Genomic DNA, 288,358 nt, shown 5'->3' with positions numbered 1-288,358 from the left:
TCAAACTCACACAGGCCTATGAGACCCTGGTGGGGAAGGAGGGTCAGGGATATGCAGTCGGGACAGGCATTGGTATACTGGATAACCAGAATGAGGGGCAGGAGAGGGGAGTAGGATTGACACGGGAAAGTAGGGAATGCACAAAACTGTACTACTCTCATTAACACATATACAATTAGACCAAACTTGTTCATCATGCACATAGTACCAAATTACTCAAATGGAAGTCAAAGAGAAACTTATCTCTGGGGTGAGTGTTCGCCTCCTGCCTGCCCACTCTCCTGTCTGGTAAAAGGAGCGGTTCAATGCTGCAAAGAGAGCCACAGTTACTAATCTGTGTGTGACCATAACACACAAACACACCACCATATATGCCCCAAAGTAACAAACTACTCTACAAACAAACAATCTGGTGTGGTGCTTTGTACCCATACGTAACATTCCCCCTGTGATGGTTCATACACAGTCAATGCAGTAAGTCAGGCGCCGGTGGGTGTGTGGCAAATGGAAGACCAATGTGTCACGATTCACACAACATGCAATGTTCCCTGGGTAAGCAGCCAGACGCATATAGCAAGGTACGACTTCAGAACAAGTCGTGCTCCACCATAAACAAAATAAAGTAGGTAGTGCATGTGTCAAATTCTACATGGAAATGAAATGCACTGCACACGAGTCTGTCCCTCGCTTTCTGTCCCTTTGAGCTGCTTCTTTCCATGTCTTGGAACGCTAGATGGCTAATACAACTGCCTTAATGGACCATGGTCGACCAGAGGGTATGTGCCACGGCCCCTGCAGGTGCCCCAGACAACTTTCCCATCACTAGCCATTAGTCCACCAATGCATCTCAGCTGTATTGTGCGCTTCAACACCAACATTTGTCCAAGCTCACCGTCAGTGCTGCTACTAAGCATGCATGTGGAACTGGCCTGGTGGAAGGTTGGCTGTGGTGTAGTCCCCCTGTGCTGCTCACCTTGCCTGGAGTCCCTTGAAACAAATCAGCCTTTTTTGGATGTATGAGCGCAATCCCTGTGCCTCTGCTTGCGCACATATGCGCATATGGGCACCACCAAACGTGTCCAGCTTCCAGACGTCCAATGGGCCATGTCTGCTGGCAAAGGTGGCCTGGAGGCTCATCCCCCTGCAGAAAGGGCATGAACACATGATTAATGCTTTAAAATACCCTGTGTGTGTCTCTTCAGGCATTTCATGACTGGACCATGTCATAGACGTACATCGGAAATCACACCATCAGTGTGTCTTTCACAGGCAAAGTATGGTACACACTATCTACAGCATGAATTGCAACAAGCACATGTACAGTAAAGATAGGAAACATACTACACAATGTATAGCAAATAATGTACATATGAATCATGAAACCCCCATCTCGCAAAAGAAGAACAGTGGTCAATAACACCCATATTATCCCCACTAGGGGTGTTAACACAAGTAGGACAGCAGCAGACATGCCACAGATATGACAGTCCAGAGCCCTTGTGTAATAGGCTGTTACACCAAACCATCCTTGCGAGCCCATGGATAAGTGAAGCAGGGGTGGCATATGTGAGTCAAGGACCCCAAGCAGCAAACACATACACAAGACAAGCCTGAAGGACCCAGCTGGAACAGACAGTGGATGCTTTCAAAAGCCACAAAGCACCACACTGTCACATGAAAGCACAATAGACAAGCAATTTTAAACTATATTAACTAATTACACTAACTATGAAAAACCTACATTACCTAATTAAACTAACTATCAAATTGAAACTTAACTAACTAAACTAAAAGAAAAATCAAAAATGGCCATATACAACCCAAGGGGGGAGGCACCCATGAGGGGGGAGGTACAGGGGGCTGCTCAACACCCACATGTGATGATGTTGAGGAAAAAAAAACCTCCATGGACTCAACGCCTGCACAGCCCGACCTATGTGGGAGATACATTGTTGTCCGAGTCTGGCTCTTCCTGGAAAGGAGTATGTGACACAGGAGCCTGACCACACCTAGCCGCAGCTTGCCCCTCGTCGGCAGCAAGTCTGCCAGACGGGTGAGCCTGGTTCTGTGTGGCGATGACACATAGGTCTGCATGCATAACCTCCCATGATACACGTGCTTCCTCCTGCAAGGCCTGGCTGGACAAATGATGCACCTCCCGGCAAGCATGTAGCTCAGCCGAGATGGTACGCTCAAGCTGCACAAACCTCTCCTCTGACCGCTCCCTCTGGGACATCAGAAGGACACCCAGAGTGGATCTGAGGGAAGCATACTCCTGCCTCAGGGCCTCCATGTGTGCCTCTACAAGAGCAGCAATTGCTTGACGCAGAGACATTTCAGCCTGGCGTGCCCTGTATGAGGCCGCCATGCCCAGCCTGAGCGAGCGGGCCATGGACCGTGCCGCCTGCTGTTGGAGAAGCACCAGTCTAGCAGGGGGGAGCACGGATTGGTCCACACACCTCATGCTCACAGCGATGTTCTCCATTGCTGCCCCCTGGCGTTCAGAATCGACAGTCATGTCTTGCTCCCACTCAGTATACTGCGGTTGCGCGTGGTGACCGCGTTGCTGGGTTTGACCCATGCAGGACCCAAGGACCGGGTGTCCTCGTTGTGTTGGCACCGCCCGCGGCTGCACGACTACATGCCCCCGTCGACGTGATGGCCCAGGCACATCAGTGACTGGTGTGGAGGGTGACCCTGTGTCCCGATCCACCACAGGTGGAGTTTCCAACACTGTCTGACCCCTTAGTGCAGGTGTCACGGACAGAGGAGTGCCCACATCAGAATCACTCACCCCTGACATATGGACCTGATGCACATCCAACTCGACATGGACATCAGAGTGTTCATCAGGGCTGGACTCATTGCCAGCCAGAGACAAGATGGACTGTAGCACATGTGGGTTTTCGTGGCCTACCACCCCACGACCCCCACTTGTACCGGGTTGCTGTAGTGATAACAACCCTATGCCTGGCATGACAACACCATCCTCTGGCTCCATTGCGTCATCATCTGAAAAGTAGAGAGAAAAAAGGGTCACTATACATGTTAGAAGCACACAACACACACACACACACACAGACATCAAACAGACACCAAACACATCAAGCAGACATGTCACACACAAAAGAGAACCTGCCATGCATGCTGGGTGAACTTGACATTGCTTCTGTGATTAGGCATGTAGAATGGTGTCATATTGTTCAGAAGTGGGTCGATGCAGTGCAGCAAATTTGTACATTACTCACTATCTACATGTACAAGTACTTCATGATGTGTATCTGAAAATGTGAAGGCAGTGCAAGGTCAACTTCAGGCATCACGTGCAATGTGCATTCAATGGGTAGCATGGCTACAAGCAAACCACCCCTCCCCCAAGTGCAAATGCAGGGATGCCTTGCATGGTATCAAAAGGATGACCATAGACCTGTGTATTGACAGACAGTGTTGACTAGCATCAACTGCATCATGTGAGTCAAGTGACAACACAGAAAATGATGATGGGACAGTTAGCAGGACACATGATGCAACCTCCGGAGTACACCCACGTGTGAAGAAGACACTACACCAGTTGGACAGAGTCATTGGCCATTAAACAGGCTGAGGCCTGTGACCCACACAGACTGTCACAACCTAAACATGTGTGTGACGCAGGACTGAGCCACAGTGGCCATGGGAAGGCTGATGAAATGCCATGCAATGTAGGTCACCCTGGACTCGTACTACAATGATCATCCAGTCAAGGACACATAGGGGCATGCGTGGAATACACATGGAGCATGAATGGGCACTCATGTCCCTGCGGGGCATCTGACCTCTGCACAGTCCAAGTGAGACACCCTGCATCAAGTACAAAGAATGTACCACACAGCATATGTCTGGCAGATTGGCCGGTGGAAGTTAGCATGTACACAGGACGCATGAACAGGCAAGTACTCAACGGCAAAATTGAAGCAGACCAGTGCAAAGGTGGAATTGGGGTGCAGAGGGGGGTGGAGGGGCAAGGGAACATGTCTACATGGAGTACCCTCATGCATGCAGAGGACACATGCACGTCAGTCATGCTATGACATAGTCCCTGGGCTGAGAGGAAGGTAACCCCAGGCTACATGCAGAAGGGCCAGTGAGCTGGAACATGGACCGGAGGGGCATCCTGGTGACCAGCATGTGAGTAGGGTGCAATAGTGGTGATGAGGACAGTCCCCGTCCGCTCCACATGGCCACCATCCAGCAGAGCAGCCATGCATCAGTGAAGCATTGCATTACTTGCACATCAGAACCATGTACACGTGACATGTAGTGGCAGTCATGCAGAACATTTCACACAAGTAAAACACACATGTCCCCAACAAACACGCAGCAACACTCACTGAACTGGGCATCAAAGTCCGGCATCTCTCCCACTCCTTTGACTGATTCAAGTGGTATGAACTCCGCAACGAGTGACTCATGCAGAGTGAGGTCCTCCTCCTCAGGTGCAGGCCCACTGCCAATCACCAGAGTCAAGTTGTAATTTCAGGCACGCTTAGCCTTAGCGCTGCGTTTGAGGTCATTCCAACGCTTTTTGCACTCTTGCCCCGTGCACACCTCATGGCCGAATGCACTCACATGTTCGGCAACTTGCTTCCAGTGGGTATCACGGTGGGCAGCTGTATTCTGACAATTAAGCCCCACCAGCATGTCACGGCTGTGGTCCCGCACGTAGTCCACGAGGTAGTCCAGTTCCTGGTTGCAGAAAGGCTTCTTCCTCGACATGCAGGATGTCGTGGCTGTGTGTGGGGTCCCAGCCTGTGCTGCAGGTGCAACCCTCCTCCTCTTGGATTGTGCGCAGACCCTGGCTAGCAAATGCCGCCCTGATCAGTATGGCCAGTGGCACCGGTGGATTGAGCCAAGGGAGTGGCAGGTGGAGGGACGACCAAAGGCCTGACTTGCATCAGTGGCAGCTGGGTGCCCTCTAATGGACCCTGCGCAGCAACATCCGTTGTGGCAGGGTCATTGACAGCGACTGTCCTGGTTGGCAGAATCACAACCGCGGTGTTGTTGGCTGCATTTGCCCCTGCACTTGCCAACACCCGGCTGGTCGAATGCAGCAGGTGACATTACTGCCCCAGGGACACGTGTCTCGGTCAGAGCAGCCCTGCGTGCACCTATGGTTTCCCTCCTGCCCTGTTGGAAATCTCCCATGGACTCTTCATGTGCCAACGCAGCCTGTACTGGCAGACCCCGAGCCTGGGTGGTGGTGTCCACAGCTGCACCTGCAGCTACCACTACCCTTGGGCCCGTGGCAGTCGATGAAATGGACTGCCGGGTCACACGGGCACCACTGCCAGATGCAGAAGCTGGATCTCCCGGAACCACAGGGGGTGGTGGCATGACTGCACCGACACATGGCACAACATCGTGTTCAAGTGGCGCACCCCTGCCTATTCCCCCTCTGCGGCCACCCTGTACACCCTGGAGTCCCCCTACTCCCTGGTCACCCCAGCCACGTCCCTGACCACGCCCACCACGAGGACGCCCAGCTGAGGCGCCCCTCACCTTCGGTGGCCTCCCAACCATGCCACAGACGGAGTAGTGCCGGCACTGATGGCGGAGTACCATTGGGAGGTGTACACCACAATTGTACTGGGCAATTGGGGTTAAGGGGGTCGGATGCAAGATGTTAACAGCCCCCCTGCACCTGCAAGGCTGTATGTGACCCCTGTGATGTAGTGACGGGTCACCCAACGCTCAGGCACCCCAAAACTGCAGTAAAACCGTGCACGCAACCCTGCAGTCTACGTGCGTGGAATTAGCCTCCCGCACTACGCGGTGGCACCCAGTAACATGAAAAACAAGTATGCGTGGGACACGCAGGCTACTATGACCTCGAAAATGGATACGTGATACACAGGGGCACCCGCAGTGGGAAAAATAGCATGCGCGACTCACCGTCAGAATAGCGTGATGATGAAAAACACACGTAGCCAATACCCCCCCAAAAGAAGAGATACGTCCTTGAGCCGCTGTGAAGTTGGGATGGTGCGTGAAACAACACGAAGTAGCAACACACGTCGGTCTGCACGAAAGGCACGTACAGCGAACTGCTGGCCCCGCTCACCTTTAACCCGTGCTGAGGGAAATGCCTGTGCATGTCGCGTCACTTGCGCACGTAGGCCCTTTCCTCGGATTACACGCATTCACACGCGGACGTGCAGTTTTTTCACACGCTGAACCACTATGCCCATGAGGGAAAAGCCCGCGCGCGTAACTTCACAGACGCACTTATGCGCTAAGGGCCTTTCCTCGAATTACACGCTGACGTGCAATTATCAAGCTGGCCACGCAACAACACACGGAAGACCACGCTCCTGCCCAGAAGGCCATATTCCTGCCCCCCAGAGCCCTGAGCAAGCTCCCACCTGCCTTCTGTTGCTGCCTGCCTGCTGCCCACGAGCCCTGCTATTTGGTGCCTGCACGTCAGCCAGGGGTGAGGTTGCTGTGACCCCCCCTGCTGGAACTGAAGACTCCCGACTGGGATACCATCGCTCCACAGCCCAGTCCCAGCACCCAGTTGCCCACCCACACCTGCCTCTGGGGTTGCCATGTCTACACCATCTGGCACCACTGGCAACCCCCAGCCAGAGAGGCAGAGGGCCACCAGCTTCAGTGCCAGTGAAGTTGGTGTACTGGTGGAGCATGTCCTGGGGCAGTATGATGCCCTCTTTGGAAGTTTGCGTGCCGACAATGAAGGGCGGAAGTGGATCTGGATGGACATCGTGACTGCCATCAACGCGTAGAAGGTGGCAGTCCACGACATTCAACACTTCCGGAAGCGCTGGGAGGACTTCAGGTCCAGGACCCTCGACAAGGCCTAGCGCCTCTTGAAGGCAGCGGATGCCAAGGGGTGCCGGGGCCACCTGTCCGACCACCAAATGAGGGTCCTGGAACGCATACACCCAGCGCTCCACGTCCAGGTCCTTGAGAGGCAGACCCGTCTGGAGTCGAGCAGTAAGTGTACTTGCCTACTGATTGGACACTGTGCGTGTTGTGGTGTGCCAGGAGTGTGCAGGTTCAACATATGTCTTTGTAGGGCCATGTATGGATGCGTATGTACAGGGACGTGAACCAGCCACATGCGATTCCTCTCATGTGTGAGACACCTCGCTGGTGTATGTGTTGGCAAGCATGCTGGCCAAATGCATGTGTGGGTGTGCACATGTGAAAATTATGTGTATGTACTGTGGCATGGTTGTGGTGTCACACATGGATGGGGGTTCCTGCTGCATGTATCTGCACTGTGTACATGTGCATGGTTGTGTACGTGACAAGTGTGCAATTGTGATGCAACATGGATGCATGTGACACTGACATGTAGGAGGCTGATTGCCAGATGTGATATGGATGGTGACATTATCATTGCAGTGGTGGAGATGTACAGATGCATGTCAGTCTGGTGGCGTGTGCATGTGTTGTGCACTCCCTGTGTTTCATGTGACGTCAGGCTCACCTTCGGCTGCTCGTGCTGTTGTTTGTGTATGGACGGTGCTCCCTGGTGCAAGATTCCTGTTGATTTGCTCATGTGTGTGAGTTGAAATGACATGTGTGTTGGGGAGTGTGATGCCATGTCTGTAGTTTTACACTGCCACTCATGTGCAACTGTCATGTGTGTATCAGTCCATTGTACAGTGCCCTGATGCCTGTGTTCTATCTCTCCATGTCTGCAGCGTCAACTAATGAAGAGGGCGGAGAGGGTGCTGTGGAGCAAAGCGCCAGGGATCGCACCACCAGCCGGAGACGCAAGGCCCGACTCCCCTCCCAGGTTGTCATCTCGTCGGGGAGGGAGAAGTCTGGTGCCGCGTCCCAGGCCGCAGCTGCTGAGGGTATGTCCAAGAGGCAGAGGTCAGAGGTGGACTCCTCGGCAGCAGAAGGGGCAGCTGAGACCCCACAGGGTCCGACGGAGGAAGATGGCATGGATTCATCCAGGTTGTGGGGGTTTGGTGGAGGAGGAGGCTGTGGAAGGGATTCCACTGGTGCTAGTGGTGCAGTGCAGGCGCAGGGACCGGAGGCAGCGCAGGCTGCCGCGGAGGTGCCTGTGTGTAATCCTGTCCCCGATCTTGTGACTGCATCATCCTGCACAAGCAGGGATGCCTACGTCCAGACCCGTTTTCAGGGAGGGGATGAACGCACAACCTCTGGCCTTCCTCTCCCTGCGGACATGGCAATCCGGGACCGGGTGGAGCCTGTCCTGTCTGGGATGGCATTGCGTCAACGGGGCATGCAAGGTGACCTGCAGTGTTTTTGTGAAGACACTGCACGTCATCTCGGATGCCTCGTTGACATACTGGGCCGGGTCACCAGGGCTGGATTCCTCCGTATGCTGGACCTTATTCCAACCCCCTCCTCACCTGAACCCCCTATGCGCCAGTCGTCCTCCATGCCATCTTCCCACCCATGTATCACCTGGGTACCCTGTGGAGCTGCCTCTGACCCTGCGGCCAGGCTGATGGAGGACACATCCCTGCCACAGTCAGGAGTCGTACGTCCAGCAGGGGTGGCCACCTCAACAACTGCACCCCAGTCAGAGGAGGACATGCAGGCAGCAAGAGCCAGGGCACAGGCACAGCAGCAGCAGCAACAAGGTGGGAGCAATGATGTCTCGGGGCCTTCAACATCCGAGGGGCAGGCATCGGCCAGAGGGCAGGAGGACCCAGGATTGGAAGTGTCTTCCGTGTGGCAGCAGTTGGGCCAGGCCATAGATGCGGAGCGGCGGCGGGTGGGCGGAAGAGGCACGGCTCACAATGGTCAGGGCGGAGAACTCCATGCGGACGGCACTGAGGCGGGCAGAGTGCCTCGAGGCAATTCGCAGGGAGTTGGAGGTCAACATGGCATTGTCCCTGCGAACCCTCGGGGCCATGGAAGAGGACTGCCTCCAGGACATTGAGCAGGAGTTCGATGATACCCTGGCCCGGGAAATTGGACAGTGAGCCATCAGACTAGCCCGCTGCCATTGTATATAGTTTTTAGTGTTAGGTTTCATTTTCGTTTTCCTTTATTTTGGGGTGTTTGGACTTTGCCCCACACATTTGTATATAGTTTTTTTATTAGGTAGTTTTTTTCATAGGTTTCTGTTCTTTCGTTGGGCTCATGGACGCTTGACAATTGATTGTACATAGTTGGACAATGGATTTATTGGAACTTTTTCTTTGGATTTCACCATGGATTAATGGATGTTACTTTTTACATTTCCTTTGGATTTGCTTTGGTGAAGGGAGAGTTTAGACTATTTTTCTTTAGGATTTCTTTGGATTGGTTATACTTTTCATGTACTCATCCTTTGGACATGATTTTCATTTCATGTTTGCAATTTTTTTATGCTTTCATTTCATTGCTTTATTTTACTCCATAATACATTTTGATATTTTACTTCCATGTGTGTAATTCGCTCATTGAGTTCATGCATGTGAAAATATGGGTTTACACAATCAATGTCAACCAGTGTGTGTGTGTGACGGACATGTGTTGATGTACATAGTTGACTTTTGGTTTGTGTCTTGAGATAGGCATGTCAGTGTGGGGTGGATTGGGAAATCATTGCGTCTCAAGACTGGGGGTGCTGGGGACATGAGTCGGGGCCTGCTGGCAGGTGCTCATCAATGCTGGATGGGTGGGGTTGCTGGGGGACCTGAGTCGGGCCTGCTGGCAGGTGCCAGTCAATGCTGGGTGGGTGGGGGTGCTGGGGGACATGACTCAGGGCCTGTGGCTCACTGCCGGGTGGGTATGGGTGCTGGGGGACATGAGCCGGGGCCTGCTGGCAGGTGCCCATCAATGCTGGGTAGGTGGGGGTGCTGGGGGACCTGAGTCGGGGCCTGCTAGCAGGTGCCCGTCAATGCTTGGTGGGTGGGGGTACTGGGGGACATGAGTCAGGGCTTGCTGGCAGGTGCCCATCAATGCTGGGTGGGTGGGGGTGCTGGGAGACCTGAGTCGGGGCCTGCTGGCAGGTGCCCGTCAATGCTGGGTGGGTGGGGGTGCTGGGGAACATGAGTCGGGGCCAGCTGGCAGGTGCCCGTCAAAGCTGGGTGGGTGGGGGTGCTGGGGGACATGAGTCAGGGCCTGCAGCTCACTGCCGGGTGGGTGGGGGTGCTGGGGGATATGCGTCGGGGCCTGCTTGCAGGTTCCCATCAATGCTGAGTGGGTGGGAGTGCTGGGGGATCTGATTCGGGGCCTGCTGGCAGGTGCCCATGAATGCTGGGTGGGTGGGGTGCTGGGGGACATGAGTCCGGGCCTGCTGACAAGTCCCCGTCACTGCTGGGTGGGTGGGGATGCTGGGGGACATGAGTCGGGGCCTGCTGGCTGGTGCCCGTCAATGCTGGGTGGGTGGGGATCCTGGGGGACATGAGTCGGGACCTGCTGGCAGGTGCCCCTCACTGCTGGGGGGTGGGGGTGCAGGGGGACATGAGTTGGTGATCACTAGTGCAAGGTGACATGTGGGCTGGCTGGGGGGCATGCCCATGGTGGATGGGCTGACTGCGGGACATGACCAGAGGTGCTGGGTAGTCCCCTGTGGTGTGGGCTGCCTGCAGGGGCCATGGAGGGGGTAGAGGGCACACCTGGGAGGACCCACACTCCCAATTCACGTGTGGGACTCGCCGCACACCCCACTGGATATACGTACCCCACTCGCACAGGGCCAATCGCGTGTGAAACTGCCCGCGAACCCCAGTAATACACGTACCCCGCTCGCACATGGCCAATTGCGTGTGGAACTTCCCGCGTACCCCCGAAATACATGTACCCCGCTCACACAGGGCCAATCGCGTGTGAAACTTCCCGCGCACCCCACTGCATACACGTACCTCGCTCTCACAGGGCCAATCGCGTATGAAACTCCCTGCGAACCCCCAAAATGCACGTACCCCGCTTGCACAGGGCCAATCGCATGTGAAAGTTCCCGCGCACCCCCGAAATACACGTACCCTGCTCGCACAGGGCCAATCGTGTGTGAAACTCCCTGCGAACCCCAGTAACACACGTTCCACGCTCACACAGGGCCAATAGCATGTGAAACTCCCCGCGAACCCCCGAAATACACGTACCCTGCTCGCACAGGGCCAATAGCGTGTGAAACTCCCTGCCAACCCCCGAAATACACGTACCCTGCTCGCACAATGCTAATCGCATGTGAAACTCCCCTCGAACCCCCCAAATACATGTACCCTGCTCGCACAGGGCCAATCGCGTGTGATTCTCCCCGCACAGTGGGGTACGTGTATTCGGAGGGGTGCGCGGGGAGTTTTACAGGTGTTTTCGTGGTTGGGGGCCTGTATGCTGGTACACTGGCCTGTGCAGCATGTACGGGATTTGTGCGCTGTAAATGGCGCACGGGGAGGGGTTGGGGGCGTAACTGGCGCAGCTGCAGGGTCGCTGCGCCACGGCTGGTAATGGATGTTAAAATCCATGAATACGCTGTGCGCGGAAATGGATTTCGGCGCACGTGGCTGGCGCAGACTGTCGCACGCGCACACTGTGCGCCAGCTGTGTGCACCACTTGTGCGCTGAATTCTATGAAGTACCCCCTCAATCTGGGCCTGTCTTTCACATGTAACATGGTTCATTCTTGAAATTGAATGGCAATTCCGTTCAAACACTAAAACACTTAAAGCTGCATTCCAAATGAATAACAACCTGTGCTTGAGATTTCCAGCTCAGGATTTTACACACAACAGGGATATATTTTGGCCAGATAGCATCTGTACTCCACAACACATATTCCAGATGGGCATTGGTGGAAATACACTTCTGATATATTTTCGATGGGTTTCACAATGACTGAAAGTTAATGTGTCACTGTACATTAATATTATGAAGCCTGGCTTTGTAAGGGAATTCATAAACATCAATTTCCCAACATTTGTGCATAAGCTGCAATTTGACATGTGTGCCTTTTTAATACAACAGCAAGCAAGAGGCAAAAATACCTAATAAGTGCTTAAATCGTAAATCATATTTCACTTGCTCTTGCAAGGAAGGACTGTCTCCTTTTATTTATTCTAGGCCTCATCTTTATTAATTATAAATATGATAAAGTGTATTGAAATAGTAGATTTGCTTAAGCCACCTGCTTGGAAGTCATGTTCTTATGTAAGGCCATGATTATTTTTCAACATATTTTTTCAACATAGTTCAACATACCTCAAGGTATGCCCCATTTGTGAAGTTTCAGCCATAGAATGTTGCATTGACTCAGATCAAAGGCAGAGCTGAATTTTATAAAAGCTGTGTTTATGAAGTGTTTGATATATGTACCTAGTCTGTTCTATAGTGGTCACCATCATCATAATATTAGTCAAAGTGGGTATGTCCCATTTCCAACCACACTTCATCTTCTCTTCACCTGCAAACTATGAGGTTGTAGGAGGGGGTTGGTGCCTATGTGATGACAAGGTGGCCACAAGTTCCAGTCTATCCATCTGCCAGCCCTTCTCCAAGTGACATCAAGTGCACCGATGCATTACAACCTGAAGCGCACTAAAGTGCATCAGAGCAAGGAGTGGTGGAACCTACACCTCTGAATCTTCACCACAGATCCTCCCCAGGCACCATGCTGATATCTCACAAAAACCAATAAAATTTCATTGAGTTGACACATTGGCCTTACACATTAACAGGGTAATTCATAGAATTTCGCAGAAAAGTGTCGCAAGCGGCTGGCGCAGAGTGTCCGCGTGCGATTGTCTGCGCCAGGCACGTGTGCTAAAACTGATTTCCGCGCACAGCGTATTCATGGATTTTAGGCTCCCAAACCAGCCGTGGCGCAGAGTATCGCAGCGACCCTGCAGCAGCGCCAGTAACGCCCCCAAGAACGCCCTCGCGCAAGGAAAAGCCATCAAAATCGCTAAATCATCGCAAAGGGCTGCGCTAACCCTGGACCAGTTTACAGGGCTGCCAAACAAGGAACGCAAAGCGGGTAACGTGCATATCAGGGGTACGCGTGAAGTTATACACGCGATTAGCCAGGGTGCCAGGGTACGTGTATTTCAGGGGTGCGCGGGAAGTTCAACACGCGATAGTCCAGGGAACGTGTATTACAGGGGTACGCGGGAAGTTCAACACGCGATTGTCCAGGGAACGTGTATTACAGGGGTACGCGGGAAGTTCAACACGCGATTGTCCAGGGAACGTGTATTACAGGGGTACGCGGGAAGTCTTACATGCGATTAGCCAGGGCACGTGTAATACAGGGGTACGCGGGAATTATCACACGCTATTTGGCAGGGTACGTGAATTACAGGGTTACGTGGGAATTATCACACGCCATTTTGCTGGGTACGTGTATTACAGGGGTGCGTGGGAATTATCACACGCGATTAGGCTAGGTGGGTCCTCACAGGTGTTCCCTGTACACCCTCCACGGCCCCTGCAGGCAGCCCACAAAACAGGGGACTACCCTGCACACCTGCTCATGTCCCCCTGCACCCCCACCCCCGGCCACCAGGGGCACCCACCACCAGGCCCCCACCCATGTCTCCTACCACCCCCACCCCCCAGCAGTGCAGGGGCAGCCTCCACCAGGCCCCCACTCATGTCTCCCACCACCCCCACCCCCCAGCCACCAGGGGCAGCCTCCACCAGGCCCCCACTCATTCCCGACTCATGTCTCCCACCACCCCCACCCCCCAGCACTGTGGGGCACCTGCCAGCAGGCCCCAACCCATGTCACCCACCACCCCCACCCCCCCAGTCACCAGGGGCACCCTCCACCAGGCCCCCACTCATGTCTCCCACCACCCCCACCCCCCAGCAGTGCAGGGGCAGCCTCCACCAGGCACCCACTCATGTCCCCTATCACCCCCACCCCCCCAGTCACCAGGGGCACCCTCCACCAGGCCCCCACTCATGTCTCCCACCACCCCCACCCCCCAGTCACCAGGGGCAGCCTCCACCAGGCCCCCACTCATGTCTCCCACCCCCCCCACCCCCCAGCACTGTGGGGCACCTGCCAGCAGGCCCCAACCCATGTCACCCACCACCCCCACCCCCCAGCAGTGCAGGGGCATCCTCCACCAGGCCCACACTCATGTCCCCTATCACCCCCACCCCCCAGCAGTGCAGGGGCAGCCTCCACCAGGCCCCCACTCATGTCTCCCAGCGTGCTACGTGTATTCCAGGGGTGCGCGGGAAGTTCCACTCGCGAATAGCCTGGGCGCGTGTATTTCAGGGGTGCGCGGGAAGTTCCACACGCGAATAGCCTGGGCGCGTGTATTTCAGGGGTGCGCGGGAAGTTCCACACGCGAATAGCCTGGGCGCGTGTATTTCAGGGGTGCGCGGGAAGTTCCACACGCGAATAGCCTGGGCGCGTGTATTTCAGGGGTGCGCGGGAAGTTCCACACACGAATAGCCTGGGCGCATGCATTTCAGGGGTGCGCGGGAAGTTTTACACGTGATTTCAGCAGGGTACGTGTATTTCAGGGGTGCGCGGGAATTCTCACACGCGATTTGGCTTGGTACGTGTATTACAGGGGTGCGTGGGAAGTTACACACGCGATTAGGCTGGGTGGGTCCTCACAGGTGTTCCCTGTACACCCTCCACGGCCCCTGCAGGCAGCCCACAAAACAGGGGACTACCCTGCACACCTGCTCATGTCTCCCACCACCCCCACCCCCCAGCAGTGCAGGGGCAGCCCCCACCAGGCCCCCACTCATGTCCCCTATCACCCCCACCCCCCCAGTCACCAGGGGCACCCTCCACCAGGCCCCCACTCATGTCTCCCACCAACCCCACCCCCAGCAGTGCAGGGGCAGCCCCCACCAGGCCCCCACTCATGTCCCATATCACCCCCACCCCCCCAGTCACCAGGGGCACCCTCCACCAGGCCCCCACTCATGTCTCCCACCACCCCCACCCCCCAGCAGTGCAGGGGCAGCCTCCACCAGGCACCCACTCATGTCCCCTATCACCCCCACCCCCCGCCACCAGGGGCACCCTCCACCAGGCCCCCACTCATGTCTCCCACCACCCCCACCCCCAGCAGTGCAGGGGCAGCCCCCACCAGGCCCCCACTCATGTCCCCTATCACCCCCACCCCCCCAGTCACCAGGGGCACCCTCCACCAGGCCTCCACTCATGTCTCCCACCACCCCCAGCCCCCAGCAGTGCAGGGGCAGCCTCCACCAGGCACCCACTCATGTCCCCTATCACCCCCACCCCCCCAGTCACCAGGGGCACCCTCCACCAGGCCCCACTCATGTCTCCCACCACCCCCACCCCCCAGCAGTGCAGGGGCAGCCTCCACCAGGCACCCACTCATGTCCCCTATCACCCCCACCCCCCCAGTCACCAGGGGCACCCTCCACCAGGCCCCCACTCATGTCTCCCACCACCCCCACCCCCCCAGTCACCAGGGGCAGCCTCCACCAGGCACCCACTCATGTCCCCTATCACCCCCACCCCCCCGCCACCAGGGGCACCCTCCACCAGGCCCCCACTCATGTCTCCCACCACCCCCACCCCCCCAGTCACCAGGGGCAGCCTCCACCAGGCACCCACTCATGTCCCCTATCACCCCCACCCCCCAGCAGTGCAGGGGCAGCCTCCACCAGGCACCCACCCATGTCATTCACCACCCCCACCCCCCGGCAGTGCAGGGGCAGCAGGCAGTCAGGCAGCAGCAGGTGGGAGCGTGCTCGGGCTCTGGGGGGCAGTAGTTCGGCCTTCCGGGCAGGAGCGTGGTATTCCGTGTGCGTACGCGTGGCCAGCTTGGTACGGAGTGATTTGGCACGTGAAAATCCTGCACGTCAGCGTGAAAACTGAGGAAAGGCCCTCAGCGCGTAAGCGCGTCTGTGACGTGACCCGCACAGGTGTTTCCCACACAGCACGTGATGACAGAGCACACGTGGAAAGACTGCACGTCAGAGTGTAATCGCGTGTGATTGGTGGAAATGGCCCTACACGCAGAAGTGACAAAGGGTGTGATTGGTGGAAATGGCCCTACACGCAGAAGTGACAAAGCGTGTAATTGGTGGAAATGGCCCTACACGCAGAAGTGACAAAGCATGTAATTGGTGGAAATGGCCCTAGCGCGTACACGCCGCGTAAGTGACGCTGGACGTGTGGGCCTGTATAAAAGGTACGTGTAGAACACGTTTTCCTTGTACGTGCTTTTCGTGGAGAGCGAGTGGGTGAATTCTGTACTTCTTGTCGTTTCACACGCGATTTACTTCACAGCGTTTCAAGTTCGTATTCCCTGTTACCTCTGACAGCTTTTTCTCTTTTTTCTCTTTTACTGGTTTACCTGGGCCTGTTCCCTCAAACAGTGTTCCCTTCTACTGTTGTCCTGTCTCCTCAGACAGCGTACAAATCTTCTTTTGGCGGGGGTGTTGCCAACCAAACGTGCTCCTTTTACACGCTCGTTTACCAGGCAGACGGTGAGTCACGCACGTATCTAACATCTGTGCTTGCCCCGTGTGTAGCCTACCCCTTCAGAGGTCATTCTAGGCTGCATGTGACACGCATACGTTCATTCTTGTGTTACTGGGTGCCACAGCGTAGTGCAGGTTTTTCTTTCTGCACACGTGGTCTAGGAGGGGTTGCGTGCACGTCATCTCCCTTTTTTGGGCCTCCTGTGCGTTGCGTGACCCGTCATCTTTCCCCAGGGGTTACAATCAACCTTGCTAGAGCACTAGGGTACAATTACCATCTGGTACCCAACCCCTTTGACCCCCAATTGCCCAGGACAATAGTCTACATCCACTCCCATACGCACATTAACATCAGTGCCATGGCTGGGAGGCGAGGATTCTGTAAGGGTGGCAAAGGTGGAAGAGCCACAAGTGGTGGCCGTGGTGGATCCGGTAGGGGACGTGGTCGTAACTTGCAGGGTGAGCCTGTCCCCCCATGTGTGGAGGACCAGTCACGGGCACCCATAATCCCCCCCCCCCTCCCGTTGAGGCTGATGTGGCTGACACCATCGATGCTCAGCCCTTGTTGGACCAGCCCATTGTGGCACCAGACCTGGCTGACTCCATGGCTGACTTCCAGGTCAGCAGGGCTACGACACGTGCGCTGGTGCACGTTGATGCCATCATGCCACGTGGATCTGGGGCAGCAAGGTCATCTGCTGCACCAAGGAGGCAGGGCGGAGAGGCTGCAGGGGCAGCTGCGGCTCCATCCGCCCCAGCCCTCACACACCCAGCCAGGACAGTGTCGGTCCTAGTCCATGCTGCTGACATTCCCCCTGACACCATCACACTAGAGCCAATGCCTGCACCAACTCCCATGCTGAGTGTGCAATCCCACAATCCTGATACAGAGTCCACCAGGGCTCCTGCCCCTAGTGTCCAGAGCGGCGCGGGACACTCAGGATCACCACCACCTTCCAAGCGGAAGAGGAAGAGTGCTCGTCCGGCACAGGCTGATGCCCCAGACACGGCTACACAGTCCGGCCCGTCCAGGAAGCCCAGCTTCACGGATGACGAACTGAATGCACTTGTCGAGTATGTGTCCGGACATGACAACGAGATGGTCATTGTTGCAGGATCTAAGACCACACCTGCACAACGCCAGGCACACTGGCAGACCGTTGCGGACATCGTAAGTGCCCTTGGAATCGTGAGGCGCACAGCCAATGATTGCTATAAGCGCTGGAATGACCTAAAGCGCAGGGCAAAGAGTAAGCTGGCCTCAAGTCATGCCGCAACTCTAGTGACTGGAGGTGGGTCTCCAGTAGTAGACATGGAACTCACTCCACATGAGTCAGTCGCTGGGACCTACGTCACGGAGGAACAGATCCAAGGCGTGGGAGATCTGGCTGATTACGAGGCATTGTCCGGTGAGTGCACATGCATGTGTGTGTCATCCATGTGCATGGTGTGTGTGTGAGGGCTTCTGTTTGTGTGCCAGGTGAGAGTGTGTGCGCCTGAGTCGTATGGGTCAGCCATGTGCTTCATGCAATACTTCCTGCGCAGCTGCATTTGGCCATAGCAGTATCCCTTCTGCCAACAGTAGACATCTAGCCCAACTGCACGCCAGTTGCCCTTGAAGTGTCACCTTGCCACAACATTGTTGCTTATTTTTCACTGTTCATTCAGTCAGATTGTTTGCATTCCCCCACTTTTACTAGCCATGTCGCTGTCCACTAGTCACATGTCTGACATGGCAATGGAGAAGTGGAGTGACTTTGTTACCTGGATATCATTTGTACACACATGTCCCTGTGCAATTGGATCATTTCAGACTGGCAGCTCCAGGTGAAAAATCTGACCTGTTAGAATTAGAAAAGCAATTACATGCGGGAACTGGACTGAATGAATAGGTGCTGCCCTCCTCTCTATCTTCACTCAATAGCAATGGTACATGCCATCTGTGTGATGGCATGTGTGTTTCACCTGGCAATCACAGGCCAATGTGTGATGCCACTGCCAGGCAGCATGCAGAAAATGTGTTCATTTTCCATCTTGGTGTCATCAGTGTGTGCCATTTGCCTGCACTTCATACGCAGTGAGGGTGCATGCATGTGAGGGTTTTAGTCATGTGGGACATGTGTCAATCAAGTACTGGTTCTCTTGCTTCTCAGCCCTCATTGTGTGCCATGGTGCCAATGCCTGTTTCCATTTCTTTGTTTTCATGTCTTTGCAGGGGAAGACGCACCTGATACTGCTGGGGTTGTGGAGATGGTGCAGACCCAGGAGGGGTCCGAGGGCCGACCAACCACCAGTGAGGGACGTGGTGTGGTGGTGGGGGAGAACCCACAAGTGCTGCAGGTCGTGCTCTCAAGGGGTGTCTCTGGCTGCACCTCCCCCGAGCTGTACTCAGGTGTTGATTCGGATGAGACCTACGTGCCGTCGCAGGTGAGTGTTCCAGGGAGGGATTCTGTTCTGTCTCACCCACCTGCACCAGGGTCAGAACCCTCCATGGGGATGTCAGTGTTGGCAGCTACGCCTTCGGTGGTTACGGATGCAGGGTCACACTCCGCGACATCTGATCCTGTTCCTGGGCCAGCAGATCAGAGGGGGAATGCAGTCCTGCAGCCTCAGGCAGTGCCGGCACAGCAAGGCGCAGTTCGCCTTGCCCCAGACAGGTGTGGTGCCCGCCGACGTGGTGGCCGTACGCCACCCGGCAATACCGCATGGGAGCAATCCATTTACGGTATGGCAACCCAACAGGCTGCATCATCCGAGATGATGGCTCAGGCCATGGATAGGGTGGCCACTTCCATTGTCCCCCCAGAAAGGCTGATGGAGCGACTAGAGCAGGCAACCGACTCCATCTGCCAGTCACACAGGGAGGACATGTTGGGGTCCAACGGGAACAGGCGGGCGCACTGGCGACTCTGCAGGAGGCCATCTCCATTGAGTCCCAGGGCCACAGGGAAGCCCTGAGGCAGGAGCTCCTTCACCTCAGGACGACTCTTGTTGAGCTTGAGGCTTCAACACACCAAAGGACAGAACAGCAGCTGGAGCGTCTCACCCGTACGCTCTCAGCTGAGATGCAGGCAACGAGGGCGGAGGTCCGGGCATCCCGTGAGTTGTTGCATGGGGACCTCCGCACACTCATCCTCCAGAACCAGACCTACCACACCCGCATGCTTGCAGCCATGGAGGAGCAGACTAGGGCCTTGCGTGGGCTGCCTCCCATAGTGCAACCACCTCCGGATGCAGCTGCACAGGGTGACAATAGCGACAGCAGTGATACTCCCACAACAGGGTAGCCGTGTGGGCCATGAGCCCATGGAGGTGTTTTATTTTCCCAGGATCCACGCAGGTGGGTTCTGGTGTGCATCCTGTCCTCGGACCTCCTGGGTGGCCTCCCCAACCCCCCCCGGGCCCATCAATGGCCATTTTTGATTGTTTCTTATTTTTATTTTTATTGTTATTTCTTTTATTCCCTATTTTTTTGGGACGATTTGTTGGCTTCCGTGGTTCCTGTGGGCATACGCTGCATTGTGGCTGGGCACATCCAGGCTTGTAATGTATTTGGTTCAGATGCTTGGGTTTGAGTCACACACACCCCTCCTGCTTCCCGTTTCCATGGGCTTGCAAAGGGTGTGCCCAAGTGACAGTGAATTACACAGTGACGTTGGACTCCCATGAGCTGTGTGGGCAGTCTGTAGTCAATACTGTGTATACATTCCTAGTGCATATTGCTGTTGTGTTGTACACTGCATGTTGCATTGATGTGTAACTCATCTTCTGTGTCTACCTCCCAATTTGCAGGTCCCTTCCTCATGTCTACACAAGGACCTCTAGTCTGGAGATGGGGTCCATGTTGGCAGCAGTGCACCTACAACTCTACATGGCGCCAACACTGCACAGTTGGTAGTGGTGGGAGTGCAGGCATTTCCAGGTGGTGAGACTACCAATATGTAACATTTGTGATGTCATGTTAATGGTACTACGTGCTCAAGTATGTTGTTGGTCCGGCATTGCTGTGAGCATTTCAGGTGTTGCAGGTTTCTAATAGGGACACTGTACATAGTGAGACTAGTGTCATGTTGTGGGGATTACTTTGTTTACCTACAATTAGCATGACATGGCACGGTGTGTCGTGTGGCGGTGCTGGGGTTGGGTTGGCTGACATGGCACTGTCCTCTTGTTGCATTTTGCAAGTGGGTATTCATTTTAGCTGCTTGAATGTGTAACTTCACAAAACTGCATTGGTGGTGTCTGTGTGGGTAGGGATGCACACATTGTGACACTTCCAGGTGAACAATCTCAGGCTGATATGGTATTCACGGTTCATTCTCCAGACATTCAGGATCAGTGTCAGGTTGAGTCATCATTGATATTCAGATGGAATGTGCCAGGGCAGTGTGCACTCCACAGGGGTGTTATTTCTATGTGAAGTAATTAGCCACTAGCTGTGTACGGGCTGCCTCCCCCCGTGCCCTTTCCCCTCCCATGCGCAGCGGCTGTGCATGTGGTTGGGGATGTGGGGCCACCACCATGTCCACGGCCAGGCCCCGGCGTGTTGCAACGTTGTGCAGGACACATGCTGCCACTATGATCCTGCACACTACTGGGGGAGAGTATAACAGCTGCCCGCCAGAACGGTCAAGGGAGCGAAAGCGTGACTTTAGCACTCCGAATGTGCGCTCCACTATGCCCCGGGTCGTAATGTGGGCTGTGTTATATCTTACCTGGGGTGGCGTGGTGGGGTTCCGAATTGGCGTCATCATGTGGGGGCTGAGAGGGTAGGCACTGTCCCCTGTGGAGGTGGTGATTGGTATCATTGATGGGGTTGTGACCTTGCTCAGTATCCAACATGCATGCATGTGCAGTGGCATACATACTCACCAAGCAGCCATGTATCGCCATGCCGCCCAGCTTCTAGGTCCCGGCTTAGGGTGGACATTCGGTAAATGAAGCTGTCGTGGGTGGAGCCGGGATAGTTGGCATATACTGAGGTGATGATTCCCTTGGCATTACATGCTACCTGCACGTTGATGGAATGCCAGTGCTTGCGGTTCCTATAGATGTGCTCAGATGCCCTGGGGGGACGTAGAGCCACATGGGTGCAGTCGATGGCACCTAGAACTTTGGGGAATCGTGCCACACCGTAAAAATCCAGGGCGGCAGCATGCCTTTCTGCAGGTGTTCTGGGCAGGTATATGTGCCTGCGGACTGATGGGCGTGCAGTCATGATGTTCAAGACCTGGTGTAGGCAGCGTGACTGGGTGGCCTGTGACACCCCACCCACTATGGCACTTTTCCGCTGAAATGATCCAGTGGCTAAGAAGTGCAGTACATTGAGGACCTTCTCCAGGGGGCTGAGTGCTTGGGAGCACAGGGTGGGTGATGTGAGGTCATCCTCCCACTCACTCACCAGGTCCAGTATAATGTGTGGTGGAAACCTGTACCTCCCATACACCTGGTCATCAGGCATCCCGAAAAGGCTGGTTCTGGGTGTGAATATTCTGGCCCTGACTATCCTCCTCCTCCTCCTTTGGTAGCCCACTGCCACTGGTGCTAGGAACGGTATGTTCATCCTGGCGTCTGAGCTTGTTATTGTTAAAGTGCGCAAATTTATGCTTTGCGCATGTTCTAGGCGAGCGTGTGACCCGCGCACCCCTGGAATCCAGTTCCCAGTCCAATAGCGTGTGGAAATTAACACGCACCACGGGATACAGCGTGTGACCCGCGCACCCCTGGAATCCAGTTCCCAGTCCAATAGCGTGTGGAAATTCACACGCACCAAGGGATACAGCGTGTGACCCGCGCACCCCTGGAATCCAGTTCCCAGTCCAATAGCGTGTGGAAATTCACACGCACCACGGGATACAGGTTCGCTGGCGTACTTGCGTGTGTAAGTGCCCGCGCACCCATTAAATACACGTACATAGGCCAATCGCGTGTACGTGCACTTTTGTCCAATTACACGCGATGACACTCTGACGTGCAGTATTTCCACGTGTGCCCCGTCATCACGTGCTGAGTGGGGAACACCCGTGCGGGTCACGTCACAGACGCGCTTACGCGCTGAGGGACTCTGGTCCAATAGAATCGCCTATGCGTGCTGACGCGCTTACGCGCTAAGGGCCTTTCCTCGGATTTCACGCTGACGTGCAGGATTTTCACGTGCCAAATCACTCCGTATCAAGCTGGCCACGCAAAAACACACGGAAGACCACGCTCCTGCCCAGAAGGCCGAGTTACTGCCCCCCAGTGCCCCGAGCAGCCTCCCACGTGCCATCTGCTGCTGCCTGCCTGCCTGCCTGCTGCCACCGTGCCCTGCCATTTGGTGCCTGCACATCAGCCATCTGCAGGGGTCCAGTTGCTGTGTCCACCCCTGCTGGAACTGAAGACTCCCAACTGGGATTACATCGCTCCACAGCCCAGCCCCAGGACCCAGTTGCCCACCCACACCTGCCTCTGGGGTTGCCATGTCGGGCACTTCCACATCTGGCACCAGTGGCAACCCCAGGCCAGAGGGGCAGAGGGGCACCAGCTTCACTGCCACCGAAGTTGGTGTCCTGGTGGAGCATGTCCTGGGGCAGTATGATGCCCTCTTTGGATCGTCCCGCGCCAGCAAGGAAGGACGGCAGAGGATCTGGGCCGACTGTGTGGTTGCCATCAACACGGAGGGGGTGGCAACCCGCGACGTCCTGAAGATCAAGAAGCGCTGGGAGGACTTGAGGTCCAGGACCCTTGTGAAGGCCCGGCGCCTCGTGGAGGGGGGCCGGGGCCGCATGAGTTCCATCCAGATGAGGGTCCTGGAACTCGTACGCCCAGCGCTCCACGCCCAGATCCTTGAGAGGGAGGCCCGTCTGGAGTTGAGCGGTAAGTGTCCAAGTATTACTGTGTGAGACAGGGCATGTTGCGGTGTGCTGGTTCTATGATACTTGCCTGTATGTGTGCCATAGGCCATGTATGCATGTATGTGTGCAGGGACATCATGGTAATGCATGTGCGACCAGTGATGTGTGACCCACATGGTTGTTGCATGTGTTCAAATGCCGCATGGGGAGCCCTATGCAGATTTTGAACATGAGAGCATGCCAGTCTCTGTACCTGGACATGGGTGGGGGTGAGGGATGGGTGCTGATGCCAGGTACATATATGGTAGCCATGTCTGTGTGCCTGACCTGCGTGTCTGTGACTTGTGCATGCCATGGATGCATGACACATGTGTGTGACAATGCACAGATTCAGTGAAGCAGCCAAATTACCCTTGTATCCGCTGTGTTTGGTGTGTTTGGGGCCAGATGGATGTGACTGAGGTGAAGTGTGTGCATGTGATAGGCATGAGCCATGATGCATGTGAGTTACATATCATTGAATGTTTCAAGAGTCCATTGGACATGCATGGAAATGTCCATGGCATGCACCATGCCTGTTACTGTGTGTGTTTTGCCTGGACTGACCCATGTGTTGTGGAGGGACATGATGGAAGTGTACTTTGACAGTGGTGCTCATCTGCTATTGCTTCCTGTCTAGGGGACCATTGTACAGTGCCCTGATGCTTGTGTTCTTTGTCTCCCTCTACGCAGCGGCTAGTGAAGAAGAGGGCGGAGACGGCGCTGTGGAGCAAGGCGGCGGGGATGCCCCCACGGCTGCAGCGGAAGGGGTGGGTGAGCCCCCACAGGGGCCTGCTACGGTGGGAGACGGTGAGGAGCCATCCAGGTTGGTGGCTTGCACAGAGGAGGAGGAGGCCGCCACTGGGGCACACATGGGGCCTGGTGGGGGCATCCCTGCTGGTGCAAGTGGTGCAGTCCAGGGCCAGGGGCAGGAGGCAGCACAGGTCACCGTGGAGGGGCCTGTGCATGTCGCTGTCCCTGACCCTGTGAGTACACCACCATGCACCAGCAGGGATGCCCCGTCCCAGGCCCGTCCGCAGGTAGAGGGAATGTCCATGTCACCTGACTCCCCTCCACCTGCGGACGTGGGAACCCCTGGCCGTGCGGAGAAGGTCCTGATTGGGGTCGCGATGCACACGGCTGTGATTCGTGATGCCGTGCGTGCTTCCCGGGAGGAGCACGCACGTCATCACGAAGTGCACCGTGCCGACGTGGCCCAATTGGGATCGGCCATGTTCGGGGGTTTCCTGCATGTGTTGGCCAATGTGGCGGCCCTCTCCTCCTCTGTGCAGGCTATCCACCAGTCGTTCTCCTTGCCGTCTTCCAGCCCAGATGCCACCAGGGCCCCCTGTGGACCTGCCCCGACCAATGCAGCCAGCTCGGTGGGGATCCCATCCCTGCCACAGTTGGGAGTCAGAGGTCCAGCAGGGGTGGACAACACAGCAACTGGACCCCAGCAGATGGAAGATGTGACAGCATCATCAGGCAGGGCACGTGCACGACGGCGTCGGTGGTTTCCATCAGCCTGGATGCCGTCGTGCTGGCAGAGGCAGTGGCGTCGGAGGCAGCAGCGGGCTCGACGTGGGAGGCATCATGGCTCGGGCCATCAAGATCAGAGGGGCAGGCATAGGCCGGAGGGCAGGGCAACCCTGGGATGGTGGTGTCTTCCGTGTGGGAACAGTTGGTCCAGCGGATAGGTGCGGAGCGGCAGCGGGCGGAAGAGGAGCGGCTCGCCATGGTCAGGGCGGAGTTCTCCATGCGTCGGGCGTTGAGGCGGGCTGAGTGCCTCGAGGAAGCTCGCAGGGAGTTTGAGCTGAACATGGGGTTATCCCTGCGAGACCTCGGGGCCAGGACAGAGTCCCGCCTCCAGGACATCGACATGGAGTTCGATGATGCCCTGGCCAGCAACATCAACAAGTGAGCCGCAGGACTTGCCCGCTGCCTTTGTATATAGTTATATAGTTAGTTAGTGTTAGGTTTCCTTTATTTGTTTTTATTATTTTGGACCGCTCGGACAATGGCCACTTTTTTGTATATATTTTTTTCATTAGGTAGTAGTAGGTTTCCTTTATGGTGTTGGGCTCATGGACCCTGGTACATTCCTGTATTTAGTTTGTTTTTTGAAGGAACATTTTCTTTTTTTCATTATTGTGTTCACCATGTGGAAATGGTTTTTCATTCTTTTGCTTCTACTTGATATTGCTTTGGTCAACATTTGTTTTTGTATTCCTTTTTCGTTTTTTGATTTTTACTTTGGTTCTCCAACATGGACCATTTATTTTGTTATCCACATAGTTGTATGTTTGATTTGTTTACTTATTTTTAATCTTTAATACATTTTTTATTTTTACTTCCACTTGTTTATTTTGTCTTTGGTTTCATACATGTCATGATATGGGTTTTGACATTCACTTGCAGCCATTGTGTATGTGTGTGTGATGGACATGTGTTCATTTACATACTTGCCATTGGGGTTGTGTCATGTAATTGCATTCACTATGTGGGTGGATGCAATCCTTGCCTGGGTGTTTGTGCTGGGTATGCTGCCCATTACTGCCATGATTGTGTATCGTCAGGACCTGGGGGCAGGGGGACATGGGTGGGGGCCTGGTGGAGGCTGCCCCTGGTGACTGGGGGGTGGGGGTGGTGGGAGACATGAGTGGGGGCCTGGTGGAGGGTGCCCCTGGTGACTGGGGGGGTGGGGGTGATAGTGGACATGAGTGGGGGCCTGGTGGAGGGTGCCCCTGCACTGCTGGGGGGTGGGGGTGGTGGGAGACATGAGTGGGGGCCTGGTGGAGGGTGCCCCTGGTGGCGGGGGGGTGGGGGTGATAGGGGACATGAGTGGGTGCCTGGTGGAGGCTGCCCCTGCACTGCTGGGGGGTGGGGGTGGTGGGAGACATGGGTGGGGGCCTGGTGGAGGCTGCCCCTGCACTGCTGGGGGGTGGGGGTGGTGGGAGACATGAGTGGGGGCCTGGTGGAGGGTGCCCCTGGTGGCGGGGGGGTGGGGGTGATAGGGGACATGAGTGGGTGCCTGGTGGAGGCTGCCCCTGCACTGCTGGGGGGTGGGGGTGGTGGGAGACATGAGTGGGGGCCTGGTGGAGGGTGCCCCTGGTGGCGGGGGGGTGGGGGTGGTGGGAGACATGAGTGGGGGCCTGGTGGAGGGTGCCCCTGGTGACTGGGGGGGTGGGGGTGGTGGGAGACATGAGTGGGGGCCTGGTGGAGGGTGCCGCTGGTGACTGGGGGGGCGGGGGTGATAGGGGACATGAGTGGGGGCCTGGTGGAGGGTGCCCCTGCACTGCTGGGGGGTGGGGGTGGTGGGAGACATGAGTGGGGGCCTGGTGGAGGGTGCCCCTGGTGACTGGGGGGGTGGGGGTGATAGGGGACATGAGTGGGGGCCTGGTGGAGGGTGCCCCTGCACTGCTGGGGGGTGGGGGTGGTGGGAGACATGAGTGGGGGCCTGGTGGAGGGTGCCCCTGGTGGCGGGGGGGTGGGGGTGATAGGGGACATGAGTGGGGGCCTGGTGGAGGCTGCCCCTGCACTGCTGGGGGGTGGGGGTGGTGGGAGACATGGGTGGGGGCCTGGTGGAGGCTGCCCCTGCACTGCTGGGGGGTGGGGGTGGTGGGAGACATGAGTGGGGGCCTGGTGGAGGGTGCCCCTGGTGGCGGGGGGGTGGGGGTTATAGGGGACATGAGTGGGGGCCTGGTGGAGGCTGCCCCTGGTGGCGGGGGGGTTGGGGGTGATAGGGGACATGAGTGGGGGCCTGGTGGAGGGTGCCCCTGCACTGCTGGGGGGTGGGGGTGGTGGGAGACATGAGTGGGGGCCTGGTGGAGGGTGCCCCTGGTGGCGGGGGGGTGGGGGTGATAGGGGACATGAGTGGGGGCCTGGTGGAGGGTGCCCCTGGTGGCGGGGGGGTGGGGGTGATAGCGGACATGAGTGGGGGCCTGGTGGAGGCTGCCCCTGCACTGCTGGGGGGTGGGGGTGGTGGGAGACATGAGTGGGGGCCTGGTGGAGGGTGCCCCTGGTGACTGGGGGGGTGGGGGTGGTGGGAGACATGAGTGGGGGCCTGGTGCAGGGTGCCCCTGGTGACTGGGGGGGTGGGGGTGATAGGGGACATGAGTGGGGGCCTGGTGGAGGGTGCCCCTGCACTGCTGGGGGGTGGGGGTGGTGGGAGACATGAGTGGGGGCCTGGTGGAGGGTGCCCCTGGTGACTGGGGGGGTGGGGGTGATAGGGGACATGAGTGGGGGCCTGGTGGAGGGTGCCCCTGCACTGCTGGGGGGTGGGGGTGGTGGGAGACATGAGTGGGGGCCTGGTGGAGGGTGCCCCTGGTGGCGGGGGGGTGGGGGTGATAGGGGACATGAGTGGGGGCCTGGTGGAGGCTGCCCCTGCACTGCTGGGGGGTGGGGGTGGTGGGAGACATGGGTGGGGGCCTGGTGGAGGCTGCCCCTGCACTGCTGGGGGGTGGGGGTGGTGGGAGACATGAGTGGGGGCCTGGTGGAGGGTGCCCCTGGTGACTGGGGGGGTGGGGGTGGTGGGAGACATGAGTGGGGGCCTGGTGGAGGGTGCCCCTGGTGGCGGGGGGTGGGGGTGATAGGGGACATGAGTGGGTGCCTGGTGGAGGCTGCCCCTGCACTGCTGGGGGGTGGGGGCGGTGGGAGACATGGGTGGGGGCCTGGTGGAGGCTGCCCCTGCACTGCTGGGGGGTGGGGGTGGTGGGAGACATGAGTGGGGGCCTGGTGGAGGCTGCCCCTGCACTGCTGGGGGGTGGGGGTGGTGGGAGACATGAGTGGGGGCCTGGTGGAGGGTGCCCCTGGTGACTGGGGGGGTGGGGGTGATAGGGGACATGAGTGGGGGCCTGGTGGAGGGTGCCCCTGGTGACTGGGGGGGTGGGGGTGGTGGGAGACATGAGTGGGGGCCTGGTGGAGGGTGCCCCTGGTGACTGGGGGGGTGGGGGTGATAGGGGACATGAGTGGGGGCCTGGTGGAGGGTGCCCCTGCACTGCTGGGGGGTGGGGGTGGTGGGAGACATGAGTGGGGGCCTGGTGGAGGGTGCCCCTGGTGGCGGGGGGGTGGGGGTGATAGGGGACATGAGTGGGGGCCTGGTGGAGGCTGCCCCTGCACTGCTGGGGGGTGGGGGTGGTGGGAGACATGAGTGGGGGCCTGGTGGAGGGTGCCCCTGGTGACTGGGGGGGTGGGGGTGGTGGGAGACATGAGTGGGGGCCTGGTGGAGGGTGCCCCTGGTGACTGGGGGGGTGGGGGTGGTGGGAGACATGAGTGGGGGCCTGGTGGAGGGTGCCCCTGGATGGTGGGGGGTGGGGGTGGTGGGAGACATGAGCAGGTGTGCAGGGTAGTCCCCTGTTTTGTGGGCTGCCTGCAGGGGCCGTGGAGGGTGTACAGGGAACACCTGTGAGGACCCACCCAGCCTAATCGCGTGTGTAACTTCCCACGCACCCCTGTAATACACGTACCAAGCCAAATCGCGTGTGATAATTCCCGCGCACCCCTGAAATACACGCGCCCAGGCTATTCGTGTGTGGAAATTCCCGCGCACCACTGAAATACACGTACCCTGCTGTAATCGCGTGTGGGACTCCCCGCGCACCCCTGAAATACACGCGCCCAGGCTATTCGCGTGTGGAAATTCCCGCGCACCCCTGAAATACACGTACCCTGCTGTAATCGCGTGTGGGACTTCCCGCGCACCCCTGAAATACACGCGCCCAGGCTATTCGCGTGTGGAACTTCCCGCGCACCCCTGAAATACACGCGCCCAGTATATTCGCGTGTGGAACTTCCCGCGCACCCCTGAAATACACGTACCCTGGCTAATCGCGTGAAAAACTTCACGCGAACCCCTGAAATACACGTAGCCCGCTCCCCCAGGCCCGATCGCGTGAGAAACTTCACGCGAACCCCTGTAATACACGTAGCCCGCTCCCCCAGGCCCGATCGCGTGTAAAACTTCACGCAAACCCCTGTAATACACGTAGCCCGCTCCCCCAGGCCCGATCGCGTGAAAAACTTCACGCGAACCCCTGAAATACACGTAGCCCGCTCCCCCAGGCCCGATCGCGTGAAGTTGTACCCTGCTGAAATCGCGTGTGAGACTTCCCGCGCACCCCGGTATACACGCACACGTATTTTTTGTCAGCGGGTGTCCGTGTTTGTGGGTACCCCTTTGCACGTCATTTGTCCTGGAGGGCCACAGTATAGGACATTCATCATGGCAGTATATAGGTGCTATTTGTTGGCGCACCTTTTGGCGCACATTTCTTACAGCCGCAGAGACGCTACCGCCTGCTTTCTTGTGGCGGTCGTGTTTGTGCCTGTGCGCTGGTTTGAGCGTGCGCTTTTTTGCCCTATTCTATTCCATGAATACGTGTTGTAGGCGAGCGTGTGGGCGTTCCGCGCACTTGTGCCCTGTACTTCCCCCGTGACGCCCACATTTTTGCAAGTTGTTCCCCATTCCGAGTGTTACGCCCGTGTTCCGCCTACTTTTGTTGCGTGCGCCGCGCTATGTGCGAATTTCGCTGTGGCCTGTGCGATTTTTGCTGTGACCTGGCGCACGCTGTTAGATGGCCTGAGCGCCAACGTGCGCGGCGCACTTTTTTATCGCACATCCGCTGGTTTTCTCGCGCACGGCCTTCCATGAATCGACATGCGCTGCTTTTCGTGCGATTTTCGCACTTGCACTGCGATTTTCGCTATTCCACTGCGATTCGCACGTTTTTGCCCACTTGCGCCGCGCTAATTATTCCATGAATCGGCCTCTAAGTAGAGTTTGGTGATATAACTTCAATTTTTCAAGATAGTTTTCATCACCACCACCTACAAATGCTATGAAATGGGACACCAGTAAACTAAGCACAGGAATATGACTGCTGCAATTCACATTTGTGGCTTTATCTGAGAAAAATGTGGATATGGTAACTCAGTATCAGCAATAAACCAAAGCACATCAGAATTAGAGGCAAGAAGCCTCAGGATGGAACCTATGAGGAACATATTACTTCAACGATCCTGTCACAAAGCAATTAAATCCTATTGCCATGGGTGTTGAGAAAATGGAGAACGGGGGAAAGAATGTCATATTTGTTCCATGTGAATCTTAAACATTTCAGTGAGAAATTCCGCAGAGGCTCTATTGTGAGAAGAAATGTGCCATTTTGGAGCCATGCGTAGGACATTTTATCCTAGATGCTACTTGCTCTTCTAGACCCATCAGAAGGAATCTGCAAGTATATAGAAGTGTCTATGGTGCTGTTCCTGCAGATCCCTTGAGTGCAAATATGTAATATCTCACACTGCCTTTTCTTCCAGTAATGTTCCACTAATAGACCATGAACAGTGTGGATGCTGCTTGTTCCTCTTAAATTATGATACATAATATGATATGATAAGATATTAATAATGTGCCTGTACACATGTGTTTCCAGGTGCCACAAGACAAGAGAAGCCCACGGTGGGCAACTGCGCAGTGTTTGGCAGCAAGGAATCTCTACTGCTCCAGCTTGCCCTCAGGCCATGCCCCCCTGGACTTATACTGGCTGCTGCAGCCCCGAAGCGGTGAAGCCCACGGCAGGGCAAGGGCACAGTGTTTGGCCTCAGCAGCTGGTCGGTGCAGCGGGGTGGCCCAAGGCCAACCTGAGATGGCACAAGCTCTCTCTTGAGAATTTTAAGTGAGTGCAAGGCGAAGGTGAAAGTAAGTCATGACAGAGCTGGGAATTGGTTTAGGAAGAGGTGGTGGCCAATTGTTTGGACAGCATCCTGATACGGTAGTACCCTGAAGTCCTACTCATGGATTTTTCGCTCATCTGCCCCTTTCCTCCACTCCTCTTTTGTACACAGCTTGCCTCTCAAGATGCACATGATAATCCAGTGCCCAGCTCCCAGCGCATGATGTTGGTTGTAATTAGGCAGCAGAAAAATGGGGTGGTTATCTAAAGTCGCCACTAGTGACCAAGCTCCTGGGGGTATAATTGGGATAGCTGAGCAACCTGCTAAACAGCCCACTGATCCCATGGGGGAGGCTCACTTGCTGATAGAAGAGATTCACCAATTACTGGGGGACAATAAAGATGCGTTTGGAGGGGTTCTAACAGCACCAGATCATTGCCACCAGGGAGCAATGTCCTGTAATTTGGGTGTTCTGTTTGATACACGCCTAGAGTTGGTTGCATAGTCATGAACCAAGAAGCCCCAGCCATCAACGGAAGTTTGCCCACAGTTGGAGCGATCACTACATGTAGTGACACGGTTACGCATAAAGTCAAAGGATCTGTTGGCGTGATTGTTTCTCCCCCTCCAACTTCAGTTGGCACCTGCTCTGTGAACTCCCTCATTACATTTTGGCCTCCATTGTGTCTATCCAGAATCTGCCACCTGACCCATCATACTTCAGATCAACAAAGCTGGTATTCCCTGCAAGGGAAGTTGTCATCCCAGCTGCACTTGCAAGTGGTAGAATGTAACCAAGCTCTAGCACTGCTGCCACTTCTGCAACCTCTAGTCTTGGTCTTGTTCTTGCACCTGCCAATGATCCTTGTACTGACGTTTCCTCATCTACCGCTACACCACTGTCCCTGGTCAAAATGGACAGAGCAATTCATGATGCATTTGTATGCAATATCCCCTCTTGCTCCTCTTACAGTACCTGAAGTGAGTACTTGTCACTGATGAGCTCGGGGCTAGTTCTTTTCTTCACTTAACCCCACTTAGAGCTCCCAAGCCCCCACGATGCACAACCAATCTTGGTTTTGTAACAGTCACTGACCCATCTGCCGAGGATGACAGCACAGACAGAGGGTGCAAGTAGAACCAAGTGCTTGCCGTGCTGGCAGTAATTAGAAAACTGCTTTCAGGCCGGATAGAGACCTAGAGGAGGGGAGGATGGAGGCCAGAGGAGGAGTCCTGTACAGCTCCAACTGCTTGTAAGGGGGATAATAATCTACCCTCGGACTGCCCTTCTGAACAGGTTCATCTGAGTCCAGTAACCTCTGAAGTGAATGCTGGCCACCACAATCTGGCACCTGGGAGATTACACCCTTTTAATGCCTCCCGTGAATGTAATGTTAAAACCAGGGAAATTAATGGGTTGGCCGAACCTAAGGCAAAGTCCACCTTATTGGTGGACCATGTTTCAAGCTCTGTGGGCACACAATGCTCCAGCCCAGAGGAAACTAGAGTAAATGGTCCACGGCATAGGGGGAGCATGTTCAAGTAACACGATCAAGGCGGTCCTAGATGTGCCACTGTAAATGTTTGAGGGGTACCTTAACTGGCGAAGAACAAGCTAGAAACAAGGGATACCCTCCTAAACCAAAGCATACACTGATTGCGCTTTTGTCTGTAGTGATGTTATGGCGAGTTGTTGTAGAGTTTCAAACATGGGCAAGAATTCCGATGACAACGTCAAACTGATCTTTTGGGATTGGAGAGTGGCCAAAGGTGTTCTGGGAAAAAGGGGTGGGTCGGACGGATGGACAAGAGTGGGATTTCAATCAGCCCGTACCCTCATCCAGGACTCGATGGCCCATCTGGAAGAAACTTTGTAGAACACTCCCCTAACTGGCGCAAAACTTACGCCTCTGGGACGATGCATAGTGCATTTTATTTTGTATTTTATTTGTAGTTTATAAAGTGCCTTAATCCAAAGCTCTGTACAATATAAAATAAATTGCAGTACAATAAAGGTACTTAAACAATTAAGTTGTCAAGACCAGGCCGCATACAATCAGGGGTACTGAAGAATATACATTTTCAGGGTAGCACGAAACAGAGAGTAAGAGGTAATAGAGCGAGGTGAAAGATGAACAGAGTTCCAATGAAGAGAAGAAAGAAGTTGAAAAGAATGAATGCGGGACTGAGCACATAGAGGACGAGAGACCACAAGTCTGAAAAGAGAAGAAGACCGAAGAAAACAAGTAGGAATATAGAAGGATATAAGGACAGCAAGGTATCTAGGGGCATGTCCATATAGAGATTTGAAGACGAGGCAGATAAAGTGAAATTTGATTTGTGGGGGGAAAGGGAGCCAGCCAAGTGTAGCAAGAGATGACGAAATAGAGTCACAATAGGGGAGAAGACATAATAAATGAATAGAAGAATTAAAGACTGATTTGAGAGGGGCAAGATGAGAACTTGGGAGTGCAAAGAGAGAAGCGGAACAATAGAAAAGCTGCAACAAGATCAGTGGGGATATTAGAAGTTTAGATGCCTGGAAAGTGAGGAAAGGGTGAATTATCTGTACATTATGAAGGTGGAAATGAGAGGAACGAGAGGTGAGAAAAATATGGTGAGAGAAAGAAAGTTGATAGTCAAAGTGAAGACCAAGATTACAAGCAGAAGCAGATATTGGAACACTAGAAGGAGGAAAAGATGTGAATGGGGGTGAGGGATGGGGAGAAAGAGTGTTAGCCGTTAAAAACAAGACCTCACTTTTCCCTGCGTTAAGAGTGAGGAAGTGAGAGGACATCCAGGATTTAATGGGGGTAACACAGACAGTAATAGTGTGATGAATTCCAGGGGTAAATGAAGAGAAGGACAGAAAAAGTTGAGTATCATCTGCATAGAATTGATGACAGAGACCAAAGGAAGAGATAATAGCCACAAGTTGTAATATATATAAAGAAAAGAGGAAGGGGCCTAGGACTGACCCTTGAGGGACCCCATGGTCAAGAGGGAAAGACGAGGAGGAATTACCCGCCCATGAGAAAGAAAAAGTCCAATTAGAAAGATATGACCTAAACCAAGACAGAACAGAACCCTTAAGACCAAAAGAAGAAAGAGAAGTTAAGAGGAGATAATGGTCTATAGTATCAAATGCCACATAGAAGTCAAGAAGAATAAGAAAAGTAGATTATTTAGACTACCAAGCTCAGAGCAGAGGGTTGAGAACAGAAATCAGAGCAGTTTCAGTTGAATGAAGAGGACAAAAGCCAGATTGATATTGAGGAAGAAGAGAGAGATGGGTGACAAAGGATGAGATCTGGGAGTATACAAGACATTCAAGCAACTTGGAAATATACGGTAAGAGAGAAATAGGCCGGAAATTAGAAACAATCAGGGGATTAGCACTGTTTTTTTCAAGATGGGTATAATAGTTGCATGTTTAAAAGAAGCAGGGGAAACTGCTGTTTCAAGACAAGTATTAAAGAAGGAGACAAGATACAGTAATAAGAGTGGGTAGACTTTAGGAATGAGAACAGTGGGAATTGGGTCATTAGGAGCAGCAGTAGGATGAAATTTATTGAGAAGAGAGAGAACATCGGCATTGGGGACTAATGCGGCTGGGCCCATGGAGTTGTTGACATCTTGAAAAGGGCTGGTTTCCTCTCTTTGTCGCGCCTCCGCCCATTTTATAGTGGTGGATGTGCTGTATTATGTTTTGGATTATTTTGTATAATATTGTGATAGGGTGTACCAAGATTAAGGCAGGGTCGGTAGAGAAACTGATGGGCTGATTACACACAGCATAACGAAGTGGGCTTATATGCCCCCAGCACCAATACGGATCTATTTCAATGGAGCTCTGCGATATAATCACAGCACAAAATAACAATGGCGCTGGATAAGTGCAATAGCTATGACGACAAGTACGTCACTGAACTGCTGGAAAAAGCCTAATTTCTGGGAGGCTCCTCTGAAGCCACCACTAATATCACCAATTGGGATGAGCTAAGCAACATGAACAAACGATTAATAAGAACTGAGCTGCATGGCTCTGTCATGCTTGAGTATTTGAGGAAAGGGACGCTACCCTAAGGCATGGTAGTAAGAAATGAGCCAAGGCTCTTTCTAGACAACCCCAAGTTCATACTACAATGGAGCTATGTTGCAAACAAGTGTGGCCGGGACTGGCTGATCTTAATAATTGATACAGCAACAGAAATGACGGAAATAATCTTGATTTACGTAAAAAAAACTTGAGGAGGAAATACAAAAAGCAGTACCCTTGGACCTCTATAAAAAAAGACTGGATGACCTGATAGAGATGAACATCTTTAAAGAAGACACTCTGCGAGAACGAGTGAGAAGGATGAACAAAGATCTTACCAACTTCAGTCATGACAAAGCCTTCCCTTGCACACATGAAAACTACTTCACCCGATAGGCGTCTGACGACATTCCCGCCCAGGGTGGACAGGGAAGAAAAAAAGTGTCATTTAGGAATACCTCTTACAGCTCGAGCGACGAAAGCTCCTTTCGAGACACTATGACATTTCGTGGTAGATCTAATCAATGTAACATGAGGAAAGGAACCAACTCCCGAGGCCGCAGACGTGGCAGAGGAGGGGGGCACCAAGGAGGCAGACCAAACGACCAACAGCATTTTTTAGAGAAGGGCCCAGAGGCCTGGGACCTAGAACCCCGGGTCACACGAAGCATGCAAGCCTTGTGGTAAACCTCTCTGATTATCAACCAACGGAGCAAGAAATGCAGGTATTGGAAAAAGGGGTGGGTTTTGTCCCTACGAATTTACATAGTTCCTTTACATTTCAGCAGGAATTCAACCAGTTCATGAGGAAAATCCATCTACATCAATTCTTTGAGGATAATGTCCATGAGCACGAGACCTCGGAATCGGGCCTCTGCAACAAATCTACTTTTGTGTACCGTTAGCAGCCCAGAGTCCAGAGGCACTGGTGTTCCAGAAAAGGGTACTCAAAGAGGTAAAATTACTAGGACAACAGGAAAATGGAAAGAAGATTTACCAAAATACCAGCCGCAATGAAACCCTAGCACTTAACCAACTATCTAGTAATCAGGGAATTGTAATATGCAAGGATGATAAAGGAGGAGCAACATTGATTTTGAACCATGCAGATTACGTAAGGGAATGTAACCGACAATTGCTTGATTTAACTTGTCATCAACTACTCACTGAGGATCCCACATTACGCCTACTGAAGATAATCACTCTCAAAGTCACGAAAGCAAAAGAAAGAGGTTGGATCAGCCAGAAGGAATTTGACTTTCTCATTAAAGATAAACCTCAGATCCCACAATTTTACATTCTCCCAAAAATACACAAGGCCATGATTAACCCACCAGGGAGACCAATAGTTTCTGGTGTGAACTCAGTTCTGGAGCCCCTATCGCGCTTTGCAGACAAATTTCTTCAACGAATGGTGAAAAAAATGGCCTCATTTGTATTAGATACCACACAAATCATTTTGGAGGTGGAAGGTTTGAATTTTGATCCACAAACGGAGATCCTGGTAGGCCTAGATGTAGTGGCTTTATATACGAGCATTCCCCAGCAAGCATCTCTGGATGTGTTAGAGGAGAAATTACTACAAGACCTTATTGTCAGAACCACCCTTGTCTTGTTCATTTTGTGGTGCACGGAAATGGCTTTAGTGGAGAGTTACTTTCATTTTAATGGGGAATTCTTTAAACAGGTACAAGGAACGGCTATGGGTGCCACCCTGGCTCCAAGCATAGCCAATCTTTATATGGAAGGTTTTGAGACAAATATAATCATGAATGTCACTAACCCGTTCATTAGCCATGTTAGAAAATGGCGTTGCTCTATAGATGACATTTTTATCATCTGGACGGGCAATGAACAAGAACTGGAACTGTTCTTCAACTGGATCGACCTACAGAACAGATTCCTTCACTTCACGCACCAACACAGTATGAAATCTCTCGATTTCTTAGACATTACCATCTCTGTTTATCCCGAGACTAAGAAACTGTACTTTACACCATTCAACAAACCAACAGATAGAAACTCTCTATTACACTACTCCAGCTTTCATCCTTGCCACGTACGCAATAATTTACCACTGGGTTAGTTCTTGAGGTTAAAAAGAAACAGTACCAAAAAAACAGATTATCAGGTGGAAGAGGACAAAATGAAAGACAAACTTGACGGTAGAGGTTATCCTAAGACAATTACCCAGAATGCATTGAAACGGGCGAATAACAACAATAGAGATACACTTCTGGAATACAGGGAACAGCGGACAAGGAAAGACACATCTAAACAAATATTATTCGTGAACACATACAGTCATATCTCCAACGGAATTAAGAAAATCATTGGGAAAAACTGGCATATCCTGGAGAAAAGTGATCAACCTATTACAAGACCTATTATTGCATTTAAGAGAAGTCGTACGTAACGTGAAAGAACACCTAACAAGAAATGACGTGAGCAGGAAACCGATGAAACAGAAAACCTTACCACAGCAATGGGGATTCCAAGAGCTAATGGGGCATATCCAGTGCGGTAAATGCATATGCTGTCAATTCACCTTTAGTAATCTATGTGGGGAAAACAGACAGGAAAATAAAAATCTGAATTGGCGAACATAGGAGTTGCATTAGAAACAAAACCCACAATGCTCCTCTAGTAGATCACTGGATCGAACATATACACACTGTGGATGACCTAAGCTGGACCATCCTATATAAACAAAGGCCAGGTTTGGACAGCAATAAGGACAAAAGGATTCTCCTGAAAAAAGAACAACAGTTGATCTTTCTCAACAATAGTATGATTACAGGACTTAACGAAAAAATCGACTGGTGGGCATAAAAATTTTAAACGTGCCAACTCTGTGAAGGTAACGGGCCAGACTCACTGTTGTTAATGACCATTTTGAACCATCATAGCCAGTGTCCACAAAATCACTGTGTATGATCCACAGCTGTTTACCCTCACCTAGAGTTACATCCCTATCGATGAGTGACGAGATGTAGAACGCCAGACACGATAACGGAATCAACTTGCCTAAAGGAAATAGCTACTGAATGGTGGTTCTCCATTAGTCAACATTGCGCATGCGCTAAACTGGAACGCAAGCATATAAATGCCCGGATATGCGTGGATGTAACCGAAGCTACCCCGGATGCGATTCGCGCTGGAGAGAACTCAACTACACAGATCACGGAAGAACACGAAATCTAAACTCTATACGAACGTTAAGAAAAATCACGAGCATTATAGAAATTAGCAATAAGCGTCCGGAAGGAGGCATAGTTTTGATTTAAAGTCACGCCACTTGGCCGGTTCCGAGGAGGGACGCGGGTACCTGCACCACTGAGGGACCGGCGTCTAAGTAAAGAGAAAAAGATACACATTGTTCGTAAATGATGTATAAGGTTGCGACATTTAATCACCTTGTGTAAAATAGCGGGCACATTATGAGTGATGGTTTCTTTTTCCTTATAGAGAGCACTCCGGTTAACGATCGGGAGTAGCAGGACAGGTTCCATTGGCACATTTGGGAATTCGTTCTAGCACTCAGAAACTGACACAGCCCAATCAGTATAGCCGTGTAATAACCTATCTGCGCCGGGAAGGAAAGACAACAGGATTGAAAACGTATGGAGGCAAGGCTGATAGAGCAAGATTAATCAGCTTTTTCAATCAATATATTTAAGCAGAGGCAACAACTAACCAATAATTGGATGTTTGGATTTCCCTCTCTAGTGACATACGGGTTCTACCCGGTTTGACAAGAGAAACAAGGGAATCCAAGAGAAAAGAAAGAGTAACCTTACGTCATTTCGACAATTTCGGCACAGGGACTCGCCCGATTGGGTAAGCCCATAAGAAGCCAGTTGAACTAATATTACAGGAGGACTTGTGAACGTGTATCTAATGGGTTCTTCTTTCCCCTTTTTTAGCCAGTAGGGATTCCTCCCCTGACAGATGCGAGACGCCTCCTTCCTTCTCTGATCACCTATACACAGCGCCTAGAGTTTATAGATATGAGACATTTTGACACCCAACATAAAAAATGGTGAGTGGATCACACTTGTGTGTTTAAATCACTGGTTGATAACGATGAGAGTATAGGTACCACTGTTGTGGGGAACTATAACAGCTCTGAGAACTTGTAACAAGACTTAAGAACTGACACTGTAGGAACTGTACAAGATGCATAGATGTATTTTTTTACTGTAAAATGATGTGAATAGACTTTGAGCAGAGATTTCTGTTATTGATCAACAGTTGTCTTTGAGGAGAGCAGCAGGAGTAGGTTACTGATACCCCTATTTTTTGTTTACTGCTCCTTGATAGGTGGAGATTATCTTTCGGGTAAAATTGACCAAAAGGGTATTTCAACTGCATAGAGTAAGAATACAACTGCAACTCCGACAAGAATCTTGTAAAGGAAATGCTTTTAGTAGAAAACTTCTGTTTTTAGATTTTGACGTTTACTGATATGTGATGCATGTCTTACTAACCCATTACACAAGCCCCTGAAGAATTTCCGAGTATTTGATACATGACACTAAGATCGGAAAGAAACATGTCAGGCACATTTTATGGTTGTGGAATGAGATCATGAAAGTGAACGAAGAATAGAGTGAATGGAATGAGATTGAGTGAGATGTGTTTAATGAGGTATGGCCCAGTGTGAACATCAGGACAGCACAAGACACTTTAACGGACAAGTATTTCAACTTACATACTTACCTGTTCAAGGTGGAAAGCTCATGCATATACCGTAGTGAACGTGTCTTCTTGATCTTTAATGTAAAAGACTGAATAGACACTTTAATACTACACCTTATGGTGTTCTTAACATTTGTTTGCATTTGAGAAATAAAATGTGTGTATTTTTTATAAATTTGCTTCCAAGCAATGGTTTTTTCATCACCATAAGTGAATATGGTACTGGAATAGAACTCACCTAGATAAGGCAGCAATTACAATCACAAGCTTTGTGTTTCAAACTGTTGAGGGTTGATCCCTTTAGTTTGAGGGTATGCTTGTGATTTATATCCCTCCATCTCTCTTTTTTGTTTGATCAGGTTCTAAACCAAGACAGAACAGAACCCTTAAGACCAAAAGAAGAAAGAGAAGTTAAGAGGAGGGAATGATCTATGGTATCAAATGCCGCAGAGAAGTCAAGAAGAATAAGAAAAGTAGATTATTTAGAATACCAAGCTCAGAGCAGAGAGTTGAGAACAGAAATCAGAGCAGTTTCAGTTGAATCAAGAGGACGAAAGCCAGATTGATATTGAGGAAGAAGAGAGAGATGGGTGACAAAGGATGAGACCTGGGAGTATACAAGACATTCAAGCAACTTGGAAAGATACGGTAAGAGAGAAATAGGCCGGAAATTAGAAACAATCAGGAGATTAGCACTGTTTTTTTTCAAGATGGGTATAATAGTTGCATGTTTAAAAGAAGCAGGGAAAACTGCTGTTTCAAGACAAGTATTAAAGAAGGAGACAAGATACAGTATTAAGAGAGGGTAGACTTTAGGTATGAGAACAGTGGGAATTGGGTCATTAGGAGCAGCAGTAGGATGAAATTAATCGAGAAGAGAGAGATTGGGGACTAATGCGGCTGGGCCCATGGAGTTGGTGACATCTTGAAAAGGGCTGGTTTCCTCTCATTGTCGCGCCTCTGCCCATTTAGTAGTGGTGGATGTGCTGTATGATGTTTTGGATTATTTTGTATAATATTGTGATAGGGTGTACTTTGATGGCCTGATGGCCGAATAAAGTTATGATGATGATGATGGTGATGATGACAAGGAAGGGGGGACAGAGGGAAGACAAGACAAATGTTCCTGTTCCTTATGACATTTTGATCGCGCAAGTGCGACAAGAGAAGTGTAAGGGAAAGGGAGAGGGGGAAATGCAGGGAAAAGGGTAGAGGGAAGAGCAATCAGGGCAGCATGGCTCTGAATAAGTGCAGCCAGGGCAACAAGGCTCTCAGTGCGTACAAGGAGGCGGGCGGGATGTAGGGGTTACAGTTACAGCCCATAAGTGTGCGGTGTGCCAGAGAGGCAGTGCAAGGAGGACTGGTCATGGAGGAGCCTGGTACCCAGTGAGACTCTGAGGTTAGCAAGCAGCCAGTCGGTGCAGCAGACAGGTAAGTTAGCAAGGAAGCAAGAAAGAGAAGGCAGGGGAGAAAAGGAATGTCTTGAACTGCATCTGGAACGTCAGGCGGTCCGGCTCATGTCTAAGAGGGGTAGGGAGGCCCTTCCAGAGGGAGGCACCTGCAGAGAAAAGAGATCTACACCCCACTCTCTGCTTGGAGAAGCGTCTGACGCTCAGAGAGTTAGAGGTAGCTGAGCAAACGGCTCTAGAAGGAAGACATTTAGGTAGAGAGAGTTGGATATAGTGAGGGCCCACGCCCCAGAAAGCCTTGTGGACGATGCTGAAGGTCTTGAACGTGATCCTTGTAGCCACCGGCAGACAGTGGAGATATTTCAGGGCTGGAGAGATGCGGTTCCTGTGCTTGAGATCAAGGATAAATCTTGCAGTCCTGTTCTGGATTAGCTGCAGGGGGCGAAGAGTAGAGTTAGGCAGATTGAGAAATAGGCTGTTGCATTGGTCCCGCCTGGAGAGAACCAGGATCCCAAGAAACCAGAATCTAGACTGGGTAGGTGTGGGGACTGATTCAGATTCACCAATCCCTGAACCCCAGAAATGTCATCATGTGAATATAACCGCCACAGAGGGATCTTCCCCACAAACTAGTTCTAGTGACTGCCACCATGTGAAGGGGGACAGTACAGACCTAAGGGAAAAAAGGAATTCCAAAATCCCACATCTTTCAGGATGCCACATTTTCTTCACAGATTCCCAGACTCTGACATATAAAACTGTCCAAAACCCCACCGTGTCGGAGTCCAAAATGAAAAAAACGAAATGCCCAGCGTGCCCAAAATACCCATTTCCTTTGCCCCTTGGAGGAGAAAGCAGGTAGGTTATATTCCCCCGTCCGAGCACAAGGGCAATGTGCATTTTTAGCACTGGTGTTCACTGGATCCCTAGTCACTCTTCTGTCCAAAAGGGCCTTTGAGCAGCTAAAGGAAGGGGGGAGAGACACCAGATCCCTCTCACCCCACATCCTGGGCAACTCCAGAACTTCAACAGGAATGAAATTCCCATTGAGGGGTCTGCAGATCTGGAAATAAAAATTAGGCGACACAAGGTGAAGCACCCGGTAATAGTCGTGACTCCTGAGGGAACCCCCTGCCTATTAGGAAATGACCTCCTTCAAAGGTTGTCTCCCCTGATAGACTGTGTGAACAAGGTCCTCTGGACTCAGACTAACCGGCCAATAAAATTAAAACAAAGCATCAACTATGTCAGTTTAAATGGCACATGCCACATGGTTGAACAAAAATCTGACATAATTTAGTTGCATACTGGAAGGAAATACCTTGAAATGTTATACCAATCCCCAATCTGAAAATCCAAGTCCTGTAGTCAAAAGTGATGAAAATGCAGCTCAAAGCCTGGCTGATATTCAGAAAATGGGTGAGCGGCTGTTCTCCCCTATTCAGTTCAATGAGGGGAGGGAGCCTATTCTCGCCAGAGTGTGCCTGAATAATGGAAAAAGCTTCATCAGAGAAGCATTGTTCAGGAAATTCCCAAAAGATCCAACCATTACCACATTTAAATTGATTGATACGTCGGAAATGGGGCTGGAAACTCCCAATTCCAAACATCTCCTGACTAGCAGATGTATGCTAAAAATGTCCATAGATGATAAAAGGATAGAGCATAATTGTTGGGTTGTGCAAAATGTCCCTTCTGCATTCTATTTAGGAAGTGACATTCTCAATTGGGTCGCAACTAATTTGGACCTCATGCATTACAAGGCCTGGTCCCAACTAGGGAGCAACCCTATGGGTTTGATCATTCTGAAAAGGCATTTCGGTCAGCTCAATTGCTACTGTATGCAGTTGAAATTCAAATTGGAGAGGAGGTCACCATCCCAGGACGGACCCGACAATTCCCACTTTACTTAACAATGGAGAGAGGACTGAAACTTCAAAACTCACATGCATATGTACACCTGAATCACCATCTCCAAAAACAGGGGTTGGGGTTAAACCCAACGCCATTAGTGGACTTAGAGCACAACACCAAATCTAATAGGGGTGGACGACAGCGACCCTAGGAGTATCACTCTGGGCGCAGACACCTTTATTGGAATGGCGGGTGATGACCAGCATTTTTCCATGGACTTAGGAAATGAAATCATAGGACCAATCCCCAATGATTGCTATGACTGTGACAATGACATACCACCAGAAAGGATCTTCACCAGGAAAGGGGGGAATTTTTTGGTGTAATCTTTCTGCCCTTACGGCGGGGGGGCAAGAGGTGACCTGTGACATCAAGAAGTATGAGGTGATATTCCATGTCCACAATGACTGCCTCTCCTACCTGAAGCCCTCTGTCCAGGTCAACATCGTCATCAGAGATCTCTCCAAACAGCTGGAGGAGACTGCTGAGATCGTAAAACCTGAGGTCTTCCCAGGCTTCAGACAGATGGTTGAAGAACAGGTCAACTGTAGAGGAGGAGCCAAGTACCCCTACTCCACCTACATTACCTGAGAAGTGTGAACCAAAGTACGTGCCATATACTAAACCAATTAGAAGGCAAGAAGAAGAGAACGACTCTGTGCAGTACCCATAAGAATGCCTATGCCTAAGAGAATATGGGAAGTAAAGTATCCATTGAAAAAACCATACCTACATCCAAGACAATATGACAGCCATTTGAATGCAATTCCTGATGAAACAAAGAAACTGAATGACCAGGAGGAATGGTGACGTCATACAAAACCGAATGAATTCCATAGATAGAAGATAATCTGAACTGAGAGGCAGATGATTTATGAAGAAGTACTAAGGATAAGTGACATTTTAGGATCAAGATGAAGAAACTTATGCCACAAACGTGATCAAGACATTTAGTTAGTTTAAACGTGTACTTATGCAATGAAACGCAAGCAGCAAAGCAATCATGAAGCTGGCCAAATGCTTATAGTAAAAAGATTGCAGCAAGCACCAACATATACATATATACCTCATAGATACGTATGGATTAAATAAAGAATGAAGGTTCCACTATGTATATAGCAGTCTTGAACAACAAGGAAGACGTCAAATTCAGTGTCCTAGTTACAAAAGCAATTGAATTAAACAGAACATATTTCAGCTAAGGAGTTGGATGAGCAAAAGAGCCAAGATCTTATCAGAACTAAAATTGGATGACATTAGATTCAATTAACGTGAAAGAACAGAAGTTCCTGTTCAAGAAGGTCATGTATAAACAAAGACGTCAGAGGACTATTGGAAAATACAGATAAATACACAAATAATGTTCAATTCATGGTGTCCAGTCACGTGATGGAAGAAAGTTGGACGCATGAGAAGATCACACCTACGCATGGAAGCCAGACAGTACCCATACTCCTTAAAGAATCCCAGAGAACAGTTAAAACTGAAGGCCAACTTCAGACACTAACTTACACTAAACCATTGAGGTGATGATGGAGTGTCCTTTTAATTGGTGGGAAGCTGGTATTGCTCACCCGCACCTGGTTGTTCAGTCTGCATGCTGTTCACGTAGGTATAGAGCTATTAATGGGGGTTAGTAGCCAACCAATTATAGAGGGCCACGTAGTTGGGGGTCCTATAGTTGTGTAGCCAATGGAACATCATACATTTAGTGACATTTGTAGGGGCCATTTTGAAGGGGGTGTTTAGATGTCCCACCTGTTGTTGACTATCCAATTATTTTGCTCTGCTACTCTATACAGATATTATACCTATGCTTACTAGTTCACTTAGAGCCAATCCTGCTTCCCGATAGGATTTAGAAGCTTGCCTCGTAAGATGACGTTGGTAATTGGTAATGACGCAGGTCTACACGTCAGTAGTGACACATTTGGTCTATAAAAAATATGTTTTTTCTTAAACGATTTGAGAGAATTGAGTATCGAGTAATTGCTGATGTTTATTGTACTCCCTGTGTTACTTACTTACATTAAAACAGAAAAAACATTTTGCCAAGCTATTTGTGTCATCTGAATTATTGATGTTTGATTAAAATCTGCATCCCCATCCATCTCAAGGGTATTTCTACTCATCTTAAAGAGCTGGAAGTCCCCAGTTCACAACCTTGTTGATGCCTGCGAGACCGAGGAACAAAAGCAAAAGTTGAGACAGGTGTTTTTGGATTTTCAAGATATCTTTGCTGTGGACTCGTAAGACTGTAGTCGCACCGAGATACATTCTACCTAAATTCCCACAGAGCCTGGTATGACTCTGGTATTTGTGAAGCAATACCGCTTGCCCCTCGTGTCTATGGAGTCCCTTACAGAAATTATAAAAAACAAAGTTCCGTGGGATAATTTATCCAGTACACAGTACCTTTAATAATCCAGTACTGGGGATTTTAAAACCAAATGGCCAATGGAGACTTTGCAAAGACTTTAGGGAGCTGAACGGGTCCACATGTCCCGATGGCCTCTTCCCTACACTGACCAGGGATTGGCTCAGATCCAGAGGTCAAAGGTGTACACCGCCATTAACCTGTGGATACTGGACAGTAGCCATCAGTAGGGAGGACAAGTACAAGCTGGCCTTTACCTTCGGGGGCAGGAGTACACATGGACCCAAACTCCCTGCGGATACATAAACTCCGGCAATGAATACAACATCTTTCTACATAAGGCCATGCCCGACTTGGGTGAAAGGGTTAACCTGGCTTATGTGGACGATGTCCTGATTAAAACCTCACCTGTGGAGGAACACATAGCGGAAATCCGCTATGTTCTTACCAAGTTGAAAGTTGCCGAAGCAAAACTGTCCTTCCATAAGGCACAGTAGTATAGGACCCGTGTAAACTTCTTGGGAAATTAAATCATCCCTGAGGGTCTCTCTCCCCAGGCAAAGAAAGTGGAAGCACTACTAAAACTGAAATACACAACTCTGCGTGAACTAAGGAGCCTTCTTGGACTGACTAATTACAGTAGAAAGTTCATTGAGGATTACACAGAGGTCATGAGACCCCAAGACCCCTGATCCATTTGTTAAAGGGGGGTCAAAAGGGAGTGGGCTCTAGAACAAGCCGAGGCAGTGAAACAACTCAAAAGAAGTCTCTCACATGTGCCTTGTCTAGCTTTCCACGTCAAAAACAAGGCGTTCTTCTTGGATACAAAACAGCAGTATTATATCAAAAGCATGACAAGTTCAATAAAGTCATCTCCTACGCAAGCAAGACTTTATCCTCTGAGGAGGAAAAGTTCAACAATTGCGAGAAGGCACTCCTGGCAACAGTGTGGGCATTGAAAAATTCCCACCCGTTCATCCAGGGGGAGCACATCATTGTGGAGACTTCGCACCAGCCTTTGCAATACCTCTAAAGTGACTGAATCTGGGCCGGAAATGTAAGTAATTCCATAATTACTTCCTGGATTCTGTCCATGCAAGGCTGTCCTGTGGAGGTCAGATATAGCCAAAACAAGAATAGTCCCCTTGCGCAAGGTGTGTCTGACTTGCATGATTGTGCCAGAGAAAACCGTCTCAAGGACAAAAGTCTCAAAACCCAAGACAACATGGAGGCATACCTGAATTCCCCATACAAGGTCTATGACGAAAACACGTGCAAGGGGATGCCCACAGTTTATGAGGACGGGTGCTCCTACCATTTTGACAACAACGGGGAAAAGCAACTGGTGGCCGGAATTGGGAATGCCTGGGTGGATGATGTCCCGTAGCCCTCCCCTGGGTACAAGATCGGTCCCCGCAGTAGTCAGGTGGCAGAGTTGATGGCAGTTCACCAGGCCATCCTCACTACCGTGCAACAACGTCTCCCTAAACTAGTCAAAATCGCAGATTCAGATTATGTCCAGAACGGGTTTGTGGAGCACCTGATCAATTGGACAACCAGAGGCATGCTGTGTGCAAATAATAAACCACTCAAGCAAGGGAAACTCATACAAAATATTGATGATCTGGTCACCTCTAATGGGATGACCATCTATTGGAAAAAGATTAAGGGTCATTTCAGAATAGAGGGACCAGACAAATCTCGAAACGACCTGGCTGATCAGTTGGCCAAAACTGGCAGATCGAATCCCTGGTTGGGGAAATCCAGGTCACTGCTGTCACCAGGTCCCAGACACTTGCTCACAATGAGCTCTCAACTGCCCAGTGGAGTAAGGAGACCCCAGATGCTGATTTAATTATGGCAAAAAAAGGGGATCCGATTATTGGGAGGTTTTACCAACACATTGATGACCCTGTGAACTTTCCTCTGACGGAAACCAATTACATTGGGAAAGAGGATCTCTGGGTGTTGATGAAGTTTCCCAAAATGTTCTGAATCCAAGACAGTTTGTTGGTAAGAAGATCCATCTCTGGATGTGACTAGTGGGTGGTACCTACCTCATTCTGAAGCCTGATGCTAAGTCACGGCCACAGCCGGTCATCGGGGGTTTCACAGTACTTTAGAAATCTTGCAGGAGTTTGCATAATGCCCACACATGGGGCAGGACCTTGACCAATATTTGAAGGGGTGTCTTGTCAAGTTCACTCACACACTGAGCTCCCCACCAGAATAGGGGGATGAGACTTCCTTGGTCAGATTTACAAGTAAATTTCATCAAGCCCGTGATTCAGTCCTCTAGGGGGAACAAGCACATGTTAACAGTAACATGCTTGTTTACCAAATGAGTGGAATGTCTCCCAGCCCCAAATTGCAAGGCAGAAACAGCAGCTGGCATGATGATCAACCACATCTTCTCACATTTTGGACTTCCCCCAAAGGATTGAGTCAGACCGAGGAAGTCACTTCACCAGCAAAGTGATGACAAAGATGTGGGAGATACTTGGGGTAAAAAGGAAACTTCAAATTGCATACCGGCCATCATATAGTGGGGGGGGTTGAGAGGTACAATAAAACCATTGTGAGCATTCTTAAGAAGTGTGTGGCAGATTCTGGGCCAAGTTGGGACATCCAATTACCGCTTGTCCTGATGGCCATCAGATCTACACCATCTTCTGCAACCAAATGTCTCCATTTGAGCGAATGACTGGACGAAAAATGGTGCTACCTCAGCATCTGCTCTATAGAACACAAGAGCAGACACTGATTAACGCCTCCACAACACATGAATATTTTGAAAATCTAAGAAAACACATTCAGGATGCTTTTGCAGAATCGGCAGAGGGGATGAAAACCCACTACGACTTAAAAACAACTAAAAAATGAATGCCAAGTAGGAGACAGGGTCTACTTGTACAATTTCCAAAGAAACCAGACTAAGGAGAGACAATTCCTCTCCTCCTGGCACAGTCCCTTTGAAATTGTAGACAAAATTTCACCTGTCACCTACAGGATCCGCATCCCCAAAGGAGAGCTGTTAGAAGAGAAATAGATCCACATCAATCAGTTAAAAAGTTGTCACCCCAGTCACACTTTATAGCTGATTGATGAAACAAAGGCAAATCAAACACAGGAGCCATCAGAAGAATGAGAAGAAAGGAAAAGAAAAAGAAGAAAAAGCAGAGAGGTATTTAGGCGCATAGGTATATTTATATAACAGGGAGTATTTTCCTTTAGTGTTAATGTAAAAATGAACAAAACGTGTTTTTAAAGTCAAATTGTTGTTCTTGTCTGGTTGAGTAATCTACTTGGTGTGATGGTAAAGATGAGGAATGTTTATTTCTTAGAAAGAGTAAGTTGTACTTATTGTCCCACTTTTGTAATTCTTGCAGGAACAATTTCAGTTAAATATCCTAAAACTTGTTTTTATCTATCTTCTACGAGATAATTAACTCCATTACCTCCTAGCTTGATGTAGGTCGTCCCGGGGACCTGGAAGGAAAGGGGGTGCCACTCCATACCCTCAAACATAAATACAGAAGAGGATCCCTGAGTTCTGTTCCCAGATAAAAACTCCACCAAATGAACCAGACTCTGCCTTTCTCTTGCTCATCAATAAGTCACAGAAGAGCAGGGGGGATTGTATGGGCTACATTTAAGGCCCACAACAAAAACCGCATGGAAATATTGCAGAAAAACAGCTGTGCTCTCCTTTCCAGGGTGCGCATGTGTGGCAAGCACTGAATACAAGAAATGCCACCAAAAGACGTGCTCTGCATTATTATACCTCCATTTAAACCATCTGAAAATAACCTACATGCAGAACGGCACTACATTTGCTACAATAAATGCACTAAATGCACTAAATGCACAACAATTAAGCTGCACACATGACATCCAAGACGGCTTTGCAATTTGCTTGTGAATTCATTTTTAAAAACCTCACAAAGTTGTGCTCGTCATAAAAACCCACCCTGTCATGCTTTACTTCTGCTGAGTACCATGAAGAAATGCAATACATTTCGTGACAGCTGATGTACTGGGAAATACCTTTAAAGGCAAAGAATTTGGATTTCTTCCTAAACACGGATTGTGTTTTCTTTTGCTATCAACCATCACACACAAACCACAATAAATGAAAGAAATGATGCAATGTTTCCATTTCCTGTGTCAGTTTCAAAGAGTTGTTTGGAAATATATCTCTCTGCATTAAAAAACTGACCGTATCTGTAAAAGCTTTCCAGAAGTTTCAGTGAAGTGAAACTGTGTGCAGTAAAAACCGCATTTGTAAAGTTACATCCAAGAGAAATTAACACACGTGTAAAACTGTGCTTTTTGCAAAGCAGATGAAGGCTGTTTCAAAATGAAAGACAATTACAGCCTGTGCTCACACAGAAAAGGGATTAAATATGTGGGGATGGGGGTCTTGCTCTAAAATGCACATTATCTTTATGCCCAAAAAGACTTTGTTTCTGTTGAAAGGAAGAAAAGAAAAAACTTGGGAAACAAGCAGAACAGGTTTGGCAGGCACTTACTTCAAAGGTGCCCTGCCTCCCATGGGAACAGAATTACCTCCACCAGTGAACCAGTCCCCCATTGGTACATGAAAGGTCCAGAGGTGCAGAAGTTCACAGTCTCGTCAGACTGGCTGGCAGCCCTGCCAGAATGAACAAAGGAGGCCAGTTGGGCTGGGCATAACAGTGAGGTGTGATTTCCTCAAGCCTCGCTCTGAAGAGGGCACTGGCAACAACTTCAAAAGACATTATAAAAGTTCTTTGTTGCCAGCCAAGCTTGACAGAGACAGTTGCTGTGGGGATTTGTAGTACTGCCTACATAGTGAAAAATGCCCTCCAGGGACTTTCAAGAACTTTTTAAATTAAGAAATTTCTCTCAATACCCTGAATAAGCAGTAATGTGATACTATGACAGGTGTCATGTGATGATTTTTAGACACAGAAAGAGACTAGGTGTGTCTGTTTAGCCCATGGTGAACTGGAATGACAGAAATAAATGTATTTCAGTGTGAATCATAAATGGCGCAGACATGAAACTTGGTGAAAATATGTGAAATAGAAAGGGGCATATGTGTAGCCATTTGCAGAATTTTAAAGATTATGTGTCTCCTACAAATGGCAAAATTGTGCCAAAGGGTGATGCAACATCACACAGAATTGGTGTTCAAACTGGCCTTTTCCTTGTGAAATATGGGATCTGCATATCTGCATTTTATGATGGTGACTAGTGTACATATGAAGTTTTGTCGCATAACTAATTTTTGTAAAAAATGTGGCTTATTGGACAAAGGGAGTCAAAATGCTCACACATAAGATGATGTCACTTCCCTTGAGCCAATCAGCCCAGAGGGAGGTGATGACACCAGTAGCCTGGCCTATCCCGGTAGAGGGGCAAGTCCATAGTACTTCTGCCCAGATTGTAACATTCTCAAATGTCACTTTGCCTATATAAGCAGGAGACAGGGAATCACTAAGGTCAAGCAACTGACTGAAACCCAGACCCCAAGATCCAGGAAGGCAGAGATACATCCCACTAGCCAGAGCTGGGCAGAACCACCTATCCAGATCAAGGCATACCCAATAATCCATGGAGAAAGGAGGAAAGGCTGCTGATCCCCTTTAGTAGAATCCAGTGACCAGACCAGTTGCCCAGCGGACCCATCCCACTGTCCACAGTGACCAGACCTTGCCCAGCTGTTCCCATCCAGGAGAGCCCAGCTGACCCAGTAACCAGATCTCTTGAACCGCTGCCTGTGACCAGATCCTTGGCCCCGCTGTCCATAGACCTTTCTGGCTGTCCAAATTACCAAACTCAAGCTTGCCTTGTAAGCATCCTATCACCCAGTTCCCAAAACTGTATATCCCCTTCTTTAACCTTGCATCCTGTTCAAATCCTATTAAAATCCCATTAAAACCCCAGTCATATCCCCACATTGGCAGTATCCTCTGTTCACCCTTTCCTTAGGAGAATCTGTGTTAGTCTATATATGTTAGCATATTCCTTGTATAATTATTTCAGTTATCTGTGTAAGTGCTTAGTACCATTTTGAGATAAATTAATTAATTCCCCTATAAGGAGGTACATGTTGCAAGCTGGTTAAAACTCAAAATTAACTCACTGGCTCACAGTGTCTCTCCTTAAGAATATAGTCCTTAAAATATAGCATCAGTAGAACCGGTCATTGTGCAACCAAAAGAGCATTGACCAGTGTATTTTGCGTTTCTTTAACAAAATCTGATTTGTTTTTCCATTGGAAAAACCCATACTATCATCCTATAAAGAGTCATCCCTTCCCCTCAGTATCCTTTCTGTTCTGCTTCTTTGTTCTTCATCCCAAAAACCGATTTCCGATTTTGAATGCTAACCAAATTTCATAGAGGTTTGCCTGTGTAAAGCCTGTGTAAAATAAGGGATTGCAATTCTGCCACATGTGATTTCTGCTAAATTGTTTTCCTTCCCAAAATCGATTTTCTCACCTGTGTTCACGTTGCTTTAGTGCCCTGCACAGTAACCTGTAAGCTTCATTGTCTCTTCAGTGCAGCCATACAAATGTCTGTCATAGTTATCCTACAGCAATTGTAAACTGAGATACAAGTAACAAGTGAAATCCGAATATGCTATTTTGCTACTTTTGAAGGTTTTCATTTTCTTCTGTGGCCTCCTATCTTGGGGTCGTGGGCTGTAGTTTACATCTGATTTTGCCCTCTTCTTTCTGGCTCCTTGCCAATGCTTTCCATCCACACAGAATTTAGTCAGTAGGTGTTTGTGGGGAAGTGTTGCAGGTGGAGTTCATAACCTATTTGCTTCTGTGATTGTGAAAAAAAGTGATTTTGTTGCCATTTCTCTTAAAGGTGTATGTATTTGGTATTAGAAGTGGAATTAACTGCATTATAAAACTTTGCAATTGTACTGTCACACTGCAGTGGCTGCTGCCCTAAAATGTGTTTGGCTCTGATTTTCATTTGAATTCTAAAAATAAATAAATAAATATTTCATTGTTTCACACTGGCCTGGTTCATGGTCCATTGCGACAGGGGGTATTTGTTAAGGTGGGTGTGAGGCGGGAAGGGTGCCTTCTCAAAAAAGAACCCAGGGTTCAAATACAAATAAAAAGGTGTTTTTTTTATTATGCGCCAGTGTCAGTGGAAGAAGTCCCTAGCTGGAGTGTGCCGTGCAATAAAATCTGTTACAATGCAAGAGAGTGAATAATGCACACAGAGAAGTCCTTCTCCAGAATAAGGATAGGAAGGATCAATCTGATGAGATTACATGTGTTATGACATACTGTCCCCACGGTAATCTACAAAAACGCATCGGATTGCATAGTGTCCATTGCGTGGAGTGGTGACTTTTGTAGTGCAGTATGACGTATTGCTTTTCTGTATTGAATAGAGAGCTGGGAGACGTACTATGTGAATGAAAGTGGGTAAGGGTGCCGGAGGCTGTTTTATGTTTTCAAGAACAGCTGTATTACGGTGTGGAAGTTGGGTAGTAGTGGCAGTGGCTGTGGTATGTGTGTGCAGTGTGGTACGTGGGCACATGATGGTATGCATGGCTGCATTATGTTGTAGTGGGTGTGTGCAAGGCCGTAGGTAATGCACCCAATAGTCTAGGCCTTGCCCACACCCACTGCAGCAATGCAGTTTACACTGCATCTGTCACGGACTCCTCACCTTTACAGAATGGTTGTGGAGCACATTATACACTTGATCGAGCACTAGAGGTCTGCTGACATGCAAATACTGTTGGTTGGTTGGGTTGGCAGTAACACCATTGTATATGAATGAAAGTGGGTAGGGGTGCCGGAGGCTGTGTTAAGTTTGTAGATTCTGGTAGAAGGTGAATCTTTCTATGCATAGCTGTATGACGGTGCAGAGCTTGGGTAGGAGTGCCGATGGCTGTGGTATGTGTGTGGATTGTGGTACTTGATGACATGTTGCCATGCATGGCTACATTATGTTGCAGTGGGTGTGGCCAAAGCCTAGACTATTGGGTGCATGGCCAAAGGCCATAGGACATGCACCCTAAAGCCAAAGCCTTCACCACACCCACTGCAGCAATGCAGTTTTGACTGCATCTCTCACAGGGTGGTCACCTTCACAGAATGGTTGTGGAGCACATTTTACTCTTCATAGAGCACCAGAAGTGCAGTGACATGCATACATTGTTGGTTCCATGGGTGCGGTCATTGTTGGAACATACTGCAGTTTTAGGTGTATGGCTGGAGATTGTGCAGTGAAAAGTCTTGCAGTGTACCCACTGGATGCAGTGTTTGAACACAATCAGAATTCAAGAATGTAGGGTTGAAGTGAATCATCAATGTGCTTGGACATTTTGGTTTGTGTAGCTTCCTGGGAGTAGGCCCAAAGTTGTGAGGATTGTGCGGTTTGGTTGTCAGTTACATAATACTTTGTGCATGGGAGTGGGTAGGGGTGGCAGAGGCAGTGGTATGTTTGTGGAATCTGCTAACATTTGTGTGCACTGATGGCATGTTGTACACCCACTATGAGAGTATGAATTTCCAAAACATACATTGCTTTCATGCAAATGGCATTTCTTTGACAGCCATTGGCAATACTATTTTCTTGTACACTGTGAACAAAGTGTTGCCCCTAATTCGGTAAAAAGTGAAGGAGGTGAAGCAAACAGAAAGTCATACAGAGAGGAAAAACAAAAAAGGTGGTTTGCGTGCATGTAAAAAACAAATAAAACATAAAAAACAAAAGTAACAAAGAAAGCATAAAACCTTTTTAGAGGGACCACTAAAGATCCAATCGCCTACCCTGTTTCCCAATTCCCCCCCACCCCCTTTCTAGCATGAAAACTTCATGGATTACTCTGTACTTTCAGGATTACACGTGCCACATCCTGCCATTTTCTGGATGGGAGCCATGGAAATGGGATTGTGGAGCAAAAGACAGTCCTCAATGAGGTTTGTGGTTGTCGTGTGTATGCAAAAAGTGTAGTCGAAGGTCTCTTTGTACAAAGAACTGCAGAAGGCTATGGTGGAAGTAGGCAAGGTAATGGCCAGGCAACCTGGGTGGATGCATGAACTGTAAGTACTTGTTTGAAGTTCGTAACATGAACGCAGTGCTGTTTGTAAGCTATCATTTTTTAAAAGTGTGCAGTAAGTGGGGTACTGTGGACAAAAAAAATACCTGTGCCGTGTACAAGGTAAGGGGCTGGCATCCTACTGGTATGAATGCATTCTGTGTATGATATCATATGATGCGCAATTGTATGCTATGGCATGCGTTATGCACCTATATACACGTTTAGCAAAGTGCAACGAGACAAGGGTTGGGGGAACAGAGGGTAGACAGAGACAACAAACCTACTAGGCCAGCTGTGACTTACTTTGCCCAATTGCAAGGGTGGGGGCAGGGGAAGGTGCAGTACATGGGTAGAAGAAGAAATGACAATAAGTAAAAATATGGGCCGATTGTGCCAAGTGCAAGGATAAGTGCACACATCAGGTGGTGCATGAACTGCTAGGGATACAGAAAACAGTCCCCAAGTGCAGGGTTTGCTAGAAAGGCAGTGCAGGGGTTCGCCTGGCGGGGGAAGCGGCATGGGCCCGTCATCACAGAGTCGCAAGGTAACCAGTGCAGAATCAGTTTACGCCAGGCTGTCAGCCGGGGAGAGGGGGAGAAGAAACAGACATAAAGAGAAAGGCTTTGAGTTGCTTCCGGAACCGGCAACGGTTCTCCTCAAGTTTCAGGGAGGCAAGGAGGATGTTGTAGCAGGGAGGTGCCAGCAGAAAAAAAAAACTACAGCCAACTGGATGCTTGCAGAAGTGATTGACCGTGAGGGAGTTGGAGACGGATGAAGGAAGAGCCAGAGCATGGAGATCAATAATAAGTGAGAATTGAAGGTATTGAGGTCCTAGGGTTCAGAAGGCCTTGTGCATAATGCAGAGGGTTTTCACCTTATTCCTCACAGCCACTGGAAGCTATTGCAGACATTTCAGTGCAGAGGAGATATCATCCCGAGTCACGCAGTACTCTTCTGGATACTTAAAAAGAGCCTGTTGCAATAGTGCAGCCTAGAAAGAAGCACAGCTGTGCAGACAGTGACCTTTTGGAAACTTGCTTTAGGTTGGTAAGATGATACATGCAGTGCGTATCTTTAAGATTTATTTAGGAGATGGGCTAGTGGGGACAACATTTCGAAGCAATGCCAGAAGGAACGTAGAGAGCTCCTGTTTCAATATTAAAATGTATGAAATTGGTAAATGAAACATTGCAAGCACATACCACTGAAGTGCCACTTGATGGTAGGGAATGGGAAAAAAGACAGTATGCTTTTAAAGAACATAATGGACGCTCAGTGGCAGAGACCGTGCGCAGAGGCACTCATAACACAGTGGTAAACATACTGCAGAAAAAGTTTTTATACCTCCATTTTATGGTGATGGATGTGCATGTGGAGGCATGTGGATGCACAAATCTTGCAATCTTTTACTGAACTTTCTACTGCATATGCTTTCAAGTGACAAGACACTTGCAGGCATATTCTGTAACGTACCTATGAAGTGTTGTGCAGAACTGACAGTGTTAGATGCTAACGTCTTGAATGGCATTGGTGGAATCGTGTGTGCCTATTTACCCGTTCCCAATGAGGTAGTGGTAGACAAAAGATAGTGGAAAGGGAAGAAGGATTGCTCCTGCTTTACTGGGGTGCGGCCCTTGCGGTACTTTGTGAAGCGCAAGTGCCACAATCTGTGCTTCTCACCATGCTGGCCAATGGACATGGGACTTTGGGGATTATCCAATCAGGTAGTGTGGGTGTGGTTCACAGGAAGGGGCGGTCATACTGTTGTACATTACTCTGCGTAGTGAGGCTCGCTGACATGGCAAAATGCATTGTCTTGACTCTGGGTGATGCCTTTGTGATAGATCTGCACAAGTATGCCCTGAAAAGACACTTTGATGGCAATTTCCATTTGGAAGCAGTGGACGCATTGTGGAATGCTGTCTATGAGTGCAGTTTTGCTGACATGCATGTACTTTGCAAAGACCTGGCCACTTTTGCTACTGCCGATGTCATTGTCATCCACTGCGGTGGCATGCATATGGGTTACGTGTCTTGTTTAGGTTTGTTCCTTCGACTGAAGCGGTTGCTAAATCTAGTCAAGTCTTTTTCCCATTGCCAAGGTGCTTTTCTCATCCACAACACCACAAAGAGCATGGGACAATGCTACTGGATGTTGTTCTGAGCCACAGGCAGGAAGGTGTCTCATCAACAGAAGCATGTATACTTTTTTGTCCGCTGGTGGGATGTTCTTCTGCAACTATGACCCCATTAGTTGTGGAAATGCAGAGTTTTTTTCAAGCAAATGGCATTTTCTTGTCGCCCATTGGTAATGCTGTTTTGTTTGCCCATCTAAAAGATGTGGTGAATAGTTTACTGTAACAATGTGAGCACAAGAAAACACAAAATCAAATAAAAAATAAAAACAGGTGTTTCTCTACAAGCATCTAAAAAAAGGCTCTTTTCAGAGTCGCCCCTTGCAACGAACTACCCCTATCCTGGTTGCAAGTTATTCCCCCATGCCTGCACTTAGCACGAAATCCACATCCGGGGATTTTGAGGATGGCAGCCATGGAAATCGGACTGTGGGGATTGTCCAATCAGGTGCTCACAGGAAAGGGTGGCAATAGGAAGAAGGACTGCTCATGCTTTACTGGTGCACAGCCCTCACAGTACTTGGGGAAGCATATGTGCTACATGCTGCACTTCTTACCATGCTGGCCAATGGAAATTGGACTGTGAGGATTGTCCAATTAGGTGCTAAGGGTGTGCGTCACATGAAAGGGCGGCAATATTTGTTTTCATTACTCTGTGTAGTGAGTGCGGAAGACAGAGATGGCGAGACACACTGGGGCTGATTCATGGAATTATTTGCGCCGAAAAACGGGGATTTGTGCGCCATTCTGCCTGCAAATCCCCATTTGTTAAACAGGGATTTGCGGCCAGAATGGCACACAAATCCCCGTTTTTCGGTGCAAATAATTCCATGAATCAGCCCCACTGTCTTGATAGTCGGTGATGTCTTTGTGGAAGATCTGTTCCAGTATGCCGTAAGGCTTTCATGGTAATTTCGATTTGGAGGGAGTGGAGGCTTTGTGGTGCTGTGGCGATCTGTGTAGTTTCGGCGCTGTGCTTGCAGTATGTCGACAAGTGCCCACTTTAGCTGCCGTAGATGGTGGGCTTGTGCACTATGGAGCATTCCATTTGGGTTCCATGGCTTGTTCCTGTTTGTATCGTCAACTGTAGAAGTTGATGAAAGCAGTGAAGTGCATTTTTCCCACTGCCAAGGTGTTTTTCTCAAGTATACCACCGAGAATAGTATGGGACTATTCCAATGATTCCTGTCACCAGCTAGAGGTCGGAAGGGGTCTCATCAACAGAAGCATGTGTGATTTCTTGAGTGCTGCTAGGATGTTCTCCTGTGAGAATGAGAACATTGGTTCTCGATATATACACCTTTTCAAAGCAAATGGCATGTCTTTGTTTACCAGTAGCAATGATATTTAGTTTCACAATCTACAGGCTGCACTGAAGACCCTATTGTAAGAATGTGAGCTGACGTACAAAACACAAACATTTATATAAAAACTGCAAAGAAAAGGTGATTCTATTGAAGCACCTTTTAATAAAAAGAAAATAAGGCTCTTTTCACAGCGACCACAACTAACGACGTCCCCTACCCTGGTTGACATGTCTTCCCCCACTCCTGTGCGCGCACTGCACAAAAAGTCTGCGGACACTGCGATAGGTGCAGGGTTGCACATGTTACATACGCCCCCTTGCAGATGATGGCCATAGAAATGAGCCTGTAGAGGCTAATCGGTCTATAAGGTTTCTGGGTGTGGTTTGTATGCACAGACTGTGGTACACAGTGTATTTGTCGACAGAAATGCAGAGCGTGTGGATATGGCTGTGCGTTTCACGAGCCACAGCGTGCGGGTTTTGGGGGAGTTCTAAATACATTGATTGAAAGTGAATGGAAAACACTGTGCAGTGGCTGCTCATTTAGGATTCTATCATGTGGCTGTGTCTGCAATGGAGCACCTACAATGAAGTGACTGATTTTGGTTTGTTTGCCTGACACTTGGTGACGCGCAATCATGCCAACATTATTGTTCTTCATTGTGGATGGGAAAATTGCACAGCATGTTACACGAGTTTCAGTGCTGTTTGCGATGAAAGAGACACTTGCCCAGGCCATGCATCTGTTTCCGATGTCCTGCATAACTTTCTATCGCATTACGCAGACACCGATTTGGCTGTGTTATTTTTCATTTGGTCTCCAAATGGAGAAAGCATGGTACATTGTGCAGAAGTCTATTTGAGCCTTTCTATGACATGTGCCAATGGCGTACTTCACACATGGGAATATGACTTTTCACAGCACAAACAGTTTTCCCCACCAATAACGTTCATCTTACTATTCCTGCCATCCCGATTTCTGCATGCCCTATCCAAATTGCCTTGCTGCCCTTCTTGAAAGTAGTGGAAGAATTTTTGTAGTAAGTGTTGCGCACTTAAACTCTTCAAAACGCTCTGCAACACGTAAAGAAACCTCTTTCTACAGCGAATCCCTTTCTACCCAATTCCACTACAGTCTTTTACACAGTGCCACGCCTCTCTTTATTTTCCGCTGATTGTGTGGTGCGTATATGGTGCGCCGCGCTCTGTATCCGTTCATTGGCAATTCCATTGTTCAACTCTGAAAAGAGCTTTCTTTATTTCCCTTTTTTCCTTTCCAAGTTAATTTCTATTTATTTTAGTCTTCTAACACACACCACAGAAGGTACGATAGGCAAGGCCCAGTACGGAAGGGGCAGCACATATATGGATAGCATAGGGGACGTGTAGAGAGAGGGAAATATTGGATGGCCCTCATCTACATAGGTGCCAGCCATTGTCATGCTCCCGGGTGGACCATTCCCAAGCACTTCCAAGTACCTTCCATCTGTAGAGTAGCATGTTAAAGTACATGCACAATACAATGCCCTTTGCCGGGTAAGGGTCTGTACTGCGGCATATGGTCTGCAAGAATGTTTTAGAGCTCTGCTGCCCTACAGGAGTGCTCCTATTGTTGGCCGCAGCAGATGTGGAAAATGCTGTACATTAAATTAGCCTACTGCATTTTTGGAAGGGCAGTATCCCTGCCCACTGGTCCCTTGTGCTTCCATTTCAGTTGTCGTCACATGCAGTACGAACACTTCATGCTACGCCATTAACCATAGGACTAGCATTCACTGAGAAGCATAAATTCTGAAATACAAGAATGCTTACAACAACGTGAAACACAGCTTCATTACGTCGAGCAGGAAGATAATTATTCAGCACGACCCATGCAGCTACTGTACTTTTCTAACCACCACTGAAATTGTTTGCGCTCTGAAGATTCTGCAGTTTGCTTACTTGCCTTTACAGGCACTAGTGTGTGCGTGACCAAGCCGCACCAGCTTTGCCATTTTGCAGACTCACTACAAACTGTCACACCTGCAGTTACATATTTTCTTCAACTGTACGACCCGCAGGCGACCCCATGACACTTTCTGTCACAGTGCTCTGTGCAGAGACTGTGTGTTCTGTTTCACGGGTCACGGAAAGGCAAGCAGCACATCAATCAAATTAATGTGACATTTAACACGCCCACGTTACACGGCAGGTTGCTGTTCCTTGTTTACCAGTGGGCCTGATACAGCCATGCGTGCTGCAGCCATACATTGGTAGGTTTGCACAGCCACACATGTAGTTGGCAGGAGTACTTGAAATGCAGTAGCCTACCGTATGAATCCGTAGTATAGGCAACAGGGGCGTTGTTACCAGCACACAGAGGATGCCCTACACATGGGTATAGCTGTACAACGGATACACGTGCGCTCCCACACTAATTAAAAGTGCATTAGAAGATGCGGCCATTCGGCCACTATTGGAATCCTACGGATACCTGCAATGTGATTGCACATACACCTGCCAGGTGCAGTCTCCCTAGGAAACATCCACATTGCTCACCTGCAGTCATCTCGGACAGTACTGTGCAGCACAGATTCACCATGCAACGTTAACACAAAAAGAGACATCACTCAAACACTCATCAACACTTACAATGTACATCTGTAAATGCTAAGATACACCAACACTATTAGGAAAAGGAAGGGGTAGCACAAATGGATACATACACCGGAGAATTTGGCCTTTCCACAAGTTCATCATGAGGACAGCCAAGGAATCAGTGACAAACCGTTTTAACGGGACGTTATGGTTCAGTTGCATTACCAAAAACATATCATCTTTACAGAAAAAACTATGCTAAAGCAACATTACGGTTACACGGCCCTACAAAAAACCTATGAAAGTCACTACAAAAAACATTGTTAAAAGGGACGTTATGGTTAAGTTGCACTACTACAAACCTATCCCCTTTACTGAAAAAACTATGCTAAACAAAGGGTCTGCTTACAGTGGTCTACTAAACACCTATCAAATTCAGTGAAAAAACTTTGGTGAAGGGACGTTATGCTTCAGTTGCCCTAAGAATACCCTAGCAACTTCAGTGCAAAAACTTTTGTTACAGGAACATTACAGTTACTTTGCACTAACAACAACCTTTCCATACTATGATTACAAGTACAGCCGAAAAAAAAACAGATTTGCCAGGGCCTGAGATATATTAGACAAAGAATCAGCTGTAGACTATACTGGACCCCTGCGCGGATGGCCAGACTAGGGTTGTCCAACGATGATACCTGTTGGTGCTGTGGTCTAATTGGGGGCACCTTGATTCATATGCTATGGGCATGCCCAAGAGTGGCTACCTTTTGGAGTGATGTCTTGTATAGCTTGGACCTTATGCTGGGGAACACACTCCCAAGAACGACTTACTCGACAATTCTGTTATCGAACAAAGGGAGAGGAGAAATGGCCAGTACAAGAGCTGAATGGATAAATTGGGTATTCGCAGTAGCGGTTAAGCAGATATTAATATTCTGGAAGACAAAGAAAAAGCCGAAGGTAGATGACTGGCTGATGGATGTCCGTACTTTGTCTGACTATGAAAGGGTATTTATTGCTGAAGAAACAAAAGCGAGAGGAGCTATATTTCAAAATGTGGGGTTCGTTTAACAAATTATATGGTTGGTGTTGATTTGCTGAATGCATATTTGTTTGTATGAGATTGATGGGGTTATTGGGATTTCTATTCAGTGTTGTATGTTGAGGTTTGTCAGTGATGTATTGTCTGTTGTTGTCTGATGTCTGGAATCCTATTGTAAAATAGAGGTTTGTAGTAGTGAGTTAAGGTTTGAATGTACAACTTTTAGTTATATTAGGATTTGCTACTTGATTACTGTATATATTTTGTTATTTGATTGCATACCTCTGATATAATGGATATGTCTGTGACACCTTTCTTCTGTTTGGTTTGTATTCTAAATAATAGAAAAAGAGATTAAAAAAAATTAAAATAACATTTGTCTTGAACTGCAATAGAAAATGTTATTTTTAGTAATTTACTGTGTGCTTGATGTAATTACTTGTTTATAATATTCTTTGCAAAAATGAAACAATCATTTTGAAAAAGCCACATGTCAAGTTTAAATAATCTTTCTGTAGCCCTGTTTTGTGGCAGCTCATAGCATTACTATCGGATGCCAACTTCTACGTATGTTAAGGCCCTATTTCCCAGCAGCAGCATGACCCGTCGAGAGCGTCAGCCGGAAGCGCCTGCCTGCGCTTTGTAAGATAGGAGAGAACTCCTAGAGTTGATCATGTGACTCTTGACCCTTCGTCTTTCATTTCACATCTGAAAAATAACTAGATGGGTCACCAGTAACTGTACTCGAGCCACCTGAGGAAGTTCGGACAAGGGTCCAGATCCTGGTTAGTGGCTGGAGTTGTCAGTTGGCTGTGATAGAGTGACGCACTCTGTTTATTTAAACATGTAACTCAAATGACGTGGAGGAGGTTCACTAGTGTCTGTTTCTCCATTGAATAGTAGACACCGCCGTTTAGGACAGGCAGGGCAGTTTCTTCATTGCTCATTAAGTCTGCGCTCCTTGGGGGAACTAAAAGGCCAGGTGCCTAATCGCTGTGTGTGTGTTGTGTACTATGATTAAAGTGGGTTGCAGGGGAGGCTGTGGATTTATTTTTGGGTGAAGTCATAACGTATGCTTTTGGCTGAAAGGTTTTCAAATGGGCGCCTTGTTAAGCCTCACAGCTATTGGTCTGTGATACAGCTGTGCTATCAAATCACAGGGGAGGGCGAATAAGATACGGTTTTAAAAAGCATTGCTATCGGTTTCAGTTGGAGTGGTTCGAGAGTACAAGTCCTAGAACGCACCTTTTATGGATTTTCCATTGTACTTGTCAGTAGTCCTGGATCATGCCCGAGCAGCTGGTAAGAGCAGTTTTCTCTGCTCCCTTGCCGTTTACTGCGATTTTTATTTGCTTACGTTTTTTTTTTTTTATTGTTGGCTTAGATATGGTAATTCATTAGTAGAGTACAGAACTATATGGAGTTAGTTTGGGCTATTAGGGGTCGCTCGAGGCACCTATAACCCGAAACTATTGCATTGGAGTACAGATAGAGAGAAATCGCAAAGGAATGACATATGAGGAGGGACACTGTAGGTGTTGTTTGGTTATGTGTAATGTACTGTGCTGAGTGGGAAAAACAGATAGCAGTTTTGTGTTGTGTTAAAGTATTAGGCATTTGCCAGGCACCTCGCGGTACCTCTTTTCTCCTCCGCTCATCCATGCTGTCCTTCTGGTTTGCTCCTATTCACGCTCCTTCATTGAATTGTTCATTCCTTTTTACTATGCTACCCCTTCTTGCAAAGTGCAATATTGCTATCATTTTGTAATAACCATCGCTCAAATATCATTCCATCCCTGCAATGTTCCTCCAAATCATGTATTTAGCATCTGCTCATAATCATTTTAAACAGAAAGCAAATCAATGTTTACCTACTCTGGATGCCCACAATGTGTGTACTGAGCAAACACTGTATCGCTGGGTATCTCTTCTAATTAATATGTCCTCGACGGAGTATCTTTGGGAACTGTGTGGTTGCAGGGTCTAGTGACCAGTCCAATTCCTTTTGGTTTATATCATCTGAGTTTTTTAGTTTGGGCTATTAGGTGTCGCTTGAGACACCTAGAAGCCGAAACGATTGCATTGGAGCACAGATATGGAGGAATGACATGTGAAGAGGAACGCTGAGTTTGCATTTGAGCACAGACAGACACAAAAGACCAAACTACTGGCATTGCCAATGCTTGTTTGCTCACCGCATGGCTCCAGCCACATAGCTCTCCAGAGATATTTTCGCACAAATGCGGTGCAAATCTAGCAGGCCCATTTCTGCACTTTCGTGATAACACCACCATGGTCGGACTGGGCCATACAATTGTCTCTGGCACCAAGGAAAAAGTGGCCCACAGTTGCAAATTGCTATTCATTCCTTTCGTGACACCGTTAGCACCCAAGGGGGAGATTTTTTTTACTACAAATGTGATGCAAATTGTGCATTTTAAAGAATATGTATTCAGCAAAACTATTAGCCACATAGTGAAGTAACTAATCAAACTGGCCCACATAGGCCAAAAAAGTGGCTCACTTTGAACAAACAAAAGTGTCTCACGCCAACATTTTGCCTATTTGGTTCAGCCATGAGCCTATTGCCTTATAGGCCAGCCTGGGCCTGAACACCACCGATTGTACTACAATACAATGTACTTGTGTGCTCATTTGCACACATTTTAAAAAAGCATCCCATTATTATACATGCCACATATACATGCGACATTTCAGTTGGTAGATGATAGTCCTGGTTTTAACTTCACAATAGGGGACTTGTAGGCCCGGATTTTCCCATTATGCAAATCTAAACCCAGGACTGCACCAGCATTTTCCCGACAGAAATGCATCATGTTGGCATATCGATGCCATTACAGAAATATTTGGTTCAGTGTGTGGACAAAAGTGTCGCTGGTTGAGAAAAATAAAAAATGTCGTCCGATTGGGCGGCTGCAATATGTATGTCTTGAAAGATAAACTACACACAGGATAACGGAATCGCATGCCCGTGATGAAGGGGTGCTTTAAAGCTTTCTTTCTTAAGAGTACAAGCGGGCTGCTTACTTGGCGCAACAGCTACAGAAACATGTACATAGATATTTGGGAGGGAAAGGCAGTAGGTATGTTACATTACATCGTGTGATACCAACGCCACAACATATACGAATGAAAAAAAAGGTAGGCTAGAGAATTGAATTTTTTTAAAAAAACTACTTTATTAGAGGAAATTCGAACGAATTATTCATCGGAAAAGTCACATTGCCTCTTAACTATAATGTCATGTCATAGAAAAAATAATATGACAAATTGTATACTTTGTGTGTAGAGATTGAATGCATAAACATCCAAGACAACATGTTCTTTGTCCCTCCAGTCCTGATTTGTTTTGTTTTTTTTGCATTCTGTGTGACCTGGAGTTATAATGTGAAAAACACAACTACGAGAACCAGAATGAGCTTCGTCTAACTCATGATGTGTATGGCAACTCGTGACTAATGGCTATAGAACACGTATGGCTAGGCTTGCTTTCCTGTGTGATTTCATACAATCAGTGGTCGAAGTGAGCGGGAGCGGTATTCCTCTACTTTTTTTAATTACCTTTTACAGCTCCTATACTTTTATTTTAAAAAGAAACCATTCTGGAATGGTTTTGTTTTAAAATAAAAGTGTAGGAAGACTTTGCAGCTTGCACTTTCAGTGCACTGCACGTTCCCTTAAACAGCAGATGCAAGTGTTTGGGTGTGTGTAGTGTGTGTGGGAGGGGACGTGGTGATGGGGTTTGTGGGGAGTGGGTGCAGGCCAGCAGGGAACATAGTTCCACTACTTATTTTTGTACACTTCGACCACTGCATACAATTAACTCCCCTCCCAGAACCGCCATGCCCAGCCACCAGGATTGCAAAATTCGTCCCTGCACTGTCTATAATCAGTGCATGGGGCTCCATCCGACTAATTCCTTTTCAATCTTCATAAAGTGCATGTTTTTGTTCCTTGTAGAAATGACCCTATATTGGAGCCGGCTAATCGTGCACTTGAAAGCCTACCTCCATAAATAAACATGGAAGCAGCAGTGCTGCTCGCCGGTGCACCTGCAAACTAATGGCGGGGAATCACTGCCTAATTAGTGATATTGAAATTAGAACGGGAGCCGAAATGGAGCAAATAGCAACAGACGATTGGTTGCAAAGGGGGCTTGATCACAGAGACCTAATTCTGACCTCGTTGCCGTGGCGCAGTCTGTCAGGCATTCAATTATCACCGATAGGGGAACGCCGGCAACAGGCCGCCTAGCGACGCGTCACATGCAACCAGCGGTGGGGGAGCGGGAGCTGGCGCAGCTAATCCCCGCCCGCACTACTGTTCTGCATCGAGTTCGAGGCCCGGCGACGTCTCCTTATCGGAGGCTGGAGATAATGAACGGTTGCCGGTGTGTCAGCGCCAGAGCGGCCCGTTATCTGGGGGAAGGGGAGGTTCCGGGAATCTGAGCCACTGAACCGCTAATCCCCCGGAGATTAGCTCATCTCCCAACACCTTCCACTCTTGATGCGTTAGTATTCATTCACTTGCTACCAAAGGAAACCGCCGCTTTGAGTGATTATTCCTGGAGGCAATCCTTGGGCCCAAGCAATCGGTTAATTTTAACCACAACACGTGTTTGGTTTTTAGTCTGAACACAGAGAGGTAATTTCAACTACTTTGGTTGCTTGCCAAATGGGAAAGCCCCTTGGCTTTCAAATTCTTAAGGCATGGTTTTAAAGCCTTGGCGTGTTGCGTGCACCCCTCAATTGTTTATTTTATTCCATGGTTGGCTAAGTGTGTGTGTTTGTTTATTTATTTCTTTTTTTTCTTTCATCCCAACGCGTTTGCTACCTGGATGCAGTGGAGTAACTTTGCTGAAAATGTTGGGGGGGGGGACATGACATCGGAAGAAAAGGTGCCCCAGCCAAATGAATGGGGATCAAATTGTGTGCCATGAAAGTTGTGGGGGACAAACCCCCTGCCCCATCCGCCCCTAAAATTACGCCCATGCCTGGACGGATCGCCAATTAGGCGCCTATCTTAATTTGTCCTTATTGCAGCTGAGTGAGAAATTGTCACATCACGTGGAAGGACCAGAAATTACCTCGAATTTGAGGTTTCGTTGCATGTCATGTTGCCTAACATTTGCTGACTGGTTTAACGCGTGTTAAAGACGCCCTGTGAAATGCATCTGTAATTAGCGAAGGGTCAGGCACTTTGCTTGTAATCCTTCATTAACTGCCCTCCATAGGGTCCTTTCAGTTGAGTGGAGATGTCGAGAGTTATTTCTTTAATGCTGCCCTGCTGAACATGGCGGGCAAACTCTGTCACGCAGGGGAGTCCACTTGTAGAAACGTATAGCTAAAACCAAATAGCACAATGTTTTGTGGAGTGTGTGTACACAGATCCCTCACTATACATTGCAGCATGTACATGTCTGAGCACAGAGAGTATGATAATAGCTTTATTTTGTAGTTCCCGCATGCTTATAATTTACCAGCATACACAGAAATGGCAAGAAACACAATGGAAAAATAACCGGGTAAAAGAAGTTATGTCACTTTGCCTGCATCTGTGTGCGCTCCTCTATTTCTAATCGGCCACTAGGCTAACTCTTGAGGAACGATCCCACCAGCTGCTCTGTCTTCAGCCATCTTAACGGAGCTGTACAGATTTCCATGACAATGCTTGAGAAGGTCATCCAGCCCCGTTCCCCCACCCTTTTGGATTCTGGAGCTTGTCGTTTTTTTCTTTTCCATTTGAAATATAGGAAAACTACAAGTCCCAGAGTTCCAAGCAAAGCTAGGCTGGTATGGCTGCCTCACCCATGGCCACAGGAAACATGCAAACTCGTCAATAATATCACTTATATGTGCTTAAATGTGAAACAAAGACAGACCAAAGGCAGAACAAAACTCTGCTAAAAGGTTTGGTAATCGCTGGGGATATAGGACCACTTCCAGGCTTAATATGGTGGGTTGGATTTGGGCATTTTGTTTGGTTGGTTTCAGAACCTGGGGACTTCTGGCCCAATTTCAGCACTGCAGCTACAACACGCATGTTTTATTTGATTCATTATACACAATAGTTTTGCTCTAGCTAATTTTAGAGTGTGTGTTTTGCTCATGCTACACGATGCTGTGCATGTTTCAAATTAAACAGTTGCTTTAGGCCCGCTTGCATACAACAAAACAATAAAATATGACATCCCGGTCAAGAAAGAACAGGTGTCTGCCTCCATCCCCCAATCCACGCCGCTCACAGTGTGAGGTCTTGCATCTGTTTCACAGCCTTCAGAGTGGAGGGTCTAAGAGCATTCATTATGGAATCCACCACAGGACCAGAAAACCCCTGAGATATCAGCCTAGCCCGTGCAATATCCACACTGCCCATTGTATCTGGCGGACCCCCAACCATAGCTCCCCCCAGAAGGGGACAAGGCCACTTTGGAACCAGCCAAGGCTCCTGGCACTGAAGCTCCAACAGAGAGGGGAACCAACTCCGACGGGGCCAGTACGGAGCGAACAACAATACAGTCACCCTGGATATTCTGATGCGCTGAACCACCCGAGGCAGAAGAGGAATAGGTGGAAAAGCATAAAGGAGACCCTGAGGCCACTGCACAGAGAGGGCGTCCACCCCCCACGCACCCTCTGTCTGAAAACGAGAGCAGAAGAGGGGAACTTTTGCTGAGGCTGGAGACGCAAACAGGTCCAGAATAGGGGTCCCGAACCTGACACAGATCTCTGCAAAAACCTGGGTCGAGAGGACCAGTTCCACCGAGGAGGGAAACCGGCGGCTGAGTAGATCCGCCCGAACATTGTCCACCCCCCTGATATATGAAGCCACCAGGGACACCAGATGTGATTCCCCCCAAGCACCTATCTGAGCTGCCAGGGCATTCAAGGAGCTGCCGGAACCCCCTTGGCGGTTGACATAAGCCAAAGCTGTCGTATTGTCCGTCCGGACCAAAACTGCCCGGCCCATCAGCAACCTCCTGAAGTACACCAGAGCCCGGAGAATGGCACACAACTCTCGCCAATTGGATGTCCGATGGCCCTCTTCCGGATCCCACAACCTCTGAGCAGAGAGGACTCCCAACTTAGCTCCCCAGCCCCTTCCACTGGCGTCGGTAGTAAGTGTGGTCACAGGAGGAATGAACTGGGACACCCCAGCCCGTAGTTTCGGAACCCTCAACTACCACTGCAAGGAGACCCGCAGCGCCAGAGACACTGGAATCAAAGCCTCGAAAGCTGGAGATGAAGGGAGCCAGTGGGAGAGAAGGTAGGACACCAGGGGGCGTAGATGAAGACGGGCCCAGGGAACTAGAAACGCGCAAGAAGCCATGTGCCCCTGCAATTTCAGCAATAGGCGGGCCAGGACATACTGCCTCCCGAGAACCCTGCCCAGAACAGTCAGCAAGCGACGGACCCTCTCCAGGGACAGGAACACCTTCCCCATCCTGGTGCAAACCTGTGCACCAATGAAAACTAGATCCTGAGAAGCCTCCAGTTGGGACTTCTGCCAGTTCACCAGGAAACCCCAGTCCTGCAATGCCTGGCAGACCAATCGGAGATGAGAAATGACAGTCTGCCGGAAGGACGCTTTGATCAACCAATCGTCCAGGTAGGGAAATATCTGAATGCCCCGCAGATGTAAGTGCGCCACCAGGGGAGCCACCAGATTGGTGAAAACTCTGGGGGTAGATCGCAGTCCGAACGGGAGCACCCTGAACTGAAAATGTCGGGATCCCACTGCAAAGCAGAAGAACTGCATGTGCCAGGGACGGAGACCCACATGGTAATAAGCGTCCTGGAGATCCAGAGATGTCATCCAATCCCCCTTTAATAACATAGGAAGAATGTTCTGTAAAGTCTCCATCTTGAAGTGTTCCTTTTGAACGAAGCAGTTCAGGGCTTTGAGGTCCAGAATTAGACAGTACTTCCCCGAAGGTTTGGGGGCCAGGAACACCCATGAGTAGAACCCCTGACCCTGCACAGGGAGAGGAACGGGCATGATGGCCGCCTTCAACACTAATTCGGAGAGCGTGGCGTCCATGGCCAACCTCTTGAGCCGAGACCTGGGAACCACAGTCCGAACCATGCAATGCTGGACAGGAGGAGACAGGAAATGCACTCGATACCCCCATTGTACTGTGTCCAGAACCCATGAGTCGGAACACCACCTTTCCCATACTGGAAAAAACTGCCGGAGCCGCCCACCCACCGGCAATTCCAAACCGTCAGGACTTAGGTGCCGGCCCAGGACGTGAAGAGCGTGGAGGACCCCGACCCCCCCATAGCTCTCTGAAAAGAATGTGATGAGGAGTCAGGAAAAGACCTGCTGGTCACTGGACCAGGCCCAGAGGAAGATTTCTTGGCCGTTGAAGGAGGCTTGCGTCGAAGTTTGTCAGCATGTTTGTCCGCCCTAAAAACTTTGTGCACCTTATCCTCAAGGCAATCACCAAAAAGCCTGGACCCAGTGAAAGGAAGTTTCAGGGCAGCCGCCTTCTGAGACCCATCAGTCTTCCAGTCCCTTAGGTGCAAATGCCTCCGGCAGATATACCAGCCCCCATGGCCATGGCTGAACCACGCACCCCATCAAAAGCCAGATCGGCCAAAAACTCAACCTGTCTCTGCATGTCTGTAAGAAAAGGGGCACAATCAGAGCCTTCATTGACAGCCTTTTTCAACTCCCTGAAACCATTCAACACTGTTTCAGCTGTGTAGGAACCATAGATATTTGCTCGAAGGGCCAAATGCGCCCCTGCATGAACCTTCTTAAGGCCGGAATTAACTCGGCGGTCCACTGGATCCCGGACGGCCGCCTCCTCGGCCGACATAGAGGCCACCAGGCTGGCGAGGATCTCGTCGACCTCAACTGGATCAGACAGCAAAGTCTCGCCCTTAAAAGAGTAAAGTTTGGAGAAGAAGCGGGGCATTGCAATCTTCTCCGGGTCATGCCATACCCGGAGGATTTTTTCCCAGATATCGGAAACCAATGGCAACCCCTTCCTAGGTGTATGCCTATACTGGCGAATAGAAGGGTCGGCCCCCTCCACCGGCACCAGGGGCTCTGAAAATCCCATGCAACCCCCAACTTGAGCCAGCATCTCCTCCACTCCCTCTCTGTCCAGATACTTCCCTTCATCATCAGCCGAAGAGGAACAAGAAGAGGCCGATGACTCAGCGCCAGAAGAAGAGGAGGATGAGGAAGACAGACGCCTGCGCTTGTGTCCATGAGCACGTGTGCGACTCCCTCTACGATGCTTAAGCAGCTTCTTCAACTCCTTTCTTGTCAGGGAAAAATGCTTAGCCTTCTTTCTCTTTCTGTGTAAATCAGGAGAAGAGGAAGAAGAAGAAGAAGACAGGACCAGATGCCTGCTCTTTGCAGAATATTTTCCCATGTTGAGTATGCGCAAAAACAGTGACCAAGGAAGCCTGCTTCACCAAAGACCCCTGTAGACCCAATCAAGGCCCCACATACAAACAATTGCTAACGTGCCTCTCCCACATTCAAATAGAGGCCAGAAAGAACAACAACCAATAGGAACACATCAATTAATTCCCATGGCAACATGCCTGCAGCACCAGAGGAGGAGCCCACCCTTCTCCGGAGCACGTGGCTCAAACAAGAAAAAGGAGCCGCCAATCCGTGCACAGCCGCCCATGCAGCATGGCCATGCAACAGGACAAACATGCCCCCCTTCTCCTTACCTTAACCCGGGTCCGTTCTCCCAGAACCCGGGCCACGATGCCCTGCGCTGGCCGAAGCCCAGCAGAAACCAGGCAAGGCAGCCTGACTCAACCGGGTCCCAAGCCCCGCAGGGAACCCAGGAGTCTTGCCACACCTGAAGGAGCCGAAGGCCCCGCCACACAGCCCCACCAGGGGGCCAGCATTCAGAGCTCCCCAGCGCCCCACGCCTAGAAGAAAAAACAAGCCCAACCTGCCGGAGGCAGGAAAAATTAAACTAAGTGACGTGGGTGTGGGGGAGGAGTTATAGAAATAGAAGAAGGTCCTGTGTCGGAGCCGGGTGCCTCATGAGGTAAGTACTGTGACGAGGAAGAGTAGGACGTGGAGGTAATGGGGCCTTGCCAGTCGAGAACTTTCCCATGAGTACTGAAAGTGCAGTCTTCCGAAAAGAGCAGTTTACATTTAAGGAATGTGTAATTTGTGATTAGCCAAAGAAATGAAGGATTAAAAAAAAAAATACTATGCCTGTCCCACCCACAAAAAGTTACACAGGCAGCATGCCGTAATGACTCCCTGTCAAAGAAATGTAGTATCGGGCTATGGACGACACTCGGTGTAAAGTGGCATTAAAGAATCATCACACCATCAAGCATGTTCATGCACAGTTTGGAAACCAAACACATCTATATATGGAAGGGATGTCTACTGCCTCCTCCTTGCTTCTATAGTTCGTGTCCATTGTAGTGATCAGGGCACCTAGCCAACAGAGTAACTGGCAGAGCTAAGCGTTGGGGTACAGGACAACTACCTTCCCCTCTGACTGGCTTATGGTACACTGTACACACAAGAGATCCAGCTATAAGGAAGACCACCAACCTAGTGTCTTCCCGGCTGGCATCCATCATGTTCTCTCCTGCAAGGAGTGGCCTCCAGTGGCAAAATTGTGGTAAGTGGCCTGAGCAAACCTAATCTAGGCTCAAGTGCTTTTGTCAAGCTTTCTGACCTGGTGCACATGAGAGGAGAAACCAAATTGTACACATTGACCTATGATTGCTTAGGGTTGCAGCAGAGAAGAAACAACATATCACCCATTGACATGATTATTTTTGCGCCAGTATGGAGAAACCAAATAACGTGTTGACATATTTTTGTGCACAGTATACAAGACACAAAAACTCATTGACACTGGCTTGCTTTTCCACATGAGACCAGAAACCCAATCGGAAGTGTTTCTTCATGGGTGCAGGGGATGAGAAACTGAACCAGACGTACTGACTCATGATTGTTTTGGTTGGAGAGAGGAGAGTTAAAATTAAATACATTGACACATGTTTTTAATATTTAGGAGAAGAAAAACGAAAATGCAGACTTTGATGTATGATTTATCTGGGTTCAGAAGAGAGAAAATCATGATAGACGTGAATATTTTGGGATCCAGGAGGAGAAATAGCACAGATTGATATGCAATTGTTTTTTTTGCAATGAATTTGAGAAAAAACATAATTCGCACATGAATATCTGATATGCACGGGCTAGCACAAAGAAAAGCCACATTGATGTATGTTTTCTTGTTATGGCTAGGATGGAAGAAACACAAGCTACTTTGACTTGTTATTGTTTTTGAGAGCAGTGGAGTATAATGGAGGAGAAACTATATGTGTGGCTTTATGGGAAACTAGTGTGGAGAATCAAAATCCCACATATTGACCGGTGAAGTTGTATGTTTGGGAGAAAAAAACATATGACCGCATACCCATTAATTATTTCATACATGCAATGGATTTGAAACTAAGGGGCTGATTCATGGAACAAACGTGTGCGGAAAATCCCAGCGGAAGCAGGCTCAAGCGTGAGAAAGCAAGCGCACACGTGCGGGAAGGCGCTGCGCTTGTTTCCCACTGGTTGTGCGCCAAATCGGTGCATGTCGCACGTGGGCACACAAGTCATTATACGGCGTGCGCTACGCACACAGCAGAAGCGCACATAGCGCAGCACACACAACAAAAGTAGGCGGAACAGTGGGCGTAACACGCGGAATGGGGAATAATGTGTGAAAAAGAAGGCGTAACTGGGGAAGTACTGCAGGGAACTACAAGGAACACCCACACGCACGCAAACAACCCGTATTCATGGATACGGATACGGGAAACCCGCGCACGGCAAAAGACGCACACAGGCGTGAATGCGTCCGCCACACGAAGGCAGGCGGAAGCGTCCCCGCGCACAGTATAAAAGTGTGAGCAAACAACAAACACGTATATACAGCTACGATGAATGCCCCATTTGTCGCAGCACTGATCGTGGGACAAGCACTGATCGTGGGACACCCCAGGAGGAGGAGAATAGCCAGGGCACGCATTTTTTCCCCATGGACAAGCCTTTATGGGATGCCTGACGACCAGGTCTACGGCAGGTATAGGTTTCCACCCCTTATCATCCTAGACCTGGTCAGGGAGTGGAAAGATGACCTTAGATCCCCCACCCTTTGCTCCCAAGCATTGAGCCCCTTGGAGAAGGGGCTCAATGTCCTGCATTTTTTTGGCCACTGGGTCATTTCAGCGGACTACTGCCATAGTGGGGGGGGTCTCACAGGCCACGTAGTCACGCTGCCTACACCAGGTCTTGGCAATCATGACAGCGCACCCCTCAGTCCGCAGGCACATATACCTGCCCAGAACACCCGCAGATAGGCAGGCCATTGTCCTGGACTTTTACAGGGTGGCACACTTCCCCAAAGTGCTTGGTGCCATAGATTGCGCCCATGTCCACTTAGGGCCACTGAGCACATCAACCGAAACCGCACGCACTGGCATTCCATCAATGTACAGGTGGTATGTGATGCAAAGGGAATCATCACCACTGTCTATGCTAACTACCCAGGCTCCAGTCCATGAAAGTTTCATATACAGAATGTCCGCCCTGAGCCGGGCCCTGGAAGCTGGGCAGCATGGCGACACATGGCTCCTAGGTGAGTACAAATGCCCTTGCACATGCATGCATGTCACACACACACACACACACACACAAATACACAAACCCCAATAATCACAACCATTATCACCTCTCCAGGGGACAGTGCCTACCCTCTGAGCAACCACATAATGACGCCAATCCGGAACCCCACCACACCACCCCAGGTTAGATACAACGCGGCCCATATTGCAACCAGGGCCATAGTGGAGCGCACATTCGGAGTGCTCAAGTCACGCTTCCGCTCCCTTGACCGCTCTGGTGGGCAGCTACTCTATGCACCCCCAGTAGTGTGCAGGATCATTGTGGCAGCATGTGTCCTGCACAATGTTGCAACACGGCAGGGCGTACCGGTGGACATGGTGGTGCCCCCACATCCCCAACAGCTGGCGCTGGCCATGGGTGGGGATAGGGCACGTGGCGAGGAAGCCCGGACCCAGCTTGTGGCCACATTTTTCACCTAAACTCCCACCCCTGCAGAGTGCACACAGGCCTGGCACATACCAGGTGACAATCGATGATGGCAAAGAGACAGTCAACTGTCACAACCTTACCACCATGAGATTGTTGCCATGGAAGTGCCATATTGTGTGCATCCCTCGCTACTTAAACACAAGCAACCCAGTGTGACCAAAAGGCACACATGCAAGGTGTGAATCACACCTGCAAAACAGGCCATGACTATCACTGGTATGTCACTCAAACCCTCCCAAACCACAACATGACATGGCAAGCAATAGCCATACACCAACACAGTACCATTAAGGTACACATTGCCATGTGAAAAATGTAAATTGGCAGCAGACAATGATGCCCGACATGGAATCAGATGAAATGACTGACCAACAACCTCCCACCCAAAATAAGTAATACCCAAATGCATTCCAAAAGTCGAAGTTGTAACATAACAATGAATGCCTGTCTACATGCACATTGTGCATTGCAAAATCAACACTGCAGCTTCTGTGGGCCGTGTCCAATCCGACAACACACTGCTCAGTGCACAGCACAGTTAACAGCCATTGCGTGTGATGCACACCCTGAGCATCACATCTAAGTGACAAACCACATCAAAAAGCAAATTAGGCATGTACAGGATCCACAATTGGTCATAGGACATGTGCTGCAGGGACACAGTGGGCACCAGAAGGAAACAGAGTGTACACGTGGACATGGAAGGGTGGTTGTACATGTAGTGCATTATAGTGCAAGTGTGTGGTTCAGTAGGGACATGCACTCAACATATGCATGTGCAATCAAGTGACCATCAGTGTCCTCTACACATCACATGTGAACATTCACCATGTGTACACCCCAGCATGTCAAACCACAACTATCCTCTCACACCTGAAAGGTAAACACAACACATGAACAGGCATTGATCAGCAGAACACATCATGTACATAGGATACCACAATTACAATGTCAGGGTGCCCATCACACTGCAGGGCAAGGCAACTATCACCAACAAAGCACCACCCCTCCCTCACAAATCACCATGACCCACTGTACAACTGCACCAGGGTTATGGAGCCTTCATCCTTGAAGTTCACCTGGCCACAGGATCACCCTTCCCCTTTGTCACCATCTCCCACCTTGTGTGTAAAAAGTTGCCTGCACCCTCAGAGTCCACCTTGATTTGCAAAAACACTACATCCAAGAGAACTCAAAGCAGGCCAACACAGAAGCCAAGCAAAAAGCCTGCAGGCAGAAAAACTAACCAGAACAGCCTCCAGTAGATGACTTGAAGTAGCAGTACCTCACAAAGGCCAAGTACTACCACAATGACGTAACAACCAAGGTCGCACAGTAAAACAATGTCACAACAGGATGTGTACCATGTGTGGTACATAACATAGAATGATGCACCACAAACAGATGTGTACTGTCACTGCTCCCGTGTACAGGCCCAGGAGTGGCACGAACCAACCACCCCCACCGTGGTCTGGGTGGCTGCAAGGTCAAACTCACAAAGGCCTCTGAGACCCTGGTGGGGAAGGAGGGTCGGGTATATGCAGTCGGGACAGGCGTTGGCATACTGGATAACCGGAATGAGGGGCAGGAGAGGGGAGTAGGATTGACAGGGGAAAGTAGGGAATGGCCAAAAATGTAGTACTCACATGAACACATAAACAAGCATACCAAACTTGTTCATCATGCACATAGCAGCAATTCACTGAAATGGAAGTCAGAGAGAAACTTATCTCTGGGGTGAGTGCTGGCCTCCTGCCTGTGCACTCTCAGGTCCGGTAACAGGAGCATTTCAATGCTGCAAAGAGAGCCACAGTTAAAAATCTGTGCGTGCCCAATACACACAAACACACCACCAAATATGCCCCAAAGTAACAAACTACTCTACAAACAGACAATCTGGTGTGGATGCTTCGTACCCATACGTAACATTACCCCTGTGATGGTTCATACACAGTCAATGCAGTAAGTCAGGCGCTGGTGGGTGCGTGGCAAATGGAACACCAATTTGTCACAAATCACACAACATGCAATGTTCCCTGGGTAAGCAGACAGACGCATATAGCAAGGTATGACTTCAGAACAAGTTGTGTTCCACCATGACCCAAATAAAGTACGCAGTGCATGTTTGAAATTCTACATGGAAATAAAATGCACGGCACCCGAGTCTGTCCCTTGCTGTCTGTCCCTGTGAGCTGCTTCTTTCCATGTCTCTGAACGCTACATGGGTGATAAAAGTGCCTCAATGGACCATGGTGGACCTGGGGGAATGTGCCACTGCCCCTGCAGGTGCCCCAGACAACCTTACAATCTACTAGCCATGAGTCCACCAACACATCTGAGCTGTATTGTGCTTTCCAACACCAATATTCGTCCAAGCTCACCCTCAGTGCTGCTACTAAGCATGCATGTGCAACTGGCCTTGTGGAAGGTTTGCTGTGTTGTTGCCCCCCTGTGCTGCTCACCTTGCCTGGAGTCCCTTGAAACACGTCAGCAGTTTTAGGATGTATGATTGCAATCCCTGTGCCTCTGCTTGCACACACATGTGCATGTGGGCACCACCAAACGTGTCCAGATTCCAGACGTCCAATGGCCCATGTCTGCTGGCAAAGGTGGTCTGGAGGCTCATCCACCTGCTGAAAGGGCATGAACCACATGATTAATGCATTAGATTAATCTGTGTGTGTCTCTTCAGGCATCACATCACTGGACCATGTCAGAGACGTACATCAGAAATCACACCATCAGTCCGTCTTTCACAGCCAAAGTGTGGAACACACTATCTACGGCATGAATTGCAACAAGCACATGTACAGTAAAGATAAGAAACATACTACACAATGCATAGCAATGAATGTACACATGAATCATGAAACACCCCATCTAGCAAAAGCAGAACAGTGGTCAATAACACCCCAATCATCCCCACTAGGGGTGTTAACACAAGTTCCACAGCAGCAGACATGCCACAGATATGACAGTCCAAAGCCCTTGTGTAATAGGCTGTTACACCGAACCATCCTTGCGAGCCCATGGATAAGGGAAGCAGGGGTGGCATATGTGAGTCAAGGACCCCAAGCAGCAAACACATACACAAGAGAAGCCTGAAGGACCCAGCTGGAACAGACAGTGGATGCTTTCAAAAGCCACAAAGCACCACAAACTATATTAACTAATTACACTAACTATGAAAAACCTACATAGGTTTAAACTAACTAATTAAACTAACTATCAAACAGAAACTTCCTCATCCTGGAAAGGAGGATGTGGCAAGTAGCCTGGCCACGCCTAGCCGCAGCTTGCCCCTCGTCGGCAGCAAGTCTGCCGGACGGGTGAGCCTGGTTCTGTGTGGCGATGACTTGTAGGTCTGCATGCAGAACTGCCTGTGATACACGTGCTTCCTCTTGCAAAGTAGCACTTGTAACACAGAGTTCCTCCTGCAAGGCCTGGCTGGGCAACCGCTGCACCTCCCGGCAAGCCTGTAGCTCAGCCGAGATGGTACGCTCAAGCTGTGCAAACCTCTCCTCTGACCGCTCCCTCTGGGACATCAGAAGGGCACCCAGAGTGGATCTGAGGGAAGCATACTCCTCCCTCAGGGCCTCCATGTGTGCCTCTGCGTGAGCAGCAATTGCTTGACGCAGAGACAACATTTCAGCCTGGCGTGCCCTGTATGAGGCCGCCATGCCCAGCCTGAGCGAGCGGGCTGTGGACCGTGCCGCTTGCTGCTGGAGAAGCACCTGCCTAGCAGGGGGAGCACGGATCGGGCCACACTCTCCATGCTCTCAGCGATGTTCTCTATTGCTGCCCCCTGCCATTCTGAATTGGCAGTCATGTCTTGCTCCCACTCAGTATACAGCAGTTGCGCGCGGCGACCGCGTTGCTGGGCTTGACCCCTGCGGGACCCAAGGACCGGGTGTCCTCATCGTGTTGGCACCGCCCGCGGCTGCACGACTACATGCCCCCGTCGACGTGATGTCCCAGGCACATCAGTGACTGGTGTGGACCTGCGTCCCGATCCACCACGGGCGGAGGTTCCAAGACTGTCTGACCCCTCGTGCAGGTGTCGCCGACAGAGGAGTGTCCACATCAGAATCACTCACCCCTGACACATGGACCTCATGCTCATCCAACACAACATGGACATCAGAGTCGGCATCAGGGCTGGACTCATAGGCAGCCAGAGACAAGATGGCCTTTAGCACTTGGGGGTTTTCGTGGACTGCCACCCCATGACCCCCACTTGTGCCTGGTTGATGTAGTGATACCAACCCTGTGCCTGGCATGACAACACCATCCTCCGGCTCCATTGCATCATCATCTGAAAAATAGAGACAAAAAAGGTCACTACACATGTCAGAAGCACACAACACACACACCGACAACATCAGGCAGACATGTGACACACAAAATAGAACCTGGCATGCATGCTGGGTCAACTTGGAATTGCTTCTGTGATCAGACCTGTTGAAAGTTGGCAGTTTGCATTGAAGTGGGTCTATGCAGTGCAGCCAATGTGTATGTTACTCACTACCTACATGTACAAGTACTTCATGGTGTGTGTCAGAAAATGTGAAGGCAGTGCAAGGTCAACTTGAGGCATCACATGCAATTTGCATTCAATGGGTAGCATATCTACAAGTAAAGCACCCCTCCACCCAAGTGCAAAAGCATGGATGCCTAGCATGGTATCAAAAGGCTGACCATAGACCTGGGTATTGACAGGCAGTGTTGACTAGCATCAACAGCTTCATGTGAGTCAAGTGACAACACTGCAAATGATGATGGGACAGTAAGCAGGACACATGATAAAATGTCTGGAGGCCACCTACGTGTGAAGAAGACACTACACCAGTTGGACAGAGTCATTGGCCATTAAACAGGCTGAGGCCTGTGACCCACCCAGATTGTCAGACCCTAAACATGTGTGCAACGCAGTACTGAGCCACAGTTGACATGGGAAGGCTGATGAAATGCCATGCAATGTATGTCACCAGGACTTGTATTACAGTGATCATCTAGTCAAGGACACATAGGGGCATGCGTGCAATGCACATGGAGCATGAATGGGCACTCATGTCCCTCCGGGGCATCTGACCTCTGCACAGTACAAGTGAGATACCCTGCATCAAGTCCTAAGGCTGTACCACACAGCATATGTCTGGCAGCGTGGTTGCGGGAAGTTAGCGTGTACACAGGGCGCATTAACAAGGAAGTACCCAACGGCAATATTGAAGCAGATGAGTGCAAAGGTGGAATTGGGGTGCAGAGCGGGGGGTGGAGGGGCAAGGGAGCATGCCTACATGGAGTACCCGCATGCAGGCAGAGGACACATGCACGGCAGTCATGCTGTGACATCGTGCCTGAGCTGAGAGGAAGTTCACCCCACGCTACATGCAGAAGGGCCAGTGAGCTGGAACATGGACCGGAAGGGCATACTGGTAACCAGCATGTGAGTAGGGTGCAATAGTGTTGATGCAGACAGTCCCCGTCTGCTCCACATGTCCACCATCCAGCAGAGCAGACATGCATCACAGAAGCATTGCATTACTTGCACATCAGAACCATGTACACGTCACATGTAGTGGCAATCATGCACAACACATCCCACAAGTAAAACACACACGTCCTTAACAAACACGCATCAACACTCACTGGACAGGACATCAAATTCCGGCATCTCTCCCACTCCTTCGACCGATTCAGATGGTATGAACCCTGCAACGAGTGACTCATGCGGGGTGAGGACTTCCTCCTCTGGTGCAGGCCCACCGCCAGTCACCAGAGTCAAGTTGTAATTTGAGGCACGCTTAGCCTTAGCGCTGCGTTTGATGTCATTCCAACGCTTTTTGCACTCTTGCGCCGTGCGCTCCTCATGGCTGAATGCACTGACATGTTCCGCAACATGCTTCCAGTGGGTATCACGTTGGGCAGCCGTAGTCTGACTATTGGCACCCACTAGCATGTCACGGCTGTGGCCTCGCACGTAGCCCACGAGGAAGTCCAGTTCCTGGTTGCAGAAAGGCTTCTTCCTTGACGTGCAGGAGGTCGTGGCTGTGTGTGGGGTCCCAGCCTGTGCTGCAGGTGCAACCTTCCTCCTCTTGGATTGTGGCTCAGACCCTGGCTGGCTAATGCTGCCCTGACCAGTATGGCCAGTGGGCTCGTGGATTGAGCCAAGGGAGTGGCAGCTGGAGGGACGACCAAAGGCCTGACTTCTGTCAGTGGCAGCTGGGTGCCCTCTAATGGACCCTGCGCAGCAACATCCGCTGTGGCAGGGTCATTGACCGCAACTGTCCTGATTGGCAGACTCACAACCGGGGTGACACGTGTCTTGGTCAGGGCAGTCCTGCGTGCCCCTACGGTTTCCCTCCTGGCCTTTTGGAAATCTTCCAAGGGTTACTCAAGTGCCAACACAGGCTGCGCTGGCAGACCCTGAGCCTGGGTGGCGGTGTCGCTGCACCTGCAACTACCACTACCCTTGGGCCCGTGGCAGTTGATAGAACGGACTGCCGGGTCACACAGGTGCCAGTGCCAGATGCAGAAGCTGCATCTCCCAGAACCACAGGGGGTGGTGGCATGACTGCACCGACACATGGCACGACATCATGCGCACCCTTGCCTCTTCCCCCTCTACGGCTGCCCTGGACACCCTGGAGTCCCCCTACTCCCTGGTCACCCCGGCCACGACCCTGACAATGCCCGCCACGAGGAGGACACCCAGCTGATGCGCCCCTCACCTTTGGTGTCCTCCCAACCATGGCACAGATGTAGTGCCGGCAGAGATGGAGTAGTGCCAAAGGGAGGTGTACACCACAATTGACCTGGGCAATTGGGGTGAAGGGGGTGGGAAGCAAGATGTTAACAGCCCCCCTGCACCTGCAAGGCTGTATGTGACCCCGGTGATGTAGTGACGGGTCACGCAATGCTCAGGTACCCCAAAACTGCTGGAAAACCGTGCACGCAACCCTGCAGCCTACGTGCATGGAATCAACCTCCCACAGTATGCAGTGGCACCCAGTAACACGAAAAACGCGTACGCGTGGGACACGCAGGCTACTATGACATCAAAAACAGCGCGATACACAAGGGCACCCGCAGTGGGAAAAATAGCGTGCGCGACTCACCGTCTGACTAGTGCGATGCAGAAAAATACGCGTAGCCAATACCCCCGCCAAAAGAAGAGATACGTCCTTGATAGCTGTGAAGTTGTGATGGCGCGCGAAACAACACGAAGCAACAACACACGTCGGTCTCCACGAAAGGCACGTACATTGAACTGCTGGCCCCGCTCACCTTCCATGCTGAGGGAAACGCCCGCGCGTAGGTCCTTTCCTCGGATTACAAGCATTCACACGGGGACGTGCATTTTTTTCGCGCGTGCGATAATCCACTATGCCCACGTCACGAGGGAAATGCCCACGCATGTCACGTCACAGAAGCGCTTACGTGCGAAGGGCCTTTGGTCCAATGAAATCGCTGACGCGCGTACGCACTAAGGGCCTTTCCTCGAATTACACGCTGATGGGCAATTTTTTCACATGCCAAATCACTCTGTATCAAGCTGGCCACGTGAAAACACACGAAAGACCACGCTCCTGCCCTGAAGGCCATTTTCCTGCCCCCCAGAGCCCCAAGCACGCTCCCACCTGCCATCTGCTGCTGCCTGCCTGCCTGCTGCCCACGTGCCCTGCTATTTGGTGCCTGCACATCAGCCATCTGCAGGGGTCCAGTTGCTGTGTCCACCCCTGCTGGAACAGAAGACTCCGGACTGGGATACCATCGCTCCACAGCCCAGCCCCAGGACCCAGTTGCCCACCCACGCCTGCCTCGGGGTTGCCATGTCGGGGAAAACACCATCTGAGACCACTGGCGACCCCCAGCCAGAGGGGCAGAGGGCCACCAGCTTCAGTCAGAAGGAAGTTGGTGTCCTAGTGGAGCATGTCCTGGGGCATTATGATGCCCTCTTCAGAACATCACGCGCCAACAAGGAAGGATGGGATAGGATCTGGGACGACTTTGTGGTTGCCATCAACGTGGAGGGGGTGGCACCCCGCAACATCAAGCAAGTCAAAAAGCGCTAGGAGGACTTGAGGTCCAGGACCCTCGTAAAGGCCCGGCGCCTCATGGAGGGGGGCCGGGGCAGCATGAGTACCATCCAGATGAGGATCCTGGAACGCGTAGCCCAAACGCTCCACGCCCAGATCCTTCAGAGGCAGATCCGTCTGGAGTTGAGCGGTAAGTGGCCAAGCATTTGTGTGTGAGAAAGGGCATGTTGCAGGGTGCTGGTTGTCTGATACTTGCCTGTATGTCTGACATGGGCCATGTACGTATGTGTGTGTGCAGGGACATCATGGTCATGCATGTGAGACCAGTAATGTGTGAACCACATGGTAGGTGCATGTGTTACAATGCAACATGCAGAGCAGCATGCGGAATGCACACATTAATGCATGCCTGTCTCTGTTATTGGACATGGATGGGGTGTGAGAGATGGGCGCTGCGGTCATGGACATGTATGGTGTCCATGTCTGAGTGTCTAACTTGCGTGTCTGTGACTTGTAAATGCCATGGATGCATGACACATGTCTCTGAGAATGTTCAGATTCACTGATGCAGCCTACTCATCCTTGTATCCGCTGTGTCTGGGGTGTGCAAGGCCAGATGGATGAAACTACGGTGAAGTGTGTGCATGTGATAGGCATGACCCATGATGCATGTGAGTTTCAAACCAGCATTGTATGTTTCAAGAGTCCCTTGGACATTATGCTACTGTTCATTGCATGCGCCATGCCTGTTACTGCATGTGTTTTGCCTGCACTGATCCATGTGTTGTGGAGGGACATGATGGAAGTGATGTTTGACAGTGCCACTCATCTGCTATTGCTTCCTGTCAAGGGGACCATTGTACAGTACCCTGATGCTTGTGTTCTATGTCTTCCTCTGCACAGCGGCAAGTGATGAAGAGGGCGGAGACGGCGCTGTGGAGCAAAGCGGCCGGCGACGCAAGGCCCAGTCACCCTCCCAGAAATGACCATTGTCCGGGAATGAGGGGACTGGTGCTGCGTCTGCCACTACGGCTGCAGCCGAAGGGGTGGGTGAGCCCCCACAGAGGCTTGCAACGGCAGAAGACGGTGTGGAGCCATCCAGGTTGGTGGTTTCCACAGAGGAGGAGGAGGCCGCTACTGAGCCGCACATGGGGCCTGGTGGGGGTAGTACCACTTGTGCAAGTGGTGCAGTCCAGGGGCAGGGGCAGGAGGCAGCACAGGTTGCCGTGGAGGTGCCTGTGCATGTCACTGTCCCTGACACTGTGACTGCACCACCAGGGATGCCCCATCCCAGGCCCGTCTGCAGGTAGGGGGCATGTCCATGTCTTCTGACACTCCTCTACCTGTGGACGAGGGGACCCCTGACCGTATGGAGAGGTCCTGATTGGTGTCGCGTTGCGCACGCGTGACATTCGTGATGAAGTGTGTGCTTCCCGGGGGGAGCATGCACGTCATCACGAAGAGCAGCATGCCAACGTGGCCTAGTTGGGAGTGTCCTTGGTCGGGGGTTTTGTACATGTGTCGGCCACCCTGGCGGCCCTCTCCTCCTCTGTGGAGACTATGCACCAGTCGTTCTCCATGCCGTCTTCCGGCCCAGATGCCACCAGGGCCCCCTGTGGACCTGCCCTGACCAATGCAGCCACTCGGTGGGAATCCCATCCCTGCCACAGTCGGGAGTCAGAGGTCCAGTAGGGGTGGACACCACAGCAACTGGACCCCAGCAGATGGAGGATGTGCCGGCATCATCGGGCAGGGCATGTGCACGACGGCGTCGGTGGATTCCATCAGCCTGGATGCCGTCGTGCTGGCAGAGGCAGTTGCGTCGGAGGCAGCGGCAGGCTCAACGTGGGAGGCATCATGGCTCAGGGCCATCTACATCAGAGGGGCAGGCATCGGCCGGAGGGCAGGAGGACCCTGGAATGGGAGTGTCTTCCGTGTGGCAGTGGTTGGGCCAGCAGATAGGTGCAGAGCGGCGGCAGGCAGAGGAGGCACGGCTCACAATGGTCAGGGTGAAGAACTCCATGCGCAGGGCGCTGAGTGCCTCGACGGAATTTGCAGGGAGTTGGAGGTGGACATGGGGTTATCCATGCAAGACCTCGGGGCTAGAGAACAGGCCCGCCTCCAAGACATTGAACAGGAGTTCGATGATTCCCTTGCCCATGGCATCCAGAAGTGAGACTTGCCAGCCACCATTGTATATAGTTCGTTAGTGTTAAGTTTAATTTCTTTTTTCTTTCATTTGGGGCGCATGGACTATGCCCCACATTTTTGTATATAGTTAGTAATTAGGTCGGTTTCATTGTATGTTTCATTTATGTCGTTTGGCTCATGGACCCTGGATTTGCTATTTGTACATAGTTTTACAGTGGATATTTCTCCTTCATCTTTTTTTTTCTTCACCATGGAGCAATGGATATTACGCTTTTCTTTCCCTTTGGATTTGCTTTCATGGACGGTGACTTTGGACACATTTTCATTTGGGTTCATTTGGATTCACATTTTATTTATCATTTTTTGGGACATGCTGCCTTTTGATTATTATTGGCATTATTGTGTGTTTTGATTTAATTTCCTTCATTTTGACTTGAATACATTTTTGTTTCTTACTTCAATGTGTGGTCTTCTCTCATTGGTTTCATGCATGTCACAATGTGGGTTTGCTCAGTCATGTGTTGCCATTGTGTGGGTCGGACAGACTTGTACTCATGCGCATACTGCTTATTTGTGATCTATCATGTAATGGGGATTTCAATTTGGAGTGAATGTAAAGCTTGGTTGGGTGTTTGGACTCGGGTGGCGTGGAGTGGGATTTGGGTGACCATAAGAGCAAGGGATCTAGATTGTGATGACGTGTTGGCTGGGGGACATGTGTCGGGGCCTGCTGGCAGGTGCCTGTCAATGCAGGGGGGGTGCAGGGGGAAATGAGTGGGGGCCTGCTGGCAGGTGTCCCTCACTGCTGGGGGTGAGGGTGCAGGGGGAAATGAGTGGGAGCCTGTTGGCAGGTGCCCCTCACTGCTGGGGGCTGGGGGTGCTGGGGGACATGTGTCGGGGCATGTTGGCAGGTGCCTATCAATGCTAGGGGTGCTGGAGGACATGTGTCGGGGCTTGCTGGCAGGTGCCTGTCAATGCTGGGGGGGGTGGGGGTGCAGGGGGAAATGAGTGGGGGCCTGCTGGCAGGTGTCCCTCACTGCTGGGGGGTGGGGGTACAGGAGGAAATGAGTGGGGGCCTTCTGGCAGGTGCCCCTCACTGCTGGGGGGTGGGGGTGCTGAGGGACATGTATCGGGGCCTGCTGGCAGGTGCCTGTCAATGCTGGGGGGGTGGGGGTGCTGGGGGACATGTGTCAGGGCCTGCTGGCAGGTGCCCCTCACTGCTGGGGGTTCCTGGGGGACATGTGTTGGGCCTGCTGGCAGGTGCCTGTCAATGCTGGGGGGTGGGGGTGCTGGGGGACATGTGTCGGGGCCTGCTGGCAGGTGCCTGTCAATGCTGGGGGGGTGGGGGTGCTGGGGGACATGTGTCGGGGCCTGCTGGCAGGTGCCAGTCAATGCTGGGGGGATGGGGGTGCAGGGGGACATGAGTGGGGTCCTGCTGGCAGGTGCCCCTCACTGCTGGGGGGTGGGGGTGCTTGGGGACATGTGTCAGGGCCTGCTGGCAGGTGCCTGTCAATGCTGGGGGGATGGGGGTGCAGGGGGACATGAGTGGGGGCCTGCTGGCAGGTGCCCCTCACTGCTGGGGGTGTGGGGGTGCTTGGGGACATGACCAGAGCTGCAGGATAGTCCCCTGTGGTGTGTGCTGCCTACAGGGGCCATGGAGGGGGTAGAGGGGACACCTGGGAGGACCCACACTGCAAATTCACGTGTAGTCCTCCCCGCGCACCCCCGAAATATGCATTCCCCGCTCTCACAGCAAAATCACGTGTAAAACTTCCCGCGCACCCCTGAAATACACATACCCTGCTGGAATCGCGTGTGAAACTTCCCGCGCACCCCTGAAATCTACGTACCCTGCTGAAATCGCGTGTAAAACTTCCCACGCACCCCTGAAATACTCATACCCTGCTGAAATCGCCTGTGAAACTTCCCGCGCACCCCTGAAATACACGTACCCAGGCCAATTGCATGTGAAACTTCCCGCGCACCCCTGGAATACACGTACCCTGCTGAAATCGTGTGTGAAACTTCCTGCGCACCCCTGATATACACGTACCCTGCTGTAATCGCGTGTAAAACTTCCCGCGCACCCCTGAAATACACGTACCCAGGCCAATCGCGTGTAGAACTTACCGCGCACCCCTGAAATACACGTACCCTGCTGAAATTGCGTGTAAAACTTACCACGCACCCCTGAAATACACGTACCCTGCTGTAATCGCGTGTGAAACTTCCCGCGCACCCCTGAAATACACGTACCCAGGCCAATCGCGTGTGAAACTTCCTGTGCACCCCTGAAATACACGTACAAAGGCCAATCGCGTGTAAAACTTCATGCGCACCTTGAAATACAAGTACCCTGCTGAAATCGCATGCAAAACTTCCCGCGCACCCCTGAAATACACGTACCCAGGCCAATCGCGTGTGAAACTTCCCGTGCACCCCTGAAATACACGTACCCTGGCCAATCGCGTGTAAAACTTCCTGCGCACCCCTAAAATACACGTACCCTGCTGAAATTGCGTGTAAAACTTCCTGCGCACCCCTGAAATACACATACCCTGCTGAAATTGCGTGTGAAACTTCCCGCGAACCCCTGAAATACACATACCCAGGCCAATTGCGTGTAAAACTTCCTTCGCACCCCTGAAATACACGTACCCTACTGAAATTGCATGTTAAACTTACTGCGCACCCCTGAAATACACGTACCCTGCTGAAATCACGTGTGAAACTTCCCGCGCACCCCTGAAATACACCTACCCAGGCCAATCGCGTGTGAAACTTCCCGTGCACCCCTGAAATACACGTACCAAGGCCAATCGGGTGTAAAACTTCCCACGCACCCCTGAAATACACATACCCAGGCCAACCGCGTGTAAAACTTCCCACGCACCCCTGAAATACACGTACCCTGCTGAAATTGCGTGTGAAACTTCCCGCGCACCCCTCAAATACACGTACCCAGGCTAATCGCGTGTGAAACTTCCCGTGCACCCCTGAAATACACGTACCCTGGCCAATCGCGTGTAAAACTTCCTGCGCACCCCTAAAATACACGTACCCTGTTGAAATTGCGTGTAAAACTTCCTGCGCACCCCTGAAATACACATACCCTGCTGAAATTGCGTGTGAAACTTCCCGCGAACCCCTGAAATACACATACCCAGGCCAATTGCGTGTAAAACTTCCTTCGCACCCCTGAAATACACGTACCCTACTGAAATTGCATGTTAAACTTACTGCGCACCCCTGAAATACACGTACCCTGCTGAAATCACGTGTGAAACTTCCCGCGCACCCCTGAAATACACCTTCCCAGGCCAATCGCGTGTGAAACTTCCCGTGCACCCCTGAAATACACATACCAAGGCCAATCGGGTGTAAAACTTCCCACGCACCCCTGAAATACACATACCCAGGCCAACCGCGTGTAAAACTTCCCACGCACCCCTGAAATACACGTACCCTGCTGAAATTGCGTGTGAAACTTCCCGCGCACCCCTTAAATACACGTACCCAGGCCAATCGCGTGTAAAACTTCCCACGCACCCCTGAAATACACGTACCCTGCTGAAATCGGGTGTGAAACTTCCCGCGCACCCCTGAAATACATGTACCCCACTCGCACAGGGCCTATCGCGTGTGAAACTTCCCGCGCACCCTCGAAATACATGTACCCTGCTGAAATCGCGTGTGAAACTTCACGCGAACCCCAGTAATACACGTACCCTGCTCGCACAGGGCCAATCTCGTGTGAAACTTCCGGCGAACCCCAGTAATACAATACCCCGCTTGCCGTGCTGGTACAGGGTTAGCGCAGCCCTTTGCTCTGCATTGGGGATTTTGATGGCTGTTCCCTGCACAAGGGGTGTTCTTGGGGGCGTAACTGGCGCTGCTGCAGGGTCGCTGCACCACTGTGCGCCACGGCTGGTTTTGGTAGCAAAAATCCATGACTACGCTGTGCGCAGAAATGGATTTTAGCACACGCGGCTGGCGCAGAGATTCGCACGCGCACACTGTGCGCCAGCCGCGTGCACCACTTGTGCACTAAATTCTATGAATTACCCCCTAAATATCACACATTGATGCCTGAATGTTTGGATTGTAGGAGAGGAGATATCAAATTACACAAATGTACCCGTGTTTACCTTGGATCAGGACAGGAGAAGGTAATTCGCACGCTTAGCCCTTGTTTTGGGATTCGGGAGAGGCGAACCAAAAACCCAATTCTCATATGTGAGTACTTTTTACACGAGTGGCTTGGGGACATGACCAGGGCTGCAGGATAGTCCCCTGTGGTGTGTGCTGCCTACAGGGGCCATGGAGGGGGTAGAGGGGACACCTGGGAGGACCCACACTGCAAATTCACGTGGAGTCCTCCCCGCGCACCCCCGAAATATGCATTCCCCGCTCTCACAGCAAAATCACGTGTAAAACTTCCCGCGCACCCCTGAAATACACATACCCTGCTGGAATCGCGTGTGAAACTTCCCGCGCACCCCTGAAATCTACGTACCCTGCTGAAATCGCGTGTAAAACTTCCCACGCACCCCTGAAATACTCATACCCTGCTGAAATCGCCTGTGAAACTTCCCGCGCACCCCTGAAATACACGTACCCAGGCCAATTGCATGTGAAACTTCCCGCGCACCCCTGGAATACACGTACCCTGCTGAAATCGTGTGTGAAACTTCCTGCGCACCCCTGATATACACGTACCCTGCTGTAATCGCGTGTAAAACTTCCCGCGCACCCCTGAAATACACGTACCCAGGCCAATCGCGTGTAGAACTTACCGCGCACCCCTGAAATACACGTACCCTGCTGAAATTACGTGTAAAACTTACCACGCACCCCTGAAATACACGTACCCTGCTGTAATCGCGTGTGAAACTTCCCACGCACCCCTGAAATACACGTACCCAGGCCAATCGCGTGTGAAACTTCCTGTGCACCCCTGAAATACACGTACAAAGGCCAATCGCGTGTAAAACTTCCTGCGCACCTTGAAATACAAGTACCCTGCTGAAATCGCATGCAAAACTTCCCGCGCACCCCTGAAATACACGTACCCAGGCCAATCGCGTGTGAAACTTCCCGTGCACCCCTGAAATACACGTACCCTGGCCAATCGCGTGTAAAACTTCCTGCGCACCCCTAAAATACACGTACCCTGCTGAAATTGCGTGTAAAACTTCCTGCGCACCCCTGAAATACACATACCCTGCTGAAATTGCGTGTGAAACTTCCCGCGAACCCCTGAAATACACATACCCAGGCCAATTGCGTGTAAAACTTCCTTCGCACCCCTGAAATACACGTACCCTACTGAAATTGCATGTTAAACTTACTGCGCACCCCTGAAATACACGTACCCTGCTGAAATCACGTGTGAAACTTCCCGCGCACCCCTGAAATACACCTACCCAGGCCAATCGCGTGTGAAACTTCCCGTGCACCCCTGAAATACACGTACCAAGGCCAATCGGGTGTAAAACTTCCCACGCACCCCTGAAATACACATACCCAGGCCAACCGCGTGTAAAACTTCCCACGCACCCCTGAAATACACGTACCCTGCTGAAATTGCGTGTGAAACTTCCCGCGCACCCCTTAAATACACGTACCCAGGCTAATCGCGTGTGAAACTTCCCGTGCACCCCTGAAATACACGTACCCTGGCCAATCGCGTGTAAAACTTCCTGCGCACCCCTAAAATACACGTACCCTGTTGAAATTGCGTGTAAAACTTCCTGCGCAACCCTGAAATACACATACCCTGCTGAAATTGCGTGTGAAACTTCCCGCGAACCCCTGAAATACACATACCCAGGCCAATTGCGTGTAAAACTTCCTTCGCACCCCTGAAATACACGTACCCTACTGAAATTGCATGTTAAACTTACTGCGCACCCCTGAAATACACGTACCCTGCTGAAATCACGTGTGAAACTTCCCGCGCACCCCTGAAATACACCTTCCCAGGCCAATCGCGTGTGAAACTTCCCGTGCACCCCTGAAATACACATACCAAGGCCAATCGGGTGTAAAACTTCCCACGCACCCCTGAAATACACATACCCAGGCCAACCGCGTGTAAAACTTCCCACGCACCCCTGAAATACACGTACCCTGCTGAAATTGCGTGTGAAACTTCCCGCGCACCCCTTAAATACACGTACCCAGGCCAATCGCGTGTAAAACTTCCCACGCACCCCTGAAATACACGTACCCTGCTGAAATCGGGTGTGAAACTTCCCGCGCACCCCTGAAATACATGTACCCCACTCGCACAGGGCCTATCGCGTGTGAAACTTCCCGCGCACCCTCGAAATACATGTACCCTGCTGAAATCGCGTGTGAAACTTCACGCGAACCCCAGTAATACACGTACCCTGCTCGCACAGGGCCAATCTCGTGTGAAACTTCCGGCGAACCCCAGTAATACAATACCCCGCTTGCCGTGCTGGTACAGGGTTAGCGCAGCCCTTTGCGCTGCATTGGGGATTTTGATGGCTGTTCCCTGCACAAGGGGTGTTCTTGGGGGCGTAACTGGCGCTGCTGCAGGGTCGCTGCACCACTGTGCGCCACGGCTGGTTTTGGTAGCAAAAATCCATGACTACGCTGTGCGCAGAAATGGATTTTAGCACACGCGGCTGGCGCAGAGATTCGCACGCGCACACTGTGCGCCAGCCGCGTGCACCACTTGTGCACTAAATTCTATGAATTACCCCCTAAATATCACACATTGATGCCTGAATGTTTGGATTGTAGGAGAGGAGATATCAAATTACACAAATGTACCCGTGTTTACCTTGGATCAGGACAGGAGAAGGTAATTCGCACGCTTAGCCCTTGTTTTGGGATTCGGGAGAGGCGAACCAAAAACCCAATTCTCATATGTGAGTACTTTTTACACGAGTGGCTTGGGGACATGACCAGGGCTGCAGGATAGTCCCCTGTGGTGTGTGCTGCCTACAGGGGCCATGGAGGGGGTAGAGGGGACACCTGGGAGGACCCACACTGCAAATTCACGTGTAGTCCTCCCCGCGCACCCCCGAAATATGCATTCCCCGCTCTGACAGCAAAATCACGTGTAAAACTTCCCGCGCACCCCTGAAATACACATACCCTGCTGGAATCGCGTGTGAAACTTCCCGCGCACCCCTGAAATCTACGTACCCTGCTGAAATCGCGTGTAAAACTTCCCACGCACCCCTGAAATACTCATACCCTGCTGAAATCGCCTGTGAAACTTCCCGCGCACCCCTGAAATACACGTACCCAGGCCAATTGCATGTGAAACTTCCCGCGCACCCCTGGAATACACGTACCCTGCTGAAATCGTGTGTGAAACTTCCTGCGCACCCCTGAAATACACGTACCCTGCTGTAATCGCGTGTAAAACTTCCCGCGCACCCCTGAAATACACGTACCCTGCTGAAATTTCCTGTGAAACTTCCCGCGCACCCCTCAAATACACGAACCCTGCTGTAATCGCGTGTAAAACTTCCCACGCACCCCTGAAATACACGTACCCAGGCCAATCGCGTGTAGAACTTCCCGCGCACCCCTGAAATACACGTACCCTGCTGAAATCGCGTGTAAAACTTACCACGCACCCCTGAAATACACGTACCCTGCTGTAATCGTTTGTGAAACTTCCTGCGCACCCTTGAAATACACGTACCCAGGCCAATTGCGTGTGAAACTTCCTGTGCACCCCTGAAATACACGTACAAAGGCCAATTGCGTGTAAAACTTCCTGCGCACCCTGAAATACACGTACCCTGCTGAAATCGCATGCGAAACTTCCCGCGCACCCCTGAAATACACATACCCAGGCCAATCGCGTGTGAAACTTCCCGTGCACCCCTGAAATACACGTACTCTGGCCAATCGCGTGTAAAACTTCCTGCGCACCCCTGAAATACACGTACCATGCTGAAATTGCGTGTAAAACTTCCTGCGCACCCCTGAAATACACATACCCTGCTGAAATTGCGTGTGAAACTTCCCGCGAACCCCTGAAATACATATACCCAGGCCAATTGCGTGTAAAACTTCCTTCGCACCCCTGAAATACACGTACCCTACTGAAATTGCATGTTAAACTTATTGCGCACCCCTGAAATACACGTACCCTGCTGAAATCACGTGTGAAACTTCCCGCGCACCCCTGAAATACACCTACCCAGGCCAATCGCGTGTGAAACTTCCCGTGCACCCCTGAAATACACGTACCAAGGCCAATCGCATGTAAAACTTCTCACGCACCCCTGAAATACACATACCCAGGCCAATCGCATGTAAAACTTCCCACGCACCCCTGAAATACACGTACCCTGCTGAAATTGCGTGTGAAACTTCCCGCGCACTCTGAAATACACGTACCCAGGCCAATCGCGTGTAAAACTTCCCACGCACCCCTGAAATACACGTACCCTGCTGAAATCGCGTGTGAAACTTCCCGCGCACCCCTGAAATACATGTACCCCACTCGCACAGGGCCTATCGCGTGTGAAACTTCCCGCGCACCCCCGAAATACATGTACCCTGCTGAAATCGCGTGTGAAACTTCACGCGAACCCCAGTAATACACGTACCCTGCTCGCACAGGGCCAATCTCGTGTGAAACTTCCGGTGAACCCCAGTAATACAATACCCCGCTTGCCGTGCTGGTACAGGGTTAGCGCAGCCCTTTGCGCTGCATTGGGGATTTTGATGGCTGTTCCCTGCACAAGGGGTGTTCTTGGGGGCGTAACTGGCGCTGCTGCAGGGTCGCTGCACCACTGTGCGCCACGGCTGGTTTTGGTAGCAAAAATCCATGAATACGCTGTGCGCAGAAATGGATTTTAGCACACGCGGCTGGCGCAGAGATTCGCACGCGCACACTGTGCGCCAGCCGCGTGCACCACTTGTGCACTAAATTCTATGAATTACCACCTAAATATCACACATTGATGCCTGAATGTTTGGATTGTAGGAGAGGAGATATCAAATTACACAAATGTACCCGTGTTTACCTTGGATCAGGACAGGAGAAGGTAATTCGCACGCTTAGCCCTTGTTTTGGGATTCGGGAGAGGCGAACCAAAATCCCAATTCTCATATGTGAGTACTTTTTACACGAGTGAAAAACAGAATCATAACAATTGACCTGTGATTTATTTTAATTGTTGAGCAGAAAGAAAATCGCACACATGATTTATTCTGCACAAGAGTGGATAAACACAATCGCACACTTTGACTGGGGATTGGTTTGGGAAGAAGGGGAGGAGAAACTACATTTCAAATAGTATTATTCGGGTACAAATCATAGGGGGATTGACACAGTGAGGAATGTAGAGATAGAAGGGAGCAGGGAGATAACAACAGGGTGTGGGGAGGCAGGCAATTTGGCAGCTAGGGATCTACAAACAACCAGGAGAGGAAAACATAGGGAGCAGAATGCACAGCTTCAGATAGGGTGGGATTCGAGGGTGTGTGGACGTAGGTGTTATTCCACACCATTCTTCCATTCCTCCGCCGGAGTGTTTGGGATGGTCTCTGAGGGCTGTATTCACCAACTGAAGAGAGCTATTGGCTTGTGAAACCCTTTCAAATGAGTGCAGCATTGTTTGAAAATTATATAATGCAGCAGCAATAGACACTGTAGCTTGGAGTAGCAACACCTTGGTGAGAGTCTGACGAACACACCCAGAATAATGAACATTATTCCTGTTCCTTATATTGCCTGTTTGTTTTAAATACAACTCAATAAAACAGTATTTGTATTGCAATGATTTTGGAGGTCTGCACAGGGTAGCAGTAGAGGAGCCAGGGAGGGTGGCATATTCTGGTGTTATACCCTCATAGCAAAATTGTCTAGCAACTGAACCTGCAAGTAACACTGTGTGGATCTCCTATCCTCACACGCCACTACCCATTGATGCCATATGGTAGGCAATCTCGATCCCTGCAGAATGTTGGGAAGGGGCCAAATTCTTGCTGCACTCCCAAGTGCTAATAAGGCAAATGCCGTCATCAGCTCTGTAAGAGACCAGGGGAAGGGGAGTTACCCTTACAGGCATCTACACAATCATATTATTGTACATCTTGTAGGGTGTAGTATACATGTGGGAGTACAAGCCATCTTAGAAAATACAGCCATATTGGGGCACAAAGCTTAAACGTGATGTGGCAGTCAGCACCCCAGGCCTAGGCAGCAAACATTGCCAAAGGACTAGGATTACATCCGAAACACTGAAGTGAGAGCCCAGATATTCTGATGTCCTAAGATATTGCCGACCATTGCGCCCTCGGAAGAATGTACCCTGCAAGGTCACGGGAGGGGGGCTGAGTGCCTGTGAACAGCGCAATCCCAGCGCAATGCTCTGCATTTAGGACCCTTGGATTCCAGTGTACCTGATAACCCCAGACTACTGACCATACACCTGCTGGACCACACGATCGATCAAAAGATCAGAAAGCATGGTCTTCCTGATTTTGTTCCTAGGGCATGTGATTGGTGCTGCAAGGTGCAGGGAGGAATGAAATTATAGCCCAGAACGAGGATGGGAGACCTTGGAGCAATACCGGCCTCTCTGGCAGCAAGTGAAGTTTGTGAGTTAGTATGACTTTGACTTTTCGCCCTGGGCCCTTGTCTGTTCGTACCAGGTGCACTGTTATATAAGGATAGATATGTTCTTTATTAGTAATACAATTGTTATTTGGGTGTATGCTGACCAATGATGACTGCAACACCACCCGTGTGGAGGAAGATGGATGGACGGACAGGCAGGGTTGGGGAAAAATGGCCTGGCATCCCCTATGGAGCAGGTGACCTATGTGTAAGGTCTCACCAACCAGCGGCACATGTTTCTACTGTATGTGGTGTCACTGATGTTGCTGTGTACATTTCCTAATGTGTTGCTCAGGCAGATTTAGGCAGAAAATGTGACAGCAGCAGAGTTCTTTGTTGGTGTTTTTCCTAGTGTATGGAAATAAAACTTGTTAAACTTTCAAGAGGTGTATTGGGCATTTTTCCCTTGTGGATTGTATTCTTTCTGGTATGAGTGTCTGGGGGGGGGTGGCTTTCCTAAAAGAGTTTGGGGAATGCAACACCTTATAATTCCCTGGGGATGAACACGCTACATATTTGACCTTCTGCACATAAAATCTCCAGGGCCTACTCCTCAAAGGACCCATATTCTTTTACACTGACTCTCTGGATAGTACCCCATTTCAAATGTCACATTCAATTTGCCTCTTTCCCCTCACACTTCCAACGCTGTCATTCCTCCTTTGTCTTTTCATGTTGTAACTTACTCTACACCTGATTCTTTTAGAGTGCAGAAGCGGAAAATCAATATCACACAAACGGACAGATTTGTTTTGTGCAGGATAGAGAAAACAAAATAAAAATGTGGCGTATTATTACTTTTAGCCAGGAGACAAAAACAAAATGACATACGTTGATATCTTATTTATTTTGTACAAGAGAGGACAAACACAATCACACACATTGACAGACAGATAGATGATGTTTTTTGAGTGCAAGAGAGGAGAAGCTAAATCATAAATAGTGATGGTTTTGGAGGCAGAAGAGGACATGCTATTTTGTTTCTGTGGGATAATGCAAAAATAAAAACATTTATCATTTGTTTGAGCAGGAGAATATAAGTCGAATCAAAGACTCAGACATTTGGGGGCCGATTCATGGAACAAACGTGCGCCGAAAATCTTTGCACAAGCAGGCGCAAGCGCAAAAAAACAGGCGCACGCGTGCGATTCATGGAAGTCCCTGCGCGTGTTTTCCTCGGGATGTGCGCCAAACCCGTGCATGGCGCACACGTCACTGCAACATCCCGAAAGGCGTGCGCGACGTGCACAGTGAAAGCGCACAACCTCGGCGCATACACCAGAAAGTGGGCGGAACATGGGGCGTAACGCGCGGAATGGGGAACAACGTGCGAAAATAAGGGCGTAACTGGGGATGTACTGCAGGGAAGCAGACGGAACGCCCACACGCACTCGAACCACGCGTATTCATGGAATCGAATAGGGCAATGCCACGCACAGCCAAAGACACGCACAAGCCGAAACACGTCCGCCACACGAAGGCAGGCGGTAGCGTCCCTGCGCATTACAAAAGTGGCAACATACAGCAATTGGGCCTGTGCGAGCAGGGCACGTGTATTTCGGGGGTGCGCGGGAAGTTACACACGCGATTGAGCGGGGTACGTGTATTTCGGGGTTGCGCGGGAAGTTACACACGCGATTGAGCGGGGTATGTGTATTTCGGGGGTGCGTGGGAAGTTACACACGCGATTGAGCGGGGTACGTGTATTTCGGGGGTGCGCAGGAAGTTACACGCGTGATTGAGCGGGGTACGTGTATTTTGGGGGTGCGCGGGAAGTTACACACGCAATTGAGCGGGGTACGTGTATTTTGGGGGTGCGCGGGAAGTTACACATGCGATTGAGCGGGGTACGTGTATTTCGGGGTTGCGCGGGAAATTACACACGTGATTGAGCGGGGTGCGCGGGAAGTTACACACGCGATTGAGCAGGGTACGTGTATTTTGGGGGTGCACGGGAAGTTACACACGCGATTGAGCGGGGTACGTGTATTTCGGGGTTGCGCGGGAAGTTACACACGTGATTGAGCGGGGTACGTGCATATCAGGGGTGCATGGAAAGTATCACACGCGATTCCATCAGGGTACGTGTATTACAGGGGTGCGCGGGAAGTTACACACGCGAATGTCCAGGCTACAGGGTGCGCGGGGAGCACCACACGTGAATTGTACGTGTGGGTCCTCCCAGGTGTTCCCTCTACACCCTCCACGGCCCCTGCAGGTGGCTCACACCACAGGGGCCTACCCTGCACATGTCCTGCAGGCACCCCATCCACCATGGCCATGCCCCCCAGCCAACCCACATGTCAACTGCACTACTGCCCACCAACGCATGTCCCCCTGCACCTCCAGCCACCAGGGGCACCCTCCACTAGGCCCCCACCCATGTCTCCCACCACCCCCACCCCCCAGCACTGTGGGGCACCCTCCACCAGGCCCCCACCCATGTCTCCCACCACCCCCACCCCCCAGCAGTGCAGGGGCACCCTCCACCAGGCCCCCACCCATGTCCAACTCATGTCCCCACCACCCCCACCCCCCAGCATTGTGGGGCACCTGCCAGCAGGCCCCCACCCATGTCTCCCACCACCCCCACCCCCCAGCACTGTGGGACACCCTCCACCAGGCCCCACCCATGTCTCCCACCACCCCCACCCCCCAGCAGTGCAGGGGCACCCTCCACCAGGCCCCCACCCATGTCCAACTCATGTCCCCACCACCCCCACGCCCCAGCACTGTGGGGCACCTGCCAGCAGGCCCCCACCCATGTCCAACTCATGTTCCCCACCACCCCCAACCCCCCAGCACTGTGGGGCACCTGCCAGCAGGCCCCCACCCATGTCTCCCACCACCCCCACCCCCCAGCAGTGCAGGGGCACCCTCCACCAGGCCCCCACCCATGTCCAACTCATGTTCCCCACCACCCCCATCCCCCAGCACTGTGGGGCACCTGCCAGCAGGCCCCCACCCATGTCCAACTCATGTTCCCCACCACCCCCACCCCCCAGCACTGTGGGGCAACTGCCAGCAGGCCCCCACCCATGTCTCCCACCACCCCCACCCCCAGCAGTGCAGGGGCACCCTCCACCAGGCCCCCACCCATGTCCAACTCATGTTCCCCACCACCCCAACCCCACAGCACTGTGGGGCACCTGCCAGCAGGCCCCCACCCATGTCTCCCACCACCCCCACCCCCAGCACTGTGGGGCACCCGCCAGCAGGCCCCCACCCATGTCCAACTCATGTTCCCCACCACCCCCACCCCCAGCACTGTGGGGCACCTGCCAGCAGGCCCCCACCCATGTCCAACTCATGTTCCCCACCACCCCCACCCCCAGCACTGTGGGGCACCTGCCAGCAGGGCCCCACCCATGTCCAACTCATGTTCCCCACCCCCCCCACCCCCCAGCACTGTGGGGCACTTGCCAGCAGGCCCCCACCCATGTCCAACTCATGTTCCCCACCACCCCCACCCCCCAGCACTGTGGGGCACCTGCCAGCAGGCCCCCACCCATGTCCAACTCATGTCTCCCACCACCCCCACCCCCCAGCACTGTGGGGCACCTGCCAGCAGGCCCCAACTCATGTTCCCCAGCCAACATGTCATCACAATGTAGATCCCTGGTCCATATGGTCAGCCTCCAAATGCAAAACAGCCACCTGAGTATTGCATCCACCCACTCTGAAATGGCAATTACATGACAGAACACCAATTGCAAGTTTCGAAACAAACACATGTCCCTCACATACACCCAATGGGTGTCAGTGAATCTCAAAACCCATATCATGATATGCATGAAACCAATGAGATGTTACTACACATTGAAGTTCGATAAAAAAATATGTATTGAAGGAAACATAAATAGATTCAAAAATAAAGAAACAGAAATGGGAATGTACAGAAATGAAAAGAAGCATGTCCGTGAAAAAAAGCAAAAGCAAAAATCATAATCCAAAGTAATAGTGTCCAAAGTCACTGTCCACAAAAGAAAATCCAATGGGAAATATTAATTGAAAGCCATTGCTCCATGGGTAAATTGTGAAAGTGAAATAAAATCCAACAGTGAACTATGTACAGACGAACAAGCCAGGGTCCATTGTCCCAACCTAAGAAATGAAACCTATCTAACAACACTAACTAATAAAATGAACTATATACAAAAATGTGGCCAATGTCCAAAAGGTCCAAAAAAAAATAAAAAAACAAAGGAAACCTAACACTAACTACATAACTATTTACATGGGCAGCGGGCTAGTCCAACGGCTCACTGGATGTTGTCATGGGCCAGGGCATCATCGAACTCCTGTTCAATGGCTTGGAGGCGGGCATGTTCCCTGGCCCCAAGGTCTCGCAGGGATAAAGCAGTATCCAGCTCCAACTTCCTGCGAAGACCCTCGAGGCACTCAGCCCGCCTCAGCGCCCTCCGCATGGAGTTCTCCGCCCTGACCATTGTGAGCCGTTCCTCCTCTGCCCGCTGCCGCTCCGCACCTATCTGCTGGCCCAACCGCTCCCACACGGAAGCCACTCCCATTCCAGGGTTCTCCTGCCCTCCGGCTGATGCCTGCACCCCTGATGTTGATGGCCCCGAGCCATGATGCCTCCCACGTCAAGCCTGCCGCTGCCTCCGACGCAACTGCCTGTGCCAGCACAACGGCATCCAGGCTGATGGAATCCACCGACGCCGTCATGCACGTGCCCTGCCCGATGATGCCGTCACATCCTCCATCTGCTGGGGTCCAGTTGCTGGTGTGTCCACCCCTGCTGGACCTCCGACTCCCGACTGTGGCAGGGATGGGATCCCCACCGAGCCGGCTGCATTGGTCGGGGCAGGTCCACAGGGGGCCCTGGTGGCATCTGGGCCGGAAGACGGCATGGAGAACGACTGGTGCATAGTCTCCACAGAGGAGGAGAGGGTCGCCAGATTGGCCGACACATGTAGGACACCCCCGACCATGGCCGATCCCAACTGGGCCACGTCGGCACGGTGCTCTCCGTGATGACGTGCATGCTCCTCCCGGGAAGCACGCACCTCATCACGAATTGCACCTGTGCGCAACACGACACCAATCAGGACCTTCTCCATACGGCCAGGGGTCCCCTAGTCCGCAGGTGGAGGGGAGTCAGATGACATGGACATCCCCCCTACCTGCGGACGGGCCTGGGATGGGGCATCCTTGCTGGTGCATGGTGGTGCAGTCACAGTGTCAGGGACAGTGACATGCACAGGCCCCTCCACGACGACCTGTGCTGCCTCCTGCCCCTGCCCCTGGACTGCAACACTTGCACCAGCGGGGATGCCCCCACCAGGCCCCATGTGCTCCTCAGTAGCGGCCTTCTCCTCCTCTGTGGAAACCACCAACCTGGATGGCTCCACCCCATCTTCCGCCGTTGCAAGCCCCTGTGGGGGCTCACCCACCCCTTCCGCTGCAGCCGTGGGGGCATCCCCGCCACTTTGCTCCACAGAGCCGTCTCCGCCCTCTTCTTCACGTGGCGCTGTGTAGAGGGAGACATAGAACACAAGCATCACGGTACTGTACAATGGTCCCCTAGACAGGAAGCAATAGCAGATGAGTGGCAATGTGCCAAAGATCACTTCCATCATGTCCCTCCACAACACATGGCTCAGTGCAGGTAAAACACATGTGGTAACAGGCATGGCACATGCTATGGACATTAGCATACATGTCCAAGGGGTTCTTGGAACATACAATGTTGTTTTGGAACTCACATGCATCATGGGCCATGCCTATCACATGCACACACTTCACCCTAGTTTCATCCATCTGGCCTCGTACACCACAGACACAGTGGATACAAGGATGACTAGGGTGCGAACCTGAACATTGCGACAGACATGTGTCATGCATCCCTGGCAGTCACATTCATGTGTTCTGTCATAACGTGCAATGAGGGAAACACCCGCGCGCATCACGTCACAGACGCGCTCACGCGCTAAGGGCCTTTGGTCCAATGAAATCGCATATGCGTGCTGACGTGCATACGCGCTAAGGGCCTTTCCTCGAATTACACGCAGACGTGCAGGATTTTCACATGCCAATTCACTCCGTATCAAGCTGGCCACGCGTAAGCACACAGAAGACCACGCTCCTGCCCAGAAGGCCGAATTACTGCCCCCCAGAGCCCCGAGCACGCTCCCACCTGCCATCTGCTGCTGCCTGACTGCCTGCTGCCCACGTGCCCTGCCATTTGCTGCCTGCACATCAGCCAGGGGTGCTGTTGCTGTGACCACCCCTGCTGGAACCGAAGACTCCCGACTGGGATTCCATCGCTCCACAGCCCAGCCCCAGGACCCAGTTGCCCACCCACTAATGCCTCTGGGGTTGTCATGTCGGGCAAACACCATCTGAGACCACTGACAACCCCCGGCCAGAGAGGCAGAGGGGCACCAGCTTCAGTGCCACCGAAGTTGGTGTCCTGGTGGAGCAAGTCCTGGGGCAGTATGATTCCCTCTTCGGAAGTTCCCGCGCCGACAAGGAAGGACGGACTCTGATCTGGACTGACATCGTGACTGCCATCAACGCAGAGGGGGTGGCAGTCCGCGACTTACAACATGTCAAGAAGCGCTGGGAGGACTTCAGGTCCAGGACCCTGAACAAGGCCCGGCGCCTCTTGAAGGCAGCGGATGCCAAGGGCCGCCAGGGCCACTTGTCGGAAGATCAGATGAGGGTCCTGGAACACATATCCCCAGCGCTCCACGTCCAGGTCCTTGAGAGGCAGACCCGTCTGGAGTCGAGCGGTAAGTGTACATGCATCCTGATTGTGAGCTGTGCGTGTGGTGATGTTTCAGTAGTGTGCAGGTTGCACATCTGTTTGTATGGGGTCGAGTATGGGTGGGGGTGTACAGGGCCATGGGGCTAACACATGCGAGGGCTGGAATGTGTGAGACATGGATGGTGCTTGTGTGTGTAGGCTTGCATGCCAAATGCAGTTGTGTGGGCACACATGTTTGGATGAATGTGTATGTAAGTAGACATGTCCGTGATGTCACGCATGTATGTTGTTTTCAGCTGCATGTATCAGCACTGTGTACATGTGCATTTGTGTGTATTTGACAAGGGTGCAACAGTGATGCAACATGGAAGCATGTGACAGCCGGATGTGGAAGCCTGATTGGCAGATGTGACATGGATGCCCATCTGAACACTGCGACACTTGCCAGAGGTGTACACATGCATGCAAGTGTGGTGGTGTGTGTACATGTGTGGTGCACTTCCTGTGTTGCATGTGATGTCTGGCTCAGCTTTGCCTGCTCATGCTGTTGTATGGGCATGGATGGTGCTGGCAGTTGCGATATGGCTGTGGTATGGCTCATGCGTGCCAGTAGAAATGACATGTGTGTTGGGGATTGTGATGGCATGTCTGAGGTTTGCCAATGCCACTCATGTACAACTGTCATGTGTGTATGTGTCCATTGTACAGTGCCATGATGCCTGTGATTTATTTCTCCCTGTCTGCAGCGTCAACTGGTGAAGAGGGCGGAGAAGGTGCTGTGGAGCACAGCGGCGGGGATCCCACCGCCAGCCGGAGGCGCAAGACCCGGCTCCCCTCCCATGTTGTGAGGAGTCCGGTGCCGCGTCCCAGGCCGCAGCTGCCGGGGGGAGGTCCAAGAGGCAGAGGTTGGAGTTGGACTCCTCGGCAGCAGAAGGGGCAGCTGGGACCCCACAGGGCCCAATGGGGGAATATGGCACGGAGTCATCCAGGTTGGTGGGGGGTTTGGTGGAGGAGGAGGCCGTGCAAGCAACAGAGACGGGGTCTGGAGGTGGGGATCCCACTGGTGCTAGTGGTGCAGTGCAGGACCAGGGACAGGAGGCAGCACAGGCCGCCGCAGAGGTACCTGTGTGCAATCCTGTCCCTGATCCTGTCCCTGCATCATCTTGCACCAGCAGGGATGCCCACGTCCAGACCCGTTTTCAGGCAGGGGATGAGCAAACGACAACTGGCCTTCCTCTGCCTGCGGACGTGGCTATCCGGGTCTGGGTTGAGCCTGTCCTACTGTGTGGCGTTGCGTCAACGGGCCATGCGAGGTGACCTGCAGTCTTTTCATGAGGAGACTGCACGTCATCTCGAATGGCTCGTTGACCACGTCAGCCTGCTGGGACAGGTCACCCAGTCCGGATTCCTCCGTTTGCTTGGGCTTGCTACGACCCCCTCCTCAACTGAACCCCCTACGCGCCAGTCGTCCTCCGTGCCATCTTCCCACCCATCAGTCACCTGGGTGCCCTGTGGAGCTGCGTCTGACGGTGCGGCCAGGCTGGTGGAGGAGGCATCCCTGCCACAGTCGGGAGTCGGACGTCCAGCAGGGGTGGCCACATCAACGACTGCACCCCAGCCGGCGGAGGATGTGCAGGCAGCAGGAGGCAGTGCATGGGCAGAGGCACAGCAGCAGCAGCAATGTGGTGGGAGCCATGAAGGCTCGGTGCCTTCAACATCGGAGGGGCAGGCATCGGCCGGAGGGCAGGAGGACCCAGGACAGAGAGTGTCTTCCGTGTGGCAGCAGTTGGGCCACGCCATAGATGCGGAGCGGCAGCGGGCGGAAGAGGCGCGGCTCACAATGGTCAGGGCGGAGAACTCCATGCGGAGGGCCCTGAGGCGGGCCAAGTGCCTCGAGGCAATCCGCAGGGGTTTGGAGGTGGACACGTCGACGGCCCTGCGGGCCCTCGGGGACATGGAGGAGGACCGCCTCCGGGACATTGAGCAGGAGTTCGATGATGCCCTGGCCCTGGACATCCAAAAGTGGGCCGTCAAACTAGCCCGCTGCCCTTGTACATAGTTATGTAGGAAGTGTTAGGTTTCCTTTTTTTGGGGTTTTATTTTGGACCTTTTGGACATTGGCCACATTTTTGTATATAGTTTATTTTATTAGTTAGTGTAGTTAGATAGGTTTCATTTCTTTTGTTGGGATAATGGACCCTGGCTTGTTCGTATGTACATAGTTCACTGTTGGATTGTATTTTTCTTTCACAATTTGACCATGGAGCAATGGCTTTCAATTATTATTTCCCATTGGATTTTCTTTTGTGGACAGTGACTTTGGACACCATTACTTTGGATTATGATTTTTGGTTTCGCTTTTTTTCACGGACATGCTTCTTTTCATTTTTGTACATTCCCATTTCTGTTTCTTTATTTTTTATTCTATTTATGTTTCCTTTAATACATGTTTGTTATTGAACTTCAATGTGTAGTATCTCATTGGTTTCATGCATATCATGATATGGGTTTTGAGATTCACTGACACCCATTGGGTCTATGTGAGGGAAATGTTTGTTTCGGAACTTGCAATTGGTGTTCTGTCATGTAATTGCCAATTATGAGTGGGTGGATGCAATACTCGGGTGGGTGTTTTGCATTTGGAGGCTGACCATCGGGACCAGGGATCTAGATTGTGATGACATGTTGGCTGGGGAACATGAGTTGGACATGGGTGGGGGCCTGGTGGAGGGTGACCCTGCACTGCTGGGGGTGGTGGGAGACATGGGTGGGGGCCTGTTGGAGGGTGCCCCTGCACTGCTGGGGGGTGGGGGTGGTGGGGAACTTGAGTTGGACATGGGTGGGGGCCTGCTGGCAGGTGCCCCACAGTGCTGGGGAGTGGGGGTGGTGGGGACATGAGTTGGACATGGGTGGGGGCCTGGTGGAGGGTGCCCCTGCACTGCTGGGGGGTGGGGGTGGTGGGAGACATGGGTGGGGGCCTGGTGGAGGGTGCCCCTGCACTGCTGGGTGGTGGGGAACATGAGTTGGACATGGGTGGAGGCCTGGTGGAGGGTGCCCCTGCACTGCTGGGGTGTGGGGGTGGTGGGAGACATGGGTGGGGGCCTGGTGGAGGGTGCCCCTGGTGGCTGGGGGTGCAGGTGGACATACGTTGGTGGGCAGTAGTGCAAGTTGACATGTGGGCTGAATGGGGGGCATGGCCATGGTGGATGGGGTGCCTGCAGGACATGTGCAGGGTAGGTCCCTGTGGTGTGAGCCACCTGCAGGGGCCATGGAGGGTGTAGAGGGAACACCTGGGAGGACCCACACGTGCAATTCACGTGTGGTGCTCCCCGCGCACCCCTGTAATACACGTACCGTGATGGAATCGCGTGTGATACTTTCTACGCACCCCTGATATGCACGTACCCTGCTGATATCGTGTGTGTAACTTCCCGCGCACCCCGAAATACACGTAGCCAGGACATTCGCGTGTGGCACTTCCCACGCACCCCTGATATACATGTACCCTGCTGACTTTGCGTGTGAAACTTCCCACGCACCCCAAGATACACGTAGCCTGGAGATTCGCGTGTGTAACTTCCCGCGCACCCCGAAATACATGTAGCCAGGAGATTTGCGTGTGGAACTTCCCGCGCACCCCGAAATACACGTAGCCAGGACATTTGCGTGTGGAACTTCCCGCGCACCCCTGTAATACACGTATCCTGCTGATATCGCGTGTGAAACTTCCCGCGCACCCCGAAATACACGTAGCCAGGACTTTCGCGTGTGGAACTTCCTGCGCACCCCTGATATACACGTACCCTGCTGAATTCACGTGTGAAAATTCCCGCGCACCCCTGATGTACACGTACCCTGATGGAATCGCGTGTGGAACTTCAAGCGCACCCCTGTAATACACGTACCCTGCTGAAATCGCGTGTGGAACTTCCCGCGCACCCCTGAAATACACGTACCCTGCTGAAATCGCTTGTGGAACTTCCCGCGCACCCCTGAAATACACGTACCCTGATGAAATGGCGTGTGAAACTTCCCGCGCACCCCTGAAATGCACGTACCCAGCTGAAATGACGTGAGGTACTTCCCGCGCACCCCAGTGATACACGTAGCCTGCTCGCCGTGCTGGTACAGGGTTAGCGCAGCCCTTTGCGCTGGATTGGGGATTTTGATGGCTTTTCCCTGCGCGAGAGGCGTTCTTGGGGGCGTAACTGGCGCTACTGCAGGGTTGCTGCGCCACTGTGCGCCACGGCTGGTTTTGGTAGCTGGAATCCATGAATACGGTGTGCGCGGAAATTGGTTTTGGCGCATGTGGCTGGCGCAGGGATTCGCACGCGCACACTGTGCGCCAGCCGCGTGCGCCACTTGTGCGCTGAATTCTATGAATTACCCCCTTGATTTTATTTGATCAGGAGATGAGAAAAAAAGCCAACAACACTGACCCAATGTTTGAGCAGACAAAGTCATCACACAATTTAACACAGTGACATGAACTTCTCATACATTCACCCATTCTTTTTTAATGGGAAGAAGAAGCGGAGAAGCACAATCACATAGATTGATGTGATTTCTTTTGTGCAGGGGAGGAGAAACACAATTTGTTGAGTGGAAAAGCACAAAAATCACAAATATTGAGGACACAAAAGGATATGCATTCACCAAGGTTTGTTTCTGAGTACTGGAGAGGAGAAACGGTAATACTCACATTTAGGCATTCATTCTTTACTTGTAAGAAGTACACATAATTGACACATTTACACACTTGATTTTATTTACGCAAGAGTGAAGTACAAAATGGACCTTTGATTACATGTTCATTGAAGAGCAGAATGAAAATGGTACATATGCAAGAGAGGAGAAAAAAATCATATACTTTGACTTGTTTTTGGAGGAGTGAAAGAGTAACCAAATTCGATGTATCTACACATGGCATTTTGGGGTGCAAAAGAGTAAAAACAAGATCACACACACACATTTTCTGTGGAGGATTGGATAAACAAAATCACACATAGGTATGTGCTTTAATTTCCCCACAGAAGAAAACCAACCATATGAACACACTGCAGAGAGGAGTTAAAAATAATGCATGCATTGATGCACCATTTTAATTACAAAAGAGGTCAAACAAAATCACAACCACCGTTGATTTATTTGGGGCGTAGGAGAGTGAAAGTTAAGTTACATTTATTGCCATGCGACTTTTTTGGATGGTACACAGAAGGAAACGAAAATCTGACGGTGTTTTGGGGTGCATGATTGGAGAAACACAACCACAAATATTGATGCAGAATGTTTTGGAATGCAGGCAATGAGAAGCAAAGTAATATACACTGGTGCAATTTTCCTTGTAGAGGAGAAGCAACATTGCACCCATTTACCAGCAATTGTTTTGGGGGCACATCAGAGGAGGAACAATATCACTCATATTGAAATATACTGTTAAGGGCCAAGGACGTGGTATCTCGTCCTTGGGATTACCTCCCCAGTGCCAAGGACGAGATAGCTCGTCCTTGGCACGTAAGGGGTTAATGAAGGAGAAAATGTTAGAAGGCTTTTCATGGTGAAACACAGAAATCACCAAAAAAGGCCTTGGCACATGGGGGGGAAAACCCATGGCAGTTAAAATTAATAATGCTGGATAATGGAAAAATGTAAATTAAAAACATTTTCTGTGATTTCATTTTTGTGCAGTAGATTAGAAAGTAAAGCTCACTCACAGATATTGCTTGTTGCACAAGATAGGAGAAGAAATCAAGTACATTGAACAGTGATTATACTTTATTTTCTGCAGGACAGGAGAGGAGAAACAGCATCACAGTGGTTAATCCATGACTATATGTGGTTCAGGAGTGGACCAAGTAAACCATACACATTGGTACATATTTGTTCTGGCAGCATAATAGTACCCATTCATGTGTGATTTTATGTTTCTGCTTAGGCGTGCAGAAAACAAATTGGATGCATTGACAACTGATTTCTTGGACAGGAGAGAAGAAACTAATTCCAACATGTTGTCCATGCTTGTTTGAGCAAACTAGGACAAAACAGATCAAAGACTCCTCTTTACTTGTCCCTTCGTGTCTGCCAGTCAGAAAATCAAAAGCCTATTTCTTATAATAGATTGATCAGTGCATTACACAGATCTACAATTTCTCATGTTAAACAAATATTAAATTTTATTTGGTCTTTCACCGTTCTTTAAAAAAACATTAAAACTACTAAAGCATGTGCACATTCATAAAACATCAAGGACACATCTTAATTGTCAAAAAAATCAAAGAAATATAATCATCACATACAATTTCCAATTATTTCAAAGCAACTTAATTTGAATAAAATTCAATCAAAAGCAAAGCAATTCTTTTTTGGAACCTATATACATTTTTTCTGAACGACCAAATAGTTCTGTTATCTGATGCTTGTAAATTAATATATCAAAGCGGGGAGGTTATGTTTGTTGTTTTCGTGACCTCCCCAAGCTTACACATCTAATCTTCCTGGTTCTAATCAATAATACAATTTCATATTGAGGAACCAGACATTCATTATTACAAATAGAGATCAGGAAATTAACTGGAAAGGTATTTCCTTTCATATATGTTTCGGACACATGGACACATACTGCACAATCTCAAATGCTGTTGGTCTACTTAGTGTATGGGCCATCTTCAGGACAAAAATAGTTGTACAAGATGTCAATTCTTCCACAATTAGATGATGTTTCAAATTCAATCTATAACAAAGATGAAATTATTTTATTTTCTTAAATAACTTTAAAAAAAAAAAAACAAACACACATTTGTGTACTGCATTGGCAATGTCTGAAGTGTTAGTCAAAGCTACCATCACGATTACTGACCTGGAATTCACTATACTTGGTTAGAGATGTTGAGAAAGTTCAAATCGGGATCCTGATTTATTCTAGATCCAGATATCAGGTGCATCACACTACCTGTAAACATACATTAAGACTATAAAATTCCTCATCCAAATAGGCTGCTTATTTCGAGTCATTTGATGGATATTTTCCATCTATTTACCTTAATTAGTGATCTACTCCAAAAAAGCGGGCCAAGTGGTTTATTTTCAGATTCCAGCAGCAGCTGTTACTGTGGGTATTCAATCCGTTCACAATATTATTCCACCTTCCCACCTTGATGCTGGTTTCTTTATCTATGGGGAAACACACAGGCCAAATCAGATTGTCTTTGATTGTAAAGAAATTGCTCTATCTGTTAATATAGACATGTTATCTCATATCATTGGATATGTATTCAAAGATAGCTTTGAAAAAAGGGTAATCTGTAAATACCGCCATTGTTGATTGTAAAATTCCAAAAACGAAATGTAACAAATCTTCAGAGGGCAATTTCTCAATGTAACCTTGGCTTAACTCGTTCAGGCAGGATCCTCAGCCTAAGGAAGACATAAAGGCGACCTGCTGTTTATTTCATCCTCACTCTGTCTAAAGTAATATAACACAGTTGTTCAAAAGTACTGCTAATACAGGGCTTCCTGAACTTAGTATATTGTAAACCCATGTGTTTAACGCTACATCTATATTCTAATACGTTTTTCATATATTCGTATGTCTAATGTCTTATTTTTTTGATAGCATGGCGCTTCTGTCGCCTGCTTTATTTAACACAAAAGTGCAGATGGTTGGAAGATTTAAAAAAAAGGGTTTCTCATTACTGGTGTATCAGACCGCGGTGAAACAACGAATGAAACAACCATGTATGATATATACAGTACATTGTGCGCTGGCCCAAAGAAGCGTTTAAATGCACATAGTTTTAGCACGGAAAAACAAAGTTTAACATACCTGTGTATTAAGAGTGTAAATCTTGCTAGCACTCGCTCTGTTGGGAATAAAGTTACGGAAAAGTTCAGACGTCAACGTAGCGTCTCTCATACTGTTAGAAAGTACCGGTCATGTGATGGCGTGTCATGTGACTACGGGGTACATGAGAAAACTTTCATTAACAAAAGGACGTTGATCTTTGTTCTCTTAGCATTGAACAGTTGTTATTTAACATCAGTTATTACTATTCCTAATGGAATTAATGCGTAATTGATATACAGCACATGTGCCAAAGTAGCGCATTTTCAGCATTTATTTCAAATATTGGGATAACCAAACCCATTTTTTATATATTTCTGATTTCCACATGTCACAAATTTTATTTAGACATTCCAAATGTAATACTATGGCTCTTATATTCATAGATCATAGTTAAATGAACAGCGTATCACATGACTCCCATTAGAAGCTATATTTCAATACTGGCTTTATATTGATCATTTTTAATTTATCATTTATCAGCCTAGCGTAGAGGTATTGTTCTAAAGAGTTCAGAATATACTTATCTTACTTGGCCTCGTCATCCCCATTTGTTTACGGTTTTGTTTGTTTGCTCAGATTCTCCCCTACATAAATCTGTTCTAATAATTACACTTGGTTGTGTTATTATAATGTGTAATGTACTGATCAACCTATTTTAAAAAATAGGCTTTTGATTTTCTGACTGGCAGACACGAAGGAACAAGTAGAGAGGGGTAGTCAATTTGTTTTTTTCCTAGTTTGCTTTAATAGTCTTGCATTGTGCAGATCCGACCCCCCCCCTATAACAAAAAATAGGCAGTACCCAATCACTATAATCTTATTTAGGAGAACCCTTTCGTGGTTGGGTTTAGTAGTTTCTCGAGGGGCTATAAATTAAAAGCCTCTACAATGGACAATGTAAATCTAGTCTCATTTACAGACAGACTATCTTAAATTAATGAGTTTGCCGTCCTTGTTAGGAGAGAATACCAACATACAAACAGCTAATATTCAATCTAATGATTTAGAACACTTATTCAAAAAAAGAAGAAGCTAGTGAGGACCGAATCACACGGGCAATTAATGCTAGCATACCTAAAGGCTGGGATAACACTGGAGGGCCTACAAATAAAGAATATTCCGCCGGTTTTCACCCACAATGCCAAATTTAAAGGGAAATTCAGAGGGATGAGTAATAAATGCTCCTGAGATCTATTAATATTGATCATAGAAACCTCAGCAGATGAAACCAATCTACAAAAAGAGGAGATAGAACAGCTAGAGGCTCAAGTAAAACAGGACAATCTGATTAAAGATCTGAAAGAGACTCTTACCAAAATGGAAGATGAAAGTGAACGCTGGAGAAGAAAATTTGGAAACTAAAGAAAGATGTAGAACAGTACAAGGAAACCAAGACCTATCTGTATCCGATAGATTCCTACTACGAAGATCTGAATAAACAAAATCAGTTTCGCAGCGGCATTGCTACAAATAAGAGAAGAAAACATTTCAATTTCTCCCACTCCTCTAATAGCTCCACAAGTAGTGGTTCTGATACAGGAACATCGAATGTAGCAAGTACATCAACAGGTCAGCAACAACTGCAGTTTTTTGGGGGGCAGGGGAAGAAGAGCCACAACACTACCAAGGGCCCCCATGGATGCAAACCAGGAATTAGCAGGGTCCGCCCTAAAACTGGTAGTTCCCATCTACAACCTTATGAACTACAGTTTGTTTGAAGCTGAAGAAAAAGTATTGACGAAAGGTCTGTCGTTTGTTCCTACCACAAGAGCCAAAAATTACAAAACAGAGGTGGAACTACAGAAATTCTTTTGAATTATTCGGTTAAAATATGTTTTCAGAAACCCTAAGAATACAGAGATGGAATCTAACACCAGAGGCTTGAAGCCACCCTCTAAATTTACACCTCTCAACTCAATGGTTAGTCCAGAAATAATAGCCTTTGAAAATGGGATTATATCAGAAACTCACGGTCTCTTGAAAAGAACTGCAGAGATAATCTGTCTAAAACAGAAAGGGAAGCACTTACAAGGCTAAAACAGAATGAAACATTCATAATCAAACCAGCCGACAAGGGAGGAGGCATAGTGCTATGGGATAAGAAAGCTTATGAAGTAAAAGTATTGAAACATCTTAATGACCCCCTAGACTATCGTAAACTACCAGGAGATGCCACACCTAGGCTGAAAGAAATTGCCAGTCTTATGAAACCCACAGTGGAGGAAGGTTGGATTGATGAAGATGAACAAGCTTTTCTAGTCAACAACCATCCAACCACTCCAGCCTTCTGCATTCTCCCAAAAGTCCATAAATATCTGACTACACCACCAGGGTGACCAATTGTGGCAGCAATAAACTCTGTGTTAGAACCACTTTCAGTCTGTGCAGATTGGTTTCTTAGACCTTTCATCGTTAAAATGCAATCATACATTAAAGACATCACCAGTATGATTAACACCATCAAACAGTTACAGACAAGCCATTAAAACACTTTGGTTACTCTAGACGTGGTTTCCCTCTATACAAGTATTCCACAATGAGACTGCATAGAGGTAATGCCTGGGTATTTGAACAAGCATACCACCACACTGACCAAAGTACCAACAGCATTTATCCTAGAAGGTATACAGCTGGCATTAAAAGACCATTTGTTCTTATATGAAAAATGTTCTTTAATCAACTTCAAGGTACAAGTATGGGTGCTACCTTTGCCCTAGACTTGGCGAACCTTTCTATGGATCATTTCGAGATCAATTTGGTCTATCATGCAGACAATCCATTAAGTCACAATATAAAAGCATGGTATAGGTATATTAACGATGTCTGTATGATATGGAAAGGTCCCATCAATCAGTTAACTCCCTTCCATTAATGGCTAAATGCACATAATCCATTAATTCAATTCACAATGGAATATAACAAGAAGAAAGTACCAATTCTAGATTTAGAAATTAGAAAAACCAATCACGGTACTCTAAAGTCCTTTATAGAAAACCTACTGACAAAAACATGCTACTGGACTACAAAAGTTTTCATCCTCAGAATCTAAAAGATGGCCTTCCCTTTGGTCAATTTCTGCGTATCCGCAGAAATTTCTCACAAATGGATGAATACAAAACCCACGGTAACATTCTTAAAACAAGGCTGAAAGACAGGGTACCCAAAATCGACAAAACAGGCTTATAAGAGAGCACAACATACCAGCCGTGAAGTTTGTCTAAATTCTATGAAGAAAAACATCATAGACAAAATGACTTGTGTTAGTACATACAGCGCGATAAGCAGCTCTGTTCGAAAAGCAATACTTAAAAATTGGCACATGATGGGGGCGTGGCCAGCAGCAGAGCAATGAGGATGTGAGTCCCTGGAGCTCCTGCGGACGCAGCAAACATCCTGAGCAAACAGCCTGCTACGAGTGGCAAATCTTCAAAATAAGCATATCCTCCAGAAGATAAATGCCTCGGGCAGGAGCGGATGAAATTCCAGCTCAAAACGCACCCGCCTGAGCGAGTTCGGAGCTGCAGAAAGTAAACAGTGCGACCGCGGCATCGCACAAACAAAATGGCCACGCTCGTCGGAGCGAAGCTGGGCAATGGAGTGTCGCACTGAGAGAGACCTGCAACTGGCTCCTCGGACCGCAGAGCGAACAATCTGTCGGCTGCATCCGGCCAAACAGCGGGACTGTCGGACGGCGGCCTCCGTGTGGGCTGCAGAGGATCTCTGGCTGGTGGTGAGAAGCAGGCAGGAAGCCCACCGGACCCTGTTGCGAACGAATGAAAACAGCCCCCTGCATGCAAGCGAGGGGAGCCAGCCTTCGGCCCGCATGACGGCTTTTGCACCAAGAGCTGGGGGAGAGCTGTGCCGGGTGGAGTTCTGAGGACTGCCCTGCCGCCAGAACCACGGTCAGTGGGGAAACCGGAAACTAGAGGGGTTCCACGGAGAATGGGTGCCCCCTACACCCTCGAGGGAATCTCACCGATCGGCGGTGACCGCAGACCCTCGATGGCCCCTTGGCGCCTACAGGGCCCCCCGCGTACAAAAGCCTGGAAGAGACAGAACAAGTCAGGAGAGCAGTTAAGAGAGCACCAAAGGAGCCGCTTCCAACCCCAAAAACAACATGACAGCCCATACAGAGACACCCAACCACCGGCACCCACCATGGGCAAGGACAAATCAAAAAAAACTGATCTCCCAGAGCAGGATAAATCAATTTACCATGCCGACAACAAACGGCCAGCCGGAGCAAGATCAACCAGACACCATGGCGGGAATAGAGGGCACAATATCGCTAAAAGACATCATGGCGGCCTTAGCTGATTCGTGCGCCTCCATGGAGCAGAAAATGGACGGCATCAGCATGGATGTCTCCCTCCGAGACACGATCTCCAGAAGCTGACATCGCGCACCGGTGGGGAAGAGCAACGCATATCTGGTACGGAGGATGGAGTAAGGAACATAGAACAACAACTGGCCAGAGTCACGACACGCTTGAAAACCATGGAGGAGCGAGTAGATGAGAGTGAGGGGGGATCCAGACGCAACAACGTTAGGATCCTGGGATTGCCGCAGAAAGCAGAGGGCCTACACATGGAGCTATTTCGGGAGCAGTGGCTCATCGACATGTTCGGAGCAAAAACGTTTTCCAACTTCTTTTCCATTGAACTAGCCCACCGCGTACCGACGGGCCGCCCATTACCAGTTGCCCCACTACGCACAGTGTTCGCCAAACTATTGAATTATCGAGACCGTGATGCACTGCTTCAGACCGCAAGGGCGAAGGGCACTCTCACCTACAACAGATCCAAAATAGCTTTATTCCAGACTACACCAGGGAAGTGCAGAAAGCCAGCCAATCGTTTGACCAACTCAAAAAACAACTGCAATCCCTGAAGGTGAAATATGGCCTAATGTTCCCTGCAAACTTAAAATATACCATAAGGGCACAACGGTCCACTTCACTGACCCCAAAGAAGCATGCAAGTGGGCAGGACAACACATCGAGGGAGATTGGACGGTGACAAGGGGCAACAGACACTGAGCACCCCGAGTCCGGCCGGGACCTGAACCGCCAGGCCAACAACCATCAGTACTGGGAAATGCTCCACAGTTGCAGGAATGAGAGCACCGATACCTGAAACACATGTGAACAGACACCTTTGAGACCCTACTGAATGGGGTTTAAGGTATTGTACACCAACACAGTGCTGAACACATGATCAGAATAGCCACGAAGAGACACACAGCCAAGCGGCCAGCCCAGACAGAAGTCCCCCCTTCCCCTGGAATGCCACCCTGTGCCATCGCACTGGGGTATGTCAGGAACTCATACACAGGGGAATAACCCCAAATAGTCTATTTGTTAGCTGTTTTATTCAGCTGCCGTTAGTTGAGGTTTGTTGTTGACGGTTCGGGCGACAGATGCTTCGAGTTGGAAGGAGTATAGGGTGGGGGATGGGAAGTTTGTTTAATGTTAGCTTTGTTAAGAAAAGGGTCCAGAGATCAAATCCAGAGCGCTTTGCCAAAAAACCACCAACAAGAGACACATGTGCACTGTGCTATAAGCTATTGACTACCCCTTATCTTTCACCAAATGGCCTCCACAAACGCAGTGGCCAGGTTAGAGCGATAAGGCCAGAGGGGTCAGACCCACTACTGACCGACTGAGACATAGCAGAAGGCTTTGCATCTTACTATGCAGAGCTATGCAGACCACCCACGTCACCTATCGATAATTCGGTACTAAACGATGTAGCCCTCCCCACTCTCAACGCAGATCAACAGGCCCTGCTTGAGAGAGATATTACAGAGGAGGAACTGATAATGGCTATGTCGCAACTCCAGACATGTAAAACACCAGGGCTGAATGGCTTCCCGATTGAGATGTGGCGCAAACTTGGTATGAACGAGATCGCCCTCACCTACTGCGAATGCTCCTACAGTCCAAGGAGCAGGGATGCCTACCGGCAGACCTCCGGGAAGCCACGATAATAGTGATCCCAAAGCAGACAAGCCGCCAGACTTTTGCAGCTCATACAGACCAATCTCACTTATTAACAGTGAGCCCAAGTACTGGCCAACCACCTACAACAGGTCATCACAACTCTAATTCACCCCGACCAATGCAGATTCATGCCAAAACGGTCAACCCGCCTGAACATTCACAGGCTGCACACGGTAATAGAAAATGTATCCACCATTCAAGGCCCGTACTGGCAACTGACTTTGAAAAGGCCTTCGACTCAGTGTACTGGGAGGCAATCTGGGAAATAATGCGTCGGATGGGGTTTGGTCCGCAATTCCTGAGCTGGGTGCAACTCCTATACAATTCCACCGAGGCACAAATGAGGGTGAATGGGTGGCCATCGAAAATTTTCAAGCTAGGGAAGGGAACCAGACAGGGGTGCCCCCTATCCGCCATGATATTTGCACTGGCTATGGAACCACTAGCGGTGATGTTGAGAACGTCGCCGGCTTGGAGTGGTATTCTTTGGGAAGACGGGCGGAAGGATAGTCTCTCTGTATGCGGATGACCTGCTCCTTTACTTAAAAGATCTGCACCACTCATGTTCCACGATTGTGGGCATACTAGACAGCTGCGTTGCTTTCAGTGGACTAAAAGTAAACTGGCCCAAATCAATGCTGTTCCCAATAGGCAACACAACTTTCATACCACCAGTTAACTGTCCCTTTCGCATAGTAACTGAGCAGTTTAAATCCCTTGGCATACAAATCACTAATGACTTGAACAACTATGTGGCCAATAATCTCCACCCGATAACAACCAGGTTCACGGAAGATATCCGGCACTGGGTCTCTCTCCCTCTGACCCTACTAGGAAGGGCAGCACTATTGAAAATGTTGGCTCTCCCACGCTTCCTATACATATTGCAAAACGCCCCACTACACATCCCAGTGAATGAATTCAAGAAGATAGACAACGCACTAAGGAAACTCCTTTGGAACAACGGACACCCGCGCATCGCGTTGGGCACTCTTCAGCGTTCCGTCTGGGAGGGGGGAATAGGCCTCCCTCGCCTTCAGTCCTACTATTCGGCGGGCCAAATGACAGTGGTCGATGACTTACTGCACGGGGACACCACATTGCCCCACAATAGACTGGGGAGCACCAGAGGACGCGATAGACCTCAAACTGAACTTCTTTACAGGACGATATGTAACTCAACCCCCCAGTCCATGCTATCACACATTCCCGAGTTTGGAAAGACACACACAGATTCATGGGGTGGGATGGGAAAGTCACCCCACTACAACCACTGTGGAACAATAGGAACCTAGCTGAGGTAAATAAGCTTCCCAGGTGGAGTATTTGGCTACAACACGGAATTAGAACAGTGGGCGATATAATCGAGGGGGGCAAATTGGTATCCTCCGAATCCCTGGAATCCCGATTTCACCTCCCAAGCACTGAACGTTTCCAATATATGCAGATGCAACATGCTCTACAAGCCCACCTCCCAACACTGGAAGACATGGCCCAAAGCACTCCCCTCGAAAGAAACATAGTCCAGGCAAATATCGAGACTAAAGTCACATCTACCATGTATAATGTAATTACCTCCTTTGCCACCACCAAACTAACCAGCCTGAAAAGCTAATCGGAAAGAGATATAGGGTTTGTATAACCGGAAGACTGGGTGGGGGCCTTCATGTACCCTTGGGAGGTAGCCATTTCAGCCAGACTTAGGCTTATTCAGCTTAAAATACTGCACAGGATCTACTACCCAAGGGTGATGCTATATCGCTGGGGGAAAACAACTGACCCACACTGTCTATGGTGCAAGAGGGAGGAGGGAATTTTCTTCCACATACTGTGGGACTGCAGCTGCATACAACAGTACTGGCAAAAATGTTGCGATGAAGTTTCACAGGTACTGGGGAGAACGATTCACAGGGACCAAAGCTGCTCCTTCTTGGGGTGGAAGAGGAGGGAGAAGCGTCCAAATACGAGAAGTTATTCTTGTCGATGACCTCGGCAATAATTAAAAGGAACATCGCACAACTGTGGGGCTCGGAAAAGACACCGCAGTACGAACAATGCATGACGGACGTCAACATATGCATTGCAACGGAAGGAGGAGTGTATACAGCCCGGGGGTGTCCGAAAAAAGCAGACAAAATAAGGAATAGATGGGAGCAAGCTCAATGACTGTACCAATCTGTACAATGGATGATGAAACACGGTGTACAAAAGTAAACCAATTTGGCATATAGCGTGAGATACAATGGACATTGTAAGACCCTTTTCTTTTCTTTTCTTCTTTTTCTTTTCTTGTTCTCCATTCGTTTAACTACGGACTGTCTAATTGGTCATTTTAGGTTGAATGTTAATATGAAGAATGTATGTTTTGCGATGTTGAAATGATAAAAAATAAAATGTGTTATAAAATTTCTTTTAAAAAAAATTGGCACATGATAAAGACAGATGATTTCAAACCTTCCACACCACGCTTTGCCTTTAAAAGACAGAAAATGTTAAAAGACTGCCTGGTCCATACTTATCCTATATAAACACATGACAATACAGGCAAACCTACACTATGGGGTGTGCCCCCTGTGTTTGGCCACCACAGATGTGTCAGATGCTCGGTCTGTCCTCAGACAAAGGACATGACAAGTATCACTTTAAAAGGCAGAGTGATAAACTAACAGAGTTTACCAACTGTCAAACTGCATGGGCAGTTTATGTCATCATATGCCCCTGCAATCTCATATATATTGGCAACAAAAAGACCTGGCTGAGGGGAGTGTACCCCCAGATGCCCCACAACGCTTCCAAACACTGTAAAAGTGTTTAAAATGGAAATGTTTGCGCACTCGGCGCTGCAGCCCCCTTCCCCCAGGCCAATCCCGCCTCCCAACCCTCCCCCTGCACCACGATTGGTGTCCTGGCCCATATTTTGTAAAAGAAAAATTACAAAAAAGGAAAACACACTCCCAGTGCGTGGCGTCCTCGCCAGCACCTTCACTCCACAAACAGACCTGGCTGAGGTGAATGTGCCCCCAGATGCCCCACAACGCTTCCAAACACTGTAAAAGTGTTTCAAATGGAAACGTTTGCGCACTCGGCACTGAGCCCCCTTACTCCCCCCCCCCCTTCCCCAGCCCAATCCTGCCTCCCAACCCTCCCCCTGCACCACGATTGGTATCCTGGCCCATATTTTGTTAAAAAAAAAAAAAAGAAAAAAAAAAAAAGAAAGGAAAACAAACTCCCGGTGCGTGGCGTCCTCACCAGCACCTTCACTCCACAAAAGGACCTGGCTGAGGTGAGTGTTTAAAATGGAAACGTTTGCGCACTCGGCGCTGCAGCCTCCTTCCTCCTTCCCCCCTTCCCCACCCCAATCCTGCCTCCCAACCCTCCCCCTGCACCATGATTGGTGTCTTAGCCACATATCATGAACTGTCCCAGGGCAGCCCTCTGCCCGGCAGTCCCCGTGGCTAAGTGCCCCAAGGCCAAGGGCGGCTCCAACATTGGCAGCTCCAAGATGTGTCTGCAGGTGTCAACAGGGGAAGCCAGTGAAGCCAGCAGTCAACAGACACCAACAAAAACTGTGAGTGTGGCATGGGTGGGGAGTGGAGCAATTACTCTACTCCAGAAAACCATTGCCACTCTATCTTACCTCCCAATGACATAGAGTGCCATAATATTAGCATGCGCACACGTAGATAGAATTGTGAACATTAGCCTGTGTCGCATCTAGATGGAATTGTGAATATTAGCATGCCCACACTTAGACAGATTGTTAAATATTAGCATGTGCACACTTAGATAGAATTGTGAACATTAGCCTGCGTCGCATCTAGATGGAGTTGTGAATGCTGGCACATCCACACTTGGATAGAATTGTGAATATTGGCACATCCACACTTGGATAGAATTGTGAATATTGGCATGTCCACACTTAGACAGATTGGTAAATATTAGCATGTCCACACTTAGATAGAATTGTGAACATTAGCCTGCATCGCATCTAGATGGAATGTGAATATTAGCATGTCCACACTTAGAAAGATTGGTAAATATTAGCATGTCCACACTTAGATAGAATTGTGAACATTAGCCTGTGTCGCATCTAGATGGAGTTGTGAATGCTGGCACATCCACACTTGGATAGAATTGTGAATATTGGATGTCCACGGTTGGATAGAATTGTGAACATTAGCCTGCGTCGCATCTAGATCGAATTTTGAATATTGGCATGTCCACACTTAGATAGAATTGTAAATATTAGCATGTCCACACTTAGATATAATTGTAAATATTAGCATGTCGACACTTAGATAGAGTTGTGGACATTAGCCTGCGTCGCATCTGGATAGTATGGGAACATTAGTCGGCGTCGCATTTAGATAGGTTTTTGATTGAAGGATAGCATGCCCGCGCCCAGATGAAATTTGAAGGTTAGCATATGCCACACTTAGAACTGTGAACACCAGCCTGCGCCGCTCCTGGACAGGATTGTGAATGTCAGCACGCCCATACCTAGATAGCACTCTGAACATTGGCCTGCGCAGCTTCTAAATAAGACTGTGAAGGCCAACAAGTGCCACACTTAGAGAAAACTGTGATTGTTAGCATGCTAAAGGTCAGGTAAACCACTAACCAATATAACCTCAAACTCTGCATACTTATCTCACTCAAAAACTCACACAACCATCTCTCGCACCACAAGCTGCACGCACTTCACAACACTGAAACAACACATAAACTGGAGCAACAGCACACGCGGACTGACACCGATCCAATGCCTGCACCAAAGCTCAGTATCTGGTGTATACCGAGCTGAAGCTGCCAACAGAACACCACTCCTCTCACTATCCTACTCCCTCTTCACCTTACTAACCCATCCCACCTTATCGTTTACAGATCCGCCAGAGCACCTGGGGACCAATTCCGTTGGCGACGGTGCGCGGTACGAATACCTTTAACATTTAACATTTAACACAAAAAGACAGAAAAAGCAGTGTCTATGTGAACATAAATCTTGCATTAGGAATAAAGTGGACAATAAGCCACTGGTAGCTCATTGTGTCCAAAAACAACAGAAACCCACAAACATGTTATGGTGTGTATTACAGGTCATCAAACCATCCCCAAGAGGAGAGAATTGAGACCTTACACTGCAATGTTGCGAACAAAAATGGAGTTATGACACAGATACCGTAAACCAAGGACTGAATATATCATTGGAGTGCAATGTGTTCCTTTAATAAACAAATAGGTGAGATGAGGCTTTTGAGCACCAATATGAAGGGCTACAGCGTGATAATTGGTGCCTGTCAGTGAGATTTTCTCTCACATATAAAAAATATAGGAAGTTACTGTAAATCCTCTTCTTGGGCAATAACAAGACCAAGTGCAATTATTAGAACAACAGATTTATGAAGGGGAGAATCTGAGCAAACAAACAAAACCATAAACAAATGAGGATGACGGGGCCAAGTAAGATAAGTATATTCTGAACTCTTTACAACAAAACCTCTACGCTAGGCTGATAAATGATAAATTATCAATATACAGCCTGTATTCAAACAGAGCTTCTAATGTCATGTGATACGCTCTTCATTTAACTATGATCTATGACTATAAGAGCCATAGTATTACATTTAGAATATGTAAATAAAATTTGTGACATGTGGAAATCAGAGATATATAAAAAATGGGTTTGGTTATCCCAATATTTGAAAAAAATCCAGAAAATGCAATACTTTGGCACATTTGCTGTATATCAATAATGCATTACTTCCATTAGGAATAGTAATAACTGATGTTAAATAACAACTGTTCAATGCTAAGAGAACAAAGATAAACATTGTTTTGTTAATTAACATTTTCTCATGTACGCCATAGTCACGTGACAAGCGATCACATGACCGGTACTTTCGAACAGTATGAGAGACGCTGCGTTGATGTTTGAACTTTTCTGTAACTTGATTCCCAACAGAGCGAGTGCAAGCAAGATTTACATGCTTAATACACAGGTATGTTAAACTTTGTTTTTCCATGTTAAAACTATGTGCATTTAAACGCTTCTTTGGGCCAGTGCACAATGTACTGAATATATCGTACATGGTTGTTTCATTCGTTGTTTCACTGCGGTCTGATACTTGAGGAATGAATAACCCTTTTTTAAATGTCTTCCAAACATCTGCCCTTTTTTGGTTAGATAATGCAGGCGACAGAAGCACCATGCTATCAAAAAAGATAAGACATTAAACATACGGATATATGAAAACCGTATTAGAATATAGATGTAGTGTTAAGCACATGGGCTTACGCTATACTAAATTCAGGAAGGCCTGTATTAGCAGTACTGTTATATTACTTTAGACAGAGTGAGGATGAACTAAACAGCAAGTTGCATGTTTATGTCTCTCTTAGGCTGAGGATCCTGCCTGAACGAGTTAAGCCAAGGTTACATTGAGAAATTGTCCTTTGAAGATATGTTACATTTCATTGATGGAATTTTACAATCAGCAATGGTGGTATTTACAGATTATTCTTTTTTCAAAGCCATCTTTGAATACATATAAAATGATATTAGATAACAAGTCTATATTAACAGATAGAGCAATTTCTTTACAATCAAGGACAATCTGTTTTGTCCTTTGTGTTTCCCCATAGATAAATAACCCGGCATCAAGGTGGGAAGGTGGAATAATATTTTGAAAGGATTGACTACCCACAGTAACAGCTAGTGCTGGAATCATGAAAATAAGCCAGATGGCCCACTTTTCTGGTGTACATCACCAATTAAGCAGCCTCTTTGGATGAGGAATTTTATACCCTTAATGCATGTTTACAGGTAGTGTGATGCGCCTGATATCTGGATCTACAATACATCAGGATCCCGATTTGAACTTTCTCAACGTCTCTAACCAAGTATAGTGAATTCCAGGTCAGTAATCATGGTGGTAGCTTTGACTAACACTTCAGACATTGCCAATGCAGTACACAAATGTGTTTTTATTTAAAATAGTGATTTTTGAAGTAAATAAAATAATTTTATCTTTGTTATAGATTGAATTTGAAGCAGCATCTAATTGGGGAAGAATTGACTTCTTCTACAACTATTTTTGTCCTGAAGACGGACCATACACTAAGTAGACCAACAGCATTTTAGAATGTGCAGTATGTGTCCTTGTGCCCGAAACATATGTCGACATGAAAGGAAATACCTATCCATTTAATTTCCTGATCTCTATTTGTAATAATGAATATCTAGTTCCTCAATATGAATTTTATTATTGATTAGATGTGTAAGCTTGGGAAGGTCACGAAAACAACAAATATAACCTCTCCACTTCGGATATATTAGTTTACAATCGTCAGATCACAGAACTATCTGGTCCTTTAGAAAAACTTTTTATAGGTTCCCAAAAAGTATTGCTTTGCTTTTGATTGAATTTTACTCAAATTAAGTTGCTTTGAAATAATTGGAAATTGTATGTGATGATTTTATTAGATTTTTTGGCAATTAAGATATGTGTCCTTGATATTTTATGACTGTGCACATGCTTTAGTAGTTTTAATGGTTTTTAAAGAAAGGTGAAAGACCAAATAAAATTGAATATTTGTGTAACTTTTAGAAATTTTAGATCTGTGTAATGTACTGATCAACCTATTATAAGAAATAGGCTTTTGATTTTCTGACTGGCAGACACTAAGGGACAAGTAGAGAGAGGTAGTGCATCTGTTTTTTCCTAGTTTGCTTTAATAGTCTCCCATTGTGCAGATCCTACACCCCGATAACATCAAATAGGGAGTACCCAATCACTATAATCCCATGCTTGTGGAAGGACAATTAGAGAAGACTGAAAATCATACACATACGCACAATCATTATTTTGCACTGGAGTCGAGGTACAAGTATCACTCACATTGATGCATGATTTAGACTTAACACAGGAGTGCAGAAAACCAATCAACCACTTTGACCTGTGATTGATTTTATGACACTGAGAGGTGAAACAAAATTACACACATTGTATTTTGGTTTTGTTTTGTGAAGGAATGGAGATATGAAATCACACACATTGATCCATGATTAATTGGTTGGGGTATGCGTTGAAATCACAAAAATAAGCTATTGATATTTATATAGAATAAACACAATTGAACACACTGACTCATGATTGTTTGGAGAGCAGGAGACAAACACTTTGATACTTTTTGTTCACACGAGTGAAGAAACAAAATCAGGCATGTTGAGGCATGATTGAGAAACCAAATTGCACAGTCTCAGCCATACTATTTTGGAGTGCAGGTGAGAAGAATCAAAATATCCCACAATTGTGTTTCACATAGGATAGGATACATAAAATCACACATATGTTCTTGTGGTTTAATTTTATCCGGAGAGGAGCAACAAGTTAACACACATATCTTTGATTGTTTTGGGGTACGGGAGGTGTGAAAACAAATCACAACATTGATGCATTCATTTTTGTGCAGAGTGGAGAAACAGAACAACTATTGACCAATGTGTTTTCGGGTTGGAGAAAAACAGAAATAAAATCACACACATTGGGCCTCATTAGGAGTTTGCCGGTCCAGAAACAAGGGTGCTGGTAAGCTCAGGTCTCACCTTGCCAGGTGCAGCGTCCACGGTAGGCAGACCGGTCATAGAAGCACTGGCACCGTTAGCAAAGGTGCCGGTGCTTCTGTGTCCCCACTTCCATAGAGTCCTATAGGACTCTGTGGGAATGGGGACTTACATTTTACCGGCACCTGACTTCCCAGGCCACTGGAGTTGAAATCTCCCGGTGGCACCGGGAAGTCAGGCCCTGTAAAATATTACAGGGTCCGGTGGCAACCCGGTTCAGTAATGAGGCCCATTAACTTGGGATGTTACAGAACGCAGATGAAAAGAAATAGAACCACCCATGGACATGCAGTTTTATATGGTAGAAGGAAGAGAGGTGAACAAACAGTATTAATTAACATAAGATTTATTAGGATTCTGGTGACGAGAAAAAAAGAACATACATTGCCACTTTGCACAGGAGTGACAAACAAAAGCACACAGAACAGCCTGAGATTTTCTTACGTTATAGAATATAACCAAAATCACCTACTGGTTTTCACTCATTTTATGAAGCGGGTGAGGAGAAACCAAATTTAACACAGATGCATTTTCTTTATGCAGAAGAGGAAAATAACATCACAAACATTGACACAGATTCTGTATTTGCACAGTATAAAAGAAACCAAAAATACATTGGAACCTGATCTCTTTTGTGGAGGAGAAGAACAATTAAATTATGTTCTTTATCACTTCATTTGTTCTGTGCAGGAGAGGTGAAACAAATTCAATCTCTTGGATATATAATTTGTATGTAGAAGAGAATCTTTACACTCATATAGCAGGCAAAGGAAAAAGAAAATCACACACATTGACCATTATTGATTTTGAACGAAGAGAAACCAATTTGCACATAATTAAGGGGGGAAATTCATAGAATGCAGCGAACAAGTGGCGCACGCGGCTGGCGCACAGTGTGCGCGTGCGAATCCCTGCGCCAGCCGCGTGCGCTAAAATCCATTTCCGCGCACAGCGTATTCATGGATTCCAGCCACCAAAACCAGCCGTGGCGCACAGTGGCGCAGCGACCCTGCAGCAGCGCCAGTTACGCCCCCAAGAACGCCTCTCGCGCAGGGAAAAGCCATCAAAATCCCCAATCCAGCGCAAAGGGCTGCGCTAACCCTGTACCAGCACGGCAAGCGGGCTACGTGTATCACTGGGGTGCGCGGGAAGTACCTCACGCGATTTGCCCCGTGCGAGCAGGGTACGCGTATTTCAGGGGTGCGCGGGAAGTTCCACACGCGATTGCCGCAGGGTACGTGTATTTCAGGGGTGCACTGGAAGTTCCACACGAGATTTCAGCAGGGTACGTATATTTCAGGGGTACGTGGGATGTTCCACACGCGATTGGCCCCGTGCGAGCAGGGTACGCGTATTTCAGGGGTGCACGAGAAGTTCCACACGCGATTCCAGCAGGGTATGTGTATTTCAGGGGTGCGCTGGAAGTTACACACGCGCTTTCAGCAGGGTACGTGTATTTCAGGGGTGCGCGGGAAGTTCCACACGCGATTGGCCCCGTGCGAGCAGTGTATGCGTGTTTCAGGGGTGCGCGGGAAGTTCCACACGCGATTCCAGCAGGGTACGTGTATTTCAGGGGTGCGCGGGAAGTTACACACGTGATTTCAGCAGGGTACGCATATTTCAGGGGTGAACGGGAAGTTCCACACGCGATTTCAGCAGGGTACGTGTATTTCAGGGGTGCGCGGGAAGTTCCACACGCGATTCCAGCAGGGTACGCGTATTTCAGGGGTGCGCGGGAAGTTCCACACGCGATTCCAGCAGGGTACGTGTATTTAAGGGGTGCACGGGAAGTTCCACACGCGATTTCAGCAGGGTATGTGTATTTCAGGGGTGCGCGGGAAGTTCCACACGCGATTGGCCCCGTGCGAGCAGGGTACGCGTATATCAGGGGTGTGCAGGACGTTCCACACGCGATTCCATCAGAGTACGTGTATTTCGGGGTGCGGGGGAAGTATCACACGCAACATCAGCAGGGTACGTGTATTCCAGGGGTGCGCGGGAAGTTCCACACGCGATTCCATCAGGATACGTGTATTACAGGGGTGCATGGGGAGCACCACACGTGAATTGCACGTGTGGGTCCTCCCAGGTGTTCCCTCTACACCCTCCATGGCCCCTGCAGGTGGCTCAGACCACAGGGGCCTACCCTGCACATGTCCTGCAGGCACCCCATCCACCATGGCCATGCCCCCCAGCCAACCCACATGTCAACTTGCACTACTGCCCACCAACGCATTTCCCCCTGCACCCCCAGCCACCAGGCCCCCACCCATGTCTCCCACTCCCCAAACCCCCAGCACTGTGGGGCACCCTCCACCAGGCCCCCACCCATGTCCAACTCATGTTCCCCACCACCCCCACCCCCCAGCACTGTGGGGCACCTGCCAGCAGGCCCCCACCCATGTTCCCCACCACCCCCACCACCCAGCACTGTGGGGCACCCGCCAGCAGGCCCCCACCAATGTCCAACTCATGTTCCCTACACCCCCCACCCCCCAGCACTGTGGGGCACCCTCCACCAGGCCCCCACCCATGCCTCCCACCCCCCCACCCCCCAGCACTGTGGGGCACCCTCCACCAGGCCCCCACCCATGTCCAACTCATGTTCCCCACCACCCCCACCCCCCCGCACTGTGGGGCACCTGCCAGCAGGCCCCCACCCATGTCCAACTCATGTTCCCCACCCCCCCACCCCCCAGCACTGTGGGGCACCTGCCAGCAGGCCCCCACCCATGTCCAACTCATGTTCCCCACCCCCCCCACCCCCCAGCAGTGCAGGGGCACCTGCCAGCAGGCCCCCACCCATGTTCCCCACCACCCCCACCCCCCAGCACTGTGGTGCACCCGCCAGCAGGCCCCCACCCATGTCCAACTCATGTTCCCCACCCCCCCACCCCCCAGCACTGTGGGGCACCTGCCAGCAGGCCCCCACCCATGTCCAACTCATGTTCCCCAGCCAACATGTCATCACAATCTAGATCCCTGGTCCCTATGGTCAGCCTCCAAATGCAAAACACCCACCCGAGTATTGTATCCACCCACTCATAATTGGCAATTACATGACAGAACACCAATTGCAAGTTCCGAAACAAACACATTTCCCTCACATACACCCAATGGGTGTCAGTGAATCTCAAAACCCATATCATAATATGCATGAAACCAATGAGATGATACTACACATTGAAGTTTGATAAAAAAAATATGTATTAAAGGAAACATAAATAGAATCAAAAAGAAAGAAACATAAATGGGAATGTACAAAAATGAAAAGAAGCATGTCCGTGAAAAAAAGCAAAACCAAAAATCAAAATCCAAAGTAATGGTGTCCAAAGACACTGTCCACAAAACAAAATCCAATGGGAAATAAAAAAGAAAGCCATTGCGCCATGGTTAAAATGTGAAAGAAAAATACAATCCAACAGTGAACTATGTACATACTAACAAGCCAGGGTCCATTATCCCAACAAAAGAAAGGAAACCTATCTAACTACACTAACTAATAAAATAAACTATATACAAAAATGTGGGCAATGTCCAAAAGGTCCAAAACAAATCCAAAAAAAATGAAACCTAACACTACCTACATAACTATGTACAAGGGCAGCGGGCTAGTTTGATGGCTCACTTTTGGATGTCCCGGGCCAGGGCATCATCGAACTCCTGCTCAATGTCCCGGAGGCGGTCCTCCTCCATGGCCCTGAGGGTCCACAGGGCCGTCGCTGTGTCCACATCCAAACCCATGTGGATTGCCTCGAGGCACTCGGCCCGCCTCAGGGCCCTCCGCATGGGGTTCTCCGCCCTGACGATTGTGATCCGTGCCTCTTCCGCCCGCTGCCGCTCCGCATCTATGGCGTGGCCCAACCGCTGCCACACGGAAGACACTCTCTGTCCTGGGTCCTCCTGCCCTCCGGCCGATGCCTGCCCCTCCGATGTTGAAGGCCCCAAGCCTTCATGGCTCCCACCACGTTGCTGCTGCTGCTGTGCCTCTGCCCGTGCACTGCCTCCTGCTGCCTGCACATCCTCCGCCGGCTGGGGTGCAGTCGTTGATGTGGCCACCCCTGCTGGACGTCCGACTCCCGACTGTGGCAGGGATGCCTCCTCCACCAGCCTGGCCGCACCGTCAGAGGCAGCTTCACAGGGCACCCAGGTGACTGATGGGTGGGAAGATGGCACGGAGAACGACTGGCGCGTAGGGGGTTCAGTTGAGGAGGGGGTCGTATCAAGCCCCATCATACGGAGGAATCCGGCCTAGGTGACCTGTCCCAGCAGGCTGACGTGGTCAACAAGCCATTCGAGATGACGTGCAGTCTCCTCATGAAAAGACTGCAGGTCACCACGCATGGCCCGTTGACGCAACGCCACACCAGTCAGAACAGGCTGTTAGGGAGAATTCTCTGTTTAGGCTGAATTTCCTAACCTAGTGAGTCCCCCAGCAGCTTTGCTGGATTTCTGGAGTTTGTTTTTTTCCATCCTGCCAAGAGTGAGACTCTTTTTCTCCCACTCTTGGACATGTATGTGTGTAATTCCTTTGAATGACAATGTGTTCTATGGGCTATCGGGTATTTTACTCCATAGGGGCTCATATGTTTTCTATGTGTGTTACACCGCACCCTACGTGCCGTAACACTGGGGCGTCCTAGCGGACCTCCACCATAGACTCCATACCCGGGGACTGACTACTGTCTCCCCGGGCATGTAAAGTCACCATTGGCTTTACTAGACCTAAATTTACTAACAGAAGTAGTACAAACCATCTTATTGTGGACGTACTAGTAGGGGTAATTCGATTACTCCTGGATCTGTTACTCGAGGGGGCACTGTCCCATCCCCCCTCGTCGAGTTTTGGCTGGTGGCAGTGGAAACTACTTGTTATGTCCGACCCCGAACATAACCCTATGGGATTCGTCCCATTGTTGGAGATTAATACTTTTCTCGTTAATCTCTAACGTACCACCGGTCTACTTATCTTAAATACGTTTATCGGGTGGTATTTTCTGCCAGAACTCGGTTTTTAAAATGGCGTCTGTGTTCGTCTCTGTGACTCCTAAACCAAAGGTTGAGCCCTTTTTTCCACTTTTGGCAGGCCTCTGTACAGAGACCCTCCAAAGTGGTGCCATTCTGTCTGGGTTACCACAGGGGTGTGGGAGGGGGTTTAGGCACCCTGGACCGAGTTGCCTTGCCAACTCCGGTCGCACTCTGGAGTGATTGGCCCAAGTGGTGAGCCTTCCCGCTCACCACTTAGCGTGTGTTGATTGACAGCTAGGCTGAATGAATGGGGGTTTTCTGCATAAAAGCAGGGCTTTTGGGACTGGGTCTTCAGAAGTCGCCACAGGACCTAAGAATCTGACGAGGGTACCGCTGAGCCGACCTGCACGACGACACCTCCGGTGGCGCCCTGCGGAACCGACTCACCACTTCCCGACGACAGAGGAGATCTCCCTGCCGGAGAGTCTCTTCCCCTGACTGGTGGGAACAACCAGTCCCCTTTGCTTTTTATTCACCTCAGGACGCAGTGGTCGAATTGCCCGTGCAGAGCACCCCGGCAACCGGTTAGCCACTACTCCTGTACCGCGACCAAAAGGTGGTGCCTTGTGACGGAGTACTCCGCGGCTGGTCTCTTCCCTGGTGGTGCACCAGACTTCACTTTTCTTCGACGACGAGATCATCTCTACTCTTGGCAAAGACCCGACGTGCATCCACCACCAGGAACAACTGCCCCTGCCGGAGCTGCCCTCTACCACAAGGTACCGTGTCCGCCTGGCTTCCCTTTCGATCGGTTTGAGTGAGGTGTCTTAATCCTCTCCTTTCCGTTGGGTCGCCTCCAAGCTTTTCTCATTTATTGTTCTGAACAGGTTCAATCTGCTGATAACAATTTGCTACAAAGACTTGAAGGGCTCTCCACTAGAGACTTTTTGGGAAATATCGCCTTGCCTCTCTCCGAGTGGGCCTGGCCTCTGAACTTTACGCTCTATTGTGATTCCTGCCTTCCTGCCTTGCAGTTTTAACCCGTGAAGTATTGAACTGTGTTGATTTCGTAACCTGCCTATCTTTTCTCTCCCGTCCTAACTAATATTAGAGTGCCATCTAGGTTGAGGTACACACCTCTGTCTGTAAATAAGTGGTGCCGGTAGAACCTAGACTTGTCGAAATATTACTAGGGGGATTGATCGTTTCGTTTTCGTAGAGTAACTGTGTTTGATTTGTTTGCCGTGAAAGTGCCATAGTGTTTTTGATAGATGTTTCATTATAAATAAATACCTTAATATCTTTACATTAAGCCTCGTTGCGTGTTTGCTTGTCTTGCTGTGAAGAATTGCCCTATTTTGTATACTCCACATACTGCTCAACTCTTCTTGAGGGAAGTCTGACTGCTCAGCCACAGCTACCAAGTGAATCTGTGTGGTACAGACTGCTACCGAGTGGGTTCACCGCCAAACACCTGTAGTCCTAAATCTTTTGCAGTGGTCCCAGAGGGAACTGCACAGGTTTCCTCCTAACACAGGCTCAACCCGGACCCGGATAGCCACGTCCGCAGGCAGAGGAAGGCCAGTTGTCGTGAGCTCATCCCCTGCCTGAAAACGGGTCTGGACGTAGGCATCCCTGCTGGTGTAAGATGATGCAGGGACAGGATCAGGGACAGGATTGCACACAGGCACCTCCGCGGCGGCCTGTGCTGCCTCCTGTCCCTGGTCCTGCACTGCACCACTAGCACCAGTGGGATCCCCACCTCCAGACCCCGTCTCTGGTGCTTGCACGGCCTCCTCCTCCACCAAACCCCCCACCAACCTGAATGACTCCGTGCCATCTTCCCCTGTTGGGCCCTGTGGGGTCCCAGCTGCCCCTTCTGCTGCCAAGGAGTCCAACTCCAACCTCCGCCTCTTGGACCTCCCCCCGGCAGCTGCGGCCTGGGACGCGGCACCGGACTCCTCACTCCCCGACGAGATGACAACATGGGAGGGGAGCCGGGCCTTGCATCTCTCTTCATCAGTTGACGCTGCAGACAGGGAGAAATAAAACACAGGCATCAGGGCACTGTACAATGGACACATACACACATGACAGTTGTACATGAGTGGCATTGGCAAACCTCAGACATGGCATCACAATCCCCAACACACATGTCATTTCAACTCGCACACATGAGCCATACCACAGCCATATCGCAACTGCCAGCACCATTCATACACATACAACAGCATGAGCAGGCAAATGTGAGCCAGACATCACATGCAACACAGGAAGTGCACCACACATGTACACACACCACCACACTTGCATGCATGTGTACACCTCTGCCAAGTGTCGCAGTCTTCAGATGGGCATCCATGTCACATCTGCCGATCAGGCTTCCACATACTGCTGTCACATGCATCCATGTCGCATCACTGTTGCACCCTTGTCAAATACACACAGATGCACATGTACACAGTGCTGATACATGCAGCTGAAAACAACATACATGCGTGACATCACGGACATGTCTACTTACATACACATTCATCCAAACATGTGTGCCCACACAACTGCATTTGGCATGCAAGCCTACACACACAAGCACAATCCATGTCTCACACATTCCAGCCCTCGCATGTGTTAGCCCCACGGCCCTGTACACCCCCACCCATACTCGACCCCATGCAAACAGATGTGCAACCTGCACACTACTGAAAAATCACCACACGCACATCTCACAATCAGTATGCATGTACACTTACCGCTCGACTCCAGACGGGTCTGCCTCTCAAGGACCTGGATGTGGAGCGCTGGGGATATGCGTTCCAGGACCCTCATCTGTTCTTCCGACAAGTGGCCCTGGCGCCCCTTGGCATCCGCTGCCTTCAAGAGGTGCCGGGCCTTGTTCAGGGTCCTGGACCTGAAGTCCTCCCAGCGCTTCTTGACATGTTGTAAGTCGGGGACTGCCACCCCCTCCGCGTTGATGGCAGTCACGATGTCAGTCCAGATCCGAGTCCATCCTTCCTTGTCGGCGCGGGAACTTCCGAAGAGGGCATCATACTGCCCCAGGACTTGCTCCACCAGGACACCAACTTCGGTGGCACTGAAGCTGGTGCCCCTCTGCCTCTCTGGCCGGGGGTTGTCAGTGGTCTCAGATGGTGTTTGCCCCGACATGACAACCCCAGAGGCAGGAGTGGGTGGGCAACTGGGTCCTGGGGCTGGGCTGTGGAGCGATGGAATCCCAGTCGGGAGTCTTCGGTTCCAGCAGGGGTGGTCACAGCAACAGCCCCCCTGGCTGATGTGCAGGCAGCAAATGGCAGGGCACGTGGGCAGCAGGCAGTCAGGCAGCAGCAGATGGCAGGTGGGAGCGTGCTCGTGGGTCTGGGGGGCAGTAGTTCGGCCTTCTGGGCAGGAGCGTGGTCTTCCGTGTGCTTATGCGTGGCCAGCTTCATACGGAGTGATTTGGCACGTGAAAAATCGGCATGACAGCGTGTAATTCGAGGAAAGGCCCTTAGCGCGTAAGTGCATCTGCACGCATACGCATTTTCATTGGACAGAAGGCCCCTCAAGCGCAAGCGCCCCTGTGACGTGACGCGTACAGGCGTGCATGGGCATTTCAGCGCGCGTGAAAAACTGCATGTCCGCGTGTAATACGAGGAAAGGGCCCATGCGTGTAAGTGACGTGACGCGCGCGTGCGTTTCCATCAGCACGGGTTAAAGGTGAGCAGGCCCAGCAGTTCGCTGTACGTGCCTTTCGTGGAGACCGACGTGTGTTGCTGCTTCCTGTTGTTTCACGTGCCATCACAACTTCACAGCTATCAAGGACGTATCTCTTCTTTTGGCGGGGGTATTGGCTACGTGTGTTTTTCTGCATCGCGCTAGTCAGACGGTGAGTCGCACACGCTCTTTTTCCCACTGCGGGTGCCCCTGTGTATCGCACCCATTTTCGATGTCATAGTAGCCTGCGTGTCCCACGCGTACGCGTTATTCATGTTGCATGCACAGTTTTACTGCAGTTTTGGGGTGCCTGAGCATTGCGTGACCCATCACCACATCACCGGGGTCACATACAGCCTTGCAGGTGCAGGGGGGCTGTTAACATCTTGCTTCTCACCCCCTTCACCCCAATATCCCAGGTCAATTGTGGTGTACACCTCCCATTGGCACCCACTCCATCTGTGCCAGCACTTCTACATCAGTGCCATGGTTGGGAGGCCACCAAAGGTGAGGGGCGCCTCAGCTGGGCGTCCTCCTCGTGGCGGGCGTGGTCGGGGACGTGGCCATGGTGACCAGGGAGTAGGGGGACTCCAGGGTGTCCAACGCGGCCACAGAGGGGAAGAGGCAGGGGTGCGCCACTTGAGCACAATGTTGTGCCATGTGTCGGTGCAGTCATGCCACCACCCCCTGTGGTTCCGGGGGATGCAGCTCCTGCATCTGGCACTGGCACCCGTTCGACCCGGCAGTCCGTTCCATCGACTGCCACGGGCCCAAGGGTAGTGGTAGCTGCAGGTGCAGCTGTGGACACCGTCACCCAGGCTCAGGGTCTGCCAGCGCAGGCTGCGTTGGCACTTGAAGAGCCCTTGGTAGATCTCCAACAGGCCAGGGGGGAAACCATAGGGGCAGGCCGGGCTGCTCAGACCAAGACACGTGTCCCTGGGGCAGTCATGTCATCTGCTGCCCCGAACAGCCGGGTGTTGGCAAGTGCAGGGACAGATGCACCCAACAGCACCCCGGTTGTGAGTCTGCCAACCAGGACCATTGCGGTCAATGACCCTGCCACAGCTGATGTTGCTGCGCAGGGTCTGTTAGTGGGCACCCAGCTGCCACTGACACAAGTCAGGCCTTTGGTCATCCCTCCACCTGCCACTCCCTTGGCTCAATCCACCGAACCCACTGGCCATACAGGGCGGCATTAGCCAGCCAGGGTCTGCGCCACAGTCCAAGAGGAGGAAGGTTGCACCTGCAGCACAGGCTGGGACCCCACACACAGCCACGACCTCCTGCATGTCGAGGAAGAAGCCTTTCTGTAAGCAGGCACTGGACTTCCTCGTGGACTACGTGCGGGGCCACAGCCGTGACAAGCTAGTGGGTGCCAATAGTCAGACTACGGCTGCCCAACGTGACACCCACTGGAAGCATGTTGCGGAACATGTCAGTTTATTCGGCCATGAGGTGCGCACGGCGCAAGAGTGCAAAAAGCGTTGGAATGACATCAAGCGCAGCACTAAGGCTAAGCGTGCCTCTAATTACAACTTGACTCTGGTGACTGGCGGTGGGCCTGCACCAGAGGAGGAAGAGCTCACTCCGCATGAGGCTCTCGTTGCGGAGTTCATACCACCTGAATTGGCTGAAGGAGTGGGAGAGATGCTGGACTTTGATGCCCAGTCCAGTGAGTGTTGATGCGTGTTTGTTGAGGACGTGTGTGTTTCACTTGTGGGATGTGTTGTGCATGATTGCTGCTACATGTGACGTGTACATGGTTCTGATGTGTAAGTAATGCAATGCTTCCGTCATGCATGTCTCCTCTGCCTGCATGCAGGACTCCATGTAGGCATGCTCCCTTGCCCCTCCTCCGCCACTCTGCACCCCAGTTCCACCTTTGCACTGGTCTGCTTCAATCTTGCCAATGTGTAGTTTCTTGTTCATGTGTCCTGTGTAGATGCTAACTTCCAGCGTAGAATCTGCCAGACATATGCCGTGTGGTACAGCCTTAGTACTCGATGCAGGGTATCTCACTTGTACTGTGCATGGGTCAGATGTCCCGCAGGGACATGAGTGCCCATTCATGCTCCATGTGCATTGCACGCATGCCCCTATGTGTCCTTGACTGGATGATCACTGTAATATAAGTACTTGGTTACATACATTGCCTGCCATCTCATCAGCCTTCCCATGTCAACTGTGGCTCAGTCCTGCATTGCACACATGTTTAGGCTCTGACAATCTGTGTGGCTCACAGGCCTCAGCCTGTTCAATGGCCAATGACTCTGTCCAACTCTTGTTGTGTCTTCTTCACACGTGGGCGGCCTCCAGAGTTTTCATCATGTGTCCTGCCTACTGTCCCAGCATCATTTGCAGTGTTGTCATTTGAATCACATTAAGCTGTTGATGCCAGTCAACACTGCCTGTCAATACACAGGTGTATGGTCAGCCTTTTGATACCATGCTAGGCATCCCTGCTTTGGTACTGGGGTGGAGGGGTGCTTGGCTTCTAGATATGGTACACATTGAATGCACAATGCACGTGATGTCTGAATTTGACATTGCACTGCCTTCACATTTCCTGGCACACACCATGGAGTGCTTGTACATGTAGGTAGTGAGTGGCGTACACATTTTCCGCAACGCATAGACCCACTTCCATGGAAACTGCCACCTTTTAACAGGTCTGATCACAGAAGCTATTCAAAGTTGACCCAGCATGCATGCCAGGTTATATGTTGTGTGTCACATGTCTGCCGGATGCGTTTGCTCTCTGTGTGTGTGTGTGTCGTGTGCTTCTGACATGTGTAGTGACCTTTTTTCTCTCTATTTTTCAGGTGATGATGCAATGGAGGCGGAGGATGGTGTTGTCATGCCAGACACAGGGTTGGTAACACCACATCAACCCGGCACTAGTGGGGGTCGTGGGGTGGTAGGCCACGAAAACCCCCAAGTGCTGCAGTCCATCTTGTCTCTGGCTGCCTATGAGTCCAGCCTTGATGACGACTCTGACGTCCATGTTGAGTTGGATGAGCATCAAGTCCATGTGTCAGGGGTGAGTGATTCTGATGTGGACACTCCTCTGTCTGCGACCCCTGCACTGAGGGATCAGACAGTCTTGGTTCCTCCGCCCGTGGTGGATCGGGACGCAGGGTCACCCTCCACACCAGTCACTGATGTGCCTGGGACATCACGTCGACAGGGGCATGTAGTCATGCAGCAGCGGGCGGTGCCAACACAGCGAGGACCCCCGGTCCTTGGGTCCCGCAGGGGTCAAGCCCGGCAATGCGGTCGCCGCGCGCAACCGCTGTATACTGAGTGGGAGCAAGACATGACTACCAATTCCGAACAGCAGGGGGCAGCAATGGAGAACATCGCTGAGAGCATGGAGCGTGTGGCCCGATCTGTGCTCCCACCTGCTAGGCAGGAGCTTCTCCAGCAGCAGGCGGCACGGTCCACGGCCCGCTTGCTCAGGCTGGGCATGGCGGCCTCAGACAGGGCACGCCAGGCTGAAATGTCGTCTCTGCGTCAAGCAATTGCTGCTCACGCAGAGGCGCACATGGATGCCCTGAGGGAGGAGTATGCTTCCCTCAGATCCACTCTGGGTGTCCTTATGATGTCCCAGAGGCAGCAGGCAGAGGAGAGGTTTGCACAGCTTGAGCGTACCATCTCGGCTGAGCTACAGGCTTGCCGGGAGGTGCAGCGGTTGTCCAGCCAGGACTTGCAGGAGGAACTCTGTGTTACACGTGCTACCTTGCAAGAGGAAGCACGTGTATCACGTGAGGTTCTGCATGCAGACCTATGTCACATCGCCACACAGAACCAGGCTCACCCGTCCGGCAGACTTGCTGCCGACGAGGGGCAAGCTGCGCCTAGGCATGGCCAGGCTACTGTGCCACGTCCTCCTTTCCAGGATGAGCCAGACTCGGACGACCATCTATCTCCCACATAGGTCGGGCTGTGCAGGCGTTGAGCTCATGGAGGTTTTTTTTTTGGCTCAGCATCATCGCATGTGGATGTTGAGCAGCACCCTGTACCTCCCCCCTCCTGGGTGCCTCCCCTCCCCCCGGGTCGTATGTGGCCATTTTTGATTTTTCTTTTAGTTTAGTTAGTTAAGTTTCTGTTTTATAGTTAGTTTAATTAGGTAATGTAGGTTTTCCATTGTTAGTGTAATTAGTTAATAGTTGATTTAGTTTAAAATTGCTAGTCTATTGTGCTTTTATGTGATGGTGCGGTGCTTTGTGGCTTTTGAAGGCATCCACTGTCTGTTCCAGCTGGGCCCTTCAGGCTTGTCTTGTGTATGTGTTTGCTGCTTGGGGTCCTTGACTCACATATGCCACTCCTGCCTCCCTTATCCATGGGCTCGCAAGGATGGTTCGGTGTTACAGAATATTACACAAGGGCTTTGGACTGTCATATCTGTGGCATGTCTGGTGCTGTGTGACTTGTGTTGACACCCCTAGTGGGGATGATTTTGCTGTTATTGTCCACTGTTCAGCTTTTGCTAGATGGGGTGTGCCATGATTAATGTGTACATTGATTGCTATGCATTGTGTAGTATGTTTCATATCTTTCCTGTACACGTGCTTGTTGCAATTCATGCTGTAGATAGTGTTCCACGCTTTGGATGTGAAAGACGGACTGATGGTGTGATTTGTGATGTGACTCTCTGACATGGTCAAATAATGAGATGCCTGATGAGACACACACAGATGACTTTGAAGCATTAATCATGTGTTTCATGCCCTTTCTGCAGGGGGATGAGCCTCCAGAGCACCTTTGCCAGCAGACATGGCCCATTGGACGACGGAATTCTGGACCCGTTTGTTGGTGCCCACATGCACATGTGTGCACAAGCAGAGGCACAGGGATTGCAGACCCACATCCTAGAACTGCTGACATGTTCCAAGGAACTCCAGGCAAGGTGAGCAGCACAGGGGGGCCACGACACAGCAAAGCTTGCACCAGGTGAGTTGCACATGCAGGCTTCGTCACAGCACTGAGGGTGAGCTTAGACGAATATTGGTGTTGAAGCACACAATGCAGCTCAGATGTGTTTGTGGACTGATGGCTGTTGATAGTAGGGTTGTCTGGGACACATGCAGGGGCAGTAGCACATACCCTCCGGTACACCAAGGTCCATTGAGGCACTTGTATCAACCATGTAGCCTTCCGAGACATGGAAAGGGGCAGCTCACAGGGACATACAGCAAGGGACATACTCGGGTGCAGTGCATGTCTTTTCCATGTACTTTATGATAAATGCACTGCCAACTTTGTTTCGGTCATGGTGGTACACAACTTGCTCTGAAGTCATGGCTTGCTATATGGGTCTGTCTGCTTACCCAGGGAACATTGCATGTTGTGTGAATTGTGACACATTGGTGTTCCATTTGCCACGCACCCACCGGCGGCTGACTTACTGCATTGACTGTGTATGACCCGTCACAGGGGTGATGTTATATATGGGTACAAAGCATCTACACCAGATTGTCTGTTTGTAGAGTAGTTTGTTGCTATGGGGCTTGTTTGGTGTTGTGTTTTTGTGTAATTGGCATGTACAGGTTGTTGACTGTGGCTCTCTTTGCAGCATTGCAGTGCTCCTGTAACCGGACCTGAGAGTGCGCAGGCAGGAGGCCAGCACTCAAAACCAGAGCTAAGTGTCTTGTTGTTTTTCTTTCGAACTGCTCAGCATAGGCTTGCTGGGGAGTGTACTAATGCATGGATGTATGTGTGGTTCAATTTGGTATGTTTTTTCTCCCTAATCACCCGTGATCCTATGCAATTTTGAACCCTGTACCCTCTACCCGGTGTTCCTGATTCCCGTACCTATCCAAGCAACGTTCCCTGACCCTCTTTCCCCGCTGGGGTTGCGGATACCTGTGTAAGCCCCGAACTTGCAGGCGCCAAAACCCTAGAGGGGGTGGTTGGTTCGTACCACTCCTGAGCCTGGACTACAGAAGGCCATGACAATGATGTCCAAGTTTGTTTGGATTGTGTATGTGTTCATGCAGGTAGTACATTTTTGTGCATTCCCTAGTTTCATGTGTCATTCCTCCTCCCCTCTCCTGCCACTCATTCCAGTCATCCAGTGTGTCAACACCTGTCCCGACTGCATATCCCTGAACCTCCTTCCCCACCAGGGTCTCAGGGGCCTGTGTGAGTTTGACCTTGCAGGCACCGGGACATGGTGGGGGTGGTTGTTTCGTGACACTCCCGCGCCTGTACAGGGGACCTGTGACAGTACACATCCGTTCATGGTGCATCATTCTATGTCATGTACCACACATGTTTCACATCCTGTCGTGACATTGTATTGCTGTGCTACCTTGGTTGTTGCATCATTGTGGTGGTACTTGGCCTTTGTGAGGTACTGCTACGTCAAGTCATCTACTGGAGGGTGTTCTGGTTCGTTTTTCTGGCTTGGATTTAGTGATTTTGAACATTGATTATGAGGGTGCAGGCACCTTTTTACACACAAGGTGGGAGATGGTGACGAAGGGTAAAGGTGATCCTGTGGCCAGGTGGAATTGAGGTTTGAAGGCTCCATGACCCAGGTGCAGTTGTTCAGTGGGTCATGGTCATTTGTGAGGGAGGGGGGGGGGGTTGTTGTTGATAGTTGCCTTGCGCTGCAGTGTGATGGGAACTCTGACATTGGTATCCTATGTACATGTTGTGTTCTGCTGATCAATGCCTGTTCATGTGTTGTGTTTACCTTTCAGGTGCGAGGGGATAGTTGTCGTTTGACATGCTGGGATGTACACATGGTGAATGTTCACATGTGATGTGTAGAGAACACTAATGGTCACTTGAGTGCACATGCATATGTGGAGTGCATGTCCTTGCAGAACCACACACTTGCACTCTGATGCACTACATGTACTCCCACCCTTGCATATCCACGTGTACACTGTTTGCCTTCTGGTGCCCACTGTGTCCCTGCAGCACATGTTCTGTGACCGATTATGGATCCTGTACATGCCTAATTTGCTGTTTGATGTGGTCTGTCACTTAGATGTGATGCTCAGGGTGTGCATCACACACAATGGCTGTTCACTGTGCTTTGCGCTGAGCAGTGTGTTGCAGGAGTAGGACACTGCACACATGAGCTGCAGTGTTGATTTTGCAATGCACAATGTGCATGTAGACAGGCATTCATTGTTATGTTACGTCTACGACTCTTGTAATGCATTTGGAAATGACTTATTTTGGGTGGGAGATTTTGTTGGTCAGTCATTTCATCTGATTCCGGGTCAGGCATCATTGTCTGATGCCACTGTACATTTCGGACATGGCAATGTGTACCTTATCGTTACTGTGTTGGTGTATGGGTATTGCTTGCCATGTCATGTTGTGGTTTGGGAGGGTTTGAGTGACATGACAGTGATGGCCATGGCCTGTTTTGCAGGTGTGTGTGATGCACACCTTGCATGTCAGGGTCATCCGCTTCTCAGAGCAACTAGCTGGGGGTAGATCTCTCTCCACGGCAGGGCCCTCCCTCTGGAACAGCCTTCCTGCCTCAGTTGAACTTGAGGGGAACCATCTCCAGTTCTGGAAGCACCTCAAGACCTCCCTCTTTGCTTCTGCTTTCTCTCTGCCTCTCCCTTGCAGAATTCTTCACTGGAACTGCACTGGAGCTGCAACTGGGCCACTCTCACCGACCTCGGTCCCTGGCCCAGCCACTCTCCACTTGCACTGCCTCCCTGGCAACCCCTGCACTGCGGTACTGTCTCTCTAGCCCTACAGCCCACCCTTCCCAGCACTTTTCTGCACTTACCTTTGCAGTTGCCACCAGCCGACCTATGTATAATTTTTTGGGCTACTTCCCCTGTACTGCACCCCCCCCTTCCCCTTGTACTTTTCCCTTCCCCCTACCCCTGCACTTGCACAATCTCAATGACACCTGGCCTAGTAGTACCGTTGTCTGTCTTCCCTTGTTCCCCCCTCCCTGCCTCATCGCACCTTGAAATACTTGTGTATAGGCCATTTCATGTCATATGTCATATGTGTGCCTTTTGGTCACACAGGATAGCTTGTGTTTAAGTAGCTAGGGATGCAGACGATGTGGCACTTCCATGGCAACTATCTCAGGGTGGTAGGGTTGTGACAGTTGACTGCCTCTTTGTCATCATCGATTGTCACCTGGTATGTGCCAGGCCTGTGTGCACTCCGCAGGGGTGGGAGTTTAGGTGAAAAATGTGGCCACAAGCTGGGTCCGGGCTTCCTCGCCATGTGCCCTGTCCCCTCCCATGGGCAGCACCTGTGCCTGTGGTTGGGGATGTGGGGGCACCACCATGTCCCCCGGGACGCCCTGCCGTGTTGCAACATTGTGCAGGACACATGCTGCCACAATGATCCTGCACACTACTGGTGGTGTATAGAGTAGTTGCCCACCAGAGCGGTCAAGGGAGCGGAAACGTGACTTGAGCACTCCGAATGTGCGCTCCACTATGGCCCTGATTGCAATTTGGGCGGCGTTGTATCTTACCTGGGGTGGTGTGGTGGGGTTCCGGATTGGCGTCATCATGTGATTGCTCAGAGGGTACGCACTGTCCCCTGGGGAGGTGATAATAGTTGAGATTATTATGGTTTGGATACTTGTCTGTGTGTGACTTGCATGCATGTGCAAGGGCATTTGTACTGACCTAGGAGCCATGTGTCGCCATGCAGCCCAGCTTCCAGGGCCCGGCTGAGGGCGGACATTCTGTATATGAAACTGTCATGGGTGGAGCCAGGGTAGTTTGCATAGACAGAGGTGATGATTCCCTTTGCATCGCATACCACCTGTACATTGATGGAATGCCAGTGCTTGCGGTTTCGGTAGATGTGCTCAGTGGCCCTAGGTGGACGTAGGGCCACATGGGTGCAATCTATGGCACCGAGCACTTTGGGGAAGTGTGCCACCCTGAAAAAATCCAGGACAACGGCGTGCCTTTCTGCGGGTGTTCTGGGCATGTATATGTGCCTGCGGACTGAGGGGCGCTCTGTCATGATTGCCAGTACCTGGTGTAGGCAGCGTGACTGCGTGGCCTGTGAGACCCCCCCCACTATGGCAGTGGTCCGCTGAAATGTCCCAGTGGCCAAAAAATGAGCAGCTTCTCCAAGGGGCTCAATGCTTGGGAGCAAAGGGTGGGGGATGTAAGGTCATCTTCCCACTCCCTGACCAGGTCTAGGATGATATGGGGTAGAAACCTATACCTGCCATAGACCTGGTCGTCAGGCATCCCAAAAAGGCTTGTCCGTGGTACTAAAATGTGTGTCCTCGCTATTCTCTTCCTCCTGCGGAGTCCGACGATCAGTGCTGCGACAAATGGGGCATTCATCGTAGCTGTATATACGCGTTTGTTGTTTGCGTGCACTTTTATGCTGTGCGCGGGGACGCTTCCGCCTGCCTTCGTGTGGCGTCTTTTGCCGTGCGCGGGTTTCCCTTATTCGGATCCATGAATACGGGTTGTTCGCCTGCGTGTGGGCGTTCCGTGTAGTTCCCTGCAGTACTTCCCCAGTTACGCCTTCTTTTTCACGCGTTGTTCCCCATTCCGCGTGTTCCGCCCACTGTTCCGCCCACTTTGGTTGTGTGCGCTGCGCTATGTGCGCTTTTGCTGGGCGCGTAGCGCACGCCGTGTATGCCTGCGTGCGCCATGGCTGGATTGGGCGCACGGACAGCGGGAAACACGCGCAGCGTCTTCCTTGAATCGAATGCGTGCACGTGCGCTGCGTTTCTCACGCTCCCGCTCCCTTGCGCCTGCTTGCGCATGGATTTTCTGCGCACGTTTGTTCCATGAATCGGCCCCTAAATGTTTTGGGCGCCAGGTGCACAAATGTCTTATCCCACACAAATATCTTGTGTTCTTTGCAAAGAAGAGAAAAAACAAAATAACTCCTTTTGATCTATGATCATTTGTTTGTGCAGGATATGCAGACACTTTTCTTTTTGTTTAGCACAAAAGAGGAGACATAACACCACCATAACACCACACAGATTGACCAAGGATTGTTTTGTGGATCAGCAGAAGACCATCAGAATCTCTGATTTGACCTGTAATATGTTCTTGGTGTGGGATAGATAAAATATAAAAATGAAAACATTTTCCACACTTAATTTTTGCACAGGCGATATGAAACCAAATCATGTACATTAATAAATGATTTTGTTTACATTGAAGAGATGGAACAAAGTCAAACTCATTGTCCTGTGATTATTTTGATGCACAGGGACGAACGACAACATTACAATGGTTGACCCATTAAATATTTAGGGTGCAGGAGAAAAACTAAATCAGACTCTGGATTACTTGCTTTGTTATCCGGGAAAGGCAAGATCAAAACATAGGTAGTGTGATTTATTTTTACATTGTAGCCTTGAAGAATAGAACCTAAATACCACACCTGAACCCCCTAATGGACAATATGGGAGAAACAAAAATTATTTTGGAGTGCAGGAGAGGAGCAACAAAATCACACACATTGGATCTTGTTTTTATGGGGTGACCCAGCAGGGGTAAACAAAATACAGAGTGTGGAACAGGAAAACAAACAATATTTTCTCGTTGTTCAAGACAGGAGAAACAATCACACATTGGAACACAATTTCTTTTACACGTGCAAGAAATCGACCCATGTTTTCTTTTGGGTGCAGGAGATAAGAAGCATAATCACAAATATTGGTGCTGGATGATTTGGGATGCAGGCGATGAGAAACCAAATTACATACACTGAAATGTGATTTTGTTTGCAGAGGAGAGTAGAAACAAAATAATACGTATTGACCAGTGATTGTTTTGTCATGCATGCGTGTGGTATTTATTTTGTGTGGGAAAAAATTGAACATTTCCTGTAATTTATTTATGTGCAGGAGATGAGAAGCAATCTACCATTCTGAGATTTTATTTCCATATGAGACAAGAAATAAAATCAAACACATTGATATGTGATTATTTTCCTACATAGGAGAGAAGAAACTAAATAACATATATTGGTAGTTATTTTGGGGTGCAGAGGAGATGAAATCATCACACACACTAACATGATTTATTTGTTTTCCAGGAGTGGAGAAAACATATCGCACACATTCTCAAATGATGCTTATCTAGTAGAATAGAGAACACACAAAAGAAGACAAATTGAGATGCTATTGTTTTGAGTGCATGAAAACAGACTCAAAATCACACACATTGATACAATCATTATTTTGGGGCAGAGAAGATGTTAAATATTTACACATTTATTCATGTATGTAAATTGGAGTTCAGATACTAAATCACGCACCGTGACTCTTGGTTTTCTTGTTCTTTTCTCATACATAAGAGGAAAAACCTAATCTCACAAATTGTCCCATGCTTGTTGGGAAACAGGAGTGTAGAACTATAATAGCGATCAATGTTTTTTTAGTATGCGGGAGAGGAAAAATCACAAATATTGCTGCCTGAGATTTTGCACATGATAGCAGAAACCAAAGAAGATGCATTGATGCATGATTGTTTTGTGAGCAGCAGAGGAGAACCCACGTCTCAAACATTGACATTTTGAGGTGCAGGGGAAGATAAATAAATAATGTGGATGTATGTGTGGTTTATGTATTGTTTATGTTGGATAGGAGGAATGTGGTCTATATTTACCCACTCAGTAGTACTCCCATCCATAACAAAGCGGCATTTGAGCAGAAACAGCAGAATGGCTGCACTGGCTCCTTTGAGCACCATTGCCTCACACCAAAACTGTGTTTTGCAATAACAAAAAGACGGCTGCACCATCCTGCCAAGCACATATAGGCCACACTGAAAAAGCCTGCCAGTGTTTACATGTACAAAAGAAGAGGAGTGAAAAAGCTGTGCTGCTTTGCCTCAAAGCCCCAAGTTCCCATATGAAAAAAGGGAAAGATTTACATTTAAAAAATGATGCCGCTCTGATGCTCTTTTTCCTCTGAACCTCATCACAATATTTTTATTACTAAGACCTTGCCATGGCCTTCCATATCCACATTGTGCTTCAGCAGAAGAAAGCATGATCCCTGAATGACAGGCTCTGTCAAGCCAAACCTAGGAAAATAAAAGAAACTTCATTTTCAGCCGCACAGGAAACGGTTGACTCTTTGAGTTACAAAGTGTCAAAGATCAATAATTCAAAGAAACTCCAGGTCTCTAGGCCCATTTCAATTTCAGTGCATCTGTGTTTCATACAAAATGCTGCCTGCAAGAAACTAACTATGGATACAAAACAATGTGGGAAATTCAGATGGAACCTTTTTGAAAGGAAAATGTTTAAATTTACTTTTGCAAATATAGGAATATACCTGTTTAAAAGTGTATGTTGGATAAGGCCCTGCCCTTGTATAGCAATGTAAAGAGGTGCTGTGAAACATATATGGGAGATCTTATTCAACAGGCTTTGTTCCGATTTATAACAAAAATAAATACAATTTAAACTGCACTGGCTGGATTTGCTGCAAGCTCCAGAACAGGTTTTTCCTGTTGGCAAAGCTAAGGCTCCCCCCAAAAGGGAACCACCATAAACTTCCAGGCCACTAGGCTGATAATTACTAGGTTGGAAAACTTTGAATAACCAGGACACGAACGCCAGAAGAATGTGAATCAGGGGAAAAGAACATAAGATGTAACGTTAAAAATTAACAGAAATAGGCCCCATGATAATATGTACACACAACTAATGTTATAGAATATTAGGCTTAATATTTCACACAAAAAATGACCAAAGATTATTGGAAGGGTGAAACAATGTTTTACAAATTGTAGAGCTGGACTGGCATGTTCTGCAGGAAATATGTAACCTAGCTATGTCATTTGTTAGATGCCCCATGTCACAATCACACTTTGTAAGGGAAGAGAGTTCGACACGTTCTCCCGAACCACAGAAGCCGAATGAATCGACCCCTCCCACCGTGGTTGGCACAGGTACCTAATAGATATATAAACAGGACACCATTGGGGGGGAAGAGGGATTAGGGAGAGGTTGTGGATAGGGTGGGATATTAGGAACACTGGAAAAAGGGTAAGGAAACACCTTGTTTGGATAGGAATGGGGAAGCACAGGGTAAAATCTAACCTGACTGCGCAAAATGTATACAATCCTGACACCCTAATCCTGGCTTGCTTCCTCACACACCTGCATGTCCCATAAACCCACCCCCTGCTCCTACCTAGGTACACCTTATTACATGTACCATCTAATATGAACACACAGAGAGCAATACGCTTGCAAGCAGAATGACATAAACAAATGGGAAAATATCCCTGCATGAAAAGACAGACACATGGCCCTTTGGGCAAGCAGAAGAAGCATATACACAAAAGTTAGCACTCTGTATACAGCGCTACTTTGCAGCACTATTACTGTAGTCACAAAACCTGACACGTGTTTCCTGAGCGCATACTCTCTGAGCCCAGGATTGCTTCACTTTCCCAATTCCAAGTTCATGCACGTTACCAATAACAGATCAGTATTTCATTCAGGTTCAGAAACGTTTTCAGCTTAACACGTGTAATCCAATAGAAAACCCTGTTTTCGTAAATGCAGTGGAAAATGCTTCCCAAACACTTTTAATAGAAGCAATAATCACATCCCCGTTCCCCAGTAGTACTTAGCTTTAGCCCGGGAGCCCCTTGGGACTACCCGGACGATGAAGGTGCAGCAGAAATCAAAAGGCCTGGGAGCCTTTCCTCCTCCTCCGACCTGCGTGCCCCTCCGGTCTGCAGTTCATGAAGCTGTCATGCCGGGACCTGCATAGCAAAGCCTCCTCCTCCGATCTCCTGGAACACAAAATAAGCTGCACCTGTCTGGCACTGTTGCCGGCTGATAAGCCATTCCTGATTGATTTCAGCTGGCAACGTGTGCAGAATGGCAGGACTAACATGCGCCCAGGGGCTGCTTTGAATTGAAGTGTTTGCCCCGTGTAGCTTCAATACCATGTTACCGCACAAACTGTAGCACCCCACGCCTACCCCAACCCTTACTCCTGACAGTACCTCCTCTACCAGGGCTCTTCCCAGGACCCGGTTTCTCTGGATGTCGCAAATGAAATAGTTTCACCAGACGAGGAGCATGTACCTCTCATGCGGTTCCCATGAACAATCCTCAGGGCCATAACCTTGCCACTGAATTAAATACCATAATTGCTGATGTCTTCTTTTAGCGTCCAAAATGCATCTTATTTCATATTCCATCTGACCTTTTTCAATAGCCGGAGGTCATTTAGTGGTTACCCCTGGATCTGCGGGTTTAAGCAAAGACACATGGAACACCGGGTGGATAGGTAAAGTTTTGGGCAAACATTATTTCATTGCCGTGGAAGACACACATTGTATTATCTCATATGCCCAATAAATCGAGGCATGAATTTACGAGACCCCACCAAAGATAGATTCTTCGTTGACAACCACACCCACTTGATACTTAGGCCCTTCCTACCGTTGCTTGTCAGCCTGTATCTTATATGCCTTCTTGGCTTGCTCCAAATTGGCGCTTGCTTTCTGTCTGATCCCAAGATGCAAATGTTTGCGCTCTTGTAACACAGGAATGTGTTCCAATTCCGATAAATATTCCGGTATCATGTTCTGTTCATGGCCATATAAACATTTGTTGGGTACCATGCCAAAAGAAGCATGTTTTGTGTTATTATATGTACATTCTGCCAACCATAATGCTTGCACCCAAGATTCCATACCATCTCCTAGATAACACCTTAAATATTGCTCCAGTGTTTGATTTACCCTTTCTGTTTGGCCATCTGTTTGCGGATGATAACTTGTGGATAAAGCACAGTTGATTCCCAACATTTTACAGAAAGCACGCCAGAATCTTGAAGTAAATTGAGGTCCTGTATCTGATACAATACTCTTTGGAAGACCATGCAACCTCACCACATGTTGAAGAAATAACTCTGCTAATTTGCCTGCCCAGGGTATCCCCACACATGGAATGAAATGGGCTTGCTTAGACCGATAATCCACCACCACCGAAATGGTATTGAATTGATGGTCGGGAGGAAGATCCGTAATTAAATCTATGGCAATGTGTGTCCATGATTTCTCAGGAGTAGGTAAGGGTTGTAACAAACCCCGCTTTTTAATATGATTCGCCTTGTTACGTACACAATTTTCACATTTGGACAAATACATCTCCACATCCTTCCTTAATTCAGGCTACCAAAAGTACTTTTCCAACATTGTTTGCTCTTCCCTTTGGCTGAGTGTCCTGCTAGTGGAGAGTTATGACACCAATACAATGCTTTATCTTACAACTCTTTAGTGGGCAAATACAATTGTCCATTATGATAAGGCAGCCCTCCCGCACTGTTCTTGCTGGATGACTGTCTCGCCAATTTTGCAGATGTGGTGGTCGGAGACCTTTTTTTACTTGATCCACTAATTTCTTTGTAATAGTACCAATAACATTTTCGGTGGGAATTATTGCCTTCACTTCACCCACTATATTGTCTAGATTCTGTGGTCTGGTCAATGCATCTGCTTTTCCATTCTTGCTCATGCATCTGCTTTTCCATTCTTGCTCCCAGGCTTGAACGTTATCACAAAGTCAAATTCTTTAAAGTACTGAGACCAAAGGAGTTGCCTGGGACTAAGGGTTTGAGCAGTTTTTAAATATTGCAGATTTTTGTGATCAGTTACCACCACCACCTGATGCCTGGCCCCAGAAAATAATGTCTCCATTCCATAAATGCAGCTCGAATGGCCAACAATTCTTTATCAGTGATAGAATAATTCTGCTCACAACTAGATAATTTCCTGGAGTAAAATGCTATTGGGTGCCATAGTCCTTCCTCATCCTTCTGCGATAAGATGGCCCCTATCGCTACATTTTTAGCGTCTGTCTCTACTTGGAATGATCTTGCCGTATCTGGATGTTTCAACATTGGGTCGGTAGTAAATGCACTCTTTAATTCCTGAAAGGCTCTCTCTGCTTCTTGACTACACGTGAATGTCACTGCTTTTCTGAGTAACTGGGTTATAGGTGTTACTATTTTTGAAAAATTGCTAATGAAACGCCTGTAGAAGTTAACAAATCCTAAAAAGGATTGTATGTCCTTTATGCACTGGGGAGAAGGCCACTCTGTCACTGCCTGCACCTTTTTTGCATCCATAATAATGCCTGAAGGAGTCAGTATAAATCCTAACACTTCAACCTGAACAGCGTGGAAGGCACACTTCTCCAACTTCACATATGATTGGTACTCCTATAACCGTTGTAGCACCGCTCTCACATGCTTTACATGTTGCTCCTGAGATCCTGAATAAAACAAAATGTCGTCTATATAGACAATCACAGAAACATCAATGAATTCTCTCAAAACCTCTTGCATAAAAAATTGAAAAGCTGCTGGAGCATTATATAGTCCAAAAGGCATGACCAGATACTCAAACCAAACTTATTCTGAAAAAAACAGTCTTCCACTCATCCCCCTCTTTTACTCTTATATGATGGTATGTTCCCCTCAGGTCCAACTTAGTATAGATCTGTGCTGTTTTCACCTGGTCTAACAAAACTGAAATTAATGGCAATGGGAATCTATTTTTTACCTTTTTGCCTTGTTTAATGCACGATAATCAATGCATTTCCATAAGGTCCCTTCTTTCTTAGGAACAAAAAATAAAGGTGAAGAGACAGGAGATGTGGAATGCCTAATAAAACCTTTTTCCAACATGTCATCCAAGTACTCTCTCAAATATAGATTTTCCTTTTCTGTGAGTGCGTAGATTCTACTGCAGGGCAACTTGGCCCCAGCCTCCAATTCAATTACACAATCATACGGTCGGTGTGGCGGTAAATTTTCTGCCCCACCCTTATCAAAGACTTTACCAACATCCATGTACTGTGGTGGAATCCCTGCTCCCACTGCTCCCACCACCTGCGCTACATGCCCCTGGTCCGCCAAAGAAACTGTGGGGCCCAATTCTGGCACCATGTGTGACTGACACCTCTGCTCATCAAACCAGACTGTCTGTTTTTCCCAATCAATCCTAGGATTATGTTGTACCAACCAAGTAATTTCCAAAATCAAACCAAACTGAGGTGCTGCTATCAAGTCAAAGGTAATCTCCTCCCTATGACCGGAGTCACATATCATGTGCAAAGCCGTAGTTTGTTTCCGAATAGGACTCGACACTTATCAAGAGAGCCATCAACTGACTGGACTCCTTCCACTCACTGTTTATCCTGTAGCGGCAATCCCAACTCATCTGCCATGGTAATATCAATGAAATTGGCCATGGTCCCTGAATCCACCACTGCTAGCACCAACTGCTTTGTCATAGCAAAACATATCATCACCAAAATGTACAAATGCAAGGTCTTATTCCCCACTGTATTTGCCACCCATCTCGGGAACCTTGATTCCTTCAGACCTGTCACCTCTGTTCCCTCTAAGGCCGGCCCATGTCTCTTCCCACTTCCTTCTTATTCCTTTCACCCCCAACACTCTTTTGAGGAGTATTAGGGCATGTGCAAATAAAATGACCTGACTGCCCACAATATAGACACAAGTTGTTAATCTTACGTTGCTCTTTTTCTGCCGCGGACAATGGCCCTCTTATACTCCCAATCTGCATAGGTTGAACCTCACCGGCACTGCCACCCCGACTTCTGTCCAATCTGACAAAAGGTACTCAATCCGGTCTTTTCTTATCTCCTTTCCTCTCATTAATTCGATGATCTAATCTTAATGCGAGATCTATCATGGCCGTACAATTACATGGTTGCGGCTCTACCTGAGCGATGGCATCTTTCAGCTCCTCCCATAGCCCCTGATAAAAGAGGACTTTTTGTTCTGCCACTTGCCAATCTGTCTCAATCACCAACCTATTAAACTGTGTCACACAGGTTACCAGATCCCGAGATCCCTGTCATAATCCTAGTAATTCTTTATCTTGTGTTAGTGACACCTCTCGCCTATCAAACAATCTGCAAAACTCAGCCAGAAAACCATCCCAATTGTATAACAAGGGATCATCTTTTTGAACCAGTGGCATAGCCCAGGCTGCTGCATTACCAGTCAAATAGGAGATACCAAATGCTGTTCTTGCCTGAATCGTCTAAAACGCTGTAGTTTTAGATAACAAATGGAGTCGACATTGAGTGAGAAACATCATATATTTCCAGGATCCTCCGAAAACCATTCAGGAGCTGCAAACGGTACACTACTGGGAGGTTGAACAATTACGGTGGAATTTCGACTGGTTGATGCTCCCATAGCTGGATTTGCACTAGTCCCCTTTAACGGAGTACCTTGAGCTACTAGACTCTGAACTTGTGCTTTTAACGTGGTAGATTTTGGTCGGGCATGAGCCAATTCTACCTGAATCTGAAGAGCCTTTAGCACATCGGCTAAAGGCGGAGAAGTTGCATCCATTTGGCTTGGGTGGTTGTGAGTATCCCGATATGGGGTCGTTTTATTATGTCACAATCACACTTTTTAAGGGAAGAGAGTTCGACACTCTCTCCCGAACCACAGAAGCTGAAGGAATCGACCCCTCCCACCGTGGTTGGCACAGGTACCTGATGTATATATAACAGGACAAAACGTGGCAGCCAATGGGGGAAAGAGGGATTAGGGAGAGGTTATGGATAGGGTGGGGAATTAGGAACACCGGAAAAAGGGTAAGGAAACACCTAGTTTGGATAGGAATGGAGACGCACAGGGTAAAATCTAACCTGACTGCGCAAAATGTATACAATCCTGAAACCCTAATCCTGGCTTGCTTCCTCACACACCTGCATGTCCCATAAACCTACTCCCTGCTCCTACCTAGGTACACCTTATTACATACACCATCTAATATTAACACACACAGAGCAATAAGCTCGCAAGCAGAATGACACAAACAAATGGGAAAATATCCCTGCATGAAAAGACAGACACATGGTCCTTTGGGCAAGTAGCAGAAGCATATGAAAATACACAAAAGTTACCACTCTGTATAAAGCGCTAGTTTGAAGCACTAGTACTGTAGTCCCAAAACCTGACATGTGTTTCCTAGGCGCATACTCTCTGAGCCCAGGATTGCTTCACTTTCCCAATGCCAATTCGTGCACGTTACCAATAACAGATCAGTATTTAATTCAGGTTCAAAAACGTTTTCAGCTTAACACGTTTAATCCAATAGAAAACCCTGTTTTCGTAAATGCAGTGGAAAATGCTTCCCAAACACTTTCAATAGAAGCAATATCACATGCCCGATCACCAGTAGTACTTAGCTTTATCTCGGGAGCCCCTTGGGACTACCCGGACGATGATGGCGCAGCAGAAATGAAAAGGCCTGGCAGCGTTTCCTCCTCCGACCTGCATGCCCCTTTGGTCTGCAGTTCATCAAGCTGTCATGCCGGGACCTGCATAGCAAAGCCTCCTCCTCCAATCCCCTTGAACACAAAATAAGCCACACCTGTCTGGGGCCGTTGCCACTGATAAGCCATTCCTGATTGATGTCAGCTGGCAACGCACGCGGAATGGCAGGACTACCATGCGGCCAGGGGCTGCTGGGAATTGAAGTCTTTGCCCCATGTAGCTTCAATACCATGTTACCGCACAAACTGTAGCACCCCAATCCTACCCCAACCCTTGCTCCTGACACCCCAACTGTACAAATGTGCCATTTATGACAAAACTGGATTTTAGCTAAAGTAACTCTGGGAGGTTCTGGGCATTGTAAACCTCACATCATAAATCTGACATTGGGTCCTTGAAACTCAACCAGATGATAGGAAGGCGGTAACCATTACCCCTGACCAATCCAGTTTAGAGGCGTGCTTAGCTAAGCCTGCCCTACCATATAGTTCTATGATGTTTCCATGCTCTATAAAAAGGGTAGCTGACAGAACTCTAGACATACTCTTTCTTGAATTTCCTGCGCCTGCGTTCCTGATCTTCCACATTCATCTTGCCAGACTCCAGATCCCACTGCAAAACCAAAGCATTGCCTGACTCCATATCACAGCAAGGCCAAAGTGTTGCTGACCATCCCAGCAAGGCCTCAATCCTGAAAACCCACTAAAACTAAAAATCCCAATACCCAAAGGGAAAAGCTGTGGTATTTTTTTTGGGAAGCATCCTGGGACCAACATGGCCTTTTGCCCACTAACTGCATGCCCGCTGCAACCCTGCCATCCAGCTGTCCTGATTATCCAGTGACCAGAACTTTGCCCGGCTGTCTTTTGCCAGAAGAGTCCGCTATCCAGTGACCAGAATCTTTTGTGACCAGAACCCGTTGACTGTTCCTAATCCCAAATTTAAGAGCGGACTGTGAGTATCGCACATCTCATGAAACATAGTCTACCCCATCTTGACTTTTATCTTTGTTCCCCTCTCTAAGCAATCCTATCCATACCCAGATAACTTGTATAAACTGTTCTAATTCTCTGTGCACCCTGTTCTTGTTTTCTAGTGTTAGCGCAATTCTTCATTCATCTTCTCGAGTAACTCCTTAGTCATATTTTGAGTAATAAAACTAATTTCCACATAAAGTTGTACGCTGGGGCGTGTTGGATTATTTAGCGTGTTTTTGGAGTGCAGCGCCACTACATGGGATCAATATATAGCGTGTTCTTGGAGTGCAGCACCACTGCATGGGATCAATGTATTGCTATAATGCGGTACAGCAAGCCATGCGTTGCCGGTGTAACATATGGATATGTAAATGAAGACAGGCTACTCAGTCAAAAACACATCATTTTTTTCACATTTAAAAATGCACCATTTTTTTTTTCTCACCTGAAATGCCTCTGTTGCAGGACACACATTAGAGGATTAAGGAACTAATATAATTAACAGTACTAACATGATTCTAACTTATTAATATCAAAATGTGTTCTCCAAGTGCACAATGAGGCAGGCTGAAACTCATTTTAAACGGACATTCAGAATTTTTTTTTTCCTTTCGCTTTCTCTGTGCTTTTCACAGTCCTTGCTAAGGAAACAAAACTCAAATAAGCAGGAAATTAGTGGATACAGTTTCTTACTGAAAAATGAGCTATTGTTTGAAGAAGGAGGGTATGACATGATAGACTTTTATTGGATGCACGTCACGTTAGGGGCTTAACAGAGGTATCTTGGTGCATCTCGGGGAGGAAGAAAGGCAGTGGACATTTTGCACAGCTTCGGTAAGGACTTGGCAGGAGTTGCTGTGGGGTTGCCTGATTGAGGGGCGTCGTTCCAGTGCACTGCTGACCTTCACAGGCTGGAGATTCCAGTCAATTAGCACCGGCTTGAGGACCAAAAAGTCCAGATTGGAACTGCATGTCCTCGCTGGGTGCTCTAAAAGGAAGCCCTGAGCCATTTAAAGAAAGAGAGAGACCCAGGGAGTTCGCGTGCTGAACAGCTACAATTTGCTGGTAATTATCTAACACAAAGTGAGAGTGCGGTGTGTGAATGAAATCTATTTCCGTCAGGCAGCGTAGCAATAGCTGCATTCTAATGTTGCCATTCAGAAATGCAAGTCAACTGATGCACTGTTCTTTTTATTGTTGCAAAGAATCTAATGAAATGCCATGTATTTTGCAATTGTTTCTCTTATGTTTATTCTAGAAAAGACTGCCTCGCAAAACTGGTAATGTATGATTTTTGAAATGAAACTGATGTAAATCACAATCTGTGTAAAGGCTTCTATTTGCTTCTGTTTTTCTCTGGTGCAGTTTGCCCATATCACCTGAAAAAAGGGGAGGTTATTAGGTAATATATAGGTAATATATGCCAAGCATCCCATGTGGAAAAAGTTATGTTATGAGTAATTATAAATAGCTGTGTGCGTGGTTCCACTCAGTGTATATGTGTGTGTGACTTCTGAGTGGAACACAATCTGATAGTCTGCTGGACGTACATGAGTCAGCAGAGAGAGAGGCCTCTGGAAATAGTTTCACTAATGTAAATAAATTAGTGATTATACCACATGTTATTGTGAATACTTTATGGAAGCATAGCTCACTGGTGTAGATAAATCAGTGATAACAGCCATAAGTGGCACTCCATATTAAAATGTGGTGTTATTGAATAATGTAGAAGCCTGAGGCCTCCAGAGATCACAAGAACAGTCTAAACAAAAGAAAGGGGTTTTGTATGTTGGGGCCACAAATAAAACAAAGAAATTATGCTCATCACTATACCACAACAAAATGCATACCAACTAAATGTATCTGTGTACTGAAATAATGCATAGCCACGATACCACTATAATACCAAACCCAATCTGAATGCAAGCAGTGATTAGTGCTAAATTACTTTATTTTTGGTGGTAAGAAAATACTGCTAGGCCCAAAATCTACACAAAATACCCTACAGGTGACAAGGTTGATGTCGCGAATCAACCTTGGATCTTACTGTGTCCCTCTTGAACAATATAGTCGAAATAATTTAGTTTAAGTAAAATTTGCCTTTCATTCAAAACTGATTTTCTCATTTTTAACTGCTTTATTTTCCAAATAACGAACCTCATTCTACCTTCCAAATCTCTCTCAATTCAACAGCTATACCCCTCCTTTCACCTCTACATTGTCCCTGTGATATACATCTATGACCAGCCCAAAAACTGCGTTCAAATTCAGTGTTTTTCACCTGTTTAAAAAAAAAGATGTTGACATTTAAAACTGCTTCTGTGTAAACGGCTATATCTCAAAATGAATATACGAAAGGGAAAGCCCAAAACAAAGCACAGGACTAAGGGCTATCATAAACGAGAAAACACAAGGGGGGTGGTCCTGGCTGACGTAGTCAAAGCTAATTGCAGATGATTGGACTGCAAATAAAATTTGCTATATCTACTCCTTTGTTAAAATACTCATTGATATGAATACAAAGGAACAGTGGGAAAGTACCAAGGAGTAAGGATATATACCACAAACACTTAGTTAGTATAAGACTGGGAGTGTTTTTTATTTACTCTCCTCCGTCAAGGATTCATTTATAAACCAAACATAGGATGCAGTACAATTTTAAAGCAAACAAAAGTTACCTGGACCTATGAATGGTACAAGCATTGCATTGTATAATGTTTTCATAACATATTGTTTCTTCACATATTTAGACATGTACAAAGCAAAAACATATTGATACCAAGCTCAACAAAACATTTTTGTTGCTCTAACACAGAACCTTGGATGGGTCTGACAAAAGCCAGGCTAGAGGGTGACCAAAATAGATCGACGTCACTGACATAAATCAAAACAAATTGGAAAACGGGGACCTGATACCCCCCGGGGGGGAATGGTCCCAGGACGTTTCGGCTAGACAGTGGATCACAGCCTTCTTCATGGAACCAAGGTAATGGAAACCCCTGTGGAAAAGGAAGGGGTGCCATGGTTAACACACCTAATGTAATGGCAGGACATGGTATACAAGAACACTCCACATATAGAGTTTAATAAAATCCATACAAAAAGGACACGCTGATTAAAACAGAAAGACTCTGGTAGCCTCATATTGTTGGTCAAGTACTGACCTTAACCAGGACGAATTCCTGGGTGGTGGCCAGATGGCTAAAATTGCTATATGCAGTGGGTAACTCAGGTGGACAGAGTAGTAGCTGTTTCTATCCCGGAAGAGCTGGAAAACAAATATGCGAGAATTTTGGGTTCTAGCATCCATGGGCCCCCTGTGGTATAGCATGGGGCCAAATTGTTGGAAAATAGGGGTATAATCATGGAAATTACCTGGAGTAACAAAGAGGTGGCCTCGATGCTCAAGCAGTGCAACTGGGAAAAGGTCCAAATTGCCGGCTTGGGAAACTCGTGGCAAGCGGTGAGCAGGGACGGCTAAGATCTGCAAGGAAGAGAGTGCCGGGATCAGCTTTGGTCTGACACATAGGTTGCGAAAGCAAAACACAGGCGCCAGAGCTCCCGGGTGTAGAGGGGAGAGCACTAGTCACCTGGAAAGATACAGTGGCAAAGGGGAGGTAAAAATACCTGGACCGTGTGAGCTGCGGCGTTCGCGTGTGATCGTGAGCACGGTGGGACACAGAGTGAAGCTGTGTGCCCCGTGCTCTGCGACGCATGCTCAGAAGTAGCTAATTTCCTGCGCATGTGTAACGGGTGCTGGTTGACTGCGCATGCGCGTAAGGAGTACGGCGCATGCCCCGAGGTAACAAATGCTATATTGCACGCATGCGTATAGGACGCTGGTTGCCTGCGCGAACGGACTGGAGGTAGCGTCCCCATGTCCAGGTGGCCGCAAATCCAAGTGGAGACAGTGAGCAGAACAACGGCCCTCATGTCAACGAGGACAGGTATTAGACTTGCCGCTGGGGTTCTATTTCATTGAGTCCTGAAGCAAGGTGACTAGTGCTCTCCCCTTCCATGATTATACCCCTATTTTCCAACAATTTGGCCCCATGCTATACCACAGGGGGCCCATGGATGCTAGAACCCAAAATTCTCGCATATTTGTTTTCCAGCTCTTCCGGGATAGAAACAGCTACTACTCTGTCCACCTGAGTTACCCACTGCATATAGCAATTTTAGCCATCTGGCCACCACCCAGGAATTCGTCCTGGTTAAGGTCAGTACTTGACCAACAATATGAGGCTACCAGAGTCTTTCTGTTTTAATCAGCGTGTCCTTTTTGTATGGATTTTATTAAACTCTATATGTGGAGTGTTCTTGTATACCATGTCCTGCCATTACATTAGGTGTGTTAACCATGGCACCCCTTCCTTTTCCACAGGGGTTTCCATTACCTTGGTTCCATGAAGAAGGCTGTGATCCACTGTCTAGCCGAAACGTCCTGGGACCATTCCCCCCCGGGGGGTATCAGGTCCCTGTTTTCCAATTTGTTTTGATTTATGTCAGTGACGTCGATCTATTTTGGTCACCCTCTAGCCTGGCTTTTGTCAGACCCATCCAAGGTTCTGTGTTAGAGCAACAAAAATGTTTTGTTGAGCTTGGTATCAATATGTTTTTGCTTTGTACATGTCTAAATATGTGAAGAAACAATATGTTATGAAAACATTATACAATGCAATGCTTGTACCATTCATAGGTCCAGGTAACTTTTGTTTGCTTTAAAATTGTACTGCATCCTATGTTTGGTTTATAAATGAATCCTTGACGGAGGAGAGTAAATAAAAAACACTCCCAGTCTTATACTAACTAAGTGTTTGTGGTATATATCCTTACTCCTTGGTACTTTCCCACTGTTCCTTTGTATTCATATCAATGAGTATTTTAACAAAGGAGTAGATATAGCAAATTTTATTTGCAGTCCAATCATCTGCAATTAGCTTTGACTACGTCAGCCAGGACCACCCCCCTTGTGTTTTCTGTGTAAAAACGCAACTTTCCAACATGTTATTTGACTGCACTGGGTTTTTAATTTCAATCTGTTTGTGAACTGTATGTTTTTGTGATACTTTGCCTGATGATTGATATTGAGATAACATCCCTGGTACTGCGATAAAACATATGCATATCCTTAGTTAAACATTCATATAATTAATTATAATCGGAGTGTCATTTTAGGCCTTAGCAAAGGGTTTAAAATACGTTTTTGCCTCTTATTTTGTGAGGTCAGATTTTGATTATCTTTGCTGCCTCTGATTCCTGACTACCTGCTGGTTCTTTCTATCCACCCAGAATTTGATTATTTGTGGGTTGAGGGAAAACTGGAGGGGGAATCCTTACCTCGGGTGCTATCTATCCTGATTCAAAAAGTGCTCCTATTTCAATTGTGCTTTGGGATATGTTCTACTAGAAGGTTAACAAGTGCATTGCTTCCATTTCCATTGCCATTATCACCCCATTGGTGACTGCTGCCAAATATTAAAATATGTGTGATTTTTGTGGATTTTAAAATAACTAAATATTGTATTTTCACCAACCGGCCTACTTCATGGTCCATTGTGACCCGGGATATTTGTAAAAATGGGTGTGAGACGGGTCGGGTACCAGCTCAATTTGAATTTGTTGAAATGAAAGAAAAAGCATTCCTATTGAGCACCACATCCCAGGCTAAAACCAACAAGCCGATTCATGGAATAATTAGCGCGGCGCAAGTGGCCAAAAACGTGCGATTTGCAGTGGAATAGCGAAAATCGCAGTGCAAGTGCGAAAATCGCACGAAAAGCAGCGCACATCGATTCATGGAAGGCCGTGCGCGAGAAAACCATCGGATGTGCGCTAAAAAAGTGCACAGCGCACGTTGGCGCACAGGCCATCTAACGGCGTGCGCCAGGTCACAGCGAAAATCGCACAGGCCACAGCGAAAATCGCACATAGCGCAGCGCACACAACAAAAGTAGGCGGAACACGTGGCGTAACACTCGGAATGGGGAACAACTTGCCAAAATGTGGGCGTCACGGGGGAAGTACAGGGTGCAAGTGCGCGGCACGCCCACACGCTCACCTACAACACGTATTGATGGAATCGAATAGGGCAAAAAAGCGCACGGTCAAACCAGCGCACAGGCACAAACACGACCGCCACAAGAAAGCAGGCGGTAGCGTCTCTGCGCCTGTAATAAATGTGCACCAAAAGGTGCGCCAACAAATAGCACCTATATACAGCCATGATGAATATCCTATACTGTGGCCCTCCAGGACAAATGACGTGCAAAGGGGTACCCACAAACACGGACACCCGCTGACTGAAAAATAACGTGTGCGTGTATTCCGGGGTGCGCGGGAAGTCTCACACGCGATTTGGCAGGGTACGTGGATTTCAGGGGTGCGCGGGAAGTTCCACACGCAATTTGGCCGGGTACGTGCGCGGGAATTTCCACACGCGATTTGTCTGGGTACGTGGATCTCAGGGGTGCGCGGGAAGTCTCACACGCGATTTGGCAGGGTACGTGGATTTCAGGGGTGCGTGGGAAGTTCCACACGCGATTTGGCTGGGTACGTGCGCGGGAATTTCCACACGCGATTTGTCTGGGTACGTGGATCTCAGGGGTGAGCAGGAAGTCTCACACGCGATTTGGCAGAGTACGTGGATTTCAGGGGTGCGCGGGAAGTTCCACACGTGATTTGGCCGGGTACGTGCGCGGGAATTTCCACATGCGATTTGGCTAGGTACGTAGATCTCAGGGGTGCGCGGGAAGTCTCACACGCGATTTGGCAGGGTACATGGATTTCAGGGGTGCGCGGGAAGTTCCACACGTGATTTGGCCGGGTACGTGCACGGGAATTTCCACACGCGACTTGGCTGGGTACGTGGATCTCAGGGGTGCGCGGGAAGTCCCACACGCGATTTGGCAGGGTACGTGGATTTCAGGGGTGCGCGGGAAGTTCCACACGCGATTTGGCCGGGTACGTGTATGACAGGGGTACGCGGGAAATTCTACACGCGATTTGGCTGTGTGCTCCCAGGTATTCCCTGTACACCCTCCACGGCCCCTGCAGGCAGCCGACACCACAGGGGACTACCCTGCACACCTGCTCATGTCACCCAGCACCCCCACCCCCCAGCATCCAGGGGCACCATCCACCAGGCCCCCACTCATGGCCCCTATCACCCCCACCCCCCAGCAGTGCAGGGGCAGCACCACCAGGCCCCCACTCATGTCCAACTCATGTCTCCCACCACCCCCACCCCTCAGCAGTGCAGGGGCAGCCTCCACCAGGCCCCCACTCATGTCTCCCACCACCCCCACCCCCCAGCATCCAGGGGCACCCTCCACCAGGCCCCCACTCATGTCCCCCTGCACCCCCACCCCCCAGCAGTGCAGGGGCACCCTCCACCAGGCCCCCACTCATGTCCCCTATCACCCCCACCCCCCAGCAGTGCAGGGGCAGCACCACCAGGCCCCCACTCATGTCCAACTCATGTCTCCCACCACCCCCAGCCCCCAGCAGTGCAGGGGCACCCTCCACCAGGCCCCCACTCATGTCCCCCTGCACCCCCACCCCCCAGCATCCAGGGGCACCCTCCACCAGGCCCCCCACTCATGTCCAACTCATGTCTCCCACCACCCCCACCCCCCAGCAGTGCAGGGGCAGCACCACCAGGCCCCCACTCATGTCTCCCACCACCCCCACCCCCAGCATCCAGGGGCACCCTCCACCAGGCCCCTAATCATGTGCCCCTGCACCCCCACCCCCCAGCAGTGCAGGGGCACCCTCCACCAGGCCCCCACTCATGTCCCCTATCACCCCCACCCCCCAGCAGTGCAGGGGCAGCACCACCAGGCCCCCACTCATGTCTCCCACCACCCCCACCCCCCAGCAGTGCAGGGACAGCACCACCAGGGCCCCATCATGTCCAACTCATGTCTCCCACCACACCCACCTCCCAGCAGTGCAGGGGCACCCTCCACCAGGCCCCCACTCATGTCTCCCACCACCCCCACCCCCCAGCATCCAGGGGCACCCTCCACCAGGCCACCACTCATGTCTCCCACCACCCCCACCCCCCAGCAGTGCAGGGGCAGCACCACCAGGGCCCCACTCATGTCCAACTCATGTCTCCCACCACCCCCACCCCCCCAGCAGTGCAGGGGCACCCTCCACCAGGCCCCCACTCATGTCTCCCACCACCCCCACCCCCCAGCATCCAGGGGCACCCTCCACCAGGCCACCACTCATGTCTCCCACCACCCCCACCCCCCAGCAGTGCAGGGGCAGCACCACCAGGCCCCCACTCATGTCTCCCACCAACCCCACCCCCCAGCAGTGCAGGGGCACCCTCCACCAGGCCCCCACTCATGTCTCCCACCACCCCCACCCCCCAGCAGTGCAAGGGCACCCTCCACCAGGCCCCCACTCATGTCTCCCACCACCCCCACCCCCCAGCAGTGCAGGGGCAGCACCACCAGGGCCCCACTCATGTCCAACTCAAGTCTCCCACCACCCCCACCCCCCAGCAGTGCGGGGGCACCCTCCACCAGGCCCCCACTCATGTCTCCCACCACCCCCACCCCCCAGCAGTGCAGGGGCACCCTCCACCAGGCCCCCACTCATGTCCCCCTGCACCCCCACCCCCCAGCATCCAGGGGCACCCTCCACCAGGCCCCCACTCATGTCCAACTCATGTCTCCCACCACCCCCACCCCCCAGCAGTGCAGGGGCACCCTCCACCAGGCCCCCACTCATGTCCAACTCATGTCTCCCACCACCCCCACCCCCCAGCAGTGCAGGGGCAGCACCACCAGGCCCCACTCATGTCTCCCACCACCCCCACCCCCAGCAGTGCAGGGGCACCCTCCACCAGGCCCCCACTCATGTCCCCCTGCACCCCCACCCCCCAGCAGTGCAGGGGCACCCTCCACCAGGCCCCCACTCATGTCTCCCACCACCCCCACCCCCAGTAGTGCAGGGGCAGCACCACCAGGCCCCCACTCATGTCTCCCACCACCCCCACCCCCCAGCAGTGCAGGGGCACCCTCCACCAGGCCCCCACTCATGTCTCCCACCACCCCCACCCCCCAGCAGTGCAGGGGCAGCACCACCAGGGCCCCACTCATGTCCAACTCATGTCTCCCACCACCCCCCAGCAGTGCAGGGGCACCCTCCACCAGGCCCCCACTCATGTCCAACTCATGTCTCCCACCACCCCCACCCCCCAGCAGTGCAGGGGCACCCTCCACCAGGCCCCCACTCATGTCTCCCACCACCCCCACCCCCAGCAGTGCAGGGGCACCCTCCACCTGGCCCCCACTCATGTCTCCCACCACCCCCACCCCCCAGCAGTGCAGGGGCACCCTCCACCAGGCCCCCACTCATGTCTCCCACCACCCCCACTCCCCAGCAGTGCAGGGGCAGCACCACCAGGGCCCCACTCATGTCCAACACATGTCTCCCACCACCCCCACCCCCCAGCAGTGCAGGGGCAGCACCACCAGGCCCCCACTCATGTCTCCCACCACCCCCACCCCCCAGCAGTGCAGGGGCACCCTCCACCAGGCCCCCACACATGTCTCCCACCACCCCCACCCCCCAGCAGTGCAGGGGCACCCTCCACCAGGCCCCCACTCATGTCTCCCACCACCCCCACCCCCCAGCAGTGCAGGGGCACCCTCCACCAGGCCCCCACTCATGTCTCCCACCACCCCCACCCCCCAGCAGTGCAGGGGCACCCTCCACCAGGCCCCCACTCATGTCTCCGACCATCCCCACCCCCAGCAGTGCAGGGGCAGCACCACCAGGGCCCCACTCATGTCCAACTCATGTCTCCCACCACCCCCACCCCCCAGCAGTGCAGGGGCAGCACCACCAGGCCCCCACTCATTTCTCCCACCACCCCCACCCCCCAGCAGTGCAGGGGCACCCTCCACCAGGCCCCCACTCATGTCCCCCACCACCCCCACCCCCCAGCAGTGCAGGGGCACCCTCCACCAGGCCCCCACTCATGTCTCCCACCACCCCCACCCCCCAGCATCCAGGGGCACCCTCCACCAGGCCCCCACTCATGTCCAACTCATGTCTCCCACCACTCCCACCCCCCAACAGTGCAGGGGCACCCTCCACCAGGCCCCCACTCATGTCTCTCACCACCCCCACCCCCCAGCAGTGCAGGGGCACCCTCCACCAGGCCCCCACTCATGTCCCCCTGCACCCCCACCCCCAGCAGTGCAGGGGCACCCTCCACCAGGCCCCCACTCATGTCTCCCACCACCCCCACCCCCCAGCAGTGCAGGGGCAGCACCACCAGGGCCCCACTCATGTCCAACTCATGTCTCCCACCACCCCCAACCCCCAGCAGTGCAGGGGCAGCACCACCAGGCCCCCACTCATGTCTCCCACCACCCCCACCCCCCAGCAGTGCAGGGGCACCCTCCACCAGGCCCCCACTCATGTCTCCCACCACCCCCACCCCCCAGCAGTGCAGGGGCACCCTCCACCAGGCCCCCACTCATGTCTCCCACCACCCCCACCATCCAGGGGCACCCTCCACCAGGCCCCCACTCATGGCCCCTATCACCCCCACCCCCCAGCAGTGCAGGGGCAGCACCACCAGGCTCCAACTCATGTCCAACTCATGTCTCCCACCACCCCCACCCCCCAGCAGTGCAGGGGCACCCTCCACCAGGCCCCCACTCATGTCCCCCTGCACCCCCACCCCCCAGCATCCAGGGGCACCCTCCACCAGGCCCCCACTCATGTCCAACTCATGTCTCCCACCACCCCCGCCCCCCAGCAGTGCAGAGGCACCCTCCACCAGGCCCCCACTAATGTCCAACTCATGTCTCCCACCACCCCCACCCCCGAGCAGTGCAGGGGCACCCTCCACCAGGCCCCCACTCATGTCCCCCTGCACCCAGGTCCTCACAATCCCCAATCATGTGCGTTATGGTCAGCCTTCACAGCCAAAAGGCCCTACCAAGTAACCCATTCACCCAGATGGAAATGGAAATTACATGTTACACCCCCAATGTTCATAAAGCAAATGAACCCATGTCCGTCAGACACAATGGTTGCAATTGAATGGAAAAACACCCAACATGACATGCATGAAACCAATGAGATGATACCACACAGTGAAGTATGAAAACAAAATTTTGTATTAAAAAAAATTGAATGCAAATGAAATGAAACAAACTACAATGGCAATGAAAAAAAAAAGCTGTATGTCCGTCCAAAAAAATCAATAATACAAATCCAAATCCAAAAAAATGTTGTCCAAAGTCACATTAAAAATAAAAAAATCCGAGAGCGAAAAATAAATGCAAAGACCATTGCTCCATGGTGAATAAATAAAAAAAAATAATAATCAAACAATCCAATGAAGAACTATGTACAAAACATCCAAGGGTCCATGAGCCCAACTGAACAAAGGAAACCTACAAAAAACACTAACTAAAATGCAACTATATACAAAAAGTGGAGTAGTGTCCGTCGACTCCAAATCATAAGAAGAAACAAAGGAAACCTAAAACTAAAGAACTATATACAAAGGCGGCGGGCAAGTCCAGCGGCTCACTCCGTGGTGTTCCGGGCCAGGGCATCATCAAACTCCTCGTCTATGTCCCGGAGGCGGTCCTGTTCCATGACCCTGAGGGTCCGCAGGGACGACGCCATCTGCTCCTCCAACCCCCTGCGGATTGCCTCGAGGCACTCGGCCCGCCTCAGGGCCCTCCGCATGGAGTTCTCCGCCCTGACCATCGTGAGCCGCTCCTCTTCCGCCCGCCGCCGCTCCTATCTGCTGGCCCAACCGCAGCCACACGGAAGACACTTCCTGTCCTGGGTCCTCCTGCCCTCCGGCCGATGCCTGCCCCTCCGATGTTGATGGCCCCGAGCCATGATGCCTCCCACGTTGACTCTGCTGCTGCCTCCGACGCAACTGCCTCTGCCAGCACGACGGCATCCAGGCTGATGGAATCCACCAACGCCGTTGTGCACGTGCCCTGCCTGATGATGCCGGCACATCCTCCATCTGCTGGGGTACAGTTGCTGTGGTGTCCACCCCTGCTGGACCTCCGACTCCCGACTGTGGCAGGGATGGGATCCCCACCGAGCTGGCTGCATTGGTCAGGGCAGGTCCACAGGGGGCCCTGGTGGCATCTGGGCCGGAAGACGGCAAGGAGAACAACCGGCGTATAGCCTCCACAGAGGAGGAGAGGGCCGCCAGATTGGCCGACACATGCAAGAAACCCCCGAACATGGAAGATCCCAATTGGGCCACGTCGGCACGGTGCTCTTCGTGATGACGTGCGTGCTCCTCCCCGGAAGTACGCACGTCATCACGAATTGCACCCGCGCGCATCGTGACCCAAATCAGGACCTTCTCCATACGGCCACAGGTCCCCTCGTCCACAGGTGGAGGGCAGTCAGGTGACATGGACATCCCCTCTACCTGCGGACGGGCCTGGGACTGGGCATCCCTGCTGGTGCATGGTGGTGCACTCACAGGGTCAGGGACAGCGACATGCACAGGCTCCTCCACGGTGACCTGTGCTGCCTCCTGCCCCTGCCCCTGGACTGCACCACTTGCACCAGCAGGGATGCCCCCACCAGGCCCCATGTGTGCCTCAGTGGCGGCCTCCTCCTCCTCTGTGGAAACCACCAACCTGGATGGCTCCTCACCGTCTTCCGCCGTAGCAGGCCCCTGTGGGGGCTCACCCACCCCTTCCGCTGAGCCGTGGGGGCATCCCCGCCGCCTTGCTCCACAGCGCCGTCTCCGCCCTCTTCTTCACTAGCCGCTGCGTAGAGGGAGACATAGAACACAAGCATCAGGGTACTGTTCAATGGTCCCTAGACAGGAAGCAATAGCAGATGAGTACCAGTGTCAAAGTACACTTCCATGATGTCCCTCCACAACACATGGGTCAGTCCAGGCAAAACACACACAGTAACAGGCATGGTGCATGCCATGGACATTTCCATACATGTACAATGGACTCTTGAAACATACAATGATATGGAACTCACATGCATCATGGGTCATGCCTATCACATGCACACACTACACCTCAGTCACATCCATCTGGCCTCATACACCCCAAACACAGCGGATACAAGGATAACTAGGCTGCATCAGTGAATCTGTGCATTGTCACACACATGTGTCATGCATCCATGGCATTCACAAGTCACAGACACGCAGGTCAGGCACACAGACATGGCTACCATATATGTACCTGGCATCAGCACCCATCCCTCACCCCCACCCATGTCCAGGAACAGAGACTGGCATGCTCAAATGTGTAAAATCTGCATATGGCTCCCCATGTCGCATTTAAACACATGCAACAACCATGTGGTTCACACATCACTGGTCGCACATGCATTACCATGATGTCCCTGCACACATACATGCATACATGGCCTATGTCACACATACAGGCAAGTATCAGACAACCAGCACAACGCAACATGCCCTGTCTCACACAGCTCAACTCCAGACGGGTCTCCCTCTCAAGGATCTGGGTGTGGAGCGCTGGGCGAACGCGTTCCAGGACCCTCATCTGGATGGAACTCATGCGGCTCCGGCCCCCCTCCACGAGGTGCCGGGCCTTCACGAGGGTCCTGGACCTCAAGTGCTTCTTGATCTTCTGGACGTCGCGGGTTGCCACCCCCTCCGCGTTGATGGCAACCACACAGTCGGCCCAGATCCTCTCCCGTCCTTTCTTGCTGGCGCGGGACGATCCAAAGAGGGCATCATACTGCCCCAGGACATGCTCCACCAGGACACCAACTTCGGTGGCAGTGAAGCTGGTGCCCCTCTGCCCCTCTGGCCTGGGGTTGCCACTGGTGCCAGATGTGGAAGTGCCCGACATGGCAACCCCAGAGGCAGGAGTGGGTGGGCAACTGGGTCCTGGGGCTGGGCTGTGGAGCGATGTTATCCCAGTCGGGAGTCTTCTGTTCCAGCAGGGGTGGACACAGCAACTGGACCCCTGCAGATGGCTGATGTGCAGGCACCAAATGGCAGGGCACGGTGGCAGCAGGCAGGCAGGCAGGCAGCAGCAGCAGATGGCACGTGGGAGGCTGCTCGGGGCACTGGGGGGCAGTAATTTGGCCTTCTGGGCAGGAGCGTGGTCTTCCGTGTGTATTCGCGTGGCCAGCTTGATACGGAGTGATTTGGCACGTGAAAATCCTGCACGTCAGCGTGAAATTCGAGGAAAGGCCCTTAGCGCGTAAGCGCGTCAGCGCGCATACGCGATTCTATTGGACCAAAGGCCCTCAGCGCGTAAGCGCGTCTGTGACGTGACCCTCACGGGTGTTTCCCTCATAACACGTGATGACGGAGCGCACGTGGAAAGACTGCACGTCAGAGTGTCATCGCGTAATTGGACAAAAGTGCGCGTACACGCGATTGGCCTATGTACGTGTATTCCAGGGGTGCGCAGGCACTTACACATGTGAGTACATCAGCGCACGTGTATTCCGGGGTGCGCGGGAATTTCCCCACGCTATTGGCCTGGGTACTGGATTTCAGGGGTGCGCGGGAAGTTTCACACGCTCGCCTACAACACGCGCAAAGAAACACGTACGCCAGTAGGAAGCAGGCATACGTCGACCCGCGACGCATAAATTTGCGCGCAAAAAAAAAAACAAGCTCAGACGCCAGGATGAATATACCGTTCCTAGCAGCAGTGGCCGTGGGCTACCAAAGGAGGAGGAGGAGGATAGTCAGGGCCAGAATATTCACAACCAGAACCAGCCTTTTCGGGATGCCTGATGACCAGGTGTATGGGAGGTACAGGTTTCCACCACACATAATACTGGACCTGGTGAGTGAGTGGGAGGATGACCTCACATCACCCACCCTGTGCTCCCAAGCACTCAGCCCCCTGGAGAAGGTCCTCAATGTACTGCACTTCTTAGCCACTGGATCATTTCAGCGGACAAGTGCCATAGTGGGTGGGGTGTCACAGGCCACGCAGTCACGCTGCCTACACCAGGTCTTGAACATCATCACTGCACGCCCATCAGTCCGCAGGCACATATACCTGCCCAGAACACATGCAGAAAGGCATGCTGCCGCCCTGGATTTTTACGGTGTGGCACGATTCCCCAAAGTGCTAGGTGCCATCGACTGCACCCATGTGGCTCTACGTCCCCCCAGGGCATCTGAGCACATCTATAGGAACCGCAAGCACTGGCATTCCATCAACGTGCAGGTAGTATGTAATGCCAAGGGAATCATCACCTCAGTATATGCCAACTATCCTGGGTCCACCCACGACAGCTTCATTTACCGAATGTCCACCCTAAGCCGGGACCTAGAAGCTGGGCGGCATGGCGATACATGGCTGCTTGGTGAGTATGAATGCCATTACACATGCATGCATGTCAGATACTGAGCAAGGTCACAACCCCACCAATGATACCAATCACCACCTCCACAGGGGTCAGTGCCTACCCTCTCAGGCCCCACATGATGACTCCAATTCGGAACCCCACCACGCCACCAGAGGTAAGATATAACACAGCCCACATTGCAACTCGGGGCATAGTGGAGCGCACATTCGGAGTGCTTAAGTCACGCTTTCGCTCCCTTGACCGTTCTGGCGGGCAGCTGTTATACGCTCCCCCAGTAGTGTGCAGGATCATAGTGGCAGCATGTGTCCTGCACAACGTTGCAACACGCCGGGGCCTGCCTGTGGACATGGTGGTGCCCCCACATCCCCAACCACATGCACGCCCGCTGCGCATGGGAGGGGAAAGGGCACGGGGGAGGTAGCCCGTACACAGCTAGTGGCTAATTACTTCACATAGAAATCACACCCCTGTGTAACTATAGTTATTTAGTGATAGGTTTCCTTTATAGTTTATTTTTATTTGGAGTCGACGGACACTGCTCCACCTTTTGTATATAGTTCCATTTTAGATAGGTTTTTTGGTAGGTTTCATTTCTTCTCTTGGGATGATGGACCCTGAATACTTTGTACATAGTTGGACTTTGGATTTGGATATTTTTTTTTACTATGAATATTTTTTCCCATGGAGCAATGGTTTTCGATTTCTTTTTTCCCTTCATCTCCTTTTCATGGACTTGAACTTTGGAAGATATTTTTTTGGATTATCATTTATTGATTTTAATTTGAAAAGGGACAGCAAGCTTAATTTTGTTATTTTTTTACTTTGTATTTTGTTTAATTTTGATTGCCATTGCTGTTTTTTTTAATACATTATTTGGATTTTTTCATTCTTCAATGTGTGGTTTCTTCTCATTGTTTTCATGCATGTCATGATATGGGTTTTCAGGTTCACTTGCAACCATTGTGTGTGTGTGAGACACATGTGTTGATTTACATTGTTTCCATTGGAGTAGTATCATGGGCACATGTAAAACTTGGTTGTGTCTTTGGGCTGTGGTGGCTGGCCATGAGGCACATGCTTGAGGATTGTCAGGGCCTGGTGGCAGGGGGACATGAGTGGGGGCCTGGCGGAGGCTGCCCATGGTGGCTGGGGGGTGGGGGGGTGGTAGACACGGGTGGGAGCCTGGTGGGGGCTGCCCCTGCACTGCTGGGGGGTGGGGGTGGGTGGGAGACATGAGTGGGGGCCTGGCGGGGGCTGCCCATGGTGGCTGGGGGGTGCTAGACATGGATGGGAGCCTGGTGGGGGATGCCCCTGCACTGCTGGGGGGTGGGGGTGGGTGGGAGACATGAGTGGGGGCCTGGTGGGGGCTGCCCATGGTGGCTGGGGGGTGGGGGTGGTGGGAGACATGAGTGGGGCCCTGTGAAGGCTGCCCATTGTGGGTGGGGGGTGGGGGTGGTGGGCGACACGGGTGGGGGCCTGGTGGAGGGTGCCCCACACTGCTGGGGGGGTGGGGGTGGTGGGAGACATGAGTGGGGGCCTGGTGGAGTGTGCCCCTGCACTGCTGGGGGGTGGGGGTGGTGGGAGACATGAGTGGGGGCCTGATGGAGGCTGCCCCTGCACTGCTGGGGGTGGGGGTGCAGGGGGACATGAGTGGGGGCCTGGTGGAGGGTGCCCCTGCACTGCTGGGGGGTGGGGGTGGTGGGAGACATGAGTGGGGGCCTGGTGGAGGGTGCCCCTGGTGGCTGGGGGGTGGGGTGGTGGGAGACATGAGTGGGGGCCTGGTGGAGGCTGCCCCTGGTGGCTGGAGGTGGTGGGAGACATGAGTGGGGGCCTGGTGGAGGCTGCCCCTGGTGGCTGCGGGGTGGGGGTGGTGGGAGACATGAGTGGGGGCCTGGTGGAGGCTGCCCCTGCACTGCTGGGGGTGGGGGTGGTGGGAGACATGAGTGGGGGCCTGGTGGAGGCTGCCCCTGCACTGCTGGGGGTGGGGGTGGGTGGGAGACATGAGTGGGGGCCTGGTGGGGGCTGCCCATGGTGGCTGGGGGGTGGGGGTGGTGGGAGACATGAGTGGGGCCCTGTGAAGGCTGCCCATTGTGGGTGGGGGTGGTGGGCGACACGGGTGGGGGCCTGGTGGAGGGTGCCCCACACTGCTGGGGGGGTGGGGGTGGTGGGAGACATGAGTGGGGGCCTGGTGGAGTGTGCCCCTGCACTGCTGGGGGGTGGGGGTGGTGGGAGACATGAGTGGGGGCCTGATGGAGGCTGCCCCTGCACTGCTGGGGGTGGGGGTGCAGGGGGACATGAGTGGGGGCCTGGTGGAGGGTGCCCCTGCACTGCTGGGGGGTGGGGGTGGTGGGAGACATGAGTGGGGGCCTGGTGGAGGGTGCCCCTGGTGGCTGGGGGGTGGGGTGGTGGGAGACATGAGTGGGGGCCTGGTGGAGGCTGCCCCTGGTGGCTGGGGGTGGTGGGAGACATGAGTGGGGGCCTGGTGGAGGCTGCCCCTGGTGGCTGCGGGGTGGGGGTGGTGGGAGACATGAGTGGGGGCCTGGTGGAGGCTGCCCCTGCACTGCTGGGGGGTGGGGGTGGTGGGAGACATGAGTGGGGGCCTGGTGGAGGCTGCCCCTGCACTGCTGGGGGTGGGGGTGGTTGGAGACATGAGTGGGGGCCTGGTGGAGGGTGGCCCTGCACTGCTAGGGGGTGGGGGTGGTGGGAGACATGAGTGGGGGCCTGGTGGAGGCTGCCCCTGCACTGCTGGGGGTGGGGGTGGTGGGTGACATGTGTTGGACATGAGTGGGGGCCTGGTGGAGGGTGCCCCTGCACTGCTGGGGGGTGGGGGTGGTGGGAGACATGAGTGGGGGCCTGGTGGAGGCTGCCCCCGGTGGCTGGGGGGTGGGGGTGGTGGGAGACATGAGTGGGGGCCTGGTGGAGGGTGCCCCTGCACTGCTGGGGGGTGGGGGTGGTGGGAGACATGAGTGGGGGCCTGGTGGAGGCTGCCCCTGCACTGCTGGGGGTGCGGGTGGTGGGAGACATGAGTGGGGGCCTGGTGGAGGCTGCCCCTGCACTGCTGGGGGTGGGGGTGGTTGGAGACATGAGTGGGGGCCTGGTGGAGGGTGGCCCTGCACTGCTAGGGGGTGGGGGTGGTGGGAGACATGAGTGGGGGCCTGGTGGAGGCTGCCCCTGCACTGCTGGGGGTGGGGGTGGTGGGTGACATGTGTTGGACATGAGTGGGGGCCTGGTGGAGGGTGCCCCTGCACTGCTGGGGGGTGGGGGTGGTGGGAGACATGAGTGGGGGCCTGACGGAGGCTGCCCATGGTGGCTGGGGGTGGGGGAGGTGGGAGACATGGGTGGGGGCCTGGTGGAGGGTGCCCCACACTGCTGGGGGGTGGGGGTGGTGGGAGACATGAGTGGGGGCCTGGTGGGGGCTGCCCATGGTGGCTGGGGGGTGGGGGTGGTGGGAGACATGGGTGGGAGCCTGGTGGAGGGTGCCCCCACACGGATGGGGGGGTGGGGGTGGGTGGGAGACATGAGTGGGGACCTGGCGGAGGCTGCCCATGGTGGCTGGGGGATGGGGGTGGTGGGAGACATGAGTTGGACATGAGTGGGGGCCTGGTGGAGGGTGCCACTGCACTGCTGGGGGGTGGGGGTGGTGGGAGACATGAGTGGGGGCCTGGTGGAGGGTGCCCCTGGTGGCTGGGGGGTGGGGTGGTGGGAGACATGAGTGGGGGCCTGGTTGAGGCTGCCCCTGGTGGCTGGGGGTGGTGGGAGACATGAGTGGGGGCCTGGTGGAGGCTGCCCCTGGTGGCTGCGGGGTGGGGGTGGTGGGAGACATGAGTGGGGGCCTGGTGGAGGCTGCCCCTGCACTGCTGGGGGGTGGGGGTGGTGGGAGACATGAGTGGGGGCCTGGTGGAGGCTGCCCCTGCACTGCTGGGGGTGGGGGTGGTTGGAGACATGAGTGGGGGCCTGGTGGAGGGTGGCCCTGCACTGCTAGGGGGTGGGGTGGTGGGAGACATGAGTGGGGGCCTGGTGGAGGGTGCCCCTGCACTGCTGGGGGTGGGGGTGGTGGGTGACATGTGTTGGACATGAGTGGGGGCCTGGTGGATGGTGCCCCTGCACTGCTGGGGGGTAGGGGTGGTGGGAGACATGAGTGGGGGCCTGGTGGAGGCTGCCCCCGGTGGCTGGGGGGTGGGGGTGGTGGGAGACATGAGTGGGGGCCTGGTGGAGGGTGCCCCTGCACTGCTGGGGGGTGGGGGTGGTGGGAGACATGAGTGGGGGCCTGGTGGAGGCTGCCCCTGCACTGCTGGGGGTGCGGGTGCAGGGGGACACGAGTGGGGGCCTGGTGGAGGCTGCCCCTGGTGGCTGGGGGGTGGGGGTGGTGGGAGACATGAGTGGGGTCCTGGTGAAGACTGCCCCTGCACTGCTGGGGGTGGGGGTCGTGGGGGACATGAGTGGGGGCCTGGTGGAGGCTGCCCCTTCACTGCTGGGGGGTGGGGGTGGTGGGAGACATGATTGGGGGCCTGGTGGAGGCTGCCCCTGGTGGCTGGGGGGTGGGGGTGGTGGGAGACATGAGTGGGGGCCTGGTGGAGGCTGCCCCTGCACTGCTGGGGGGTGGGGGTGGTGGGAGACAGGAGTGGGGGCCTGGTGGAGGCTGCCCCTGCACTGCTGGGGGTGGGGGTGGTGGGAGACATGAGTGGGGGCCTGGTGGAGGGTGCCCCTGCACTGCTAGGGGGTGGGGGTGGTGGGAGACATGAGTGGGGGTCTGGTGGAGGCTGCCCCTGCACTGCTGGGGTGGGGGTGGTGGGAGACATGAGTTGGACATGAGTGGGGGCCTGGTGGAGGGTGCCCCTGGTGGCTGGCGGGTGGGGGTGGTGGGAGACATGAGTGGGGGCCTGGTGGAGGCTGCCCCTGGTGGCTGGGGGGTGGGGGTGGTGGGAGACATGAGTGGGGGCCTGGTCGAGGCTGCCCCTGCACTGCTGGGGGTGGGGGTGCAGGGGACATGAGTGGGGGCCTGGTGGAGGCTGCCCCTGGTGGCTGGGGGGTGGGGTGGTGGGAGACATGAGTGGGGGCCTGGTGGAGGCTGCCCCTGCACTGCTGGGGGTGGGGGTGGTGGGGGACATGAGTGGGGGCCTGGTGCAGGCTGCCCCTGCACTGCTGGGGGTGGGGGTGCAGGGGGACATGAGTGGGGTTCTGGTGGAGGCTGCCCCTGCACTGCAGGGGGGTGGGGGTGGTGGGAGACATGAGTGGGGGCCTGGTGGAGTGTGCCCCTGCACTGCTGGGGGGTGGGGGTGGTGGGAGACATGAGTGGGGGCCTGATGGAGGCTGCCCCTGCACTGCTGGGGGTGGGGGTGCAGGGGGACATGAGTGGGGGCCTGGTGGAGGGTGCCCCTGCACTGCTGGGGGGTGGGGGTGGTGGGAGACATGAGTGGGGGCCTGGTGGAGGCTGCCCCTGCATTGCTGGGGGTGGGGGTGGTGGGAGACATGAGTTGGACATGAGTGGGGGCCTGGTGGCGGGTGCCCCTGCACTGCTAGGGGGTGGGGGTGGTGGGAGACATGAGTGGGGGCCTGGTGGAGGCTGCCCCTGCACTGCTGGGGGTGGGGGTGGTGGGAGACATGAGTTGGACATGAGTGGGGGCCTGGTGGAGGGTGCCCCTGCACTGCTGGGGGGTGGGGGTGGTGGGAAACATGAGTGGGGGCCTGGTGGAGGGTGCCCCTGCACTGCTAGGGGGTGGGGGTGGTGGGAGACATGAGTGGGGGCCTGGTGGAGGCTGCCCCTGCACTGCTGGGGGTGGTGGGAGACATGTGTTGGACATGAGTGGGGGCCTGGTGGAGGGTGCCCCTGCACTGCTGGGGGGTGGGGGTGGTGGGAGACATGAGTGGGGGCCTGGTGGAGGCTGCCCCCGGTGGCTGGGGGGTGGGGGTGGTGGGAGACATGAGTGGGGGCCTGGTGGAGGGTACCCCTGCACTGCTGGGGGGTGGGGGTGGTGGGAGACATGAGTGGGGGCCTGGTGGAGGCTGCCCCTGCACTGCTGGGGGTGCGGGTGCAGGGGGACATGAGTGGGGGCCTGGTGGAGGCTGCCCCTGGTGGCTCTGGGGTGGGAGTGGTGGGAGACATGAGTGGGGTCCTGGTGAAGGCTGCCCCTGCACTGCTGGGGGTGGGGGTGGTGGGAGACATGAGTGGGGGCCTGGTGGAGGCTGCCCCTGGTGGCTAGGGGGTGGGGGTGGTGGGAGACATGAGTGGGGGCCTGGTGGAGGCTGCCCCTGCACTGCTGGGGGTGGGGGTGCAGGGGACATGAGTGGGGGCCTGGTGGAGGCTGCCCCTGGTGGCTGGGGGGTGGGTTGGTGGGAGTCATGAGTGGGGGCCTGGTGGAGGCTGCCCCTGCACTGCTGGGGGTGGGGGTGGTGGGGGACATGAGTGGGGGCCTGGTGGAGGCTGCCCCTGCACTGCTGGGAGTGGGGGTGGTGGGAGACATGAGTGGGGGCCTGGTGGAGTGTGCCCCTGCACTGCTGGGGGGTGGGGGTGGTCGGAGACATGAGTGGGGGCCTGATGGAGGCTTCCCCTGCACTGCTGGGGGTGGGGGTGCAGGGGGACATGAGTGGGGGCCTGGTGGAGGGTGCCCCTGCACTGCTGGGGGGTGGGGGTGGTGGGAGACATGAGTGGGGGCCTGGTGGAGGCTGCCCCTGCACTGCTGGGGGTGGGGGTGGTGGGAGACATGAGTTGGACATGAGTGGGGGCCTGGTGGAGGGTGCCCCTGCACTACTGGGGGTGGGGGTGGTGGGAGACATGAGTGGGGGCCTGGTGGAGGGTGCCCCTGCACTGCTGGGGGTGGGGGTGGTGGGAGAAATGAGTGGGGGCCTGGTGGAGGCTGCCCCTGCACTGCTGGGGGTGGGGGTGGTGGGAGACATGAGTTGGACATGAGTGGGGGCCTGGTGGAGGGTGCCCCTGCACTGCTGGGGGTGGGGGTGGTCGGAGACATGAGTGGGGGCCTGGTGGAGGCTGCCCCTGCACTGCTGGGGGTGCGGGTGCAGGGGGACATGAGTGGGGGACTGGTGGAGGCTGCCCCTGGTGGCTGGGGGGTGGGGGTGGTGGGAGACATGAGTGGGGGCCTGGTGGAGGCTGCCCCTGCACTGCTGGGGGGTGGGGGTGGTGGGAGACATGAGTGTGGGCCTGGTGGAGGCTGCCCCTGGTGGCTGGGGGGTGGGGGTGGTGGGAGACATGAGTGGGGGCCTGGTGGAGGCTGCCCCTGCACTGCTGGGGGTGGGGGTGCATGGGACATGAGTGGGGGCCTGGTGGAGGCTGCCCCTGGTGGCTGGGGGGTGGGTTGGTGGGGGACATGAGTGGGGGCCTGGTGGAGGCTGCCCCTGCACTGCTGGGAGTGGGGGTGCAGGGGGACATGAGTGGGGGCCTGGTGGAGGCTGCCCCTGCACTGCAGGGGGGTGGGGGTGGTGGGAGACATGAGTGGGGGCCTGGTGGAGTGTGCCCCTGCACTGCTGGGGGGTGGGGGTGGTCGGAGATATGAGTGGGGGCCTGATGGAGGCTGCCCCTGCAGTGCTGGGGGTGGGGGTGCAGGGGGACATGAGTGGGGGCCTGGTGGAGGGTGCCCCTGCACTGCTGGGGGGTGGGGGTGGTGGGAGACATGAGTGGGGGCCTGGTGGAGGCTGCCCCTGCACTGCTGGGGGTGGGGGTGCAGGGGACATGAGGGGGGGCCTGGTGGAGGCTGCCCCTGGTGGCTGGGGGGTGGGTTGGTGGGAGTCATGAGTGGGGGCCTGGTGGAGGCTGCCCCTGCACTGCTGGGGGAGGGGGTGGTGGGGGACATGAGTGGGGGCCTGGTGGAGGCTGCCCCTGCACTGCTGGGAGTGGGGGTGCAGGGGGACATGAGTGGGGGCCTGATGGAGGCTGCCCCTGCACTGCTGGGGGTGGGGGTGCAGGGGGACATGAGTGGGGGCCTGGTGGAGGGTGCCCCTGCACTGCTGGGGGGTGGGGGTGGTGGGAGACATGAGTGGGGGCCTGGTGGAGGCTGACCCTGCACTGCTGGGGGTGGGGGTGGTGGGAGACATGAGTTGGACATGAGTGGGGGCCTGGTGGAGGGTGCCCCTGCACTGCTGGGGGTGGGGGTGGTGGGAGACATGAGTGGGGGCCTGGTGGAGGGTGCCCCTGCACTGCTGGGGGGTGGGGGTGGTCGGAGACATGAGTGGGGGCCTGATGGAGGCTGCCCCTGCACTGCTGGGGGTGGGGGTGCAGGGGGACATGAGTGGGGGCCTGGTGGAGGGTGCCCCTGCACTGCTGGGGGGTGGGGGTGGTGGGAGACATGAGTGGGGGCCTGGTGGAGGCTGCCCCTGCACTGCTGGGGGTGGGGGTGGTGGGAGACATGAGTTGGACATGAGTGGGGGCCTGGTGGAGGGTGCCCCTGCACTGCTGGGGGTGGGGGTGGTGGGAGACATGAGTGGGGGCCTGGTGGAGGGTGCCCCTGCACTGCTGGGGGTGGGGGTGGTGGGAGAAATGAGTGGGGGCCTGGTGGAGGCTCCCCCTGCACTGCTGGGGGTGGGGGTGGTGGGAGACATGAGTTGGACATGAGTGGGGGCCTGGTGGAGGGTGCCCCCGGTGGCTGGGGGGTGGGGGTGGTGACAGACATGAGTGGGGGCCTGGTGGAGGGTACCCCTGCACTGCTGGGGGGTGGGGGTGGTGGGAGACATGAGTGGGGGCCTGGTGGAGGCTGCCCCCGGTGGCTGGGGGTGGGGGTGGTGGGAGACATGAGTGGGGGCCTGGTGGAGGGTACCCCTGCACTGCTGGGGGGTGGGGGTGGTGGGAGACATGAGTGGGGGCCTGGTGGAGGCTGCCCCTGCACTGCTGGGGGTGGGGGTGCAGGGGGACATGAGTGGGGGCCTGGTGGAGGGTGCCCCTGCACTGCTGGGGGGTGAGGGTGGTGGGAGACATGAGTGGGGGCCTGGTGGAGGCTGCCCCTGCACTGCTGGGGGTGGGGGTGGTGGGAGACATGAGTTGGACATGAGTGGGGGCCTGGTGGAGGGTGCCCCTGCACTGCTGGGGGTGGGGGTGGTGGGAGACATGAGTGGGGGCCTGGTGGAGGGTGCCCCTGCACTGCTGGGGGTGGGGGTGGTGGGAGAAATGAGTGGGGGCCTGGTGGAGGCTCCCCCTGCACTGCTGGGGGTGGGGGTGGTGGGAGACATGAGTTGGACATGAGTGGGGGCCTGGTGGAGGCTGCCCCTGCACTGCTGGGGGTGGGGGTGCAGGGGGACATGAGTGGGGGCCTGGTGGAGGGTGCCCCTGCACTGCTGGGGGGTGGGGGTGGTGGGAGACATGAGTGGGGGCCTGGTGGAGGCTGCCCCTGCACTGCTGGGGGTGGGGGTGGTGGGAGACATGAGTTGGACATGAGTGGGGGCCTGGTGGAGGGTGCCCCTGCACTGCTGGGGGTGGGGGTGGTGGGAGACATGAGTGGGGGCCTGGTGGAGGGTGCCCCTGCACTGCTGGGGGTGGGGGTGGTGGGAGAAATGAGTGGGGGCCTGGTGGAGGCTCCCCCTGCACTGCTGGGGGTGGGGGTGGTGGGAGACATGAGTTGGACATGAGTGGGGGCCTGGTGGAGGGTGCCCCCGGTGGCTGGGGGGTGGGGGTGGTGACAGACATGAGTGGGGGCCTGGTGGAGGGTACCCCTGCACTGCTGGGGGGTGGGGGTGGTGGGAGACATGAGTGGGGGCCTGGTGGAGGCTGCCCCCGGTGGCTGGGGGGTGGGGGTGGTGGGAGACATGAGTGGGGGCCTGGTGGAGGGTACCCCTGCATTGCTGGGGGTGGTGGGAGACATGTGTTGGACATGAGTGGGGGCCTGGTGGAGGGTGCCCCTGCACTGCTGGGGGGTGGGGGTGGTGGGAGACATGAGTGGGGGCCTGGTGGAGGCTGCCCCCGGTGGCTGGGGGGTGGGGGTGGTGGGAGACATGAGTGGGGGCCTGGTGGAGGGTACCCCTTCACTGCTGGGGGGTGGGGGTGGTGGGAGACATGAGTGGGGGCCTGGTGGAGGCTGCCCCTGCACTGCTGGGGGTGCGGGTGCAGGGGGACATGAGTGGGGGCCTGGTGGAGGCTGCCCCTGGTGGCTCTGGGGTGGGAGTGGTGGGAGACATGAGTGGGGTCCTGGTGAAGGCTGCCCCTGCACTGCTGGGGGTGGGGGTGGTGGGAGACATGAGTGGGGGCCTGGTGGAGGCTGCCCCTGGTGGCTAGGGGGTGGGGGTGGTGGGAGACATGAGTGGGGGCCTGGTGGAGGCTGCCCCTGCACTGCTGGGGGTGGGGGTGCAGGGGACATGAGTGGGGGCCTGGTGGAGGCTGCCCCTGGTGGCTGGGGGGTGGGTTGGTGGGAGTCATGAGTGGGGGCCTGGTGGAGGCTGCCCCTGCACTGCTGGGGGTGGGGGTGGTGGGGGACATGAGTGGGGGCCTGGTGGAGGCTGCCCCTGCACTGCTGGGAGTGGGGGTGGTGGGAGACATGAGTGGGGGCCTGGTGGAGTGTGCCCCTGCACTGCTGGGGGGTGGGGGTGGTCGGAGACATGAGTGGGGGCCTGATGGAGGCTGCCCCTGCACTGCTGGGGGTGGGGGTGCAGGGGGACATGAGTGGGGGCCTGGTGGAGGGTGCCCCTGCACTGCTGGGGGGTGGGGGTGGTGGGAGACATGAGTGGGGGCCTGGTGGAGGCTGCCCCTGCACTGCTGGGGGTGGGGGTGGTGGGAGACATGAGTTGGACATGAGTGGGGGCCTGGTGGAGGGTGCCCCTGCACTACTGGGGGTGGGGGTGGTGGGAGACATGAGTGGGGGCCTGGTGGAGGGTGCCCCTGCACTGCTGGGGGTGGGGGTGGTGGGAGAAATGAGTGGGGGCCTGGTGGAGGCTGCCCCTGCACTGCTGGGGGTGGGGGTGGTGGGAGACATGAGTTGGACATGAGTGGGGGCCTGGTGGAGGGTGCCCCTGCACTGCTGGGGGTGGGGGTGGTCGGAGACATGAGTGGGGGCCTGGTGGAGGCTGCCCCTGCACTGCTGGGGGTGCGGGTGCAGGGGGACATGAGTGGGGGACTGGTGGAGGCTGCCCCTGGTGGCTGGGGGGTGGGGGTGGTGGGAGACATGAGTGGGGGCCTGGTGGAGGCTGCCCCTGCACTGCTGGGGGGTGGGGGTGGTGGGAGACATGAGTGTGGGCCTGGTGGAGGCTGCCCCTGGTGGCTGGGGGGTGGGGGTGGTGGGAGACATGAGTGGGGGCCTGGTGGAGGCTGCCCCTGCACTGCTGGGGGTGGGGGTGCAGGGGACATGAGTGGGGGCCTGGTGGAGGCTGCCCCTGGTGGCTGGGGGGTGGGTTGGTGGGAGTCATGAGTGGGGGCCTGGTGGAGGCTGCCCCTGCACTGCTGGGGGTGGGGGTGGTGGGGGACATGAGTGGGGGCCTGGTGGAGGCTGCCCCTGCACTGCTGGGAGTGGGGGTGCAGGGGGACATGAGTGGGGGCCTGGTGGAGGCTGCCCCTGCACTGCAGGGGGGTGGGGGTGGTGGGAGACATGAGTGGGGGCCTGGTGGAGTGTGCCCCTGCACTGCTGGGGGGTGGGGGTGGTCGGAGACATGAGTGGGGGCCTGATGGAGGCTGCCCCTGCACTGCTGGGGGTGGGGGTGCAGGGGGACATGAGTGGGGGCCTGGTGGAGGGTGCCCCTGCACTGCTGGGGGGTGGGGGTGGTGGGAGACATGAGTGGGGGCCTGGTGGAGGCTGCCCCTGCACTGCTGGGGGTGGGGGTGCAGGGGACATGAGGGGGGGCCTGGTGGAGGCTGCCCCTGGTGGCTGGGGGGTGGGTTGGTGGGAGTCATGAGTGGGGGCCTGGTGGAGGCTGCCCCTGCACTGCTGGGGGAGGGGGTGGTGGGGGACATGAGTGGGGGCCTGGTGGAGGCTGCCCCTGCACTGCTGGGAGTGGGGGTGCAGGGGGACATGAGTGGGGGCCTGATGGAGGCTGCCCCTGCACTGCTGGGGGTGGGGGTGCAGGGGGACATGAGTGGGGGCCTGGTGGAGGGTGCCCCTGCACTGCTGGGGGGTGGGGGTGGTGGGAGACATGAGTGGGGGCCTGGTGGAGGCTGCCCCTGCACTGCTGGGGGTGGGGGTGGTGGGAGACATGAGTTGGACATGAGTGGGGGCCTGGTGGAGGGTGCCCCTGCACTGCTGGGGGTGGGGGTGGTGGGAGACATGAGTGGGGGCCTGGTGGAGGGTGCCCCTGCACTGCTGGGGGGTGGGGGTGGTCGGAGACATGAGTGGGGGCCTGATGGAGGCTGCCCCTGCACTGCTGGGGGTGGGGGTGCAGGGGGACATGAGTGGGGGCCTGGTGGAGGGTTCCCCTGCACTGCTGGGGGGTGGGGGTGGTGGGAGACATGAGTGGGGGCCTGGTGGAGGCTGCCCCTGCACTGCTGGGGGTGGGGGTGGTGGGAGACATGAGTTGGACATGAGTGGGGGCCTGGTGGAGGGTGCCCCTGCACTGCTGGGGGTGGGGGTGGTGGGAGACATGAGTGGGGGCCTGGTGGAGGGTGCCCCTGCACTGCTGGGGGTGGGGGTGGTGGGAGAAATGAGTGGGGGCCTGGTGGAGGCTCCCCCTGCACTGCTGGGGGTGGGGGTGGTGGGAGACATGAGTTGGACATGAGTGGGGGCCTGGTGGAGGGTGCCCCCGGTGGCTGGGGGGTGGGGGTGGTGACAGACATGAGTGGGGGCCTGGTGGAGGGTACCCCTGCACTGCTGGGGGGTGGGGGTGGTGGGAGACATGAGTGGGGGCCTGGTGGAGGCTGCCCCCGGTGGCTGGGGGGTGGGGGTGGTGGGAGACATGAGTGGGGGCCTGGTGGAGGGTACCCCTGCACTGCTGGGGGGTGGGGGTGGTGGGAGACATGAGTGGGGGCCTGGTGGAGGCTGCCCCTGCACTGCTGGGGGTGGGGGTGCAGGGGGACATGAGTGGGGGCCTGGTGGAGGGTGCCCCTGCACTGCTGGGGGGTGAGGGTGGTGGGAGACATGAGTGGGGGCCTGGTGGAGGCTGCCCCTGCACTGCTGGGGGTGGGGGTGGTGGGAGACATGAGTTGGACATGAGTGGGGGCCTGGTGGAGGGTGCCCCTGCACTGCTGGGGGTGGGGGTGGTGGGAGACATGAGTGGGGGCCTGGTGGAGGGTGCCCCTGCACTGCTGGGGGTGGGGGTGGTGGGAGAAATGAGTGGGGGCCTGGTGGAGGCTCCCCCTGCACTGCTGGGGGTGGGGGTGGTGGGAGACATGAGTTGGACATGAGTGGGGGCCTGGTGGAGGCTGCCCCTGCACTGCTGGGGGTGGGGGTGCAGGGGGACATGAGTGGGGGCCTGGTGGAGGGTGCCCCTGCACTGCTGGGGGGTGGGGGTGGTGGGAGACATGAGTGGGGGCCTGGTGGAGGCTGCCCCTGCACTGCTGGGGGTGGGGGTGGTGGGAGACATGAGTTGGACATGAGTGGGGGCCTGGTGGAGGGTGCCCCTGCACTGCTGGGGGTGGGGGTGGTGGGAGACATGAGTGGGGGCCTGGTGGAGGGTGCCCCTGCACTGCTGGGGGTGGGGGTGGTGGGAGAAATGAGTGGGGGCCTGGTGGAGGCTCCCCCTGCACTGCTGGGAGTGGGGGTGGTGGGAGACATGAGTTGGACATGAGTGGGGGCCTGGTGGAGGGTGCCCCCGGTGGCTGGGGGGTGGTGGTGGTGACAGACATGAGTGGGGGCCTGGTGGAGGGTACCCCTGCACTGCTGGGGGGTGGGGGTGGTGGGAGACATGAGTGGGGGCCTGGTGGAGGCTGCCCCCGGTGGCTGGGGGGTGGGGGTGGTGGGAGACATGAGTGGGGGCCTGGTGGAGGGTACCCCTGCACTGCTGGGGGGTGGGGGTGGTGGGAGACATGAGTGGGGGCCTGGTGGAGGCTGCCCCTGCACTGCTGGGGGTGCGGGTGCAGGGGGAAATGAGTGGGGGCCTGGTGGAGGCTGCCCCTGGTGGCTCTGGGGTGGGAGTGGTGGGAGACATGAGTGGGGTCCTGGTGAAGGCTGCCCCTGCACTGCTGGGGGTGGGGGTGGTGGGAGACATGAGTGGGGGCCTGGTGGGGGCTGCCCCTGGTGGCTAGGGGGTGGGGGTGGTGGGAGACATGAGTGGGGGCCTGGTGGAGGCTGCCCCTGCACTGCTGGGGGTGGGGGTGCAGGGGACATGAGTGGGGGCCTGGTGGAGGCTGCCCCTGGTGGCTGGGGGGTGGGTTGGTGGGAGTCATGAGTGGGGGCCTGGTGGAGGCTGCCCCTGCACTGCTGGGGGTGGGGGTGGTGGGGGACATGAGTGGGGGCCTGGTGGAGGCTGCCCCTGCACTGCTGGGAGTGGGGGTGCAGCGGGACATGAGTGGGGGCCTGGTGGAGGCTGCCCCTGCACTGCTGGGGGGTGGGGGGGTGGGAGACATGAGTGGGGGCCTGGTGGAGGCTGCCCCTGCACTGCTGGGGGTGGGGGTGGTGGGAGACATGAGTTGGACATGAGTGGGGGCCTGGAGGAGGGTGCCCCTGCACTACTGGGGGTGGGGGTGGTGGGAGACATGAGTGGGGGCCTGGTGGAGGGTGCCCCTGCAATGCTGGGGGTGGGGGTGGTGGGAGAAATGAGTGGGGGCCTGGTGGAGGCTGCCCCTGCACTGCTGGGGGTGGGGGTGGTGGGAGACATGAGTTGGACATGAGTGGGGGCCTGGTGGAGGGTGCCCCTGCACTGCTGGGGGGTGGGGGTGGTTGGAGACATGAGTGGGGGCCTGGTGGAGGCTGCCCCTGCACTGCTGGGGGTGCGGGTGCAGGGGGACATGAGTGGGGGCCTGGTGGAGGCTGCCCCTGGTGGCTGGGGGGTGGGGGTGGTGGGAGACATGAGTGGGGGCCTGGTGGAGGCTGCCCCTGCACTGCTGGGGGGTGGGGGTGGTGGGAGACATGAGTGTGGGCCTGGTGGAGGCTGCCCCTGGTGGCTGGGGGGTGGGGGTGGTGGGAGACATGAGTGGGGGCCTGGTGGAGGCTGCCCCTGCACTGCTGGGGGTGGGGGTGCAGGGGACATGAGTGGGGGCCTGGTGGAGGCTGCCCCTGGTGGCTGGGGGGTGGGTTGGTGGGAGTCATGAGTGGGGGCCTGGTGGAGGCTGCCCCTGCACTGCTGGGGGTGGGGGTGGTGGGGGACATGAGTGGGGGCCTGGTGGAGGCTGCCCCTGCACTGCTGGGAGTGGGGGTGCAGGGGGACATGAGTGGGGGCCTGGTGGAGGCTGCCCCTGCACTGCAGGGGGGTGGGGGTGGTGGGAGACATGAGTGGGGGCCTGGTGGAGTGTGCCCCTGCACTGCTGGGGGGTGGGGGTGGTCGGAGACATGAGTGGGGGCCTGATGGAGGCTGCCACTGCACTGCTGGGGGTGGGGGTGCAGGGGGACATGAGTGGGGGCCTGGTGGAGGGTGCCCCTGCACTGCTGGGGGGTGGGGGTGGTGGGAGAAATGAGTGGGGGCCTGGTGGAGGCTCCCCCTGCACTGCTGGGGGTGGGGGTGGTGGGAGACATGAGTTGGACATGAGTGGGGGCCTGGTGGAGGGTGCCCCTGCACTGCTGGGGGGTGGGGGTGGTGGGAGACATGAGTGGGGGCCTGGTGGAGGCTGCCCCTGCACTGCTGGGGGTGCGGGTGCAGGGGGACATGAGTGGGGGCCTGGTGGAGGCTGCCCCTGGTGGCTGGGGGGTAGGGGTGGTGGGAGACATGAGTGGGGGCCTGGTGGAGGCTGCCCCTGCACTGCTGGGGGGTGGGGGTGGTGGGAGACATGAGTGTGGGCCTGGTGGAGGCTGCCCCTGCACTGCTGGGGGGTGGGGGTGGTGGGAGACATGAGTGGGGGCCTGGTGGAGGGTGCCCCTGGTGGCTGGGGGGTGGGTGGGGTGGGAGACATGGGTGAGGGCCTGGTGGAGGCTGCCCCTGGTGGCTGGGGGGTGGGGGTGGTTGGAGACATGAGTGGGGGCCTGGTGGAGGCTGCCCCTGGTGGCTGGGGGTGGGGGTGCAGGGGGACATGAGTGGGGGCCTGGTGGAGGGTGCCCCTGCACTGCTGGGGGGTGAGGGTGGTGGGAGACATGAGTGGGGGCCTGGTGGAGGCTGCCCCTGCACTGCTGGGGGTGGGGGTGGTGGGAGACATGAGTTGGACATGAGTGGGGGCCTGGTGGAGGGTGCCCCTGCACTGCTGGGGGTGGGGGTGGTGGGAGACATGAGTGGGGGCCTGGTGGAGGGTGCCCCTGCACTGCTGGGGGTGGGGGTGGTGGGAGAAATGAGTGTGGGCCTGGTGGAGGCTGCCCCTGCACTGCTGGGGGGTGGGGGTGGTGGGAGACATGAGTGGGGGCCTGGTGGAGGGTGCCCCTGGTGGCTGGGGGGTGGGTGGGGTGGGAGACATGGGTGAGGGCCTGGTGGAGGCTGCCCCTGGTGGCTGGGGGGTGGGGGTGGTTGGAGACATGAGTGGGGGCCTGGTGGAGGCTGCCCCTGCACTGCTGGGGGTGGGGGTGCAGGGGGACATGAGTGGGGGCCTGGTGGAGGGTGCCCCTGCACTGCTGGGGGGTGAGGGTGGTGGGAGACATGAGTGGGGGCCTGGTGGAGGCTGCCCCTGCACTGCTGGGGGTGGGGGTGGTGGGAGACATGAGTTGGACATGAGTGGGGGCCTGGTGGAGGGTGCCCCTGCACTGCTGGGGGTGGGGGTGGTGGGAGACATGAGTGGGGGCCTGGTGGAGGGTGCCCCTGCACTGCTGGGGGTGGGGGTGGTGGGAGAAATGAGTGGGGGCCTGGTGGAGGCTCCCCCTGCACTGCTGGGGGTGGGGGTGGTGGGAGACATGAGTTGGACATGAGTGGGGGCCTGGTGGAGGCTGCCCCTGCACTGCTGGGGGTGGGGGTGCAGGGGGACATGAGTGGGGGCCTGGTGGAGGGTGCCCCTGCACTGCTGGGGGGTGGGGGTGGTGGGAGACATGAGTGGGGGCCTGGTGGAGGCTGCCCCTGCACTGCTGGGGGTGGGGGTGGTGGGAGACATGAGTTGGACATGAGTGGGGGCCTGGTGGAGGGTGCCCCTGCACTGCTGGGGGTGGGGGTGGTGGGAGACATGAGTGGGGGCCTGGTGGAGGGTGCCCCTGCACTGCTGGGGGTGGGGGTGGTGGGAGAAATGAGTGGGGGCCTGGTGGAGGCTCCCCCTGCACTGCTGGGAGTGGGGGTGGTGGGAGACATGAGTTGGACATGAGTGGGGGCCTGGTGGAGGGTGCCCCCGGTGGCTGGGGGGTGGGGGTGGTGACAGACATGAGTGGGGGCCTGGTGGAGGGTACCCCTGCACTGCTGGGGGGTGGGGGTGGTGGGAGACATGAGTGGGGGCCTGGTGGAGGCTGCCCCCGGTGGCTGGGGGGTGGGGGTGGTGGGAGACATGAGTGGGGGCCTGGTGGAGGGTACCCCTGCACTGCTGGGGGGTGGGGGTGGTGGGAGACATGAGTGGGGGCCTGGTGGAGGCTGCCCCTGCACTGCTGGGGGTGCGGGTGCAGGGGGAAATGAGTGGGGGCCTGGTGGAGGCTGCCCCTGGTGGCTCTGGGGTGGGAGTGGTGGGAGACATGAGTGGGGTCCTGGTGAAGGCTGCCCCTGCACTGCTGGGGGTGGGGGTGGTGGGAGACATGAGTGGGGGCTGCCCCTGGTGGCTAGGGGGTGGGGGTGGTGGGAGACATGAGTGGGGGCCTGGTGGAGGCTGCCCCTGCACTGCTGGGGGTGGGGGTGCAGGGGACATGAGTGGGGGCCTGGTGGAGGCTGCCCCTGGTGGCTGGGGGGTGGGTTGGTGGGAGTCATGAGTGGGGGCCTGGTGGAGGCTGCCCCTGCACTGCTGGGGGTGGGGGTGGTGGGGGACATGAGTGGGGGCCTGGTGGAGGCTGCCCCTGCACTGCTGGGAGTGGGGGTGCAGCGGGACATGAGTGGGGGCCTGGTGGAGGCTGCCCCTGCACTGCTGGGGGGTGGGGGGGTGGGAGACATGAGTGGGGGCCTGGTGGAGGCTGCCCCTGCACTGCTGGGGGTGGGGGTGGTGGGAGACATGAGTTGGACATGAGTGGGGGCCTGGAGGAGGGTGCCCCTGCACTACTGGGGGTGGGGGTGGTGGGAGACATGAGTGGGGGCCTGGTGGAGGGTGCCCCTGCACTGCTGGGGGTGGGGGTGGTGGGAGAAATGAGTGGGGGCCTGGTGGAGGCTGCCCCTGCACTGCTGGGGGTGGGGGTGGTGGGAGACATGAGTTGGACATGAGTGGGGGCCTGGTGGAGGGTGCCCCTGCACTGCTGGGGGGTGGGGGTGGTTGGAGACATGAGTGGGGGCCTGGTGGAGGCTGCCCCTGCACTGCTGGGGGTGCGGGTGCAGGGGGACATGAGTGGGGGCCTGGTGGAGGCTGCCCCTGGTGGCTGGGGGGTGGGGGTGGTGGGAGACATGAGTGGGGGCCTGGTGGAGGCTGCCCCTGCACTGCTGGGGGGTGGGGGTGGTGGGAGACATGAGTGTGGGCCTGGTGGAGGCTGCCCCTGGTGGCTGGGGGGTGGGGGTGGTGGGAGACATGAGTGGGGGCCTGGTGGAGGCTGCCCCTGCACTGCTGGGGGTGGGGGTGCAGGGGACATGAGTGGGGGCCTGGTGGAGGCTGCCCCTGGTGGCTGGGGGGTGGGTTGGTGGGAGTCATGAGTGGGGGCCTGGTGGAGGCTGCCCCTGCACTGCTGGGGGTGGGGGTGGTGGGGGACATGAGTGGGGGCCTGGTGGAGGCTGCCCCTGCACTGCTGGGAGTGGGGGTGCAGGGGGACATGAGTGGGGGCCTGGTGGAGGCTGCCCCTGCACTGCAGGGGGGTGGGGGTGGTGGGAGACATGAGTGGGGGCCTGGTGGAGTGTGCCCCTGCACTGCTGGGGGGTGGGGGTGGTCGGAGACATGAGTGGGGGCCTGATGGAGGCTGCCACTGCACTGCTGGGGGTGGGGGTGCAGGGGGACATGAGTGGGGGCCTGGTGGAGGGTGCCCCTGCACTGCTGGGGGGTGGGGGTGGTGGGAGAAATGAGTGGGGGCCTGGTGGAGGCTCCCCCTGCACTGCTGGGGGTGGGGGTGGTGGGAGACATGAGTTGGACATGAGTGGGGGCCTGGTGGAGGGTGCCCCTGCACTGCTGGGGGGTGGGGGTGGTGGGAGACATGAGTGGGGGCCTGGTGGAGGCTGCCCCTGCACTGCTGGGGGTGCGGGTGCAGGGGGACATGAGTGGGGGCCTGGTGGAGGCTGCCCCTGGTGGCTGGGGGGTAGGGGTGGTGGGAGACATGAGTGGGGGCCTGGTGGAGGCTGCCCCTGCACTGCTGGGGGGTGGGGGTGGTGGGAGACATGAGTGTGGGCCTGGTGGAGGCTGCCCCTGCACTGCTGGGGGGTGGGGGTGGTGGGAGACATGAGTGGGGGCCTGGTGGAGGGTGCCCCTGGTGGCTGGGGGGTGGGTGGGGTGGGAGACATGGGTGAGGGCCTGGTGGAGGCTGCCCCTGGTGGCTGGGGGGTGGGGGTGGTTGGAGACATGAGTGGGGGCCTGGTGGAGGCTGCCCCTGGTGGCTGGGGGGTGGGGGTGGTGGGAGATATGAGTGGGGGCCTGGTGGAGGCTGCCCCTGCACTGCTGGGGGGGTGGGGGTGGTGGGAGACATGAGTGGGGGCCTGGTGGAGGCTGCCCCTGCACTGCTGGGGGTGGGGGTGGTGGGAGACATGAGTGGGGGCCTGGTGGAGGGTGCCCCTGCACTGCTAGGGGGTGGGGGTGGTGGGAGACATGAGTGGGGGCCTGGTGGAGGCTGCCCCTGCACTGCTGGGGGTGGGGGCGGTGGGAGACATGAGTTGGACATGAGTGGGGGGCTGGTGGAGGGTGCCCCTGCACTGCAGGGGGGTGGGGGTGGTGGGAGACATGAGTGGGGGCCTGGTGGAGGCTGCCCCTGGTGGCTGGGGGGTGGGGGTGGTGGTTGACATGAGTGGGGGCCTGGTGGAGGGTGCCCCTGCTCTGCTGGGGGTGGGGGTGGTGGGAGACATGAGTGGGGGCCTGGTGGAGGCTGCCCCTGCACTGCTGGGGGTGGGGGTGCAGGGGGACATGAGTGGGGGCCTGGTGGAGGCTGCCCCTGGTGGCTGGGGGGTAGGGGTGGTGGGAGACATGAGTGGGGGCCTGGTGGAGGCTGCCCCTGCACTGCTGGGGGTGGGGGTGGTGGGGGACATGAGTGGGGGCCTGGTGGAGGCTGCCCCTGCACTGCTGGGGGTGGGGGTGCAGGGGGACATGAGTGGGGGCCTGGTGGAGGCTGCCCCTACACTGCTGGGGGGTGGGGGTGGTGGGAGACATGAGTGGGGGCCTGGTGGAGGGTGCCCCTGCACTGCTGGGGTGTGGGGGTGGTGGGAGACATGAGTGGGGGCCTGGTGGAGGCTGCCCCTGCACTGCTGGGGGTGGGGGTGGGGGTGCAGGGGGACATGAGTGGGGGCCTGGTGGAGGGTGCCCCTGCACTGCTAGGGGGTGGGGGTGGTGGGAGACATGAGTGGGGGCCTGGTGGAGGCTGCCCCTGCACTGCTCGGGGTGGGGGTGGTGGGAGACATGAGTTGGACATGAGTGGGGGGCTGGTGGAGGGTGCCCCTGCACTGCCTGGGGGGTGGAGGTGGGAGACATGAGTGGGGGCCTGGTGGAGGCTGCCCCTGGTGGCTGGGGGGTAGGGGTGGTGGGAGACATGAGTGGGGGCCTGGTGGAGGGTGCCCCTGCACTGCTGGGGGTGGGGGCGGTGGGAGACATGAGTGTGGGCCTGGTGGAGGCTGCCCCTGCACTGCTGGGGGTGGGGGCGGTGGGGGACATGAGTGGGGGCCTGGTGGAGGCTGCCCCTGCACTGCTGGGGGTGGGGGTGGTGGGAGACATGAGTGGGGGCCTGGTGGAGGGTGCCCCTGCACTGCTAGGGGGTGGGGGTGGTGGGAGACATGAGTGGGGGCCTGGTGGATGCTGCCCCTGCACTGCTGGGGGTGGGGGCGGTGGGAGACATGAGTTGGACATGAGTGGGGGGCTGGTGGAGGGTGCCCCTGCACTGCTGGGGGGTGGGGGTGGTGGGAGACATGAGTGGGGGCCTGGTGGAGGCTGCCCCTGCTCTGCTGGGGGTGGGGGTGGTGGGAGACATGAGTGGGGGCCTGGTGGAGGCTGCCCCTGCACTGCTGGGGGTGGAGGTGCAGGGGGACATGAGTGGGGGCCTGGTGGAGGCTGCCCCTGGTGGCTGGGGGGTAGGGGTGGTGGGAGACATGAGTGGGGGCCTGGTGGAGGCTGCCCCTGCACTGCTGGGGGTGGGGGTGGTGGGGGACATGAGTGGGGGCCTGGTGGAGGCTGCCCCTGCACTGCTGGGGGTGGGGGTGCAGGGGGACATGAGTGGGGGCCTGGTGGAGGCTGCCCCTACACTGCTGGGGGGTGGGGGTGGTGGGAGACATGAGTGGGGGCCTGGTGGAGGGTGCCCCTGCACTGCTGGGGTGTGGGGGTGGTGGGAGACATGAGTGGGGGCCTGGTGGAGGCTGCCCCTGCACTGCTGGGGGTGGGGGTGCAGGGAGACATGAGTGGGGGCCTGGTGGAGGGTGCCCCTGCACTGCTAGGGGGTGGGGGTGGTGGGAGACATGAGTGGGGGCCTGGTGGAGGCTGCCCCTGCACTGCTCGGGGTGGGGGTGGTGGGAGACATGAGTTGGACATGAGTGGGGGGCTGGTGGAGGGTGCCCCTGCACTGCCTGGGGGGTGGAGGTGGGAGACATGAGTGGGGGCCTGGTGGAGGCTGCCCCTGGTGGCTGGGGGGTGGGGGTGGTGGGAGACATGAGTGGGGGCCTGGTGGAGGGTGCCCCTGCACTGCTGGGGGTGGGGGTGGTGGGAGACATGAGTGGGGGCCTGGTGGAGGCTGCCCCTGCACTGCTGGGGGTGGGGGCGGTGGGGGACATGAGTGGGGGCCTGGTGGAGGCTGCCCCTGCACTGCTGGGGGTGGGGGTGGTGGGGGACATGAGTGGGGGCCTGGTGGAGGCTGCCCCTGCACTGCTGGGGGTAGGGGTGCAGGGGGACATGAGTGGGAGCCTGGTGGAGGCTGCCCCTACACTGCCGGGGGGTGGGGGTGGTGGGAGACATGAGTGGGGGCCTGGTGGAGGCTGCCCCTGCACTGCTGGGGGGTGGGGGTGGTGGGAGACATGAGTGGGGCCCTGGTGGAGGCTGCCCCTGCACTGCTGGGGGTGGGGGTGGTGGTTGACATGAGTTGGACATGAGTGGGGGCCTGGTGGAGGGTGCCCCTGCACTGCTAGCGGGTGGGGGTGGTGGGAGACATGAGTGGGGGCCTGGTGGAGGCTGCCCTTCACTGCTGGGGGGGTGGGGGGTGGGAGACATGAGCAGGTGTGCAGGGTAGTCCCCTGTTTTGTGGGCTGCCTGCAGGGGCCGTGGAGGGTGTACAGGGAACACCTGTGAGGACCCACCCAGCCTAATCGCGTGTGTAACTTCCCACGCACCCCTGTCATACACGTACCCAGCCAAATCGCGTGTGTAACTTCCCGTGCACCCCTGTAATACATGTACCCAGCCAAATCGCGTGTGATAATTCCAGCGTACCCCTGTAATACACGTACCCTGGCTAATCGCGTGTAAAACTTCACACGTACCCCTGTCATACACGTACCCAGCCAAATCGCGTGTGATAATTCCCGCGTACCCCTCTAATACACGTACCCTGGCTAATCGCGTGTAGAACTTCACGCGTACCCCTGTAATACACGTACCCTGGCTAATTGCGTGTAAAACTTCCTGCGTACCCCTGTAATACACTTACCCTGGCTAATCGCATGTGAAACTTCCCGCGTACCCCTGATATGAACGTTACCCGCTTTGCGTTTCTTGTTTTGCAGCCCTGTAAACTGGTCCAGGGTTAGCGCAGCCCTTTGCGATGATTTAGCGATTTTGATGGCTTTTCCTTGCGCGAGGGCGTTCTTGGGGGCGTTACTGGCGCTGCTGCAGGGTCGCTGCGATACTCTGCGCCACGGCTGGTTTGGGAGCCTAAAATCCATGAATAAGCTGTGCGCGGAAATCGGTTTTGGCGCACGCGCCTGGCGCAGACAATCGCACGCGGACACTCTGCGCCAGCCGCTTGCGACACTTTTCTGCGAAATTCTATGAATTACCCTGCAAGTGTCTTGGTCCAGGATGTGACGCCCGATTGGAATCCTTAACAGGAACAAAATCATACTAATTGACACATGAGTTCATTTGTGTAGTAGAGGAGATACACAATCATACAGACTGAATTCTGATGTCTTTTGATAATTACAGGAGAAAGAAACAAGGCGCATGAAACGAGATACAAAATCAACATGTTTGATCAGTGATTTATTCCTTGCACATCATTGAAAACCAAATCACGTTCATTGACCTGTTATTTTACTTAATCTTTGAGAAGGAACAACATTTCACAATGTCACACGTGATTTGTTTTGCACCGGAAAGGATACACAAAATCAGACACATTTCACATATTTATTTGTTGGGTGCAGAAGAAGAAAAAGGTAGAACACACTCTTACACATTCGTTTGGGCAGGATTGTAAAAACAAAATCACATGTTGGTAGATGTATTTTGTGCACTAGAGAAAACACAATTATGTCCATATATATATGTGATTTGCTCCGTGCAGGAGAGGACAGACAAAATCCAACACATTTAGCTATGAATGGTTTTGAGTGGAAGCAAGCGAGATGCATAATCATAAACACTGATGATGCAGGATGTTTGTGCATGCACAAGAGGAGCAAGCAAATCACATACATACACGAGTGAATTTCTGGCGCACAGGGAAGGAGAGACATTCACACATGTTTACAAATCATATTTGGGTCTGTGCGGTAATGAAAACATTTTAAAAAATCAAGTCATTTAAGTGGCAGATAAGAATTCAAATCACACACTCTGACATGATTTTATTTGAACAGGATATGAGAAACAAAAATACAAATATTGTCATGTTACTGTTTTGGGGTTCAGAATAGAGCAAGTAATTGCACACACTGAATTTGATGACGACGTCTCATTCATTCACCAATTATTTTTTTACAGTGAAGGAGAAGTGAAATCCCGCACGTTGATATACAATTTATTTTGTGTGCGGGAGATTAGTAACAAATTCACACTCATTGGCGCATGATTTCATTTGTGGAGTAGAGTATGAATAAAAGCACACTCATTGGCACATGATTTCATTTGTGGAGTAGAGTATGAATAAAAGCACACACACTGACACATGATTTCATTTGTGGAGTAGAGTATGAATAAAAGCACACACACTGACACATGATTTCATTTGTGGAGTAGAGTATGAATAAAAGCACACACACTGACATATGATTTCTTTTGATCAGCAGTAGGTGAACAAAATGACAAAATCATACACATTCACACATACATTTTTACTTGAAGAGGAAAAACAAATTGACTGAATGCCACGTGATTTTATTTTTTCAAGATTGAAATACAAAATCACACACATTGGCATATGATTTTAGTTTCATTGTACATCAGAAACAAACTCACCAACATTTACCCCTGATTTGTTTTACGCAGGAATAGACTAACAAAACCACACACATTGACATGCATCGGTTTTTGTGAAGATTGGAAGATAACGCAAATTTCACAAATGTATATGTGCAATTCTGGGGTGCCAAAGAGGAAACACAATATTGTAAACATTTATACAGATAGTTTTCATGTAAGCTTGACTAAGCAAAATCAAACAAAGGCACACAAGGCCTTGTGCCTATCATAGCAGAGGAAAACAAATTGCGTACATTAATTTGGCTTCTTCTACTCAGGAGAGGAGAACTTAAATTGTATGATTTTTCCGTACAAGTGTGGAGAAACTAAATTGCAAATATTGAGGCAGGATTTTTTAGGATGCCCCAAAGGAGAAACTAAATAACATTCATAAAAGAGATTTTCATTTAAAAGAAGAGGAGACTCAGCATTGCACACATTTGCCAGTGATTTATTTGGGGCAAAGGAGAGCAAAAACTATAAACCACTCATGTTGACACATCATGTTTTGCTAGTGCGGGACAATGGAAACATCAAAAATCAAAACATTTCCCATAATTTCATTTTTGTGCAGGAGATAGAAAAAGAAATCTTCACACTGGCATGATTTTCTATGCACAGTTGAGGAAGGAGAATAAACCGTGTCACCCATGAACGGGTTCACTATGTCTTCACAGCCCATCCCCCGCCAGGATCGCTTGTTCTGCTGGAGGTGAAATGTCTCACAGAGCAGCAATGGCAGTGTCAGATGATGGGCTCAGAGTCTCAGCAGATGGCAGATACTTGATAGGCTGCACAGTAGCACCTCCCGTATGTTTTGAATTTGCTACTCAAGCATTTTTTAAAGATGATATTGTCCATATATGCAGATTAGAAGATATGTGATGCAATTGACAAAAGTGGTTGTGCATGGCCATTGTTTCCAATTCACAAACCACCATTTTTGACTGCTCTGGACATCCTTCTTGCAAATTGTGTATGAAAGTATGTGTGCCTCCCCTGGACAGTTCAAAGTAGAAGAACTGTCAGAAATAGGAGACTTGTGCAAAGGGTGTTTGTGCCTTTTGCCATTGCCAACATTATTTTCAGGAACTTCTGCAACTAGTTTGTCCTATCTCCAATTGTGGGCACATGCTGAGAATTCTCTTTCACCTCAGCTATCTCCTGCTGGGGCATTGGCATCTGCTCCTCCACCCAAACCATATTTTGACGATACTTCAACACCTCATCTGTACTCATCACATCTGGACTCCCGCTGTGATGATTTTTCACATCCTCCTCAGCGGAAGTGCAATGAGCCCAGTAAACCACTGTGTGCAGAATCAACTTGAGGGTCATGGCAGCAACTGTTTTCATCTCCACTTGTTTGTTGCAACATCCTCATTATACTCCTCCATTTATGACTCCTTTTCTAGCATGGCCCCTCCCACCGGCCTAACCTTCTTCTCTGTCAAATCTGCCTCCACTGGCCCTCTGGCAAATTCTCCTTCACTGGTCCTATCTTCTCCTGTAAACCCCTCCTCATCCCTCTGTACTTGCCACGTCCTCTGGCAAATCATCCACCACTTGCCCTAACTTTCCCTGGTCCACGAGGCCATTCAATGAAGGACACGCATGCCTGTGTATGTTGGTGAATAAACACAAATGTCCCCCTACCACCTTGCCATTTTAATACAACAGATCCCTTTACCCATCTCTTGTTAGAATTTCCAAGTATTCCATGATAATAGCAGTGTGGAGTTTTAGCTATGTATCACTGTTATGGTTTTGAAAAGTTTTTTCTTATTTATTTTGCCATTGCAAATGGCTGCTAACGTGTTTGCTTCTGTTCTTCTGAATTGGCATATAAAGACAGACTTATCAGCACATGGCCGGACCTCATCTGGGTAGAGGGAGGCTGATGATGCTGACTTGCAAATACAAAATCTCACCCTGACTATAATTGCTTTTTTTTTACAGTATATATTAACACCATGTGTGCACTCGCTAAACCGTTTGTCCCGAAATTTAGATGTGAGGTGTATCTCCTATTATCTCAGACACAATGTTACAGTATCCTTCAAGATGTCCAATTTACTCAGAACTAGACTGTACTCCATGCATGGGCTGTACTTCAGTATTACAAAAGGGGCAACAAGGCAATTTGCTGTTGTAGGAAGGAATGCGGAGTGGGCTAAAAGAAAGTAAGTTGCATGCAAAAGGGATTCCTGTCTGCCAGGAAGTAAGTGCCCTATTAATGAGTAAGGAATGCGTTAAGGAAAAAGTACATATAGATGGGGACAAATCACAAAGATTATTTAAGGTGTAAGTAGAGCATAAGCTGCGTAACCTTCACCAGATTCATGAAGAGGTGTACACCTGAGACTTCACCATACTAATGAGTGTACACTGAGCGCATGTCTTGATGAAGGTTCTGCCAAGTAACAAGTATTGCACGGATGGATATCACCTGGAATGGTTGTGTCAGGGATTGCGTCCCTGATATTGTGGACGTGTCAGGTTGTTTGTCAGAGGGACCCAGTTTAGGTGACGATTGCCTATAAAAAAGAATCCAACGGCCAAAACCTGCATCCTGTTTCTTAACTTAAACCTAACAGCTGGTGGTGTACTAACACAGTTCAAAAACCGTTTTTATATTAGCACTTGGGCAAACATTTCCCTGGTGCAAAAAGTATTTGCAAAATATGCTTAATATACAAGGACAATTTTTGCTTTAGTGCCAATGCTGTACAAGACTGCACTTTACCCGGGGCTATGTACCCAAGCAATACTGGGATTTTAAATCAACCCACTCTCTTCTCACTTCAAGGGAACTTTGTCCATTATGTGGCTTGTCTTGTATCAGGGTTTAACCTACACACTGTTGTTCTAATAAGTGCACATTTGTTTTCTCTTACCTGGGCAACTGAGTCCGCTTAAATGCCTCAGTGCCACTTTTATGACAAATCTCATGCAGTGACTGTTAAAGATATTTTAATTATTTATTTGAAGCCAGCTCAAAAATATATATTTGTGGTGCATACAAGGCACTTATAACACTGACAGGGGAGTGCTTTATTTTCTATGCTCTTGTGAAATGCACATTATCACACATCTGCCAGGAATGCAGTCTTTTTAATGGAAAGGCAAAATGGCAAGGACCTTAGTAAAGTTAAGTTACCTAGATAAGTAACACCACACCTACGCAAAGTATGTATACTGATCCAATATTTGCATTGCCCGGTTTTGTTGACATTTACAAACCACTTAACCCCCTCACTTATGTTTGTTTCTTCATATCACAAAACTAACGAACAAAATATGTATAATGATCCATTTTTTGTATCTTTTTAGTAACATTTACACATCATTTAGCCCTCCTTTTTTAGACCATTGCTACGGATAAGAGAGAGTAAAAGGGGGCAACAAAGACAACTTGCTGTTTGGCACGACAACTGGACATGCTGTGTAATAATCCACCAGAGCACAACATTTTATTTCCTGTTTCCATACGCCAATGCAATCCAATAATGGGTTGTTTATCTTGTTTCTCCGAATCAGGAGTACTGTGACATGGCACGTGTTTTTTTTCAATTTCAAAGCTGGGGCACGCAGTAATCTGTCTTTTTGGAATCAGAGAGAGTTTGACTATATTTGGGATACTTTCTTGGCTCGTTGGGCTACAGGTAGGTTTCCCTTTCTGGGTACTGTTACACTACAAACATAATTTTTTGTAGAGGTGCTGTACTAATGACAAGATGGCCTCTGTATGTTGTCTGTGGTATTGTCCCTCTACAAAAATGAATCCCATATGCAGGTCCTCATAAGAAATCAGAGTTTACTTTTAAGTACTTTGTATGTAGTCAGTGGTACTGCATCTCTCAAAGAAAAGCTTGTAATACAATACAATGCTCAGATCCCAGTGTTTTCATATCTGCCTTACGTTTTCTTTGTTGGGAAAAAGTTTGTGCTCTGAGTGTGTTGTGTATGTTGTTCAAGCATTTCTTTCTCTGTTGGAGGCATCACTGGATCATGAATGACATGGCTATGCATTGTGCTTTCCCCTGCTTCAGATTAAAACATGATATATGCACATTTCAAAGCACATCACAATTTATAAGGCACTTTGAGATGGGTCTGTGTCAATTTCAGACCTGGGGCTCCATAATGAACTTTCTTTTCTGAGGAGCCAGAGAGAGTTGGCCTATATTTGAACAAATTACCAGGCCCTGTTTGGCTACATGTAGGTTTCACTTTCTGGATACTGTTAACAATACAAGCATTCTTTTTTGGAGAGGTGCAGTGCTGCTGACAACATAAAAGGTCCTAAAAAGAAATCTGAGAGGACCTCTGTATGTTGCCAGTAGTACTACAACTCTCCAACAAATAATGCTTGTAATGTTCAGATCCCAGGGTTTTCATATCTGCCTTACGTTTTAATTGTTGGAAAAATATTTGTGTTCTGAGTGTTGTGTACGTCGTCCAAGCATTTCTATCTCTGTTGGATGGGCAGAATATAAAAATAGGCTCACCGAGTCATGAAGGACCTGGCTTTGCATTGTGCATACCCTTTCTCACCATCAAAGCATGATTTATGTGCAATTCAATGCACATCCTTTTTCTGAATTGGTGATGCACTTTGAAATAGGTAGAAATGCCCTTTGTGCTACTGCTTTGTGCAATTGCATACATCTGGTCGAAAGGGTATCAGAATGTGTTCATCTATGACTACGAAGTAATGTCAGATTTCTATTGAGAACATCTGCACCACGCTAAAAATGAGCGCCTTTCAAAGCAAAACTACAATAGAGTGCAACTACGACCAGTTTGCAATTATTCATACAACCAACAGATGTAATGTGCACTTTCACTATTGCTCTTTTCCCTCCTCCCACCTTGTACTCTCCTCCTCCACTCTTTGCATTGTCCCTTGTCTGTCACCTGTGCTGTCCCCCCTCATCCCTTCTCCTGTCGCTTTGTCCCTTTTGCGCTGTCGCTCCTTCCCCTGTGCACTGGCGCTCTTTCCCCTCTTGCGCTGTTGCTCCTTCTTCCTCGTATTGTTACTCCTTCCACTTTGCACTGTCCTACCTTCCTCCCCTTGCTCTGTCGCTGCTCCCCCTCTTGCTCTGTTGCTCCTCCTCCCTTGTTCTGTGATACCCTCTCCCCTTGCTCTGTTGCTCCTTACCCCTTCCCCTATGCTCTGTCACTTTTCCCAGCCTTGGCTGTCGCTCCTTCATCCTTGCACTCCCCCTGCACCATTTGCACTTCCACTCCTTCCTTCAAATGTTGTACAATGCTCCAGTGTACTGCTGCTGGCCTAGCTTTCATTGAGTGTATTTTTTTATTCTCCCATTGTGATGCCAGTGTATTTCTTAATCCTCCCATGCTGTCATTTTGTCTTCCCTGTGCTGTCATTCCTCATTCCTTCCCTCCATGCTGAATGTAAAAAACAATAAATAACTGTAAACACCAAAACTATTGGCATTGCCAATGTTTTTTTTTTCATGTCACAAAACCAATGATATGATATATTATAAACATTATTTAAAAATAAGAACAGAAACTAAATGGCATTCCTTTTCAAATTACTAAAAAATGTAATCTAGAACTATAAGCTAGTAAACACAGAAATCTTCCCAGGCCTCTCCCCTCTATCTTATTTCCCGTGTATGTCTCTTCATGATGACTTACCATTCATTGACTAAGTCAACACTTCCTTTGTGACAATTGACCAGTTTGCTCCACAAACAACATACTGGGAACTATAACTTCCTCACCTTTAATCACTCTCTCACTGGCATTATTCCTGCTTGCTAAAAAACAGTCACCGTTATCCCCATTCTTAAGGAATCCACTGCTGACCCCAACAGTATTTATTTTACATACCTGCCTTTCATCTGCCCATCATTCGAAAATCCTTGATGAAGGTGTAAATATGCTACCGAAACAGCACTTTGCCACGTCTCCAACATTGTAACCATAGCCAACCTCTTCTACATTCTAATCCTATTTGATCTCTGTGTATCTTTTCACACTGTGTACCACTCACCACTCCTCCAAACCCTCTCATCACCTGGCTTTAATGGCACCATGCTTAGATGGGCAGTCACCTACCATTCCAACCACTCCTATACCATTTTCTGGACCTCTGCTTCTCAAGGGTGTCCCCCAAGTATCTATCCTATTCAGGTACTACACTGACTCCCTGGATAAGCTCATCTCCTCCTTTGGCTTTCACTACCTTCTCCTTCCCATCCTTCACCCCAGCCATCTCTTGTATTATCACCAACTTCCTTGCAGCCATCCATCACTGGATGGCATTAGACTGCTTAATGCTGAACTACCCACATTATATTCTATTCCCACACTCCCACCTCCTTCTTGTTGGACATCTTCACTCACCTAAGTCTCAAAACATTGGGGTACTCCTTGACAGCAACCTTAATCTCCAGTAGTTCCTTACAGTCCCTGCTTCAGCTGTGAGACTTCTCTACAACATAGAAATACATCCCCACCACACCCACCATGCAGACAAAAATCTACTTTCTGGTCCTCTGCTGAGTTAAATTGATTGCTACTCAAGCCTGCGCTTTGCAACTCACACCCTCTGCAAACAATGTTGTACATATCTCAACTCTACACTCGAACACCATGCCGGATGGCTCTCAGTATGACATTGAAACTTTTAAATTCCAAGTTCTTGGCTTCAAATATATTAATGATCTTTCCCCCATCTGAATGCTTTTCCCTGTTCCCTTCCCCTTACCATACATTCCTCCTCCATCCTTAATCTTTCTGTGCTTTGCCCCCTTGCATCACTCCCCCTTCCACTCCTCCTCCTTGTGTGTCTCACTCATCTGGAATGCCTTCCCTCAGGTATCAAAACTTTCCATCTTTTGATGGCTATAAGACCAGGCTCAGGATCCCCCGTTGGTCCTGCAAATGGGTGACCCTACCCTCCTCAAATTAATCTCATCTAGTGCATCCACAATACTCAATTATTTATTGAGATATATATTTATTGTTAATATATGTAAGCCGATAATATGTGTACTAGATAGGTCTGTTTCACTGTACTTGTTTCGGGTTTCTATTTCTCACTACATGTCCTTTTCAACACCAAGCTATCCATTTCCATATAACTTAATTACATTGTAAAGGCCCCCATCCTGAGACTGCCCGTGTCTACTGTGCTCTTTTATATGTATGTCATTTCTTTTTGAAATGACACCCTGACTTCCAATAAATATGAATGATCTAATAAGACAGTGGGCCTCATTACAAGTGTGCCGGTAACAACTTTGGAAATAATGTTGGTACGCTCAGCTTTGGCATTGTTACTGGACCGGCTCACTCCAAGTCTGCTGGTAGGTCAGTTCCCTACCGGTGCCAGTGCTTTAGTGGCTCTCATCGTATGGAGTCCAATGGCACTCCAAGGGAATGGGAACTTACCATTACTCTGCCGCCCGTAATATCCCTGTAATATTGCGATATCGGGTGGTGGTGGTACCACTAGTGGTTTACCAGCAATCTCGGAATGACCCCCAGTATCATGAATTACTTCTACACTTCTGTCTACTTCTATTTTGACTTGAAAGCGATGCATGTTATTTGTTTCTCATTCATCTACTTGTTTAAGGTATTTTGTATACCACCACTGTGTCCCTTGAGAGACACCTCAGAGCTCTGTGGTATCACCCTGCCACTTGAAATTGTTCTGGGCAGACCGACGATCATGAGTCAGGAGGCTTTGCTCACAGGATCAATTCCTTTATGCAATTCTGCATGTTTGGTGCTTCTGGGGTTGTGGATTTATCACTATAAGAAGGGTGGATCTGGAGCCAAGGCTCATTATGAGCATGCCAGTAATAAGAGGTAAATCTGCTGATTTACTGTCAAAATCTTTTACAGGTGCCATCGCTGGGTCCCCTGGGATTAACACAGGATTAGCAGTGGAGGCATGACAGTGTAAATCCCCATTTTTGCAGATCAAAGGACTTCATAGGGATTTTTGGCAGATGTACAATGTGTGGTAATCCTGTGCAGTAAGTCCGCTGATTTTTGGCCTTACAGTGGAGGATTTAAGTCCAGCACCGTACTGCAATGTGGTAAACCAATGTTGTGTTTCATTAATTTACATCTGAATAAGAAACAAATTACATACGAAACATGTTTACTTAAAAAAGTTAAAGACTTTTTCCTAAAATTATTAAAAGAAAACATGTTTTGTTTCTTAATGGAACAAGTGTTGTATAGAAAGTTTAAATTAAAAAAAATATATGATATAAGTGGATCACAGGAAGAATAATCATTATAGGTTGGCAGGTTTTGAGTTTGAATTTTTTTTGCGCATAACCAGGGTTATAATAGAAAACTGGATCGGGAATGAAAGTGTGTCACATGAATAACCAGGGTTATTTTACGAATAACTGTTTTATTTTTAACAGATAACTGCATTTATTCATAGTGCATTACTATTATTGGGGTTATGCTAACTGCGGTTATGGGAATACATTTTATTTTTTTAAACAGAGAGTTAAAAAAAAATAAGATAAATACAAAATAAAGTGGAATAGAGCACCTTGTTCCAGAGTGTGGTTGCCTTCCCCTGGATTTCTATTCCCTCTATTGTATAGGTTAATAATTAAGTTACTTGAGTTTCTTTTGTTCATCTTGGCTCTTTGTCTTTTCCTTGTTAGAATAGCTGGTGTCCTCTCCTGCCAGGTTTTCACTCCTCTTGTTTCACATAGTCTTTTACGAGTCCTCATATATCCATCTCCGGATCCCTTTAGGTGCAGTATTTCTCATACACTGTTCAGTTTGTCCTTGCCTGGTGTGCTTCCCGAACAGGGCTTCCTCACATGAACACTCTAGTAATTGCCTTGTATACTCTCATACCAGGGGCTTCTCAAATGCACACTTGCAACTGCCTGGTATACTCTGCTGTAATGACTTTCTTAAATGCACACACCTACAGCTTTAATTTGCCTGTTGTTTCTTCTTCCAAGGCTTTTCTCATGTTGACTTTGCACAAATGTCCATGCTTGATATGCTTTTATGTTTGCTTTTTCTGATACTGTATCTGCCTGATATACTATCCTGCTAGGGATTTTCTTTTATGTGTATCTCATACACTCACTGAATTGAAAGTCTTTAACTTTCCTTCTGTTTTCCCTTTTAACATAATGTTTACTGGCTTCCTCTCTTTCAAGCACTTTCTTTGCTTTGTCAACAGTTATTTGCATGTTGCATGGCTGCCAATACTCCACGGTGTCCCTGCTTCCCTTTCGGGGACTCACTGGCTCTCGCTGGCGTACTTCACTCTTCCCAGGAAAAGCTTGTGGCAGTCGTTCACTGTCTCTTCCCATGTCACCGCCATTGTTCCTCTACTTCTCTTCCTCTTGCGGCTCCTGATGGGCTCTCCTGCTTCACGTTAAGCTCCAGTAAGTTAAACGCTGCTGCTTAACACCTGCAAACCCAGGAGCCCTACATTGGCTTCTGGCATTCCTTCTCATGGTTAGCCTTCCTCTTCTGCCAACTTGAGCCAAATGGCTCCACGGCACTCTCTGCAGCCCCATGGTCCCTCGGTCCATATCAAGAGAAGCTACTTTCTCCCTCCAGCAGCAAGCCTCAGTCAGCCGTGGCTGCTGTTTAAATCGCCCGGTTACAGGTATGTGCTCACAATAACTAGAGCAAAGCCAGTATTCTTGGTTTTTCCACTTTGCAGTACTCGATTCATCTTCCTCAGCAAAGTGCCTTAGAGTTATGGCAATGGTGGTCGATTCTTGATTTTTACATGACAAATCTGGGTAAGTGTTCTCAGAAGTCTTTAAGAGAAAGTTAGGTCTGAATAACGTGCAGGTAGTGTCTGAGAAGATATTTTCATGAGTCTTAGAGGGTAAGTCAGATCTTGATGGTTCACACACAGATCTTGTTAGAAGGCCTTCAGTATCCTTCCTAATTGGATGAGGGGAGGTGAAACAGCATGCATTTAAGGCATTGGGTATGGATGGGGTATCCTCAAGAGAGGAAGGGGAATACCATGCCTTGTCCGATGGTGCCCTGCTACTTCCCCTGAGGTTGTCTCTCTCATGTGATCCTCCCTCATAAAGGCACCCTTAAGGTCAGGATCAGGTAGTGGCTGCCATCCCCTGGCCTCATGGGGAGAGGTCACTGCCAGGAAAGAAGTGATGACACCGTCGGATTCATCACAAATGTTACAGTTACAGTGAGGGGAGGGGTAACGGATGTGCCGGAAGACTATGGCACTGTGTTACTTTAAGGATCCGAATGGTTCAATATGTAATGCGGACATGGCAGAAGGCCCTTGCCACTGGTCATGGCCAAAAAAACCTATTGGGGCAATATGTCAAGGGAACACAGCTAAAGGCTGTGGCTACTGGCCATGGACAAAGGCCATGTCCAGTGGGTCTGTTTAGGAAACCTATTGGAGCAATGTGTAGAGAGGCCATGGCTGAAGGCTTTGGGCACTGGCCATGGCCAAAGGCCATGGCTAGTGGGTCTGTTTAGGAAACCTATTGGAGCAATGTGTAGAGAGGCCATGGCTGAAGGCTTTGGGCACTGGCCATGGCCAAAGGCCATGGCTAGTGGGACTTGAAGAAGGCTATTGGGGCAACATGTAAAGGGGCCACAACCAAAAACCAGCACCAATGGTCAGCTTAACTCGGTGCATTCATGTTGCAAAGCACATACGCATAAATACGAAAGGAGAAGGGATTCACAATGGCATTATGGGGGATATCAATGAGAATGCACCAAGTTAAGCTGGACTTCCCACATCCATTGAATTTCAAGGGTTGGGTTGCATTAAAACTACACAACTTAACTGCACCTTAACTAAAGTATTTTCAGTGAATATGTATATGATTGTTAACACACTGTAAACAAACATGAACAAGATTGGTTCAAACAAAAAGGAATTTGCATGTGATCAGAGGTGGTTATTTTGAAAATGTTAATGGGATTTAAGTATAGAACCCACAATAGGGTGTGCAATAATTTAAGTATAGATACTACATGTAACACACTAATACCTGAACATTAATACTAGTCCAAGATGGCTAGGTTTGGTAGAATAGATGACATTTGCATTTCAATCTCATAGAAAGCCTCTTAGTAAATGCACTCTGCCTGCTGTACTCTTTCATATGCATGTCATTTATTTGTTAAATGATTCCCTGCCTTCAATGAATAAATGCAAATTAAATAAGCAGAGAGTGTCATGAATTACTTCTATGCTACTGTCCGCTTCTATTATGACTTGAGAAGCAATGCATGTTATTTGTTTCTAATTCATCTAATTAATTAAAGCATTTTGTATAACAAAAGTGTGTGCTTGGAGAGACACTCAGAGTTCTGTGGTAACACGCTGCCATTTGGGTAGATCGACGGTCAGGAGTCAGAATATCTATTTCCACTGCTCACCTTTTCCACTCGCAGCCAAAGCCCATTCATTCAATTTTTCCCTATGTGGTCCCACATTTGTGTTTCCCCTCTCCCTCATGATGTGGACATGTATGAGGATTCCCCCAAAAAATACTTGGCTCACATTATGCTCCCACAGAAGCTCCCCACCCTTGCAACAGGAGGCATGATCAAAATCACCCAACAAGTTTGTAGCTTTTTATTTGACCACAACCTCAAACTGATGTAAGCCATATTGTGCATTATGTCCTTTACAATTTCCTTGTTATTATTGTGTGTGTGTGTATTTGTGTAGTGTAGGAAAATATGAAAATGTCTGGACAGTGAGAGCGGGGCAGTGACTCTCTACCTTGCCCGCAGAGAATTTCATAACATACTCATTCTGCGTTTACATTTTCTATTTGTGTAAATGGTGTATGAAGGTGCAAATAGTTGGTAAACAGGGCCAGTTTGTGTGTATGTATATATGTATGTGTGGAATCTATGAAGCAAAAACATGAAGCAACCAAGTTCTGTACGTAGGGGACACACCAGGGTAACAGGTAGGGTGAAAGGATAGCAATGTCACAGAGAGAGGCGCTAGACCCTCATATAACCAATACCTCAACTATACGGCCATCAGCCATAGACCAGGCTAGACTGCAGGGAAACCAGGCAACCATCGACCTCCCACCCGAAGCAGCCTCCTTGCTGGTGGTCATTACTGAGGTTCCAGTTCTAGTAGCAGGAGGGGAGGAGCCAACTGGATTTTTAATGAACAAAATAACTCACTGGATTAACACCTATCTATCCAGTACACAAATTAACCCATGTGATATTCTGATGGCCAGTAGAGCATTCTGGGTTGGCAGGACGGCCAAAGTGGGGGGAGGGAGAGTGTGTTATTGCTACAGCAGCAACACCGGCCGTATTAAGTTACTTGGAGTCTGCTTTGGATCATTGGAGGCACAATTGACAATATTCGGGTAGGGTGAGTGCATATGTCCCTCTGAGTTTTTTTAACCCTCCAAATAGTGCTCCAGCACGTTGGGTACACAACGGGAGATTTGGGAAGTGGTTGAGAGGCAGGCAAAGGGTGGTCGTAAGCCTGGTATCGATATAAGGGGGAGGGTTGCCTGGAATCAGTGCAGTGCCATAATTACATCAAATCAATTTGAGTCCCTGTCAGGAATAGAAGAACTTGACTGACTGGGAGCCCCAAGTGAGGGATCCTGAATTCTCATAAGGTCACTTGCACCCACCCTGCATACACATTAAGGGATCATTAAACCTACAGAGAATGAAGTCAGGCTGCTCAGTTGGAACATAGCAGGGGCCACTGCTAAACTGGCAAGATTGGATGTTGTGGCCCACTTGAAACAACATGTTTTTATTTTATTACAGGAAACCTGCACAATGGAACCCGTGCTGATGGAAGGGTTTGTATCCTTTTCCATTCCTGAACATAACAACAAAAGAGGTTGTTGTTATTGTGGCCCATGAATCCCTCTGAAGTCATCTTTGAATTATCAGGCCAGGGCAAGGGAAACACACAACACTTGCATACAACATCTCTCGGTGACATCAAACCCAGGACATACACTGGAACTGGTTAATTTTTATAATAGCCCTCACGTCTCGGATGTCAACTGTCTTGGGGCACTTAAAAACATGTTGGAGGGCTCAATTCTGGATCACCTGGATGATCAAACAGTGTTGATACCGGGAGTGGACTTTAATGTCAAACTAGAGAATGGGATTCTATCTGACCTTGTCGATCCTGGCAAGGTGCATGCTTATCGGATTAAGCACCCGCAGATGACGGATGAACGGGTCTGCTCCAGGGGCCTGCCACTGGGCATATGGTTAGTAAAATGAGGAATGCTCTCACTTAATGGACGTATTCACTCAGATGTGCCAGGAAAATGTACATTTATTAACACTAATGGCTATTCGACCATTGACTATTTTCTCATGCACGTCCAACACTGGAATCTCATAGTGGACTTCAGAGATGTGCATGGTATTTTTAGTGACATTTTTAGTGACCACTTCTCACTTAATCTGGTCCTTAAACTGGGTGTCTGCCAAGTTCCTTGGGCTGTCCACCACCAACTGGGTCAATGTGCAATAAACCCACACTGTGAACGGAGAATATAATGGGAAAGGTGTGAACGTATAGTAGCCTGCTGTAAAGTTGTATCACCTGACTTGCGTGAAATGTTGTCCATTATTGACCAAGAGGCTTCCTCTGATCAGATTATCATCTGGTCTAAGGACCTCTGGAAGGCCATGCCAGATTGTTTTCCGTATGAGTACAAGCATAGGCATAGCAGGCTGGTCAACTGGTTTGATGGGGAATGCAGGGCTGTGCAGGACAACGTATTACATACTTTGAGAGATGTGAAAAGCTCTAGGAGAGACATTCTTAAGGCAAGGGCTGATTATAAAGGGATTGTAGAACACAGAAATGCTCAACTGGAGACTAACGCATGCAAGGACCTATTGATGTCTGTCTCCGCAAGGGACTCCAAGAAATGTTGGGAATTCGTTGTGGGAGTCCCCCAATACATAACAACGTAAAATTCACAGGGAAAACCATGTTGCAACTAAAGCCTGAATTTGATCATTTCTCATTCCTATACCTTGGCAGGCCTGTAGGTTTGGGGACGGGGAGCGTTGCTCATCGCTACAGCTAACTTTGAAGGAGGTGGAAAAGGCATTCAACCAACATGCAGATAATCGAGCTCCGGGACCAGATGCAGTCCCTGCCGATTTATACAAGGGTGAGATGAACCTATGGGTTCCTGTGCTGGTAGCCTGCTTTCATTCCTATCTGACTACAGGCATCTATCCACAGTCCTGGAAAAAAGCCATCATTCAACCTATCTTCAAAAGGGTGATTCTGGACATCCTCTCGCTTCCAGGCCAATTTCACTGCTGGACACCTCCTTCAAGGTATTTGGATGGGTCATTCTGTAGCATGTCTAAGACTGGATCTCAACCAGTCAGGTGCTTTCAGATGTCCAATATGGCTTTAGACCTGGCCGGGGCACCCAGGACCAGGCCTTGAACCTGTATTTGCTAGGGGCCTCCTCTGTCTATGGTAGGGGGAGCTGATTTATTTAGCCTTCATGGACCTGAGCACCGCATTTGATAAGGTGGACAGAGCTTCTATCTGGTGGGTGCTCGGGTTCATGGTCTGTCCACCTCAGCTGTTACTGATCCTTCAATTGCTTCATTAGGGACACCAGGGCCTGTGTCTGCTTTGGGGAACAGGGTGAATGCACTGATAATTTTGAGGTGATCACTGGAGTTCGTCAGGGCTGCGTGCTTGTGCCAGTCCTATTTACTCTCTGTATAAATGGCCTGTTAAGAGCACCGGTGAATACAAAAGCAGACTTTTCATTTGTGGCTAATTAAGCACTCCCTTTGCTTGCATATGCCGAGGATACGATGCTCATTGCCCGGATACCAATAGCCCTACAAAAGCTCATTAATGCCTACAGTGACTTTATGACAGATTTAAAACTCCCCATAAACACTAGTAAATCTGCAGTGATAGCATGTAGTTCCGGGAGAGGGAAAACAGGCAAAATGCACAATACAATGAGCAATGGGTCTGTTATCCGCAGGGTCACCAAGTTCGATTATCTAGGTATCTGTTTCTCAGACAACTGGAGGGGGATGGCCAATGTTCAGAGACATAGTACAAAAATGAAACAAACGTTGGGGGGTATCGCAAGATTTAGGAAAATGTGTCAGGGTCAACCATTAAGTCTTGTTATGGAATTGTTTCGTGCACAAACAAAGGCTGTGACCAACTACGGGGCTACATTGTGGGGGGACTGAAAACACAATGGCCATCAAAGTCATAGAGAACCACTTTCTGAAAAAACTGTTGGATCTCCCCAGTTCCTACCCCAACTGCGCCATGCACAAAACACTTCCATAATAAGACTTAATGGTTGACCCTGATACATTTTCATAAATCTTCATTTTCATAAACCAGATCGGCAATTGGTACGAAGCACCTTTTTTGCACTGCTTGGGGATCTGGTCAAATCGGGGAGGCACTCTGACAAATGACGTTATTAAATCTTGTTGCAGACCACACTATGGTTGAAATGCATATTGAATGTGTGTCTCTAGTCAATGCCCCGTCTTTACAATGTCTGGGCCAAATTCGAACAATAGCGAAAGGAGTGTGTACAAGAGGGTCTTCCGCTCGCTCATGGCAACAAAACACAAATCCATTGGCTATGTACTGACTGCAATCCAATAGGCTCCATCTATCTATTTCAAAATTGGTTATCCATCAACCATACTGGATGCATAGCAACAAACAGGCTGACCGATGGGCACTCACCATGGGGCGCCTCAATCTGATCTTGTTGAGGGATATTACGCAGAAATGGCAGGGGCAGGAGAACAGTGTGGCCTGTCCGGGTTGTGGGGGTGTGAAGGAAGACCGTTTACATTTTGGGCCTCATCACGACCCAGGCGGTAAGTTACCGCCTGGGCCGTGACTTTACCACCATGGCGTAAACTATGTTTACGCCATGGTGGTTGGCGGACTTACCGCCCCATTCGGACCTTGGCGGGGCGGTAAGTCCCCAATCCCCATTTACCCTTCCCCATTCCCATTTTTGCCCCATAGGGCATAATGGGAGTGGGGAAGGCGTTAATTACGCCACCGTAAATTACGGTGGCGTAATTAACTCCATGGTCCCTTAGCGCCATGGATTTTAACACCTGCTAAAAGCAGGTGTTAAATTCGCCATGGCGCTAAGGGACCTCATACTCAGGCGGTTAGGGTCGGCGCTGTTTACGGCGCCGTAAACCCCTTACCGCCTGGGTCGTAATGAGGCCCCTTGTCTTGTTTTGTTCTTGTGATTATGACATCAGGAAACAAACCATTACCCCACTCCTAAGAGAAGCGAATTTCACTCAGTGTCGTCCGGCACTTTTGTTTCTGTTGCGTGTAGAACCATTAACTGTTGCATGTGGCATATCAGAATATCTGAGGAAGGCATGGAATAGAAGGAAGCGCATTGTGAACATTGTAATATAAACTGCCTCCTCCCTATAGTTAAGGTTTTCCCTCCAATATAGATGCCAGATGCTACATGGTTTCCAGTTTTTTCATGCCTTTGAGTATTGCGGGCTACCAATATGGACTGTGTATTTCTAAAATTTGCATTGTAAGATGCATTATATATAATGTGTTTTTATACTGGACCGTGTATATTTCTATGTGATTTTTGTTTTATGAACTTTGATCCAAATAAACTGTTTAAAACTGGATAGCAAATGAGATGGAATAAATGGGGGGGAGGGTTGGATGGTGAGAAAGAGAGTTGAGTAGAGAGATCATTAATTGCAAAACACTTGGATACTTGCAGCAGAAAGACGGTGTTTACCAGGTAAAATGTACATTTATGGTGATAACTCATTTGTGAGCTACAATCTCATACTTCTATTTTCACGCAGTGTCACTAAACTACTAAAATCTCACAGCAGAGCTGTATCCCAGCATTGTAGTATGATTGCAGGAACGGGAGAGGGTCATTGACATCAATGGTTTGCTAAAACCTCTGAAAATCCATCTAAGGACCATCAACCATATGGAAAGAGCCAAATAAAAACAAATGTTTGCTCTCTTTACACACTCACAATGCTGGCATCCCCTCCAAATCTTTCCATTGATCACAATTTCATCCCTTTTCCTATCGCAGCCAAAGGTTACTTTTCCCATTTTCAACATGTGGCCAACATTTTCACTTTCTGTCCTCCCTAGGGCCCGAACTTGTATGTTTCCTCCCCCAACAAGCTCTACCATTCAATGTTATCTTTCTTTCCCACCATTAATTGTTCCTAAGGGCCACATGAAATGTGACCCTCTTGTGTTATCTACTCTCTACCCTCCTCCCACGCCCTCCTAGAAGGAGACATCCCCCCATCTCCTATAGATTGGAATGGGCATTTAATTTGACAACAACCTTGCATGGAGGTAAGACATACCCTGCATTCTGTACTTTGGATGTTGCTATTTTGCTTCTTTGTTGGTGTAAGTAGTTTGTGAATATATGTGGTAGGCTACATTGTGGAAATAGGGCACACCCTCTACATAGCCCATAAATAACATCAGCCACAGTGTGCAATTATAGCATTAGCTATAGTCGAGCATATTCAGAGCGGCTGACTGTGTTTGTGCTGTTGATCAGTGCTACTTGACGCTCATTCTCAGGTTCTTTCCTGTAGCCCTTTACATGCGCCTTTGCTGAATTACCTGAGACAGATCTTCTGACTGCAGTGCCTCAGCTCTTTGGATCTTGGTCCTCCTGTTCTCTTCTACGTAGCATCTCCTGGTGAGGGTATGGTTCTGTGTTACCAGTTAGCTGTTAAGCTGGTAAGCAAGGTAGCATCTCCTGGTGAGGGGATGGGGAACCTGCGGGCCGTGTGGCTGGTGCTCCTGCATGTAGCTGGTATGCTTGTCACATCAGCCTGTGTTGAACACTGTGGTGCCTCTGCTGCATTGGTACACTTCGGTAAGTGGCTGCCTTGCCTTTTCTGTGGTAGTAATATCTAATTTGATTTGATTTACACAAAGCATGCAATTTGTTTTGCTTGGGTTTACTTCTGCGCATTGCTTGTAATGCAACAGCCCAGCAAGAGTGACCTGTTGTGTGCACGGAGGACTCCTATTTGAAGATATTGTGGATGTGTTCCCGCCCACAATTGGCCTCTGTCATTTTGGACATAATCTCATCTACAAAGGATATTTGTAATGGCTTAGTTAAAGAAGTGCTTCAAAAAAAGTTAAAAGATAGAAGTCTCCTCATGTCGCACATGCGGGAGCACGATTAACTGTGCCCTGATGATGGGTAACGCTGGCAAGAGCAGCTACAACTTGCATGGATCAAAGAAGGCTGCTCTGGCAGAAAATAATAAAGCGGGTGAAAGGCAGGTCCCTAATGGGCATGTAGCTCAAACAGAAAAGCCAGAGGCAGTGGAGAGCATCACGAAAATCACCAAGGGTGAAATAACAAATTATTTTAATGGCCAGGCTGACGGCGCATGTGATTTGGCAAAAACCAAGTGGCGATTGTTGGAAGGTTTAGATTTAAGCTTAAAGCTCTGGCAATTTGTCTGGGCAACCCGCCAGGCCATCAATCTTCACCTGCAAAGCTATTACACAAAGGGGAAAGACCATATGCAAATCGGACTCAAACTGCTATGTCACATCCTTTCTGCAGGAGACCACAAGCATCCTCAGACATGTTTCAGCCTCATTGGGTGTCATCAGTGAGGAGTAACTTGGGTCTCTGTGATTTGAACATGGAGCAAAATAATACAGAGGGTAACTCTGGCATATCGGTATTAATTGGAAATAACAATTTGCTAGTCAGTTTATGCTATTCTTTGCAAGCAGAAGCACAACAACTGGCGCTGATGAGTATGGGGATGAATGCTCCACTGGAGGAGCAAACGATGCTGGATAATCAGTGCCCGCACCCTCCATTAGTGAAGTTGTCGAGTTCCCCAAACTTGACAGGGTTAATACAAGTGACATGGGGAATTCCCCATGTCTGCAATATTATCCATGCTTAAAACGGCATGCAGGCTGAACCGCAGACCAGGCCTTCTTGCTAAATGCACAGTGCAATGAAAACACTTTCATATTTAGTGAAGTGCGGGCTGCAAGATTTAATATTACATATTTCAGTATTAATGTACAGTACAATAGGCTGTTTTGTATAGCCCGGGCTGTGCGCCAATGGACCTGAGCCTGGTACAAAACATAGATAAAGGCAAACACTTTGTACTACAAAGGAAGTCCTTTCTGTAGTTTTATTCTTTAGTTTTAATCAGGATTCTGTAGTCCGCTGACACTTTTATTTGAAACATGCCCAGTGCTAAATAACGAAAGCTGTCCTTGGCTAATATTTACACAAGGAAGGTTATGTTCTACTGAACACTTTTGTTGGAAAAATGCCTAGTGACGAATGACGATTGTGTCCTTGATATTTTTGTTTAGGACAATTTTCGGTACTGGACACATTTTAGTGATTTTAGGCATGGAATAGGGACATCCCATAAAATGTGTAAATAGAGTCTCAGCCCCTGCACAAATGTGATCGGGGTGCAGAGCAGGAAGACCAGGAGGCAGATAGGTGGAAGGAGAGGAATAGCAGTGAGGCTTTCCAGCTGGGATGGGTCCACTACCTCCTAATTCATTTACTGGATTGTTGAAGTCCCAAACTGGATTTTGGCTAGTTTTAAACATGTTTTAGCAGAATTTGAATTCTTTTTGAGCTGCTTGGGGAAAGATCTTTGCTTCCCCCCTCGCGTCAAAGCACTTCAACTTACAGCCTAAGAGCAGACTCCCTATTCTGGATTGTATATATGCTGGCACCATTAAGTCCAATGGACATTTCATTCTTTTTGAAGCATTTTATCCTATGTTTGATGCTTTTTGATGCAAAGATAATGGTGCGTTAATAGGTGTTTTTTCATATTTTGGGAATTTTTCAATTTTTCCATCAATTGTGGATAATCTCAGGAATAGAGTCCGCTCCAGACCTCTTCAATGCCCTGCTTTCTACAGTTAGTGAGTATGAAGAGGCCTTTTACCCCCAATTTGATATCACATTGAGAAAGGTATTGAGGTATTGATTGTGGCAGATGACTCTATGAGATTGCCAATCAGGATTTGATGAGGCAAGTGCTAGATTGCCAGCATGATTTGTGAGGTTGCCTTTCACGACCTGATTAGGCAGGTAGTTGGTTTGTAAGGTTACTCTGATTTCTTGGAGAAGGTTAATCAGTCTTAGTCTTGATTTGCGGAAGAGGTGATGACACTGGTTCAGCTTGACCATTAATGATTTTTTGCATTTTTAAGTGTGTTGTGTATAGTGATGATATCAATGGTAATGTTTCTTTACTACACATTTCTCATAATTAAAAGAGTTTTTTTTAAATGAGTGTAAGAAGCATTCATTGAGTGTCCATTACTATTACTGAGTGATGCGTTTTTGAACCTGTACTTAAGGAGCGTGGCATCTATCTAAATGCATTATGTATTGATGTTTTATAAATGTCACTTGTCTTTTAAGAGACATATGAAGGGTTACTGGATGGTGTGAGCAGTGAACTATCAATACAAATATATGTGACATTGGTTATCCTCTCCTGAGTTAACAATTGAAAGCAGCCACCTACTGCAGGGGTTGTTGCCTACTCTCTTTACTGTTGCACAGTGACTACTACATGTTTTTCCCTATCTCTACTCCTATAGCAGCGCCTGATGGGTGGGTCATGGAAATGCCCTGGGGGTGGAGTAAAGGCTCTGGATGTAGGGGGTGATACAAATCACATCACTGTGCCACCTTTATATGAGATATTGCTCACCTTTCCTACATCCTAACAATGTTCTCCCCACCTGGCTACTAAAGAGGGACCTTGGGGGGTTGCAACAGGCCTGGGGATACAAAGAATAAAATGCACATGATTAGCAGGGTTCTTTTCAAGCAAGTCCTCTAAACAACTATTAAGATAGGAGGCATTAAAACACTCTAGTGTGATGATCGGATAGCCCAAAGACCATCGGAATAATAATATAAATTAGTCACCACCCTGTAGCAGGCACAGCAGTCAGGAAGAGTAGAGAACCCACCAACTCACTCTACTCTCCCCCCAGAATGAACAGCGAGGGCAGAGTAGAGCTTCCAGGGAAACCCTCAAGGGGAAGAAAACCCTGTTCTTGCTGGGTGAATTCTTGTGATGCAGGACGTGAAGCAGACCCTCAGATGTTATGAAGCCATGTGATCTTATTGAAGGCACTACAATGCAAAACGAAACATCAGTATGAATCAAGAATGAATTCCTTCCCCCGAATCTACAGCTGTTAGAATGACACTTAGTATGTATGATGTCTATGGAGAAGGCCATGTAATTAAATGCTTGTGGGTCTCTCGGGAGCTTGGGTATCATGAACCTTTGAGAAAGACTAGTAGATGGAATAAGAATTCAAGAGGGTTAACAAGAGAAGTAAGCAGTGGCTGTATGTCAGAATCTGGGACTATTTCCTACCGACTGTCTGATACTGGGAATGCAAGAAGGAAAGCGCTGCTGCAGAAGAAGGAGAGATAACCAGCAAACTCCGAGGAGTTTTGCCTTTGTGATACTTGATTGCAGACTGGAGGATATTAGGGCTCATTTTTGAGAAAGAGGAAAACAGTGTAAGCGTGAGTCTCTAGGCAATTCGCGGGTTCAAGAGTAAATGAAAAACAAATGTACCGGCTGACTGGGAGTTCCCGGGGAGAGTGTTAGGTGGGCGGGACTGGAACAGAAGGCAGAGGGGACGTGGGAGGTGAAAATAAACTGCTAAATGTAGGGAAAGGAACAAAGAAGGGTTAGCCTGTATTTTCTATAATGAGGGTTTGCAATTCTTGAGTAACGGAACGAACTTACGGAACATAGCTACAGAGAGAGTAGCAACGCTGCACTGCTCTTGCTGAAGCTCCAGATGTATACAGTCTGAAGCCGTGGGTGGAGTCAGGACTGTAGGTCCCTGAAGAATGCCTGTAACGCTGCCTGCCAATGGCAGCGCCATCTTGACAGGACTGCAATGTGTGCAGCCAGGCACCTCCATCGGCACCACATGGACAATCTGTGTGCCTGCTAATGAGACATCACAGTATGCCCCCTCCAAAGAGTAGAGCTACCCGTTTTACCCGGGTGCCAAAGATGAAAGCGCTGAACCAGACGAGGGGCATGCACCGCAGATGCGGGTTCCCAAGTACGTTCTGCAGGGGTGTACCCCTTCCAGTCCACAAGATACGGTAATGTACCCCGGCGGTCCTTGGGGGTGGAGGAAAGGCTCTGGATGTAGGGGGCCTCTTAAACACCAGATCGCTCCCTAAGCATGCCATAGTTATACAGAATTATATCATGGGCAGTGAGATTGATATAATGTGCATTGCAGAAACATAGTTAAAGGACTCACATGGCCCCATAGCTGATATGGCTACGCCAGTAGGTTATGATTTCTTTGGCAAAAACTGCCAAGAAGGAAATGAGGGAAGGGTAGCATTTATGGCTAACAAATAATTCTGTGTGTTGGAAACAAATACAGGTTGTGAAAACTGTGAAATCATTCATACAAAACTAACCCCCAATAACAATAACAGGGTGAACTTTGTGGTACTCTACCTCCCTTCGGAGGAAATGCCAACTTTTAATGAGGAACTTGTCTCACTTCTGGCCTCATTGAATAAACCCAACAGTGCTACTGTACTGCTGGGGTATTTCAATCGATGGTATGGAGATTCCTCTGATAAGGAAGCCCTATGTATGGAACATGATCTAAATACTTTAGAATTTAAAATCCAAAACAAAGAACCCTCTCATTTGAAGGCAAATATGTTAGAATGGGTTGCATCACGCAATATTGGTATAGAAAAAGTAGAGACAAAACCCTGTATCTGGTCCGACCATTGCATTATGGAATGTTGGCTAGAATTACCAGACAAACCACAACACATAAGTAACATGGCTAAGAACATTTCCAACTGAAACCAGAATAGTATTAACACTGATGACTTAGAAAACTGGCTTAAAACTATTATGGAAAATACCATTGATCATGATTTACCGAATAGATTAGTGGATGTCTATGGGCAGCAGTTGAGTACACACTTAGATATTGACCCCTATAAAAACCAAAATGATAAGAGACAAGCCTTATCAGCAGAACTGGTTTACTCCAGCTCTGTCAGATCTTCAGAAAATCAAGACAGGAAGAAAGAGCTTGGATAAAGAATACATCTGAGCCAAACAGAATGGCATGCAAACTACAGGAACACATTTATAAATTCAAAAGCTATGAGACAAAAAACTTCTATCATGAACAAATTGAAAAAGCGGAGAATGAAACAAAAAATATTTTTAGATTTTTAGAAAGCAAAGAAACCTAAAGGTACAATCACAATCATCTGTGCCAGGTAGAGAAGAATGCACTAGTGTACAACACGCCTTTTTAGAAAAGGTGAACCTTGCCCGTTCCAACATTGTCAACAATTTAAATACTAAAGAGGCTTCAGATAAATCTATGAAAAATTAAAATAATGAGGAGGAGAGGAGTACCTGTTATGATGAGACTTTCATAGGACTGACTTCTTTAGACACCTTATCAAGTGCTATTGAGAGAGGAGAAATAGGAGGGAAGGTGAAAGGAGGGCCAAGGGAGGACCGAGGGCGAACCAGGGAGAATCACAAAGCTGGCTTCAACAGTAATGTAACCATCAGGATTCAAGCGTCCAGGATAGAGGGGAAAAAATACTTCAAAAGATACTTTAAAAAAAACCCTACCATGTGTCCATGTGTTCACCTCAAAAATCATCCGAATGAATATTAAGATATTATCTCCTTTTCTCACAAGATTTGTGAATTTGTCATTTGCTTATGACTCTGTTCCAGGTGGTATTAAGGAAGCTGTGGTGACGCCATTAGTAAAAAAAAAAAAAAAAACTAGACCCCAACAATGTATCCGATCTAAGACCAATAATAAAAAAAAAGATCCTAGATACATTTGTGGCGATCCAACTTCAAGAAAATCTGGAGTAGGCTGACATTCTCAATCTAGAACAGTCAGGGTTGAGGGACAGTATTGGGACTGAAAGTGCCCTTCTAGATTTACAAATGCAAATGCTAAATACTATTGATAAAAGCAAGACAGGCATACTGATGCTATTGGATTTGTCTCCTGATTTTGATTTCTTGGACTACAAACGGATATTGAATAATTGTCACTTACAGGTAATTACTCTGAGGAGACAATAACATGGATAAACTCTTTCCTGAGTAACAGAAAGTCAAGGGTATTCTGGTTTGAGGCCTCCTAAGAGCAAGAAGGAATACACTGTGGGGTTCCACGAGGAGCATGCTTATCCCCGCCTTATTTCATATTTATATATTAAGCCCCTCTGTGACAAATTGGAACACATGCAATTACATTTGCAAACTATGGAGACGATTTTCAACTTTTGATGGCAATCAATGGAGACTGTAAAAAAGACTCAGGAAGGCTGACAGAGATCTACAGATCTATTGAGCACTGGATGACAACAAACTGCGTATGACTAAATAATACTAAAACAAAACTCCTGGTCTATGGATCGAAGTAAGCTAGTGCGAAACTAAGCCCAGACTATGCACTTTTCAAGGTGGAAGATTGTAACATCCTCGTAGCTGACAAAGTACAAACACTAGATGTGTTTCTGGAAGCCTCCCTTGAAGCTCTGAATGCTGTGGTAAAGAACTCTCATTACCACCTTAAAGTCCTGTGATAAATTGAATCATTGGTGGCAAGCAAAAACTGTGAGACGCTTGTTAGAGCTATTATCATGCCGTCATTAGACTATTGTAATGCCCTGCTTGGAGGTGCTACGAAGAACCGTATACAGAAGCTGCAATTAATAAAGAAGGAGGAAATCAGAGTAGTCAGGAATGTGGAAAGGAGAGAGCACAAAACCAGTACTAGGAAGGGCCTTCTCTGGTTACTGGTAGCAACCAAGATACAGTTCAGGATGATTTCACTGACCTATAAATATCTTTATGGGAAAGCTCCATTGTATTTGAAGCAAAACCTGAAGCTGTATAAACCTAATAGATTGCTACGCTCCAGGTCCTCACAAGCCCTGACCATCCTTCATGTTAAAAGAGCAAGAGATATTTGGCAGACCTTGCCTGTCTTGGCAGTGCAGGCTTGGAATACCTTACCACTGGATTTGCAACAAGAACTAAAGCCACTGGTCTTCAGGAAATGTTTGAAAACATTTTCATTTTAATAAGAAATGATTGTGCGGTAATATACTATATGTTCTTTCTTGTCTGTCTATGTTAATTGTGCGCCCTGATGCCTGCAGGCTTTTGGGGCGTTATAAAAAGATACATATAAATTATTAAATAATGTAGAGTTCATGCAGAAATAAATCATCCACTAGCAACCCTCCAGAAACTTCAGCTCTCATCCACGCTATTCCTCCTCACAACTCCATCAGAGTTGGCAGTTCGGCCTTCTTTATCCTAGCTTCCGCCATCTGGAGCACCCTTCCTCTGCACATGATAGGATCTGTCATTTATAACATGCCTGTACACAAGTGTCTCTAGGTGTGACAAGGCAGGGGGAAGACAGAGGGAAGACAAATGATCATACTAGGCCTTTGTCATTCAGATTGTGCACGTTCGACAGTGCAAAAGTACAGGGTGAAGGGAGGGGGGTGTGCCAGGGAGAGAGGAGGGGGAAGTACAATCAGAGCAGCAATGCTCTGAGTGAGTGGAGCCAGGGCAGTGCAGCTCTGGGTAAGTGCAAGGAGGCAGGGGGCTGTAGAGGTAACAGTTATAGCCCCTAAGTGTGCCGTAGGCCCAGAGGTAGTGCCAGGGAGACTGATCATGGAGGAGCCTGGTACCCAGTGAGACTGTGGGGGTAGGTCAGCACTGGAGAGAGAGAGAAAGCAGAGGAGAGAATGTCTTGAGCAACTTTCGGAAATTCAGGTGGTCCAGCTCAAGTTTGAGAGGCACAGGCAGGCCATTCCATGGGCAGAACTACCCCCTACACTCTGCCTGGAGAAGTGTCTGACCCTCAGAGAGTTGGAGGTAGCTGAGCGAAGGGCTTGAAAAGGAAGGTCTTTTGGAAGAGAGAGTTGGAAGTAGTGCGGACTCTGGCCCCAGAGAGCCTTGTGGACGATGCAGCGGATCTTAAACTTGATCCTTGCAGCCACCGGGAGAGATACGGTCCCTGGGCCTCAGGAAGAGGATACATCTCACAGTCCTGTTCTGGATAGTTGCAGAGGGCAGAAAGTAGAGGAAAGCCGATTAAAAAAAGAGGCAGTTGCAGTAGTCCAGCCTAGAGAGAATCAGGGCTCTGGAGACAGTGAGCTTCTGGGGGAAAGTAAGAAAAGGAAGAATACCTCTGAGAAGGTACCGCTGGGAGTGGGCCTTCTTGGCAAGGTCAGTAATGTGAGGAGAGAAGGAGAGAGAGTGGAACCGAAGATGACACCAATGTTTTTGCCTCACAGGAAGGCAAAGGAAGAGGGCCCAATGAGGGTGGACAGAGTGAAAGAGGGAACGCGGGAGCAGGGGTCCCAATGTGAAGGATCTCTCTCTTACTGGCATTAAGGTAGAGGTCATTAGAGGCACACCAATCCTGAATTGTGGATTGACAATCAGGGATGAGCGAGAGAGGAGGGGAGGCTGAGGGGAGCCTGAAAGAGAGCCGAGTATCACCTGCATAACAGTGAAAGTTAGAGGAGAAGGTATAAATCAGGTAGGCCAAAGGGGTCAGGTAGACATTGAAGAACCAGGGTGAGAGGATAGAGCCCTGGGCAACATCACATGTTGAGAGAGAGGTGGTAGGGAAAAAAGGGACCCAAGTTTGACCTGGGATGGTCAGTCCAGGAGGAACGTGGTCAACCACTCCAGGGTCTGATCTGTGATTCCTAGGTTCTCACAGAGTCGATTGCTTGGGATGGTGTGATAGACCGTGTCAAAAGCAGAGGAAAGGCCAAGGAGAATGAAGACAGAAAGAAGACTGAAATCAAGATTAGAGAGCACATCTTAACGGGTGTTCAGAAGAGCAGTTTCTGTGTCTCTGGCTGCTCTGAAGGCAGACTGATGGTCATGCAGATTCAGCGTGGAGAATGAGCTGGGAGGTGGCCAGCTTTTCCAGGGGTTTGCCCAGGAAAGAGTGATAGAGATTGGTTGATAGTTTTCTAGACAGGTAGGGTCAGCAGAAGGCTTTTTAAAGAGGGGATGCACAAGGGAGTAATTGAGGAGAGAGGGGAAGGATCTAGTGGTGAAAGAGTGATTGCAGAAATCGGCCAAGGCTGGAGCCCAGTGTGTCAATGTGATCCTTGATGGTTCTGGAGGAGCAATGGAGCACCTGTTTGGATGATACTTTTATAGATTAGACTTGTGTACATACCTTGTTGGGTGTTGTCAGAGAGAAAGAGGAGAAAGGAGGAGGAGAGGGGGAAGCGGCAAGAGGCAGGCTGGGAGAGGTAGAGGGAGAGGAAGAGGAGAGTGAGGACAGGTTGTCCTGGGTTTTAGTGGTAAAATGAGAAGCCAGAGCCTCAGAGAGGGTCTGGGAGGGAACAGGAGAGGTAGAGCCTGCAGAAGGATTGGCCAGCTCCTTTCAGATTTTAAAGAGTTTGACTGTGTTGGTAGAGGATGCAGAGACAAGGGCTTGGATGTGGACTCTCTTCTTGGACAGGGCAGAGAGTATGTATTGCCTTTGTAGCAGGCAGCAGGACAGTTTGGCAGAGGATGCGCCCAAAGCCCTCCACTTCCTCTCTGCCACCCTGTACTTGAGCTTCATGGTGGCAAGGTCGGAGTCATACCAAGAGTTGCACTTGGAGGTAGGCTTCAGACGGATTCTCACGATAGGGGCAAAGATGTCCAGAGTATTGGAGATAGAAAGATGCAGGCTAGAGAGGGCTGTGACAGAGTGTTAGTCATCCACAGGAGTAGGAGGAGCAGAGAAAGTAGAGGCAAAGGCATCCACTGACACACACTTCCTGGGCCGAATGACTGTGAAGATAGGTGGCAGTGCTGGGGCGGGATTTGCCTAAGGGACAGCGAGTTTCAGGGGAGAGGAAAGCAGAAAGTGGTCAGTCTAAGAGAGATGAGTGGTGAGAGGGTTAAAGAGGGGGATGTCTGAGGAGTTGAGAACATCCAAGGTGTGTCGGGAAGAGTGTGTCAGACAAGAGGGTAGAATGGAAAGAGAGAGTGTCCCAGAGGTTGTGGAAGAGCCCAGAGGAGGGATCCAAAGTGTCCAGGTTGATATCGAGGTCTCTAAGGAGGAGAAGGTGAGAGTTAGAGGCAAGGATAGAGGAGGAGAGGTCAGCCCAGTCTGAGAAGAAGAGGGCAACCTGGCCAGGAGACCTTTAGATGGTGGCCACCGTCAGAGAGTGGCCAGGAGAGATAGAGAGCCTGCAGACCAGGCATTCAAAGGAGGAGTAATCCTGCGTAGGAATGACGGAAGCAGGGACCCACTCCGGAAAGATCAGGGCTACTCCACCTCCAGGTCGTTTGGTTCAGGGCTCATAGAGGATCTTGTAGCCATCAGGGAGGAGTGTGTTAAAACTCATGACAGAGATGGTCATGAACCATGTCTCGGTGAGAGCGAGGACATCCAGGTCAAGTTCTTCAAGGAGGCGGCAGATGTCAGAGGAGGGTTTGTCAGCAGAGCGAGAGTTGAGAGTAGCGACGTGGAGCAGGATGCCACATTTGAAAGTCTTCTAGGGTGGGGTACAGGCTTGAGTTACGCCCAGTGGAAGTGGTAGAGTGGCCCAAGAGTGGGCAGAGGTGGTAGAAGGAGATGGGGTAGTAGCCAGAGAGGAGGATAGAGGGGCAAGGAGGTGGCAGAGGTAGAAGGTGGCAGAGAAGCCATAGAGGTGCTAGCAGGGATAGCAGGAGAGGGAAGGAAGTGATAAGACATGGAAGATGCCACTAAAAAAAGGAGATTGGGCTGTGGGCCCTAGTACAGGACGGTACTGTTATAAAGTGACTTCCAGGCTTCTTGGGATTACTTATATTTTTATTACAAGTACTTAAGTCACAGTTGCATGAAGTTATATACATAAGTGGCCAGGACATAACACTGGCTCCCATTACCCAGGCTGGGTGAGCTCTAACTGGCTGGGTGTGGAATCCTTGGGTAAACATTCCGACATTCACAAGGCAACACTCCACGTGACATCACCAGCTTTCACATGCAGAGACGAGCACATCACAACACATCTCCTTCCTTTACTGATAAACATTACAAACACACTCAGGCACAATATAATACATCTCCTTCCTTTACTGATTCACACTGCACCCACACAGATACATCAAATAGACACAACATATCTCCCTTCTTCTCAAATGTCAACACACACAGACAAGCACACCACAGCATATTCTCCTCCTTTCCACATCCATCACCAGCATGGGGAATATAAATTCTGAGGGACACTCTCCCTACTTCTGTACGCTACCAGACTAGCGCTGCCTGGGTCTAACCTTTAGTTCACATTGCGCTTAGGACATGCAGGACCAGTACCCGCTGCTCACTCCAGACTGTCACTTCAAAATCTTCCCTAACATTGTAGAGGCTCATTGGAGAACCCCTCAGCTCACTGTCTGCAGTCTCACATCCTTCTCCAAGTCCCACTTATTGAACTCAAAGCAGACTTACACTACTACATGGGAGGATGCTTACTGGGCTTGTTATCTTTCCCCAAATCTTACTTTTGGTTTCTTCTTGGGATTACTTATATTTTTATTACAAGTACTTAAGTCACAGTTACATGAAGCTATATACATAAGTGGCCAGGACATAACACTGGCTCCCATCACCCAGGCTGGGGAGCTCTAACTGGCTGGGTGTGGAATCCTTGGGTAAACATTCCGACATTCTCTAGGCAACACTCCACATGACATCACCAGCTTTCACATGCAGAGACGAGCACATCACAACAGGTACCATTCAGATAGACATTAATGATGGTCTTGGGCGAGTGGAAGGAGGGCAAGAGGACCTCTCACCAAGTGCCACCATTAATGGGAGAGGAAGAGATAGGAGAGAGAACAGAGACCATAAGAGGGGTCCATAGGTCTGGTTAGGGAACAACAAAGAGGATGTTGGTGAGAGTCTGTCTGAGTTGGAGACCAGGATGTCCCTCTTGAGATTCTTCTTTCCAGACTGAGAGACTGAATGAGAGGGATAGGATAGGTGATAGAGTAGCAGTTAGAGAAGATGGGAGAAAGGGAAAGCACCATAGAGGGTGCAAGGAAGAAATTGGAGGAGGATGGAGAGCAGGAGAGACACAGCCTAGCATTGGTGTAATTTTAGGGGGGCGGGGGTGTTTGTCCCCCCCAACTTTCATGGCACACTCTTTTGTCCCCTTTCATTTAAATGGGGCAGCTTTTCTTCAGAGGTCATGTCCCCCCCCAACATTTTCAGCAAAGTTTCTCCATTGCAGCCTAGTGCTGCAAAATACTGGAAGCGCAGAGGGGCAAGGGGGCAGGGTGTCAAACAGTAGCAAACACAAAGGAGGAGCAGACAGGAGGCACACCACAGTACAACAGTACCCCCAGCAGGGGCAGGGACCTAGAGAGTGGGATAGAGCCTAATGGGACACAGTTCACAGTACCACAATGCAAAGGATTCAACTTTCCTAAAAAGACGGAAAAGGCCTAGTTATAACAGAGCACCAATACAAAAACCACCCAGATTCAAATTTCACAAAAAAGGGAAAAGGCCTAGCTATAACACAGCAGCATTGCAAATGTGAAATTCCAGAGAAAATGTGAGGAGCGGCTAACCAATACAATAGAGGGATAGTTTTATTTCATGGAGATGTTGCAACAACTGCTCACCTAACATGGAAGCACTTACTAACCAAAGAAAAATAGAAACTCCTGTTAGGTGAACACCTGATGCTCAAATGCAATCCTTCCCTAAATATTATAACATACACTTCCAGAGATGTAGTTTATTTCACAGAACTTCAACCTCAAAAGGGAAAGCACTTACAAATATATAAAACGCAGGTGCCAACCGTAAACTGTATTTCTGTCAGGTTCCAATACATCTTAGTTTCAAAACGGGTCTGCATCACTGTTCTCATCTGAGGATGTTCCTGGTATCCGCCGCACTGAGGGCTTCCTTTCCTTCAGAAAAGTCCTCAAAACTTGGCTGTTTGCCGCAATATCCCGAAACCGGTCCCAAACCTTCCAATTCCCAACCCGAACATATGAACATTCACCACTAGGTGGCACCGGCCATTTTTGCGGCAATCCAGACCTCGCAGCAACTGGCGGCATTGGCCATCATTGCGGTGGTCTGCAACACACACACTATCAAACACCAACCATGACCTTGGTTCCCAGAAGCACCACCAGCGGAAACACAGGCCTTGATCTCATTTTCCGCACTATGAAATGTCACAAGATTGATTAGTCACTGCACCTGGCATGTAGGGGGAAAACTGGAAAATCTGCACTCAAAGTGGTTGAGATAGAACAACACCACCATTGCCTTCGGACATATTGGGATGTACTGTGGGGCATTGTCATGGGAGGAATTGTGTTCCATGCCCATTTCGCATGCCAGAAGGCGAGGTCAGGGTTTCTCGTGCATTAATCTGGGAAGGCATTAAAAAACCAGCCAGGAATTACACTGGAAGGAATTGAGGGATGTGCGGGTATCACTCGTGGATGAACTATAGGGTGGGCAGCTCATGGTAAAGGTAACAATTGAGAAGGTTCAGTGCACGGACAATATCTGGGTAGATTTGCCATGCTATCCACCTAGAAGAGCCTGTAAGTATATCCTGTGCTCCTCTGGTTGCAATTTGTTGAACCATAGACTGTTGCTGACTGTTTTATCGCAGCCGCAAGAATCGACAGAGGAAGCCACTACCTGATCGGGCAAACATACAACAAATCACTACCAAATCTACTAGCTATGTATAACGCACCACTCCAGTGGACACTGGCCTCAGGCATGGCTATTTGCACACATTGGAATACTGCAAGAACTATGACAAATTTGATTGCGCTGGTCACATAATTTTCCACCTACTTACACCAGATTATGCCTCAACACCTCTGACATCAGTTTGCAGCAAAGACCTATGACACATTTGGGCACAATGAACACAGTCTTAAGCACTTATGCCATCTCCTGACTCCTCTAAGCACCCATCTACATGCTTGACTGCATGGGTTGCCCTCTACCGGAGCCTGGCCATCCCTGCTAAGCCTTATTTGGCCAAATACACACATGCAGTCTAGACCTTCTCATTGACCTTCAACACTCTGGACTTCAGTCCTCGAGGGCATTTTTGTCCACCAGTGTATTGAGACTATAATAATGGTAAAAGGAGCTATATAAATGACCACTACGATACAATACAATTAGCATTCTGAACACCCCAAATAAGACAATATGCTCCTTGCAAAATTTGAGAGAATGACAGATGAACCTGGTTGTTTAGAATATATTTAACCTTTACGGGCAGATGTAGGCAGACTCCACTTCAGATATTTTGTTTTCCAAGTTGTTCTTTTCTTCATGAAGCGGTGTGCACGCATTTTTGAAAGTAGAGACTTTCTTTTTATTGTCCAAGATCAGGTGTCAGATAAGGGAAGGAAATAGGTACAACTCAGTGTAACAATGACAGAACTTGAGGCGACTATCGCTACAGTAAACACACCAAATGAGAGGGAAGATTTCTTATTCAAGGGCTTCATTCACAGGTCATTTCAAAGTCTGTGGACATCTTGATAGGTCACTTACACTTAGTAGTTTATGCAAAATGTGATATATTATTTGGGATAACCCGTGGGGCAACCAAGAAATAAAGGAAACAACACAAAAGCATTTGAGGTGATCACGTGGATGGATGCTGGCGAGAACCTCCCTACTAAGAGTTATTTTTGTTACTTTTGCCTTTCTCACAGATACTACTCCGACATTGACTAAGGTATGGTTTACGGGTGTATTGCCAATGACAGGGATCACATCTGTAGCGACATTTTTGGATAATGCCCCAGTAATTGGGGTAGGAAGAATTCCTCTCTAGAAAGGGAAAGAAATGACATTTCAAGTTGCTCCTTGTGCTCCACAGGGACCCATTCATGCATAGAGAAACAAGAGAATATTAATAAGTCTGAATCTGGCAGGATGCCCTGAAGACATCTATACTGATAAATTAAGATACAATTCTATGAAAACGTTCTGACGAAATGAAACCCCAAAAAGACTATTCAAATCATGCCAAGTTTAAAATTCCCCCAAAAATCTAAAATCAATGTTGCATTTCCACTGTGCACCAAAATTAAGGCAATAAATGGTATGGTCCAACAATATGCTCCTAGCACTGCAGAAGGAAAACCAAGTGATGATTAATTAAACAGCAGGCACACATCTAATTCACACAGATTGTATCACAGCATAACACTGCGTACACCAACAATAAAAAACAGTGCTCGTAAAGATACATAAAACCACATTTACCCACATAACGTTAGGCGGCATAAATACTCCTACATCTTTTGTAAGCAATATCTAACCTATAGCTATGTAAGGAGTAAATGACAATGCAAAAGGTAATGCAAACATTAGGCAAAACTCATCTAGACTGGGAATTTTACAGTGCTGATGGGGCAACAAAAATGAGCCAACAGGACAAAGAACCACACATTTAGAAAAGGTGCTGAGCTCCTAAACTGTTATAAATATTAACCCTATCAACATCAAAAATTGGGTAATCTCCGTGATATGTGGTACACTCTACTCACAAAGGCCGTGCGTCATGTACTAGCTTGATTCATGGGCCATGGCTTGGCTCCAAGAGGAGCCGGGGTGCAAACCACACTTATATTCAAAAGTGTGAACAGGTTCACCCAACTTTCATCTCTGTAGAACTTGGCTGGTGTGGCGTTTTTCGACCTAGATGGGTAGTAGCAGAAGTAGTGTGTCATTTGTATAGCGTCTTTCACCATTTGTATAGTCACAACAAGCTGGAGGTTTAACGTCCTCGAGGGACCAGAGTCCAGGTATGGGAAATTTGAGGAGGTGATAGTATCTGTGTGTGCATATTGGCCAATACGAAGATCCAAAGGGGTGGGCAAGTCCTTGCTAGTCACCCATGTTGGGCATGGATGGGTGGTGAGAAGTGGTGTAGAGAGGGTATGCGAGAACGGGTAAGTCATTATGTGTGAAGCTACCTATCACATTGTTGTTGTGAACAAACGCTGCATTATTATGTCAGAGGTGTTGTGAAAAGAGTCTTTGAGCAGTGTATGGTGGCAGAAAGTGTGCGGGTCGGTGGCCGTGCCTTCGGCTAGATTTCCATATGCAAGGAGTGCAACAAGGTTCAAAGCATTGTCTAATTCTCACCATTACCTAGCCTAGACCCATTGGCTTCTCTACAAGTCACCTAGCTAGAATCAGAAGCTACATTCTACAAGCTCATGGAATCAAGCTGGCCTACAGCTAGAATGACATTTGATTTCCAGTGCCCTTGTGCATGGTTTGGACTCAAGATGATTCCTTGGCATTGTGGAAGGCTTAAACACCACAGGAGGCAAAGAAATTCTAACCTCATTAGGGCATTTCGTGCAAAAAGAGTGCCAGACTGTCACTGTCCACAGTAGGACGGGCATCTGTTACCATCTGCGCCTGCCTACTCCCTTTGCTGCACATCCACATTCACTTATTTATACATAGTATGTTGGACACAGTCTGGATAGGGATCTCAGTTCCTCTTCTCACTATAGGTGTTTGTGTTGCTATAATTTGATAGCCTGCTCCAAAGTAAAGAACCACTCTTTCTCAAATCACCTAATATCGTTCAGTCAATATCATCCCTCATCAAGTTGCCAAGCAGGTGGAGGATCAACATTACCCCTTTTTCCCATCCATCCATCTCCCACTTTTATATCCACACATATTCACCTTTACAAGGCAATCTCTTCATTCCAGCCCTTCTGTCAGATGGCTTGCCACTGCCAGATTAGTCTTCTGGTTTACCAGGATGGATGTTTAAAAGGTTACTAATGAAGAAGGATCCACACTTCAATGGCATGTTTGAACACAACTAGAGAAAATCACACAACCATGTTCTTACTGATTCTAGCACCACAAAATCATTGTACTATACTGCACAAACAGAAATGCGCTCAGCATCAGGGATGAGTTTCACTCCCTTTCTTCCCTATCAATATTTGTTAGAAGAATAATTGATTACACACACACAACTACACCTACTACCACAAGGATACACCCTGTCTCAAACCTCTTTGTACCATCTAATTTGTCTGTCCCATTTATATCTTACTCCTGCTTATCTCATGCTCTCACCCTTTTCCCCTTTTTTCTCCACAAACTGTGGTCTGGTCCACTCTAGGCAGGGGCACACCACATCACTATTCACCCAGGCCTCTGTACCTAAGACCACTATGGCGGTGATGGGTGCAGGATACAATCTTTGTAACCTAACATAACCCAAGACCAGCCCACAGCCACATTATACACTTGCTGACACATAATTGTCACCTCTGAGTTTGGGACATGAAGGTAATGGGCAGTGTAATGTACAAGTGTTGTTGGCCTTCATCGGAGGTTGACTTGCCTACAGTGAAGCCAGAAAAACTCCTGATTGTCCAGGGCCTCTGAAAGAGTGGTCGGGTTGTAAGTTAGCCAGGACAGGTACATATCAGGTACATATCGGAAAATATATTATTACAAAGTAAGGATTGTTTTCTAAAGGATGCCAGTCCTGGGGCAGAAATAGTGATGCTCGGCTCACCTCTGAAAGAGTGTGTGAGATAGCCTCATGTTAGGCTCATCTATACAAATTCAGTAGACCCGGGTCAGAGTCATTCACGTGTCCCATTGAAATCTCTTTTTGGGCTCTCTGGGGTATTTTTGTACAGACATGTGACAACACTCTCACCTAGATATGTAGGGTCCTTTAAAGAACAAACTCCATGTAAATGAGCCCATCAGGACCTACCGAGGACGATGAAAAAGAGACATGGGAAGATCCATCAATGGCTTGCCTGCTTCCCTTTGGCGGTCTCTCTCAGTGGACATCTAGCTCAAGGGTCATCTAACACAGATACAAACCCTTTCAAACTATTGCCTGTTGGAGGTTCGAATTCACAGTTCTTGGATGCTGGACGGGCTGTTTGCGCTATATGAATAAAGCAGATTATGCAAATATAAGTTCTGACTCTCAGCAAGTAGGTATGTATGCAATACATTGATTCAGCTTTCATTCAAGAAATTAATTGCCTCCAATGAACAAGAACACAACCATTAAACAGCAGTGCAGCAAGGGGGACACGTATTACAAAATAGATTATCACATTAGACTTCACCTTATAAAACATGTCACTTGGAGAGTTGGGGGTTGGGTAATCCAGACTCCTTCCATTCCATAGCAGTTACAAGGCATACATTAGCCACATGCCGATCAAGTTTCTTGCATATTGTACATTTTTACAGTGATCACGTGCAGGGCTTTAAGTGGGGTAAGAAATCGAGGGGGGGGCCTCATTTGGGGGCGTGGCTTGTGGGGGCGTGGCCTAAACGTACGCAAATCGTAAGGTATGCAACACTCTCACCTTGCAAAGTACACAAACCATAGTAAGGTACGCACACAGATATATAACATGCATATATATGTGTGTGTGCATACCTTACGGTTTGCCTACTTTTCAGGCCATTTTTTTTTTTAAACATTTCGATTTTATAAAAGATGGCTTTGAAAGTACACAATTCAAGCCATCTTTTATAAAGCTTTGACTACGGACGGCAAAGCTTTATAAAAGATGGCTTGAATTGTGTACTTTTCAAGCCATCTTTCATAAACCTCGAAAAATGTCAAGGAATCCCCAGGTTCGCCGAGGGTTAAAGACGCCTCGGCGACCTGGGGAAACAAAGGGACAGTAACTGCCTCTGGTGACCCCTCGCGCGAGAGGTCACCAGAGGCAGTTTCTATGATTTACAGAAGTGGCAGCCAGGCACAGCATCGCTGTGGTTGGCTGCCACTTCTGTCAGATCGCCTGACTTCATGGCAGGCGCATCTCCCGTCGCGGCTGCCGCCGCGACGGGATAATGCATCCCGCCAATGTTGCGTGTGGTGGGACGGGGCCCCGGCAGGGCCCCGGCTCAGTCCCACTTTTTGCCCTGTCTCAGAGGGCCCATTACCTCGAGCTGCAAGTTGAGCTCGAGTCAGACTTCTGGCCTGAACCCCGCATGGCTCTCCCACCTCTCCTGATTTATAACAAGCAGAAAGCACTGTAACTGGAAGAAGCAAACTCTCGAGCCATGCCTTTTTAAAAGTAAGATCAATATTAATATCACAGGGTTTGCATGGAAGAAAACAAGACGATCCAGAACGTCTATGTTCGTTAAGACATGTTCCTGCTCCTTCATGGCTTTAGTATGTACATGCTTGCCTCTGTGCTCTCACTGCCCCAGTCACTTACCCCATCATGGTTTATTCAAAGGATGAGGTCAAGGAGAACGTCTGAGAAATGCTCACCTCCCCCTCCCCCTCCATTCGGAAATTATGAAGGGCACAGCCGACCAACTCTGTTACTTAATCTCAAGCAGTTCAGCTCGGCCTCTGTGAGTCATCAGTGTTATCCTCTTAATAATCCACTTGTGTACATGAAGGTGACGACGGGAAATCCCGAAATGGAGGAGGCACCCCGATAACCCGGGCGGTGTCCTCCTCCTAAAGACTCCCCCTCCCTCCTCCACAGGATGGAGGGGAGGTGCCCGCCGAAGCGCGGCAAAGCGGAGCAAAACCCGCGAAACGGCGCAGCGCGCCAAAAAGGAAAAAGCCCGCGAAGGGGGCAACAATGGAAAGGGGAGGGGCTACCCCCCTTTATAGTGAGCGGGCTTCCCACTGCAGGCAGCATCCAGCTTTGGCAGTGGGACGCCCGCCTGCCAACACAGGACTTCGTTTTTGCTCGGTTTCCCGTGTTCCCGTTTGATGGCGTGCTCTTGTTTCTGGTGGCTTTCCAGTGAAAGGACTGTTCCAGTGAAGCGGTTCCAGCGCCGAAGGAGCAGGGTCCCAGAGAAGGATCAGCAATCGCAGAGAGAAATGTGCAGTCGGAGGTACGTGTGGGGGAGGTGCAAGGACTAGAAATGGTTCCTTGGCGGGTTGGGCCCATATGGCCCTCGGGTAGCACCCACCCTCCCGCTGCTTACCTCGCGGTCATAGTCACGTGCACATGGGCATTCAGTTACGGTATGGCCTCTGGCTAATGTGCAGCAAAGAGGTCAGTCCATGTATGGGCGGGCATGCACACGGCATTGGGAGATTGAGGGGCCAGGCAGATCAGCGCATGGGGTAACAGGCTGGATGGGTTTAACCACTGTATTAGCCCGCAGGGAAAACTTACTGGGACTAAAAGCATGGCGGGTACGCCTTCTGCGAGACTAGCGGAAGTTTGCCCACTCCGCTTTAAGATGCAATAGGTGAAATGGTGATTTTATGGCGGGGCTGGTCGAGGCGGCATAGAGGTTAATTTTGCATCTCGGTTGTATAGATGGGGGTATGCTGTTGATGCGTTCGTTGCCTCCCTTTGGGCACACCGCACAGGCACTACGTGTAAATGTGCGTGGGCTGCGAGTCGGGATTTGCATCCCGCACTTCGAGTAGGGGCACCAGGGTGGAAACTGCATATGCTAGATAAGGCCTCCGCGCAAGGTGTTTTGTCGTGCCACGCGTTTTCTGACTATGGCTTGCATGGCGCAAGTATTCACACTCTGGACTCTGAGGCAGCCCTACCATGTGGCCGACTTCCAGCAATTTGTTTACATATAACGTGTTATGAAAGCAATTAAGAAGGCAGTGTTACGTGACTACACTAGAAATGCACGGTAGGCATTCCGATTCCATAATCTCTGGCCAGTCAATTCCAAGGACGTTAGAAACTAGGAATTGTGCGGGAGGTGATTCAGCTGAGGAGGTGTCCAGCTAAGAGGGGTCATGTTTCCAGTGGGGACGGGCGTCGAGGGCGTGTAGAAAAGGGCTGTTGGAGTATTGGTGGGGGAGGGGCAAGGAGCAAGCTGGTTCCTGGGCAGGTTGGGCCCATAAGGCACGTTGGGGTAATCCCCCCACCCGTTTTTGCTTACATTGCTGGAGAATTGTGCGTGCAATTGTAGACAAAAGCAAGCATCAGACACACTGGCATCCTGTAATTTTGGGGGCGGTTGAAAATCTGGACAGCTTTTCTGAGCAGCTTCGGCATTGGTGTGTAACAACGGCCGAGGGGCCAATGAAAGGAATGGGTGGCAGGTGAGGTCAAAAGCCAACAACACCAAATAATGCGGTACTAGGCCCTGGGGCAGTGGGTTTGCAAAGGCGGTTAGGCCATACCAATGGTGATTGCGCTTCATTCGTGCCCACCCCGTACGGAATGATGCGGTTACCAAGCCCGGGGGCAGTTGGTGTGCAAAGACGGTTAAGCCATACCAAATGTGTCTGCGCTGTATCCACACTGATGTGTGGCTTCTGTGGGGAGGTGGGTTTATGTGCCTCGCCACAGTCCGGGGAGGCCACTACGGTAACTGGTGCAGGTTAAAAGGCTACTCCCATGACATCACTTTCGCGTAGTTGGACACCTGAGAGAGGAGCAGAGGAGTCCAAGCTGGCGGACCCTGTGCGGCAGCAGCTTGTGGGGGGGGGGAAATAGTCTGGGCTTGCCGAATGTTTACGCCTGTTAGGAGGGCGAAGGAGCCCCGTGTTTATTGGGATACACCATGCCGTTGGAGTTCCGGGGGAATTAGCAGGTTAACACTGTTACTTAGAGCAGCGCTAAGTTTGCCAGGGTGGGGCAAATGTTTGGATACTGAGTTTGAACGTTAACATTGTTATTTAAATCCACGCTACGAGCGCCAGGGTTGTGTAAATTGTCGAATACTGGGTCTTTCGGTGCCTGGCTAAGGCGTTGGTTGCCGGGGGCCCGGGGGAAGGTGAGTGGGGTTAGCAACAGGCCCAGGGTGGTTGCGGCTCCACCAGTGCTCGGGTCTGGGGTGAGGATCTTGGTGTTTTTTCCCCGGGCATGCAGAGGAGCTAGGCCACGCTTTTAGAGGGGAATGCAGGCTTTCAGCAGATTGTCGTAATGCAAAGCAGTCTTAGAACAGCTACCAGTGGCTAAAGCGGTTTATAAGCCTGGCGTGGGCCAAATGTGCTCGCAGGGCAAGGGCGGCATACAGCCAGAGGCTGGGCTTGTTCGCAGGCCGGCGAAGCGCTTGGTTGCAAAACGGGAATGTAGACTGCTGTTTGACGTGAGCGCTGCTATTTTAGGAAGATTTAATTTATTATTTATTGAAAGCAGGGTTTTGTCGGTAGGACGCCCCGCGGCACCTTGTTTTCTGGAGGGAAATGTAATATAATACGCGGTGTAGGGTCAACTACATGCCTTTATTTGCAATTGTAATAATCTCATACCGGGGCACAGGGTCCGTTAGGTGTTAAGTACAGGTAGATGTGGCGGGCATCCCCAAACGCAGAGTTAATATTACAGGGGTACATTGGAAAGACACTTGCTGGCCGAGGGAGCAAAAACGGGCACCAGAAAGCGGTTGGTATCAAGCTAACAATCTCACACCGGCTGTGAAGAGGGAATTACTTAACTTAAATGTCAAACGCTGCACATAGGGTCAGGGGTCTCCTGTTGCTCTTGTCCTTCATAGCAATACACTCCAGGATTCTCTGCAGTGCATAGGTGCCCAGGGACGGACATCATTTCACCAAAAAATATCACAGGGAGCAAAAGAGGCATCACACGACCCTTGATCCTAATGACAACACGAAAAGGGATGTCAGCGGCCCACACCCTGAAGTTACATCTTGGGAAACGAGGGAACGCGACCCTTCACCCCTCAACAATACAGGAAGTGGCATCACAGGGCATTATTTCTAAGGACACTACGGGAAATATGATTATGTTATCACAAGAGTCATATACATTCCGTGCAAGATTGCAACACCACATGTATCGTTAACATCAGTGTGTATAGGCCCATATTACCAAATCACGGTATTTGTAAGCAGTCGGCCAAGGCCAAACGGTAAAGAGGTGTTAGCATAAAGCTACTACGTTTAAGCCCTTCATATAGAATAAATACGCAGACAGTAGAACCACCATGGTGCCGATTTGTCAAACTCGGCAGGATGAAAGGCTGGGTTGACCTTGCCGGGAGTAGAACGGACAACTGGCAGATCCACACAGTGACAGCCGGCGCTCACCCCACTGAGCGACCTTTCAGTCTAGAACTATCAGAATTACAGCCACACCCAGAATCATAGAGCCACAGGGTACTGGCGCTGCCCTGGAGCCCCAAGTAAATCTAGGAGTAACAAGGGGGTCAGTAGGAGCAGTGACGGCAGCAGCACGGGGGCATGCCCTAGGGGCACGGCTCCATTCATGATCATTTAGGGTTCCCAATAGTTACAGATGCATCACAGGGTATCACGGTCGAGTCTGTTGCCTTCAAGCTCGCCCATTGTACCTGTCACCTAGGCGAAGATCTCAGTAGGGATCTGGGTAGAGACCAGCTCACTACACCACAGGCAGGCGTCAAAATGGGAGGCATCAGTGCAATGGTGTTTCTTTTCTTCAAATTAACCCCTATCAGGTGCGGGTGGCCAAGTTGTGGGAAGGCAGTACCATAGGAAAGAGGGGTGAGCCTTCTAGAGGGTACAATGTGCTATTGTGAAGTCCCTACGATGACATTGGTTAAATCGGTAGACGTAAGGTAGTCTGGCGGGGCATACAGCCCTCGTAGTTTTATGCCCACTTTGGGTATAAGGGGGCAGTCATACTGCTACTATACACGGGTGTTTCAAGGCGCATTGTTGCCCCAAGTCAGCAGCTCAAGCGGTTACCAGGCATGTTTCTGGGTATAACTCTATGGGGAGGCAACTTGACAGTTATCACTAAGGTGGCAGTGGCTGGAGCCCTGAGACAGCGAAGGGTGTCAAAGGGTGTGCATGCGCCAGGTATGGTTAAGGTGCTATGGTGGGGAGAAGGGGATGTAGGGCTAGGGCGCTCAAAACCAGGAGTAACATTAAAGTAGGAGAAGGGTGCCTCTTAGGATATGGCTAAGGAAATTTGCTGGGTTACAAAGGACCACACTCATCCAACACTCGCTTGGCCCGGGCAGGCAATCCGCAGAGGATTAGGATGGTGGAGGTTAGGCGTACAGGACGGGGAAAAGGAAACCTGGCATAAGACAATGGGGAAAGACGGCAAGGTGGAAATGCTAACAAAGGAATCCAACTCAAGCCAGTCGAGGACGGCGCTCCCCCAGTTGGTAACGCCTGCAAGAGCAGGCAGAGCAAAGTTAAATTGGAGGGGGGGTGCTAGCCTAATAAAGGATGTTGAAGTATTTACTGTGGATGAAATATGATGAACAATGTGACCTCAGAGAGGGGGTAAACCAGAAACCAGTGGTCTGCGTTCAGGCCAAGGAATGTGGAGGTCAGAGCCCGGAGGAGAAGTAGATCGGTATGGGTTGTAGGACATTCATTTGGAACCGGTTTGGGTGCACGGGGTACCAGGAATGAAAGGGGCATAGCTGCAGGGGCAGGTGCGCAGAGGTCGGGGTGTTTTTTTTTTAAAGGTATAGCAGGCCTGAAAAAGGAAAGTTGACATGCCACCTTCTCTCCCCAGCAGCGGCAGCCCGGAGGAAAAGGAGATCGGTCTGGGTAGGAGGACACTCAGTTGTGTCTAGGGCTGGGGCAAGCTGGACAGAGGAATGGACGGCCGGCGAATTTGAATCGGGTGGCTCGGGGGGGCCAGGAATGAAAGGGGCGCAAGGGCAGGTGCGCAAACTGCTGGGGAAATAGCAAAAGCCGGACGTATTGGTCATACACTCGGGAGGTAATAGCCTGACAAGCCTGGGAAGGGGGCTCTAAGGCGGAAAATGATATGCTCATTACAGGAGCTGGCAGGGCAAGTGGGTGAAACGGAAGTCATGGTCACTGATAATTCCGAGGGCAGAATGGAGGGGCACGGATAATCACGCAGCCTTGGAGAGGTCCAGACCAAAACTAAATTGTGCAATGGCAAAATGCTGCAGGGGCAGGGGTTCGGGCCAGATCAGGCACGGCCTGATTAATTTAAAATCCCCAGAGTATTTTCTTAAAGATGGAGTACATTTGTTACCACTGGGAGTAGAGCTATTCTACTGGATCATTGGCACAAAAATCCTAGAATGTAAGGAAGGAAGCAGGGGGGAGCCACGGTGGGCGGTAACCCACCTGTGGCGTGGCGGTGTTTGGGCAACCAAACACAAGATACAGACTCCGGATGAGCCAGGAGAAAGCTGGAAGGGTCTTCGCCCTTCTCAGACCAGCGCCCCTTGGGAGCCTAACACGGCAGGGGCGTCTGGGGGGAACAACAAGGGCTCAGCTTCCCCCAAGGAAACGGCACTCTCCCCGCCCCCGAACACCTGCATGGGCAGGCGAGGCTCAGGCGCAAAGGGTTGGGAGAGTTGGGCCTATGATGGACTGTTGGAAGGAAAGGGGGAAGCAGGTTTTTGTACACGGAGCAGTCGCCGCATCTTCAGAATTATTTCCACTAATGTGTGCAGTGGTGGTTATGATATTGTGAAAATAAATCTGCGGCCTTTTATGCCAAACAAAGCAAGACTCATGTTACACTTTTCTGGGGGGAAAAGAGGAATGAGTTATTGCTATGTAATGGGTCCAAAATGGACAGATGCACGGGTTATGAAGGTGACGACGGGAAATCCCGAAATGGAGGAGGCACCCCGATAACCCGGGCGGTGTCCTCCTCCTAAAGACTCCCCCTCCCTCCTCCACAGGATGGAGGGGAGGTGCCCGCCGAAGCGCGGCAAAGCGGAGCAAAACCCGCGAAACGGCGCAGCGCGCCAAAAAGGAAAAAGCCCGCGAAGGGGGCAACAATGGAAAGGGGAGGGGCTACCCCCCTTTATAGTGAGCGGGCTTCGCACTGCAGGCAGCATCCAGCTTTGGCAGTGGGACGCCCGCCTGCCAACACAGGACTTCGTTTTCCACCCACCCACCCTACAAACAGAACATGCAAGGAGGCCTGATCGTCGACGTCGCAGGACAACAGGCGGTGTGGCGGTGTTTGGGCAACCAAACACAAGATACAGACTCCGGATGAGCCAGGAGAAAGCTGGAAGGGTCTTCGCCCTTCTCAGACCAGCGCCCCTTGGGAGCCTAACACGGCAGGGGCGTCTGGGGGGAACAACAAGGGCTCAGCTTCCCCCAAGGAAACGGCACTCTCCCCGCCCCCGAACACCTGCATGGGCAGGCGAGGCTCAGGCGCAAAGGGTTGGGAGAGTTGGGCCTATGATGGACTGTTGGAAGGAAAGGGGGAAGCAGGTTTTTGTACACGGAGCAGTCGCCGCATCTTCAGAATTATTTCCACTAATGTGTGCAGTGGTGGTTATGATATTGTGAAAATAAATCTGCGGCCTTTTATGCCAAACAAAGCAAGACTCATGTTACACTTTTCTGGGGGGAAAAGAGGAATGAGTTATTGCTATGTAATGGGTCCAAAATGGACAGATGCACGGGTTATCTCTTTACACAAGTGCAAAGAGATGAAAGGCCTTTTCTGCGTGTATCCTGATTACTAACGCAGACGTGTTCAAGAGCGGAAGCAGATAAACACCAACATTCTTTTAAAGCAAGTCTGAGTTAGAGCGAGACGTTTTATACGTTTTACAAGGGAGGTCCACACAACGAAATTGACGAGGAATCTGATGAGGAAAGAGCCAATTTAATTGTACCAGGAGAGAAGACGAAATTACTTACAGCTCAGTCAAAGCTGAAAGCCTGCCCGATGGCTGGAACGGCTGGTAAAATGGCAGCTTGGTAAAGATGTCAGCCGCAGTGTTCCTTGTGTCATGCCACTAATGAGCAGGGCTGTCAGAAGATGTGGTGAGGCCCGGGGCAAAACATTTGGTGAGGCCCCCTTAGAATTATTTTGCACTCGGCAGCGGCGACACATCCGCAAACAGGAGACTCGAGAAATCTACTCTTGAGTTTGTGTGCAGGATCCCAAATATGGTTTATTACTACAACTCCAAATTCACTACAGCAAAGTTAGATTTCTCTACTGAAGGAAGGTTCATGCCAGACTAACTTTTTTATCATATGAATAAATATATATAAGAAGGCATGAGCTCTCCACTGCGCCACCTCCAATTCTCTGAGGGTCAGTCACTTTTCCAAGCAAAGAGTTGAGGGCAGATCTCTTTCTTTGGCTGGGGCCTCCCCCTGCAAATAGCCTCCCGGCCTCGTTGAAACTTGAGGAGAGCCATCTCTGGTTCCGGAAGCACCTCAAGACCTGTCTCTTTGCTTCTGCCTTCTCTCTTCCTCTCCCTTGCTGATCACCTGCCTGATCCATGCACTGGTCATCTGGTCAAGCTCTGAATGCGGGCCCAGGTCCCTGCCTGTCCTGTTGCAATCCCACACTGTCTCTTGGCTCCCCTGCACTTGTGGTCTGTATCTGTAACCCTACAGTCCCCGCTCTTGCTCTTATTCTCCACCCGTTGACTGCACTTATGAGTACCCACACTTGCCACCCGTTGGCTGCACTCTTATTTCTCCTTTGTTACTGCACTTCTGCATCCTGCCCCACCGTCGGCACTTCTCCCCTCCCCCCTTAACTGTTCTTGCGCGATCTGAATGACACAAGGCCTAGTATGATCTGTGTTTTGTCCTACTCTTTTGTTTCTCCCTCCTTGCCTTGTCGCACCTTCAAACACTTGTGTACGGGCACGTTATAAATGCCATATCATATCATTAATGAGCACCCCGCCCCGTGTGTGCATTAAAACACACATCATACACAGTGACAAATGATGTAGAGTGGAGGCTGGTACATTTCTGAACTTAAGAGGCTTAAATGTTTGTGCCAATTAGGCAGGATCAACAGAGCACAGTGAGGGAGCCCAAACCAAACAAGGGTTGCTTGAGGGGGGTTCTCATTCCCAAGAAAATGTTTGAAACATTGGGTTAAAAGTATGCATTTTAGAGCACTTTCTTTGCAAAATTGGGTAGAAATTCATACAATTTGCAATTGGTTTTGTATGGAAGCACATGGAAAACCCCAATATTTGCAAATCACACATTGTGCATAGGAACATTTTCCAATACATTTCATGCCGCCTTTCCACGCGAGATATGCTAGTATAAAAATATATTCATGCTGGTTGTTCTAATTATGTCGATGCATGCTGCATCATGCCATTATTACCATGTATGGAATACCAGCCAGTAAAAATGCCATGCCACAGAAAGTATATCCAGGCTGACTGTGCACCATAAGTTTTATTACTGGCTAGATTGGCCTTCATTCAATGTGGGCCAATTTAGCCAAGTAGTATGTTTGCTTTAACCTTGATGCATAGTCCTGTGCATCAAGGGTAAAGCAAAAAGAGCACTGGTAATGCTAACAGTTTGGGCATTCGTGTAGGCATGGGAAAGGCACTTCTGTATTGGTATTAGCTGGCCATTGATAGTGCCAGTGCAAAATGGTTTGAGTACCTGAGCATCTAAAAGCAGTGCCTGGTAAATGCCTAATACTTATACACAAGCCAAAACTGTTGGCTTTGCCAATGCTTTTTTTTAAAAGAACTTCAGCGAAAGACACGCGGGGTGTTTTTAAATTGAGTGGCCAAAGGCAGACCTGATTAAGACATTTTTATTACACCAGTTGCGTGTTTACAACTCCAATGAAGTCATGAACTCTCAGAAGACTCCTTTGAGGAACACTTGCAGGCACATTGAGGGCAAAGTTTGATGGCAAGGCATGTTTAAAGCTAGCTCAAAGAGTTCCAGTGAGGAGGTGTTTTGAGTGGGGAGGGCAGGAACTGGGTGAGAATTGCCATAGGGAATTGCACGGCCATGAGAAGTCATTTCACTGTTAGCACCTGCATTCATATCCATACATTTTTAGGTAATTGAAATCGTGATGTGGGGTTAGCACTTGCATGCTAGGGGAGTAATTAGAAGGTAAGTGGTGACATGAGACATCTCATTCTCACAGCAGTCCCTAAGTGTGACGTTTCAGAAATGAAGGCAAGAGGTAGCTGCTTGTAACATTGAAGCTTCACCAGAATAGTCTCATTCGAAATGTGGAAAAATGTTAGGCGCCCCCACACAAGGAAGGTTGCCCCTTCCTCACAGCCTCTGACGTCAGCGCCTCTCCCAACATTTGAAGTGTTAGTCCCCTTTCCCCCCTGACATTTTAGCCTAGGTGCACCTCTGATGCCATGGACCCACCCCTTAATGAAGTTTCCCCCAGGGCGGCTACATTTAGGCATGGTGCTGAACACACACTCACAAAAAACACTTTGACCCATGCATTCATCCACCACTTACACAACTCCATACATGCATGTATACAAAAAACCAAACACAGCATTGACACAAACACCAACATGCATGCATGCATTCATACATACACACATACATACTAATTTAATTTAAATACACATATACACTTTTAATTTAAAATAAAAACACTTACCTTACCTCCATGCACCCGTAAAAAGCATCCACGGAGCCGACACATAGACATGCTGCCTGACAAGAGAGAACTCCTCTCCCATCGTTCAGTGTGATCACGCTGACAACATGAACACACTGGCTGACAGGAGAGGAGTCCTCTCCTATCAGTCAGCGTGGTCATGCTGAGCAACGCGAACACACTGCCTGAAGAGAGAACTCCTTTCCCATCAGTCAGCGTGGTCACGCTGAGCAACGTGAACACACTGATTGACAAGAGAGAACTCCTCTCCCGTCAGTCAGCGTGATTACGCTGACAACATGAACACACTGACAGACAAGAGAGAACTCCTCTCCCATCGTTCAGCGTGATCACGCTGACAACATGAACGCACTGGTTGACAGGAGAGGAGTCCTCTCCTATCAGTCAGCGTGGTCATGCTGAGCAGCGTGAACACACTGCCTGACAAGAGAGAACTCCTCTCCCATCAGTCGGCGTGGTCACTCTGAGCAACGTGAACACACTGATTGGCAAGCGAGAACTCCTCTCCCGTCAGTTAGCGTGGTCACGCTGAGCAACGTGAACACACTGACTGACAAGAGAGGACTCCTCTCCCATCAGTCAGCGTGATTACGCTGACAACATGAACACACTGACAGACAAGAGACAACTCCTCTCCTGTCAGTCAACGTGATCATGCTGAGAAACGTGAACACACTGACTGACAAGAGAGAACTCCTCTCCCATCAGTTAGTGTGGTCACGCTGAGCAACGTGAACACACTGACTGACAAGAGAGAACTCCTCTCCCATCAGTCAGCGTGACCACGCTGACAACATGAACACACTGATTGACAAGAGAGAACTCCTCTCCTGTCAGTCAGTGTGGTCATGTTGAGCACTGTGAACACACTGACTGACAAGAGAGAACTCCTCTCCCATCAGTCAGCGTGGTCACGCTGAGCAACGTGAACAGACTGATTGACAAGAGAGAACTCCTCTCCCATCAGTCAGCGTGATCACACTGAAAAGAACACACTGATTGACAAGAGAGAACTCCTCTCCTGTCAGTCAGCGTGGTCACGCTGAGCAACATGAACACACTGACTGATAAGAGAGAACTCCTCTCCCATCAGTCAGCGTGATCACGCTGACAACATGAACACACTGATTGACAAGAGAGAACTCCTCTCCTGTCAGTCATTGTGGTCATGTTGAGCAACGTGAACACACTGACTGACAAGAGAGAACTCCTCTCCCATCAGTTAGCGTGATAACGCTGAGCAACGTGAACACACTGACAAGAGAGGACTCCTCTCCCATCAGTCAGCTTGATCACGCTGACAACATGAACACACTGACTGACAAGAGAGAACTCCTCTCCTGTCAGTCAGCGTGGTCATGCTGAGCAACGTGAACACAATGACTGACAAGAGAGAACTCCTCTCCCATCAGTCAGCATGGTCACGCTGAGCAACGTTAACACACTGACAAGAGAGAACTCCTCTCCCATCAGTTAGAGTGATCACACTGACAACATGAACACACTGACTGACAAGAGAGAACTCCTCTCCTGCCAATCAGCGTGGTCCTGCTGAGCAACGTGAACACACTGACTGACAAGAGAGAACTCCTCTCCCATCAGTCAGCGTGATCACACTGACAACATGAAGACAATGACTGACAAGAGAGAACTCCTCTCCTGTCAGTCAGCGTGGTCATGCTGAGCAATATGAACACACTGACTGACATGAGAGAACTCCTCTCCCATCAGTCAGCGTGACCACGCTGACAACATGAACACACTGATTGACAAGAGAGAACTCCTCTCCCATCCTTCAGCGTGATCACGCTGACAACATGAACACACTGACTGACAGGAGAGGAGTCCTCTCCTGTCAGTCACCGTGGTCACGCTGAGCAACGTGAACATACTGACTGACAAGAGAGAACTCCTCTCCCATCAGTCAGCGTGACCACGCTGACTACAAGAACACACTGATTGACAAGAGGGAACTTCTCTCCCATCAGTCAGCGTGGTCACGCTGAGCAACGTGAACACACTGATTAACAAGAGAGAACTCCTCTCCCATCAGTCAGCGTGATCACGCTGAAAAGAACACACTGATTGACAAGAGAGAACTCCTCCCCTGTCAGTCAGTGTGGTCATGCTGAGCAACGTGAACACACTGACTGACAAGAGAGAACTCCTCTCCCATCAGTCAGCGTGACCACGCTGACAACATGAACACACTGATTGACAAGAGAGAACTCCTCTCCTGTCAGTCAGTGTGGTCATGTTGAGCAATGTGAACACACTGACTGACAAGAGAGAACTCCTCTCCCATCAGTCAGCGTGGTCACGCTGAGCAACGTGAACACACTGATTGACAAGAGAGAACTCCTCTCCCATCAGTCAGCGTGATCACGCTGAAAAGAACACACTGATTGACAAGAGAGAACTCCTCTCCTGTCAGTCAGCGTGGTCACACTGAGCAACATGAACACACTGCCTGACAAGAGAGAACTCCTCTCCCATCAGTCAGCGTGATCATGCTGACAACATGAACACACTGATTGACAAGAGACAACTCCTCTCCTGTCAGTCAGTGTGGTCACGCTGAGCAACATGAACACACTGACTGACAAGAGAGAACTCCTCTCCCATCAGTCAGCGTGATCACGCTGACAACATGAACACACTGATTGACAAGAGAGAACTCCTCTCCTGTCAGTCAGCGTGGTCATGCTGAGCAACGTGAACACAATGACTGACAAGAGAGAACTCCTCTCCCATCAGTCAGCATGGTCACGCTGAGCAACGTTAACACACTGACAAGAGAGAACTCCTCTCCCATCAGTTAGAGTGATCACACTGACAACATGAACACACTGACTGACAAGAGAGAACTCCTCTCCTGCCAATCAGCGTGGTCCTGCTGAGCAACGTGAACACACTGACTGACAAGAGAGAACTCCTCTCCCATCTGTCAGCGTGGTCACATTGAGCAACGTGACCACACTGACTGACGAGAGAACACTCCCATCAGTCAGCGTGATCACGCTGACAACATGAACACAATGACTGACAAGAGAGAACTCCTCTCCTGTCAGTCAGCGTGGTCATGCTGAGCAATATGAACACACTGACTGACATGAGAGAACTCCTCTCCCATCAGTCGGCGTGACCACGCTGACAACATGAACACACTGATTGACAAGAGAGAACTCCTCTCCCATCAGTCAGCGTGATCACGCTGACAACATGAACACACTGACTGACAGGAGAGGAGTCCTCTCCTGTCAGTCACCGTGGTCACGCTGAGCAACGTGAACACACTGACTGACAAGAGAGAACTCCTCTCCCATCAGTCAGCGTGACCACGCTGACAACAAGAACACACTGATTGACAAGAGAGAACTCCTCTCCCATCAGTCAGCGTGGTCACGCTGGGCAACGTGAACACACTGATTGACAAGAGAGAACTCCTCTCCCATCAGTCAGCGTGATCACGCTGAAAAGAACACACTGATTGACAAGAGAGAACTCCTCTCCTGTCAGTCAGTGTGGTCATGCTGAGCAACGTGAACACACTGACTGACAAGAGAGAACTCCTCTCCCATCAGTCAGCGTGGTCACGCTGAGCAACATGAACACACTGACTGACAAGAGAGAACTCCTCTCCCATCAGTCAGTGTGATCACGCTGACAACATAAACACACTGACTCACAAGAGAGAACTCCTCTCCCATCAGTTAGCGTGATCACGCTGACAACATGAACACACTGACTGACAGGAGAGGAGTCGTCTCCTATCAGTCAGCGTGGTCATGCTGAGCAAAGTGAACATACTGATTGATAAGAGAGAACTCCTCTCCCATCAGTCAGCGTTAACATGGACTGGCTGGGGCCTCCCCCTGCAAATAGCCTCCCGGCCTCGTTGAAACTTGAGGAGAGCCATCTCTGGTTCCGGAAGCACCTCAAGACCTGTCTCTTTGCTTCTGCCTTCTCTCTTCCTCTCCCTTGCTGATCACCTGCCTGATCCATGCACTAGTCATCTGGTCAAGCTCTGAATGCGGGCCCAGGTCCCTGCCTGTCCTGTTGCAATCCCACACTGTCTCTTGGCTCCCCTGCACTTGTGGTCTGTATCTGTAACCCTACAGTCCCCGCTCTTGCTCTTATTCTCCACCCGTTGACTGCACTTATGAGTACCCACACTTGCCACCCGTTGGCTGCACTCTTATTTCTCCTTTGTTACTGCACTTCTGCATCCTGCCCCACCGTCGGCACTTCTCCCCTCCCCCCTTAACTGTTCTTGCGCGATCTGAATGACACAAGGCCTAGTAAGATCTGTGTTTTGTCCTACTCTTTTGTTTCTCCCTCCTTGCCTTGTCGCGCCTTCAAACACTTGTGTACGGGCACGTTATAAATGCCATATCATATCATTAATGAGCACCCCGCCCCGTGTGTGCATTAAAACACACATCATACACAGTGACAAATGATGTAGAGTGGAGGCTGGTACATTTCTGAACTTAAGAGGCTTAAATGTTTGTGCCAATTAGGCAGGATCAACAGAGCACAGTGAGGGAGCCCAAACCAAACAAGGGTTGCTTGAGGGGGGTTCTCATTCCCAAGAAAATGTTTGAAACATTGGGTTAAAAGTATGCATTTTAGAGCACTTTCTTTGCAAAATTGGGTAGAAATTCATACAATTTGCAATTGGTTTTGTATGGAAGCACATGGAAAACCCCAATATTTGCAAATCACACATTGTGCATAGGAACATTTTCCAATACATTTCATGCCGCCTTTCCACGCGAGATATGCTAGTATAAAAATATATTCATGCTGGTTGTTCTAATTATGTCGATGCAGGCTGCATCATGCCATTATTACCATGTATGGAATACCAGCCAGTAAAAATGCCATGCCACAGAAAGTATATCCAGGCTGACTGTGCACCATAAGTTTTATTACTGGCTAGATTGGCCTTCATTCAATGTGGGCCAATTTAGCCAAGTAGTATGTTTGCTTTAACCTTGATGCATAGTCCTGTGCATCAAGGGTAAAGCAAAAAGAGCACTGGTAATGCTAACAGTTTGGGCATTCGTGTAGGCATGGGAAAGGCACTTCTGTATTGGTATTAGCTGGCCATTGATAGTGCCAGTGCAAAATGGTTTGAGTACCTGAGCATCTAAAAGCAGTGCCTGGTAAATGCCTAATACTTATACACAAGCCAAAACTGTTGGCTTTGCCAATGCTTTTTTTTAAAAGAACTTCAGCGAAAGACACGCGGGGTGTTTTTAAATTGAGTGGCCAAAGGCAGACCTGATTAAGACATTTTTATTACACCAGTTGCGTGTTTACAACTCCAATGAAGTCATGAACTCTCAGAAGACTCCTTTGAGGAACACTTGCAGGCACATTGAGGGCAAAGTTTGATGGCAAGGCATGTTTAAAGCTAGCTCAAAGAGTTCCAGTGAGGAGGTGTTTTGAGTGGGGAGGGCAGGAACTGGGTGTGAATTGCCATAGGGAATTGCACGGCCATGAGAAGTCATTTCACTGTTAGCACCTGCATTCATATCCATACATTTTTAGGTAATTGAAATCGTGATGTGGGGTTAGCACTTGCATGCTAGGGGAGTAATTAGAAGGTAAGTGGTGACATGAGACATCTCATTCTCACAGCAGTCCCTAAGTGTGACGTTTCAGAAATGAAGGCAAGAGGTAGCTGCTTGTAACATTGAAGCTTCACCAGAATAGTCTCATTCGAAATGTGGAAAAATGTTAGGCGCCCCCACACAAGGAAGGTTGCCCCTTCCTCACAGCCTCTGACGTCAGCGCCTCTCCCAACATTTGAAGTGTTAGTCCCCTTTCCCCCCTGACATTTTAGCCTAGGTGCACCTCTGATGCCATGGACCCACCCCTTAATGAAGTTTCCCCCAGGGCGGCTACATTTAGGCATGGTGCTGAACACACACTCACAAAAAACACTTTGACCCATGCATTCATCCACCACTTACACAACTCCATACATGCATGTATACAAAAAACCAAACACAGCATTGACACAAACACCAACATGCACGCATGCATTCATACATACACACATACATACTAATTTAATTTAAATACACATATACACTTTTAATTTAAAATAAAAACACTTACCTTACCTCCATGCACCCGTAAAAAGCATCCACGGAGCCGACACATAGACATGCTGCCTGACAAGAGAGAACTCCTCTCCCATCGTTCAGTGTGATCACGCTGACAACATGAACACACTGGCTGACAGGAGAGGAGTCCTCTCCTATCAGTCAGCGTGGTCATGCTGAGCAACGCGAACACACTGCCTGAAGAGAGAACTCCTCTCCCATCAGTCAGCGTGGTCACGCTGAGCAACGTGAACACACTGATTGACAAGAGAGAACTCCTCTCCCGTCAGACAGCGTGATTACGCTGACAACATGAACACACTGACAGACAAGAGAGAACTCCTCTCCCATCGTTCAGCGTGATCACGCTGACAACATGAACGCACTGGTTGACAGGAGAGGAGTCCTCCCCTATCAGTCAGCGTGGTCATGCTGAGCAGCGTGAACACACTGCCTGACAAGAGAGAACTCCTCTCCCATCAGTCAGCGTGGTCACGCTGAGCAACGTGAACACACTGATTGGCAAGCGAGAACTCCTCTCCCGTCAGTTAGCGTGGTCACGCTGAGCAACGTGAACACACTGACTGACAAGAGAGGACTCCTCTCCCATCAGTCAGCGTGATTACGCTGACAACATGAACACACTGACAGACAAGAGACAACTCCTCTCCTGTCAGTCAGCGTGGTCACGCTGAGCAACGTGAACACACTGATTGACAAGAGAGAACTCCTCTCCCATCAGTCAGCGTGATCACACTGAAAAGAACACACTGATTGACAAGAGAGAACTCCTCTCCTGTCAGTCAGCGTGGTCACGCTGAGCAACATGAACACACTGACTGATAAGAGAGAACTCCTCTCCCATCAGTCAGCGTGACCACGCTGACAACATGAACACACTGATTGACAAGAGAGAACTCCTCTCCTGTCAGTCATTGTGGTCATGTTGAGCAACGTGAACACACTGACTGACAAGAGAGAACTCCTCTCCCATCAGTTAGCGTGGTAACGCTGAGCAACGTGAACACACTGACAAGAGAGGACTCCTCTCCCATCAGTCAGCTTGATCACGCTGACAACATGAACACACTGACTGACAAGAGAGAACTCCTCTCCTGTCAGTCAGCGTGGTCATGCTGAGCAACGTGAACACAATGACTGACAAGAGAGAACTCCTCTCCCATCAGTCAGCATGGTCACGCTGAGCAACGTTAACACACTGACAAGAGAGAACTCCTCTCCCATCAGTTAGAGTGATCACACTGACAACATGAACACACTGACTGACAAGAGAGAACTCCTCTCCTGCCAATCAGCGTGGTCCTGCTGAGCAACCTGAACACACTGACTGACAAGAGAGAACTCCTGTCCCATCAGTCAGCGTGATCACACTGACAACATGAAGACAATGACTGACAAGAGAGAACTCCTCTCCTGTCAGTCAGCGTGGTCATGCTGAGCAATATGAACACACTGACTGACATGAGAGAACTCCTCTCCCATCAGTCAGCGTGACCACGCTGACAACATGAACACACTGACTGACAGGAGAGGAGTCCTCTCCTGTCAGTCACCGTAGTCACGCTGAGCAACGTGAACATACTGACTGACAAGAGAGAACTCCTCTCCCATCAGTCAGCGTGACCACGCTGACTACAAGAACACACTGATTGACAAGAGGGAACTTCTCTCCCATCAGTCAGCGTGGTCACGCTGAGCAACGTGAACACACTGATTGACAAGAGAGAACTCCTCTCCCATCAGTCAGCGTGATCACGCTGAAAAGAACACACTGATTGACAAGAGAGAACTCCTCTCCTGTCAGTCAGTGTGGTCATGCTGAGCAACGTGAACACACTGACTGACAAGAGAGAACTCCTCTCCCATCAGTCAGCGTGACCACGCTGACAACATGAACACACTGATTGACAAGAGAGAACTCCTCTCCTGTCAGTCAGTGTGGTCATGTTGAGCAATGTGAACACACTGACTGACAAGAGAGAACTCCTCTCCCATCAGTCAGCGTGGGCACGCTGAGCAACGTGAACACACTGATTGACAAGAGAGAACTCCTCTCCCATCAGTCAGCGTGATCACGCTGAAAAGAACACACTGATTGACAAGAGAGAACTCCTCTCCTGTCAGTCAGCATGGTCACGCTGAGCAACATGAACACACTGCCTGACAAGAGAGAACTCCTCTCCCATCAGTCAGCGTGATCATGCTGACAACATGAACACACTGATTGACAAGAGAGAACTCCTCTCCTGTCAGTCAGTGTGGTCACGCTGAGCAACATGAACACACTGACTGACAAGAGAGAACTCCTCTCCCATCAGTCAGCGTGATCACGCTGACAACATGAACACACTGATTGACAAGAGAGAACTCCTCTCCTGTCAGTCAGCGTGGTCATGCTGAGCAACGTGAACACAATGACTGACAAGAGAGAACTCCTCTCCCATCAGTCAGCATGGTCACGCTGAGCAACGTTAACACACTGACAAGAGAGAACTCCTCTCCCATCAGTTAGAGTGATCACACTGACAACATGAACACACTGACTGACAAGAGAGAACTCCTCTCCTGCCAATCAGCGTGGTCCTGCTGAGCAACATGAACACACTGACTGACAAGAGAGAACTCCTCTCCCATCTGTCAGCGTGGTCACATTGAGCAACGTGACCACACTGACTGACGAGAGAACACTCCCATCAGTCAGCGTGATCACGCTGACAACATGAACACAATGACTGACAAGAGAGAACTCCTCTCCTGTCAGTCAGCGTGGTCATGCTGAGCAATATGAACACACTGACTGACATGAGAGAACTCCTCTCCCATCAGTCAGCGTGACCACGCTGACAACATGAACACACTGATTGACAAGAGAGAACTCCTCTCCCATCAGTCAGCGTGATCACGCTGAAAAGAACACACTGATTGACAAGAGAGAACTCCTCTCCCATCAGTCAGCGTGGTCACGCTGAGCAACGTGAACACACTGATTGACAAGAGAGAACTCCTCTCCCATCAGTCAGCGTGATCACGCTGAAAAGAACACACTGATTGACAAGAGAGAACTCCTCTCCTGTCAGTCAGTGTGGTCATGCTGAGCAACGTGAACACACTGACTGACAAGAGAGAACTCCTCTCCCATCAGTCAGCGTGGTCACGCTGAGCAACATGAACACACTGACTGACAAGAGAGAACTCCTCTCCCATCAGTCAGTGTGATCACGCTGACAACATAAACACACTGGCCCTCATTAGGACCCTGGCGGAGTGGGTTTCCGCCAGCGCTAATCGCGGCGGACCCGTCCGCCGTACTACGAGTTCCCTTAGCGCCATGGAGGTTTTCTCCGCCTGGTTTTACCGGGCGGAGAAAACCATGGCGCTAAGGGACCTCGTTGTTAATTACGCCGCCGTACTTTACGGCGGCGTAATTAACTCCTTCCCCACTCCCATTATACCCTATGGGGCAAGAATGGGAATGGGGAAGGGTAAAATGGGGATTGGGGATTTACCGCTCCGCCAAGGTCGGCATGTGGTGGTAAATCCGCCAACCCCCATGGCGCTATCGGCGGCTTTCCGCCATGCTCCGTGGTGCATTTAGCACCGCGGATTCCGCCAGGGTCGTAATGAGGGCCACTGACTCACAAGAGAGAACTCCTCTCCCATCAATTAGCGTGACCACGCTGACAACATGAACACACTGATTGACAAGAGAGAACTCCTCTCCCATCCTTCAGCGTGATCACGCTGACAACATGAACACACTGACTGACAGGAGCGGAGTCCTCTCCTGTCAGTCACCGTGGTCACGCTGAGCAACGTGAACATACTGACTGACAAGAGAGAACTCCTCTCCCATCAGTCAGCGTGACCACGCTGACTACAAGAACACACTGATTGACAAGAGGGAACTTCTCTCCCATCAGTCAGCGTGGTCACGCTGAGCAACGTGAACACACTGATTAACAAGAGAGAACTCCTCTCCCATCAGTCAGCGTGATCACTCTGAAAAGAACACACTGATTGACAAGAGAGAACTCCTCCCCTGTCAGTCAGTGTGGTCATGCTGAGCAACGTGAACACACTGACTGACAAGAGAGAACTCCTCTCCCATCAGTCAGCGTGACCACGCTGACAACATGAACACACTGATTGACAAGAGAGAACTCCTCTCCTGTCAGTCAGTGTGGTCATGTTGAGCAATGTGAACACACTGACTGACAAGAGAGAACTCCTCTCCCATCAGTCAGCGTGGTCACGCTGAGCAACGTGAACACACTGATTGACAAGAGAGAACTCCTCTCCCATCAGTCAGCGTGATCACGCTGAAAAGAACACACTGATTGACAAGAGAGAACTCCTCTCCTGTCAGTCAGCGTGGTCACACTGAGCAACATGAACACACTGCCTGACAAGAGAGAACTCCTCTCCCATCAGTCAGCGTGATCATGCTGACAACATGAACACACTGATTGACAAGAGAGAACTCCTCTCCTGTCAGTCAGTGTGGTCACGCTGAGCAACATGAACACACTGACTGACAAGAGAGAACTCCTCTCCCATCAGTCAGCGTGATCACGCTGACAGCATGAACACACTGATTGACAAGAGAGAACTCCTCTCCTGTCAGTCAGCGTGGTCATGCTGAGCAACGTGAACACAATGACGGACAAGAGAGAACTCCTCTCCCATCAGTCAGCATGGTCACGCTGAGCAACGTTAACACACTGACAAGAGAGAACTCCTCTCCCATCAGTTAGAGTGATCACACTGACAACATGAACACACTGACTGACAAGAGAGAACTCCTCTCCTGCCAATCAGCGTGGTCCTGCTGAGCAACGTGAACACACTGACTGACAAGAGAGAACTCCTCTCCCATCTGTCAGCGTGGTCACATTGAGCAACGTGACCACACTGACTGACGAGAGAACACTCCCATCAGTCAGCGTGATCACGCTGACAACATGAACACAATGACTGACAAGAGAGAACTCCTCTCCTGTCAGTCAGCGTGGTCATGCTGAGCAATATGAACACACTGATTGACATGAGAGAACTCCTCTCCCATCAGTCGGCGTGACCACGCTGACAACATGAACACACTGATTGACAAGAGAGAACTCCTCTCCCATCAGTCAGCGTGATCACGCTGACAACATGAACACACTGACTGACAGGAGAGGAGTCCTCTCCTGTCAGTCACCGTGGTCACGCTGAGCAACGTGAACACACTGACTGACAAGAGAGAACTCCTCTCCCATCAGTCAGCGTGACCACGCTGACAACAAGAACACACTGATTGACAAGAGAGAACTCCTCTCCCATCAGTCAGCGTGGTCACGCTGAGCAACGTGAACACACTGATTGACAAGAGAGAACTCCTCTCCCATCAGTCAGCGTGATCACGCTGAAAAGAACACACTGATTGACAAGAGAGAACTCCTCTCCTGTCAGTCAGTGTGGTCATGCTGAGCAACGTGAACACACTGACTGACAAGAGAGAACTCCTCTCCCATCAGTCAGCGTGGTCACGCTGAGCAACATGAACACACTGACTGACAAGAGAGAACTCCTCTCCCATCAGTCAGTGTGATCACGCTGACAACATAAACACACTGACTCACAAGAGAGAACTCCTCTCCCATCAGTTAGCGTGATCACGCTGACAACATGAACACACTGACTGACAGGAGAGGAGTCGTCTCCTATCAGTCAGCGTGGTCATGCTGAGCAAAGTGAACATACTGATTGATAAGAGAGAACTCCTCTCCCATCAGTCAGCGTTAACATGGACTGGCCGGGGCCTCCCCCTGCAAATAGCCTCCCGGCCTCGTTGAAACTTGAGGAGAGCCATCTCTGGTTCCGGAAGCACCTCAAGACCTGTCTCTTTGCTTCTGCCTTCTCTCTTCCTCTCCCTTGCTGATCACCTGCCTGATCCATGCACTAGTCATCTGGTCAAGCTCTGAATGCGGGCCCAGGTCCCTGCCTGTCCTGTTGCAATCCCACACTGTCTCTTGGCTCCCCTGCACTTGTGGTCTGTATCTGTAACCCTACAGTCCCCGCTCTTGCTCTTATTCTCCACCCGTTGACTGCACTTATGAGTACCCACACTTGCCACCCGTTGGCTGCACTCTTATTTCTCCTTTGTTACTGCACTTCTGCATCCTGCCCCACCGTCGGCACTTCTCCCCTCCCCCCTTAACTGTTCTTGCGCGATCTGAATGACACAAGGCCTAGTAAGATCTGTGTTTTGTCCTACTCTTTTGTTTCTCCCTCCTTGCCTTGTCGCGCCTTCAAACACTTGTGTACGGGCACGTTATAAATGCCATATCATATCATTAATGAGCACCCCGCCCCGTGTGTGCATTAAAACACACATCATACACAGTGACAAATGATGTAGAGTGGAGGCTGGTACATTTCTGAACTTAAGATGCTTAAATGTTTGTGCCAATTAGGCAGGATCAACAGAGCACAGTGAGGGAGCCCAAACCAAACAAGGGTTGCTTGAGGGGGGTTCTCATTCCCAAGAAAATGTTTGAAACATTGGGTTAAAAGTATGCATTTTAGAGCACTTTCTTTGCAAAATTGGGTAGAAATTCATACAATTTGCAATTGGTTTTGTATGGAAGCACATGGAAAACCCCAATATTTGCAAATCACACATTGTGCATAGGAACATTTTCCAATACATTTCATGCCGCCTTTCCACGCGAGATATGCTAGTATAAAAATATATTCATGCTGGTTGTTCTAATTATGTCGATGCAGGCTGCATCATGCCATTATTACCATGTATGGAATACCAGCCAGTAAAAATGCCATGCCACAGAAAGTATATCCAGGCTGACTGTGCACCATAAGTTTTATTACTGGCTAGATTGGCCTTCATTCAATGTGGGCCAATTTAGCCAAGTAGTATGTTTGCTTTAACCTTGATGCATAGTCCTGTGCATCAAGGGTAAAGCAAAAAGAGCACTGGTAATGCTAACAGTTTGGGCATTTGTGTAGGCATGGGAAAGGCACTTCTGTATTGGTATTAGCTGGCCATTGATAGTGCCAGTGCAAAATGGTTTGAGTACCTGAGCATCTAAAAGCAGTGCCTGGTAAATGCCTAATACTTATACACAAGCCAAAACTGTTGGCTTTGCCAATGCTTTTTTTTAAAAGAACTTCAGCGAAAGACACGCGGGGTGTTTTTAAATTGAGTGGCCAAAGGCAGACCTGATTAAGACATTTTTATTACACCAGTTGCGTGTTTACAACTCCAATGAAGTCATGAACTCTCAGAAGACTCCTTTGAGGAACACTTGCAGGCACATTGAGGGCAAAGTTTGATGGCAAGGCATGTTTAAAGCTAGCTCAAAGAGTTCCAGTGAGGAGGTGTTTTGAGTGGGGAGGGCAGGAACTGGGTGTGAATTGCCATAGGGAATTGCACGGCCATGAGAAGTCATTTCACTGTTAGCACCTGCATTCATATCCATACATTTTTAGGTAATTGAAATCGTGATGTGGGGTTAGCACTTGCATGCTAGGGGAGTAATTAGAAGGTAAGTGGTGACATGAGACATCTCATTCTCACAGCAGTCCCTAAGTGTGACGTTTCAGAAATGAAGGCAAGAGGTAGCTGCTTGTAACATTGAAGCTTCACCAGAATAGTCTCATTCGAAATGTGGAAAAATGTTAGGCGCCCCCACACAAGGAAGGTTGCCCCTTCCTCACAGCCTCTGACGTCAGCGCCTCTCCCAACATTTGAAGTGTTAGTCCCCTTTCCCCCCTGACATTTTAGCCTAGGTGCACCTCTGATGCCATGGACCCACCCCTTAATGAAGTTTCCCCCAGGGCGGCTACATTTAGGCATGGTGCTGAACACACACTCACAAAAAACACTTTGACCCATGCATTCATCCACCACTTACACAACTCCATACATGCATGTATACAAAAAACCAAACACAGCATTGACACAAACACCAACATGCACGCATGCATTCATACATACACACATACATACTAATTTAATTTAAATACACATATACACTTTTAATTTAAAATAAAAACACTTACCTTACCTCCATGCACCCGTAAAAAGCATCCACGGAGCCGACACATAGACATGCTGCCTGACAAGAGAGAACTCCTCTCCCATCGTTCAGTGTGATCACGCTGACAACATGAACACACTGGCTGACAGGAGAGGAGTCCTCTCCTATCAGTCAGCGTGGTCATGCTGAGCAACGCGAACACACTGCCTGAAGAGAGAACTCCTCTCCCATCAGTCAGCGTGGTCACGCTGAGCAACGTGAACACACTGATTGACAAGAGAGAACTCCTCTCCCGTCAGTCAGCGTGATTACGCTGACAACATGAACACACTGACAAACAAGAGAGAACTCCTCTCCCATCGTTCAGCGTGATCACGCTGACAACATGAACGCACTGGTTGACAGGAGAGGAGTCCTCTCCTATCAGTCAGCCTGGTCATGCTGAGCAGCGTGAACACACTGCCTGACAAGAGAGAACTCCTCTCCCATCAGTCAGCGTGGTCACGCTGAGCAACGTGAACACACTGATTGGCAAGCGAGAACTCCTCTCCCGTCAGTTAGCGTGGTCACGCTGAGCAACGTGAACACACTGACTGACAAGAGAGGACTCCTCTCCCATCAGTCAGCGTGATTACGCTGACAACATGAACACACTGACAGACAAGAGACAACTCCTCTCCTGTCAGTCAGCGTGGTCACGCTGAGCAACGTGAACACACTGATTTACAAGAGAGAACTCCTCTCCCATCAGTCAGCGTGATCACACTGAAAAGAACACACTGATTGACAAGAGAGAACTCCTCTCCTGTCAGTCAGCGTGGTCACGCTGAGCAACATGAACACACTGACTGATAAGAGAGAACTCCTCTCCCATCAGTCAGCGTGATCACGCTGACAACATGAACACACTGATTGACAAGAGAGAACTCCTCTCCTGTCAGTCATTGTGGTCATGTTGAGCAACGTGAACACACTGACTGACAAGAGAGAACTCCTCTCCCATCAGTTAGCGTGGTAACGCTGAGCAACGTGAACACACTGACAAGAGAGGACTCCTCTCCCATCAGTCAGCTTGATCACGCTGACAACATGAACACACTGACTGACAAGAGAGAACTCCTCTCCTGTCAGTCAGCGTGGTCATGCTGAGCAACGTGAACACAATGACTGACAAGAGAGAACTCCTCTCCCATCAGTCAGCATGGTCACGCTGAGCAACGTTAACACACTGACAAGAGAGAACTCCTCTCCCATCAGTTAGAGTGATCACACTGACAACATGAACACACTGACTGACAAGAGAGAACTCCTCTCCTGCCAATCAGCGTGGTCCTGCTGAGCAACGTGAACACACTGACTGACAAGAGAGAACTCCTCTCCCATCAGTCAGCGTGATCACACTGACAACATGAAGACAATGACTGACAAGAGAGAACTCCTCTCCTGTCAGTCAGCGTGGTAACGCTGAGCAACGTGAACACACTGACAAGAGAGGACTCCTCTCCCATCAGTCAGCTTGATCACGCTGACAACATGAACACACTGACTGACAAGAGAGAACTCCTCTCCTGTCAGTCAGCGTGGTCATGCTGAGCAACGTGAACACAATGACTGACAAGAGAGAACTCCTCTCCCATCAGTCAGCATGGTCACGCTGAGCAACGTTAACACACTGACAAGAGAGAACTCCTCTCCCATCAGTTAGAGTGATCACACTGACAACATGAACACACTGACTGACAAGAGAGAACTCCTCTCCTGCCAATCAGCGTGGTCCTGCTGAGCAACGTGAACACACTGACTGACAAGAGAGAACTCCTCTCCCATCAGTCAGCGTGATCACACTGACAACATGAAGACAATGACTGACAAGAGAGAACTCCTCTCCTGTCAGTCAGCGTGGTCATGCTGAGCAATATGAACACACTGACTGACATGAGAGAACTCCTCTCCCATCAGTCAGCGTGACCACGCTGACAACATGAACACACTGATTGACAAGAGAGAACTCCTCTCCCATCCTTCAGCGTGATCACGCTGACAACATGAACACACTGACTGACAGGAGAGGAGTCCTCTCCTGTCAGTCACCGTAGTCACGCTGAGCAACGTGAACATACTGACTGACAAGAGAGAACTCCTCTCCCATCAGTCAGCGTGACCACGCTGACTACAAGAACACACTGATTGACAAGAGGGAACTTCTCTCCCATCAGTCAGCGTGGTCACGCTGAGCAACGTGAACACACTGATTGACAAGAGAGAACTCCTCTCCCATCAGTCAGCGTGATCACGCTGAAAAGAACACACTGATTGACAAGAGAGAACTCCTCTCCTGTCAGTCAGTGTGGTCATGCTGAGCAACGTGAACACACTGACTGACAAGAGAGAACTCCTCTCCCATCAGTCAGCGTGACCACGCTGACAACATGAACACACTGATTGACAAGAGAGAACTCCTCTCCTGTCAGTCAGTGTGGTCATGTTGAGCAATGTGAACACACTGACTGACAAGAGAGAACTCCTCTCCCATCAGTCAGCGTGGTCACGCTGAGCAATGTGAACACACTGATTGACAAGAGAGAACTCCTCTCCCATCAGTCAGCGTGATCACGCTGAAAAGAACACACTGATTGACAAGAGAGAACTCCTCTCCTGTCAGTCAGCGTGGTCACGCTGAGCAACATGAACACACTGCCTGACAAGAGAGAACTCCTCTCCCATCAGTCAGCGTGATCATGCTGACAACATGAACACACTGATTGACAAGAGAGAACTCCTCTCCTGTCAGTCAGTGTGGTCACGCTGAGCAACATGAACACACTGACTGACAAGAGAGAACTCCTCTCCCATCAGTCAGCGTGATCACGCTGACAACATGAACACACTGATTGACAAGAGAGGACTCCTCTCCTGTCAGTCAGCGTGGTCATGCTGAGCAACGTGAACACAATGACTGACAAGAGAGAACTCCTCTCCCATCAGTCAGCATGGTCACGCTGAGCAACGTTAACACACTGACAAGAGAGAACTCCTCTCCCATCAGTTAGAGTGATCACACTGACAACATGAACACACTGACTGACAAGAGAGAACTCCTCTCCTGCCAATCAGCGTGGTCCTGCTGAGCAACGTGAACACACTGACTGACAAGAGAGAACTCCTCTCCCATCTGTCAGCGTGGTCACATTGAGCAACGTGACCACACTGACTGACGAGAGAACACTCCCATCAGTCAGTGTGATCACGCTGACAACATGAACACAATGACTGACAAGAGAGAACTCCTCTCCTGTCAGTCAGCGTGGTCATGCTGAGCAATATGAACACACTGACTGACATGAGAGAACTCCTCTCCCATCAGTCAGCGTGACCACGCTGACAACATGAACACACTGATTGACAAGAGAGAACTCCTCTCCCATCAGTCAGCGTGATCACGCTGACAACATGAACACACTGACTGACAGGAGAGGAGTCCTCTCCTGTCACTCACCGTGGTCACGCTGAGCAACGTGAACACACTGACTGACAAGAGAGAACTCCTCTCCCATCAGTCAGCGTGACCACGCTGACAACAAGAACACACTGATTGACAAGAGAGAACTCCTCTCCCATCAGTCAGCGTGGTCACGCTGAGCAACGTGAACACACTGATTGACAAGAGAGAACTCCTCTCCCATCAGTCAGCGTGATCACGCTGAAAAGAACACACTGATTGACAAGAGAGAACTCCTCTCCTGTCAGTCAGTGTGGTCATGCTGAGCAACGTGAACACACTGACTGACAAGAGAGAACTCCTCTCCCATCAGTCAGCGTGGTCACGCTGAGCAACATGAACACACTGACTGACAAGAGAGAACTCCTCTCCCATCAGTCAGTGTGATCACGCTGACAACATAAACACACTGACTCATAAGAGAGAACTCCTCTCCCATCAATTAGCGTGATCACGCTGACAACATGAACACACTGACTGACAGGACAGGAGTCGTCTCCTATCAGTCAGCGTGGTCACGCTGAGCAACATGAACACACTGCCTGACAAGAGAGAACTCCTCTCCCATCAGTCAGCGTGATCATGCTGACAACATGAACACACTGATTGACAAGAGAGAACTCCTCTCCTGTCAGTCAGTGTGGTCACGCTGAGCAACATGAACACACTGACTGACAAGAGAGAACTCCTCTCCCATCAGTCAGCGTGATCACGCTGACAACATGAACACACTGATTGACAAGAGAGGACTCCTCTCCTGTCAGTCAGCGTGGTCATGCTGAGCAACGTGAACACAATGACTGACAAGAGAGAACTCCTCTCCCATCAGTCAGCATGGTCACGCTGAGCAACGTTAACACACTGACAAGAGAGAACTCCTCTCCCATCAGTTAGAGTGATCACACTGACAACATGAACACACTGACTGACAAGAGAGAACTCCTCTCCTGCCAATCAGCGTGGTCCTGCTGAGCAACGTGAACACACTGACTGACAAGAGAAAACTCCTCTCCCATCTGTCAGCGTGGTCACATTGAGCAACGTGACCACACTGACTGACGAGAGAACACTCCCATCAGTCAGCGTGATCACGCTGACAACATGAACACAATGACTGACAAGAGAGAACTCCTCTCCTGTCAGTCAGCGTGGTCATGCTGAGCAATATGAACACACTGACTGACATGAGAGAACTCCTCTCCCATCAGTCAGCGTGACCACGCTGACAACATGAACACACTGACTGACAGGAGAGGAGTCGTCTCCTATCAGTCAGCGTGGTCATGCTGAGCAAAGTGAACATACTGATTGATAAGAGAGAACTCCTCTCCCATCAGCCAGCGTTAACATGGACTGGCTGGGGCCTCCCCCTGCAAATAGCCTCCCGGCCTCGTTGAAACTTCAGGAGAGCCATCTCTGGTTCCGGAAGCACCTCAAGACCTGTCTCTTTGCTTCTGCCTTCTCTCTTCCTCTCCCTTGCTGATCACCTGCCTGATCCATGCACTGGTCATCTGGTCAAGCTCTGAAGGCGGGCCCAGGTCCCTGCCTGTCCTGTTGCAATCCCACACTGTCTCTTGGCTCCCCTGCACTTGTGGTCTGTATCTGTAACCCTACAGTCCCCGCTCTTGCTCTTATTCTCCACCCGTTGACTGCACTTATGAGTACCCACACTTGCCACCCGTTGGCTGCACTCTTATTTCTCCTTTGTTACTGCACTTCTGCATCCTGCCCCACCGTCGGCACTTCTCCCCTCCCCCCTTAACTGTTCTTGCGCGATCTGAATGACACAAGGCCTAGTAAGATCTGTGTTTTGTCCTACTCTTTTGTTTCTCCCTCCTTGCCTTGTCGCGCCTTCAAACACTTGTGTACGGGCACATTATAAATGCCATATCATATCATTAATGAGCACCCCGCCCCGTGTGTGCATTAAAACACACATCATACACAGTGACAAATGATGTAGAGTGGAGGCTGGTACATTTCTGAACTTAAGAGGCTTAAATGTTTGTGCCAATTAGGCAGGATCAACAGAGCACAGTGAGGGAGCCCAAACCAAACAAGGGTTGCTTGAGGGGGGTTCTCATTCCCAAGAAAATGTTTGAAACATTGGGTTAAAAGTATGCATTTTAGAGCACTTTCTTTGCAAAATTGGGTAGAAATTCATACAATTTGCAATTGGTTTTGTATGGAAGCACATGGAAAACCCCAATATTTGCAAATCACACATTGTGCATAGGAACATTTTCCAATACATTTCATGCCGCCTTTCCACGCGAGAGATGCTAGTATAAAAATATATTCATGCTGGTTGTTCTAATTATGTCGATGCAGGCTGCATCATGCCATTATTACCATGTATGGAATACCAGCCAGTAAAAATGCCATGCCACAGAAAGTATATCCAGGCTGACTGTGCACCATAAGTTTTATTACTGGCTAGATTGGCCTTCATTCAATGTGGGCCAATTTAGCCAAGTAGTATGTTTGCTTTAACCTTGATGCATAGTCCTGTGCATCAAGGGTAAAGCAAAAAGAGCACTGGTAATGCTAACAGTTTGGGCATTCGTGTAGGCATGGGAAAGGCACTTCTGTATTGGTATTAGCTGGCCATTGATAGTGCCAGTGCAAAATGGTTTGAGTACCTGAGCATCTAAAAGCAGTGCCTGGTAAATGCCTAATACTTATACACAAGCCAAAACTGTTGGCTTTGCCAATGCTTTTTTTTAAAAGAACTTCAGCGAAAGACACGCGGGGTGTTTTTAAATTGAGTGGCCAAAGGCAGACCTGATTAAGACATTTTTATTACACCAGTTGCGTGTTTACAACTCCAATGAAGTCATGAACTCTCAGAAGACTCCTTTGAGGAACACTTGCAGGCACATTGAGGGCAAAGTTTGATGGCAAGGCATGTTTAAAGCTAGCTCAAAGAGTTCCAGTGAGGAGGTGTTTTGAGTGGGGAGGGCAGGAACTGGGTGAGAATTGCCATAGGGAATTGCACGGCCATGAGAAGTCATTTCACTGTTAGCACCTGCATTCATATCCATACATTTTTAGGTAATTGAAATCGTGATGTGGGGTTAGCACTTGCATGCTAGGGGAGTAATTAGAAGGTAAGTGGTGACATGAGACATCTCATTCTCACAGCAGTCCCTAAGTGTGACGTTTCAGAAATGAAGGCAAGAGGTAGCTGCTTGTAACATTGAAGCTTCACCAGAATAGTCTCATTCGAAATGTGGAAAAATGTTAGGCGCCCCCACACAAGGAAGGTTGCCCCTTCCTCACAGCCTCTGACGTCAGCGCTTCTCCCAACATTTGAAGTGTTAGTCCCCTTTCCCCCCTGACATTTTAGCCTAGGTGCACCTCTGATGCCATGGACCCACCCCTTAATGAAGTTGCCCCCAGGGCGGCTACATTTAGGCATGATGCTGAACACACACTCACAAAAAACACTTTGACCCATGCATTCATCCACCACTTACACAACTCCATACATGCATGTATACAAAAAACCAAACACAGCATTGACACAAACACCAACATGCACGCATGCATTCATACATACACACATACATACTAATTTAATTTAAATACACATATACACTTTTAATTTAAAATAAAAACACTTACCTCCATGCACCCGTAAAAAGCATCCACGGAGCCGACACATAGACATGCTGCCTGACAAGAGAGAACTCCTCTCCCATCGTTCAGTGTGATCACGCTGACAACATGAACACACTGGCTGACAGGAGAGGAGTCCTCTCCTATCAGTCAGCGTGGTCATGCTGAGCAACGCGAACACACTGCCTGAAGAGAGAACTCCTCTCCCATCAGTCAGCGTGGTCACGCTGAGCAACGTGAACACACTGATTGACAAGAGAGAACTCCTCTCCCGTCAGTCAGCGTGATTACGCTGACAACATGAACACACTGACAGACAAGAGAGAACTCCTCTCCCATCGTTCAGCGTGATCACGCTGACAACATGAACGCACTGGTTGACAGGAGAGGAGTCCTCTCCCGTCAGTTAGCGTGGTCACGCTGAGCAACGTGAACACACTGACTGACAAGAGAGGACTCCTCTCCCATCAGTCAGCGTGATTACGCTGACAACATGAACACACTGACAGACAAGAGACAACTCCTCTCCTGTCAGTCAGCGTGATCATGCTGAGAAACGTGAACACACTGACTGACAAGAGAGAACTCCTCTCCCATCAGTCAGCGTGATCACGCTGACAACATGAACACACTGATTGACAAGAGAGGACTCCTCTCCTGTCAGTCAGCGTGGTCATGCTGAGCAACGTGAACACAATGACTGACAAGAGAGAACTCCTCTCCCATCAGTCAGCATGGTCACGCTGAGCAACGTTAACACACTGACAAGAGAGAACTCCTCTCCCATCAGTTAGAGTGATCACACTGACAACATGAACACACTGACTGACAAGAGAGAACTCCTCTCCTGCCAATCAGCGTGGTCCTGCTGAGCAACGTGAACACACTGACTGACAAGAGAAAACTCCTCTCCCATCTGTCAGCGTGGTCACATTGAGCAACGTGACCACACTGACTGACGAGAGAACACTCCCATCAGTCAGCGTGATCACGCTGACAACATGAACACAATGACTGACAAGAGAGAACTCCTCTCCTGTCAGTCAGCGTGGTCATGCTGAGCAATATGAACACACTGACTGACATGAGAGAACTCCTCTCCCATCAGTCAGCGTGACCACGCTGACAACATGAACACACTGACTGACAGGAGAGGAGTCGTCTCCTATCAGTCAGCGTGGTCATGCTGAGCAAAGTGAACATACTGATTGATAAGAGAGAACTCCTCTCCCATCAGCCAGCGTTAACATGGACTGGCTGGGGCCTCCCCCTGCAAATAGCCTCCCGGCCTCGTTGAAACTTCAGGAGAGCCATCTCTGGTTCCGGAAGCACCTCAAGACCTGTCTCTTTGCTTCTGCCTTCTCTCTTCCTCTCCCTTGCTGATCACCTGCCTGATCCATGCACTGGTCATCTGGTCAAGCTCTGAAGGCGGGCCCAGGTCCCTGCCTGTCCTGTTGCAATCCCACACTGTCTCTTGGCTCCCCTGCACTTGTGGTCTGTATCTGTAACCCTACAGTCCCCGCTCTTGCTCTTATTCTCCACCCGTTGACTGCACTTATGAGTACCCACACTTGCCACCCGTTGGCTGCACTCTTATTTCTCCTTTGTTACTGCACTTCTGCATCCTGCCCCACCGTCGGCACTTCTCCCCTCCCCCCTTAACTGTTCTTGCGCGATCTGAATGACACAAGGCCTAGTAAGATCTGTGTTTTGTCCTACTCTTTTGTTTCTCCCTCCTTGCCTTGTCGCGCCTTCAAACACTTGTGTACGGGCACATTATAAATGCCATATCATATCATTAATGAGCACCCCGCCCCGTGTGTGCATTAAAACACACATCATACACAGTGACAAATGATGTAGAGTGGAGGCTGGTACATTTCTGAACTTAAGAGGCTTAAATGTTTGTGCCAATTAGGCAGGATCAACAGAGCACAGTGAGGGAGCCCAAACCAAACAAGGGTTGCTTGAGGGGGGTTCTCATTCCCAAGAAAATGTTTGAAACATTGGGTTAAAAGTATGCATTTTAGAGCACTTTCTTTGCAAAATTGGGTAGAAATTCATACAATTTGCAATTGGTTTTGTATGGAAGCACATGGAAAACCCCAATATTTGCAAATCACACATTGTGCATAGGAACATTTTCCAATACATTTCATGCCGCCTTTCCACGCGAGAGATGCTAGTATAAAAATATATTCATGCTGGTTGTTCTAATTATGTCGATGCAGGCTGCATCATGCCATTATTACCATGTATGGAATACCAGCCAGTAAAAATGCCATGCCACAGAAAGCATATCCAGGCTGACTGTGCACCATAAGTTTTATTACTGGCTAGATTGGCCTTCATTCAATGTGGGCCAATTTAGCCAAGTAGTATGTTTGCTTTAACCTTGATGCATAGTCCTGTGCATCAAGGGTAAAGCAAAAAGAGCACTGGTAATGCTAACAGTTTGGGCATTCGTGTAGGCATGGGAAAGGCACTTCTGTATTGGTATTAGCTGGCCATTGATAGTGCCAGTGCAAAATGGTTTGAGTACCTGAGCATCTAAAAGCAGTGCCTGGTAAATGCCTAATACTTATACACAAGCCAAAACTGTTGGCTTTGCCAATGCTTTTTTTTAAAAGAACTTCAGCGAAAGACACGCGGGGTGTTTTTAAATTGAGTGGCCAAAGGCAGACCTGATTAAGACATTTTTATTACACCAGTTGCGTGTTTACAACTCCAATGAAGTCATGAACTCTCAGAAGACTCCTTTGAGGAACACTTGCAGGCACATTGAGGGCAAAGTTTGATGGCAAGGCATGTTTAAAGCTAGCTCAAAGAGTTCCAGTGAGGAGGTGTTTTGAGTGGGGAGGGCAGGAACTGGGTGAGAATTGCCATAGGGAATTGCACGGCCATGAGAAGTCATTTCACTGTTAGCACCTGCATTCATATCCATACATTTTTAGGTAATTGAAATCGTGATGTGGGGTTAGCACTTGCATGCTAGGGGAGTAATTAGAAGGTAAGTGGTGACATGAGACATCTCATTCTCACAGCAGTCCCTAAGTGTGACGTTTCAGAAATGAAGGCAAGAGGTAGCTGCTTGTAACATTGAAGCTTCACCAGAATAGTCTCATTCGAAATGTGGAAAAATGTTAGGCGCCCCCACACAAGGAAGGTTGCCCCTTCCTCACAGCCTCTGACGTCAGCGCCTCTCCCAACATTTGAAGTGTTAGTCCCCTTTCCCCCCTGACATTTTAGCCTAGGTGCACCTCTGATGCCATGGACCCACCCCTTAATGAAGTTGCCCCCAGGGCGGCTACATTTAGGCATGATGCTGAACACACACTCACAAAAAACACTTTGACCCATGCATTCATCCACCACTTACACAACTCCATACATGCATGTATACAAAAAACCAAACACAGCATTGACACAAACACCAACATGCACGCATGCATTCATACATACACACATACATACTAATTTAATTTAAATACACATATACACTTTTAATTTAAAATAAAAACACTTACCTCCATGCACCCGTAAAAAGCATCCACGGAGCCGACACATAGACATGCTGCCTGACAAGAGAGAACTCCTCTCCCATCGTTCAGTGTGATCACGCTGACAACATGAACACACTGGCTGACAGGAGAGGAGTCCTCTCCTATCAGTCAGCGTGGTCATGCTGAGCAACGCGAACACACTGCCTGAAGAGAGAACTCCTCTCCCATCAGTCAGCGTGGTCACGCTGAGCAACGTGAACACACTGATTGACAAGAGAGAACTCCTCTCCCGTCAGTCAGCGTGATTACGCTGACAACATGAACACACTGACAGACAAGAGAGAACTCCTCTCCCATCGTTCAGCGTGATCACGCTGACAACATGAACGCACTGGTTGACAGGAGAGGAGTCCTCTCCCGTCAGTTAGCGTGGTCACGCTGAGCAACGTGAACACACTGACTGACAAGAGAGGACTCCTCTCCCATCAGTCAGCGTGATTACGCTGACAACATGAACACACTGACAGACAAGAGACAACTCCTCTCCTGTCAGTCAGCGTGATCATGCTGAGAAACGTGAACACACTGACTGACAAGAGAGAACTCCTCTCCCATCAGTTAGCGTGGTCACGCTGAGCAACGTGAACACACTGACTGACAAGAGAGAACTCCTCTCCCATCAGTCAGCGTGACCACGCTGACAACATGAACACACTGATTGACAAGAGAGAACTCCTCTCCTGTCAGTCAGTGTGGTCGTGCTGAGCACTGTGAACACACTGACTGACAAGAGAGAACTCCTCTCCCATCAGTCAGCGTGGTTACGCTGAGCAACGTGAACACACTGATTGACAAGAGAGAACTCCTCTCCCATCAGTCAGCGTGATCACACTGAAAAGAACACACTGATTGACAAGAGAGAACTCCTCTCCTGTCAGTCAGCGTGGTCACGCTGAGCAACATGAACACACTGACTGATAAGAGAGAACTCCTCTCCCATCAGTCAGCGTGATCACGCTGACAACATGAACACACTGATTGACAAGAGAGAACTCCTCTCCTGTCAGTCATTGTGGTCATGTTGAGCAACGGGAACACACTGACTGACAAGAGAGAACTCCTCTCCCATCAGTTAGCGTGGTAACGCTGAGCAACGTGAACACACTGACAAGAGAGGACTCCTCTCCCATCAGTCAGCTTGATCACGCTGACAACATGAACACACTGACTGACAAGAGAGAACTCCTCTCCTGTCAGTCAGCGTGGTCATGCTGAGCAACGTGAACACAATGACTGACAAGAGAGAACTCCTCTCCCATCAGTCAGCATGGTCACGCTGAGCAACGTTAACACACTGACAAGAGAGAACTCCTCTCCCATCAGTTAGAGTGATCACACTGACAACATGAACACACTGACTGACAAGAGAGAACTCCTCTCCTGCCAATCAGCGTGGTCCTGCTGAGCAACGTGAACACACTGACTGACAAGAGAGAACTCCTCTCCCATCAGTCAGCGTGATCACACTGACAACATGAAGACAATGACTGACAAGAGAGAACTCCTCTCCTGTCAGTCAGCGTGGTCATGCTGAGCAATATGAACACACTGACTGACATGAGAGAACTCCTCTCCCATCAGTCAGCGTGACCACGCTGACAACATGAACACACTGATTGATAAGAGAGAACTCCTCTCCCATCCTTCAGCGTGATCACGCTGACAACATGAACACACTGACTGACAGGAGAGGAGTCCTCTCCTGTCAGTCACCGTAGTCACGCTGAGCAACGTGAACATACTGACTGACAAGAGAGAACTCCTCTCCCATCAGTCAGCGTGACCACGCTGACTACAAGAACACACTGATTGACAAGAGGGAACTTCTCTCCCATCAGTCAGCGTGGTCACGCTGAGCAACGTGAACACACTGATTGACAAGAGAGAACTCCTCTCCCATCAGTCAGCGTGATCACGCTGAAAGGAACACACTGATTGACAAGAGAGAACTCCTCTCCTGTCAGTCAGTGTGGTCATGCTGAGCAACGTGAACACACTGACTGACAAGAGAGAACTCCTCTCCCATCAGTCAGCGTGACCACGCTGACAACATGAACACACTGATTGACAAGAGAGAACTCCTCTCCTGTCAGTCAGTGTGGTCATGTTGAGCAATGTGAACACACTGACTGACAAGAGAGAACTCCTCTCCCATCAGTCAGCCCGGTCACGCTGAGCAACGTGAACACACTGATTGACAAGAGAGAACTCCTCTCCCATCAGTCAGCGTGATCACGCTGAAAAGAACACACTGATTGACAAGAGAGAACTCCTCTCCTGTCAGTCAGCGTGGTCACGCTGAGCAACATGAACACACTGCCTGACAAGAGAGAACTCCTCTCCCATCAGTCAGCGTGATCATGCTGACAACATGAACACACTGATTGACAAGAGAGAACTCCTCTCCTGTCAGTCAGTGTGGTCACGCTGAGCAACATGAACACACTGACTGACAAGAGAGAACTCCTCTCCCATCAGTCAGCGTGATCACGCTGACAACATGAACACACTGATTGACAAGAGAGAACTCCTCTCCTGTCAGTCAGCGTGGTCATGCTGAGCAACGTGAACACAATGACTGACAAGAGAGAACTCCTCTCCCATCAGTCAGCATGGTCACGCTGAGCAACGTTAACACACTGACAAGAGAGAACTCCTCTCCCATCAGTTAGAGTGATCACACTGACAACATGAACACACTGACTGACAAGAGAGAACTCCTCTCCTGCCAATCAGCGTGGTCCTGCTGAGCAACATGAACACACTGACTGACAAGAGAGAACTCCTCTCCCATCTGTCAGCGTGGTCACATTGAGCAACGTGACCACACTGACTGACGAGAGAACACTCCCATCAGTCAGCGTGATCACGCTGACAACATGAACACAATGACTGACAAGAGAGAACTCCTCTCCTGTCAGTCAGCGTGGTCATGCTGAGCAATATGAACACACTGACTGACATGAGAGAACTCCTCTCCCATCAGTCAGCGTGACCACGCTGACAACATGAACACACTGATTGACAAGAGAGAACTCCTCTCCCATCAGTCAGCGTGATCACGCTGACAACATGAACACACTGACTGACAGGAGAGGAGTCCTCTCCTGTCACTCACCGTGGTCACGCTGAGCAACGTGAACACACTGACTGACAAGAGAGAACTCCTCTCCCATCAGTCAGCGTGACCACGCTGACAACAAGAACACACTGATTGACAAGAGAGAACTCCTCTCCCATCAGTCAGCGTGGTCACGCTGAGCAACGTGAACACACTGATTGACAAGAGAGAACTCCTCTCCCATCAGTCAGCGTGATCACGCTGAAAAGAACACACTGATTGACAAGAGAGAACTCCTCTCCTGTCAGTCAGTGTGGTCATGCTGAGCAACGTGAACACACTGACTGACAAGAGAGAACTCCTCTCCCATCAGTCAGCGTGGTCACGCTGAGCAACATGAACACACTGACTGACAAGAGAGAACTCCTCTCCCATCAGTCAGTGTGATCACGCTGACAACATAAACACACTGACTCACAAGAGAGAACTCCTCTCCCATCAATTAGCGTGATCACGCTGACAACATGAACACACTGACTGACAGGAGAGGAGTCGTCTCCTATCAGTCAGCGTGGTCACGCTGAGCAACATGAACACACTGCCTGACAAGAGAGAACTCCTCTCCCATCAGTCAGCGTGATCATGCTGACAACATGAACACACTGATTGACAAGAGAGAACTCCTCTCCTGTCAGTCAGTGTGGTCACGCTGAGCAACATGAACACACTGACTGACAAGAGAGAACTCCTCTCCCATCAGTCAGCGTGATCACGCTGACAACATGAACACACTGATTGACAAGAGAGGACTCCTCTCCTGTCAGTCAGCGTGGTCATGCTGAGCAACGTGAACACAATGACTGACAAGAGAGAACTCCTCTCCCATCAGTCAGCATGGTCACGCTGAGCAACGTTAACACACTGACAAGAGAGAACTCCTCTCCCATCAGTTAGAGTGATCACACTGACAACATGAACACACTGACTGACAAGAGAGAACTCCTCTCCTGCCAATCAGCGTGGTCCTGCTGAGCAACGTGAACACACTGACTGACAAGAGAGAACTCCTCTCCCATCTGTCAGCGTGGTCACATTGAGCAACGTGACCACACTGACTGACGAGAGAACACTCCCATCAGTCAGCATGATCACGCTGACAACATGAACACAATGACTGACAAGAGAGAACTCCTCTCCTGTCAGTCAGCGTGGTCATGCTGAGCAATATGAACACACTGACTGACATGAGAGAACTCCTCTCCCATCAGTCAGCGTGACCACGCTGACAACATGAACACACTGATTGACAAGAGAGAACTCCTCTCCCATCAGTCAGCGTGATCACGCTGACAACATGAACACACTGACTGACAGGAGAGGAGTCCTCTCCTGTCAGTCACCGTGGTCACGCTGAGCAAAGTGAACACACTGACTGACAAGAGAGAACTCCTCTCCCATCAGTCAGCGTGACCACGCTGACAACAAGAACACACTGATTGACAAGAGAGAACTCCTCTCCCATCAGTCAGCTTGGTCACGCTGAGCAACGTGAACACACTGATTGACAAGAGAGAACTCCTCTCCCATCAGTCAGCGTGATCACGCTGAAAAGAACACACTGATTGACAAGAGAGAACTCCTCTCCTGTCAGTCAGTGTGGTCATGCTGAGCAACGTGAACACACTGACTGACAAGAGAGAACTCCTCTCCCATCAGTCAGCGTGGTCACGCTGAGCAACATGAACACACTGACTGACAAGAGAGAACTCCTCTCCCATCAGTCAGTGTGATCACGCTGACAACATAAACACACTGACTCACAAGAGAGAACTCCTCTCCCATCAGTTAGCGTGATCACGCTGACAACATGAACACACTGACTGACAGGAGAGGAGTCGTCTCCTATCAGTCAGCGTGGTCATGCTGAGCAAAGTGAACATACTGATTGATAAGAGAGAACTCCTCTCCCATCAGCCAGCGTTAACATGGACTGGCTGGGGCCTCCCCCTGCAAATAGCCTCCCGGCCTCGTTGAAACTTGAGGAGAGCCATCTCTGGTTCCGGAAGCACCTCAAGACCTGTCTCTTTGCTTCTGCCTTCTCTCTTCCTCTCCCTTGCTGATCACCTGCCTGATCCATGCACTGGTCATCTGGTCAAGCTCTGAATGCGGGCCCAGGTCCCTGCCTGTCCTGTTGCAATCCCACACTGTCTCTTGGCTCCCCTGCACTTGTGGTCTGTATCTGTAACCCTACAGTCCCCGCTCTTGCTCTTATTCTCCACCCGTTGACTGCACTTATGAGTACCCACACTTGCCACCCGTTGGCTGCACTCTTATTTCTCCTTTGTTACTGCACTTCTGCATCCTGCCCCACCGTCGGCACTTCTCCCCTCCCCCCTTAACTGTTCTTGCGCGATCTGAATGACACAAGGCCTAGTAAGATCTGTGTTTTGTCCTACTCTTTTGTTTCTCCCTCCTTCCCTTGTCGCGCCTTCAAACACTTGTGTACGGGCACATTATAAATGCCATATCATATCATTAATGAGCACCCCGCCCCGTGTGTGCATTAAAACACACATCATACACAGTGACAAATGATGTAGAGTGGAGGCTGGTACATTTCTGAACTTAAGAGGCTTAAATGTTTGTGCCAATTAGGCAGGATCAACAGAGCACAGTGAGGGAGCCCAAACCAAACAAGGGTTGCTTGAGGGGGGTTCTCATTCCCAAGAAAATGTTTGAAACATTGGGTTAAAAGTATGCATTTTAGAGCACTTTCTTTGCAAAATTGGGTAGAAATTCATACAATTTGCAATTGGTTTTGTATGGAAGCACATGGAAAACCCCAATATTTGCAAATCACACATTGTGCATAGGAACATTTTCCAATACATTTCATGCCGCCTTTCCACGCGAGATATGCTAGTATAAAAATATATTCATGCTGGTTGTTCTAATTATGTCGATGCAGGCTGCATCATGCCATTATTACCATGTATGGAATACCAGCCAGTAAAAATGCCATGCCACAGAAAGTATATCCAGGCTGACTGTGCACCATAAGTTTTATTACTGGCTAGATTGGCCTTCATTCAATGTGGGCCAATTTAGCCAAGTAGTATGTTTGCTTTAACCTTGATGCATAGTCCTGTGCATCAAGGGTAAAGCAAAAAGAGCACTGGTAATGCTAACAGTTTGGGCATTCGTGTAGGCATGGGAAAGGCACTTCTGTATTGGTATTAGCTGGCCATTGATAGTGCCAGTGCAAAATGGTTTGAGTACCTGAGCATCTAAAAGCAGTGCCTGGTAAATGCCTAATACTTATACACAAGCCAAAACTGTTGGCTTTGCCAATGCTTTTTTTTAAAAGAACTTCAGCGAAAGACACGCGGGGTGTTTTTAAATTGAGTGGCCAAAGGCAGACCTGATTAAGACATTTTTATTACACCAGTTGCGTGTTTACAACTCCAATGAAGTCATGAACTCTCAGAAGACTCCTTTGAGGAACACTTGCAGGCACATTGAGGGCAAAGTTTGATGGCAAGGCATGTTTAAAGCTAGCTCAAAGAGTTCCAGTGAGGAGGTGTTTTGAGTGGGGAGGGCAGGAACTGGGTGAGAATTGCCATAGGGAATTGCACGGCCATGAGAAGTCATTTCACTGTTAGCACCTGCATTCATATCCATACATTTTTAGGTAATTGAAATCGTGATGTGGGGTTAGCACTTGCATGCTAGGGGAGTAATTAGAAGGTAAGTGGTGACATGAGACATCTCATTCTCACAGCAGTCCCTAAGTGTGACGTTTCAGAAATGAAGGCAAGAGGTAGCTGCTTGTAACATTGAAGCTTCACCAGAATAGTCTCATTCGAAATGTGGAAAAATGTTAGGCGCCCCCACACAAGGAAGGTTGCCCCTTCCTCACAGCCTCTGACGTCAGCGCCTCTCCCAACATTTGAAGTGTTAGTCCCCTTTCCCCCCTGACATTTTAGCCTAGGTGCACCTCTGATGCCATGGACCCACCCCTTAATGAAGTTGCCCCCAGGGCGGCTACATTTAGGCATGATGCTGAACACACACTCACAAAAAACACTTTGACCCATGCATTCATCCACCACTTACACAACTCCATACATGCATGTATACAAAAAACCAAACACAGCATTGACACAAACACCAACATGCACGCATGCATTCATACATACACACATACATACTAATTTAATTTAAATACACATATACACTTTTAATTTAAAATAAAAACACTTACCTTACCTCCATGCACCCGTAAAAAGCATCCACGGAGCCGACACATAGACATGCTGCCTGACAAGAGAGAACTCCTCTCCCATCGTTCAGTGTGATCACGCTGACAACATGAACACACTGGCTGACAGGAGAGGAGTCCTCTCCTATCAGTCAGCGTGGTCATGCTGAGCAACGCGAACACACTGCCTGAAGAGAGAACTCCTCTCCCATCAGTCAGCGTGGTCACGCTGAGCAACGTGAACACACTGATTGACAAGAGAGAACTCCTCTCCCGTCAGTCAGCGTGATTACGCTGACAACATGAACACACTGACAGACAAGAGACAACTCCTCTCCTGTCAGTCAGCGTGATCATGCTGAGAAACGTGAACACACTGACTGACAAGAGAGAACTCCTCTCCCATCAGTCAGCGTGGTTACGCTGAGCAACGTGAACACACTGATTGACAAGAGAGAACTCCTCTCCCATCAGTCAGCGTGATCACACTGAAAAGAACACACTGATTGACAAGAGAGAACTCCTCTCCTGTCAGTCAGCGTGGTCACGCTGAGCAACATGAACACACTGACTGACAAGAGAGGACTCCTCTCCCATCAGTCAGCGTGATTACGCTGACAACATGAACACACTGACAGACAAGAGACAACTCCTCTCCTGTCAGTCAGCGTGATCATGCTGAGAAACGTGAACACACTGACTGACAAGAGAGAACTCCTCTCCCATCAGTTAGCGTGGTCACGCTGAGCAACGTGAACACACTGACTGACAAGAGAGAACTCCTCTCCCATCAGTCAGCGTGACCACGCTGACAACATGAACACACTGATTGACAAGAGAGAACTCCTCTCCTGTCAGTCAGTGTGGTCGTGTTGAGCACTGTGAACACACTGACTGACAAGAGAGAACTCCTCTCCCATCAGTCAGCGTGGTTACGCTGAGCAACGTGAACACACTGATTGACAAGAGAGAACTCCTCTCCCATCAGTCAGCGTGATCACACTGAAAAGAACACACTGATTGACAAGAGAGAACTCCTCTCCTGTCAGTCAGCGTGGTCACGCTGAGCAACATGAACACACTGACTGATAAGAGAGAACTCCTCTCCCATCAGTCAGCGTGATCACGCTGACAACATGATCACACTGACTGACAAGAGAGAACTCCTCTCCTGTCAGTCAGCGTGGTCATGCTGAGCAACGTGAACACAATGACTGACAAGAGAGAACTGCTCTCCCATCAGTCAGCATGGTCACGCTGAGCAACGTTAACACACTGACAAGAGAGAACTCCTCTCCCATCAGTTAGAGTGATCACACTGACAACATGAACACACTGACTGACAAGAGAGAACTCCTCTCCTGCCAATCAGCGTGGTCCTGCTGAGCAACGTGAACACACTGACTGACAAGAGAGAACTCCTCTCCCATCAGTCAGCGTGATCACACTGACAACATGAAGACAATGACTGACAAGAGAGAACTCCTCTCCTGTCAGTCAGCGTGGTCATGCTGAGCAATATGAACACACTGACTGACATGAGAGAACTCCTCTCCCATCAGTCAGCGTGACCACGCTGACAACATGAACACACTGATTGACAAGAGAGAACTCCTCTCCCATCCTTCAGCGTGATCACGCTGACAACATGAACACACTGACTGACAGGAGAGGAGTCCTCTCCTGTCAGTCACCGTGGTCACGCTGAGCAACGTGAACATACTGACTGACAAGAGAGAACTCCTCTCCCATCAGTCAGCGTGACCACGCTGACTACAAGAACACACTGATTGACAAGAGAGAACTTCTCTCCCATCAGTCAGCGTGGTCACGCTGAGCAACGTGAACACACTGATTGACAAGAGAGAACTCCTCTCCCATCAGTCAGCGTGATCACGCTGAAAAGAACACACTGATTGACAAGAGAGAACTCCTCTCCTGTCAGTCAGTGTGGTCATGCTGAGCAACGTGAACACACTGACTGACAAGAGAGAACTCCTCTCCCATCAGTCAGCGTGACCACGCTGACAACATGAACACACTGATTGACAAGAGAGAACTCCTCTCCTGTCAGTCAGTGTGGTCATGTTGAGCAATGTGAACACACTGACTGACAAGAGAGAACTCCTCTCCCATCAGTCAGCGTGGTCACGCTGAGCAACGTGAACACACTGATTGACAAGAGAGAACTCCTCTCCCATCAGTCAGCGTGATCACGCTGAAAAGAACACACTGATTGACAAGAGAGAACTCCTCTCCTGTCAGTCAGCGTGATCATGCTGACAACATGAACACACTGCCTGACCAGAGAGAACTCCTCTCCCATCAGTCAGCGTGATCATGCTGACAACATGAACACACTGATTGACAAGAGAGAACTCCTCTCCTGTCAGTCAGTCTGGTCACGCTGAGCAACATGAACACACTGACTGACAAGAGAGAACTCCTCTCCCATCAGTCAGTGTGATCACGCTGACAACATGAACACACTGATTGACAAGAGAGAACTCCTCTCCTGTCAGTCAGCGTGGTCATGCTGAGCAACGTGAACACAATGACTGACAAGAGAGAACTCCTCTCCCATCAGTCAGCATGGTCACGCTGAGCAACGTTAACACACTGACAAGAGAGAACTCCTCTCCCATCAGTTAGAGTGATCACACTGACAACATGAACACACTGACTGACAAGAGAGAACTCCTCTCCTGCCAATCAGCGTGGTCCTGCTGAGCAACGTGAACACACTGACTGACAAGAGAGAACTCCTCTCCCATCTGTCAGCGTGGTCACATTGAGCAACGTGACCACACTGACTGACGAGAGAACACTCCCATCAGTCAGCGTGATCACGCTGACAACATGAACACAATGACTGACAAGAGAGAACTCCTCTCCTGTCAGTCAGCGTGGTCATGCTGAGCAATATGAACACACTGACTGACATGAGAGAACTCCTCTCCCATCAGTCAGCGTGACCACGCTGACAACATGAACACACTGATTGACAAGAGAGAACTCCTCTCCCATCCTTCAGCGTGATCACGCTGACAACATGAACACACTGACTGACAGGAGAGAAGTCCTCTCCTGTCAGTCACCGTGGTCACGCTGAGCAACGTGAACATACTGACTGACAAGAGAGAACTCCTCTCCCATCAGTCAGCGTGACCACGCTGACTACAAGAACACACTGATTGACAAGAGAGAACTTCTCTCCCATCAGTCAGCGTGGTCACGCTGAGCAACGTGAACACACTGATTGACAAGAGAGAACTCCTCTCCCATCAGTCAGCGTGATCACGCTGAAAAGAACACACTGATTGACAAGAGAGAACTCCTCTCCTGTCAGTCAGTGTGGTCATGCTGAGCAACGTGAACACACTGACTGACAAGAGAGAACTCCTCTCCCATCAGTCAGCGTGACCACGCTGACAACATGAACACACTGATTGACAAGAGAGAACTCCTCTCCTGTCAGTCAGTGTGGTCATGTTGAGCAATGTGAACACACTGACTGACAAGAGAGAACTCCTCTCCCATCAGTCAGCGTGGTCACGCTGAGCAACGTGAACACACTGATTGACAAGAGAGAACTCCTCTCCCATCAGTCAGCGTGATCTCGCTGAAAAGAACACACTGATTGACAAGAGAGAACTCCTCTCCTGTCAGTCAGCGTGGTCACGCTGAGCAACATGAACACACTGCCTGACAAGAGAGAACTCCTCTCCCATCAGTTAGCGTGATCACGCTGACAACAGGAACACACTGATTGACAAGAGAGAACTCCTCTCCTGTCAGTCAGTGTGGTCATGTTGAGCAATGTGAACACACTGACTGACAAGAGAGAACTCCTCTCCCATCAGTCAGCGTGGTCACGCTGAGCAACGTGAACACACTGATTGACAAGAGAGAACTCCTCTCCCATCAGTCAGCGTGATCTCGCTGAAAAGAACACACTGATTGACAAGAGAGAACTCCTCTCCTGTCAGTCAGCGTGGTCACGCTGAGCAACATGAACACACTGCCTGACAAGAGAGAACTCCTCTCCCATCAGTTAGCGTGATCACGCTGACAACAGGAACACACTGACTGACAGGAGAGGAGTCGTCTCCTATCAGTCAGCGTGGTCATGCTGAGCAAAGTGAACATACTGATTGATAAGAGAGAACTCCTCTCCCATCAGTCAGCGTGACCACGCTGACAACATGAACACACTGATTGACAAGAGAGAACTCCTCTCCCATCCTTCAGCGTGATCACGCTGACAACATGAACACACTGACTGACAGGAGAGAAGTCCTCTCCTGTCAGTCACCGTGGTCACGCTGAGCAACGTGAACATACTGACTGACAAGAGAGAACTCCTCTCCCATCAGTCAGCGTGACCACGCTGACTACAAGAACACACTGATTGACAAGAGAGAACTTCTCTCCCATCAGTCAGCGTGGTCACGCTGAGCAACGTGAACACACTGATTGACAAGAGAGAACTCCTCTCCCATCAGTCAGCGTGATCACGCTGAAAAGAACACACTGATTGACAAGAGAGAACTCCTCTCCTGTCAGTCAGTGTGGTCATGCTGAGCAACGTGAACACACTGACTGACAAGAGAGAACTCCTCTCCCATCAGTCAGCGTGACCACGCTGACAACATGAACACACTGATTGACAAGAGAGAACTCCTCTCCTGTCAGTCAGTGTGGTCATGTTGAGCAATGTGAACACACTGACTGACAAGAGAGAACTCCTCTCCCATCAGTCAGCGTGGTCACGCTGAGCAACGTGAACACACTGATTGACAAGAGAGAACTCCTCTCCCATCAGTCAGCGTGATCTCGCTGAAAAGAACACACTGATTGACAAGAGAGAACTCCTCTCCTGTCAGTCAGCGTGGTCACGCTGAGCAACATGAACACACTGCCTGACAAGAGAGAACTCCTCTCCCATCAGTTAGCGTGATCACGCTGACAACAGGAACACACTGACTGACAGGAGAGGAGTCGTCTCCTATCAGTCAGCGTGGTCATGCTGAGCAAAGTGAACATACTGATTGATAAGAGAGAACTCCTCTCCCATCAGCCAGCGTTAACATGGACTGGCTGGGGCCTCCCCCTGCAAATAGCCTCCCGGCCTCGTTGAAACTTGAGGAGAGCCATCTCTGGTTCCGGAAGCACCTCAAGACCTGTCTCTTTGCTTCTGCCTTCTCTCTTCCTCTCCCTTGCTGATCACCTGCCTGATCCATGCACTGGTCATCTGGTCAAGCTCTGAATGCGGGCCCAGGTCCCTGCCTGTCCTGTTGCAATCCCACACTGTCTCTTGGCTCCCCTGCACTTGTGGTCTGTATCTGTAACCCTACAGTCCCCGCTCTTGCTCTTATTCTCCACTCGTTGACTGCACTTATGAGTACCCACACTTGCCACCCGTTGGCTGCACTCTTATTTCTCCTTTGTTACTGCACTTCTGCATCCTGCCCCACCGTCGGCACTTCTCCCCTCCCCCCTTAACTGTTCTTGCGCGATCTGAATGACACAAGGCCTAGTAAGATCTGTGTTTTGTCCTACTCTTTTGTTTCTCCCTCCTTGCCTTGTCGCGCCTTCAAACACTTGTGTACGGGCACATTATAAATGCCATATCATATCATTAATGAGCACCCCGCCCCGTGTGTGCATTAAAACACACATCATACACAGTGACAAATGATGTAGAGTGGAGGCTGGTACATTTCTGAATTTAAGAGGCTTAAATGTTTGTGCCAATTAGGCAGGATCAACAGAGCACAGTGAGGGAGCCCAAACCAAACAAGGGTTGCTTGAGGGGGGTTCTCATTCCCAAGAAAATGTTTGAAACATTGGGTTAAAAGTATGCATTTTAGAGCACTTTCTTTGCAAAATTGGGTAGAAATTCATACAATTTGCAATTGGTTTTGTATGGAAGCACATGGAAAACCCCAATATTTGCAAATCACACATTGTGCATAGGAACATTTTCCAATACATTTCATGCCGCCTTTCCACGCGAGATATGCTAGTATAAAAATATATTCATGCTGGTTGTTCTAATTATGTCGATGCAGGCTGCATCATGCCATTATTACCATGTATGGAATACCAGCCAGTAAAAATGCCATGCCACAGAAAGTATATCCAGGCTGACTGTGCACCATAAGTTTTATTACTGGCTAGATTGGCCTTCATTCAATGTGGACCAATTTAGCCAAGTAGTATGTTTGCTTTAACCTTGATGCATAGTCCTGTGCATCAAGGGTAAAGCAAAAAGAGCACTGGTAATGCTAACAGTTTGGGCATTCGTGTAGGCATGGGAAAGGCACTTCTGTATTGGTATTAGCTGGCCATTGATAGTGCCAGTGCAAAATGGTTTGAGTACCTGAGCATCTAAAAGCAGTGCCTGGTAAATGCCTAATACTTATACACAAGCCAAAACTGTTGGCTTTGCCAATGCTTTTTTTTAAAAGAACTTCAGCGAAAGACACGCGGGGTGTTTTTAAATTGAGTGGCCAAAGGCAGACCTTATTAAGACATTTTTATTACACCAGTTGCGTGTTTACAACTCCAATGAAGTCATGAACTCTCAGAAGACTCCTTTGAGGAACACTTGCAGGCACATTGAGGGCAAAGTTTGATGGCAAGGCATGTTTAAAGCTAGCTCAAAGAGTTCCAGTGAGGAGGTGTTTTGAGTGGGGAGGGCAGGAACTGGGTGAGAATTGCCATAGGGAATTGCACGGCCATGAGAAGTCATTTCACTGTTAGCACCTGCATTCATATCCATACATTTTTAGGTAATTGAAATCGTGATGTGGGGTTAGCACTTGCATGCTAGGGGAGTAATTAGAAGGTAAGTGGTGACATGAGACATCTCATTCTCACAGCAGTCCCTAAGTGTGACGTTTCAGAAATGAAGGCAAGAGGTAGCTGCTTGTAACATTGAAGCTTCACCAGAATAGTCTCATTCGAAATGTGGAAAAATGTTAGGCGCCCCCACACAAGGAAGGTTGCCCCTTCCTCACAGCCTCTGACGTCAGCGCCTCTCCCAACATTTGAAGTGTTAGTCCCCTTTCCCCCCTGACATTTTAGCCTAGGTGCACCTCTGATGCCATGGACCCACCCCTTAATGAAGTTGCCCCCAGGGCGGCTACATTTAGGCATGATGCTGAACACACACTCACAAAAAACACTTTGACCCATGCATTCATCCACCACTTACACAACTCCATACATGCATGTATACAAAAAACCAAACACAGCATTGACACAAACACCAACATGCACGCATGCATTCATACATACACACATACATACTAATTTAATTTAAATACACATATACACTTTTAATTTAAAATAAAAACACTTACCTTACCTCCATGCACCCGTAAAAAGCATCCACGGAGCCGACACATAGACATGCTGCCTGACAAGAGAGAACTCCTCTCCCATCGTTCAGTGTGATCACGCTGACAACATGAACACACTGGCTGACAGGAGAGGAGTCCTCTCCTATCAGTCAGCGTGGTCATGCTGAGCAACGCGAACACACTGCCTGAAGAGAGAACTCCTCTCCCATCAGTCAGCGTGGTCACGCTGAGCAACGTGAACACACTGATTGACAAGAGAGAACTCCTCTCCCGTCAGTCAGCGTGATTACGCTGACAACATGAACACACTGACAGACAAGAGAGAACTCCTCTCCCATCGTTCAGCGTGATCACGCTGACAACATGAACGCACTGGTTGACAGGAGAGGAGTCCTCTCCCGTCAGTTAGCGTGGTCACGCTGAGCAACGTGAACACACTGACTGACAAGAGAGGACTCCTCTCCCATCAGTCAGCGTGATTACGCTGACAACATGAACACACTGACAGACAAGAGACAACTCCTCTCCTGTCAGTCAGCGTGATCATGCTGAGAAACGTGAACACACTGACTGACAAGAGAGAACTCCTCTCCCATCAGTTAGCGTGGTCACGCTGAGCAACGTGAACACACTGACTGACAAGAGAGAACTCCTCTCCCATCAGTCAGCGTGACCACGCTGACAACATGAACACACTGATTGACAAGAGAGAACTCCTCTCCTGTCAGTCAGTGTGGTCGTGTTGAGCACTGTGAACACACTGACTGACAAGAGAGAACTCCTCTCCCATCAGTCAGCGTGGTTACGCTGTGCAACGTGAACACACTGATTGACAAGAGAGAACTCCTCTCCCATCAGTCAGCGTGATCACACTGAAAAGAACACACTGATTGACAAGAGAGAACTCCTCTCCTGTCAGTCAGCGTGGTCACGCTGAGCAACATGAACACACTGACTGATAAGAGAGAACTCCTCTCCCATCAGTCAGCGTGATCACGCTGACAACATGAACACACTGACTGACAAGAGAGAACTCCTCTCCTGTCAGTCAGCGTGGTCATGCTGAGCAACGTGAACACAATGACTGACAAGAGAGAACTGCTCTCCCATCAGTCAGCATGGTCACGCTGAGCAACGTTAACACACTGACAAGAGAGAACTCCTCTCCCATCAGTTAGAGTGATCACACTGACAACATGAACACACTGACTGACAAGAGAGAACTCCTCTCCTGCCAATCAGCGTGGTCCTGCTGAGCAACGTGAACACACTGACTGACAAGAGAGAACTCCTCTCCCATCAGTCAGCGTGATCACACTGACAACATGAAGACAATGACTGACAAGAGAGAACTCCTCTCCTGTCAGTCAGCGTGGTCATGCTGAGCAATATGAACACACTGACTGACATGAGAGAACTCCTCTCCCATCAGTCAGCGTGACCACGCTGACAACATGAACACACTGATTGACAAGAGAGAACTCCTCTCCCATCCTTCAGCGTGATCACGCTGACAACATGAACACACTGACTGACAGGAGAGGAGTCCTCTCCTGTCAGTCACCGTGGTCACGCTGAGCAACGTGAACATACTGACTGACAAGAGAGAACTCCTCTCCCATCAGTCAGCGTGACCACGCTGACTACAAGAACACACTGATTGACAAGAGAGAACTTCTCTCCCATCAGTCAGCGTGGTCACGCTGAGCAACGTGAACACACTGATTGACAAGAGAGAACTCCTCTCCCATCAGTCAGCGTGATCACGCTGAAAAGAACACACTGATTGACAAGAGAGAACTCCTCTCCTGTCAGTCAGTGTGGTCATGCTGAGCAACGTGAACACACTGACTGACAAGAGAGAACTCCTCTCCTGTCAGTCAGTGTGGTCATGTTGAGCAATGTGAACACACTGACTGACAAGAGAGAACTCCTCTCCCATCAGTCAGCGTGGTCACGCTGAGCAACGTGAACACACTGATTGACAAGAGAGAACTCCTCTCCCATCAGTCAGCGTGATCACGCTGAAAAGAACACACTGATTGACAAGAGAGAACTCCTCTCCTGTCAGTCAGCGTGGTCACGCTGAGCAACATGAACACACTGCCTGACAAGAGAGAACTCCTCTCCCATCAGTCAGCGTGATCATGCTGACAACATGAACACACTGATTGACAAGAGAGAACTCCTCTCCTGTCAGTCAGTGTGGTCACGCTGAGCAACATGAACACACTGACTGACAAGAGAGAACTCCTCTCCCATCAGTCAGCGTGATCACGCTGACAACATGAACACACTGATTGACAAGAGAGAACTCCTCTCCTGTCAGTCAGCGTGGTCATGCTGAGCAACGTGAACACAATGACTGACAAGAGAGAACTCCTCTCCCATCAGTCAGCATGGTCACGCTGAGCAACGTTAACACACTGACAAGAGAGAACTCCTCTCCCATCAGTTAGAGTGATCACACTGACAACATGAACACACTGACTGACAAGAGAGAACTGCTCTCCTGCCAATCAGCGTGGTCCTGCTGAGCAACGTGAACACACTGACTGACAAGAGAGAACTCCTCTCCCATCTGTCAGCGTGGTCACATTGAGCAACGTGACCACACTGACTGACGAGAGAACACTCCCATCAGTCAGCGTGATCACGCTGACAACATGAACACAATGACTGACAAGAGAGAACTCCTCTCCTGTCAGTCAGCGTGGTCATGCTGAGCAATATGAACACACTGACTGACATGAGAGAACTCCTCTCCCATCAGTCAGCGTGACCACGCTGACAACATGAACACACTGATTGACAAGAGAGAACTCCTCTCCCATCCTTCAGCGTGATCACGCTGACAACATGAACACACTGACTGACAGGAGAGAAGTCCTCTCCTGTCAGTCACCGTGGTCACGCTGAGCAACGTGAACATACTGACTGACAAGAGAGAACTCCTCTCCCATCAGTCAGCGTGACCACGCTGACTACAAGAACACACTGATTGACAAGAGAGAACTTCTCTCCCATCAGTCAGCGTGGTCACGCTGAGCAACGTGAACACACTGATTGACAAGAGAGAACTCCTCTCCCATCAGTCAGCGTGATCACGCTGAAAAGAACACACTGATTGACAAGAGAGAACTCCTCTCCTGTCAGTCAGTGTGGTCATGCTGAGCAACGTGAACACACTGACTGACAAGAGAGAACTCCTCTCCCATCAGTCAGCGTGACCACGCTGACAACATGAACACACTGATTGACAAGAGAGAACTCCTCTCCTGTCAGTCAGTGTGGTCATGTTGAGCAATGTGAACACACTGACTGACAAGAGAGAACTCCTCTCCCATCAGTCAGCGTGGTCACGCTGAGCAACGTGAACACACTGATTGACAAGAGAGAACTCCTCTCCCATCAGTCAGCGTGATCTCGCTGAAAAGAACACACTGATTGACAAGAGAGAACTCCTCTCCTGTCAGTCAGCGTGGTCACGCTGAGCAACATGAACACACTGCCTGACAAGAGAGAACTCCTCTCCCATCAGTTAGCGTGATCACGCTGACAACATGAACACACTGACTGACAGGAGAGGAGTCGTCTCCTATCAGTCAGCGTGGTCATGCTGAGCAAAGTGAACATACTGATTGATAAGAGAGAACTCCTCTCCCATCAGCCAGCGTTAACATGGACTGGCTGGGGCCTCCCCCTGCAAATAGCCTCCCGGCCTCGTTGAAACTTGAGGAGAGCCATCTCTGGTTCCGGAAGCACCTCAAGACCTGTCTCTTTGCTTCTGCCTTCTCTCTTCCTCTCCCTTGCTGATCACCTGCCTGATCCATGCACTGGTCATCTGGTCAAGCTCTGAATGCGGGCCCAGGTCCCTGCCTGTCCTGTTGCAATCCCACACTGTCTCTTGGCTCCCCTGCACTTGTGGTCTGTATCTGTAACCCTACAGTCCCCGCTCTTGCTCTTATTCTCCACTCGTTGACTGCACTTATGAGTACCCACACTTGCCACCCGTTGGCTGCACTTTTATTTCTCCTTTGTTACTGCACTTCTGCATCCTGCCCCACCGTCGGCACTTCTCCCCTCCCCCCTTAACTGTTCTTGCGCGATCTGAATGACACAAGGCCTAGTAAGATCTGTGTTTTGTCCTACTCTTTTGTTTCTCCCTCCTTGCCTTGTCGCGCCTTCAAACACTTGTGTACGGGCACATTATAAATGCCATATCATATCATTAATGAGCACCCCGCCCCGTGTGTGCATTAAAACACACATCATACACAGTGACAAATGATGTAGAGTGGAGGCTGGTACATTTCTGAATTTAAGAGGCTTAAATGTTTGTGCCAATTAGGCAGGATCAACAGAGCACAGTGAGGGAGCCCAAACCAAACAAGGGTTGCTTGAGGGGGGTTCTCATTCCCAAGAAAATGTTTGAAACATTGGGTTAAAAGTATGCATTTTAGAGCACTTTCTTTGCAAAATTGGGTAGAAATTCATACAATTTGCAATTGGTTTTGTATGGAAGCACATGGAAAACCCCAATATTTGCAAATCACACATTGTGCATAGGAACATTTTCCAATACATTTCATGCCGCCTTTCCACGCGAGATATGCTAGTATAAAAATATATTCATGCTGGTTGTTCTAATTATGTCGATGCAGGCTGCATCATGCCATTATTACCATGTATGGAATACCAGCCAGTAAAAATGCCATGCCACAGAAAGTATATCCAGGCTGACTGTGCACCATAAGTTTTATTACTGGCTAGATTGGCCTTCATTCAATGTGGGCCAATTTAGCCAAGTAGTATGTTTGCTTTAACCTTGATGCATAGTCCTGTGCATCAAGGGTAAAGCAAAAAGAGCACTGGTAATGCTAACAGTTTGGGCATTCGTATAGGCATGGGAAAGGCACTTCTGTATTGGTATTAGCTGGCCATTGATAGTGCCAGTGCAAAATGGTTTGAGTACCTGAGCATCTAAAAGCAGTGCCTGGTAAATGCCTAATACTTATACACAAGCCAAAACTGTTGGCTTTGCCAATGCTTTTTTTTAAAAGAACTTCAGCGAAAGACACGCGGGGTGTTTTTAAATTGAGTGGCCAAAGGCAGACCTGATTAAGACATTTTTATTACACCAGTTGCGTGTTTACAACTCCAATGAAGTCATGAACTCTCAGAAGACTCCTTTGAGGAACACTTGCAGGCACATTGAGGGCAAAGTTTGATGGCAAGGCATGTTTAAAGCTAGCTCAAAGAGTTCCAGTGAGGAGGTGTTTTGAGTGGGGAGGGCAGGAACTGGGTGAGAATTGCCATAGGGAATTGCACGGCCATGAGAAGTCATTTCACTGTTAGCACCTGCATTCATATCCATACATTTTTAGGTAATTGAAATCGTGATGTGGGGTTAGCACTTGCATGCTAGGGGAGTAATTAGAAGGTAAGTGGTGACATGAGACATCTCATTCTCACAGCAGTCCCTAAGTGTGACGTTTCAGAAATGAAGGCAAGAGGTAGCTGCTTGTAACATTGAAGCTTCACCAGAATAGTCTCATTCGAAATGTGGAAAAATGTTAGGCGCCCCCACACAAGGAAGGTTGCCCCTTCCTCACAGCCTCTGACGTCAGCGCCTCTCCCAACATTTGAAGTGTTAGTCCCCTTTCCCCCTGACATTTTAGCCTAGGTGCACCTCTGATGCCATGGACCCACCCCTTAATGAAGTTGCCCCCAGGGCGGCTACATTTAGGCATGATGCTGAACACACACTCACAAAAAACACTTTGACCCATGCATTCATCCACCACTTACACAACTCCATACATGCATGTATACAAAAAACCAAACACAGCATTGACACAAACACCAACATGCACGCATGCATTCATACATACACACATACATACTAATTTAATTTAAATACACATATACACTTTTAATTTAAAATAAAAACACTTACCTTACCTCCATGCACCCGTAAAAAGCATCCACGGAGCCGACACATAGACATGCTGCCTGACAAGAGAGAACTCCTCTCCCATCGTTCAGTGTGATCACGCTGACAACATGAACACACTGGCTGACAGGAGAGGAGTCCTCTCCTATCAGTCAGCGTGGTCATGCTGAGCAACGCGAACACACTGCCTGAAGAGAGAACTCCTCTCCCATCAGTCAGCGTGGTCACGCTGAGCAACGTGAACACACTGATTGACAAGAGAGAACTCCTCTCCCGTCAGTCAGCGTGATTACGCTGACAACATGAACACACTGACAGACAAGAGAGAACTCCTCTCCCATCGTTCAGCGTGATCACGCTGATAACATGAACGCACTGGTTGACAGGAGAGGAGGCCTCTCCCGTCAGTTAGCGTGGTCACGCTGAGCAACGTGAACACACTGACTGACAAGAGAGGACTCCTCTCCCATCAGTCAGCGTGATTACGCTGACAACATGAACACACTGACAGACAAGAGACAACTCCTCTCCTGTCAGTCAGCGTGATCATGCTGAGAAACGTGAACACACTGACTGACAAGAGAGAACTTCTCTCCCATCAGTTAGCGTGGTCACGCTGAGCAACGTGAACACACTGACTGACAAGAGAGAACTCCTCTCCCATCAGTCAGCGTGACCACGCTGACAACATGAACACACTGATTGACAAGAGAGAACTCCTCTCCTGTCAGTCAGTGTGGTCGTGTTGAGCACTGTGAACACACTGACTGACAAGAGAGAACTCCTCTCCCATCAGTCAGCGTGGTTACGCTGAGCAACGTGAACACACTGATTGACAAGAGAGAACTCCTCTCCCATCAGTCAGCGTGATCACACTGAAAAGAACACACTGATTGATAAGAGAGAACTCCTCTCCTGTCAGTCAGCGTGGTCACGCTGAGCAACATGAACACACTGACTGATAAGAGAGAACTCCTCTCCCATCAGTCAGCGTGATCACGCTGACAACATGAACACACTGACTGACAAGAGAGAACTCCTCTCCTGTCAGTCAGCGTGGTCATGCTGAGCAACGTGAACACAATGACTGACAAGAGAGAACTGCTCTCCCATCAGTCAGCATGGTCACGCTGAGCAACGTTAACACACTGACAAGAGAGAACTCCTCTCCCATCAGTTAGAGTGATCACACTGACAACATGAACACACTGACTGACAAGAGAGAACTCCTCTCCTGCCAATCAGCGTGGTCCTGCTGAGCAACGTGAACACACTGACTGACAAGAGAGAACTCCTCTCCCATCAGTCAGCGTGATCACACTGACAACATGAAGACAATGACTGACAAGAGAGAACTCCTCTCCTGTCAGTCAGCGTTGTCATGCTGAGCAATATGAACACACTGACTGACATGAGAGAACTCCTCTCCCATCAGTCAGCGTGACCACGCTGACAACATGAACACACTGATTGACAAGAGAGAACTCCTCTCCCATCCTTCAGCGTGATCACGCTGACAACATGAACACACTGACTGACAGGAGAGGAGTCCTCTCCTGTCAGTCACCGTGGTCACGCTGAGCAACGTGAACATACTGACTGACAAGAGAGAACTCCTCTCCCATCAGTCAGCGTGACCACGCTGACTACAAGAACACACTGATTGACAAGAGAGAACTTCTCTCCCATCAGTCAGCGTGGTCACGCTGAGCAACGTGAACACACTGATTGACAAGAGAGAACTCCTCTCCCATCAGTCAGCGTGATCACGCTGAAAAGAACACACTGATTG

Source organism: Ambystoma mexicanum, chromosome 4p (assembly GCF_040938575.1).
Source record: "Ambystoma mexicanum isolate Mex_15411 chromosome 4p, UKY_AmexF1_1, whole genome shotgun sequence".
NCBI lineage: Eukaryota > Metazoa > Chordata > Amphibia > Caudata > Ambystomatidae > Ambystoma > Ambystoma mexicanum.
Note: the sequence above shows the minus strand (reverse complement) of the source record.